General features: G+C 43.9%; 2 protein-coding genes across 2 annotated transcripts; both read right to left on the bottom strand.

Annotated features, from left to right (window-relative positions):
- Positions 1-14997: 14997 nt before the first annotated feature.
- Positions 14998-16925, bottom strand: nog3 (noggin 3). The gene has a single exon (XM_055922248.1). The coding sequence runs from the start codon at positions 16163-16165 to the stop codon at positions 15494-15496; it is 672 nt and encodes a 223-aa protein (XP_055778223.1). The 5' UTR covers positions 16166-16925; the 3' UTR covers positions 14998-15493.
- A 35924-nt stretch (positions 16926-52849) lies between these two features.
- ankfn1 (ankyrin repeat and fibronectin type III domain containing 1) lies at positions 52850-285529 on the bottom strand. The gene is made up of 25 exons (XM_055931431.1): positions 285247-285529; positions 283399-283523; positions 282965-283141; positions 278699-278883; positions 240383-240654; positions 213528-213565; positions 164437-164559; positions 154018-154222; positions 139976-140186; positions 124469-124663; positions 122372-122485; positions 119890-119987; positions 117694-117784; positions 98131-98238; positions 93271-93370; positions 93019-93151; positions 92688-92804; positions 92355-92570; positions 91390-91556; positions 80322-80496; positions 77725-77893; positions 76089-76255; positions 60429-60651; positions 59869-60061; positions 52850-58367 (listed from the first exon to the last, which is right to left on the bottom strand). Exons 1-25 carry the CDS (start codon positions 285304-285306, stop codon positions 57656-57658), a joined length of 4374 nt encoding a protein of 1457 aa, XP_055787406.1. The 5' UTR covers positions 285307-285529; the 3' UTR covers positions 52850-57655.
- Positions 285530-288358: the final 2829 nt, after the last annotated feature.

Below are 288358 nucleotides of genomic sequence, written 5' to 3'. Positions count from 1 at the left end.
ACTGTTTTAATTTAATTTATATTTGCACATTTGTTACTCTTGATATTAATATGTATCTGTAACTCTGGTGCTTATTATGGCTTCAGAAACTCGTAGCCTGTGTGCCTCCTGCCATTTCTAAGGTATTGGAATAAACCGTGAGTATTATAAAAGTGGGTGCTTAACCATACCTAAATGCTCTTGTTGTTATGGTTAAATCAATCAAAACGTGTTTTATAAAGCCCCTTTTACATCAGCAGTTGTCACAAGTACTTTACAGATACCCAGCGAACCTCCCTAGAAGGCAGGAACCTAGGAAGAAACCTGAAGAAGAACCAGGCTCTGAAGGGTGACCCGTCTTCTGGCTGTACTGGATACGTTGTTGTCAATGGAGGCTGCTGAATGGAGGGAGGATTGGCTCATAATAATGGCTGGAATGGATTTCAAAGAATGGTATCAAACACGTGGTTTCCATTCCACTGACTCTATTTCAGCCATTATATGAGCCGTCCTCCCATCAGCAGCCTCCACTGGTTGTTGTTTTCGTGATTGGTAGGTGCTTTTCTGTCATACACATCTAAGTTGGTGGTCCCCAGATGTCTTTGGAAGCACAGTTCACAAAGCTACCAGTAGATGCCGCTGTCGTATAGAACTCACACCATACCCCTGCTTCTCCCAGTGCACACTATATTGTACCCATGCAGTAGACATACACTACATGACCGGAGGTATGTGGACACCTGCTCGTCGAACATCTCATTCCAAAATCATGGGCATTAATATGGAGTTTGTACCCCCTTTGCTGCTATAACAGCCTCCACTCTTCTGGGAAGGCTTCCCACTAGATGTTGGAACATTGCTGCAGGGACTTCCTTCTGTTCAGCCACGAGCATTAGTGAGGTCGAGCACTGGTGTTGGGCGCTTAGGCCTGGCTCGCAGTCGGTGTTCCAATTCATCCCAAAGGTGTTCTATAGGGTTGAGGTCAGGGCTCTGTGCAGCCCAGTCAAGTACTTCCACACCGATCTAGACAAACCATTTCTGTATGGACCTCGCTTTGTGCATGGGGGCATTGTCATGCTGAAACAGGAAAGGGCCTTCCTCAACTGTTGCCACATAGTTAGAAGCACAGAATCTCAATAAGGTCATTGTATGGTGTAGTGTTATGATTTCTCTTCACTGGAAGTGGCCTAGCCCGAATCATGGAAAACAGCCCCAGACCATTATTCCTCCTACATCAAATTTTACAGTTGGCGCTTTGCATTCGGGCAGATAGCGATCTCCTGACAGCCGCCAAACCCAGATTCATCCTGACTGCCAGATGATGAAGTTTGATTCATCACTCAGAGAACGCGTTTCCACTGCTCCAGAGTCCAATGGCGGCGAGCTTTATACCACTCCAGCTGATGCTTGGCTTTGCGCATGGTGATCTTAGGCTTGTGTACGGTTGCTCGGCCATGGAAATCAATTTCTTGAAGCTCTAGACAAACAGTTCTTGTGCTCATGTTGCTTCCAGGGGCAGTTTGGAACTCGGTAGTGAGTGTTGCAACCGAGAACAGACGGTTTTTACGCGCTTCTGCACGCTGCAGTCCCATGCTGAGCCGTTGTTGCTCCGAGACGTTTCCACTTCACAATAACATCACTTACCGTTGACCAGGGCAGATCTAGCAGGGCAGAAATTTGACGAACTGACTTGGTGGGAAGGTGGCTTCCTATGACGGTGCCACATTGAAAGTCACGGAGCTCAGGGGCCTCCTGAGTGGCGCAGTGCTTGAGGCGTCACTACAGTTCGATCCCAGGCTGTATCATAACCCGGTCGTGACCTTGAGTCCCATAGGGCGGCACACAATTGGCCCAGAGTCGTCCGTGTTAGGGGGGGTTTGGCCGCGGGGGCATTACTTGGCTCATCGCGCTCTAAAGACTCCTTGTGGCGGGCCAGGCGCCTGCAGGCTGACTTCGGTTGTCAATTGAACGATGTTTCCTCCATGTTAAGTGGGCAGGTGTTAAGAAGTGCGGTTAGGTGGGTCATGTGTCAGAGGACGCATGACTCGACCTTGGCCTCTCCCGAGCCCGTTGGGGAGTTGCAGTGATAAGACAAGATCATAAATATATATACAGTGGGGAGAGCAAGTATTTGATACACTGCCGATTTTGCAGGTTTTCCTACTTACAAAGCATGTAGAGGTCTGTAATTGTTATCATAGGTACACTTCAACTGTGAGAGACGGAATCTAAAACAAAAATCCAGAAAATCACATTGTATGATTTTTAAGTAATTAATTTGCATTTTATTGCATGACATAAGTATTTGATACATCAGAAAAGCAGAACTTAATATTTGGTACAGAAACCTTTGTTTGCAATTACAGAGATCATACGTTTCCTGTAGTTCTTGACCAGGTTTGCACACACTGCAGCAGGGATTTTGGCCCACTCCTCCATACAGACCTTCTCCAGGTCCTTCAGGTTTCGTAGCTGTCGCTGGGCAATACGGACTTTCAGCTCCCTCCAAAGATTTTCTATTGGGTTCAGGTCTGGACACTGGCTAGGCCACTCCAGGACCTTGAGATGCTTCTTACGGAGCCACTCCTTAGTTGCCCTGGCTGTGTGTTTCGGGTCGTTGTCATGCTGGAAGACCCAGCCACGACCCATCTTCAATGCTCTTACTGAGGGAAGGAGGTTGTTGGCCAAGATCTCGCGATACATGGCCCCATCCATCCTCCCCTCAATACGGTGCAGTCGTCCTGTCCCCTTTGCAGAAAAGCATCCCCAAAGAATGATGTTTCCACCGCCATGCTTCACGGTTGGGATGGTGTTCTTGGGGTTGTACTCATCCTTCTTCTTCCTCCAAACACGGCGAGTGGAGTTTAGACCAAAAAACTCTATTTTTGTCTCATCAGACCACGTGACCTTCTCCCATTCCTCCTCTGGATCATCCAGATGGTCATTGGCAAACTTCAGACGGGCCTGGACATGCGCTGGCTTGAGCAGGGGGACTTTGCGTGCGCTGCAGGATTTTAATCCATGACGGCGTAGTGTGTTACTAATGGTTTTCTTTGAGACTGTGGACCCAGCTCTCTTCAGGTCATTGACCAGGTCCTGCCGTGTAGTTCTGGGCTGATCCCTCACCTTCCTCATGATCATTGATGTCCCACGAGGTGAGATCTTGCATGGAGCCCCAGACCGAGGGTGATTGACCGTCATCTTGAACTTCTTCCATTTTCTAATAATTGCGCCAACAGTTGTTGCCTTCTCACCAAGCTGCTTGCCTATTGTCCTGTAGCCCATCCCAGCCTTGTGCAGGTCTACAATTTTATCCCTGATGTCCTTACACAGCTCTCTGGTCTTGGCCATTGTGGAGAGGTTGGAGTCTGTTTGATTGAGTGTGTGGACAGGTGTCTTTTATACAGGTAACGAGTTTAAACAGGTGCAGTTAATACAGGTAATGAGTGGAGAACAGGAGGGCTTCTTAAAGGAAAACTAACGGGTCTGTGAGAGCCGGGAATTCTTACTTTTTGGTAGGTGATCAAATACTTATGTCATGCAATAAAATGCAAATGAATTACTTAAAAATCGTACAATGTGATTTTCGGGATTTTTGTTTTAGATTCCGTCTCTCACAGTTGAAGTGTACCTATGATAAAAATTACAGACCTCTACATGCTTTGTAAGTAGGAAAACCTGCAATATCGGCAGTGTGTCAAATACTTGTTCTCCCCACTGTATAGCTTTTTAATTATTAATTATTTTTTTTAAAGGAGCTCTGCAGTATGGGCCATTCTACTGCCAATGTTTGTCTACGGAGATTGCATGGCTGTGTGCTCGATTTTATACACCTGTCAGCAATGGGTGTGTCTGAAAAAGCAGAATCAACTAATGTGAAGGGGTGTCCACATACTTTTGTATATTTAGTGTATATTACCTGTGCGTGCATGCACACACAGAATAATATCTCAACACACACACAAACACACACACTTATTCAATTCACTCACTCATATTCTCACACAGTGTCCTCTGCCACTTACACGCTGTTAAAGTGTGTGTTGAGGAGTGTGTGAGTGACAGAAGCTATCATTCCACAAAGCTGCAGATTCTGTGATTTATGGCCAGGGCCTGTCCAGCTCTGTGGAATTTTCCCAAAATAAGTTTGTGTAAACAGAGTGCGACAGAGAGCCCCTCAGAGCAGACTGGTATGCATAAACAGTTTGAACAGTGTGGGGCAGTGTAATCCCCTCCCACCCTCACCTCCCTCTCTCCAGTCTACACACAAACACACACACTCGAGTGCTCACAACGCTGCACACACACCTAGACGGACATAGAGACACAGACAAACATACCTTAGCAGGCACGCAGTCACAGACATGCAAACCTACACATATAGATGCAAAAAACAGACGTAGTGACAGACACTAGCTAACACACACACAGAAAGACTTATCGATGGAATATAGCATACACACACACACAAAAGCGTAGAGAAATGTAAACCCCCTGTCTTCACCCCGTTAGTCCCTACCGGCAGGTCGCACTGTCTGGGATGGAGGAGTTTCCCCCGGCAGACACACACAGACTACCATCCGTCTTCCGCTGCACTCTGAAACAACATCACACTCTCTCTTCTTCCATCTCTCGCTGCCTTTCTCTTTCCCAACTCTTTCTAGCGTTTTACGCTCTCTTCTAGCCCTCTCTCCATCACTCACTCACACACACACACACACAGAAAGAAAGCACATAATTGCAGATTGGTCATTGTATCACTGTTAAGGAATGCTGGCCATAACTGAGGTATGTCTGATTTGAAGGTAGGCTTTTTCTAACACACTGTTGATATGGAGACACTGAGTCAGCTCTGCCATTGACACACACACACACACTGGCTCCACCACTCCTGTGGCACAACTATGACAGGTTATGACACCCCTTTGACAGGTATGGAGAAACAGGGATGACAGGGAGTGGGAGGGTTAGGAAAAGTCGGATGTCACAGAGAGACGTTCCAAAGTTTTCACTTCAATGTGAGGAGACAGCCTGCATCTCCACCCACCCATGGCCAAGCCAGGCTGCCGCCAAGCATCACACACACTACCTGAACGCAGGCTGGCAAGCGCAGACAAAACCAACCTTGTGGCAACTTCACACACAGCAACTCCAGCAACCTGCCTCCAAGCCCTGTTGTCTGTGCGGTACTCTCTAAATACCTGACATTGTTTCACACCCCGTTTGCCCACACCCTCCACATAATCCACAGCATGGATGATAGATACTGTACCTCTCATTGATAGATTCCCTGTATAGTGCACTACTTTTGACCAGGGCCCATTCCCTATTTAGGAAATAGGTTGCTATTTGGGATGCAACCAAGTTCTTAGAGCAGGTTGACCCCTTTTTATTCCGCTTTTTAAATGTGATATAGCTGACCCCCCTCAGTTTCTCCCTTAGAGCAGATTAGCCTTTAACAAATACCAGCTAAGTTAAGTATGCACTAGATGGGTGGAAGTGTGCAGGCCTAGTTTTACTGAAGCTAAAGACATTTGAGATCTAAATCCTCCGTAAGCATCTAAAACATTGTTGGATGTGTTCATTACGTTTTATAAGGATTGTCTCAACCCCTCACACACACAGACACACACGCACACAGAGACACAGACGCACACAGAGACACAGACACACACAGACGCACACAGAGACACAGACGCACACGGAGACAGACCCACAAAAACACACAACAATGCTCTTGTTGTTATGGTTACATTTTTTGGTCAACAATCTACACAAAATACTAATGTCAAAGTGGAATAAAAACAGTAATATATATTTATTAGGTAAGTATTCAACCCCCTGAGTCAATACATGTTAGAATCACCTTTGACAGTGATTACAGCTGTGAGTCTTACTGGGTAAGTCTCTTAGAGTTTTGCACACCTTGATTGTACAATATTATTCTTCAAGCTCTGTCAAGATGGTTGTTGGTCATTGTTACACAGCCATTTTCAAGTCTTGCCATAGATTTTCAAACCATTTTTTTTTTTAAAGTCAAAACTGTAACTAGGCCACTCAGGAACATTCAGTGTCATCTTGGTAAGAAACTCCAGTGGAAATTTGGCTTTGAGTTTTAGGTTATTGTCCTACTGAAAGGTGAATTTGTCTCCCAGTGTCTGTGGAAAGCAGACAGCCAGGTTTTCCTCCAGGATTTGGCCTGTGCTTAGCTCTGCTCCGTTTCTTTTTATCCTAAAAAAAAACATCCATATCAAAGGGGTTGAATACTTATTGACTGAAGACATTTCAGCTTTTAATTTGTAAACATTTTGAAAATACATAATTACACATTATGGGGTATTGTGTGTAGGCCAGTGACAAAAAAAACTAAATTAAATCAATTTTAAATTGTTGTAACACAACAAAATGTGGAAAAGTCCAGGGGTGTGAATACTTTCTGAAGGTAGTTTAGCTGGAGTTAAGAGGAGATAGCTGGAGTTACACTGAACAAAAATATAAACATAAAGTGTTGGCTGCATGTTTCATGAGCTGAAATAAAAGATCCCAGAAGTTTTCCATATGCACAAAAAGCTTATTTCTCTCCAACTTTGTGCACAAATGAGTTTACTTCCCTGTTAGTGAGCATTTCTCCTTTGCCAAGATAATCCATCTACCTCACTGGTGCAGCAAATCAGGAAGCTGATTTAACAGCATGATCATTACACAGCTGCATCTTGTGCTGGGGACAATAAAAGGCTACTCTAAAATGTGCAGTTTTGTCAAAAAACACAATGCCACAGATGTCTCAAGTTTTGAGGGAGCGTGCAATTGGCATGCTGACTGCAGGAATGTCCACCAGAGCTGTTGCCAGAAGCTGCCTCCAACGTCATCTTAGATAATTTGGCAGTATGTCCAACCGGCCTCACAACCACATACCACGTGTATGGCGTCGTGTGGGCGAGCGGTTTGCTTAAGTCATTTTTGTCAACAGAGTGCCCCATGGTGGCGGTGGGGTTATGGTATGGGCAGCCATAAGCTACGGACAACAAACACATTTGCATTTTATTGATGGCAATTTGAATGCACAGAAATAGCGTGACCAGTACCTGAGGCCCATTTTTTTTTTATGTATCTGTGACCAACAGATGCATTATCTGTATTCCCAGTCATGTGAAATCCATAGATTAGGGCCTAATGAATTTATTTCAATTGACTGATTTCCTCATATGAACTGTAACTCAGTCAAATCTTTGAAATGTTTACATTTTGTGTTTATATTATTGTTCAGCATAATTGGCGCCAGCATGTTAAAGCATAAAGTAGAGGGCATTCTCCTCCCTCTGAGCTCAGTGGGCGTCCAAGGGCCTTGTTATTGTTGTCTAAGGGCTCTCTCTCTCTCTGTGTGTGTGTGTGTTTGTATGTGTAAGGTCGTAGGTTTATTCCAGCACTGCCACCAGTGCATGTGTGTGCAGTTGGGTATACAGGACATCCCAGCATTGTGTTATTGTTGTCTGAGGCTCACAGGGATGGGAAGGTTTACCCCATGATCCTGAGGTGAAGGTGTCTAGCGTGTCGTCTTTTCTGCCACAGGGAGAGACAGACACGATTGTTAAGCCCACACAAAGCCCCTCGCTAAAGCCACAACCTCCCAGGAGACTCAACGTCGCTATTTCTCTCTCTGACCCTCTCTGTGTAACCGTCGCTCTGCGCCCTTTAATCCCCTCTCAGTCCAACACTGTATGAGAGCGTGTGAGCGAGAGAAATGGAGCGAAAAAGAGCGAGTGTTTGTACTAATTGGGCTTAAGTTCATTTCTATATTTTAAAATTCTATTAACAGTAACTTCAAGTGATTGGAGGTGATTGAAAACAACATGCAGTCAGAGCAGTTTGCAGGCTGAAAGCAGCATCATCAGAATATCTGACACTAGGGGGAGTATAATGCTGGAATATGAGAACCTAAGATAAACATTACTTTGTAATTCAAGTCGTATAGTAAAGTCGTCATAAATTTCAGTAAGCTGTCAGTGAATAAATATCAGTATATTTTAGTTATATATATATATATATATATATATATAAATAAAAGTGATCAAAACAGCATCAGAAACTTGACTCGACTGCAAAATTGCCTTTGCAATTTATACAGTATAATTGCTTATTTCATTGCATGATAATTGTATGGCTTGCAGCTACCATTTACTTAAATTATTGATGAGAAGTGATTGCCTTAATTGCTAAATGTATCTTGTGAACGTACGCATGATGTGCACACACACTTGTGGAAGTGCTGGTGACTGCTTAGGTGTCTTTGCCAAACTAATCCTGTCCAAAGCAGGCCTAAAGCCCTGAAGGCTCCAGCCACACACACACACGCACACACACACACATTTTGGCTGCCCCTTAAGTTTTGCTCTATCATATTTTGTTAACAGTACACAATCAATTCATATTTAATGGCGGAATGTAATTGTCTCTTGTAGAATTTCCTTAACTCAGTGGAATTTTTTTTAAACACGTTTTAAACATTTTTTTATTTTTGTAATAATTTTACCCCCTTTTTCTCCCCAATTTCCTGGTATCCAATTGTTAGTAATCACTCTGTAGCGATGAGACAACTCCCGTACGGGCTCGGGAGAGACGAAGGTCGAAAGCCATCTCCGAAACACAACCCAACCAAGCCGCACTGCTTCTTAACACAGCGCGCATCCAACCCGGAAGCCAGTCGCACCAATGTGTCGGAAACACCGTACACCTGGCAACCTTAGTTAGCGCGCACTGCGCCCAGCCCGCCACAGGAGTCGCTGGTGCGCGATGGGACAAGGATATCCCTACCGGCCAAACCCTCCCTAACCCGGACGACGCTAGGCCAATTCTGCGTCGCCCCACGGACCTCCCGGTCGCAGCCCGCTGCGACAGAGCCTGAATCTCTGGTGGCACAGCTAGCGCTGCGATACAGTGCCCTAGACCACTGCGCCACCCGGGAGGCCCCTAACTCAGTGGAATTTGATGTGCACCAGATTCATTCATATAGAAATTAACTGACAAAATTTAATTTGGTCAAAGAGTTTGTCTTTTTGGGGGGCAGAGCGTATTAGAATAATACCCAGCATGCTTTGCAACATTTTGGTAATTTAGCAGACACTTCTATCAAGAGCGACTTCAGTTAGTGCATTCAACTAAGGTAGATAAACAACTACATGTAAAAAGTTTATGTAACCGTTACTGAGAATGTCATTATAGTTAAACTGGTCTGTTGATTAGTTTACTGTTCCTTAAATGTTAGGTAGCATTAACATAACCACATGCAGCATATGGATTTGCGTTAATATATGCATCAAAAGTCCCAAAGCAAAGTTACACCTCACTTACCTATTTTTGGAGTGATTACATAAAACTGATCAGAATTCCAAAGAATGTGGAAGTCCTGTCTCCGGGGTGTGATGTCATATGGAGGACCTGGCAAGCCAGTCTACTCCCTATAATGTAAACTCCAACAGAAATAACTTCAAATGTATAACTTCAAATTAAACCAAATCGTTTGCACTCACTCATTATATTTTCACCAAACTTACAAGAAAATACTTTATGAATGTATTGTTACAAATCCACTTGCAAGGTTGCTAGCATACTAGCCTTTTAACTTGAACCTTTCTAGCCTGATAACTTTAGCCCTACCAGGCTGAATGAGTCAGTCAGTTGCTATCAACACCCAGCTTACAGCTACATTAAAGTAAACCAAAGTTTTGGAAAAACATGTTGCTAATCTAACCACATTTCAAAGAATGTTAACTACATATATCTATCTTACCAAGCTAGCCATCCTGCTAACTTTAGCTATTTAGTCATCTAACAATAGTGATTTGCCTTGCCAGCCTGATCAGCAAGCTAGAGCCCAACTTCCGGAGACCAGTTAGAACACAAATAACCCAACAAAACTAAAACATAACCGCAGATCAAAAGTAAAGAGACTTACAAATTGATGGCTGGGGACATTCCGATGGGAAGAGTCAGGGAAAATCCAATAGCTATTGGGAGAAAAATCTAAAATAGATCGATTCCAGATGTCAGTCAGCTAGTGCGCTAGCACTAAGCAAAAGTGGAAAAAACTGTTTTAAACCATGTAGCCTACTTCAGAGAGAACATGCCGAAAAGTTGACAAAACAAGAAGGAGAACAGACGAGATACTAACGTTACACAATTAGAGCAAGCAGGTATGATTTTCTCTTTTGTTAATAAATATGTAATAACCTCAAAACATAATTAGGTTTGTACTTATAAGCAACCAGATAGTGACTACAAATAATTCACTTAGTCTTTGACCACACTGTGTTACATTGGTGAATAAAAACTCATGCTTCATACCCTTTAAGCCCTGCTGGCTAAGGAGCTGGCAGAGAAGCTCATGAGGGAGCCAGAAGCAGATAGGAGCTGAAAGCTCCCTATTTGTTAATTGGAAAATAAAACTTTTGAATGTAAATAAGTGTTTTTTTCATTTAGTAGTTCTAAAAATGTTTGTGTAAAAATAACCTGTTTCCATTAGGTGTAAGTACTGTCTAAAATTGAATTAACTTGATCCACATTTTTTTTTTTGGAGTGCACACACAAACACACCAGTCTAAAGTTCCAAAGGATTCAGGGCATGATGGATCTCTGCATCTGACAGCCAATCGATTTGGAGCAGACAGTTTTCACGGCCCGCTGCCAGAGACGTGTGTGCGTGTGTGTCAGCACTAATTGGAGCAGACAACCCACTCAGAGAAAGCAGTTCAAGACCTCCACACAGTCCTCTTCTCTGCATGTCTCCCACCACTTCTCTAAGGTTTACTTCAGGTAGAGCCAGACATTTATCTTTCTATTCTCTTCCTGAGAGAGACGAAGAGAAAAAAGGAAAAAAAACCCAAAGGAAAATATGTTGATGACAGACAATAAATGTCCCCTTGTGTGAAGCTGAAGTGTGTATGTCCTAGAGAACACACATTAATTGTGACTGTTGTATTCCAAGATAACACAATGGAATGGGCAGATCATGATGGGCAGGTCTGTGTCGACATGTTTGTGTGTGTCAGTGTGTATTTGTGTTTGCATGTGAGCGTGTGTGTGTCTGCGCACACTTGCGTGTTGTGTGTGTATATTTTGATATTAGGGAAAACAGTAGGGCTAACAAGCTAGTCATAGTGAGAAAATGACAACAGGCTGTAACAGCTTACCGTCACCACAAAGGTCAGAGAAATATGGCCAATGGGGTTTGCTAGGGCCATGCAGGAGTCAAACCCACAACTCTGGTGTTGAAAGCACCATACCTCAACCAACTGAGCCATCCACTTCATAGAAGACTCATAAAGGCTTCATAGGAGGTTCATAGAAACTTCAGAACTCCTTTTTGAGAACTTCTCCATAGCTGTGTCAGTCAGTCTGTCTGAATTTGTTAGAAGGCAGTCTGCCCAGTGAGACTCAAACCGTCTTATTAATATTCTGAAGAGATAATTGCTTAGCGTTTCTCAGCTCTGTGCAAAGAGAAGGAATGCCAGCTTTTCTCCCAACAAAATTATTAATATAACTGGATGTTAGAAAATAGGAGTGTAGTAAGCAAATATTTAGGACCGAAATGTCCTTCCGATGAGAGCAGATGAGGTGACTGATGTAGTGCTAGGAGGATGTATGGTGGATTGTTGCATGTGTGTGCCTGTATGTGTGTACGTGCCTGTGTGTGTCTGTGTGCATGCTTTTGTATGTGTTTGCAGCCAGCCCAATGACATGCACACACAACCAGTCAGTCCCAGAGGCACACTGCTGTCTCTCCTCTGACCAGGTCTTAACAGCCAGCAGTAGGTAGAGCAGTAAGTCTACAGCATTACTCTCTCTCGCTCTCTTCTCTTTCTCTCCTCTTTCTCTGTGTGTGTGTGTGTGTGTGTGTGGGGGGGGGGGGGGGGGGGGCGGGCAGCATTAGTTTCCCTCTGTGTGAATTCCTCCATCGTCCCTAAATGTGACAGCTAGCTATAAAACTGTTCAAGTGAAGCATTACCGGCTATAACTGCATTTTCCAACTGAACTGAAACAGATGAGAGATGATGTGAACACACTGACTGATGTACAGAGAATATCTAGATACAGTTCTTCATCATCTGTGGCCTCGTTTTATAAAAGTTAAGGACTAATAATGATGATATCTAATGACAAGTTAGGGTTTAATTTCATTCATTGAATAATGAGTGAGAGAAATGTTGCACATACTTTAAGAACTATCATATGGAGTATTCAGTTAGTGTTCTCAACAACAGCAGCATTCCCCTTGTTTTGCATGAATGGTTCGAACGCTGTTTCTGACAGGTGTTATTTCTGAAATGCTGAGGTCTTGAAACGTTTGACAACATTCTATGTTACTTTGCCACCTTCACTGGCTAAAGAGCGCTCAGGCTTCAAACATCAGAAGACTTATCTGTTTTGCAGTCTCTGGTCATTGAATGGAGTGCTGAGAATCGTCACACAGAAGCTGCCCTGATTGAAACACTCCCTATCAGACCTGGCAGTGTGCCAACCACCACACATCACAAAACACACACACACATCAAAGCCTGGTCTGACCTCGGCCTGCATACCTGCCTACACTCCACCGATAACAGTCTTATTTGAAACCCAAGAATACCCCCCTCTTCCTCTTCACCTCTTTTCCTCTATCCCTCCTTTCATCTCCACCGCACTCTCTTCCACTAATCCTCCGTTGCTTCCACCTCTCTCCACTTCCCCTCTCCATCCTTGATGGTTGAGAGCAAAACAAGATGGGCACATAAAAGATGTGTTTTAAGTTGCCTCCAGTGACTTTGAGTGTGTGTGGATGTTGGAAATAAGGTAAGAAGAGATCAGAGAGATAGATTTCCGGTGCTTATTGTGGTAACTAATTGAAGTAAAAAAAACAATTTGATGATGGAATTTGTTCCACTTTGAAAGTGTTGGATGTTATTGATTACTGTAGCTCCAAGAACGACTAATTGCAACCGCATACAAAGGTAGAGAAATTCCCCTTGGCTCGTAAACCTCATTAAAAGGGTTGTGGACATAACTTGCAGAGCGTTACAAGCTTGTGGACGTCATCAATGAAATCTTTGCAATTCTAAGGGGAATTTTGGGATAAAACAGGCTTTGAACTTTGAGGAGACAAAGGGGGAAAAAATGTTTTAGATGCTTGAAGTTGAATTTTTCTTATTAGATAGTAGTTTTAGTTTACTTAATGTGTGGGTGCAGCATGGGTGATGGAGGTTGGGGGGTAGAGGTGGGGAACGACATTGAGTCCAGTCCAGTAAGAGATATGATCCAAATAGAGAACCAAAACAACATTGTGATCATCACAACATGGTGCTAAAAGGATGTGGTCTTATAATATAATATAGATAAAGTATAACCACATACTATGTCCTCTACTTTAGTTTCAATACGTCCACACATTAGCATTGCTGCTGCTGCAGAAAACTGCTGAAATTAAGAAAAAAACTAAAATGTCTGGAAGAAACCTGGAAAACTTAAGTTGCACTTGTTAGAAATATTCAAAGGTGTGTCGGCTTTCGGCACCTCTTAAAGCAGGCCTACACTAAGCACACTGACATATAGAAAAATACACAAGTCCCTGGCAGGCCACTAGTCTCTACAAATGAATCTTGCTCACCTTTCCTGAAACCACTTTTACAGTAAAATATACAGTATATTGAATTAGTAAGAGTCCAGCAGTAGCTTTCATCAAGAGGTAGTGTAATGAAATGAAGCAGTGTTGACCAAATCAGACCAGGTCCTGCTCTTGCTTATGTTAAATGAGCAGTGCTCCTGGCTTGGGATTCGGATGGCTTCCATTTCCTTTACTTCACACACAGTATACCTGAATTTGAACAGTGAATTCCAAAAATTCTGATTGAATGAAAGATTGGTGTGCTGGTGTGCTGTGCCAAACTTAATGGTCTTTATGCAAAAAGTCTGTGGGTTGAAAGGGCAGATTATGGAAGAGAAGATCCCACATTCACTGAGAGTATAGTCTCTTGATATTTCATTAAATTTGTATCAGCAGCAGAGGTCACAAGTCATAGTTTGAAAAAGATTGAGTGGGATTTCCCAATTGGGCATTCTCATTACACAAGCAGTTTTCTGATAGAATTCCCACTTACTGAAAGTAGTCTAGATAGTTAATTCATTTTGTAGCAGTAGCAAAGGTCGCAGGTTTGAAAAAAAGACTGCTTTCAGTGAGAGTTAATTTCTCTTCTCTCAAAACTGTCACCGGGTGCGATGAGAATGGTCATTGGGACAAAGCTGTATGTCCTTTGTTTAAATGGAACACCATCCTACCGATGTCTAGGCTATTATAGTGTAGCATGCCTCTGTCTACCAAGGGGTCTGGACCTTTCTGGAAGGTAGCCTAGTGGTTAAAAACATTAACCGAAAGGTCGCTAGTTCGAATCCCCGAGCCAACTAGGTTAAACAAAACATTCTGTTGATGTGCCCTTGAGCAAGACACTTAACCCTAAATGCTCCTGTAAGTTGCCCTGTAAGTTGCTCTGGATAGGAGTGTCTGCTAAAATAAAATAAAAATGACCTTGCCATATAACTGCAAGATTGTTGGTTCAAGGCCTTTGGAGTTTAAGTTAAAACCAATGTCTTGCCATCTGCGGTTTGAGGAGAGCAACCAGGAAAAGGGCTGAGGAGAATAAGTCAAGTGAATCATCAGTGAACACAGAGAGCATCTACTGAGTGGAATAAGGGAATAAGGGAAGAGGACCAAGAGGTGCCAATATCATGTAGCTACAGGGCAGATGTTGAGTGCATAAAGGTGCCATGTAAGACATGTATACGTGTGTGGTCAGCAGCTGAATAATCAAACACAGTACACTTTCCCTAAACTTTTCCTCCACAGGTCTGCATGAGCTGTAAGGCCCATTTCTTCTTGTTTTGAAACAGTCCAAAAAAAAAATCTGGCAAAACTGACTGCAAATTGAGGACAAAGGAGATGTAAATCAAAGATGGAACACATTTTTCTAACAAAACAAAACTCCGTCCAAAGACTCATTTGAGTGGTTTTATTTTAACTGGCAATGACTACATGAACAGAGAATAAATAGCCTGGTAGTTACTGTTATTTTACATGGTTTACCCACAATTGTCCCTTTATTTAGTATCACAAGCTGAATTTACATTTTGGCTAATTTTGACACAGAGGTCCATAAACCACTTATTTTCTTCCCAAAGAACGGAAAATATCTGTAGTCCTTCAATAACAGTATTTTAATGCTTCACAATGTGAAGTGCTCTTCTTCAGTATAAATATAAAGATACATCACATCCAAGATATGTTCAACAAATACAGTAGACGCTGGTTATATAATAATAATAATACTGACCTTTTTACAAAGTTTGTCATCATAAAATAAAATGGGACCACATATACATAAAATATACATTCTTGCACTTGACAGTGCATATAAAAATAATCATGTAACTATGATTTTTTATTAATCTTTTTAGAAATAATAACAATACAAAAAGATCATTTCAGTTTATTTCAGTTCGTGCATGAGCATTTGCACTCAGATATAATTGGGTACTGAATTGGTATCCAAGCGCATTTCAGACCTCCTTTTCTCTGCAGGCACCTCCATCGTAAGATCGTAAAATGGGCTGATTTGGCAGGTTTGCAAACCATCCCTTCAGGGACAGAACAAGAACGCTTATTGTAGCAGCTCCCCACCTTCACGTAGCGCGGCCAGAATCTGTTCCCGAGGTCGTTCCATGTATAAACAACTGGACAGAAGGCGTAAGACCACAGCCACAGTTGCAGCCTTCTTCTAAGTTTTTTACTGGGCTTGTGCTTCTTGCCGTGCTGGATCTCAAACTCCATGGCTTTGATCTCCTTGGGCATCGCGCCGGACGGCTTCTGACGTATCTCCGAGTCGCTCAGGTCCTCGTTGCCCGAGTACTTGTCCTCTGGCGGGTTAATGGACATGAAGTGTGGGTCGAAGTGACTACCCAGGGTGGATCTGAGTTCGGTCTCGTTCAGGTCCCGTTCTTTTGGATCCAGGACAGGGTCTGGGTCCTCTTTGAGCTCCACTATGGGGAGAGTGTCGCTGGGGATGGGACGGAGGAGGTAGTAGTGTTGGCACATGCCCTCCTCAATCCTTAACCCGAGGGACAGAACCAGCATGGACATGGCCAGAAAATAGTACGAGTTATCCATCTCTCTAGTAACAATAATTCCAAGTTATATATAGAATTTAACAAATCTAATCCTTAGAGGTTTGAAATTATCATCCGTTTTCCCCGAGGGAGAGAGATTGCGTGTGGATGAGTCACGATGCGCCCCGTAGTCCAGCGCACGTCGTCACGCACGCGCCCCACCCGGTGATCACGTCGTCACGCACGCGCTCCACCCGGTGATCTTGTTAAACTCCACTAAAAACTTGCTCTCAGAAAGTTTCGGCTGGCTGGAGCCTATTCACCATAGCAACCGGCAACTTCAGTCAGAGAGGAAAGTTGACGCGCTGAGCCAGTGGAGAGTTTCGCTGCGTAACTTGAGTCCATGACACGCGTCTAAATGGTTAGAATGAAGTCCTTCACTTTTTTAACAAGACGGCAAAACGCACTTTCAACGAAAAGGTTGAACCATACCCATTAGTGTCAGAAGCATGAGCCGACTTGGCTGCATTTCCCCTGGGCTTTCCCGTGCATAAAATGCGTCAGGTCCTGGTTTCTCTGTTTTCTCACTAGTCTCAGCGTTGGGTCCTGTTGGTTTCTGGGTGTCCGCATGTTGTCTAGGGCTAGGCGATGCACTGGCCGGTGCCGAACGCCAAACTGAGCCGCATCTGGCTCCGACGATATATCCACGCGCGCCGTGATGTAATCCTTCAGACTACACCTCCCTCTCTGTCAATTCAATTCAAGGGCTTTATGTCTCTCCCTCTATCACTCTCTCCCTCTCTGTGGGTCTCTGTGCTAACCTAGAGGCTGGGGGCCAAAAAGACCCTACACCTCCCACTCTCCATCTCGCTCTCGCTCTCGCTCTCCCTCCCCCTTTTCCCGAGGGAGACGAGGCGTTTGGGGGGAGTCCGGCTCCCCACCACTAGTAAAACGCAGACATGAGTAGCCCATATCTCTCTAACTTTATTTACACAAACTTTATTAATGCATGTTCATAATAAAAATAATTATGACATGCACCCAAACCTGGCGCATTAAATTCTAGTGCAATAACACATAATTTAAAAAATTGGCTGATTCGTCTCATAGATTAGAATAGGCCTACCAGCGGTGTCATAAATCAAGCGACAGTTCAAGTTCAACAGCAGAGGTGCCGAGAGCCTTCTCTTCTAGACAGACAAACTGCGAGTTTTTTTTTACGAGGGCGCCTGTCCTGAAGACGGCTGGTGCCAGAGCGGTGTTTATTTTATAACTCTCTCCAGTTAGATGCTCTCAACGTGTGTTTAGACTTATCCAGGACGGGGAGAGTGAGCAAAGTAGGCTACTCCATTTCATTACCAATATTATTTATCATTTTTATTGGACAAGGAAGCCTCTATAGATTTGTTCTTCTTCTGTTCAGGACAGAAAGTGGACAAAGTGTTTAATTGACAGAAACACGACTCAATTCATTAGGGTCAGGCGGGACTTTTAAGGAGGGAAAAGGTGACAAAGTATACCAGGCTGACATTGTAAAATACTTTATAGGCTCAGTTAATTCCGGGGTCTAATAAATGAACGGTAGAAGCAGAGAAAAGTACTTAAACGGTCACAATTCAATTAGTCAGACGGACTTCCACGGAGCCATGCGCCAGGCCTGGCTCGCGCTGCCTTCTCTCGCCAAAGGCAAACCATTGGAATGTTTGTGCATGTAGTAAAGGTTGAATTATGGCCCAGATAAAAAACAACTCTTGTCTACGACGCTAATGCTGAAAAGTCCAGCGCCCAGATAAAGGGGCGTCTGTGCTCTCTCGGCTCAACCGCACGAGACATGGACAAATAAGTCCTAGAATGTCAGGAACTTGTTTTAGTTCCAACTGCGAGGGCTGCGGCGACCTGACCGCGGGAATTAATAGCGTTATTTCATAGTGACAACTTGCTGACACAATGTAGTACGCTACTAGACAGGACCTGCCACACTCACCTAGTGTGGTGGCAGTGTATACATTTTATAGGCCTATACATTCTAGATTTATAATCAACATTTTCTAATCATTGATGTCTCAAACGAATGAATGCAAATGATGGGAATTAATTTGCAACTTTTTTTTTCACCTTTTTATACTATTTGACTAAGCCACCAGCATACATATCAACTGAGTCACTTTCTACAGGAAGAACTAGAGAACCAATCTCCCAATGTTATTTTTTGTTGTAGCCCAACCCCCTCTCTTCCTCATTCACTTTTTAAATTGACCTTGGCCTAATTTTCTGGCCTAGTAGTGTGACAGTATGTGAAGGGAGGCAGGCGCCAGTGATAGCCTATCTCTCTGTACAAAGGAAGTTAAGGGCAAAACGGTGATTCTCAGATAAGGGTCTTTCCTGTCAGGCTGCATATGGACCCTGTCTATGCCACCATGACAAAGTGGCCAAGCGTCTCACGAAACCTACTGACCCCAAGGGGAAAATTGAAGTTTTATTCAGATTCATGACTGTATATTAGTGAGTGGCCTATGCTCCTAACACGGAACCCAAACCAGCTGCGTGAGTGCGCCATCGTGCATAAATGTATTTTGTCCCCCACACCAAACGCGATCACGACACGCAGATTAAAATATCAAAACAAACTCTGAACCAATTACATTAATTTGGGGACAGGTCGAAAAGCATTAAACATTTATGGCAATTTAGCTAGCTAGCTTGCACTTGCTAGCTAATTTGTCCTATTTAGCTAGCTTGCTGTTGCTAGCTAATTTTTCCTGGGATATAAACATTGAGTTGTTATTTTACCTGAAATGCACAAGGTCCTCTACTCCGACAATTAATCAACACATAAAACGGTCAACCGAATCGTTTCTAGTCATCTCTCCTCCTAGGCTTTTTCTTCTCTTGACTTTATATTGTGATTGGCAACTTTCATAAATTAGGTGCATTACCGCCACTGACCTCGTTCGTCTTTCAGTCACCCACGTGGGTATAACCAATGAGGAGATGGCACGTGGGTACCTGCTTCTATAAACCAATGAGGAGATGGGAGAGGCAGGACTTGCGGCACAATCTGCGTCACAAATAGAACTGACTTCTATTTTAGCCCTTGGCAACGCAGACGCTTGTTTTTTTCACCTTTATTTAACCAGGTAGGCAAGTTGAGAACAAGTTCTCATTTACAATTGCGAACTGGCCAAGATAAAGCAAAGCAGTTCGACACATACAACAACACAGAGTTACACATGGAGTAAAACAAACATACAGTCAATAATACAGTAGAAAAATAAGTCTATATACAATGTGAGCAAATGAGGTGAGATAACTTCTTATGGCTGCAGGGGCAGTATTGAGTAGCTTGGATGAAAGGTGCACAGAGGTGCCCAGAGTAAACGGCCTGCTCCTCAGTCATAGTTGCTAATATATGCATATTATTATTATTATAGTATTGGATAGAAAACACTCTGAAGTTTCTAAAACTGTTTGAATTATGTCTGTGAGTATAACAGAACTCATATGGCAGGCAAAAACCTGAGAAAATATCCAAACAGGAAGTGGAAATTCTGAGGCTGGTGGATTTTCAACCAAGCTCCCATTGAAATCCCAGTGAGATATGGATGAGTTTTCACTTCCTACGGCTTCCACTAGATGTCAACAGTCTGTAGAACTTTGTCTGATGACTCTACTGTGAAGGGGGGCCGGATGAGAGGAGAATTAGTCACCACTGCCATGACCTGACCATGCTTTCACCATGCGCGTTCACATAAGAGGGAGCTCCGTTCCATCGCTCATCTGAAGTCAATGTAATTCTCCAGTTGGAAAGTTATTCAAGATTTATGTTAACAACATTCTAAAGATTGATTCAATACACCGTTTGACATGTTTCTACTGACTGTTACGGAACGTTTGGACATTTCGTCACGTTTTAGTGAACGCGCTTTGTGACTTTGGAATTGTTTACCAAACGCGCTAACCAAAGTAGCTAATTGGACATAAATAACGGACATTATCAAACAAATTTAGCATTTATTGTGGACCTGGGATTCCTGTGAGTGCATTCTGATGAAGATCATCAAAGGTAAGGGAATATTTATCATGTCATTTCTGGTTTCTGATGACTCTAACATGGGGGCTAACTTGACTATAGTTCTGAGCGCCGTCTCAGATTATTGCATGGTTTGCTTTTTCCGTAAAGTTTTTTAAAAATCTGACACGGCGGTTGCATTAAGGAGAGGTATATCTATAATTCCATGTGTATAACTTGTATTATCATCTACATTTATGATGAGTATTTCTGTTGAATAGATGTGGCTATGCACTATCACTGGATGTTTTTGGAACTAGTGAACGTAACACGCCAATGTAAACCCAGATTTTTTTATATAAATATGAACTTTATCAAACAAAACATACATGTATTGTGTAACATGAAGTCCTATGAGTGTCATCTGATGAAGATCATCAAAGGTTAGTGATACATTTTTTCTCTGTGAAGTTTACCACCACTCTAGACTACGGAGAATTTAACCACCTTGGATTATGTGACTGTTGGCAAGCTAACTAACATTAGCCAATTTATTAGCTGCTACTGTAGTTAGCATAACATTTAAGTGAATAATATGGCGAGCTAGCGCACTCAAAGTTTCCTTATATTATTTGTAGCCTGTATGTGCTCATCAGTTAACTCAGTTTATTCTATATGACAGACGAGATAGCTGTCCATTGAACGTTGGACGTCATGTTTAAATTTACTTTTGTTATATTGATAATTCTCTCCCATTGGATTACATAAAACACTGTAAAATGCCGGCAAAGATGTTTAGCTCCATGTCAACGGACTCAAGATGTCTAACGTTACCTCGCTTATTTTGCCAGTGAGCCAGCCTTAACACAGTGGGACCTTATTCATTAATCCTGCACCATGAGAAGCATCAGGACTACTTTATATGAAGACTTAAATTTCGATCATATCCTTGAACTAAAATGATTGACAGTCACGTGCAAGCCTGACATCGACATCATGTGCAAAGGGCCTTTGGGTAACGTAGCACATATTCAATGATATCTCTTTTACTCACGTAGCCTGTTCATTTCTGATCTTTGATACCTTTTTTGGTTTATAAACTTACCATGGTATGCTACGTTAACGCTATGTGTATGGGCAATTTTGGTAGCTACTAGCAGCAGACCCTGTGTTGTGGATCATCTACAACTATTTTGGATTGTCCATACTGTAACATTAACATTAGTCAGGCTTCACTAACTAGCGTTACTGTTTTAGGTGAAGCTATATTTTGCTACTTTTCAAATGAATACTATGTGATTTTTCACATATCATCTTGCTAGAATGCCTTTTGTTGTGATATTTCACATAAAATCTTGCAAGATATGCCTTTTGTTTTGTTTTTGAGGCGTAATGGCCAAGAGAAGACAGGATACACTTAGTTTTGTTTAGCGTCGCTTAGGTTAGACTGCTCCCTTTAATGAATCAGTCGTCCACCAGGCTACACTACGATTAGGGGGAGGTGGGAGAAGAAGCGTTGGGTGTCTCGAGTTAGGGAGACAAGCGAATGTGGTTCAGTGTTTTACTATTAGGATAGATTTATGTTTGTTTGTTCTAACAGATCTTTACATATTTTCCTCACTACAAAATATTCATGGGGTCCTTGTGGTTACTAAACATTTTAGATATGTCTTTATGATATAGCTTATTCCATGTTTACATATTTAGTTAAATTACTTCAAATGTAAAACTGAAATTTACCTTGTGGAATGTCCGTGGAGTTTGTAAACTATCCAAGCTTAAACAGGTTATTACTAGGCTAAAACAACTTCATTAATTCGCCTCCCGAGTGGCGCAGTGGTCTAAGGCACTGCATTGCAGTGCTAGCTGTGCCACTAGAGATCCTGGTTAGAGTCCAGGCTCTGTTGCAGCCGGCCGCGACCGGGAGACCCATGGGGCGGGTCACAATTGGCCCAGCGTTGTCCGGGTTAGGGGAGGGTTTGGCCAGCCGGGATGTCCTTGTCCCATTGCGCTCTAGCGACTCCTGTTGCGGGCTGGGCGCATGCAAGCTGACACGGTTGCCAGGTGTACGGTGTTTCCTCCGACACATTGGTGTGGCTGGCTTCCGGGTTAAGTGGGCATTGTGTCAAGAAGCAGTGCGGCTTGGCTGGGTCGTGTTTTGGAGGACGCACGGCTCTCGACCTATGTCTCTCCCGAGTTCGTACGGGAGTTGCAGCGATGTGACAAGACTGTAACTACCAATTGGATACCACGAAATTGGGGAGAAAATGGGCTAAATAAAAAAAGACAACTTCATTCATTATTGTGTTCCTACAAGAAACTCACTTGTTGAAGGATGAACTACTTAAAGTACGCAGGAGATGGCAAGGACAAGTAGTAGCATCCTGTTTCTCCTCTCATTCTCGTGGTGTTATGGTTTTAATTCACAAATCTGTTCCGTTTCAAGTGGATAATACTATAACTGACACAGCTGGTAGATACATTTTGATACAGGGAACTCTTTTGAATGAGCATATTCATCTGGTTAATGTTTATGGTCCTAATGATGATGATAGCCTCCCTTCCTGGTAATGTCCTAATGGCAGGGGATTTTAATTGCACTCTTGATCCTCATTTAGATCGCTCCTCTGGTTTAGACACTTCCCAATCGTAGAGTATAAAGAAATTACAGCATTTCATTATGGACTTGAATCTATGCGAACCTTGGAGGACTCAGAACCCAAGTATCATGTTACTCGTCGACATTTAAATCAGATTCTTGGATAGACTACTTTTTAGTTTTGTCACGTTCCTGACCTATTTCTGTTAGTTTATGTGTGTTAGTTGGTCAGGACGTGAAGTTGGGTGGGCATTCTATGTTTTCTGTTTCTGTGTTGGTTTTTGGGTTGCCTGGTATGGCTCTTAATTATAGGCAGGTGTTTGGCGTTCCTCTAATTAAGAGTCATATTTAGGTAGGCGTTGTCACAGTGTTCGTTGTGGGTGATTGTCTTCCGTGTCTGTGTCTGTGTTTGTACACCACGCGGGACTGTTTACGGTTTGTTTTGTTTTTGTGTAGCCTATGTTCCTATTCGTGCGTTTTCTTGTTTTATGTAAGTACGACGTCTAGGTCTGTCTACACCGTTTGTTGTTTTTTTGTTAGTTTATCAAGTTCGTGTTTTCGTTAAATAAATATGTCTTTTCACTACGCTGCGCCTTGGTTCCCTCAATACTCCTCCTCTTCCGAAGATGAAGAGGAGGAGGACTGCCGTTACAGAATCACCCACCAAGAATCCAGAACCAAGCAGCGTAATTTGGAGCAACGGGGAAGTATACAGGACTTGTGGAGTTGGGAGCAAATATTTAACGGAGAAGGACCATGGGCTAAAGTGAATCACCTTCCATGGGAACAGCTGGAGGCAGCTCGGAGAGTGGAGGAAAAGAGAGAGAGGAACCGGAGTTATGAGGGAACGCGTCTTGCACTGAAGCCCAAAAAGCCCGTGAGTAACACCCAAAAATTTCTTGGGGGGGGATAAGAGGTAGTGGGCCAAGGGCAGGTAGGAGACCTGCGCCCACTTCCCAGGCTTACCGTGGAGAGTCTCCTGTACGAGTGCATAGCCCAGTGCGGGTTATTCCACCTCCCCGCACTGGTAGGGCTAGATTGGGTATTGAGCCAGGTGTCATGAGGCCGGCTCAACGCGTCTGGTCTCCAGTGCGTCTCCTCGGGCCGGCATACATGGCACCTGCCTTACGCATGGTTTCCCCGGTTCGCCTACATAGGCCGGTGCGGGTTATTCCACCTCCCCGCACTGGTCGGGTGACCGGGAGCATTCAACCAGGTAAGGTTGGGCAGGCTCAATGCTCAAGAGTGCCAGTACGCCTCCACGGTCCGGTATTTCCGGCGCCACCTCCCCGCCCCAGCCTAGTACCTACAGTGCCTACACTACGCACTAGGCTACCAGTGCGTCTCCTGAGCCCTGTTCCTCCTCCACGCACTCTCCCTGTAGTGCGTGTATCCAGTTCGGTGCCTCCAGTTCCGGCACCACGCACTAAGCCTCCTGTGCGTCTCCAGAGCCCTGTACACACTGTTTCTTCTCCCCCTACTAATCCTGATGTGCTTGTCCTCAGCCCGGTGCCACCAGTGCCGGTACCACGCACCAGGTATAGAGTGGGCTTTGAGAGTCCAGTGTGCCCTGTCCCTGCTCCCCGCACTAGTATGAAGGTGCGTGTCCTTAGCCCGGTGCCTCCAGTTCCGGCACTACGCACCAGGTCTACAGTGCGCCTTATCCGGCCAGAGCCATCCGTCTTCCCAGCGCCATCTGAGCCATCCGTCTCCCCAGCGCCATCTGAGCCATCCGTCTCCCCAGCGCCATCTGAGCCATCCGTCTCCCCAGCGCCATCTGAGCCATCCGTCTCCCCAGCGCCGTCTGAGCCATCCGTCTGCAATGAGCCTGCAAAGCCGCCCGTCTGCCATGAGCCTGCAAAGCCGCCCGTCTGCCATGAGCCTACAGAGCCGTCCGCCAGACAGGAGCCGCTAGAGCCGTCCGCCAGACAGGAGCCGCTAGAGCCGCCCGTCAGACAGGATCTGCCAGAGCCGCCAACCAGACAGGATCTGCCAGAGCCGCCAACCAGACAGGATCTGCCAGAGCCGCCAACCAGACAGGATCTGCCAGAGCCGCCAGCGAGCCATGAGCGGCCAGAGCCGTCAGAGAGCCATGAGCGTCCAGAGCCGTCAGCCTGCCATGAGCGTCGAGAGCCGTCAGCCTGCCATGAGCGTCGAGAGCCGTCAGCCTGCCATGAGCGTCGAGAGCCGTCAGCCAGCCATGAGCGTCGAGAGCCGTCAGCCAGCCATGAGCGTCGAGAGCCGTCAGCCAGCCATGAGCGTCGAGAGCCGTCAGCCAGCCATGAGCGTCGAGAGCCGTCAGCCAGCCATGAGCGTCGAGAGCCGTCAGCCAGCCATGAGCGTCGAGAGCCGTCAGCCTGCCATGAGCGTCCAGATTCGTCAGTCAGCCATGAGCTGCCCTTCAGCCAGAAACGGCTATATACCCAGAACTGGCCCTCAGTCCAGAGCTGTCTCTCTGTCCGGAGCTGCCTTTCAGTCTGGAGTTGCCCCTCTATCATGATCTCCCTCTCTATCTTGATCTACCTCTATATTCTGATCTATCCTTCTGTCTGGTACTATCCCTCTGTCTTGATTTATCCCTCTGTCCCGGTGCTGTCCCTGTCATGGATGTTACTAAGAGGATTTTGTGGGGGTAAGACATGGGTGGAAATTTTTAGGGGTAGATGGAGGCTAGGATTGATTATGGTGGGGTGGGGACCTCGCCCGGAGCCTGAGCCACCACCGTGGTCAGATGCCCACCCAGACCCTCCCCTAGACTTTGTGCTGGTGCGCCCGGTGTTCGCACCTTATGGGGGGGGTTATGTCACGTTCCTGACCTATTTCTGTTAGTTTATGTGTGTTAGTTGGTCAGGACGTGAGGTTGGGTGGGCATTCTATGTTTTCTGTTTCTGTGTTGGTTTTTGGGTTGCCTGGTATGGCTCTTAATTAGAGGCAGGTGTTTGGTGTTCCTCTAATTAAGAGTCATATTTAGGTAGGCGTTGTCACAGTGTTCGTTGTGGGTGATTGTCTTCTGTGTCTGTGTTTGTACACCACGCGGGACTGTTTACGGTTTGTTCGGTTTTGTGTAGCCTATGTTCCTATTCATGCGTTTTCTTGTTTTATGTAAGTACGACGTCTAGGTCTGTCTACACCGTTTGTTGTTTTTTTGTTAGTTTATCAAGTTTGTGTTTTCGTTAAATAAATATGTCTTTTCACTACGCTGCGCCTTGGTTCCCTCAATACTCCTCCTCTTCCGAAGATGAAGAGGAGGAGGACTGCCGTTACAGAATCACCCACCAAGAATCCAGAACCAAGCAGCGTAATTTGGAGCAACGGGGAAGTATACAGGACTTGTGGAGTTGGGAGCAAATATTTAACGGAGAAGGACCATGGGCTAAAGTGAATCACCTTCCATGGGAACAGCTGGAGGCAGCTCGGAGAGTGGAGGAAAAGAGAGAGAGGAACCGGAGTTATGAGGGAACGCGTCTTGCACGGAAGCCCAAAAAGCCCGTGAGTAACACCCAAAAATTTCTTGGGGGGGGCTAAGAGGTAGTGGGCCAAGGGCAGGTAGGAGACCTGCGCCCACTTCCCAGGCTTACCGTGGAGAGCGGGAGTACGGGCAGGCGCCGTGTTACGCAGTAGAGCGCACCACGGTGTCTTCTGTACGAGTGCATAGCCCAGTGCGGGTTATTCCACCTCCCCGCACTGGTAGGGCTAGATTGGGTATTGAGCCAGGTGTCATGAGGCCGGCTCAACGCGTCTGGTCTCCAGTGCGTCTCCTCGGGCCGGCATACATGGCACCTGCCTTACGCATGGTTTCCCCGGTTCGCCTACATAGGCCGGTGCGGGTTATTCCACCTCCCCGCACTGGTCGGGTGACCGGGAGCATTCAACCAGGTAAGGTTGGGCAGGCTCAATGCTCAAGAGTGCCAGTACGCCTCCACGGTCCGGTATTTCCGGCGCCACCTCCCCGCCCCAGCCTAGTACCTACAGTGCCTACACTACGCACTAGGCTACCAGTGCGTCTCCTGAGCCCTGTTCCTCCTCCACGCACTCTCCCTGTAGTGCGTGTATCCAGTTCGGTGCCTCCAGTTCCGGCACCACGCACTAAGCCTCCTGTGCGTCTCCAGAGCCCTGTACACACTGTTTCTTCTCCCCCTACTAATCCTGATGTGCTTGTCCTCAGCCCGGTGCCACCAGTGCCGGTACCACGCACCAGGTATAGAGTGGGCTTTGAGAGTCCAGTGTGCCCTGTCCCTGCTCCCCGCACTAGTATGAAGGTGCGTGTCCTTAGCCCGGTGCCTCCAGTTCCGGCACTACGCACCAGGTCTACAGTGCGCCTTATCCGGCCAGAGCCATCCGTCTTCCCAGCGCCATCTGAGCCATCCGTCTCCCCAGCGCCATCTGAGCCATCCGTCTCCCCAGCGCCATCTGAGCCATCCGTCTCCCCAGCGCCATCTGAGCCATCCGTCTCCCCAGCGCCGTCTGAGCCATCCGTCTGCAATGAGCCTGCAAAGCCGCCCGTCTGCCATGAGCCTGCAAAGCCGCCCGTCTGCCATGAGCCTACAGAGCCGTCCGCCAGACAGGAGCCGCTAGAGCCGTCCGCCAGACAGGAGCCGCTAGAGCCGCCCGTCAGACAGGATCTGCCAGAGCCGCCAACCAGACAGGATCTGCCAGAGCCGCCAACCAGACAGGATCTGCCAGAGCCGCCAACCAGACAGGATCTGCCAGAGCCGCCAGCGAGCCATGAGCGGCCAGAGCCGTCAGAGAGCCATGAGTGTCCAGAGCCGTCAGCCTGCCATGAGCGTCGAGAGCCGTCAGCCTGCCATGAGCGTCGAGAGCCGTCAGCCTGCCATGAGCGTCGAGAGCCGTCAGCCAGCCATGAGCGTCGAGAGCCGTCAGCCAGCCATGAGCGTCGAGAGCCGTCAGCCAGCCATGAGCGTCGAGAGCCGTCAGCCAGCCATGAGCGTCGAGAGCCGTCAGCCAGCCATGAGCGTCGAGAGCCGTCAGCCAGCCATGAGCGTCGAGAGCCGTCAGCCTGCCATGAGCGTCCAGATTCGTCAGTCAGCCATGAGCTGCCCTTCAGCCAGAAACGGCTATATACCCAGAACTGCCCCTCAGTCCAGAGCTGTCTCTCTGTCCGGAGCTGCCTTTCAGTCTGGAGTTGCCCCTCTATCATGATCTCCCTCTCTATCTTGATCTACCTCTATATTCTGATCTATCCTTCTGTCTGGTGCTATCCCTCTGTCTTGATTTATCCCTCTGTCCCGGTGCTGTCCCTGTCATGGATGTTACTAAGAGGATTTTGTGGGGGTAAGACATGGGTGGAAATTTTTAGGGGTAGATGGAGGCTAGGATTGATTATGGTGGGGTGGGGACCTCGCCCGGAGCCTGAGCCACCACCGTGGTCAGATGCCCACCCAGACCCTCCCCTAGACTTTGTGCTGGTGCGCCCGGTGTTCGCACCTTATGGGGGGGGTTATGTCACGTTCCTGACCTATTTCTGTTAGTTTATGTGTGTTAGTTGGTCAGGACGTGAGGTTCGGTGGGCATTCTATGTTTTCTGTTTCTGTGTTGGTTTTTGGGTTGCCTGGTATGGCTCTTAATTAGAGGCAGGTGTTTGGCGTTCCTCTAATTAAGAGTCATATTTAGGTAGGCGTTGTCACAGTGTTCATTGTGGGTGATTGTCTTCCGTGTCTGTGTCTGTGTTTGTACACCACGCGGGACTGTTTACAGTTTGTTCGGTTTTGTGTAGCCTATGTTCCTATTCGTGCGTTTTCTTGTTTTATGTAAGTACGACGTCTAGGTCTGTCTACACCGTTTGTTGTTTCTTTGTTAGTTTATCAAGTTCGTGTTTTCGTTAAATAAATATGTCTTTTCACTACGCTGCGCCTTGGTTCCCTCAATACTCCTCCTCTTCCGAAGATGAAGAGGAGGAGGACTGCCGTTACAGAATCACCCACCAAGAATCCAGAACCAAGCAGCGTAATTTGGAGCAACGGGGAAGTATACAGGACTTGTGGAGTTGGGAGCAAATATTTAACGGAGAAGGACCATGGGCTAAAGTGAATCACCTTCCATGGGAACAGCTGGAGGCAGCTCGGAGAGTGGAGGAAAAGAGAGAGAGGAACCGGAGTTATGAGGGAACGCGTCTTGCACGGAAGCCCAAAAAGCCCGTGAGTAACACCCAAAAATTTCTTGGGGGGGGCTAAGAGGTAGTGGGCCAAGGGCAGGTAGGAGACCTGCGCCCACTTCCCAGGCTTACCGTGGAGAGCGGGAGTACGGGCAGGCGCCGTGTTACGCAGTAGAGCGCACCACGGTGTCTCCTGTACGAGTGCATAGCCCAGTGCGGGTTATTCCACCTCCCCGCACTGGTAGGGCTAGATTGGGTATTGAGCCAGGTGTCATGAGGCCGGCTCAACGCGTCTGGTCTCCAGTGCGTCTCCTCGGGCCGGCATACATGGCACCTGCCTTACGCATGGTTTCCCCGGTTCGCCTACATAGGCCGGTGCGGGTTATTCCACCTCCCCGCACTGGTCGGGCGACCGGGAGCATTCAACCAGGTAAGGTTGGGCAGGCTCAATGCTCAAGAGTGCCAGTACGCCTCCACGGTCCGGTATTTCCGGCGCCACCTCCCCGCCCCAGCCTAGTACCTACAGTGCCTACACTACGCACTAGGCTACCAGTGCGTCTCCTGAGCCCTGTTCCTCCTCCACGCACTCTCCCTGTAGTGCGTGTATCCAGTTCGGTGCCTCCAGTTCCGGCACCACGCACTAAGCCTCCTGTGCGTCTCCAGAGCCCTGTACACACTGTTTCTTCTCCCCCTACTAATCCTGATGTGCTTGTCCTCAGCCCGGTGCCACCAGTGCCGGTACCACGCACCAGGTATAGAGTGGGCTTTGAGAGTCCAGTGTGCCCTGTCCCTGCTCCCCGCACTAGTATGAAGGTGCGTGTCCTTAGCCCGGTGCCTCCAGTTCCGGCACTACGCACCAGGTCTACAGTGCGCCTTATCCGGCCAGAGCCATCCGTCTTCCCAGCGCCATCTGAGCCATCCGTCTCCCCAGCGCCATCTGAGCCATCCGTCTCCCCAGCGCCATCTGAGCCATCCGTCTCCCCAGCGCCATCTGAGCCATCCGTCTCCCCAGCGCCGTCTGAGCCATCCGTCTGCAATGAGCCTGCAAAGCCGCCCGTCTGCCATGAGCCTGCAAAGCCGCCCGTCTGCCATGAGCCTACAGAGCCATCCGCCAGACAGGAGCCGCTAGAGCCGCCCGTCAGACAGGATCTGCCAGAGCCGCCAACCAGACAGGATCTGCCAGAGCCGCCAACCAGACAGGATCTGCCAGAGCCGCCAGCGAGCCATGAGCGGCCAGAGCCGTCAGAGAGCCATGAGCGTCCAGAGCCGTCAGCCTGCCATGAGCGTCGAGAGCCGTCAGCCTGCCATGAGCGTCGAGAGCCGTCAGCCTGCCATGAGCGTCGAGAGCCGTCAGCCAGCCATGAGCGTCGAGAGCCGTCAGCCAGCCATGAGCGTCGAGAGCCGTCAGCCAGCCATGAGCGTCGAGAGCCGTCAGCCAGCCATGAGCGTCGAGAGCCGTCAGCCAGCCATGAGCGTCGAGAGCCGTCAGCCAGCCATGAGCGTCGAGAGCCGTCAGCCTGCCATGAGCGTCCAGATTCGTCAGTCAGCCATGAGCTGCCCTTCAGCCAGAAACGGCTATATACCCAGAACTGCCCCTCAGTCCAGAGCTGTCTCTCTGTCCGGAGCTGCCTTTCAGTCTGGAGTTGCCCCTCTATCATGATCTCCCTCTCTATCTTGATCTACCTCTATATTCTGATCTATCCTTCTGTCTGGTGCTATCCCTCTGTCTTGATTTATCCCTCTGTCCCGGTGCTGTCCCTGTCATGGATGTTACTAAGAGGATTTTGTGGGGGTAAGACATGGGTGGAAATTTTTAGGGGTAGATGGAGGCTAGGATTGATTATGGTGGGGTGGGGACCTCGCCCGGAGCCTGAGCCACCACCGTGGTCAGATGCCCACCCAGACCCTCCCCTAGACTTTGTGCTGGTGCGCCCGGTGTTCGCACCTTATGGGGGGGGTTATGTCACGTTCCTGACCTATTTCTGTTAGTTTATGTGTGTTAGTTGGTCAGGACGTGAGGTTGGGTGGGCATTCTATGTTTTCTGTTTCTGTGTTGGTTTTTGGGTTGCCTGGTATGGCTCTTAATTAGAGGCAGGTGTTTGGCGTTCCTCTAATTAAGAGTCATATTTAGGTAGGCGTTGTCACAGTGTTCGTTGTGGGTGATTGTCTTCCGTGTCTGTGTCTGTGTTTGTACACCACGCGGGACTGTTTACGGTTTGTTCGGTTTTGTGTAGCCTATGTTCCTATTCGTGCGTTTTCTTGTTTTATGTAAGTACGACGTCTAGGTCTGTCTACACCGTTTGTTGTTTTTTTGTTAGTTTATCAAGTTCGTGTTTTCGTTAAATAAATATGTCTTTTCACTACGCTGCGCCTTGGTTCCCTCAATACTCCTCCTCTTCCGAAGATGAAGAGGAGGAGGACTGCCGTTACAAGTTTCTTGCTCATTGTAGCAGGAAGTGGATATGATAGTATTGTTCTAAGTGACCATTCCCATGTGTCATTATTCTATAGGGATATAAAATGAGTAAAAGGATCCTCTAGATGGCATTTGCATCCGAGGTGGTTACAGGGCAAATACTTCTTACATTACGTTGGCGTGCATATCAATGTTTATTTTACATTGAACACTAACCAAACGTCAGTGAGTACCAGATGGGAGGCTTTCAAAGCATATATTAGGTGGAAAATGATACGATTTACCAGTTTCAAATCAAATCAATTCAATCTGAAAATGAGAGAGATGGACAGCAAAATCAGAGAATTGGGGAGGGAAGCTTTTTTGGATAACTCAGTAAAAATAAATAAGAAATGATTTGTTCTAAAAGCTCAGTATGAAGAACTTTCCACCTCAAAGGCTGCAAACAGATTAATGAGGCTGAAACAGTCTTTCTATGGTCAAGGTGAAAAACCTGGTAAATTGCTGGCCTGGCGGATTAAGAAGTTACATTTAGACAGAGCCATTAATGCAATTCATAATTTACAAGGACAATAATCAATGGATCATGTAGAAATAAACCAAACATTTGCTTCCTACTACAACACACTTTACAACTCTGAATCTCCTGAGAACTTAACTAATCAGACATCATTTTTGGATGGTCTTGATTTTCCCTCTATTTCAGAAGACACAAAATTAGATCTGGAAAAGGAATGCTGTTGAAATATCTGATAACTTTGGGTTTGGGAACTGCTTCTGTAAATGGATAAGGATATTATATACTGACCCCACTACAGAAGTTGCCACTAACAACCTGATTTCACAACCTTTTAAGCTTTTTCGGGGCGCGAGAGAAGGATGTCCGGCCAGTCCAGGACTCTTTCTTTTAGCAATACAACCCTTTGCCATTGCAGTAAGGGCCCACCCATCAATTAGTGGAATTAAAACATCGGATTTTGTACATCGAGTGGCCCTGTATGCCGATGATACCCTCTTATTCCTAACATATCTAAATAATTCTATCTCTTCCTTCTCCAATTTAATTAATAACTTTGGTCAGTTTTCTGGGTTAAAAGTTAATAAAACCAAATCTTCTATCCTTTTCCTCAACAAGCAAGAGAAACTGACACTAGTTGTACATCATCCATTTGTGAATACAGAACAAGGTCTCACATATCTTGGTATTAAAATCACACCAGAAATTAGTTCCTTGAGTTCAACAAATTATGAACCCATGGTAACGAGTGTAACAGAATCCATCAGCAGATGGACATCATTGCCTATATCTATTATTGGTTGAATAAATATAATTAAGATGAATATTCTGCCCAAATGTCTTTATCTATTTCAATCAATTCCTCTTTCTCCACCACCTTTATTTTCCCCAAAGAGCAGAAAGACATTATCAAATGTTATCTGGAGCAACAGAAAACCAAGGTTTAGACTTTCTCTTCTTTATTTGCACTATGATAGAGAGGGGTTGCAACTTCCAAACCTACAAGACTACTGGGCTGCACAACTTAGGGCCGCAATATTTTAGAAACCATACTTACTGTACCCTGGCTGCAGACTGAAATGCTGCCCACAAAAGGCTTAACTTTGCATGGATATTTGTACTGTGCTCCCTTTAAGAAACTAAAGAAGAAAACTACTAATCCCTTTGTTAAAAACAGCCTAATTACATGGCACAAAGTACAGCAATATCTGGGCGAATCCCCCGTATTATCCAGTTTTACACCAATTTGGGGCAATGACAATTTCACACCTGGTAAAAATGACTTGGGGTTTAAAGAATGGGCAAGAAAATGTATTGTTAAAGTAATGGACATATACAATAAAAAAGGGCTCATGTCATTTGAAGAACTAAAGGGAAGATTTAATGTACCACAAAAGCATTTTTTCAAATACTTAAAATTGAGAAGCTTTATTTTTTCCAGTCTAAAACAATCTGCCCTAGAACCTCTTTTGACCACTTTAGAAATGCTCTCTGTTGAAATGTGTTATGGGAGAGGTCAAATGACATCATTATATGGGAAAATGGTAGCTACTCATAAAGACAACTCTGATAGTAAGAGACTTCAGTGGATACAAGATATGCAGGAAGATATTTCAGCAGAGGACTGGGGTATGATATGCTCTGGAGCTCAGATAGACAATAAACACCCGCCTAAGATTGTTGCAATACAATAATGAGAACATATATCACCCTGTAAAGCTCCACTAATTTGACCCTGATATCCAGACCTGTGTGTTAAATGTAACACGCATTTAGGCCCCTTGTATACCTGTGGGAATGTGCTGAGATACAAACATTTTGGAGCTCAGTACTGCGCTATATCTCTGAGATTAACTCTACCCCAATACCACTAATCCCTAAACTTTGCATCCTACATTTTTACCCAGAGAACATCTCTCTACATAGGAGAGAGAAGAAAATGGTTGACCTCTGTCTATTACAAGCTACTGTAGACGTTCAATTGCTCTCCGCTGGAAGTATGTTAGTTCCCCCTCACTAGGTCATTGGTTAAAATAATTCATGTCAAGCCTGGCTCTTGAAAATATTTACTTATATAGTGAAAAATAAATCTACGACTGCATATTATACTTTTTATCTATTTTTATTATTGGAAATGTTAAGACTTTATTATTATTATTTTTTGTGAATGTTTGGTTGGGTCTATTTGGGTTGGGGGTATGTGTGAAAAAAAATTCAAAGAAAGTTGTATTTTTGTAATTGTTGATTGTCCTATTTGTAACTAATAAGTATATTTGTAAAAAAAAAAAAAAAAGCTCATATTTTGAGGTCTGACGGGGTAGGACAGTTGAACCAAGCTCATGAATCATTTCTAGGTTATATTCTTCAAGAATCAATGGGTATGGTATATCATTCATTTATAAGTCCAAAAATGGATGTAGCAACTAAGGATTGCAGCTTTAAAGGAGCAAAGGGCGTAATCTATTAAATCAATGAATTTAACATGAACGTTTGTATTTGTCCATAGATGGTGGCTTTAACTTTGTTGACCATACTGATCCATTGCAGAACAAAGTAACTATTTCAGTATAGGCCAATTGTACAACTGTCTAACTTTTAAACGAACGTTCCCTATGCTGAATCAAAGTGTTTACCTGGTTTAGGTGGCCAACGTGCAGGCAAAATGGTGGCACGAGGCAACACACTTTTGTATTTTAATTACATTTTGTCATGTATAGAGTATTAGCTTCCATTATAGTCAAACGAAACCCAATAGTCATTACGACTTTCCGTATATTCCAATTTGCTCCTTGAGTGTGTTTTTCCCCCTCTTCTTTCCACTACGGATGGAGATCCACATGTTTTCAATCAGATTTTCCTTAGATTTTCCAGAGAATGACTGTGATACAGCCCAGCGCAGTAGATCACTGGCCGCTGTGGACACATCATCTGAAGCAGTGGCTGGCAATAATGCCACACACGTATATATTACACACACAATGGATGACCGCACGTACGCATGCACACATACACTGACACACACAATACACACACTGGCCACACACACTAAAATACAGTACGTTTGCTCTGATGTTCAAATAAAAAGTCTTGTTAATCTTAATGGTGAATCAACAGGCCTCCCAGGTCGAGAGAGAGTAGTTACTTGCTACTTTTGTGACCCTAGATAAAGATTGAAACGTCATTTGTTTGTTTTTGTGTAATTCTCCTCACAGACCTTTGATGGTCTGACAACAGGGCAATTTGGACGGTCCATTTGGGTGCGAAGGCTTCAGGGTGGCAGCCAAGGGTCAATTCATAAACACACACACACACATAAAGAGAGATACAAATAAAGAGTAGCAATCTTTTGTTTCTGTCTTCCACCCCTTTCTCTCTCTCTCTCAAGCCTGACCAAATATATGATAAAAAAACACTATATTTCAAATTCCTTCCCTCTCTCTCGGGAAACACGCCCGGTTGAAAATCAGAAATTCATGGAATTGTTTTTCAATGCATTGTCTTGCATTGAGATGGATAGAGCGATGAATAGTGAGTGTGAGAGAAAGAAAGGGAGTGAAAAAGAAACAGAAAGAGAAAATGTACAGTGTGCCAGACCTTTTACTGCCAAGTGTTGTCTGCTGCTCTGCCCATGACCTTGCAAAGGTAGAGAGACGGATGGATAGAGAGGCAGATTGATTAAGGGATAGATAGACAGATAGATAGATCGATAGATGCAGTCCTTTTTCTGACAGGCCACTATGAGAGTGCCAACCCCCATCAGCTCGGCAGCTAGCGAGGGCAGCTCTCGGACCGCAATCCTGTGGCTTGGATTGGCGCTCCCCAGTGCTCCGAGCTGCTCCAATGGGAATATTCCCTGCCAAAAGTGGTGTGAGATTCCAGTCGGTTCACACCCCACCATCACACACTCCCACATGGCGTCCCAACCCGGTCCCCCTAACTACAGATCACTGTGCCACCCGCCAGCAGTGAGAGGGGTGTTGAGTAGGGAGACTGGTGTTGAGCAGGGAGAGGGATGTTGAGCAGGGAGACTGGTGTTGAGCAGGGAGAGAGATGTTGAGCAGGGAGACTGGTGTTGAGCAGGGAGACTGGTGTTGAGCAGGGAGACTGGTGTTGAGCAGGGAGAGGGATGTTGAGCAGGGAGACTGGTGTTGAGCAGGGAGACTGGTGTTGAGCAGGGAGACTGGTGTTGAGCAGGGAGACTGGTGTTGAGCAGGGAGACTGGTGTTGAGCAGGGAGACTGGTGTTGAGCAGGGAGACTGGTGTTGAGCAGGGAGACTGGTGTTGAGCAGGGAGAGGGATGTTGAGCAGGGAGACTGGTGTTGAGCAGGGAGAGGGATGTTGAGCAGGGAGACTGGTGTTGAGCAGGGAGAGGGATGTTGAGCAGGGAGACTGGTGTTGAGCAGGGAGAGGGATGTTGAGCAGGCAGACTGGTGTTGAGCAGGGAGAGGGATGTTGAGCAGGGAGAGGGATGTTGAGCAGGGAGAGGGATGTTGAGCAGGGAGAGGGGTGTTGAGCAGGCAGACTGGTGTTGAGCAGGGAGACTGGTGTGGAGCAGCGGTCTAAGGCACTGCATCTCAGTGATAAAGGTGTCACTACTTACCCTGGTTCGATCCTGGGCTGTATCACAACCGGCCAGGTTGGGGAGTCCCATAGGGCAGCGCACAATTGGCCCAGCATCGCCTGGGTTAGGGGAGGGTTTGGCCGTGTTAGGCCGTCATTGTAAAATAAGAATTTCTTCTTAACTGACTTGCCTAGTTAAAAAAGGTTAAATAAATAAAATAAGGGAGGGGGGTGGGGTTGTTGAGCAGGGAAGGGTGCTTAGCAGGGAAAGGGGTGTGGATCAGGCAGACGGTTGTGGAGCAGGGGGGTGGGGTGGCATTCTTGAGATCCTGTAGATTTGTGTCCTCCCTGTCCATAATAATCAGATTAATTATGCAAAACAGATCCTAGATCAGCACTTATCCTTGATATATCTGCCCCCTAAGCTCCTCCCCCCTCAGCTGGGGACAGTAGCATAAATTAAGATCTACCAGGTTGTTATTGTAAAATATGTGTTCTCAGCTACCTATGCTAAAAAATTGATCTATTCAATCTCTATCACTGAAGCGTTGCAGATTGCACAATTTAAATTTTAAGATCATTTCAGATTGAGCCGATATATGCAGAATTTACCGTGAATGCAGTCTCCGCCAACGCGGGAACATTGCCTTTACATTTCAATTGGGCCTTTGCACGATACGGATTGGATAGAGCCCAAAATACATCATATATAGTCCAAACACTGTATACTGTACACCAGGGGTGTCAAACTCATTCCATGGAGGGCCTAGTGTCCTCTGGTTTTTGGTTATCCCTTTCATTTAAGACCTAGACAACCAGGTGAGGAGAATTCCTTACTAATCAGTTACCTAAATTCATCAATCAAGTGCAGGGGAGGAGTGAAAACTCACAGACACTCGACACGCCGTGGAATGAGTTTGACACGCGCTGTGCACTCTTAGAAAAAAGGGTTCCAAAAGGGTTCTTTGTGAAGGCATAGGGTTCTGCCAATAACCGTTTTCATCTGAAGAACCCTTTTGGACGAGGAGGGTTCTTTGTAATCAAAGGGTGGAAGGTAAGAATGGTACTAAACTCAGCAAAAAAAGAAACGTCCCTTTTTCAGGACCCTGTCTTTCAAAGATAATTTGTAAAAAATACAAAAAACCTCACAGATCTTCATTGCAAAGGGTTAAATACTGTTTCCCATGCTTGTTCAATGAACCATAAACAATGAATGAACATGCACCTGTGGAATGGTCGTTAAGACACTAACAGCTTACAGACGGTAGGCAATTAAGGTCACAGTTATGAAAACTTAGGACACTAAAGAGGCTTTTCTACTGACTCTGAAAAACACCAAAAGAAAGATGCCCAGGGTCCCTGCTCATCTGCGTGAACGTGCCTTAGGTATGCTGCAAGGAGGCATGAGGACTACAGATGTGGCCAGAGCAATAAATTGCAATGTCCGTACTGTGAGATACCTAAGACAGCGCTACAGGGAGACAGGACAGACAGCTGATTGTCCTCACAGTGGCAGACCACGTGTAACAGCACCTGCACAGGAACGGTACATCCGAACATCATACCTGCGGGACAGGTAAAGGATGGCAACAACAACTGCCCGAGTTACCCCAGGAGCGCACAATCCCTCCATCAGTGCTCAGACTGTCCGCAATAGGCTGAGAGAGGCTGGACTGAGGGCTTGTAGGCTTGTTGTAAGGCAGGTCCTCACCAGACATCACCGGCAACAACGTCGCCTATGGGCACAAACCCACCGTCGCTGGACCAGACAGGACTGAAAAAAAGTGCTCTTCATTGACGAGTCGCGTTTTTGTCTCACCAGGGGTGGTGGTCGGATTCACGTTTATCGCCGAAGGAATGAGCGTTACACCGAGGCTTGAACTCTGGAGTGAGATCGATTTGGAGGTGGAGGGTCCGTCATGGTCTGGGGCGGTATGTCACAGCATCATCGGACAGAGCTTGTTGTCATTCCAGGCAATGTCTACGCTGTGAGTTACAGGGAAGACATCCTTCTTCCTCATGTGGTACCCTTCCTGCAGGCTCATCCTGACATGACCCTCCAGCATGACAATGCCACCAGCCATACTGCTCGTTTTGTGCGTGATTTCCTGCAAGACAGGAATGTCAGTGTTCTGCCATGGCCAGCGATGAGCCCGGATCTCAATCCCGTTGTGCACGTCTGGGACCTTTTGAATTGGAGGGTGAGGGCTAGGGCCATTCCCCCCCAGAAATGTCCAGGAACTTGCAGGTGCCTTGGTGGAGAAGTGGGTTAACATCTCACAGCAAGACCTGGCAAATCTGGTGCAGTCTGTGAGGAGGAGACTTAATGCAGCTGGTGGCCACACCAGATACTGACTGTTACTTTTGATTTTGACCCCCACTTTGTTCAGGGACACAACATTCCATTTCTGTTAGTCACATGTCTGTGGAACTTGTTCAGTTTATGTCTCAGTTGTCGAATCTTGTTATGTTCATACAAATAAATCAAATCAAATTTTATTTGTCACACACATGGTTAGCAGATGTTAATGCGAGTGTAGCGAAATGCTTGTGCTTCTAGTTCTGACAATGCAGTAATAACCAACGAGTAATCTAACCTAACAATTCCACAACTACTACCTTATACACACAAGTGTAAATGGATAAAGAATATGTACATAAAGATATATGAATGAGTGATGGTACAGAACGGCATAGGCAAGATGCAGTAGATGGTATAGAGTACAGTATATACATATGAGATGAGTAATGTAGGGTATATAAACATAAAGTGGCATAGTTCAAAGTGGCTAGTGATACATGTATTACATAAAGATGGCAAGATGCAGTAGATGATATAGAGTACAGTATGTACATATACATATGAGATGAGTAATGTAGGGTATGTAAACATTATATTATGTGGCATTGTTTAAAGTGGCTAGTGATACATTTTTTACATAAATTTCCATCAATTCCCATTTTAAAGTGGCTGGAGTTGAGTCAGTATGTTGGCAGCGGCCACTAAATGTTAGTGGTGGCTGTTTAATAACAGTCTGATGGCCTTGAGATAGAAGCTGTTTTTCAGTCTCTCGGTCCCTGCTTTGATGCACCTGTACTGACCTCGCCTTCTGGATGATAGCGGGGTGAACAGGCAGTGGCTCGGGTGGTTGTTGTCCTTGATGATCTTTATGGCCTTCCTGTGACATCGGGTGGTGTAGGTGTCCTGGAGGGCAGGTAGTTTGCCCCCGGTGATGCGTTGTGCAGACCTCACTACCCTCTGGAGAGCCTTATGGTTGTGGGTGGAGCAGTTGCCGTACTAGGCGGTGATACAGCCCGACAGGATGCTCTCGATTGTGCATCTGTAGAAGCTTGTGAGTGCTTTTGGTGACAAGCCGAATTTCTTCAGCCTCCTGAGGTTGAAGAGGCGCTGCTGTGCCTTCTTCACAACGCTGTCTGTGTGGGTGGACCAGTTCAGTTTGTCCGTGATGTGTACACCGAGGAACTTACTACCCTCTCCACTACTGTCCCGTCGATGTGGATAGGGGGGTGCTCCCTCTGCTGTCTCCTGAAGTCCACAATCATCTCCTTTGTTTTGTTGACGTTGAGTGTGAGGTTATTTTCCTGACACCACACTCCGAGGGCCCTCACCTCCTCCCTGTAGGCCGTCTCGTCGTTGTTGGTAATCAAGCCTACGACTGTAGTCGTCCGCAAACTTGATGATTGAGTTGGAGGCGTGCATGGCCACGCAGTCGTGGGTGAAAAGGGAGTACAGGAGAGGGCTCAGAACGCACCCTTGTGGGGCCCCAGTGTTGAGGATCAGCGGGGTGGAGATGTTGTTACCTACCCTCACCACCTGGGGGCGGCCCGTCAGGAAGTCCATTTACACATGTTAAGTTTGCTGAAAATAAACGCAATTGACAGTGAGAGGACGTTTCTTTTTTTGCTGAGTTTACATAGAACCCTTCAGAATCAGAATAATCAAATCAAAATAAAATAATTTGCGCCGAATACAACAGATCTTACAGTGAAATGCTTACTTATAAGCCCTTAACCAACAATGCAGTTTTAAGATAAATAAGTGTTAAGAAAGAAGAAAAATAGAAAAATGACAAATACTTAATGAGCAAAAAAATAAAAGTAGCGAGGCTATATACAGGGGGTACTGTTACAGAGTCAATGTGCGGGGGCACAGATTAGTTGAGGTAATTGAGGTAATATGTACATGTAGGTAGAGGTAAAGTGACTATGCATGGATAATAAACAGAGTAGCAGCAGCAATACAATTGGGGGGTGGGGAGGACAAGGCAAATAGTCCGGGTAGCCATTTGATTAGCTGTTCAGGAGTCTTATGGCTTGGGGGTAGAAGCTGTTAAGAAGCAGGTTGAGGTGCAACTTTTGGAACTTTTAATCACCTCAACCTGCATTCAGAATGACTGCCAGGGTAGACTTGGCACTCCGGTACCGCTTGCCGTGCAGTGGCAGAGAGAACAGTCAATGACTAGGGTGGCTGGAGTCTTTGGCAATTTTTAGGGCCTTCGTCTGACTCCGCCTGGTATAGAGGTCCTGGGCGACAGGAAGCTCTCCCCCAGTGATGTACTGGGCCGTACGCACTACCCTCTGTAGTGCCTTGCGGTCGGAAGCCAAGCAGTTGCCACACCAGGTGGTGATGCAACCAGTCAGGATCCCCTCGATGGTGCAGCTGTATAACTTTTTGAGGATCTGAGGACCCATGACAAAAATCCTGAGGGGGAATAGGCTTTGTCGTGCCCTCTTCACGACTGCCTTGGTGTGTTTGGACCATGATAGTTTGTTGTTGATGTGGACACCAAGGACCTTTAAGTTCTCAACCTGCTCCCTTTGTAGTCCGTAATAGTTTGCAAGTCCTGCCACATTCGACGAGCGTCGGAGCTAAAAGGAAACTTGACCTATATTTGAATATTTGTACATCACAGGAGGCTGCTGAGGGGAGGACAGCTCATGATATCCGGAATGGAGGGAATGGAATGGCATTAAACACGTGGAAACCATGTATTTATCATTGCATTTATTCCGCTGCAGCCATTACCACGAGCCGTCCTCCCCAATTAAGTTGCCACCAGCCTCCTGTGTTGTACATGTATCTGGTATTCCCTTAATCATTTTACACAGTACTGAAATAGTTGATATATTTGCCATGATTTCTTTCTTTCAAATTAGTATTTTTCTGTTATTGAGCAGAGAGTAGGAGAATAGAAGGGAGTCTGAGTGAACCAGCAGTGTACTGTATGGTACAGAGAAAATTGACTCGTGTTGATTTGTCCGTGTTACATTTCTAGTGTTTCAAGAGTTGAATGAACTCTGTAAAGAGTTAAATTAACACTCAGTGATGTAAAATAATCCCAGTGTTGGTGTTAATAACCACATTTGAGTGTGATTATTTTTACTCTGTGTAGAGTAAACACATAAAACCACAACCATATTATGTATTGATCAGACGTTATTTCATCATTTGCAATAGGCCACCATAGCTAAAATATTGATAAACATGAACACTCATGAGAAATAAAAGTGAGAAATAATGGTGAGGCATCATTTGACAGAAAAAAAATATTAGAGCCATAAACCTAATATAGGCACCCAGCCACCCTAAAGTGTGCAGAACCCCATTGATTTGTACAATTTGTAACACTCCTCTCCTGTCCGAATGCTTGAAAAAAACAATATAAAGTAACAAAATGTCATATCATACCACATAAAAGTGAATTATTTGAGCTTTAGGAATTGCAACCAACTACAGAGATTGAGGGGACGGGAGCAGGAGAGGAGGGGTTCCCATGTACCCCGCTTCAAATCAAGCAGGTTTCTGTTACCCACTTGGCTTCAGTCATCAATTAATTTATGTAGTGATCTACTCACTCTACAATGTGTTATCTGGTATTTTTGAAGTACTCTGTTTGATATCTGCTATATTTGGTAGTGCACGTTTTGGTGAAACTTTTCATTGTTTGTATTTGGAATGTGTATGCCTGAAATGCTATGACTTACGTTATGTTGTGTCTGCCTTTACATCATATTCCCCCTTCTTTGCCTTGGGAAAGCTGTATCACAGAATTTATGTATTTTTTTTGTATTTTGTATCACAGCATTCCTGCTGAGGTGGTTGCCTGGGAAGCTGCACAGAAAGAGTAGATGTTGAATTGTCTAAAATGTTGATCATTACAGCTTGATGATCGTGAAAAGACAAAAGGAGATAGAAAATAATAGTTAAATAATAATATCCCCCTCTATTCATCATGATTAGCCCCGATGACACAAGCTACATCAACTGTAAGACAACAACCCACACAATGGAATAGTAAAATATAATTTCCAGGGGTAAATTACAAATACTATACACACCGCATCTCCTTTTGTGGACAACATTCCTTCATGTGAGCTGGCAGTTCTCCGACTTAATGTATGATGGAAGAACAAAAAACATATATTGATGGTCCGGTTTGTTACAGAAAGTATACCGTTCACAAGTCAAAGCGGCTACAGTTATAATTGCATTATCTAACGTTAGCACCCCCGATCCAAATACTTGAGATGCTGTAGATATACTTACGTTACCGGCAGCGCTTGCAAGATCCACTGATCCACTGTTAATGTTGGTACAGCATCTGTCTTCAGGATTAGCTTCCTGGCAAGACACATCGAATGTTCTCCCCAATTAATAAAGCAACTTTGCTTGAAATGTGCACTGCACACGCATGACATGATCGTACATTTGACAAAGTTGCAACATCACCTATTGCCGGACATTTTATACACCAATGGTAGCGCCTTATAATCGTAACTAATTTAAATATGTAATGCCTTCAAACCGTCATCACATATGGCATCATACGGCTTTGTTTACAAACCGTAAGATTGCTCAAGTAGAACATGGCAGAACGATAACTAACCCTTTTTCATCTGTGTTGTGACTTTTAGCTAGCTTACTAGCATGCCGAAAAAAGCACACTATTGTGCCTGGATGCCATACTGTTAATTTATTATTACACTATTTTCCAAAGAATGAAGACATTCGACAGCAGTGGCTGCTTTTTTTTATTAGATTTTTTAAAATTCCGGGTGGACAGGCTGCACCGAAAATTATGATCATGTCATGCGTGTGCAGTGCACATTTCAAGCAAAGTTGCTTTATTAATTGGGGAGAACATTCGATGGGTCTTGCCAGGAAAAATGTCCGGCAATAGGTGATGTTGCAACTTTGTCAATGTACCAGCTACAGGAAATGTTCATACTTGGGTCTACCTACTATTAACTGGTTTCATCCATATATCTTCCAATTGAATGAAAAACATTATTTTCACTGGACCACAGATGACGCAATCTCTGTTGCACTCAACACGGCCCTTTCCCACCTGGACAAAATGAACACCTACGTGAGAATGCTGTTCATTGGCTACAGCTCAGCATTCAACACCATAGTGCCCTCCAGGCTCATCACTAACCTAAAGACCTTAGGAATAAACATCTCCCTCTGCAATTGGATACTGGACTTTCATACAGTATGACCCCAGGTGGTGAGGGTAGGCAAACAACACATCTGCCACGCTAAACCTCCACACGGGGCCCCTCAGGGGTGCGTGCTTAGCCCCTCCTGTACTCCCTGTTTACTCACGACTCTATGACCGCACACGACTCTAACACCATCATTACGTTTTCTGATGACATGACAGTTGTAGGCATGATCACCAATGACGAATGAGACAGCCTATAGGGAGGAGGTCAGAGAGCTGGCAGTGTGGTGCAGGACAAAAACCTCTCCCTCAACATCAACAAGACAAAGGAGCTCATGGTGGACTACAGGAAATGTAGAGCTGAATACGCCCCCATTTCACATCAACGGGGTGGTAGTGGTGAAGGTTGAGAGCTTCAAGTTCCTTGGTGTCCACATCACTAAGGACCTATCATGGTCCAAACACACCAACACAGTTGTGAAGACGGTACGACAACGCCTCTTCCCCCTCAGGAGGCTGAAAAGATTTGGCATGGGCCCTCAGTTCTACAGCTGCACCATTAAGTGCGTTTTGAACGGCTGCATCACCGCTTGGTATGACAACTGCTCGGATCGCAAGGCGCTACAGAGTGTAATGCGTATGGCCCAGTACATCACTAGGCCAAGCTCCCTGTCATTCAGGACCTCTGTACCAGGCTGTGTCAGAGGAAGGCCTTAAAAATTGTCAAAGACTCCAGCCACCCAAGTCACAGTCTGTTCTCTCTGTTACCACAAGGCAAGCAGTACCGGAGCACCAAGTCTGGGACCAAAAGGCTCCTGAACATCTTCTACTCCAAAGCCGTAAGACTGCTAAACAGTTAATTAAACGGCTACCCAAACATTCTGCCTTTTACCACCTACCTACATGTACTTAGTACTTCAATCAATCAATCACCTAACCAAACCTACATGTACATATTACCTCAATCAATCACCCCAACTGCTCCTTGTATATAGCCTGTATATAGCCTTGTTACTATTTTCTTTTTATCTATTTGTAAATTGTTTAACTTTTTAACTGCATTGTTGGGAAAGGGCTCGTAAGTAAGCATTTCACGGTAAACTCTACATTTGTTGTATTTGGCCCATGTAACAAATACAATTTGATTTCATTGCACTGGTATGCAAAGATAAATATGATTTTTCTAAACTAATCCAATCTGTTAGTAGTTGGATTTATCGCACCTATTACGGAGATGCTTGTTCCAGTTTAAATGATTTAGGTAGTCCCACTAATCAATCTGCCCTACCCTGGCAGTCATTCTGAATGCAGGTTAAGGTGATTAAAAGTTCCAATTGTTGGATATCCTCACTAGTGTTGTCAATTTAGCGACTTTGTCGCTTTCGAGGACCACAGCTGTGCCGTAGCAAGGAAAATTGGTGCTGTGACAAAGATGTCATAAAATCGCGTACACAGATTTGCAGATGTTATCGCAGGTGCAGCGAAATGTTTGTGTTTCTAGCTCCAACAGTGCAGTACTAATAGCTAGCAAAACAAAAACAATACAAACATCATCCAAAAAGTTAAAATACATTTCTTAAGAAATTAAGAAATGTCAGAATGAGTCCAATAACAACACATATAGCAGTGTAACAGTAATCTAAATGCAATCTTTACATATCTACACCGGATGAATTACTAGGATATACTAGGAATTATAAACTGGGTGATTCGAGCCCTGAATGCTGATTGGCTGACAGCCTTGGTACGTCAGACCATCAGAAACGACCCGGAACATAGATTTCGATGGGTCAGATCAACGTTGAACAGTCCTTACCAAGGGTACTTCCTCCTTAAGTTCTCCTAATAAGCAGGGAGGGGCAGGATGGAGGCACTGTCCCAGAAGGGAGAGTAGCAAAGATCAAGAAAGCTCTCGCCACGAGTAGCAAAGGAGATGTGTTGATAAAATTTTGGGAGCGTTTTCCTCAGAATTCATTTATTAAAGTCCCCAGCTACAATAAATGCGGCCTCAGTATATGCGGTTTGCAGTTTGCACAAAGTCCAGTGTAGTTCCTTGAGCGCCATCGCGGTGTCGGCTTGTGGGGGAATGTACACGGCAGTGACTATAACCAAAGAAAATTCTCACGGGAGGTAATCCAGGCTGTATCACAACCGGCTGTGATTGGGAGTCCCATAGGGTGGCGCACAATTGGCCCAGCGTCGTCCGGGTTTGGCCGGTGTAGGCCGTCATTGTAAATAAGAATTTGTTCTGAACTGACTTACCTAGTTAAATAAAGGTTACATTTAAAAAATGCGGTTGGCAATTGATGGTGAGGTATTCCAGATCAGGAGAACAAAAGAACTTGAAATCCTGTACGTTACCACAATCACCCCATGAGTTATTAATCATGAGACATCCCCCTCCACCTCTGTTTCCCGGAAAGTTCTTTGTTCCAGTCTGCGCGATGAACAGAGAGGTAATCTAGCGACTTCTAGCAACAAATCAAGATCCAATAGTGATTCTCTCAGAAAAAAAGTTGACAACACTCATCCTCACTCTGGCTGGATTCCAAAAGGAATTAAACATCACTTTGCAAGCCAGCATAATAGGACTTGCAGGCCTGGTGTGGCATGTAAACCAAAAGTTTGCGACCACCGTGCTAGGGTATAACTAGGCCCTGAAAGAAAGGCCTTATGATATATGTAATGCATTGTCGTAAAAATATGCAAATAAAGCTGGTAGAACATAGAGGGTTCTACCTAGCACCATGGGGAAAGACCGAATCACCCTATACGGTTCTACTTAGCACCTTTTTTCTGAGTGTATACACACAAAAAATGTGTTCTAAATAGTACCAGATAGGGGTTCCTTGGCTTGTAACCTTAGCAGAACCCTTTTTGGTGCTATATAGAACCCTTTTTTGAAGGTTCAATAAAAAACCATGCTCGTGTTCTTAATGGCACCACAAATGGTTTGGTTATGGTTACAACCCTGTTTGAGGTTAAATAGAACCCTTTTCATGTTTTTTATAGAACCTTTATGGAGAAAGGTTCTTTATAGAACTATTCTCAATCTGAAAGGTTTTTGTAGATCCTCTTGAAGATCCATACAGGTTTTTTTGTATTCTGGTCAGCCATATTTCATTGTTAACATTCCATAGGCGTTATTACTGTGTTCATTGACAATTTGAATTGAGAACCACTGACTGATTTAATCAATCGTTCTCAATTGACACAGGGCCACATGTGAGTCTTTACAAAACACCATCACTGGTCATAGTCATATACTGTATAACAGGGTTTCCCAAACTGGGTGCACATTCAGGTTTTTTGCCCTAGCACTACACAGCTGATTCAAATAATCAAAGCTTGATGATGAGCTGGTTATTTCAATCAGAAAAAAACAAAAAACCAATAGGCCCCAGGACCAAGTTTGGAACCCTGATATATAACCCGTAATGGCATACCACAACATATGAGATAAACTGGAATAGCACTCTCACTCAAGGTTGCAAAAAAAGAACTGTGAGCAAACCACACCCCAAAATATTCCAATGAGCTGCCTCCCACATTTTAGTTATAACCAAAAGAGCAAAGAACCCCTTTTGCGAACTGTAAAGAACCACTGAAGAGCTCAAATGGTTATTTGAGTTATTGTGGTTCCACATAGAATCACCACCCTTCACAAAGCGGAACACCATTTTTTTTGTGTATATATAATTTAATTAATAAAAAATCATTATCTACTAGGCAAGTCAGTAAAGAACAAATTCTTATTTACAATGACGGCCTACCCGGGATGATGCTGGCCAATCGTGCGAGGCCCTATGGGACTCCCAATCACGGCCCGGGTGTGATACAGCCTGGAATCGAACCAGGGTCTGTAGTGACACCTCTAGCACTGAGATGCAGTGCCTTAAACCGCTGAGCCACTCGGAAAGCAGTTTCACTTTCAGTAAATGCGGTGGGCTCAGGGTTTGTTTGAAGGCTACCAAGATCAAGGCCAATCACTACTGAATAGAAAGCACACAGCACAGGCTTAGGGCTGTGAGACTGAGAAAAGGATACATAATGAATGTTCTCATGTCTTCAGATTAACTAATGTATCTGTTGCTATTTAAATTATGTTTTAATTCAATATCCTGGGGATTAATGCCAAGATGAACAAATAATCGCAAATAAAAAAATAAGCTATAGGTACACATTTAAAAAATGTCTCCAAGAAAATAACATTTACACCAATTGACAAAAAAACTAAATGATTTCATCCACACCAAAACAACATTTACAACTCAAAATACCTACATGACCAAAAGTATATGGTCACTGCTCGTCTAACATCCAATTACAAAATAATTAATATGGAGTTGGTCCCCACTTTGCTGCTGTAACAGCCTCTACTCTTCTGGGAAGACTTTCCACTAGATGTTGGAACATTGCTGCGGGGACTTGCTTCCATTCAACTACAAGACCAAGACCTGATGTTGGGCGATTATGCCTGGCTCGTAGTCGGCGTTCCAATTCATCCCAAAGGTGTTCGATGAAGTTGAGGTCAGGGCTCTTTGCAGCCCAGTCAAGTTCTTCCCCCCTGATCTCGACAAACCATTTCTGTATGGACCTCACTTTGTGCACGGGGGCATTGTCATGATGAAACAGAAATGGAAGCACAGAATCATCTAGAATTTCCCTTCACTGGAACTAAGGAGCCTAGCCCCAACCATCAAAAACAGCCCCAGACCATTTTTCCTCCTCTGTAAAGTTTGGTAGTTGGCACTATGCATTGGGGCAGGTAGCGTTCTCCTGGAATCCACCAAAGCGTGATTCATCACTCAAGAGAACATGTTTCCACTGCACCAGAGTCCAATGGTGACGAGCCTTACACCACTCCAGCCGACGCTTGGCATTGCGCATGGTGATATTATATTGTGTGCAGCTTCTCGGCCATGGAAACCCATTTCATGAAGCTCCCGATGAACAGTTCTTGTGCTGACTTTGCTTCCAGAGGTAGTTTGGATCTCGGTAGTGAGTGTTGCAACAGAGGACAGACAATTTTTACACGCTAATCGCTTCAGCACTCGGTGGTGCCGTTCTGTGAGCTTGTGTGGCCTACCACTTTGTGGCTGAGCCATTGTTGCTCTTAGAAAAATGATAAAATAACAAAAAATGTAAAAACCTGTTTTCGCTTTGTCATTATGGGGTATTTTGTGTAGATGAATGGGGATTTTTGTTATTTAATCAATTTTATACCAAGACTAATGTAACAAAATGTGGAAAAAGTCAAGGGGTCTGAATACTTTCCAAATGCACTGTATAGTGTACAAATCAAATCAAATTTTATTTGTCACATACACATGGTTAGCAGATGTTAATGCGAGTGTAGCGATATGCTTGTGCTTCTAGTTCCGACCATGCAGTAATATCTAACAAGTAATCTAATGTAACAATTTCACAACAACTACCTTATACACACACAAGTGTATAATGGCCTTGAGATAGAAGCTGTTTTTCACTCTCTCGGTCCCAGCTTTAATGCACCTGTACTGACCTCGGATGATAGTGGGGTGAACAGGCAGTGGCTCGGGTGGTTGTTGTCCTTGATGATCTTTTTGGTCTTCCTGTGACATCGGGGGGTGTAGGTGTCCTGGAGGGCAGGCAGTTTGCCCCCGGTGATGCGTTGTGCAGACCTCACTACCCTCTGGAGAGCCTTATGGTTGTGGGCGGAGCAGTTGCCGTACCAGGAGGTGATACAGCCCGACAGGTTGCTCTCGATTGTGCATCTGTAAAAGTTTGTGAGTGTTTTTGGTGACAAGCCGAATTTCTTCAGCCTCCTGAGGTTGAAGAGGCGCTGCTGTGCCTTCTTCACAACGCTGTCTGTGTGGCTGGACCAATTCAGTTTGTCCGTGATGTGTACGCCGAGGAACTTAAAACTTTCCACCTTCTCCACTACTGTCCCGTCGATGTGGATAGGGGGCTGCTCCCTCTGCTGTTTCCTGAAGTCCACGATCATCTCCTTTGTTTTGTTGAGTGTGAGGTTATTTTCCTGACACCACACTCCGAAGGCCCTCAACTCCTCCCTGTAGGCCGTCTCTAAATAATAATAGCAATTAAATAATAATATATATTTTTTTAAGTACATTAACAGCTAATAGGCCTACAACTAATAATAACTACTGCTACAACTACTAATACAAATAATACAACTAAGTACAGTACCTATAATATATAGTGCATTCGGGAAAATATTCAGGCCCCTTGACTTTACACATTTTGTTACATTACAGCCTTATTCTAAAATTGATTAAATCGTTTTCGCCGCCTCGTTGTTGTTGGTAATCAAGCCTACCACTGTAGTGTCATCTGCAAACTTGATGATTGAGTTGGAGGCGTGCATTGCCATGCAGTCATGGGTGAACAGGGAGTACAGGAGGGCTGAGAACACACCCTTGTGGGGCCCCAGTGTTGAGGATCAGCGGGGTGGAGATGTTGTTACCTACCCTCACCACCTGGGGGCGGCCTGTCAGGAAGTTCAGGACCCAGTTGTACAGGGCGGGGTCGAGACCCAGGGTCTTGAGCTTAATGACGGGGTTGGAGGGTATTATGGTGTTAAATGCTGAGCTGTAGTCGATGAACAGCATTCTTACATAGGTATTCCTCTTGTCCAGATGGATTAGGGCAGTGTGCCGTGTGATTGCGTCGTCTGTGGACCTATTGGGGCGGTAAGAAAATTGGAGTGGGTCTAGAGTATCAGGTAGGGTGGAGGTGATATGGTCCTTGACTAGTCTCTCAAAGCACTTCATGATGATGGAAGTGAGTGCTACGGGGCGATAGTCATTTAGCTCAGTTACCTTCGCTTTCTTGGGAACAGGAACAATGGTGGCCCTAGAAGCACAAGCATTTCGCTACACTCGCATTAACATCTGCTAACCATGTGTATGTAACAAATAAAATAAAATGTAATTTGATTTGATTTCATATCCCAGTCCACGTGATCGAAGCAATCTTAAAGCAAGGGAATCCGATTTGTCGGACCAGCGTTGAACAGACCTGAGCGCGGGCGCTTCCTGTTTTAGTTTCTGTCTATGGGCTGGGAGCAACAAAATGGAGTCATGGTCAGATTTACCGAAAGGAGGGCGGGGGAGGGCTTTATATGCGTCGCAGAAGTTAGAATAACAATGATCCAGGGTTTTGCCAGCCTGGGTTTTGCATCACACTCAATTAACATAAATGAACACTGAATAAAAATATAAACGAAAAGTGTTGGTCCCGTGTTTCATGAGCTGAAATTAAAAAATCCCAGACATTTTCCATACGCTCCAGAAGCTTATTTCTCTCAGATGTTGTTTACATCCCTGTTAGTGAGAATTTCTCCTTTGCCAAGATAATCCAACCACTTGACAAGTGTACCATATCACAAAGCATGATCGTATATTAAACAGCATGATCATTACACAGGTGCACCTTGTGCGGGGAACAATAAAAGGCCACTCTAAATCGTGAGGTTTTGTCACACAACCCAATGCCACAGATGTCTCAAGTTTTGAGGAGGCATGCCAAATGCCGGAATGCATACCCGAGCTGTTGCCAGAGAATTTAATGTTTATTTCTCTACCTTAAGCCGGTGAGGTTATGGTATGGGCAGGCATGAGCTATGTACCACAAACACATTTGCATTTAATCAATAGTAATTTGAATGCAGAGAGATACTGTGACGAGATCGTGATACCAATTATCGTGCCATACATTCGCCGCCATTACCTCATGTTTCAGCATGATAACGCATGGCCCTATGTTGCGAGGATCTGTACACAATTCCTGGAAGCTGAAAATGTCCCAGTTCTTTCATGTCCTGCATACTCACCAGAAATGTCACTCATTGAGCAGGTTTGGAATGCCCTGAATCGACGTGTACAACAAGCGTGTTCCAGTTCCCGCAAATATCCAACAACTTCGCACAGCCATTGAATAGGAGTGGGATAACATTCCACAGGCCACAATCAACAGCCTGATCAACTCTATGCGACGGAGATGTGTCACACTGCATGAGGCAAACGGTGGTCACACAAGATACCGACTGGTTTTCTGATCCACGCCCCTACATTTTTTAAAGGTATCTGTGACCAACTGATGCATATTCGTATTCCCAGTCATGTGAAATCCATAGATTAGGGCCTAATGAATTTATTTACATTGACTGATTTCCTTATGTCAAATGTAATTTAGTAAAATCTTTGAAATTGTTACATGTTGCGTTTATATTTTTGTCCAATATACTCTAGTTCTACTTGTGGCTTTTTGAATATAAGATGGATAAAAACAGAACAGCAAACCATACATCTCTTACCTCCAAATTTACTATCTGTGCTGCTGTTTTAATTATGTTTTAAGTCAATCTCCTGGGGATTAATGCAAAAATGTTTGAATAATCCCAATGCTGTATGAAGTCATTTCTCCCTCTCTTCCCACATGGCCATTGGCAGCAGACAATACCTGTCAATAATACATCTGCATCCATTATCTTGCTCTTCATCTCTCCACCCCACCCCGTTCCTTTCTCTCAACCCCCCCATCTCTCTATCCAGCCCCCTCTCTCCATCTCCATCTTTCTCATCACAAAATGTTGCAGATCAGGACCGCACACAGCGCCTTTGTGTGGTTGCCATAGATACCCGTTGCCATGCCTTCAGCCCAATGTTGATATCTGGAGGCCTTTGAGATGTTGCGTTACTCCATTGTACTCTATCGCCATGGGCACAGGACATTGACAGCCATTAAAAACTATCAGCTGGAACAGATCCAAGATGTAGTCAACTGAGAAATAAGTGAGTTGGAGGATAGGAGATTAGGGGGTGAGAGGAGGGGTAGAAGAAGGTGAGAGAACTCCACTAACACACAGTACTCTCTCTTGAGCTGCTACGGGATAGATAGATCCATTCTGGCTTTCTACAGACTGATAAAGTACTATTACCCACTAGAGTAAAGTAGAATCACCAATAAAGGATGGTATACTGTACAGTATGTTGTCTGCACTACTTGAAGTGGCTTCACTAATCAATGCAGTGAGAGAAGAGTGAGATACAGAGGCAGTGTTGTACACAACATCCACAAGGGAAAGGTTTATTATTTAAACTGGTCAAACACATCCATCTGCCGCCATAAGGTAGGCCTGCCCTAGACAGAGATAGCATTGCAACAAGCCAGGAAGAAAATAATCAAACCATTACAGGAACTTTGTTGATTTTAGGACTTCTTCACCCCAACTGCAAACATATTAGCCTTATTTTCATTTAAGAAGCTATGATAGTTCATACATTTTAATCAGGAAATGCAAAAATATACAGATATGATGACCCCTCTTGATTTTGGCCCACTCACTATGTGCACATTTTATAAAAGCATTGACAATGATCTGATGAGGCCTAGTCACTTGATAGACCACAAACTAATAGCCTAATGACTGATAGAAATAGGTGGAAGTGGAGAGACATAGATAGCAAAATAAATAGGACAATAAAATAGTAATATTCAATATTTCATAGAGACAAATTATGCTTTTACTCCTGAGGAAATATACATTAACTGGTAGATTTGGTAGTAGGCCTACACCCAAACCCAAAGCCCAACACTTAAAACAATAGCATTAATGCATTTGTTCATTTGGAGGTGGTTTAAAGACGACATGACTGTAAATAAAAGTGAGTGTAACACTGTCTGCGTTCCAAATAGCACCCTATTCCCTATATTGCACTACTTTTGACCAGAGCCCTATAGTCCCTAAAGGGAATAGGGTGCCATTTGGGACACATACATTATCTATGAACCACCTGTGTGGCCTAATAATGCATTATAGTGCCTTCTATAACACTCGTAGAGCATTATGAGACTAGTTATAAGCATTCCTTACAGCTCGTATCTACTTATAACAACTACTGTAATTATTAGTCCATTAACTATGAATGGATACATACTGTGAAACACATGTTTTAATCCCCTATTACACTTGCTATTCGTAGGCGATCAGTACTCATTTACAACAGCCTGTAAATGCAAAGGTGGCTTATACACTGTCAAGTGAGAATACAATAATTACTAGCCTAGCTACATATGATAAAAACATTGTTGCAAATATATACTGTGTAGTGGAAAACCAACCGGCCTGTTGATGCAACAATACACTTCAACAAGTCATATTAAGATTCCAATAATGCAACAATTTGTTTTACAATAGTTACCGATAAAGCTGCCCTCGATCAGTACATCAAATTTGAATGAGGTTTTATAATCACCTGCAATGTTAAAATAGTGAAAAGCTAGCTCAAGGTATCCCTGTTACCCGTGCAACGTGGCTTTGATAAAACCATTAAGGTATTGTTTGGGAATTAGCTTGATGTATCATAGAAATCAAATGAAAAAACAAGACATGTTGAAAGTGCAATTCAGTCCGATATAGTCCATGATGTGTTAAACCTCATATGACCACAATCATTAGCTGGTCCTGGAAATGTTACTTTAATAACATGATTCTAATACTCTGTATGCATCTCTACCAGAGAATATAATACTCTAGAGAGTAATATAGAGTAATACTACTATAGAGGGTATAATACTCTGTACCAGAGAACATAGGATAAGAACACAAAGCTACAGTGTTCATGATTCAACTTAGTTTAAAACAACCCTTAAAGTGTCATAGAAACATAACTTCAAACCACAAATCACTTTCTGGCTAAACAGAAGAACAAGGCTACTTAAGTCCAGGATGCAAAGTGCAGACTGTTTTTGTGTAACTCAAGTCCCTAACCTCTGACCCCACCAACCATGACCGCTAACCTCTAACCCTTGACCTTCTCAAGCCAAACCAAGGGGGGCACATATTCAAACTGGACATAAGCTAGAGTCCACACAAAACAAGTCCATGCCAACAAATAATACATCATTTGACTCAAGTACAATACGAATGGTAGGCATTCAATGCTGAATAGCAAGTTATGATAAAAAATTAAAAAAGAGTACAAAAATACTTACAGGGATATAGAGGCTATGATATTGGAATTCACTGCAGCTTGCTGTGGAATGTTTAGTATTGTCGTTATCATCAGTATTCTTAACGATGGGCTCGTCAGAACTAGGCGCGGGGGCAACTAGTGTAAATCGACAGTAAACTTTCGGATTCAAAACTGTTTACTTCTTACTGTATACTATGCAGATATTGAAGGCTGGTCGTCAGATTATGTTCATAGTTTGAGAAAAGTGGGAAAAGTTACTGTTTTAGTGTATGAAGAACATTCCTGTCATTCTGAATGATACTCTGGTTGACTTCTTGTTATAACAGATCCACAAAATAACCAAATAGAATCAAGCAGCTTAGCATGATGATAATGAAACAGAATTAATTACTGCAGAAAACCAACTTTAAACCATGACAATACATTCACTGTTATTGGGGAAATGCCTATAAACCCATGCTGAGAAACCTAGAGAAACATAAGGCTTGTATCATGTGTCCACACTTCTAATAAACTCAGCAAAAAAAGAAACCTCCCCTTTTCAGGACCCTGTCTTTCAAAGATAATTCGTAAAAATCCAAATAACTTCACAGATCTTCATTGTAAAGGGTTTAAACACTGTTTCCCATGCTTGTTCAATTAACTATATACAATGAATGAACATGCACCTGTGGAATGGTCGTTAACACACTAACAGCTTACAGACGGTAGGCAATTAAGGTCACAGTTATGAAAACTTAGGACACTAAAGAGGCCTTTCTACTGATTCTGAAAAACACCAAAAGAAAGATGCCCAGGGTCCCTGCTCATCTGCGTGAACGTGCCTTAGGCATGCTGCAAGGAGGCATGAGGACTGCAGATGTGGCCAGGGCAATAAATTGCAATGTCCGTACTGTGAGACGCCTAAGACAGTGCTACAGGGAGACAGGATGGACAGCTGACAGTCCTCGCAGTGGCAGACCACGTGTAACAACACCTGCACAGGATCGGTACATCCGAAGATCACACCTGCGGGACAGGTACTGGATGGCAACAACAACTGCCCGAGTTACACCAGGAACACTCCATTAGTGCTCAGACTGTCCGCAATAGGCTGAGAGAGGCTGGACTGAGGGCTTGTAGGCCTGTTGTAAGGCAGGTCCTCACCAGACATCATCAGCAACAACGTCCCGTATGGGCACAAACCCACCGTCGCTGGACCAGGCAGGACTGGAAACAAGTCATCCTCACTGACGAGTTGCGGTTTTGTCTCACCAGGGGTGATGGTCGGATTCGCGTTTATCGTCAAAGGAATGAGCGTTACACCGAGGCCTGTACTCTGGAGAAGGGATCGATTTGGAGGTGGAGGGTCCGTCATGGTCTGGGGTAGTGTGTCACAGCATCATCGGACTGAGCTTGCTGTCATTGCAGGCAATCTCAACGCTGTGTGTTACAGGGAAGACATCCTCCTCCCTCATGTGGTACCCTTCCTGCAGGCTCATCCTGACATGACCCTCCAGCATGACAATGCCACCAGCTATACTGCTCAATCTGTGCGTGATTTACTGCAAGACAGTAATGTCAGTGTTCTGCCATGGCCAGCGAAGAGCCCGGATCTCAATCCCATTGAGCACGTCTGGGACATGTTGGATCGGGGGGTGAGGGCTAGGGCCATTACCCCAAGAAATATCCGGGAACTTGCAGGTGCCTTGGTTGAAGAGTGGGGTAACATCTCACAGCAAGAACTGGCAAATCTGGTGCAGTCCATGAGGAGGCATATTTAATGCAGCTGGTGGCCACACCAGATACTGACTGTTACTTTTGATTTATTTTGATCCCCCCTTTGTTCAGGGACACATTATTCCATTTCTGTTAGTCACATGTCTGTGGAACATGTTCAGTTTATGTCTCAGTTGTCATATCTTATGTTCATACAAATATTTACACATGTTAAGTTTGCTGAAAATAAACGCAGTTGACAGTGAGAGGACGTTTCTTTTTTTGCTGAGTTCATGTAAGGTGTCAATGTATAATGAATACTCATCAATTGAAATAGTAACTTCAAGCCATTGTCGGTCATCAACACACTTTCAAGTGCAGAGGTATAGGTAAAGCAGTGCTTAAATTCATCGTCGCTGTCGGATGAAAAGCTTGTAACACAATTTTTGCCAATTTTCATGTTTTATATGTGCTGAAAGCAGTAACTGCCTTTCATGACTCTAGGACAAAGAAAATGTATTCAAAATACTTCTGAAGTTTCATAATTGTATGTTCGTTATTTGGAAAATACATTTAATTTCTTTTTTTGAGTTGACGTTTAGATCCGACAGCGACGTCATGGTGCATTAATTATAGGTCATAACAGTTGGAGCCTTGGCTTGGTTCTGAGTTAACAGTTCAGACAGTTGGCCAGCAACCTGAGTCTCTAGTACATTCTACAGAGAGAGCAAGGGTTGTCTAGTCTGTGAGCTACACACGTGCATGAGCTCAGAGAGAAACATGCACTAGCTCAGAGTCTGTTCAGCATGCCTGTCCACAGTCATTTGAAGGATCGATAGAAAGAGAAAGGGATAAAAGAAAGATATAGACCCACACAACAACACACACAGAGACAAACAGACAGGAAAAGGGGCATCATTATCAGTTTGGACACAGGGATGAGGGATATGTAGTGGATGCAACGCACCAAAACAACATCGCTCCGACCAACTGTCATCAATTAGCCGATGTCCAATCGTTCAAAAGCTTGTTACTCAGTCCCGTCCACTCCTAGATCATGTTGCTGAGCTATTGTCCAATCCTGGAGGTTATTACTGAACCACTGTCAAATGCTGAACATGGCCAATCCTAGAGCATATTACTGAGCATTGTCCAATCCTGGAGTGCCTTGCCGAACCATTGTCTAATCCTAGAGCTTGCTGCTGAGGATCTCTGACACCTGTGCATTTGTTTGGTCGTCTGAGTCCAGATCCTGGGCTCTCGCTCCTTCATACCCCTCCTCTCCTGACCCCTCCTCTGCCAAAACCATTGTCACCCCTGCCCCTCTTTCCATCCCTCCCTTTCCCTCCATCCCTCTCTCCTCCTCTCCACAGCCCCTGTTCTCAGGCGACGTTTCCTTACACGGTTCCACAAAGATAGTCCTGATATGGGGCCTGGGCTCCCTCTGTCCCCCCCTCCGGCCCTCCAGGACACAGGAAGCATGACTAGCATATATCTCCTCCTGAGGTGATGGGAGATTCAGGGGCAGGGTGGGCAGGTCTGGGTCCCTCTGCCTGGTATAGACCCCCTCGGACAGGGACCCTGTGTGGCTGTCGCTGTGGCCCCTGAGCCACCGCTGGGGCCCGCTGAAGTAACCCACCTGGGCCCCAGTGGCCCCGTGGCTCCGGGACAGCAGCTTCCGCTTGGTTGGGGGGTTGGCAAGCGGCCGCAACGGGGTGAAGGAGTGCTTGTCCTGGGTTGTCTTGGAGAGGGAGAGACCCTCCAGGGTTTTGGAGCAGGATAGAGTGGTCTCAGGGAAGATGGGGGCAGGTGAGAGGGGTGGGGCGGGGGAGAGGATTGGGCCTGGGGAGAGGGGGAAGGCGGGGGAGAGAGCGAGGTCTTTGGGCTGGCAGATGCTGTACCTGGAAAATAAAAAATACGATTTGTTAGGTTCTATTCAAGGCTATTAAAAAGAGAGGGGGATAGGAGGAAATGAGATAGTAGAGGAAAGCAGAGAGAGGGAAAAGGACAAATCTTTGGAGAATGAGGTGGTGGGGAAATGTGGGGCTGGGGGAGAGTGAAAGGAAGAGGTTTTCGTGGACACAAGTGGACTGGACAGGACAAGAGTGACAGCTCTATATCTACCTGAGCTTGTGTATCTGCAGTACGTTAGGGTCAAGGTTAGGGTCAGGGTTAGAGGTCATTCTCGTACCTGAGCTTGTATCTGCAGTACGTCAGGGTCAAGGTTAGGGTCAGGGTTAGAGGTCGTTTTCGTACCTGAGCTTGTGTATTTGCAGTATGTCAAGGTTAGGGTTAGAGGCAATGTTACCAGAATAAATATTAGCATGCACAGAGAAGCTTCACTCATCTTTCTAGAGTTTCCCCTTTAGTTAACATTATCAATGTTTCGATCTATTGTGGGAATTGTGCTTGAATCAACGCAATATTAGCCACTTTCAATGTAACATACAGAAACAAAATGTGCTACGCAAAAATAACTGTGGAAGAGATTTTCTTGTAGGCAGAGCACATTGGAGTTGGATTGTTTTGAATTGACAGGCACGACTCAGGCAAGTACTCTACACACAGACCGGTGCACCATAGCCAATCAGAGCTGCAGTAGAATCTGTGCCATTCGTATTGAACTGGACTCTGTTTACAGCATGAGCGGTAGTGAGTAGATGGCTTGTTTTGAGATCATTGTGAGAGCTGCATGTAGCCACGTGTGCACATTTGTTCATATTCTTTGTTAGTTAGTGAGCTATTAGCCCAGTTATAGCAAATTTCTAGTCAACAATGGGGAAGTGGTTGCTTCCTACAAGAGCACAAAATGTGAAAAGTGAGTCAGGTAAAGAGCTTTTTTTTATGTCTTAAAGGAGCAGTGTTGTATTTTAAGCTAAGTAGCCAATAGGCTGAGGGTAGCATAATTTGTCTGATTCTCTGTAATAATGGTATGGGAATAATAATACATTTTATTTTGTAAAGTGGCTTCTTGCATCAAACTGTCAACACCTTGTCTGAAGGACAAGTGGATAAACAGGTTAATGTCAAGCCCTGCATGTTATTTTTTAAAGTCTCATGGAATGTAGGCCTATATTGAACACCACACATTTGCTGCTACTGTAGGCTGAATGATAGAACAGCTTTTTCCATGTTAAAATGTTGTGGGACGCATTTTTCGCCATTGTTTTGATGGTAGGCCACTCTGGTAGGCCTACATTATGATCAAATAGCCACAGTAGTCTACTTGGCCACTGTTAAAACTGTAACATAAAGCAGGTATAGCCTCAGTGTTCACAGTAAATGCGCACCGGAAGTTGCACAGAACTTTCACAACATTCATATTTACACTCAGCAGACCTGAAGTTTGCTCAGTGCCAAAAACATTTTACAGGGAACATTGGTTAGAGGTCGTTCTCGTACCTGAGCTCGTGTATCTGTAGTACGTCGGGAGCGCTGCCTCCCAGGGCGTGCACGGCCTGCTGGGATAGGTCCTGTGGGGGGGAGTAGAGCAGGTCCAGCTCGCGTGGGGACAAAGCTTCGCTGGAGTCGTAGTCACTGTCTGTCGGCAGGAACACCTCTGAACAACCGTCCTCATCTGACCCCAGCTGGGAGTCTGAGGGAGGAGACAGAAAGACAGACGGGTAAGAAACACACATACAGTCCATGTACAAAATAGCGTTGCACACAGACACAGTACAAACTATGATTATAGAGTGGGGGTATGTGTTTAGCTTATGATAAAGACCATTCCTGACTTACTTGCAGTGTATTGAGAGTGAGGAGGTGGGCAAATGTCTGTCAATGTGTATGTTTATGTCTGTGTATTTGTATGCACTGGATCTATAAGTGTGAAGTGGCACCAGCGCCAGAAGGGCGAACACACCCATACAACCCCATCCTCAAGAGGAGCATCGTCATCATCGTCTTCGATGGCCAGCCAAGACAGTGTGTGTGTCTTTCTCTGTGTGCATTCTCCTCACCACTAACATCCTTCCTGCGCCGTAGCTCAGGTGATGGTGATGGTGTGGGTAGATAGTCCATGGTAGAGGATGCTGAGTCACTCTTCTGTGCCCCCTGGTCTGACTCAGGCTCGCTGGCATTGACCAGGCTGGTGATGGGCACACCGCCACGGGGCTGCTTGTAGCGGGCACACTGCAGGGCATCAGTGATCCAACGCAGCTCCCGCCACATCTCATCCAGTTGCTGCAATAGAGAACAAAATGCACTCATTATAACACAGTTATAAAGCATCATAGTTATAGTTGATTATAACTGTTATAAAGCATCAGTTATAGTTAGTTAAAGTTGATTTTAATAGTTATAAAGCTTCATAATTATAATTAGTTGTAATTGATTATAACAGTTATAAATCATAGTTATAGTTGATTATATAAAGCATCAAAGTTAGATGATTTTAAGTTATAAATCATAGTTATAATTAGTTGTAATTGATTATAATAGTTATAAATCATAGTTATAGTTAGTTGATTATAACAGTTAAAGCATCATATTTAGTTAGTTATAGATGATTTTAATAGTTATAAATCAGTTATAATTAGTTGTAATTGATTATAACAGTTATAAATCATAGTTATAGTTAGTTACAGTTGATTTTAATATTTATAAAGCATCATAGTTATAATTAGTTGTAATTGATTATAACAGTTATAAATCATAGTTAGTTAGTTGATTATAAAAGTTATAAAGCATCATAGTTACAGTTATAAATCATAGTTATAGTTAGTTATAGTTGATTTTAATAGTTATAAATCATAGTTGTAATTGATTATAACAGTTATAAAGCATCACATTTAGTTAGTTATAGTTGATTTTAATAGTTATAAAGCATCATAGTTATAATTAGTTGTAATTGATTATAACAGTTATAAATCATAGTTATAGTTGATTATAACAGTTATAAACATCAGTTATAGTTGATTAACAGTTATAAAGCATCATAGTTATAGTTGAATATAACAGTTATAAAGCATCATAGTTATAATTAGTTGTAATTGATTATAACAGTTATAAAGCATCATAGTTATAGTTGATTATAACAGTTAAAAAGCATCATAGTTATAATTAGTTGTAATTGATTATAACAGTTATAAAACATCATAGTTATAATTAGTTGTAATTGATTATAACAGTTATAAAGCATCATAGTTATAGTTGATTATAACACTTATAAAGCATCATAGTTATAATTAGTTGTAATTTGATTTTAACAGTTATAAAACATCATAGTTATAATTAGTTGTAATTGATTATAACAGTTATAAATCATAGTTATAGTTAGTTGATTATAAAAGTTATAAAGCATCATAGTTACAGTTTATTATAACAGTTATAAAACATCATAGTTATAATTAGTTGTAATTAATTATAACAGTTATAAAGCATCATAGTTATAGTTAGTTACAGTTGATTATTACAATTATAAAGCATCCTAGTTATAGATAGTTATAGTTGATTAAAACAGTTAAAAAACATCTCATCCAGTTGCTGAAATGGAGAACAAAAGTCAGGTCCAGGTCAAGATAGCCAGGAAAAAGTGACACTAGTAGACCCCCTGTACAGCAGCTTAAGGTTAGTTGCAGGTTTCTATTTCACTCCGAGAGGGATAAAACCATTCACACATTAAGCCTACAGCTTCAGTGAATACATTATTACCACGCAGATTAACATTTCTGTGTAGGTGCGTGTATCGGTGTATAGGTGTATAGGTGAATGTGTGTTTGTGCAAGTGTGTGTACTGTTGTATATTCCCACACAGTCTAAAGGGTTTGTAGCGAATAGAACTATGCATAATGCATACGATTCCTCTACACAGAATCCTGCATTAAATTGGCACCTGATCATATCACAGCAGTCTTGAGAAGAAGCAGTAGAGAATGTATAGACTGTCCCAAATGGCACCCTATTCCCTACACAGTGCTATGGGCTCTGGTCAAAAGTAGTGCACTATATAGGGAATAGGGTGCCATTTGGGATGAATGTATAGAATAGAAAGCACATTGTGACCATAACAATGACTGGCTGCACACCAAAGCCCTTCTCCTGCCAGTCTCCCTATGCATGCAGTCTCCAATGTGGTTCCAATCTTATCAGGGGCCCTAGGCCACCGTAACCAAACGTCATTCCTGCTTTCACTCCTCCTATTCCCCCTCTCATTCTTTCCATCACTCCAAACCTCCCCTGGGAGTCAGGGGGTGTGTGAGAGAGAGAAAGAGAGAGAGAGGGAGAGAGAGGGAGAGCATTGTTCTATGTTTCCGTGTGTGTAGAGAATGAAGCATGACAAATGTTAAGCAGCAATTAGGCGTCTGTCTGAGAGACAGTATGAGAGCACTTAGTGACACCACGAGATGACACACACACACACACACACACACACACACACACACACACACACACACACACACACACACACACACACACACACACACACACACACACACACACACACACATATATATATATAAAAGAGACTTACACAACGAGATGACACACACACATATATATATAAAAGAGACTGACACCAGGGGATGACACACACACACATATATATATATATAACATAGACTGACACCAGGGGATGACACACACACATATATAAAAGAGACTGACACCAGGGGATGACACACACACATACACTGCTCAAAAAAATAAAGGGAACACTTAAACAACACAATGTAAATCCAAGTCAATCACACTTCTGTGAAATCAAACTGTCCACTTAGGAAGCAACACTGATTGACAATAAATTTCACATGCTGTTGTGCAAATGGAATAGACAAAAGGTGGAAATTATAGGCAATTAGCAACACACCCCCAATAAAGGAGTGGTTCTGCAGGTGGTGACCACAGACCACTTCTCAGTTCCTATGCTTCCTGGCTGATGTTTTGGTCACTGCCAGAGCCCTGCAAAATGACCTCCAGCAGGCCACAAATGTGCATGTGTCAGCATATGGTCTCACAAGGAGTCTGAGGATCTCATCTCGGTACCTAATGCCAGTCAGGCTACCTCTGGCGAGCACATGGAGGGCTGTGCGGCCCCACAAAGAAATGCCACCCCACACCATGACTGACCCACCGCCAAACCGGTCATGCTGGAGGATGTTGCAGGCAGCAGAACGTTTTCCACGGCGTCTCCAGACTCTGTCACGTCTGTCACATGTGCTTAGTGTGAACCTGCTTTCATCTGTGAAGAGCACATGGCGCCAGTGGCGAATTTGCCAATCTTGGTGTTCTCTGGCAAATGCCAAACGTCCTGCACGGTGTTGGGCTGTAAGCACAACCCCCACCTGTGGACGTCGGGCCCTCATACCACCCTCAAGGAGTCTGTTTCTGACCATTTGAGCAGACACACGCACATTTGTGGCCTGCTGGAGGTCATTTTGCAGGGCTCTGGCAGTGCTCCTCCTTGCACAAAGGCGGAGGTAGCGGTCCTGCTGCTGGGTTGTTTCCCTCCTACGGCCTCCTCCACGTCTCCTGATGTACTGGCCTGTCTCCTGGTAGCGCCTCCATGCTCTGGACACTACGCTGACAGAGACAGCAAACCTTCTTGCCACAGCTCGCATTGATGTGCCATCCTGGATGAGCTGCACTACCTGAGTAGACTCCGTCTCATGCTACCACTAGAGTGAAAGCACCGCCAGCATTCAAAAGTGACCAAAACATCAGCCAGGAAGCATAGGAACTGAGAAGTGGTCTGTGGTCACCACCTGCAGAACCACTCCTTTATTGGGGGTGTCTTGCTAATTGCCTATAATTTCCACCTTTTGTCTATTCCATTTGCACAACAGCATGTGAAATTTATTGTCAATCAGTGTTGCTTCCTAAGTGGACAGTTTGATTTCACAGAAGTGTGATGGACTTGGAGTTACATTCTGTTGTTTAAGTGTTCCCTTTATTTTTTTGAGAAGTGTATATATAAAAGAGACTGACACCAGGGGATGATTCGGCTGGAAAGAATGCCGTGGATCAGATGGCAGAGAGAGAGAGGGGGGGACAGAGAGAGAGACAAAACTGGGAATAATAGAGGATATTCCTCTCTTTCTCACTATAACCGAATTCCATCACTCTTTGTTTTACAGCCAAAGGCAAGAATATTACTGTATATCTCAAATACAGGATATGAAATATGAGGGTCTTATACTGTATGAGAGGTGGGCTATATTTCAGATAAGAGGGTCTTACAGGTACATGTTTTACATCATATTTGAGAGGTATATTTATATATAAGAGTATACTGTATATCCGAGAGGTAAACAGTTCTGCATGAAGAGGGATCAGTGAAAGGGATGAATGGTCTGTAAATGGGCATGATAACAATGCATGCTAATCTAGCCATACACTTCTCTGAAAGCCAAGCAGAAGGATCTGGATGCATGTCAACTGCCATTTAACTTTTCTAAGCACCCTGACGAAAGCTTTCATTCTAAAATGATTGGGCTTTTAATCAATAAAAATCTTTTTACTGAACTTCCATTGTCCTCCTTTCAAGGTATTTCCCTTCATTCCACTTACTTAAATAGTTGATTGCCAATGATTTCTGTAGATTGAATTTCCTCAATCTCAACAGATTGCATCTAGCCCTAATCAGGAGAGGAAACCCACTGTAGCTTCCAGAAAGGTAGCATCCCCCAGACTCCCAGCATTCATCAGCACAGCAGTATCATCTCTCTTGAGCACTCGACAGCTGACCCAAGTGTCATCCAAGACCTGTGTGTGTGTGTGTGTGTGTGTGAGAGAGGGAGAGAGTGTAAGACTATTCTGTGTGTGTGTGCTCTTGATGCAGCATAATTTCCTGACAGCAAGCGCTCGCAACACGCCTGCAGGGAGCCAGAAGTCATCTCAGAAACGAGAGTCTTACTGAAGGTGACTGGGAAACACACACACACACACACACACACACACACACACACACACACACACACACACACACACACACACACACACACACACACACACACACACACACACACACCTCTCTCCAGGTAGGGTCCAGCCAGCCAGCAGAGAGAGCAGCGGTCCCATTGAGTCCAAATGAAGGTGACAGGTAAGGAGCGCCAGACAAAAGGACTTCCTCCTGAAACAGGAAATTGCCCATTCTGTCCAGACATCTTTAGATTACATTAGCCCGCACTGGAGCTAAGGACTGGAGTCAGAGTGGGACGGTATTCAGCGTGAGACGCAGATGAGAACCAGAGGGGGGATCGTATTGGGATTGACGCGGGACGGTTGGCTGGGTTACGGGCATATTTGTTCCTCTGCTATTCCTACTGAAGGGGAGAGGAGATATATAGTATGCAATATTGGCTTTAAGGTTATGGATATTTCCTATATAGTACACTAGTTTTGACCAGGGCCCATATGGAATGGCTTCCCTTCGCTTCAATCAATGAAGCTTACTTAGTCTGAATTCCAAATTGCACCCTATTCCCACAGATGGGAATCCCAAATTCCCATCTGAATCCTAAATTGCACCCTATTCCAATCTATTCCCCCTATTCACACATATACCCCCCTCCACTCTCCTTTGATCCAGGGCAGGGGCCCCACTGCTGGGGTCTCTCCCCCACCACCAGGCCCTGTTGTGGTTCCTGAGAGAGCTAGATGCAGCTGGGTCTGTGGTTCCTTTGGAGGATGACGCAAGCGCACACAGGAGGACAACGTCGGTTTATAGTATATCAATGTGTTGAACTACACAATAGGAACTGCACATATTGAGGTTAGAATTTGGTCCCCTAATTCTCCCCACAGGAGTTCAGATTACCAGAGGCTTCCTCAATGTTCAAAAGACGCAGGCCTTACTTAGTCCACTCACTCATTTAGTCAGTTGATGTGAGGGTGATGCCAAATCCAGTGATGAATTGAATAAGATGCACTTCCACACAATACTAACAGGATGTCTACTGGACTAAACCAGTCTTCGACAACAATACCACAGTAAGGGAATTCCCCCCCCCCCCCCCGATCATGTAATGACAAGTCTAAACAAATTGTACAATGAGATGGCTTAAAGTCATCAGAGATACACACACACACACACACACAGGCACATAAACACAAACGCTTTTACGCACCTATACACTCGCAAGTAACAGTACGCACACACATAGAAATGCACGCATGTGCACACACGCACGCACACATGCACCCTGACAGGACCTCCCAGTATCTAGACAGACTGTGGTATGACAGGCCAGCACTAAGAGCTTTCAGACAGACGGGCCTCTTTTCACACGCTTTGCCCCCTCACATTAACACTTCACTCTCTCTAATGCAGCCCACATTGCTGAGCTCACATACACACACAAATGCACAAACACGCACAACTATGAGATTTACATGCACACACAGAGGCAGACTCACGCACATACACAGACTGAGAGACAGACATTGGCACTTCTATACAGAGACACATATTCAGACATCCCCACCCACACACACACTCTCCCTCTCAGTCATTCATGATTGGTATTATTTTTTCCCCTGTCGCTCTCTCTCGCTCTCCCGAGTACTGTGTAATCTGTGGTTTGGGGGCCACATTTTTCCGTGCCTCTCTGAGCTCAGAACACACACACTCTCTCTCAGATCACACACACTCTCAGATCACACACACTCTCAGATCACAGAAACACACTTGTGGTTTTGTGGTTGGTCTCCATTACCAGTAGAGACCATGGTGGTAAAAGCTGGATTAGTTCTTCACAGAGAAAAACACCAGATGGGTTTACTTTCATGCTTTTAACTTTCTGACATGAGAGAGTAGGCTGGGCAGTTATGGAGTTCTTTAACATTAGAAAAACAAGCTATTTAACAGCTAGTACTCCTAGCAGTTAGGCTTTATTACATCAATAAACTGACTCCAATGGGATTATTAGCATAAATATATTTACTGAAAAATGGACATGACATAAACGATATGTAAAATAAGCTTTTAAACAATTTTCGTTTGATGAATGTGAAAAAAAGGACTCATGCATTTGTATTAGAAATAGATTTTTTTAAATTATACAGTGAACTCCAAAAGTTTTGGGACATTGACACGTTTTGTTGTTTTGCCTCTGTACTCCAGCACTATAGGAAATGACTATATTTGAGGCTAATTTGGTTAATTTGAGGGTATTTTCATCCATATCGGGTGAACCGTTTAGGAATTACACCACTTTTTGTACATAGTCCCACCATTTCAGGGGACCAAATGTATTGGGACAAATTCACTTGTGTGTATTAAAGAAGTAGAAAGTAAAGTATTTGGTCCCATATCCATAGTTTGCAATGACTACATCAAGCTTGTGACTCTACACATTTGTTGGATGCATTTGCTGTTTGTTTTGGTTGTTTCAGATTATTTTGTACCCAATAGAAATTAATGGTAAATAACGTATTGTGTCATTTTGGAGTCGCTTATATTTTAAATAAGAATATAATATGTTTTCGAAACACTTATACATTAATGTGAATGCTACCATGATTACGGATAATCCTGAATGAATTGTGAATAATGAGTGACAAAGTTAGAGGCATAAATATCATACCCACCAAAAAAATCCTAACCTCCACTGTCATTGTAATGGTGAGAGGTTTGCATGACTTGGCGGTATGCCGTTTGTGCGTCTGTAAATTCCTCACTCATCATCATTCACAATTCACTATCCCTAACCATGGTAGCATCCACATTAATGTAGACGTGTTCAGAAACATATTCTATTTTTATTTAACATAAAAGTAATCTGAAACACAACCAAAACAAACAGCAAATGTATCCAACAAAATTGTAAAGTCACAAGTTTGATGTACGGTAGTCATTGCGTGCTATGAATATGGGACCAAATACTTAATTTTTTACTACTTGAATTTGTCCCAATACTATGTACAAAAAGTGCTATAATTTCTACCCGGTTCATCCGATATGGATGAAAATACCTTCAAATTAAAGCTGACAGTCTGTACTTTAACCTCATAGTCATTGTGTAATGCTGGAGTACAGAGCCAAAACAACGAAACAATTGTCACTGTCCCAATACTTTTGGAGCTCACTGTATTTCACACCGTACTGATTGAATTGACGCTCTCATAAAGTGACAGACTTGAAAGCAAAAGATGCATACAGTAAAGTGACTTTACTTTTTCAAGTTAGATATAGCCATCTGAAATATATTGTCACATATAACTGTATGTATTCCAGTAAACCGTCACACAGTTTACATTCGGCACACTTAGGTCAACTATACCTGGAATACATATTAATATACACTGTAGGACTTTTCTGTAATTTTAACAGCAAAACACTGTATAATGCACCTTGTGTTTTACAGAATGAATGCTGTAGATTGCACTGCATTATGGGTAAAATGCTGAAAAGTTATTAACTGTAATTGGAAGCCTCTTATAAAAATTACTCTAGTTTATTTACATTTACATTTTACATTTAAGTCATTTAGCAGACGCTCTTATCCAGAGCGACTTACAAGTACATACATTCATAGTTTTTTTTTTTTTTGGACTGGCCCCCCGTGGGAATCGAACCCACAACCCTGGCGTTGCAAGCACCATGCTCTACCTACTGTAGAGTCATATTTTCAGTTTCAGGCGCCAACCTCATGCTGTTGGGTGAGACACATGAAGCTCAGACTATTTTAGTAAAAAAGGAGAAGAAAGAAATCACCCAGATAATAATTGTTTTAATGATTAGGCTTCGCTGTACCGCAGCCTCTGGGTGTCATAGTGAATAAACTGAGCACAGATTCGTGACCATTATGTTTTCCCCATTACTACAGAGAAACCGACTTGTTTCTAGCCACAACAGTTCAAAAAGATATGACCCATATTACCGGCGCCACGTTCTTTCATATTTTCTTACACTGTTAAAAATGGTTGTTTTTACAGTATTATACAATAAAACGAACAGCAATGTACCCTAATAAGTATTTACAGTAAATTGTCATAACTCCCAATGCACTCTGGGTGATTTTAGGCGTAATTGGTAAATTATGTAGTAAATTCCAATGAAACCATGTTTTAACAGTACAGTCATGGTTTTGAGAATGACACAAATATTAATTTTCACAAAGTCTGCTGCCTCAGTTTGTATGATGGCAATTTGCATATACTCCAGAATGTTATGAAGAGTGATCAGATGAATTGCAATTAATTGCAAAGTCCCTCTTTGCCATGCAAATTAACTGAATCCCCAAAAAACATTTCCACTGCATTTCAGCCCTGCCACAAAAGGACCAGCTGACATCATGTCAGTGATTCTCTCGTTAACACAGGTGTGAGTGTTGACGAGGACAAGGCTGGAGATCACTCTGTCATGCTGATTGAGTTCGAATAACAGACTGGAAACTTCAAAAGGAGGGTGGTGCTTGGAATCATTGTTCTTCCTCTGTCAACCATGGTTACCTGCAAGGAAACACGTGCCGTCATCATTGCTTTGGACAAAAAGGGCGTCACAGGCAAGGATATTGCTGCCAGTAAGATTGCACCTAAATCAACCATTTATCGGATCATCAAGAACTTCAAGGAGAGCGGTTCAATTGTCGTGAAGAAGGCTTCAGGGCGCCCAAGAAAGTCCAGCAAGCAGGCAGGTGTGAGTGCATCTGATACTGATATTCTGCAAAAGGTACAGGGATTGGACTGCTGAGGACTGGGGTAAAGACATTTCCTCTGATGAATCCCCTTTCCGATTGTTTGGGACATCCGGAAAAAAGCTTGTCCGGAGAAGACAAGGTGAGCGCTACCATCAGTCCTGTGTCATGCCAACAGTAAAGCATCCTGAGACCATTCATGTGTGGGGTTGCTTCTCAGCCAAGGGAGTGGGCTCACACAATTTTGCCGAAGAACACAGCCATGAATAAAGAATGGTACCAACACATCCTCCGAGAGCAACTTCTCCCAACCATCCAGGAACAGTTTGGTGACGAACAATGCCTTTTCCAGCATGATGGAGCACCTTGCCATAAGGCAAAAGTGATAACTAAGTGGCTCGGGGAACAAAACATCAATATTTTGGGTCCCTGGCAAGGGAACTCCCCAGACCCTAATCCCATTGAGAAATTGTGGTCAATCCTCAAGAGGCGGGTGGACAAACTCCAAGCATTGATTATGCAAAAATGGGCTGCCACCAGTCAGGATGTGGCCCAGAAGTTAATTGACAGCATGCCAGGGCAGATTGCAGAAGTATTGAAAAAGAAGGGTCAACACTGCAAATATTGACTCTTTGCATCAACTTCATGTAATTGTCAATAAAAGCCTTTGACACTTATGAAATGCTTGTAATTATACTTCAGTATTCCATAGTAACATCTGACAAAAATATCTAAAGACACCGAAGAAGCAGACTTTGTGGAAATTAATATTTGTGTCACTCAAAACTTTTGGCCACGACTGTATATTACTTCAAAGAAGTCTTATTTCAAATGGTACTGTAATTCCACCCTAAAGAATACAGTACTGTACCATATTTTTGGAGAACCAAAAACCTTTTGACCACTAGTGGGTGCATGGTATTGTTGTTTCTGGCTCATTAACATAGTTTGATGCGTGCCTTGTAAGATGCTACATATGTTGAAACCGTGATTGAGATTGCTGTACCAATTTAACTGATATGTGGTAGTAGTGCCACAACAATTAAATGTGTATAGGGTACAGATTGGAGTGGTAGCAGGGTTGGGTAAATTACTTTCTAAATGTAATTAGTTACCTGCCCCAAATTGTAATTAGTAACATCCCTTTTGGATTACCCAAACTCAGTAACTTAATCTGATTACTTTCAGTAACTGTTTGATGACTTGGAAAAAGACAAAAATTATCCCTCATACGCATTTGGTTAGTCATTATAGTGCTTGGTGGTTTTGGTCAGACTCACTTAGGTGGAACAACTTTAAAAACTTGCACCTTTTTTCAATGCTGAATTGAATGTTATTGAAAAAACAGAACGGTGTCATTGTATTTTTTCTGCAAACTTCCTTTCTGAATTTAAAAGTAATCCAAAAGTATCTGTAATCTGATTTTTGCTGGTAACATAACTGATTACAGTTACAGTGTTTTTGTAACCACATTACATGTAACTGATTATCCCCAACCCCGAGTGGTACAGTAGCAAGCCGCAAACCTTTAATGGTTGAGTGTTGGCCATGTCTTTGGTCTGTTTTGCCCTGTAGTCACTGCAAGTTTGGAAGCCTTTGTAAAGCCTATATATATACAGTATATACATTTGTGGCCAAATATATTGGCAGCCTTGCACCTTTCTTAAATAATTCCATATTTCTTCTTAAATAAGTTGAAATGGAAAAACAAATTGTTCACCAAATCATGTTATTGCATTTTCAACATTGCCAAACAAATTATATTTTTGTAAATTTAAGTTTACAATTTTAATTTAGAAAATGAGAATTAGTTATTTCCAAAACACTATATCCACACATTTTTCACAGTAGTTTTTTCCCATCAGAAATGATTGCTTATTCATGTGTGTGTAAAATATTACCGTTCTCAGATTTTTTTATTAATTGATTTTAGATGGGGTTTTCTGTTGCAAAAGCTATATATCCATAGTTTAGCTGGAGTGGAATATGTGTATCCTTTATATTTGACTGTGATATGTGGTTGTCTCACCGAGCTATCTTAATGATGAATGCACTGACCTTAAGTCTCTCTGGATAAGAGCATCTGATAAATGACAAAAATGTCAAATGTAAATGTTTTACATAAAGATCTCATATTACTGTATTTATCTATTATAATTATTTTCTTTACAATTATGTTTTCTTCTTGAACCCTGGAATGGTTCAGGAAGAAATGTTGGACTGTTCTGGAGTGGCCAGCGAAGAGTCCAGATCTGAATAACATCCATAACCTATGACAAGAGCAGAAAACAGCAGCTGGTTGAGGGCATCCCTCAAACATTGAAGAATTACAGCAGTTTGCTGCTGAAGAGTGGGACAAATTGCCAGTACAAAGGTGAAGCAAGCTCATTGATGGCTACAAAAAGCATTTGTTGGCAGTTATCTTGGCCAAAGGTTGTGCAACCAAGTACAAGCTCCTGGGTGCAAATAATTTTGTCCATTCCATTTGTCTTTATTTTCCGAATAAAAATTCTAAACTTAAAATTGATTCTGCAATGTTGAAAAATCTAAAAGTTTCAATGTATTTAAAGTGCAAGGGTGCCAATATATTTGGCTGCAACTGTATATATACACTACCGGTCAAAGTTTTAGAACACCTACTCATTCTAGAGTTTTTCTTTATTTTTTACTATTTTCTACATTGTAGAATAATTGCCTTAATGATAGATTTGTATACTCTTGGCATTCTCTCAACCAGCTTAACCTGGAATGCTTTTTCAACAGTCTTGAATGAGTTCCCACATATGCTGAGCACTTGTTGGTTACTTTTCCTTCACTCTGAGGTCCGACTCATCCCAAACCATCTCAATTTGGTTGAGGTCGGGGGATTGTGGAGACCAGGTCATCTGATGCAGCACTCCATCACTCTCCTTCTTGGTCAAATAGCACTTACGCAACCTGGAGGCATGTTGGGTCATTGTCCTGTTGAAAAACAAATGATAGTCCCACTAAGCCCAAACCAGATGGGATGACATATCGCTGCAGAATGCTGTGGTAGCCATGTTGGTTAAGTGTGCCTTGAATTCTAAATAAATTACTGACTGTGTCACCAGCAAAGCACCACCACACCATAACACCTCCATGCTTCACGTTGGGGAATACACATGCGGAGATCATCCGTTCACCTACTCTGCGTCTCACAAAGACACAGCGGTTGGAACCAAAAACCTCAAATTTGGACTCCACTGGTCTAATGTCCATTGCTCATGTTTCTTGGCCCAAGCAAGTATCTTCTTATTGGTGTCCTTTAGCAGTGGTTGCTTTGCAGCAATTTTACCATGAATGCCTGATTCACGCAGTCTCCTCTGAACAGTTGATGTTGAGATGTGTCTGTTACTTAAACTCTGTGAAGCATTTATTTGGTCAGCAATTTCTGAGGCTGGTAACTCCTCTGCAGCAGAGGTAACTCTGAGTCTTCCATTCCTGTGGTGGTCCTCATGAGAACCAGTTTCATCATAGCGCTTGATGTTTTTTGCGACTGCAATTGAAGAAACTTTAAAAGTTCTTGAAATTTTCCGGATTGACTGACCTTCATGTTTTAAAGTAATGATGGACTGTCATTGCACTTTGCTTATTTGAGCTGTTCTTGCCATAATATGGACTTGGTATTTTACCAAATAGGGTTATATTCTGTATACCCCCCTACCTTGTCACAACACAACTGATTGACTCAAACGCATTAAGAAGGAAAGTAATTCCACAAATTCACTTTTAACAAGGCACACCTGTTAATTGAAATGCATTCCAGGTGACTACCTCATGGAGCTGGTTGACAGAAAGGCAAATGTGTGCAAAGCTGTCATCAAGGCAAAGGGTGTCTATTTGAAGAATCTCAAATATAAAACACTTTTTTGATTACTACATGATTCCATGTGATTTATTTCATAGTTTTGATGTCTTCACTATTATTCTACAATGTAGAAAATAGTAAAATAAAAAAAAAACCTTGAATATGTAGTTGTGTCCAAACTATTGACTGGTACATATATACACATACAGTTGAAGTCGGAAGTTTACATTCACCTTAGCCAAATACATTTAAACTCAGTTTTTTACATTTCCTGACATTTAATCAGAGTAAAAATTCCCTGTTTTAGGTCAGTTAGGATCACCACTTTATTTTAAGAATGTGAAATGTCAGAATAATAGTAGAGAATTATTTATTTCAGCTTTTATTTCATTCATCACATTTCCAGGGGGTCAGAAGTTTACATATACTCAATTAGTATTTGGTAGCAATTCCTTTAAATTGTTTAACTTGGGTTAAACGTTTCGGGTAGCCTTCCACAAGCTTCCCACAATAAGTTGGGTGAATTTTGGCCCACTCCTCCTGACAGAGCTGGTGTAACTGAGTCAGGTTTGTAGGCCTCCTTGCTCGCACATGCTTTTTCAGTTCTGCCCACACATTTTCTATAGGATTGAGGTCAGGGCTTCATGATTGCCACTCCAATACCTTGACTTTGTTGTCCTTGCCACAACTTTGGAAGTATGCTTGGGGTTATTGTCCATTTGGAAGACCCATTTACGACCAAGCTTTAACTTCCTGACTGATGTCTTGAGATGTTTCTTCAATATATCCACATAATTTTCCTCCCTCATGATGTCATCTATTTTGTGAAGTGCACCAGTCCCTCCTGCAGCAAAGCACCCCCGCAACACGAGGCTGCCACCCCCGTGCTTCACGGTTGGGATGGTGTTCTTCAGCTTGCAAGCCTCCCCCTTTTTCTTCCAAACATAACGATGGTCATTATGTCAAACAGTTCTATTTTTGTTTCATCAGACCAGAGGATATTTCTCCAAAAAGAACAATCTTTGTCCCCATGTGCAGTTGCAAACCGTAGTCTGGCTTTTTTTGGCGATTTTGGAGCAGTGGCTTCTTCCTTGCTGAGCGGCCTTTCAGGTTATGTCGATATAGGCCTCGTTTTACTGTGGATCTAGATTATTTTGTACCTGTTTCCTCCAGCATCTTCACAAGGTCCTTTGCTGTTGTTCTGGGATTGATTTGCACTTTTCGCACCAAAGTATGTTCATCTCTAGGAGAGAGAACACGTCTCCTTCCTGAGCGGTATGACGCCTGCGAGGTCCCATGGTGTTTATACTTGCATACTATTGTTTGTACAGATGAACGTGGTACCTTCAGGTGTTTGGAAATTGCTCCCAAGGATGAACCAGACTTGTGGAGGTCTCCAACTTTTTTTCTGAGGTCTTGGCTGATTTTTTTTTAATTTTCCCATGATGTCAAGCAAAGAGGCACTGAGTTTGAAGGTAGGCCTTGAAATACATCCACAGGTACACCTCCAATTGACTCAAATGATGTGACATAATGACATAATTTTCTGGAATTTTCCAAGCTTTTTAAAGGCACAGTCAACTTAGTGTATGTAAACTTCTGACCCACTGGATTTGTGATACAGTGAATTACAAGGGAAATAATCTGTCTGTAAACAATTGTTGGAAAAATGACTTGTGTCGTGCACAAAGTAGATGTCCTAACCGATTTGCCAAAATTATAAAAATTATGTTAACAAGACATTTGTTGAAAAACAAGTTTTAATGACTACAACCTAAGTGTATGTTAACTTCCGACTTCAACTGTGTATATATATATATTTGATATGCCGTAATATGAAAAAACATTACCTAGCAGCAAATCCCAAGCAATTACAGTAAAATACTGTACCTTGTCTCCCTTCAATTAATTTAATTAATTCATTACAATTACCGTAAAAATATTACAGTAACATGCTGTACTGTACATTTACAGCATTATACTGGCAGCAGAGTTGCCAGCAAATTACTGTAATTATATAATACAGCTGTGTTGCTGTAATTATTACAGTAGGCCTATTTACAGTATAATGCTATATTGTATAATACAACATTGTTTTTCTTACTGTTAAACATGTGACAGCATCCCCGCTGTAAAGCAAAACTACAGCATTTAGCTGGCAACTCTGCTGCCAGTTTCATGCTATAAATTTACAGGGACAGATATCTCCCTACCTGTATGTAGTCCAGTATATGTTGGTGTCTCTGTTTGGCAGTGGCAACCTCTGTGTCCATTATGGCCTCTCGCAGTGCCTGCTGGGTAATAAGTGCATCCAGGTCCAAGACAGATGACATGCGGCAGTACAGACTGATGCACTTCTCCTTGTACGCACTGAAATGGACTGGAGAGAGACAAGACATATATAGACCAATGAACTTCTTATTCGCACAGAAGTGGACTGGAGAGATAAATATATATATGAATATAAAATATAACATCAAACTTCTCCCTGTATTCACAGAAATGGGCTTGAGAGAGAAATATATTTTTGAATATAAAATATAGACACCAACTTCTCCTTGTATTCACAGAATTGAGCTGGAGCGAGACAAATATATATCAGAACTTACAATATATTGACTAAATCACTTCTTATAGGCACAGACATGGACTGGAGAGAGACATATACAGTGTTAATACTGTATACCGAGACATACATTGAGTGTTCCAAACAATAGGAACATCTTCCTAATATTGAGTTGCACCCCCTTTACCCTCAATTCATCGGGGCGTGGACTACAAGCATTTGTTAGTTGTGTCAAGTTGGCTTTATGTCCTTTGGGTGGTGGACCATTCTTGATACACACAGGAAACTGTTGAGCATGAAAAACCCAGCAGCGTTGTAGTTTTTTAATCCTTTGTCTTGTCCATTCACACTCTGAATGGCACACATACACAATCCCTGTCTCAATTGTCTCAAGGCTTCAAAATCCTTCTTTAACCTGTCTCCTCCCCTTCATCTACACTGATTGATATGGATGTAACAGGTGACAGCTGATCATAGCTTTCACCTGGATTCACCTGGTCAGTCCATGTCATGGAAAGAGCAGGTGTTCTTAATGAACTTCTTCATATTCGCACAGAAGTGGATTAAAGAGACAAATATACATCAGAAAATACAATATATAGACTAATTAACTTCTTATACGCACGGAAGTGGACTGGCGAGATTGTTATAATTGGGTTATTAAATCCTTGTTATGCATTTTATTCTGCATTTGTAAACAGAGCACCCTTGTAAAATACATCGGTCTCAATGGGACTTGCCTGAAAAAATAAAGGTTTGATCAAATAAATAACTATATCAGAATACATGTTAACAGCATATAACAAGTGTATAACAGGTGTATAACAAGACATTTTGTGATTGATGAACGTGTCTTTGTATTCACAGCACTACTAATCTCTGGGGCTAGTCACTCTGAGAAGGGGTCAAAGGTCAGATCAGCATGGCGCTGCTCTGGAGCCCTCAGAGAGACTGATTTAATGTGTGGCCCTAGGGACCAGAGGAAAAGAGAGGGATCTTCAATCACTGAACTAACACAGAGAGAGAGAGAAACAGAGCGAGAGAAAGAACGCAAGAGAGAGAGAGAGAAGAACAGAGGCTAACAGAGAGAAGGAGAGGGAGGGAGAGAGGAACAGAAAGCGAGAAAGAGAGAGAAAGAGAAAAAATTATCTCTCACTCATTCAAGGGAGCGTGAGGGAGAAAGAGAGAGAGATGTACATAGGGATAGAGGGAAAGATGAGAGAAAATAGATGTTCCAACAAGATGAGGGGCTTAACAGAAGGCAGTGGTCAGTGTAGACGTACCCAGCTCAAACATTTGTAGAGGGAGGTTGAGAAAGCCGGAGTGGGGGGTGTAGGGGTTGCTCTGTCCGGGAGCGGTACACACATCGTCAGCTGCCGGCAGCAGCAGCAGAAAGGAAACATTATGACCCAGCTCCAACACCTCGTGAGTGTAGATACGGAAGTGCTTGGCCTGCAACCAGACATGAACACAGTAAGAATATGAACAGGGGCAAAGACGCACACACACACACCCACGCGCACATGTGCACACAGGCAAGCACACAGGCAGGGACACACACATTCACTAAGGCACAAACGACATGGCATGACTCATCGAACCCACATTCCAACTCGTCCCTCTAAGTGTGATAGACATTCTGTCTGTCCAGTTCTTTTTAGAAAATAAACAACATAATGTTGTGTTCTTCAGGAATGTCAGTATCAGAGTGCTGAGGCTAGCTATGTGGTGGTGCCTCCGTCTGAAAAATGACACCCTATTGACACCCACTACTTGTAAACAGGGCCCATAGGGCTCTATATAGGAAATAGGGTGTCATTTTTCTGACGTAGACACCACCACATAGCTAGCCTCAGCACTCTGATACTGACATTCCTGAAGAACACAACATTGTTTATTTTTCGCTACACCCGCAATAACATCTGCTAAACACATGTATGTGACCAATACATTTGATTTGATGACACTCAGGGAGATGGATGGCTTTCAGAGCCCAGCTGATTTGTGTTGTAAAACAACTCTGAGTAAAGAGAGGAGTGTTCAGAGGTAGAGAGAAGATAAAAGATAAAACAGAAACTATAAACTTAATAGAGAGGCTAACGTCAGGACCATCAACCATCCAATATGGCTCCTGTCAGAGAAGGACCTGATGAGAGATGGGTTTTATGTGCCTGGCACAGAGCTACTGTAGAGACAGATTGCTGTGTGTGTGTATACAGTGGGGAGAACAAGTATTTGGTACACTGCCTGATTTTGCAGGTTTTCCTACTTATAAAGCATGTAGAGGTCTGTCATTTTTATCATAGGTACACTTCGACTGTGAGAGACGGAATCTAAAACAAAAATTCAGAAAATCACATTGTGTGATTTTTAAGTAATTAATTTGCATTTTATTGCATGACATAAGTATTTGATCACCTACCAACCAGTAAGAATTCCGGCTCTCACAGACCTGTTCGTTTTTTCTTTAAGAAGCCCTCCGGTTCTCCACTCATTACCTGTATTAACCGTACCTGTTTGAACTCGTTACCTGTATAAAAAGACAGCTGTCCACACACTCAATCAAACAGACTCCAACCTCTCCACAATGGCCAAGACCAGAGAGCTGTGTAAGGACATCAGGGATAGAATTGTAGACCTTCACAAGGTTGGGATGGGCTACAGGACAATAGGCAAGCAGCTTGGTGAGAAGGCAACAACTGTTGGCGCAATTATTAGAAAATGAAAGAAGTTGAAGATGACGGTCAATCATCCTCGGTCTGGGGCTCCATGCAAGATCTCACCTCGTGGGACATCAATGATCATAAGGAAGGTGAGGGATCAGCCCAGAACTACACGGCAGGACCTGGTCAATGACCTGAAGAGAGCTGGGTCCACAGTCTCAAAGAAAACCATTAGTAACACACTACGCCGTCATGGATTAAAATCCTGCAGCGCATGCAAAGTCCCCCTGCTCAAGCCAGCGCATGTCCAGGCCCGTCTGAAGTTTGCCAATGACCATCTGGATGATCCAGAGGAGGAATGGGAGAAGGTCACGTGGTCTGATGAGACAAAAATAGAGTTTTTTGGTCTAAACTCCACTCACCGTGTTTGGAGGAAGAAGAAGGATGAGTACAACCCCAAGAACACCATCCCAACCGTGAAGCATGGCGGTGGAAACATCATTCTTTGGGGATGCTTTTCTGCAAAGGGGACAGGACGACTGCACCGTATTGAGGGGAGGATGGATGGGGCCATGTATCGCGAGATCTTGGCCAACAACCTCCTTCCCTCAGTAAGAGCATTGAAGATGGGTCGTGGCTGGGTCTTCCAGCATGACAACGACCCGAAACACACAGCCAGGGCAACTAAGGAGTGGCTCCGTAAGAAGCATCTCAAGGTCCTGGAGTGGCCTAGCCAGTGTCCAGACCTGAACCCAATAGAAAATCTTTGGAGGGAGCTGAAAGTCCGTATTGCCCAGCGACAGCCCCGAAACCTGAAGGACCTGGAGAAGGTCTGTATGGAGGAGTGGGCCAAAATCCCTGCTGCAGTGTGTGCAAACCTGGTCAAGAACTACAGGAAACGTATGCTCTCTGTAATTGCAAACAAAGGTTTCTGTACCAAATATTAAGTTCTGCTTTTCTGATGTATCAAATACTTATGTCATGCAATAAAATGCAAATTAATTACTTAAAAATCATACAATGTGATTTTCTGGATTTTTAGATTCCGTCTCTCACAGCTGAAGTGTACCTATGGTAAGAATTACAGACCTCGACATGTTTTGTAAGTAGGAAAACCTGCAAAATCGGCAGTGTATCAAATACTTGTTCTCCCCACTGTATATACGTGCATTCCTGTGAGTGTGTGTGTGTGTGTGTGTGTGTGTGTGTGTGTGTACCTGGTGCAGAGGTAGGTTGATGAGTTTGAGCAGGGCCTTGAGGGAAGTCTGTAGCTCGTAGTAGAGGAGCGGTGTGTTACTGTCTGTCGTTTGATTTGCTCCCTCTCTCTCTCCTGCCGTTCTCTCCTCTCCATCCTCTAGGGTTGACAGTCTCTGCAGCCAGTCCCACTCCTCCCTGAGAGAGAAAGAAGAGAAACACCTAATGTAAGCAGGAATACGTTCATAGGTTCCAAGTTGTTGTGATGGCTCTGTGTCGGAGCATAGCACTGAGCAGCGGAATAGTAACAGAGTAATGGGCTGTGACTGAAGGCTGATGCTGCCGAAAACATTACGATGCACCAATAGAGTATCACTATGTCCATCGGTCTGTTTATGTGTGTGTTTGTGGATCGTTGTTTTTCTCCAGGGAATTTCTCTGTATGTGGGCTCTCCCTCGGACCCCCACTGTGCTCTGTGGTGCAGTCTGTGGAAAGACCTAGTAAATCCCATCTTCCACTGCCCCTGGACGTGTGTGTGTGTATACTTCCTTGCCAGCAACAGTGAGTGTATGTCTGCCTGTCTATATTCCTCTTTACCTGAAACTTATAGTGTGTGTGTGTGTATGTGTGAAGTCCTCTTCCAAAGTGCGAGTGTGTGTGTAACTGGCCCAGTGGGTGTATATACTGTATAATACTCCCTGTGTCAAGCTAACCACTGAGGTCACCTCTACCACCTCAGACCAATGTCAACAAACAACTCATTTACACAACTAACACAAACACACGCACCAACGCACAGAGAACACACACACCCACACCTACACACACCCATACACATCTGTTTCACCTGTAGAGAGAAACTCAACACCTCTCACTTCTATTCCCTTAGAACTTTCTCTCCTCCCCTCATCCCTCTCTTTCTCTCCTCCCCTCATCCCTCTCTCTCCTCTCACCCGTCTCTTTCTCTCCCCTCATCCCTCTCTCTCCTCTCACCCGTCTCTTTCTCTCCCCTCGTCCCTCTCCATATCTCCTCTCCCCTCGTCTCTCTCTTTCTCTCATCATCTCTCTTTCTCTCATCATCTCTCTTTTTCTCCTCAACTGACCATGGGCACAACACTCTCCAGTTTCTCTACATCCATCAACAGCCAAAGCTCCCAAGTATTTCCATGATTTGTAGATGAAAATACATGAGGCTTTGGCACAGTGTCTGTAGCATAATATTATACTGTCAGATCCAAATACACACTGCTGCCCGTCTAGTGTCTGCCTCTCTGTCTCACACACTAACACGAGGGAGGGATAGTGAGAGACAGTGAAATAGAGAGAAGAGTAAACAGACAGAAAGAGAGAGAGAAAGAGGGATGAGAGAGAAGAAAGTCTGTCTGACTGCAGTGTTTTCTTGAGATGAAGGGGAAAAACGCAGTTCAATGTTTCCCTTTGTTTCTCACTTCCCACTGTAACTAGGACCGCAGCACAGCTAACTAGGACCTCAGCACAGCTGACTAGGACCTCAGCACAGCTGACTAGGACCGCAGCACAGCTGACTAGGACCTCAGCACAGCTGACTAGGACCTCAGCACAGCTAACTAGGACCGCAGCACAGCTGACTAGGACCGCAGCAGGGCTAACTAGGACCGCAGCACAGCTGACTAGGACCGCAGCACAGCTGACTAGGACCGCAGCACAGCTGACTAGGACCGCAGCACAGCTGACTAGGACCGCAGCACAGCTGACTAGGACCTCAGCACAGCTGACTAGGACCGCAGCAGGGCTAACTAGGACCGCAGCACAGCTGACTAGGACCGCAGCACAGCTGACTAGGACCGCAGCACAGCTGACTAGGACCGCAGCACAGCTGACTAGGACCGTAGCACAGCTGACTAGGACCGCAGCACAGCTGACTAGGACCGCAGCAGGGCTAACTAGGACCGCAGCACAGCTAAGTAGGACCGCAGCACAGCTAAGTAGGACCGCAGCAGGGCTAACTAGGACCGTAGCACGGCTAACTAGGACCGTAGCACAGCTAAGTAGGACCGCAGCACAGCTAAGTAGGACCGCAGCAGGGCTAACTAGGACCGTAGCACGGCTAACTAGGACCGTAGCACAGCTAAGTAGGACCGCAGCACAGCTGACTAGGACCGCAGCAGGGCTAACTAGGACCGCAGCACAGCTGACTAGGACCGCAGCAGGGCTAACTAGGACCGCAGCACAGCTGACTAGGACCGCAGCACAGCTGACTAGGACCGCAGCAGGGCTAACTAGGACCGCAGCACAGCTGACTAGGACCGCAGCACAGCTGACTAGGACCGCAGCACAGCTGACTAGGACCGCAGCACAGCTGACTAGGACCGCAGCACAGCTGACTAGGACCGCAGCACAGCTGACTAGGACCGCAGCACAGCTGACTAGGACCGCAGCACAGCTGACTAGGACCGCAGCACAGCTGACTAGGACCGCAGCACGGCTAACTAGGACCGTAGCACAGCTGACTAGGACCGCAGCACAGCTGACTAGGACCGCAGCACAGCTGACTAGGACCGCAGCACAGCTGACTAGGACCGCAGCACAGCTGACTAGGACCGCAGCACAGCTGACTAGGACCGCAGCACAGCTGACTAGGACCGCAGCACAGCTGACTAGGACCGCAGCCAGCACCGGTAACTAGGTCCACAGCACAGCTAACTAGGACCACAGCCCAGCTAACTAGTACGCAGCACAGGTAACTAGGACCGCAGCACAGCTAACTAGGACCGCAGTACAGCAAACTAGGACCGCAGCACAGGTGACTAGGACCGTAGCACAGGTGACTAGGACCGCTGTTATAACAGCCAGCATCAGTCAGCTGATTCTAGCCATCCTTTATGGCTAGTTCTAGTCGGGCAGCTTAGTCTCATATTCAGAGGACCCCCACTTTTGTTTGTGTCTTATTGGTCAAGGTCACGCCAAATACTTATCACCACATCTCATTCAGCCTATCAGCAGCCTTGATTCCCGGGACTTCTGTTTCCGTTAGTCTGTGACACCAGCACACTGTGTGGTCAGAAATGTGCTTTCCCCATCCCGATGAGCACTTCCTGTAAAGGAGTGCGTAACTAGCTGCAGGGAAGTCAGGCGCAGGAGAGCGGAAATGCGTAGCAAACAGAGCCCTTTATTGAGGCGAACAAAACACGGCACTCAGAAAACTAAACACACACAGGTTACAATAACCCGGAGCAAACCAGCCTGGAGTACACATACATTTACACACAACAATTCCACACACAGACATGGGGGAAACAGAGGGTTATATGCAAGACAAGTAAGGAGGGAATGCAAACCAAGTGTGCGGGAAAACAGGACAAATGGAAAATAAAAGGTGGATCGGCAATGGCTAGAAGACCGGTGACGTCGACCGCCGAACGCCGCCCGAACAAGGAGAGGGACCGACCTCGGCGGAAGTCGTGACACTTCCAAAGTTTTGTGGTCTATTGTGTATAATTATCGTGCGTTGAGCTTTTGAGCTAGCTCGCACTCCCGCTAGTACTACCGTTAGCATTTTGCATTGGAATGCATGAACATTTTAGTATGACTGTAAGTGATTAGCCGTTTATTAGCATTGCTCATTTATGGTGATGTGCTATTTCCTATTCTATACAGTACCAGTCAAAAGTTTGGACACACCTACTCATTCAAAGGTTTTTCTTTATTTGTACTATTTTCTACATTGTAGAATAATAGTGAACACATCAAAACTATGAAATAACACATATGGAATCATGTAGTAACCAAAAAAAAAAAGTGTTAAATCAAAAAATATTTTATATTTGAGACTCTTCAAAGTAGCCACCCTTTGCTTTGATGACAGCTTTGCAAACTCTTGGCATTCTCTCAACCAGCTTCGTGAAGTAGTAACCTGGAATGCATTTCAATGAACAGGTGTGCCTTGTTAAAAGTGAATTTGTGGAATTTATTTATTTTCTAATTGCAATTGAGCCAATCAGTTGTGTTGTGACAAGGTAGGGGTGGTATACAGAATATAGCCCAATTTGTTAAAAGACCAAGTCCATATTATGGCAAGAACAGCTCAAATAAGCAAAGAGAGTCATTACTTTAAGACATGAAGATCAGTCAATCCGGAACATTTCAAGAACTTTGAAAGTGTCTTCAAGTGCAGTCGCAAAAAACATCAAGCGCTATGATGAAACTGGGTCTCATGAGGACCACCACAGGAATGGAAGACCCAGAGTTACCTCTGCTGCAGAGGATAAGTTCATTAGAGTTACCAGCCTCAGAAATTGGCAAATAACTGCACCTCAGATTGCAGCCCAAATAAATGCTTCACAGAGTTCAAGTAACAGAGACAACTCAATATCAACTGTTCAGCGGAGACTTCGTGAATGAGGCCTTCGTGGTCGAATTGCTGCAAAGAAACCACTACTAAAGGACACCAATAAGAAGAAGAGACTTGCTTGGGCCAAGAAACACGAGCAATGGAAATCTGTCCTTTGGTTTGATGAGTCCAAATTTGCGATTTTTGGCTCCAACCGCTGTGTCTTAGTGAGATGCAGAGTAGATGAACGGATGATCTCTGCATGTGTGGTTCCCACTGTGAAGGTGTGATGGTGCTTTGCTGGTGACTCTGTCAGTTATTTATTTAGAATTCAAGGCACACTTAACCTGCATGGCTACCACAGCATTCTGCAGTGATACACCATCCCATCTGGTTTGCGCTTAGTGGGACTATAATTTGTTTTTCAACAGGACAATGACCCAACACACGTCCAGGCTGTGTAAGGGCTATTTGACCAAGAAGGAGTGATGGAGTACTGCATCAGATGATCTAGCCTCCACAATCACCTGACCTCAACTCAACTGAGATGGTTTGGGATGAGTTGGACCGCAGAGTGAAGGAAAAGCAGCCAACAAGTGATTAGTAAATGTGGGAACTCCTTCAAGACTATTGGAAAAACATACCTTATGAAGCTGGTTGAGAAAATGCCAAGCTGTCATCAAGGCAAAGGGTGGCTACTTTGAATAATCTAAAATATATTTTGATTTGTTTAACCCTTCTTGGTTACTACATGATTCCATATGTATTATTTCATAGTTTAGATGTCTTCACGATTATTCTACAATGTGGAAAATAGTTAAAATAAAGAAAAACCCTTGAATGAGTAAGGGATGTCCAAACTTTTGACTGGTACTGTATATGACTCACACTCATTGTAAATATATTCTGTATACATTTCATCATTACTCGTATGTTTATTTGAGCACATTTGCCTGAGTTTCATGTGTACAAGTTCAAAAGGCTGTTTAGCCTCTTGCCATGTGACTAGGCCTTATGCTTTCTGTAGTGTATAGCCCTTGCTGTTATTACTTACCTGTGCTGGCTTATACAGCCATGTCATTCATATTAAAGCAGTGCCATAGCCTAAGTTTTCATTCTCCTCTTTCCTTTCAGAACCACATAGTTAATGTCAGTTCTCACTGGACATAATTATCAGTTATCTGAACCATGAGAGGTCAGATGTGTGCTTGATGTGTGAATGTGGACATCTTCTTCCATTAAACTCCCCTAACCTGGACATCCGCCTCATCCTTGTTCTGACCGGGCATTCTGTAGTGGTTGTTACCGGCCTTAAGCCAGCACCTAAGATTTCTTATTACATTCATGGTCCTTCGATTCTCCACAACCCTACCCCTAGGATTCTCCACAACCCTACCCCTAGGATTCTCCACAACCCTACCCCTAGGGTCTCCACAACCCTACCCCTAGGGTCTCCACAACCCTACCCCTAGGGTCTCCACAACCCTACTCCGCTAGCTGACTAGCGTCCAGGAACTCCGCTAGCTGACTAGCGTCCAGGAACTCCGCTAGCTGACTAGCGTCCAGGAACTCCGCTAGCTGACTAGCGTCCAGGAACTCCGCTAGCTGACTAGCGTCCAGGAACTCCGCTAGCTGTAGCCAAGGAGCATTGCACACATACTTCAACCTATTCCTCCCAGCCCCATAGAAATCAGATCTGATAGTACTCAAACACACACACGCCAGCATGCGTACGCACACACAAACACACACACTCACGGCCTCAGAGTCAATGTAACATAATACTCTAGGTAGATTAGCGGGGAGTGTCCCAGTAGAGAATGTGTGTAATGCGGTGAATGTTAGCTGACAACATCAGAGGTGTAAACAGCGAGTTGGCATTCCTCTCAGTCAGGGATCATCAACTAGGTTCAGCCGCGGGCCGATTTTTTCTTGAGCGGATGGTCAAGGGGCCAGAACATAATTACAAATAATTTGTAGACCGCAAATTGACTGCAAGAAGCCCAAACAGATATAATATGTTTGACTAAAACATTAATAATTTCAAACCTTGCTTACATTTGTATGAAATCCCGTGTCTCTCTATTAGGCGTGGGAATACTTGAGAACAGATGTTAAATTAAAATCACTTAGAGCTGAATTCCTGGTGTTTTTACAGTCTTATTTTTTTGCTCAGAAGACTTGGGGGGACAAATAAAAACACCTGCGGGCCAAATTCGGCCGTGGGCCACCAGTTGGGGAACCCTGCTCTAAGTTAATGATCTAACAAAAACTGTTATGGTGCCAAGTCCTAGACCTAATACCACCTAGAAAACAGACAGACTCTAATACCACCTAGAAAACAGACAGACTCTAATACCACCTAGAAAACCGACAGACCCTAATACTACCTACAGTATACACAGCCAAACAGACTATAATACTACCTACAGTATACACATCCAGACAGACTATAATACTACCTACAGTATACACAGCCAGACAGACTATAATACTTCCTACAGTATACACAGCCAGACAGACTATAATACTACCTACAGTATACACAGCCAGACAGACCCTAATACTATCTACAGTATACACAGCCAGACAGACTCTAATACTACCTACAGTATACACAGCCAGACAGACTCTAATACTTCCTACAGTATACACAGCCAGACAGACTCTAATACTTCCTACAGTATACACAGCCAGACAGACTCTAATACTTCCTACAGTATACACAGCCAGACAGACCCTAATACTCCCTACAGTATACACAGCCAGACAGACTCTAATACTTCCTACAGTATACACAGCCAGACAGACTCTAATACTTCCTACAGTATACACAGCCAGACAGACAATCTAAAAACAGACCTGTAGTTACTCAGCATAGAGTTCTCATTCTCAAATGTTGTTTATTGATTCGGGCCGGGACGGTCTTGAGCTTGTGTCTGTGCACCTTTTAGCTTACTACAGCTCTCTCAGTCGCAGCAGCTGCAGCCACTAGCGGCACCAGGATTCCAATATTGGCTGGGCCAGAGACATCTGTTGGCATGATGAAATGTATATTTCTGATTATTGAAATGCTTCAAATTGTGATAGGAATAGGCTGGAGTGTACTCGGGAGCATGATGTCCCCAAGACGATGACAGGCAGCGCATCTCAGTATCAGAAGAAGCCCATATTTCAATGGCAGATACATCCTAACAAAATAAACCCTATGACTGTTCTGCTAATGCACCTTACTGGACCTTTTAAACTATCGAAAGTAGACCCGTAACTGATTCAAATGTTTCCTTAATCAAACATACATTTAAAACAAAGGGCTTTTTAGAGATTATTCAAATGGATGTTTGGTGTTTGGCAGACAAGCAAGTTATTTATTGTTTAATTATTCAAGGCTACCTTTGTTATTTCATTTAAAAATAAAATGCTTGATTGTATTTAAAGGCATTAACAACTCGTATGCTGTGTACTGACATTAATTTATGATTGATTATATCGAAGTAGGCTAAGTGACATTAAGACCTAAAAACCAGGACGTGCTTTCACAGCTCTCTGGTGGATAGATTATATAAGGCTACTACGTGAGTCAAGTGCAAAATAATACACTTGATTTAGGATACATCTTGGCATGCTAAATGTTTCTGATCAGTGATTGATGAGCAAACAAATAAATGAGCTACCACCTCCACTTGCCCAGCCAGAGATCAATCAACCAAATATACAGGCAGAGATTCAGTGAAAATCACATTGACTGATTATCAAACAAGTTACAGGCTTTTGGTCGGGAGTAGGTTATGTGAGTGAAGCACTCACCTCAACTTAGCAAACATTTTCCCAGCCTAATTGTTACCAAATATCCAAACCGGGATTCAGTTAAAACAAAAATCTAACATTAATTGATTTATCTAGACCTTTCCCCCACGCTTGTCTCAAAGCAGCATGATGGCGCTGTCCCAATCAAAACGGTGCTGAAATTATCATATAGGTGACCACACACTACCATTGCTTTAAATTAGCGACTTAGGGAATTTCAGTATAAGCAAGAATTTGATACATGCCTTTAATTGCATTAGCCTACTTTATTCAAATATTTTTGTCATTCAGTTGATCATAACTAAGGTGAGTTTCCTCGTCTCCTCACTCCGCTGCCGCCTGCATCCACCCCAAGGGCTGTTTCCTCGTCTCCTCACTCCGCTGCTGCCTGCATCCACCCCAAGGACTGTTTCCTCGTCTCCTCACTCCGTTGCTGCCTCCATCCACTCCAAGGACTGTTTCCTCGTCTCCTCACTCCGTTGCTGCCTCCATCCACCCCAAGGGCTGTTTCCTCGTCTCCTCACTCCGTTGCTGCCTCCATCCACCCCAAGGACTGTTTCCTCGTCTCCTCACTCCGTTGCTGCCTCCATCCACCCCAAGGGCTGTTTCCTCGTCTCCTCACTCCGTTGCTGCCTCCATCCACTCCAAGGACTGTTTCCTCGTCTCCTCACTCCGCCTGCATCCACCCCAAGGACTGTTTCCTCGTCTCCTCACTCCGCTGCTGCCTGCATCCACCCCAAGGACTGTTTCCTCGTCTCCTCACTCCGCTGCCGCCTGCATCCACCCCAAGGGCTGTTTCCTCGTCTCCTCACTCCGCTGCCGCCTGCATCCACCCCAAGGGCTGTTTCCTCGTCTTCTCACTCCGCTGCCGCCTGCATCCACCCCAAGGGCTGTTTCCTCGTCTCCTCACTCCGCCTGCATCCACCCCAAGGACTGTTTCCTCGTCTCCTCACTCCGCTGCCGCCTGCATCCACCCCAAGGGCTGTTTCCTCGTCTCCTCACTCCGCCTGCATCCACCCCAAGGGCTGTTTCCTCGTCTCCTCACTCCGCCTGCATCCACCCCAAGGGCTGTTTCCTCGTCTCCTCACTCCGCTGCCGCCTGCATCCACCCCAAGGGCTGTTTCCTCGTCTTCTCACTCCGCTGCCGCCTGCATCCACCCCAAGGGCTGTTTCCTCGTCTCCTCACTCCGCCTGCATCCACCCCAAGGGCTGTTTCCTCGTCTCCTCACTCCGCCTGCATCCACCCCAAGGGCTGTTTCCTCGTCTCCTCACTCCGCCTGCATCCACCCCAAGGGCTGTTTCCTCGTCTCCTCACTCCGCTGCTGCCTCCATCCACTCCAAGGACTGTTTCCTCGTCTCCTCACTCCGCTGCTGCCTCCATCCACTCCAAGGACTGTTTCCTCGTCTCCTCACTCCGCCTGCATCCACCCCAAGGACTGTTTCCTCGTCTCCTCACTCCGCTGCCGCCTGCATCCACCCCAAGGGCTGTTTCCTCGTCTCCTCACTCCGCTGCTGCCTGCATCCACCCCAAGGACTGTTTCCTCGTCTCCTCACTCCGCTGCTGCCTGCATCCACCCCAAGGGCTGTTTCCTCGTCTCCTCACTCCGCTGCTGCCTGCATCCACCCCAAGGGCTGTTTCCTCGTCTCCTCACTCCGCTGCTGCCTGCATCCACCCCATGGACTCTTTCCTCGTCTCCTCACTCCGCTGCCGCCTGCATCCACCCCAAGGACTGTTTCCTCGTCTCCTCACTCCGCTGCCGCCTGCATCCACCCCAAGGACTGTTTCCTCCTCTCCTCACTCCGCTGCTGCCTGCATCCACCCCAAGGGCTGTTTCCTCGTCTTCTCACTCCGCTGCCGCCTGCATCCACCCCAAGGACTGTTTCCTCGTCTTCTCACTCCGCTGCCGCCTGCATCCACCCCAAGGACTGTTTCCTCGTCTCCTCACTTCGCTGCTGCCTGCATCCACCCCAAGGGCTGTTTCCTCGTCTTCTCACTCCGCTGCATACACCCCAAGGACTGTTTCCTCGTCTTCTCACTCCGCTGCCGCCTGCATCCACCCCAAGGGCTGTTTCCTCGTCTCCTCACTCCGCTGCTGCCTCCATCCACCCCAAGGGCTGTTTCCTCGTCTCCTCACTCCGCCTGCATCCACCCCAAGGGCTGTTTCCTCGTCTCCTCACTCCGCTGCTGCCTGCATCCACCCCAAGGACTGTTTCCTTGTCTTCTCACTCCGCTGCCGCCTGCATCCACCCCAAGGGCTGTTTCCTCGTCTTCTCACTCCGCTGCCGCCTGCATCCACCCCAAGGACTGTTTCCTTGTCTTCTCACTCCGCTGCCGCCTGCATCCACCCCAAGGGCTGTTTCCTCGTCTTCTCACTCCGCTGCCGCCTGCATCCACCGCAAGGACTGTTTCCTCGTCTCCTCACTCCGCTGCCGCCTGCATCCACCCCAAGGACTGTTTCCTCGTCTTCTCACTCCGCTGCCGCCTGCATCCACCCCAAGGACTGTTTCCTCGTCTTCTCACTCCGCTGGCGCCTGCATACACCGCATTGCTCTCAATACGAGTTTAAATCAATATACTGTTTTCTAGTAATATGGCTTTTATTTCAGGTTCGGGCTAATTTAATTTCTGTGATGTCGGTCCGAGCCTGGGCTCGGGCTTCAGCTCACCATGCTTAGGTTGGACCGGGCTAGAATTTTGAGGTGTATATGAGGCCTGGAACCATGTTGCAACACTATGATGGAGGAGCGTTCCAAAATCAACCTGTCTTGAAGTGACGCTCAACATGTTTCATGGAGGGAGTTCATTGCAGCCTTAAACTGATGTCACATGAAGTAATCTGGATGCAATTTTGGTTGCTTGCTACAAAGTTGCATCTTGGTTGCTGTGTGTGTCACCCCCTACAAATCCAAAGGTAATGTAAAGGTAAGAGTAAGTAAGACAGTAAGTATACATCCAGCTGTGGTGAGTCCTTACCTGGAGACATTGGCGTTGTCTCGTACCCGCGCGTGGCACAGCATGTTGGGCATCCTCTGTGGCACCAGCACCCTGATCTGGTCTACAGAGCTGCTGAGCTTCAGGTAGCCCAGGTACAGACCTGGGACCAGGCGATGCTGGCTACGCCTCTGGTAGGCCAAGATGTCCTGGGGAGGGAGGGAGGGAAAGAGAGACAGAGAGAGAGAAAGAGAGAGAGAAAAAGGGGAGAGAGAATATACAGGGTCAGTGGGTGAATGTGTGTGCGTATGTGTGTGGTACCTGTATAGTGATGAGCAGTATGTCCAGTGCATAGGGTCATAATCAATTATTTATATATACACTAGATGACTGACAGGGGGCGCTGTAATGAAGCCATCTTGGCACTCCCCCACCATGTATAAAAAATTTTGGAAGCTAAAGAAATGCATTAATTAATGTCTACATTTGCTTTTGCCACGTTTATTTTATTATAGACATCTCAATGCATACTTTAAAATGATATGTGAGATAAACATGTTCCTTAAGGTATACATTTTTGAACGTTCTAATGTTACTGTCCCCACTACAACAAAAAATACTTAAATATATGTAATTTTGTCCATGAAATATTTATTGAAATACTGTAGAATTCCATTCATTCCTATGGAGGACTGCTTCTTCTGGCGAGTGCCAATATGGCCGACCGGTGGCTTCAAACCCTCTCATTCAGGGTTTATATACATCATTGGTTATAATATATGCTACTTAGCAGACACTTTTATCCAAAGAGACTTAAAGTTATGTGTGCATAAGTATGGGTGATACCTGGAATCAAACCTACTATACTGACGTAGCAAGTGCCATGCTGTACCAACTGAGCTACACTATGACCACTATGATATGGTTATGTTATGGTGGGGTTATAGTAGAGTTATGTTAAGGTTATGGTAGGGTTGTGGTAATGTTATGGTAAAGCTATCTTCTACCTGTATGGTTATTAGCAGTATGTCCAGTGCGTAGGGTTCCTCAGGTGTGGACAGACTCTTCCTCTGGCTCTGTAGCTTGGACACCTGCATCCACTTCCCATTGAAGAAGGAGTACTGGCTCTCCATGTCCCTGATCGTCAATAGCAATACATTACCATGACGATCCTTGATGGGCTCGTAGTGGACACGCCCCAGGTTGTGTGTGCCTAACAGATTCTGAGAATGACATCAGTTGATTAACCAATCAATGAATACACCAATAAATCCTTATATCTGTATGTTTGCCTATCTATTCATCTCTCACTCACATACCACACACATACACAAGTGTACCTGTAGTTGCCCGGCGGCAGACAGCATCTTCTGTCTGGCCTGTAGAGTGGAGGAGGAGGACATGGAGACAGACATACTCTGTCTCAGCCACCGCACATCCTCCCACATACATGACAACTACAGAGAGAGGGAGGGGATATAGAGAGAGAGGAGAGAGAGAGAGAGACTGCACCATGAAGATAATCTAGAAAAGGTATCATGGTACATACATTTTTACTCTGCTAAGTATAAAGTGAAATGCAGAATCCTGCTTGATGCAATTTAGTCATACAAAAACTCTATTCAATGTGGCCACTGTTCTTGATATAATGTACTACATTACCCACAATACCTTAGTGAACCAGAGGAAGTCCTGCATGAGAGAGCTGCCGTAGGAGTCATCCACCTCCACTATAGGGATTTGGTCCTCTGTGGTCACCAGAACACTGTCTTTGTGGTAAAACACTGCCGCCAGGTAAACCCCCCTATAAAACCAGCACAATGGAACAGTCCAGCTCAGTTACACAATGGCGAGTCTCCAATTTGAACAGTCCATGATGTACATCCAGGTGGTGTAATTTACACAAAAACACTACTAGCTCACCTTTTGAGTGTCTTCACGAACTTGTTTGAAGAGTTAAACAGGTGCTTGAGACTTCTGGAGACGGACTGCTTACGGCTTGGGTTCTGGAGCTTTGATGTGTCTGAGAGTAGGAGAGGAGACAGGATGAGGAAGAAGAGAAACTGATTACTTGTCTTCATAGTAAAGAAGACATTTAACCTCTTATTTGTTGGTCTCATTACTTCTGCTGTTTTGAACATGAACTAGTGTCTGTATATGTCTGTTTGTGCTCTGATTTGAAATACTCAAATGCTTTCAGAATGTAAATGCTGTCATAGTAGTGTCTATAAAGCCAGGCCTGGCCTGGGTGTTATTGTGTTATAATATCTTGGTGTTTTGTGTGTTTTTCAGTATTGTAATGCTGTTATTCCCTATATGTTGTTCGCTATTCAAATGCTGTTACGACAACCAACCCTGCTAACTGTGTTATTTTAACCTTGTTGGAGTTATCCGTTGTTGGCCACCGGATGATCACAGGTGTTTGTAGTCTCCAGTTAGTTTAAAGAAATCCAGCGCTAACACACAGCTGCATGGTTCTGTCTGACTTTTGAAATTGACCATGGAGTGTCTCTGTATGTGTTTCTCCATACTGTTACAATGTTATTCCCTGCATGTTGATCAGTATTGAATTAACTGTTATTGTACAGAACTTGAACATATATCTTCTAATGTTTATTCAGTATTGTAATTGTTGTTATTGTCTGTGTTCAGTGCTGTACTAGGACCTTGACTTTCTAAGGAGCATAGTGAGTCTTACTCACTTTATCGGAGTGAGCTAGAGAGAGAGAGAGAGATCGAGAGAGACAGAGAAAGAGAGCAGGAGAGAACAACCTTGTTGACTGTGTAATGTCGTGTCCTTTTTTGGCAATTGAATGAAAGGAAACAATCACAAAACAGCAGGGGAAGAGTGAGTGAGTCAGAAATAAGAGGTTCACAGTGCTGGTCAACTGTCAAGCTTCAGTGACACTCCGTTGTTTTATCTCAGTCTGTTCAGCTGTCTATCCTCCATAGCCCCTATCTAACCCTGTATCTCCCCCCTCTCACCCCCATCACCCTGCTATCTGCCCCATGACCCTTGGCCCCAGTGATGCCAATCTCCAGACCACAGGGACTCTACCAGCTAATTAAACACATAATCACAGTGTGGAAACACAAGGCAGTCAGACAGACTGACCACAGTATACTGTTAGCTAACTCTACTCGGTTCAGTCACAATTTCAGTCAAAGTATCATTGCCCTAAGGATAGATGGAGGGAAGGAAGGAAAAAAGATACGTGCCCACGCCACGGTCTGGTAATGTCACCCACTCCCCTGGGACAGGAGAGATGGAGGGAGGGGAAGGAGAGATGGAGGGAGGGGATGGAGGGAGGGGATGGAGGGAGGGGAAGGAGAGATGGATGGAGGGAGGGGAAGGAGAGATGGATGGAGGGAGGGGAAGGAGAGATGGATGGAGGGAGGGGAAGGAGAGATGGAGAGAGAGAGGGGAAGGAGAGATGGAGAGAGGGGAAGGAGAGATGGAGGGGAAAGAGAGATGGGAAGGAGAGATGGAGAGAGAGAGGGGAAGGAGAGATGGAGAGAGAGAGGGGAAGGAGAGATGGAGAGAGAGAGGGGAAGGAGAGATGGAGAGAGAGAGGGGAAGGAGAGATGGAGAGAGGGGAAGGAGGGATGGAGAGAGAGAGGGGAAGGAGAGATGGAGAGAGAGAGGGGAAGGAGAGATGGAGAGAGGGGAAGGAGGGATGGAGCGAGGGGAAGGAGGGATGGAGGGGAAAGAGAGATGGGAAGGAGAGAGGGGAAGGAGGGATGGAGGGAGGGAGGGGAAGGAGAGAGGGGAAGGAGATGGAGGGAGGGGAAGGAGATAGAGGGAGGGGAAGGAGATGGAGGGAGGGGAAGGAGATGGAGGGAGGGGAAGGAGATGGAGGGAGGGAGGGGAAGGAGATGGAGGGAGGGGGGGAGGAGGGATGGAGGGAGGGGAAGGAGATGGAGGGAGGGATACAAGAAGGGAGAATTCTTCCTTGTGAAGCCTCTAACTTCCTGAGGATCAGGAACTGACGTATATAATCCCCATTATCAGACTAAAGATTGAGGCTCTCTCCATGTCTCTCTGTCTATCTCTCTCCATGTCTCTCTATCTCTCTCTGCATCTCTGTCTATCTCTCTCCGCATCTGTCTATCTCTCTCTGTCTATCTCTCTCCATGTCTCTCTGTCTATCTCTCTCCATGTCTCTCTGTCTCTCTCTGCATCTCTGTATATCTCTCTCCGCATCTCTGTCAATCTCTCTCTGTCTATCTCTCTCCATGTCTCTCTGTCTATCTCTCTCCATGTCTCTCTGTCTATCTCTCTCCATGTCTCTCTGTCTATCTCTCTCCATGTCTCTCTGTCTATCTCTCTCTGTCGCTCTCTTTCTCAATTTCAATTTAAGGGGCTTTATTGGCACGGGAAGCCAATGTTTGCATTGCCAAAGCAAGTGAAATACATAGCAAACGAGTGAAATAAACAAAAACTAACAGTAAACATTACACTCACAAAAGTTCCAAAGGAATAGAGACATTTCAAATGTCATTATGTATATATACAGTGTTGTAATGATGTGCAAATAGTTAAAGTACAAAAGGGAAAATAAATCAACATAAATATGGGTTGTATTAACAATGGTGTGTGTTCTTCACTGATTGCCCTTTCTCGCTGTCTCCCTCTCTCTCTTTACTACTCTCTCATCTACTGACTACAGCTTTAACGTTTAGGTATTCAAAACATAGTTAACTAGTTTAATGCTCTCTTTTAATATTCTCCAAAAACTCTTATAGCATCCAGCATTGTTACAATTAAAAAAGTGTGTATTTTCACAAGACAGAATTATTTTCAGAACAGAAGAAGGTGCAGGTGACTTGCAAGTCTTTAAGTCTACATGTATTTCTGTTTCCACAAGGTTAACTGCTTTTGACAAGTGGATAATATGACAAAGGCTGCTTGATCCTCGTCACAGAGAATAAAAAGAGAAAGGAGAGAGAGTGAGAGAAACAGAATTGGTAGTGATTAATGAGATGAGGACCGTTCAATCTGATCCAACTACTACTGCTGGCACAAACAGACAGAGAGGGGGAAGGGGTGGAAGTGAGGAAAGAGAGATGCGGAGAGAGTGTGTGTGTGTGTGTGTGTGTGTGTGTGTGTGTGTGTGTAAGAGTGAAAGAGTGAAAGAGTGAAAGAGTGAAAGAGAGAGAGTCGAGGAGAAAGAAATCTCCCCAAAAGCTCATCATACCGTTTGGAGAGGTTGCTTACATAGCTGTGCAGTGAGTGAGAGTGAGAGAAAGAGTGTGTGTGTGAGCACAATAATGTGTGTGTGATCCATTTGGGGCTGGTTGTGTGTGTTTGTGTGCGAACATAGCAGTGTGTGTGGGGTGTCTGCGGGGGAATACAGGGTGCAGTGTGCCACACACCCCTCTCTCTGTGCTGTGCTGGTAGTGTAGGTCCTCTCAGCTCCACATATACACATCAGAAATGAAGATAACCTTCCTGGTAAATGAGGGGTTTGCTCCCAGCCTTCTATAGTGGTGGCATTGTACCAACCTCTGATTCATTTTGCAAAGGTATTTTTTAACACTGACACACCAAAAATAAACTATGTCAACACACACCCCACAGAGCGAGGGTGCGCAGACACACACACACCCATGGTCAGACACACACTCACACTACTAGAGTGAGTAATTAACTGAACACTCTAACCATGAATTCAAACAACTCCAAATAAATGCCTACAGAAGTTTTTTCACTACTAAGTTTAACACATTTTTTTCTGTCCTTCCATGAGGTTGCTCTCTGTTTTCAAGTGTCTGTCCAAAATCCACTTTGACAAACAATCTCACACACCCCATCTCTTTCTAATATACATATTCTACTACTCCAGACTGTGTGTGTGTGTGTATGTGTGCGCACGCGTGCGTGCGTGGCTGGCTGGCTGCGAACCCACTGACATCATAGCTGTTCACTCCTAAGCGGTTGAGTGACGGTGGGTTTTTCTCCCCCCCCCCCCCCCCCCCCGCCAACAAACACACATGCACGCTCCCTCTCGGGGAGTCCCACATTAGACATGAAGCTGCCGTTTGTGCGTGCTGGGCAACTTTCAGCACCCTGCCTGCACAGCCGCCCTCTATACCTCTCTCCATCTATCCCTCCCTCTCTTCCTCCTATCCCCCACGCCACCACGAAGATTGGGGTCAAGCTTGAAGCCAGACACTGAGGCCGCATCGTACCACCAACACACGCGCACACACTTGCTAATGAAACTCTACCTACCCTGTGCTGGGACTGATCTGAAACCAGCTAGTATCCATCATAATGGTCGAGAAATCGCCCAACCTGATGGTGGACCTGATCTTATGAACAACAACTACCTGCAGCGCTGACCGCCACTCACGGTGGGCTTTAGTAGCTCTTACCATCTCTCCCCCTAGGTGTATTTTCTCTACCAGCATGATGATTTACAAAGCAAGGCTATACGGTTGACATGCTAAAACACATAAATGTGTATAATCCAGAATGGATAAACGTATTAAACATTATTTATGTACACACGGACCCCTGGCGTGTAAGGGGGGGGGGGGGGGGGGGCAGTGACGAGAGGAGTGCCTACTGTTTGTGTGTGTGTGAGAGGTACTGTGAGAACCCATTCATAGCGTACTGGAGTAAAAACACTTTTAGTTTCATGCTTAATTTATTCACTTTCATACAAAGTTAATCTACTGGAAGAAGTGTGGCCTTAGAGTGAGAAGACACACACGCAGACACACAAACACACACTGATGGAGAAGAGAGAGCTGTTTTACGTGTGTGTGTCTACTCACCTCCGCAGCTGTAGTGTGTGTGTGTAGCGCGGACCTGTTGCAGCAAGCGCTCCATAGCCTCTATGTGCCCTCTTCTCCTGGGCTCACGACCATCACTCTCCCTCCAGTCTAAAGGTTAGAGGGTAAAGGTCAGGTTTTGGGGGTTAGGGGGTAGGGAATAGGGGTAAGGGGTGAAATGTAGGGGTTGAAGATAAAGATACTTTTGTAGTGTATGTGTACACCGCTTCAAATGAGTGGATTCAGCTATTTCAGTCACACCCGTTGCTGATAGGTGTATTAAATCAAGCACACCGCCATGCAATCTCCATAGACAAACATTTGCAGTAGAATAGCCTTACTGAAGAGCTAAGTGACTTTCAACGTGGCACCGTCATAGGATACCATCTTTCCAACAAGTCCGTTTTTCAAATATAAGCCCTGCTAGAGCTGCTCCGGTCAACTGTAAGTGCTGTTATTGTGAAGTGGAAACGTCTAGGAGCAACAACGTTTCTCAGCCATGAAGTGGTAGGCCACACAAATCAAATCGTATTGGTCACAAACACATTTTTAGCAGATGTTATTGCGAGTGTAGCGAAATGCTTGTGTTCCTAGCTCCAACAGTGGAGTTACGTATCTAACAATTCACAACAATACACACAAATCTAAAAGTAAAAGAATGGAATTAAGAAATATATAAATATTAGGACAAGCAATGTCAGAGTGGCATTGAAGCTCACAGAACTGGACCGCCGAGTGCTGAAGTGCGTAGTGTGTAAAAATCGTCTGTCCTCGGTGGCAACACTCACTACCAAGTTCCAAACTGCCTCTGGAAGCAACGTCCGCACAAGAACTGTTCGTCGGGAGCTTCATGAAATTTCATGGCCGAGCAGCCGCACACAAGCTTTAGATCACCATCCGCAATGCCAAGCGTCGGCTGGAGTGATGTAAAGCTTGCTGCCATTGGACTCTGGAGCAGTGGAAAAGTGTTTTCTGGAGTTATGAATCATGCTTCAACATCTGGCAGTCCGACAGACGAATATGGATTTGGCAGATGCCAGTAGAACGCTACCTGCCCCAATGCATAGTGCCAACTGTAAAGTTTGGTGGAGGAGGAAAAATAGTCTGGGGCAGTTTTTCATGGTTCGGGCTAGGCCCCGTAGTTCCAGTGAACGGAAATCTTATCGGTTTTGAATATGACATTCCAGACATTTCAATTGGGCTCCCGAATGGCGCAGTGGGCTATCACACTTTATCTCAGTGCAAGTGCAAGAGGCACCACCTGGTTCGAATCCAGACTGCATCACATCTGGCCGTGATTGCGAGTCCCATTGGGCGGCGCACAATTGTTGTGTGTGTTGCACAGTGTTGTCTGGGGTAGGCTGTCATTGTAAATAAGAATTTGTTCTTAACTGACTTGCCCAGTTAAATAAAGGTTAAATAAAATCAAATAAATTCTGTGCTTCCAACTTTGTGGCCACAGTTTGGGGAAGGCCCTTTCCTGTTTCAGCATGACAATGCCCCCGTGCACAAAGCGAGGTCCATACACAAATGGTTTGTCGAGATCTGTGTGGAAGAACTTGACTGGCCTGCACAGAGCCCTGACCACAACTCCATCGAACACCTTTGGGATGAATTGGAACGCCGAATGTGAGCCAGACCTAAATCGCTCGACTTCACTAATATTCATGTGGCTGAATAGAAGCAAGCCCTCACAGTTCCAACATCTAATGGAAAGCCTTCCCAGAAGAGGAGGGGGGGGGGGGGGGGACAACTCCATACTAATGCCCATGATCTTGTAATGAGATGTTCGATGAGCAGATGTTCTCATCGAACATCAGCTTTGCAGAGTGTGCAAAGCTGTCATCAAGGCAAAGAGTGGCTATTTTGAAGTATTTCAAGTATAAAATGTATTTTGACCATAGGATACATTTGAAAATTGTATTGTCGTAACCTAGTGGAGACCAATATCTATATTTTGGTTACTACATGACTCCATATGTGTTATTTCATAGTTTTAATGTTTTCACTATTATTCTAAAATGTATAAAATAGTAAAAATAAAGAAAAACCCTTGAATGAGTAGGTGTGTCCAAACTTTTAACTGGTACTGTATGTATACTGGGCTAACTGAGCAATCGGGGGAGAAGGGTTTTGGTCAGGGAGGTGACCAAGAAGCCGATGGTTACTCTGACAGAGCTCCAGAGTTCCTCGGTGGAGATGGGAGAACCTTCCAGAAGGACAACCATCTCTGTAGCACTCCACCAATCAGGCCTTTATGGTACTGCAGCCATACGGAAGCCACTCCTCAGTAAAAGGCACATGACAGGCCGCTTGGAGTTTGCCAAAAGGTACCTAAAGGACTCTCAGACCATGAGAAACAAGATTCTCTGGTCTGATGAAACCAAGATTGAACTCTTTAGACTGATTGCCAAGCATCACGTCTGGAGGAAACCTGACACCATCCCAACGGTGAAGCATGGTGGTGGCAGCATCATGCTGTGGGGTTGTTTTTAATAACAGGGACTGAGAGAGTAGTTAAGATCGAGAAAAAGATGAACGGAGCAAAGTACAGAGAGTTCCTTCATGAAAACCTGCTCCAGAGCACTCAGCTGAAGGTTCACCTTCCAACCTGACAACGACCCTAAGCACACAGCCAAGACAACGCAGTAGTGGCTTCAGGAATAGTCTGTGAATGTCCTTAAGTGATACACGCTCCCCATCCGACCTGACAGAGCTTGAGAGGCTCTGCAGAGAAGAATGGAAAAGACTCCCCAAATACAGGTGGGCCAAGCTTGTAGCGTCATATCCAAGAAGAATCGAGGCTGTATCTCTGCCAAAGGTGCTTCAACAAAGTTAGTAAAGGGCCTGAATACTTACGTAAATGTGATATTTCAGTTTTAAATGTTCTATAAAACTGGCAAAAATGTCTAAAAAACTGTTTTTGCTTTGTCATTTTGGAGTATTGTGTGTAGATTGAGGAGGAAAAAAACGATTTCATCAATTTTAGAATAAGGCTGTAATGTAACAAAATGTGTAAAGTCAAGGGGTCTGAATATTTTCCTGAATGCACTATATATTATAGGTACTGTACTTAGTTGTATTATTTGTATTAGTAGTTGTAGCAGTAGTTATTATTAGTTGTAGGCCTATTAGCTGTTAATGTACTTTAAAAAAAGTATTATTATTATTTAATTGCTATTATTATTTAGAGACGGCCTACAGGGAGGAGGTGAGGGCCCTCGGAGTGTGGTGTCAGGAAAATAACCTCACACTCAACGTCAACAAAACAAAGGAGATAATCTTGGACTTCAGGAAACAACAGAGGGAGCATCCCCCTATCCACATCGACGGGACAGTAGTGGTGAGGGTAGAAAGTTTTAAGTTCCTCGGCGTACACATCACGGACAAACTGAAATGGTCCACCCACACAGACAGCGTGGTGAAGAAGGCGCGACAGAGCCTCTTCAACCTCAGGAGGCTGAAGAAATTTGGCTTGTCACCAAAAACACTCAAACTTCTACAGATGCACAATCGAGAGCATCCTGTCGGCCTGTATCACCTCCTGGTACGGCAACTGCTCCGCCCACAACCGTAAGGCTCTCCAGAGGCTAGTGAGGTCTGCACAACGCATCACCGGGGGCAAACTACCTGCCCTCCAGGACACCTACACCACCCGATGTCAAAGGAAGGTCATAAAGATCATCAAGGACAACAACCACCCGAGCCACTGCCTGTTCACACCGCTACCATCCAGAAGACGAGGTCAGTACAGGTGCATCAAAGCAGGGACCGAGAGACTGAAAAACAGCTTCTATCTCAAGGCCATCAGACTGTTAAACAGGCACCACTAACAATGAGTGGCAGCTGCCAACATACTGACTCAACTCCAGCCACTTCAATGATGTAAAAAATGTATCACTAGCCACTTTAAACAATGCCACTTAATATAATGTTTACATACCCGTCTCATATGTATATACTGTACTCTATACCATCTACTGCATCTTGCCTATGCCGTTCTGTACCATTATTCATTCATATATTTTTATGTACATATTCTTCATCCCTTTACACTTGTGTGTATAAGGTAGCTGTTGTGAAATTGTTAGGTTAGATTACTCGTTGGTTATTACTGCAATGTTGGAACTAGAAGCACAAGCATTTCGCTACACTCGCATTAACATCTGCTAACCATGTGTATGAGACAATTTTTAATTTTTTTTTTTTTTTAAATGTTATTTTACCTTTATTTAACCAGGTAGGCAAGTTGAGAACAGGTTCTCATTTACAATTGCGACCTGGCCAAGATAAAGCAAAGCAGTTCGACACATACAACAACACAGAGAAGTGGAGTAGAACAAACATACAGTCAATAATACAGTAGAAAAATAAGTCTATATACAATGTGAGCAAATGAGGTGAGATAAGGGAGGTAAAGGCAAAAAAAGGCCATGGTGGCGAAGTAAATACAATATAGCAAGTAAAACACTGGAATGGTAGATTTGCAGTGGAAGAATGTGCAAAGTAGAGATAGAAATAATCGGGTGCAAAGGAGCAAAATAAATAAATACAGTAGGGGGAGAGGTAGTTATTTGAGTTAAATTATAGATGGGCTATGTACAGGTGCAGTAATCTGTGAGCTGCTCTGACAGCTGGTGCTTAAAGCTAGTGAGGGAGATAAGTGTTTCCAGTTTCATAGATTTTTGTAGTTCGTTCACGTCATTGGCAGCAGAGAACTGGAAGGAGAGGCGGCCAAAGGAAGAATTGGTTTTGGGGGCGACCAGAGAGATATACCTGCTGGAGCGCGTACTACAGGTGGGTGCTGCTATGGTGACCAGCGAGCTGAAATAAGGGGGGACTTTACCTAGCAGGGACTTGTAGATGACCTGGAGCCAGAGGGTTTGGCGACGAGTATGAAGCGAGGGCCAGCCAACGAGAGAGTACAGGTCGCAGTGGTGGGTGGTATATGGGGCTTTGGTGACAAAATGGATGGCACTGTGATAGACTGCATCCAATTTATTGAGTAGGGTATTGGAGGCTATTTTGTAAATGACATCGCCGAAGTCGAGGATTGGTAGGATGGTCAGTTTTACGAGGGTATGTTTGGCAGCATGAGTGAAGGATGCTTTGTTGCGAAATAGGAAGCCAATTCTAGATTTAATTTTGGATTGGAGATGTTTGATGTAAGTCTGGAAGGAGAGTTTACAGTCTAACCAGACACCTAGGTATTGTAGTTGTCCACATATTCTAAGTCAGAACCGTCCAGAGTAGTGATGTTAGACGGGCGGGCAGGTGCAGGCAGCGATCGGTTGAAGAGCATGCATTTAGTTTTACTTGCGTTTAAGAGCAATTGGAGGCTGGGGGCAGAGGGTGGTCTATGAGGGTGGTCTATACTCGGAAGCTCATCTCTAAAACGCAGTAGTAGTTAAGTGTTCGGGTTCATTCTCTCAGCACTACACATGTAAAGTTCACACATTCAAACAGACCACTGTCACCGAAGTTTAGACCCATTTGTGATTCATACTGTATAAAGTGTCCTTGGGTTTGAAGAAGACATTTTATTCGATTTCTCATCTAAGCAGTTCCAAAACATCTCCTGACTAAGTATTTACTTATTACCCTTTTTCCCCTCTCTCACTCCGTTTTTCTTTCCACCTCTGTTATTTGTTCACATTTTTCTTTTTATGTCTTATTTTGTTCTGGGACACCCTCTCCAAAGCTGATCTGAGTGAATGGTTATAAGGAGAGTCCTAACTGTGGTGTCAAATATACACTTTAGTTAAAGGTTTCAACTGTAGCTGAGGACTGTAGTGCATTCCAGATGTTGGATCTTAACTTGATCACTCTTTTGTCACAGATAATTTTCCTGCTGCATCAGGAAATTCAAATGAGCCTCGTGAGTGTCTGAAAATGAGCAAATCTCTTTTGGTTCATGCAGGGGCAGCTGAGTCATTGGGAACAGGGATTGCTATCAAAATCATTTTCTCTCTCGCTCACACAAACATTAGGACAAGTCTTTATTACTGCAAGATTCAAATGTACAAGAATGTATCTGAATGTATCAAAAATGTATCTTTTGCCCTCAGAACAGCCTCAAATTTGTCGGGTCATGGTCTCTACAAAGTGTCAAAAGCGTTCAACAGGGATGCTGGCCAGTGTTGCCTCCAATGCTTCCCACAGTTGTGTCAAGTTGTCTGATAGTGGATCTCTACTCCGATTAGCTCATTCCGTCTCATCCCACAGATTCTCCATTGACTTGAGATCTGGTGACTGGGCAGGCCACTTGCAGTAAGCTGAATTCATTGTCATTTTCGTGGAACCATTCCTGGACAATCCTAGCCTTGTGGCATGGGGCATTATCCTGCTGAAAAATATATATTTGCAGATGGTTACACTGCTGCCATGAAGGGATGCACCTGATTGGCAATGATGTTCAGATATCCTGTGGCATTCAAACGTTGCTCCAACTTTATCAAGGGGCCCAATGTGTGCCATGAAAACACACCCCACACCATCACACCACCACCACTACCCTGCAATGATGACAGGCGGCATGATTGATGCATGTACTCGTGGTTTTCTTCATACCCTAGTCTTCCCATCAGCGTGAAACAGCAGGGACCAGGATGCATCAGACCAGACAATGTTTTTCCAATTCTCCAGTGTCCAGTGTTTTCATTCCTTAGCCCACTGCAACTGCAGTTTCTTGTTTTCTTCTGAAAGAAGTACAACTCTGTAAGGTCATCTGTTGCCATACCCAATTCATGTCAAGGTACGTTGAGTTGTGCATTCTTTTATTGGTTGTACTGGACTGTCAGTTGACTAACTGTAGCCGTCTGTTGCTCTGCACATTTCGTGTCAGCCTCCCTTGTAATCGTTGATCAATGACCCATTTTTCAACCACTGACCTGCCCTTGGCTGGATGTGCTTTGGATGGTGGACCATTCTTGATACACACTTTTGTCTTACTCATTCACCCTCTGAATGGCACACATACACAATCCATGTCAGAACTGTCTCAAGGCTTAAAAATATTTATTTAACCTGTCTCCTCCCATGCATCTGGATTTAACAGCTGACATAAAGGGATGATAGCTTTCACCTGGATTCACCTGGTCAGTCTGTCATGGACACTCATTACAGTCAGTGGATAGCATAATAACACAAGATAGATATTGGTCTCCACTAGGCTACGACAAAACAAGTTTCAAATGTATCCTAAGGTAAAAATTAAGTTCAATCGTGGCCTGGGGTGGTCTAGTGGTTAGGGACACTTCCATCAGTGCGCACATACAGTATGGGGCTACCATGTTGGCGTGGGTTTGATTCCAGCCAACGTCCTTCTGGCACAAATAACTCCACCCCCCCTGATTGACTGGATTTATTTTGACATTTCAAATATGTACAGCCCAAGGGTACGTGCTATGCCGTCAGGGGATACGCCAAATAATAATGTGATTCACATTTTTTTTATTTTATTTGTCAAACAGTCCATTTATATTTCCAACGGGGCTATACATTTGGGTGAGATAATTTTCTCGCCTGAGTAGCCTCATTTCACTGCCAAAAATAAAATTAAACCATCTAGTGTTCAATGAAATAACAACACAATGTCAAATACAAGTAGGCTAGTCAAATAATTAACATCCAATCACATTAACCATTACTCTCTCGCAGGAATTCCACTAACGGTGCGTATGTAGCCAAACGTAGCTGCTGCTCATGTTGGTATCTGTACTAGTGGCGCAAAAGCCATGACAGGGAGACATAGTTGAGTGGTAACACCCGTGCAAGCAGTTGCTCCCGACTCTACTTGGGTACACTGCAGCATCCACCGAGAGGCTGTTGCTGCCAAGGGAATGCCTGAAAGCTTGAAAGATGTTTTGGACACTACAGTGAAAATGGTTCACTTTGTTAAAGCAAGGTCCCTGAACTCTCGTGTATTTTCTGCACTATGCAATGACATGGGCAGCAACCATATAACACTTTTACAACATACAGAAGTGCACTGGTTATCAAGGGGCAAAGTATTGACATCATTCTCACTTGTCTGACCGCTTGCATGATGACAAGTTTCTCACATGACTGGTCTATCTGGGTGATGTTTTTTCTTGCCTGAATGATCTGAATCTAGGATTACAGGGACTCTCTGCAACTAAACTCAGCAAAAAAAAGAAACATCCCTTTTTCAGCACCTGTAATTCGTTAAAATCCAAATAACTTCACAGATCTTCATTGTAAAGGGTTTAAACACTGTTTCCCATGCTTGCTCAATGAACCATAAACAATTAATGAACATGCACCTGTGGAATGGTCGTTAAGACACTAACAGCTTACAGACGGTAGGCAATTAAGGTCACAGTTATGAAAACTTAGGACACTAAAGAGGCCTTTCTACGGACTCTGAAAAACACAGAAAGAAAAATGCCCAGGATCGATGCTCATCTGCGTGAACGTGCCTTAGGCATGCTACAAGGAGGCATGAGGACTGCAGATGTGGCCAGGGCAATAAATTGTAATATTCGTACTGTGAGACGCCTAAGACAGCGCTACAGGGAGACAGGACGGACAGCTGATCATCCTCGCAGTGGCAGACCACGTGTAACAACACCTGCACAGGATCGGTACATCCGAACATCACACCTGCGGGACAGGTACAGGATGGCAACAACAACTGCCCGAGTTACACCAGGAACGCACAATCCCTCCATCCGTGCTCAGACTGTCCGCAATAGGCTAAGAGAGGCTGGACTGAGGGCTTGTAGGCTTGTTGTAAGGCAGATCCTCACCAGACATCACCGGCAACAACGTCGCCTATGGGCACAAACCCACCGTCGCTGGACCAGACAGGACTGGCAGAAAGTGCTCTTCACTGATGAGTCGCGGTTTTGTCTCACCAGGGATGATGGTCGGATTCGAGTTTATTGTCGAAGGAATGAGCGTTACACCGAGGCCTGTAATCTGGAGCGGGATCGATTAGGAGGTGGAGAGTCTGTCATGGTCTGGGGAGGTGTGTCACAGCATCATCAGACAGAGCTGGTTGTCATTGCAGGCAATCTCAACACTGTGCGTTACAGGGAAGACATCCTCCTCCCTCATGTGGTACCCTTCCTGCAGGCTCATCCTGACATGACCCTCCAGCATGACAATGCCACCAGCCATACTGCTCGTTCTGTGCGGGATTTCCTGCAAGACAGGAATGTCAGTGTTCTGCCATGGCCAGCGAAGAGCCCGCATCTCAATCCCATTGAGCACGTCTGGGACCTGAGTGAGGGCTAGGGCCATTCCCCCCAGAAATGTCCGGAAACTTGCAGGTGCCTTGGTGGAAGACTGGGGTAACATCTCACAGCAAGAACTGGCAAATCTGGTGCAGTCCATGAGGAGGAGATGCACTGCAGTACTTAATGCTGCTGGGTGGCCACACCAGGTACTGACTGTTACTTTTATTTTGACTGCCCCTTTGTTCAGGGACACATTATTGCATTTCTGTTAGTCACATGTCTGTGGAACTTGTTCAGTTTATGGTCTCAGTTGTTGAATCTTGTTATGTTCATACAAATATTTACACATGTTAAGTTTGCTGAAAATAAACGCAGTTGACAGTGAGAGGACGTTTCTTTTTTTGCTGAGTTTATATTCAATTTGCGGGACAAAATTGAGGCTATGATTAAGAAGTTGACGCTCTTCTCTGTCTGCATTATTTTTTACCTTTATTTAACTAGGCAAGTCAGTTAAGAACAAATTCTTATTTTCAATGACGGCCTCGGAACAGTTGGTTAATTGCCTTGTTCAGGGGCAGAATGACAGATTTTTACCTTGTCAGCTCTAACCACTAGGCTACCTTCCGCCCCAAGGACAACAAAGACAACACAGGTTTTTCCATCATTGTATGATTTTTTGTGTGCAAATTAACTTAAGCTTACGGACAATGTCAAATGTTATATAGCGAAGCACCTGAGCGAGTTGGGTGTGCTTTTAAACAGGTACTTTCCCGAAACCCGAAACGGATGACATAAACTGGATTCATTATTCCTTTCATGCCCTGCCTCCAGATATCTGAACAAGAGAGCCTCATCGAAATTGCAACAAGCGGTTCTGTGAAATTTTTATTTAAATCAGAAGCCACTGCCAGATTTCTGGATTGGGCTGCGCTCAGAGTATCCTGCCGTGGCAAATTGCGTTGTTAAGACACTGATGCACTTTGCACAGCTGGAGGTTGAATGCTTGAAGGGGTACGAGACTATAAAATGTTTGGGAACCACTGATCTAAGTGCCTACATATAAGCTACATTCTGTACGCTGCCGTTAGCCTATTCATTGTCACCGCTGAGACCAATGCTCTAGCAAGCACCAAGAGTACTAGGAATACTGATAGTTTTTATTACGTTGTTTTAAGCCTTACCCAAACCATAACCCTAACCTTAAGCACTAGTAATTAATGCTTAAACTGTTAACCTTTGAGTTGTTTCTGTTTTAACCCTGTAACCACACACAATTAAACCTGCAACCAGGCGGAATTAATGCATCAAAAATAGACGATCATTCATGAGTCAAACGGCAGTGGGCCAGATTGGAATCCATGTCGAGTCTGGTATGTGTGTGCCGGGGTCAGTGACTGTAACCGCTGGACCACACAGGCACAGAGTCAATCAATAATTCATTTTGCCTATTTCTTGCCTTCAACATACACTGAGTATACAAAATATTAAGAAAACCTGCTCTTTCCATCAATCAATCAAATGTATTAATAAAGCCCTTTTTACAGCAGCAGTCGTCACAAAGTGTTTATACAGAAACCAAACCTAAAATCCTAGAGAGCAAGCAATGCAGATGTAGAGGCATGGTGGATAGGAAAAACACCCTTTCCATGACAGACTGACCAGGTGAATCCAGGTGAAAGCTATGATCCCATATTGATGTCACTTGTTAAATCCACTTCGAATCAGTGTTGATGAAGGGGAGGAAACAAGTTATAGAAGGATTTCTAAGCCTTGAGACAATTGAGACATGGATTGTGTGTGTCTCATTCAGAGAGGGTGAATGGGCAAGACACAAGATTGCAGTACCTTTGAACGGGTTATGGTAGTAGGTGCCAGGTGCACGGCTTGTGTCAAGAACTGCAACACTGCATAACCTAAAGGACATCCAGCCAACTTGACAAAACTAAGATGGCGCCGACAGATATGACAGATATGCTTCTAGCTCCTAAGCAACTTTGCAGTATTTAGTTTTTTTGTGTTATTTCTTACATTAGCCCAGAATTTTTTTGCGTTATTACATACAGCCGGAAATAACTTTTGGATATCAGAGCGGCGGTAACTCACCAGCATTACGACCAGGAATACGACTTTTACGATTTTGTTTGTACTGTACCCCACAGGGCAATTGGAGCAACTTTTCCAGACGCTGCTCCAAAACACTGCCGGTGGAGAAGAGGTATCCAGAGTGAACTTCTCGTCTCTCAGGAGGCGTGTACACCATCCACTGCTTCCGAGTATATTACTCGCTAATAAAGTAGACGAGCTCAGGGCGAGGATCTCCTTCCAGAGAGACATCAGGGATTGTAACATACTCTGTTTCACGGAAACATGACTCTCTCGGGATATACTGTCCCCGTCCAAACAGCCAGCTGGGTTCTCAGTACATCACGCAGACAGGAATAAAGAACTCTCCGGGAAGAAGAAAGGCGGGGGTGTATGTTTCATGATTAACTACTAATGGTGTGATTGTGATAACATACAGCAATTCAAGTCCTTTTGTCACCCGACCTAGAATACCTCACAATCAAATGCCAAACATATTACCTCCCAAGATAATTAACTTCGGTTATAGTCACAGTCGTGTATATTCCCCCTCAAGCCGATACAATGACGGCCTTCAAGGAACTACACTGGACTTAATGCAAACTGGAAACCACATATCCTGAGGCCGCATTAATTGTAGCTGGGGATTTTAACAAAGCAAATTTGAGGAAAACACTACCGGTTCTATCAGCTGTGAGAGCAGCTTACCGATCACTGTACCTGTACACAGCCAATCTGTAAATAGCACACCCAACTACCTCATCCCCATATTAATACTTACCCTCTTGCTCTTTTGCACCCCAGTATCTCTACTTGCACATCATTATCTGCACATCTATCACTCCAGTATTAATGCGAAATTGTAATTATTTTCACCTCTAGGGCCTATTTATTGCCTACCTCCCTACTCTTCTACATTTGCACACACTCACTATATATAGATTTTTCTATTTTTCTTTTCTGATATTGATTGTACCTTTGTTTATGTGTAACTCTGTGTTGTTGTTTTTGTCGCACTGCTTTGCTTTATCTTGGCCAGGTCGCAGTTGTAAATGAGAACTTGTTCTCAACAGGCCTACCTGGTTAAATAAAGGTGAAATAAATAAATAAAAACCCATTGACTGTAGTACTAGCTCTGTAAAAACATTGGACCACTGCTAATCAACTTTTCGAAATGCTTACAAGGCCCTCCCCCACCCTCCCTTTGGCAAATCAGATCATCAGATTGCTCCTCCCTTCCTATAGGCAGAAACTCAAACAGGAAGTACCCATGCTAAGGTCTATTCAACACTGGTCTGACCAATCGGAATCCATGCTTCAAGATTGTTTTGATCACGCGAACTGGGATATGTTCCGGGTAGCCTCTGAGAATAACATTGAATAAATGGATATGGTGACTAAGCTCATCAGGAAGTGTATAGGAGATGTTGTACCCATTGTGACTATTAAAACCTACGCAAACCAGAAACCGTGGATAGGTGGCAGCAAACTGAAAGCACGAACCATCGCATTTAACAATGGCAAGGTGACTGGGAATATGGCCGAATACAAACAGTGTATTTATTCCCTCCATAAGGCAATCAAACAGGCAAAACGTTAGTACAGAGACAAAGTGGAGTCGCAATTCAACGGCTCAGACACGAGACGTATGTGGTATGGTTGACAGACAATCACGGACCACAAAGGGAAAACCAGCCACGTCACGGACACCGACGTCTTGCTTCCGGACAAGTTAAACACCTTCTCCACCAGCTTCGATCATAACACAATGCCACCGAAGTGGCCCGCTACCAAGGACTGGGGGCTCTCCTTCTCCATGGCCGACTTGAGTAAGACATTTAAGTGTATTAACCCTCGCAAGTCTCCCGGTCCAGACGGCATCCCTAGCTGCTTTCTCAGAGCATGCCAGATCAGCTGGCTGGAGTGTTTATGGACATGTTCAATCTCTCCCTATCCCAGTCTGCTGTCCCCACTTACTTCAAATGTCCACCATTGTTCCTGTACCCAAGAAAGCAAAGGTAACTGAACTAAATTACTATTGCCCCGTAGCACTCACTTCTGTCATCATGAAGTGCTTTGAGAGACTAGTCAAGGATCATATCACCTGTCACCCTAGACCCATTTTAATTTGCTTACCACCCCAATAGATCCACAGACGATGCAATCGCCATCGCACTGCACGCTGCCCTATCCCATCTGGACAAGAGGAATACCTATGTAAGAATTCCGTAAATTGACTATAGCTCAGCATTCCACACCATAGTACCGTCCAAGCTCATCATTAAGGTTAGGGCCCTGGGTCTGAACCCCGCCCTGTGCCACTGGGTCCTAGACATCCCAATGGGCCGCCCCCAGGTGATGAAGGTAGGAAACGACACCTCCACTTCGCTGATCCTCAACACAGGGGCGCCACAAGGGTGCGTGCTCAGACCCCCCCCCCCCTGTACTCCCTTTTCACCTATGACTCCGTGGCCACGCACGCCTTCAACTCAATCATCAAGTTTGCAGACGACGACAATGACGAGACAGCATACAGGGAGGAGGAGAGCGCCCTGGGAGAGTGGTGCCAGGAAAATAACCTCTCACTCAATGTCAACAAAACAAAGGAGCTGATCGTGGACTTCAGGAAACAGCAGAGGGAGCACGCCCCTATCCACATCGACAGGACCGCAGTGGAGAACGTGGAAGTGCTTCAAGTCCCTCGGCGTACACATCACTGACAATTTGAAATAGTCCACCCACACAGACAGTGTGGTGAAGAAGGCGTAATAGCGCCTCTTCAACCTCAGGAGGCTTAAGAAATTTAGCTGTCCCCCCTAAAACCCTTTTTTACAGATGCACAATTGAGAGCATCCTGTCAGGCTGTATCACAACCTGGTACAGCAACTGCACCGCCCGCAACTGCAGGGTTCTCCAGAGGGTGGTGGACGCATCACCGGGGGCAAACTAACTGCCCTCCAGGACACCTACAGCACTCGATGTCACAGGAAGGCCAAAAATATCACCAAGGACATCAACCACCCGAGCCAGGGCCTGTTCATCCAGCTATCATCCAGAAGGCGTGGTCAGTACAAGTGCATCAAAGCTGTGACCGAGAGACTGAAAAACAACTTCTATCTCAAGGCCATCAGACTGTTAAATAGCCATCACTAGCCGGCTTTGACCCATTATGCAACCCTGCACCTTAGAGGCTGCTGCCCTATATACATTTGTATTTGTATTTATTTAACCTTTATTTAATCAGGCAAGTCAGTTAACAATACATTCGTATTTACAATGATGGCCTACAAAAAGGAAAAAGGCCTCCTGTGGGGACGGAGGCTGTGATTAAAAATATAGGACAAAACACACAAAACAACAAGAGAGACAACACAACACTACATAAAGAGAGACCTAAGACAACAACATAGCAAGGCAGCAACACATGACAACAACATGGTAGCAGCACAAAACATGATATAAACATTATTAGGCACAGACAACAGCACAAAGGATAAGAAGGTGGAGACAACAATACATCACACAAAGCAGCTACAACTGCCAGTAAGAGTGTCCATGATTGAGTCTTTGAATGAAGAGATTGAGGTAAAACTGTCCAGTTTGAGTGTTTGTTATAGTTTGTTCCAGTCACTAGCAGCAGCGAACTGAAAAGACGAGATACCCAGGGATGTGTGTTCTTTGGAGACGTTTAACAGAATGTGACTGGCACAACGGGTGTTGTATGTGGATGATGAGGGCTACAGTAAATCTCTCAGATAGGGGGGAGTAAGGTGTGAGAGGGTTTTTATAAATGAGCATCAACCAGTGGGTCTTGCGACAGGTAAACAGAGACTTGTATTTGTATTTATTATGGATCCCCATTAGCCAAAGCAGCAACTACTCTTCCAGGGGTCCAGCAGAAGGCAGTTTATACAATTTTAAAAACATTACAATACATTCACAGATTTCACAACAAACTGTGTGCCCTCAGGTCCCTACTCCACCAGTACCACATACAGTTGAAGTCAGAAGTTTACATACACCTTAGCCAAATACATTTAAACTCAGTTTCTCACAATTCCTGACATTTAATCGTAGTAAAAATTCCCTGTCTTAGGTCAGTTTTGATTACCACTGTATTTTAAGAATGTGAAATGTCAGAATAATAGTAGAGAGAATGATTTATCTCAGCTTTTATTTCTTTCATCACATTCCCAGTGGATCAGAAGTTTACATACACTCAATGAGTATTTGGTACCATTGCCTTTAAATTGTTTAACTTGGGTCAAACATTTCGGGTAGCCTTCCACAAGCTTCCCACAATAAGCTGGGTGAATTTTGGCCCATTCCTCCTGACAGAGCTGGTGTAACTCTGTCAGGTTTATAGGCCTCCTTGCTCGCACACACTTTTTCAGTTCTGCCCACAAATTTTCTATAGGATTGAGGTCAGGGCTTTGTGATGGCCACTCCAATACCTTGACTTTGTAGTCCTTAATTCATTTTGCCACAACTTTGGAAGTATGCTTGGGGTTATTGTCCATTTGGAAGACCCATTTGCGACCAAGCATTAACTTCTTGACAGATGTCTTGAGATGTTGCTTAAATATATCCACATAATTTTCCTTCCTCATGATGCCATCTATTTTGTGACGTGCTGCAGTCCCTCCTGCAGTGCTTCACGGTTGGGATGGTGTTCATCGGCTTGCAAGACACCCCTTTCTCCTCCAAACATAACGATGGTCAATGTGGCCAAACGGTTCTATTTTTGTTTCATCAGACTAGAGGCCATTTCTCCAAAAAGCACAATCTTTTCCCCATGTGCAGTTGCAAACAGTAGTCTGGCTTTTTATTGGCGGTTTTGGAGCAGTGGCTTCTTCCTTGCTGAGCGGCCTTTCAAGGTTATGTCGATATAGGACTAGTTTTTCTGTGGATATAGATACTTTTGTACTTTTGTCCTTTGCACTTTTCGCACCAAAGTACATTCATCTCTAGGAGACAGAACGCGTCAGAACGCGGTATGACGGCTGCGAGGTTCCATGGTGTTTATACTTGCGTACTATTGTTTGTACAGATGAACATGGTACCTTCAGGTGTTTGGAAATTTCTCCCAAGGATGAACCAGACTTGTGATGGTCTACAATTTTTTTTCTGAGATCTTGGCTGATTTCTTTAGATTTGCCCATGATGTCAAGCAAAGAGGCACTGAGTTTGAAGGTAGGCCTTGAAATACATCCACAGGTACACCTCCATTTGACTCAAATGATGTCAATTAGCCTATCAGAAGCTTCTAAAGCCATGACATCATTTTCTGGAATTTTCCAAGCTGTTTAAAGGCACATTTAACTTAGTGTTTGTAAACTTCTGACCCACTGGAATTGTAATACAGTGAATTATAAGTGAAATAACCTGTCTGTAAACAATTGTTGGAAAAATTACTTGTGTCGGGGACAAAGTAGATGTCCTAACCGACTTGCCAAAACTATAGTTTGTTAACAAAAAATGTTTATGTTATCGTGTGTGTGTGTTTGTGATGCTTCACAATCCCCGCTGTTCCATAAGGTATTTTTTTATAGAGTTCCATGTCGTCATGGCTCTATGTAGTACTGTGTGCCTCCCATAGTCTGTTCTGGACTTGGGGACTGTGTGGCATGTCTTGTGGGGTATGCATGGGTGTCCAAGCTGTGTGCCAGTAGTTTAGACAGACAGCTCGGTGCATTCAACATGTCAATACCGCTCATAAATAAAAGTAGCGATGAAGTCAATCTCTCCTCCACTTTCAGCCAGGAGAGATTGACATGCATATTATTCATATTAGCTCTCTGTGTACATCCAAGGGCAAGCCGTGCTGCCCTGTTCTGAGCCAATTGCAATTTTCCTAAGTCCTTTTTAGTGGCACCTGACCACACGACTGAACAGTAGTCAAGGTGCGACAACTAGGGCCTGTAGGACCTGCCTTGTTGATAGTGTTGTTAAGAAGGCAGAGAGAGCATCACTTTATTATAGACAGACTTCTCATCTTAGCTGCAACTGCATTAATATGTTATGACCATGACAGTTTACAATCTCGGGTTACTCCAAGTAGTTTAGTCATCTCAACGTCCTCAATTTCATCATTATTTATTACAAGATTTAGTTGAGGTTTAGGGTTTAGTGAGTGTTTTGTTCCAAAAACAATGCTTTCAGTTTTAGAAATATCTACGGTTAACTCTGAAACTAACTGCAGCTCCTTTTGAGTGTTGCAGTTATTTCAGTTGCTGTAGTAGCTGACGTGTATAGTGTTGAGTCATCCGCATACATAGACACTCTGGAATTACTCAAAGTCAGTGGCATGTCGTTAGTAAAAATAGAAAAAAGCAAGGGGCCTAAACAGCTACCCTGGGGAATTCCTGATTCTAACTGGATTATATGAGGCTTCCATTAAAGAACACCCTCTGTGTTCTGTTAGACAAGTAACTCTTTATTCACATTGTAGCAGCGTGTGTAAAGCCATAACACATACGTTTTTCCAGCAGCAGACTATGATCGATAATGTCAAAAGCTGCACTGAAGTCTAACAAGACAGCACCCAATAATTTTATCATCAATTTCTCTCAGCCAATCATCAGTCATTTGTGTAAGTGCTGTGCTTGTTGAGTGTCCTTCCCTATAAGCATGCTGAAAGTCTGTTGTCAATTTGTTTACTGTGAAACAGCACTGTATCTGGTCAAACACAGTTTTTTCCCCAGAAGATTACTAAGGGTTGGTAACAGGCTGATTGGTCGGCTATTTGAGCCAGAGATTACCAGTTTACAGGAGTATAGAGTGCAGTGATGTGTCCTATGAGGAGCATTGGTGGCAAATCTGATGGCAGAATGGTAAAGAACATCTAGCCGCTCGAGAGCACCTTTACCTGCCGATCTATAAATTACTTCTCCGTAATCTAGCATGGGTAGGACGGTCATCTGAATCAGGGTTAGTTTGGCAGCTGGGGTGAAAGAGGAGCGATTACGATAGAGGAAACCAAGTCTAGATTTAACTTTAGCCTGCAGCTTTGATATGTGCTGAGAGAAGGACAGTGCACCCTCTAGCCATACTCCCAAGTACTTGTATGAGGTGACTACCTCAAGCTCTAAACCCTTAGCGGTAGTAATCACACCTGTGAGGAGAGGGGCATTCTTCTTACCAAACCACATAACCTTTGTTTTGGAAGTGTTCAGAACAAGGTTGAGGGCAGAGAAAGCTTCTTGGACTCTAAGTAAATAGACTTGGAATCATTGGCCACTTTAATAATGTTCATATACTGCTTTACTCATCTCAAATATATATATTATAAATATATATATTATAAACTAATTCCATAAAGAATGGAATTAAGAAATATAGAAATATTGGATCAAGCAACGTCAGAGTGGCATTGACAAAAATACAGTAGAATAGAATACAGTGAACATATATATACACACACACACACACACACACACACACACACACACACACACACACACACACACACACACAGTATTCTATTCTACTGTATTTTTGTCAATGCCACTGACGTTGCTTGATCCAATATTTATATATTTCTTAATTCCATTCTTTTACTTTTAGATTTGTGTGTATTGTTGTGAATTGTTAGATACTTAACTCCACTGTTGGAGCTAGGAACACAAGCATTTCGCTACACTCGCAATAACATCTGCTAAAAATGTGTTTGTGACCAATACAATTTGATTTGAACATGGGCCAGCATCCCTGTGGAACAAATTTGACACCTTGTAGTGTCCATACCCCGACGGATTGAGGCTGTTCTGAGGGGAGGAGGCAGCAACTCAATATTGTTTGGTATACTATGTGAATAATAAATTATTTATTATAATCAACATAAGAATTCACACGAGATGCGTCGTAGGTTACATAAGGTACACTGTAGCTATGGTACTGCGTTGTATACACACACCGCTTCCAGCTGCCCCCTGACGGCCATTCTAAATATTTCTTTAGATATTCAAATCCTCCTGCTGCAGGATTATTTTTCTCCTACGACATCTGTGTATCGGGAATAGGGTGCCATTTGGGACAGAGTCTACATTTTCAAAGTAGCAGGAAATAAAGCAAGTTTGGGTTTCAATCCAACTGAATGACGGAGTTAATTATAACTGCCATAGCAGGCTTTGAGAACACAAATTTACTGGACATCTTATAAGTGTCTTATTTCCCGAAAACAAAACTATTTTTGAAGGAAAATATCAACCGATTCTACGATTTTGTATGAAGGTACATTCAATAAAGGTTTGATTTAAACCTAATAAAGTAATGGACTCACTGGAAGGTGCAGCAGAGGGGGGTAGAGATTGTTGAGGTGGACCCCAACCTCTCATGTTGTAGGCTGACACCTGAACATAGTACAGCCTCCCCTGGAAAACACACACACACAACACACACGCACACATTATGTAAAATACATTTTCACATTAAGTAAAACGTACACACAGTATGTACTAGCCAGAGGAAGATGGTTAAAACAGCTGAAAGTTGAGCAGAGCACAGTAATATCACAGTATTGTGGTTGAATGAAGGCAACATAATGGTGACTTCTAGGATGTCACAAATGGCACCCTATAGACTTACATAGTGCACTACTTTTGACCAGAGCCCTATGAGCCCTAATCAAAACTAGTGCACGTTATAGGGAATAGGGTGCCATTTGGGAAGCATCCTAGAGGTCACCATTATAGCTTTCCCTCATTCAGCCCCTCACTCCATTACTGTGTCATTCCCACACTCCTTCACTTCCTCCCTCCAGCATTACCCTCCTCCTATACTGGCCCCCTCAATTACTCATCTGTCGTTGTGCTCCTTCTCTCTCTCATCCCCTTTCTCTCTGTGTGAGCTCCTTCTCTCTCTCTCTCATCCCCTTTCTCTCTCTCTCTCTCATCCCCTTTCTGTGTGAGCTCCTTTCACCTTATCTCTCTCATTGGATAATAAAATAGACAAACTACGAGCACGTATATCCTACCAACAGGACATTAAAAACTGTAATATCTTATGTGTCACCGAGTCATGGCTGAACAACAACATGAATAACATACCGTTGGCGGGATTTACGCTTTTTCGGCAGGATAGAACAGCTGCATCCGGTAAGACAAGGGGTGGCGGTCTATGAATATTTGTAAACAACAACTGGTGCAAGAAATCTAAGGAAGTTTCAGGCAAGGTTTTGCTCGCCTGAGGTAGAGAATGTCATGATAAGCTGTTGACCACACTATTTACCAAGAGAGTTTTCATCTATATTTTTTGTAGCTGTCTATTTGCCACCACAAACCGATACCGGAACAAGGACCGCACTCAATGAGCTGTATACGGCCATAAGCAAACAGGAAAACGATCATCCAGAGGCAGCGCTCCTAGTGGTCGGGGAATTTAATGCGGGGAAACTTAAATCAGTTTGACCTAATTTCTACCAGCATTTTAAATGTGCAACAAGAGGGAAAACAACTCTAGACCACCTTTACTCCACACACAGAGAAGTGTAAAAAGTTCTCCCTCACCCTCCATTTGGCAAATATGACCATAATTCTATCCTCCTGATTCCAGCTTACAAGCAAAAACTAAAGCAAGAAGCACCAGTGACTTGGTCAATAAAAAAAGAGGTCAGATGAAGCAGATGCTAAACTACAGGACTGTTTCGCTAGCACAGACTGGAATATGTTCCTGGATTCTTCTGATGGCATTGAAGAGTACACCACATCAGTCACTGGCTTCATTAATAAGTGCATCGATGACGTCGTCCCCACAGTGACTGTACGTATATACCCCAACCAGAAGCCATGGATTACGGGCAACATCCGTATTGAGCTAAAGGGTAGAGCTGCCGCTTTCAAGGAGCGGGACTCTAACCCGGAAGCTTATAAGAAATCGCCCTATGCCCTCCGACGAACAATTAAACAGGCAAAGCGTCAATACAGGACTAAGATTGAATCATACTACACTGGCATGAGAGCATCAGCTGTTCCGAACGACTGTGTGATCACGCTCTCCGTAGCTGATGTGAGTCCTTTAACAGCTTCTACCCCCAAGCCATAAGACTCCCGAACAGCTAATCAAATGGCTACCTAGACTATTTGCATTGTCCTCCCCAACCCTCTTTTACGCTGCTGCTACTCTGTTTATTATCTATGCATAGTCACTTTAACTCTACCTACATGTACATATTACCTCAATTACCTCGACTAACTGATGCTCCCGCACATTGACTCTGTATCGGTACCCCCTATATATAGTCTCAATATTGTTATTTTACTGCTGCTCTTTAATTATTTGTTACTTTTATTTATCTATTTTTTACTTAACACTTATTTTTCTTAAAACTGCTGGTTAAGGGCTTGTAAGTAAGCATTTCACTGTACACCTGTTGTATTCGGCGCATGTGACAAAAATGTAATTAGATTTTTTCTCTCTCTGTGCTCCCTCTCTCTCCCCCTTCCTCCCCGTCTGCTGCATATACTTCAGTACTATTTACCATGGTAAGGCCGTTGATGGTACACTTGAGCGTTTGTAGGTTTTCCAACATCATGTCTCCGGCCAGCAATGAGAAATCCTTTAGACAGCTCCACTCCACTGTAATGACACATACATACGCACACGCACACAAAGTCAGCATTACAAATACTCACAGACAATAACAACACACACTGGGTATGTGTGTGTCCTCTCTCCATAATAGATATCAATAGGTACCCTGGTGCTGTGTATTACACTATTAACCTTCTCATTGGGCTGCTAATGCCTTGAGGTGTGTGGTTTCCCTCTCTCTGCTCGCTCTGCTCTCTCTGCTCAATTCAATTCAAGGGCTTTATTGGCATGGGAAACGTATATTAACATTTCCAAAGCAAGTGAAGTAGATAATAAAGTGAAATAAACAATACAAATTAACAGTAAACATTACAACATTTCAAATGTCATATTATTTGCAAATAGTTAAAAGTACAAAAGGGAAAATAAATACACATAAATATGGGTTGTATTTACAATGATGTTTGTTCTTCACTGGTTGCCCTTTTCTTTCTCAATAGCAAGGCTATGCTCACTGAGTCTGTACAAGGTCAAAGCTTTCCTTAAGTTTGGGTCATTCACAGTGGTCAGGTATTCTGCCACTGTGTACTCTCTGTTTAGGGCCAAATAGCATTCTAGTTTGCTCTGTTTGTTAATTATTTCCAATTTGTCAAGTAATTATATTTTTGTTTTCTCATGAGTGGTTGGGTCTAATTGTGTTGCTGTCCTGGGGACCAGTTTGCTTGGGGACTTCTCCAGGTTCATCTCTTTGTAGGTGATGGCTTTGTTATGGAAGGTTTGGGAATTTCTTCCTTTTAGGTGGTTGTAGAATTGAATGGCTCTTTTCTGGATTTTAATTAGCGGGTATTGGCCTAATTCTGCTCTGCATGCATTATTTGGTGTTTTACGTTGTACATGGAGGATATTTTTGCAGAATTCTGCATGCAGACTCAATTTAGTGTTTGTCCCATTTTGTGAATTCTTGGTTGGTGAGCTGACACCAGACCTCACAACCATAAAGGGCAATGGGTTCTATAACTGATTCAAGTATTTTTAGCCAGATCCTGATTGGTATGTCGAATGTTATGTTCCTTTTGATGGCCTAGAAGGCCCTTCTTGCCTTGTCTCTCAGATCGTTCACAGCTTTGTGGAAGTTACTTGTGGCGCTCATGTTTAGGCCGAGGTATGTATAGTTTTTTGTGTATTCTAGGATAACAGTGTTTAAATGAAATTTGTATTTGTGGTCCTGGCAACTGGACCTTTTTTGGAACACCATTATTTTTGTCTTACTAATATTTACTGTCAAGGCCCAGGTCTGACAGAATCTGTGCAGAATATCTAGGTGATGTTGTAGGCCATCCTTGGTTGGGGACAGAAGCACCAGATCATCAGCAAACAGTACACATCTGACGTTAGATTCTAGTAGGGTGAGGCCGGGTGCTGCACACTGTTCTAGTGCCCTCCCCAATATGTTGACATATATGTTGAAGAGGGTGGGGCTTAACCTGCATCACTGTCTCACCCCACGACACTGTGGAAATAAATGTGTTTTTTGCCATTTGCTCAGTACATCGTTTTCACTGAGGAAATGTACTCACTCTCTCCCTCTCTTTTTCCCTCTTTCTGCTCAATCTCTCTCATTTCTCTCTCCTTTGCTTCGACTTCCACAGAACCCCTAAAAGGCTTGTAAAGACTTCTACACCTCTAGGGAAAGCCCTGATGAGCAGAGATTAACTATAGATCATTACAAAGCCCGTTGTAAGCTTCATGCTCCATCTGCAACATAAGCCTATTAGTCCCAAATGACCAGCCCTTTAGTCTTTATAGTTCAATACACTGATCTGGCTCTGCTAGGGCTCTCTAGGCCTCTCTGGCCTTGAGCTAGAACGGATGAATGTAGGTAAGGGTGGGAGAGAGAGAGGAGGAAGAAGAGAGGTGAGGGGAATAGCTAGCAGGGACAGAGGGGATTAGAGTGGAGGATGGTATAGGGATATTTAATAGTTTCACTGTCACCCCACGTAATTGTAGCTTGGAGGGAGAGAGGGATGGTGGGAGGGACGGGTAGGGAGGAGGGGAATAAGTCAATATCAGTCATGGCAATAGTTAATAGATTTACTGTCATCCCACAGGGCTAGAGGGAAGCAGGTTAGTGAGACAGACAGAGGGGGCACAGGGGTTTGAAATAAATTGCAGAGGGAAGGAGAATAGGAAAGGGGAGGCAGAGAGAGAGAGGAGGGAGAGAGAAGCGAGACAGAGAGAGGGGGAGAGAGAAGAAAGAGAGCATGAGAGAAAATACAGAGGGAGAAAGTAACAATGAAAAGCAACAATCATTTATTTGTTCCTACCCATTTAGTTTCCTTTCTAAATTGCAGTTCCTTTCATATGTGTACACATGTGTGTACGCGTGCGTCTGTGTGTGTTTCCACAAGTCGGTGTGTGTGTGTGTGTACCTCTGTACTTGGTGACCACAGCAGAATTGAGACAGTGGGGTTCCTGGAAGGTAACTGTGAGAGAGGAGCTACTGGTTACACACAGACCCACTGCAGACGGGGGCTCCGGCACACCTACCAAAAAAATATTCATAATTTTAGAAATGCCCTTTTTACATCCGCAGTTGGCACGAAGTGCTTTACAGATACCCAGCCTAAAACCCCCAAACAGCAAGCAAAGCAGAAGCACAGTGGCTAGGAAAAACTTCCTAGAAGGCAGGAACCTAGGAAGAAACCTGAAAAAGAACCAAGTTCCGAGGGGTGTGGCCAGTCCTCCTCTGGCTGTGCTGGTTTTAGAGTACATTAAGGACAGATAGTTTTTCATTATGTATATGCTGTTACGATACCCTTGAGCTAGCCTACTGATATTTTTACAAGTCTAGGCAGTCCTAGCTTTAGCTAAATGGTCTGTAACCTGATTTAACGCTTGCATTTACGTGAGAAGTCAGTGTACTCCCCTTGGTCGGCCAGCCCAAACAGATTATTGTGTGTTCAGTTTTTGAAAAATAAATATATACAAAAGGGAAACTACTAAAGGCATGCCTAAAACTAAAGACGTAACACAAAAAATGACATTTGCAGGCCGAGAGGTTCCTTTCCACTTTTCTCTCACCGATTGCCAATCCCTGATTGCCCACACCTGTGCACAATCAACACTTAACAAGACTTCCTGGAAAAGCACAGCACCTGCCCCGGCTGGTGCTCCCCCCTGACTCGGCTGGTGCTGCCACCTGCTGATGGAGTGTAGACGTGATAGTGTAGTGTCTAACTGTGCCCCTTAGAACTGAACTACCTAACCTAGTCCATAACAATGCTTGTCAGACTGATGGATAGAGCACACAAAAAGATGGGGCACAAACACAACACGAACATTTACCTCACGGTGCACCGACAGAGGAGAGAATGTGTGTGTATGTCAAATTCAGTGGAGGCTGCTGAGGGGAGGACGGCTCATAATAATGGATGGAACGGAGTAAATGGAATTGCATCAAACACCTGGAAACCATGTGTTTAATGTATTTGATACCATTCCACTGATTCCACTCCAGCCATTACCAGGAGCCCGTCCTCCCCAATTAAGGCGCCACCAACCTCCTGTGGTCAAATCAAATCAACGTGTATTTGTCACGTGCACAGGATACCTCCAGGTGTAAAGAGCACAGTGAAACGTGCAAGCTCTTCCTCAACAACGCAGTCATCAATATCAAAGGTAAAAAATAGTGTGTGTATGTGTGTGTTTGTGTGTGTATGGAATTGTGTGTGTGCGTGTACAAATATGTGTCCAATACACACTCACTCCTATCCTCCTTTATTGCTTGTCACAGCAGTAATGGAAAGGAGATGTTTGGCAAGATGATAGAACACTCTCCCCTCTATTCTCTCCACTCCACCACCCCAGCAGGCGGTACCCCCAGGCCTGTTTGGAACGGTGTCCCAAATAGCACCCTATTCCTGGTTTAGTGCACTACCTTTGACCAGAGCCCTATGCACCATGTCCTATAAAGGGAAGAGGGTGCCATTTGGGACACACAGGGTGTAACTGTGGAGTCTGGACGACCTGCCAGCCATAATAACCTCACTCAGATTTCCTCCAAGCCTGTCTGGCACCTTTGAAATACACAAAATCCTCCTGTCAATCTCAGACTTGACACCTCCCATGGTGTGTGTGTGTGTCATCAGAGCTCCTAGTGGACAAAGACATGTGCTGGGGTTGTTGGGTTCACGCTTATAATAAAGTTGTTCTGTGTAAAAGGACTAAATATAGAAAAGAGATCATATCAACACACCAAAAATGAAAGATTCTTACCTGCAAACAATTGATGCTAGCCTTGTCCCCACTTATGTCCAAGGTTGAAGCCATACCACTCCACACTAAGGTGTGGCAGCTATGACCATTTCTTTGTCTTCCCTATAATGTGTTGTTGTATTCTTTCTCCCCATCCCTTGCCTTAATACGGCTGTGCATTGGGCTCTGGTCAAGACTCGTGCAGTCCTAACACACGCATGCACCCTCCCTCCCTCCCCCCCCACACACACATACAGTCCCAGCATACTCACGTGCATGCTGGAAGCCAGTCCTCATGCGTTTGTAGAGCTTGCTCCTCCACTCCCAGGCTCGGAGCTGCTTGTCTTTGTCACAGGCCTCCAGGCTGAGACCCTCTCTCTGGGCCTGGGCAGCCAGCTCCCCTGCCTTTCTCTCTGCTTCGATGACCAGGCTGCCGAGGTGGGCCTCGCGACTCTCCACACTGACAACTACAACACAGACACAAAACAGACATAAAGTTATAGACATAACATCACAGTTCCCCTGCCCTCATCTCAGCCTGCACCACCATGGAACCAAGGTGGGACTCATCACTGTCCACAACTACAATAACACAGACAGCCGCTATATTATAAGTCTAGCTAGCTAGCTTGACATGGCAAAATATTGAAAAATTATATTTTGAAAAACTAGCTGTACTTGGGGGATGCGACCCTTATAGTGCCTCACCCAACGCATTTAAGCCACTGAAAACACAGAAAAGCTGCTGAATCAACATGTCCTGATGTTTACATGTACCTTACACACAACCCTTCACCCTACACTGTAGAAAGCCTGAAGGCGTACAAAAACACTGATGGCTTCAGATATTTCAGTACGGGCTGGGTGAATGAGCCACGAATATGACATTGCAGGACAGGAAGATGTTCCTTATCACAGGCAAGGTAAGTAAAAAAAATAAAAATCTAGCCATCTATTAGAGCCCGACTGATAAATCGGTTGACCGGTATTTTCGGACAATATTAGCCTTTCACAGAAATATTCATATTGGGGCGGCAGGTAGACTAGTGGTTAGCATGTTGGACTAGTAAACAAAAGGTTGCAAGATCAAATCCCTGAGCTGACAAGGTAAAACTCTGTTGTTCTGCTCCTGAACAAGGCAGTTAACCCACTGTTCCTAGGCCGTCATTGAAAATAAGAATTTATTCTTAACTTCTTTATGATAGGGGGCAGAATTTTCACTTTTGGATGAATTGCGTGTCCATAGTGAATGGCCTCCTACTCTGTCCCAGATGCTAATATATGCATATTATTATTACTATTGGATATAAAACACTCTGAGTTTCTAAAACTGTTTGAATGATGTCTGTGAGTATAACAGAACTCATATGGCAGGCAAAAACCTGAGAAATATTCTAAACAGGAAGTGAGAATTCTGAGGCTGGTCGATGTTCAACTCATCGCCTTTTCAATTCCCTGTAAGATATGGATCTGTTTGCACTTCCTACTCCTTCCACTAGATGGCAACAGTCTGTAGAACGTGGAATGAAGCCTCTGCTGTGATGTTGAGCCGGATGGGAGGTGTTTCAGTCAGTGGTCTGGCAGAATGCCAGTTCCTGGTCACGCGCATTACACATGATATCACCTTGCGTTCCATTTCTTCTAGAGACACAAAGGAATTCTCCGGTTGGAACGTTATTGGATACTTATGATAACAACATCCTGAAGATTGATTTTCTACTTCGTTTGACCAGTTTATTCGACCTGTTATATAACTTTGAAGTTTTCCTCCGAGTTCGCTTGCATCTGCGCGAGTGTTTGGACATGTGCACTAAACATGCTAGCAAAAGTAGCTACTTAAACATAAGTAATGGACATTATCGAACAAAACAACGATTTATTGTGGAACTAGGATTCCTGGGAGTGCTTTCTGATGAAGATCATAAAAAGGTAAGGGAATATTTATGATGTAATTTCGTATTTCTGTTGACTCCAACATGGCGGAGAAATGTTGTTTTTATCTGAGCGCCGTCTCAGATTATTGCATGATTTGCTTTTTACGTAAAGTTTTTTTGAAATCTGACATTAAGAACAAGTGTATCTTTAATTCTATGTAAAATATGTGTCTTTCATCAATGTTTATGATGAGTATTTATGTTATTTGATGTGGCTCTCTGCAATTTCTCCAGATATTTTGGAGGCATTTCTGAACATGGAGCCAATGTAAACCGAGATTTGTGGATATAAATATGCACAAAACATAAATTATTGTGTAACATGATGTCCTATGAGTGTCATCTGATGAAGATCAAAGGTTAGTGATTAATTTTATCTCTATTTCGGCTTTTTGTGGCTACCATCTTTTGCTGGGAAAATGGCTGTGTATTTCTGTGGCTATGTACTGAGCTAACATAATTGTTTGGTGTGCTTTCCCCGTAAATCCTTTTTGAAATCAGACAAGCACAAATCAAACATGTGTAGCTTTAATTTGGTGTCTTCCATGTTGATTTCATGGAAGTTTGATTTTTATAGTAATATATTTGAATTTGGCGCGCTACATTTCTTCTGGCTTTTGGCCAAGTGGGACGCTCCCGTCCCACATATCCCAGAGAAGTTAACTGACTTGCCTAGTTAAATAAAGGTAAAATAAAAAAAAATGGTCTTTATTACACAGATACAGCTCCAATATTATATACATAGAATAAACAAATATGCCTGCTCATTTGCGGTCATTTTTAGTGTTTTCAATGGTTGCATGAAGAGGGTGCTCGACCAGCTGCTCATTAAAAATCATTCAGCCCTAGGTCACAACGTATGAGAGAGAGTAGGCATGGTGGTTTGAAGGTGAGTAGCTTGCCATAGCCAGCATATTTGAATAAGTAAATAATCAAAAGTACACGTCACCAAGCAAGGAGCCCTGTCCTCATCACGTTCTCACTTCGTTAACGTAGCTAGCTCAGCAATCTAGCCAGCAAGGTAGTTAGCTTAGCTAGCAATCTGTGCTAATACTGGACTGGCACCAAAGTGAACTCTTGTCCTTGATACAAAAAGAAAATGGTTACTGTCTGGGCCTATTATGTTAGCTAGTGTTCTTATTTAGTTAGTTTTCCCAAATATGCAATTTGCAAAAAGCCAGACAGTTGGCGCAGATCTATCGTTCAGGCTATGTGCTTGCATTCATGATGAGATAAGAAGCTTATGTTAGCTAGCTAGCTAAATTAGAAAACGTGTGACTAATACTAGTGCGGCAAGTATTTGCCTGCATAAATGTTTTCAGTCATCAGCCCATGCCATTTGCAGTTAAAATTTATAGCCAATACATTTTGTATTGAATAACAGTGGAACGTACATATGGTTTCTGTAAGAAAACATTGTCATAATGAACACCTAGCTTGTGCTTGTTTACAATGGTTCTTCCTGTAAAAGTTACACCATACTGCCGCACTCCTTGTGGGCTGCCGCAGAATTCTATGGCACATTATCAGCCTTTGTTACCATTAATGTTAGTTAGTGCTAGTTTGACCACCAGAGGGCATCTTTGACAAGCATTTGATAGCCTTCAATATTGGCTGTACTAGATAATTAAAAAATATTTTTGTAAGAAGTATATGGGATTGATTTTAAGAAATGTAGCTTAATTGATATGATTCATTTTATAGTGTTTCTATTCCAAGAAAAACTTCAAACAAAACCCCCAGGGTTTCTGGAAAATATGGTGCTGTACAACGTGACGGTCGGGAGTTAGCTACAGTAGTAAGAGCATAACATTTCCACACCCTAATTGTAGTCAAACCAATACCCAAACAGAGATTCAGTGAAAATAAAAACCTCATTGATTTATCAAGACCAGTCCCCATGCTCCTCTCAGAGCAGCAAGAAACAGTGATAAAATAGTCGACCACAGCAGGTAGGCTATTGCTTCAAATCCTATTGCTTCTAAATTCAATATACTTTTAAAATAAATAAGACCTACACCACTTTTAACAGCACATTACTCAACACTAGTGAGACTCATGTCGCCTACGGTAGGCCTAAAGTACAGTCGTGGCTAAAAGTTTTGAGAATGACACAAATATTAATTTCCACAAAGTTTGCTGCTTCAGTGTCTTTAGATATTTTTGTCAGATGTTACTATGGAATACTGAAGTTGAATTACAAGCATTTCATAAGTATCAAAGGCTTTTATTGACAATTACATGAAGTTGATGCAAAGAGTCAATATTTGCAGTGTTGACCCTTCTTTTCCAAGACCTCTGCAATCCACCCTGGCATGCTGTCAATTAACTGCTGAGCCACATCCTGACTGATGGCAGACCATTCTTGCATAATCAATGCATGGAGTTGTCAGAATTTGTGGGTTTTTGTTTGTCCACCCGCCTCTTGAGGATTGACCACAATTTCTCAATGGGATTAAGGTCTCGGGAGTTTCCTGGCCATGGACCCAAAATACCGATGTTTTGTTCCCCGAGCCACTTAGTTGTCACTTTTGCCTTATGGCAAGGTGCTCCATCATGCTGGAAAAGTCATTGTTCGTCACCAACCTGTTCCTGGATGGTTGAGAGAAGTTGCTCTCGGAGGATGTGTTGGTACTATTCTTTATTCATGGCTGTGTTCTTCGGCAAAATTGTGAGTGAGCCCACTCCCTTGGCTGAGAAGCAACCCCACACATGAATGGTCTCAGGATGCTTTACTGTTGGCATGACACACGACTGATGGTAGCGCTCACCTTGTCTTCTCCGGACAAGCTTTTTTCCGGATTCCCAAAACAATCGGAAAGGGGATTCAGAGAAAATGTCTTTACCCCAGTCCTCAGCAGTCCATTCCCTGTACCTTTTGCAGAATATCAGTCTGTCCCTGATGTTTTTCCTGGAGAGAAGTGGCTTCTTTGCTGCCCTTCTTGACACCAGGCCATCCTCCAAAAGTCTTCGCCTCACTGTGCGTGCAGATGCACTCACACCTGCTTGCTGCCATTCCTGAGCAAACTCTGTACTGGTGGTGCCCCGATCCCGCAGCTGAATCAACTTTAGGAGATGGTCCTGGCGCTTGCTGGACTTTCTTGGGTGCCCTGAAGCCTTCTTTACAACAATTGAATCGCTCTCCTTGAAGTTCTTGATGATCCGATAAATGGTAGATTTAGGTGCAATCTTACTGGCAGCAATATCCTTGCGTGTGAAGCCCTTTTTGTGCAAAGCAATGATGACGGCACATGTTTCCTTGCAGGTAACCATGGTTGACAGAGGAAGAACAATGATTCCAAGCACCTCCCTCCTTTTGAAGCTTCCAGTCTGTTATTCAAACTCAATCAGCATGACAGAGTGATCTCCAGCCTTGTCCTCATCAACACTCACACCTGTGTTAACGAAAAAATCACTGACATGTCAGCTGGTCCTTTTGTGGCGGGGCTGAAATGCAGTGGAAATGGTTTTTGGGGATTCAGTTAATTTGCATGGAAAATAGGGACTTTGCAATTAATTGCAATTCATCTGATCACTCTTCATTACATTCTGGAGTATATGCAAATTGCCATCATACAAACTGAGGCAGCAGACTTTGTGAAAATTTATATTTGTGTCATTCTCCAAACTTTTGGCCACGACTGTATATAGAAAAATATTTTTTTCAATGTCATGACCAATAATTCGATTTAGAGGATTGGAGGACTCTAAATTAATATCTAAGGGGCATTTTCCGTTAGGATCTGTGAGAATATCTAAGGTGCTTTTATTTAATTCTAAATGAAATAATAACAATAATAATCACTTTGTTAAAAAAATTATGATATTCTGATGATTTTGTTTTCAAATAACTTAAAGTGAGTGAGAAAAAGGCCATTCTTGAACATGGGGTGAGACATTCTTACTAATTTGTAAATAAAGCCAGTTTGTTATTTATAATTATTTATTTATGTTTTTAGAGGGAGAGAAACCAAAAGCCCACCGTCGCCTCATGGGTCTCCGGTCGCAGCCGGCACGGGTATCGAACCAGCATCTGTAGCAACGCAGTCTTAGACCGCTGCGCCACTCATGATGGCCCCATCCACAAAGTTTTTAATGCAGATCAATTGCCTTGCACAAAGTATCAAAATACAGAGAGGTGTTGGCAAGAGTCTATTGTCCTGCTAATAGCACATAATGGGCTATTATAATACATGGTGAGTCTATTGTCCTGCTAATAGCCCACTTTACAAAATAGATGGCATCATGAGGAAGGAAAATTATGTGGATATATTTAAGCAACATCTCTCAAGACATCAGTCAGGAAGTTAAAGCTTGGTCGCAAACGGGTCTTCCAAATGGACAATGACCCCAAGAATACTTCCAAAGTTGTGGCAAAATGGCTTAAGGACAACAAAGTCAAGGTATTGGAGTGGCCATCATAAAGCCCTGACCTCCATCCTATAGAAAATGTGTGGGCAGAACTGAAAAAGTGTGTGCAAGGAGGCCTATAAACCTGACACAGTTACACCAGCTCTGTCAGGAGGAATGGGCCAAAATTCACCCAGCTTATTGTGGGAAGCTTGTGGAAGGCTACCCGAAACGTTTGACCCAAGTTAAACAATTTAAAGGCAATACTACCAAATACTAATTGAGTGTATGTAAACTTCTGACCCACTGGGAATGTGATGAAAGAAATAAAAGCTGAAATAAATCATTCTCTCTACTATTATTCTGACATTTCACATTCTTCAAATAAAGTGGTGATCCTTACTGACCTAATACAGGACATTTTTACTAGGATTAAATGTCAGGAATTGTGAAAAACTGAGTTTAAATGTATTTGGCTATGGTGCATGTAAACTTCTGACTTCAACTGTCAGTGTGAAAAGTGCAGTTTCAGACTTACTTGGAGACAAAGTTTAATTAATTCAGCCAGCCAGCCACCCGTTGTGGTGGTTTAGCACAAACACTTCTTATCCACTGCCATTGATAGACACATCTTTAAGTTGTACCTAAGAAGGGAAACTAAACAACTTTGTATTTAATGTCATATTTATAGAGGATATAGTTGCTTTTTGGTAGATATCCTGTAAATCACAAATAAAATGTTCATAAATAACTTAGTTTGCTACCTTGACGGTGATCAGTAAAATATTTCTGTCCTGCAAATGTTTATCCAACCCGCACTGAAATCCAACCCGTACTGGATCCCCACATTAAAGGCACGTACATTACATATATAAAAAGATAAAACAGTACATCATATAACATTATTACACTACTACATATCTACAATACAAAATGTATAAAACCACCGTACAACAATATTACAACGTACGTGTGTGTGCTAGCGCTTGTGTGCGTATGCTTGTGTCTGCACCTTTGTGTGTGTCTCTTCACAGTCCCCGCTGTTCCATAAGGTGTATTTTTACCTGGTTTTAAAAATCTGATTCTACTGCTTGCATCAGTTACATGATGTAGAATTGAGTTTCATGTAGTCATGGCTCTATGTAGTACTGTGTACCTCCCATAGTCTGTTCTGGACTTGGGGATTGTGAAGAGACCTCTGGTGACATGTCTTGTGGGGTGTGTATGGGTGTCTGAGCTGTGTGCTAGTAGTTTAAACAGACCTCTGGTGACATGTCTTGTGGGGTATGTATGGGTGTCTGAGCTGTGTGCTAGTAGTTTAAACAGACCTCTGGTGACATGTCTTGTGGGGTATGTATGGGTGTCTGAGCTGTGTGCTAGTAGTTTAAACAGACCTCTGGTGACATGTCTTGTGGGGTATGTATGGGTGTCTGAGCTGTGTGCTAGTAGTTTAAACAGACAACTCAGTGCATTCAGCGTGTCAACACCTCTTACAAAAACAAGTAGTGATGAAGTCAATCTCTCTTCCACTTTGAACCATGAGAGATTGACATGCATTCCTCCAATGTTAGCTCCCCGTGTACTTTTAAGGGCCAGCCGTGCACACACGTTACTTTTCCTCTTTGTGGTACCTGACCACACGACTGAACAGTGTGCTCAGGTTTTACCAGCAGCAGACTATGATCGATAATGTCAAAAGCAACATTGAGGGCCTCCCGAGTGGCGCAGCGGTATAAGGCACTGCAACGCAGTGCTATAGGCATCACTACAGATCTGGGTTCGATCCCGGGCTGTGTCGCAGCCAGCCGCGACCCATAGACCCATGAGGTGTCACACAATTGGCCAAGTGTCGTCTGGGTTTGGGGAGGGTCTGGCCGGCCGGGATGTGCTTGTCCCATTGCGCTCTAGCTACTAGTGGTGGGCCGGGTGCATGCACTATGACACGGCCGCCAGTTGGACGGTGTTTCCTCCAACACATTGGTGCGGCTGGTTTCCGGGTTAAGCGAGTAGTGTGTCAAGAAGCAGTGTGGCTTGGCAGGGTTGTGTTTCGGGGGACGCATGGCTCTCGACCTTCGCCTCTCCCGAGTCCGTACGAGAGTTGCAGCGATGGGACAAGACTGTAACTACCAATTGATATCATGAAATTAGTGGAACAACCCTTTTATTGTTACACATGACCTTAACACTTCCTTGGCTTGCTGTACAAGAGGATGGAACTGTGCTGAGAGAGGCATGTTCCCATGCTGCTGTCTTGGTGTATGGAGGGTTGGATCTGAAAAGTGTGGAGGCTGTTAGGAAAGTACAGTGTACTGACATCAGCAAGATATCCTATAAAGAAAGCCTGCTCTGCTCTTCCATCTATCTCCACCTTCAAACCAACAGATTAAGAACTCTAGTCCTTTTTGCACCAGCTGCATGAAAGTGAGGCTCATTAAAAAAAAACTAAGAGTGCTGTGCTTTCTGTTATCGGGGCCACTCAGAGAGGTACAGGTCAAAGACCTTGCAGCTCCACTTGCTTGTTACAGCTGACAACTAGAACACAAACAGACTGCTAATAATAGCGGTGGGATCAGAGAGGAGGACCATGGAACAGAGGAAAGAACACAGGTCACCATGGGATACAGAACACAGGTTACTATGGGATACAGAACACAGGTTACAGAACACAGGTTACTATGGGATACAGAACACAGGTTACAGAACACAGGTTACTATGGGATACAGAACACAGGTTACAGAACACACGTTACTATGGGTTACAGAACACAGGTTACTATGAGTTACAGAACACAGGTTACTATGGGATACAGAACACACGTTACTATGAGTTACAGAACACAGGTTACAGAACACAGGTTACTATGGGATACAGAACACACGTTATTATGGGATACAGAACACACGTTATTATGAGTTACAGAACACAGGTTACTATGGGATACAGAACACAGGTTACAGAACACAGGTTACTATGGGATACAGAACACAGGTTACAGAACACACGTTACTATGGGTTACAGAACACAGATCACTATGGGATACAGCACACAGGTTACAGAACACCGGTTACCATGGGATACAGAACACCGGTTACCATGGGATACAGAACACCGGTTACCATGGGATACAGAACACCGGTTACCATGGGATACAGAACACACGTTACTATGGGATACAGAACACACGTTACTATGGGATACAGAACACACGTTACTATGGGATACAGAACACAGGTTACTATGGGATACAGAACACAGGTCAGCATTAGAGACCGAAAAGAGTCCATGTTTCAGTGAGAGAACACAACGTTTCACACTGTCTTGAATGGTTGAATGTGCGGAGTACCAAAAAGAGAGGAGAGACTAGCAGCACTCCCCTTGGAAGAACACACAGACAGGCGTGTGTTCGACCCCCCCCCCCCCACACACACACACCGATCTGTCATGGTAAAACACTAGCCCTCCTTGCAGGTTGCCAGCCCTCCTCTCCTCCTCCTCCTTTCCCTGCTGTAGTACAGTGCTGTATGTTCTCTCTCTCTCTGGGACCCAGCCTTAGTCACCGACCATGACAGCAACATAAACACATAAACACATCTGCAGAAGAAGACCCTCTTTCACGGCCCTCTCACCCTGCACCTACCCCCTGGGGAGGGAGGGATGGAGAGAAGGGGTGGAGGAGGGAGAGCGAGGGGAAGGGATAGAGAGGCGGAGGGATGGAGAGAGAGCAAGAGAGAGAGAGAGGGAATGACAGAATAAGTATTCTATCTCCAGCCCAGTGATCACTCCATCTCTCCATCTCCATACCTGGGGGTCTGAGGTAAGTCTAAAGCTGCGTCGCAAATGGCACCCTATACCCTATGTAGTACACTACTTTTGATCAGGGTCTATACTCCGTATATAGTTCTCTACTGTTGACCAGAGCCTATAGGGATTAGGTAAGGAATAGGGTGCCATTTGTGGGCCATCCTGAGTCTGGGCTGCAGTGGAAAAGAATCAGGTCATACGAGCCTTGTCTAGGTGCAATTTCCTGCCTCTTCAGGAGTGACAAGCAGATGCAGGCGTAGGTTAATTGATTGGGCTATAAATGAACATGCAGATCTGTCCATCTAGCCATACACACACACGGGAACGCATGCACACATACACAAACATATACTCACACACTGGTCCATTGTCTGGCCTGCCTGCTGGCCGGTGAGCACTACGGTGGGATGGGGAGGGGTGGGCCTAAATATAGTCGACTGGGACCCTGAAGGACTCGTAAATTAACCCCCCTCCACCCCACCACCCCAACCCAGCCCAGCCAACACGGCCTGTCAGACCCTGTCTGATGGATTTACTTGGCACTTGAGGAATGACAGCAGCATAAAGCATAAATTCCCAGGAGGAAAAACCGATCCATGTTTACTCCTCTGTTTACAACGATCAAATTGTACCACAGTGAGGAGAGAGGGAGAGAGCGGTGTGTCTGCCTGCTTGAAAGTGTGTGTGTGGGTGCGCATCCGCGCGCGTGTTTAGAAAAAAGCTCAGCTCGCTCTGCTCTTAGCTCCGGAGGACAATAAATCACTTAGTTATAATTGGCGGGCGGTTACATGCATCATTGGAAAAGTTAAACCATTAAATGCCAAACCTTGTTAGGGCTTTTCAGTGGGGACGTGGGGAGGCCCAGCAGCCCCTCCTTGAACCTGGGAGAGGGAGACTCTAAAGTGGCCACTGTTTCACCCCAGACAGACCTGTCACTACCATGGAGTGGAGCAGACACAGTCACACACACACACACACACACTGAAGGCTTGGAGAGCAGACACACATTTTCTTTTTATCCTGTCCAGGGATGTTGGACAAGGTAAGAACCACCTGTCGAGGATCGGTGGAGGAGGGAGGGATGGAGGGAAAGGGGTGAGGGAGCTTATTCAAGCCCAGTAAGGTGAGAGCGTGGCTGGGATGCAGACACAAACACAGCCCCTGTCTGGGTCAAGCCCACACCACAGGACCACCACTCATGCTTTCCTCCATTCTGGATTGTGTCCTACACAGGAGGGACAACTCCAGGGGGTGAAGGGTTGGGAGTGACTGGTCCATTAGCCAGTCACTAGGGTTATCTCAAGTACTACAGGTACATACAAATATTAAATAGAAAACCATGGATCAAAGGCAAGCATAAAGTAGTCTTTCTGATACCAAACTCAAAGTCCTCCTGACTTCAGAGTCTGGAGAAGCTGTTTGATGTTGTCGACACCATGCATCAATAATGAAGGACATTGTGCTTCTGACTGGCTGGTTTTATACAACAGGTGGGTCTAATCCTGAATGCTGATTGATTAAAGCCGCATTCCAACCGGTGTCTATTCCACAAGTTACCACCAGCTAAATCTATGACGTTAAAATGCCTATTTACTCTGTTCCATCTGACTGAGCAGTCCACTGTCTCATCAGCCCAGCCAGGCATTTTATAAACATGATCTCCACTATAAAAAGTATCTAGACCTGCATCGATAATGAAGCTGGTTTTGTACAGTACCCGAGCTCCACCCCCTTCCATTACAACTGTTGGAGTTTCAAATCCAGGTCTCAACCCCCCAGGAAAACAACATGTCTGAAAGAACCTATCAAAAATCTCTACATTTCTGGGTGAATATTGTACCAATAGACTCCGGTCCAGAACATGTGGGTCGTGTCAGCCAGGCAGGAACAGCTTCAGATAATGGAACACTTGAATAAGGTTCTTACACTGCCAAGCCAAGTTCAATCAGTTCAAGATAATTGGCTAATCAAGCAGTTCATTATTTGGATAACATGTACTCCTCAAACGAGACATACTGTTAGTGGACCAACTACAGTACACTTTCTTTTCTGTTACTGATGTGTTCACTAAAACCTGAGACCGGACAGTGTCAACACTTAATTGACAGAGTAAAACCCAGTCTGTGCAATGTATCGCTAATGTACACACTTTACATTCAGTGGGACACAAAGGGATTTTCTGACCGATATCATCCCACTGGGCACAGACATCAATTCAATATCTATTCGACGTTGGCTCAACATAATTTCATGAACAAAAATATAAACGCAACATGTAAGTGTTTGTCCCATGATTTCATGAGCTGAAATAAAAGATCCCAGAAATGTTCCATACGCAAGCTTATTTCTCTCAATTGTTGAACTTTTCTTCTTTGCCAAGATAATTAATCTACCTGGCAGGTGTGCCATATCAAGAAGCTGATTAGACAGTATGATCATTATACAGGTGCACTTTTTGCTGCGGACAATAAAAGGCCACTATAAAAGGTGCAGTTTTGTCACATATGTCTCAAGTTTTGAGGGAACGTGCAGGCTGACTGGAGGAATGTCCGCCAGAGCTTTTGTCAGATCATTTTATGTTAACTTCTCTACCATAAGAGAATTTGGCAGTAGGTCCAACTGGCCTCACAACCGCAGACCACCTGTAACCACACCAACCCAGGACCTCGACATCGGGCTTCTTCACCTGCGAGATCGTCTGAGACCAGCCACCCGGACAGCTGATGAAACTGAGGAGTATTTCGGTCTGTAATAAAAACCCTTTGTGGGGAAAAACGAAATCTGATTGGCTTGGCCTTGCTCCCCAGTGGGTGGGCCTTGCTCCCCAGTGGGTGGGCCTATGCCCATCCAAGGCTGCGCCCCTGCCCAGTCATGTGAAATCCAGCGATTAGGGCGTAATTCATTTATTTCAATTGATTGATTTCCTTATATGAACTGTAACTCAGTAAAATTGTTGAAATTGTTGCATGTTGCATTTATATTTTTTGTTCAGTATATACAGTACCTTCGGAAATGATTCAGACCCCTTGACTTTTTCCACATTTTGTTACGTCACAGCCTTATTCTAAAATTGATTAGATATAAAAATGTCCTCAGCAAATTATTTTCACAGAAAATAAATACCCTATTTACATATGTATTCAGACCCTTTGCTATGAGACTCGAAATTGAGCTCAGGTGCATCCTGTTTCCATTGATAATCCTTGAGATGTTTGATTGGAGTCCACCTGTGGTAAATTCAATAGATTGGACATGATTTGGAAAGGCACACACCTGTCTATATAAGGTCCCACAGTTGACAGTGCACACCAGAGCAAAAACCAAGCCATGAGATTGAAGAAATTGTCTGTACAGCTCCGAGACAGGAATGTGTCAAGTCACAAATCTGGGAAGGGTACCAAAATATTTCTGCAGCATTGAAGGTCCCCAAGAACACAGTGGCTTCCATCATTCTTTTGAGGAAGAAGTTTGGAACCACCAAGACTCTACCTAGAGCTGGCCACTTGGCCAAACTGATCAATCGGGGGAGAAGGGCCGGTCACTCTGACAGAGCTCTCTGTGGAGATGAGAGAACCTTCCAGAAGGACCAACTATCTCTGCAGCACTCCACCAATCAGGCCTTTATGGTAGAGTGGCCAGTTGGAAGCCACTCCTCAGTAAAAGGCACATGACAGCTCACTTGGCACCTAAAGACTCTCAGACCTTGAGAAACAAGATTCTCTGGTCTGATGAAACCAAGATTGAACTCTTTGGCCTGAATGCCAAGTGTCACATCTGGAGGAAACGTGACACCATCCCTTCGGTGAAGCATGGGGGTGACAGCATCATTCTGTGGGGATGTTTTTCAGCGGCAGTGATTGGGAGAATAGTCAGGATCGAGGCAAAGATGAACTGAGCAAAGTACAGAGAGATCCTTGATGAAAACCTGCTCCAGAGTGCTCAGGACCTCAGACTGGAATGAAAGTTCACCTTCCAACAGGACAATGACCCTAAGCACACAGCCAAGACAACGCAGAAGTGGCTTTGGGACAAGTCTCTGAACGTCCTTGAGTGGCCTAGCCAGAGCCCGGACTTGAACCCAATCGAACATCTCTGAAGAGACCTGAAAATAGCTGTGTGTGCAGCAACGCTCCCCATCCAATGTGATAGAGCTTGAGAGGAACTGCAGAGGAGAATGGGAGAAACTCCCCAAATACAGGTGTGCCAAGCTTGTAGCGTCATACCCAAGAAGACTTGAGGCTGTATTCGCTGCCAAATGTGCTTCAACAAAATACTGAGTAAAGGGTCTGAATACTTATTTTTTTTATTTAAAAAAAAGAATTTGGGGTCTGAATACTTATGTAAATGTAATATTTAAGTTACTTTTTTATCAATTAGCAACATTTTCAAAAAAAATGTTTTTGCTTTGTCATTATGGGGTATTGTGTGTAGATTGATGAGGGGAAAAAACAATTTAATGATCAATGTTGGAATAAGGCTGTAACCTGACGAAATTTGTAAAAAGTCAAGGGGTCTGAATACTTTCCGAAGGCACTATCTTTGAGTAACGGATTGGGTGGTATACCGTATACCGGGGTATTTGTAAAAAGCCACGGGATGGTTTTTCAATACCGTTGAAACCATTTCTTTGAAGTTTGAATATGTGCAGCTACTTTTTAAGTAAATACCTGCAGTCAACTTGTGCGATACGTTAGGAGATAAAGCATTGCATTCTTCATTTCACCTGTCACATTATTACAAAGCTTACAGTAGTCCCCGTCACGTGGTGTTTGTTTACGAGCACACAACAACGAGAGACCGGAGCCTTGTGAGTAACTCACTGTTCTTCAGCATGTGCCAGGAGATTTAATTACACTATGGAATTCACAACTAAATGTTTGCCAGCTAGATATCTTATAACTATTAAGTTATCTGTCTAAAATGTGCTTAATGCTCTGCAGTTGTGCATTTGTTTAGCCAATTTAGAAGATAGTTAGCTATCTAGCTAAGTGGTTAGCTTCTTCCAAAATCAAGCATTCGCTTGGTAACAGCAGAGAAATCCCTCCTGGATCAAGAGCCTTGCTGGCTAATATTTGTGTTGTGCGTGCAGCAAACTGTGAGTAGCATATTTGCTCCCGAGTGGCGCAACGGTCTAAAGTACTGCATCTCAGTGCTTGAGGCGTCACTACAGACACCCTCGTTCGAATCCAGGCTGTATCACAACCGGCCGTAATTGGGAGTCCCATAGGGCGGCGCACAATTGGCCCAGCGTCGTCCGTGTTTGGCCGGTGTAGGCCGTCATTCTAAATAAGAATTTGTTCTTAACTGACTCGCCTAGTTAAATAATGGTTAAATGTAAAATTTAAATATTTGAGTTACTTGTATAGTTTAGGTCAGAAACTGTACAAAATGTTTGCAATGCGCTCATTTAGTTAGCATTATTTATGGGATTTTACATGTACTTGTTAGCATTGCTAACCTTCGGATTACAGCGCATCAGTGGGATTTGAAAACAGCACCCCTTGTGTTCAGTGCCGGTATTACCGAATACCCCAGTATGGCAATCTGGATACTCCACCAAGTTTCAATGCTGGACTTTGAGTCGGAAGGTTGCACTAATTAGTGTGTATACTCCCATTGCACCCTCCATAGTGTGTACTTAGTATACCCTACTAAGTGTGTACTCAGTGTGCCCTATGTAGTGTACACTCACAGTGAGGGCTCTCCTTGGCGCCGGCCTTCAGCAGTAGTTTGGCTATGGGGGTGTTGTTGGTCATGATGGCGATGTCTAGCGGTGTTAACCCTTGGCTGTTGGGTGTGCTGAGGTCCAGCTCCTCAGCTGTGTACTGGTAGAGAAGGATCTGGACAGCATCTAGATCCTGCTGCTCCACCGCCTCAAACAGACACTCACTACCTTGCATGCTCTGGAGGAGAGAAGAGGGACACACACACACACGTCAGAATACAAACATCATAATCGTTGACGTCATCCTCATCAGCAGCATTATCATCATCATCATCACCATCATCAACAGTACTGAACACACTTTTAAAAACACACCCAAAGCTGAAAACAAGGCAGACAAAGCAACAACATTAAGTGGAGTGATTGCCAAGTTCCTGCATGATAATTGATGTGTGACAATTGGACCATAGAGAGGAGAGGTGACATAGCGACGGTACATGAGAGAGAGAGTGAGAAAGCGAGAGAGAGGGAAAGGAAAGTGAGAAGGTGAGAGAAGAGAGGTGAAGAGAAGGAGGTAAAACTGCAGTGAAAGTGCTGAAGCTGTAACATTAAGGAGTATTCAACCGGGGTTCCGCAGAGGTGCTGCAGTAGGTCAGAGAAAAAATGTTTATCAATATCGCTAGCAACAACAGAATATACAATTTATTTATGACATACCTACAGTTAACTATGTACACTATTTCTGAACTCCTATTATTGAGCAAATTACACTCACTGGAGTATCTGAAATAGGCTTTGAACAAGCACCCGCGAATAGGGTATCAGTGCGGCAAGTACTGCTGGTAAGCTTTCTTTACTTGGACATACATTTTTGACAACACATCGCTAACCTCTAACCTGCTCATAGCGAAAATGTATTTGGAGATACTATACCTTTTATACCTAATAGGCTATGTTGGAGTTTATACTTCATCTTCTAATTATAATGTGGGAAAGTCAAAATAATGAAAAACTGATTACTTCTTCCTGCCATGATCATTCATCTGATGATAAGACCAGATGTGAAAACAATATTTTTTTTGGATTGTATGATGGGGTCCCTGGGTCGTTGGTTTGCCTGCGAGACGGTCCCTGGGTAAGAAAAGTTTGAAGACCCCTGCTGTAACACATTACCCCAACACTGAATGTGATACAGATAATGGTAGGTCATCGTTCAGCGTGATCGAAATACATACGCCTGGAGGACTAATGAGAAGCGCGCGCGCGCGTGTGTGTGTGTTTGTGTGCGCCTGTGTAATGAAAAACCTGTTAGAACATTTGGTCTAAAAGTAGTTGCATTTAGAAACCAACTACAACAGAACCAGTCAAGAGAGAGAGAGGCTAAGGAAAGGTGACGGAAAGTGAGAAAGTGAGAGAAAAGGGATGAAGAGAAGGAGGTAGCATTGCAGTGAAAGTGTTGAAGCGGTAATAGGAGACTAGTGTGGTTCTAGGTACCGATTCCGACTGACATTTTCGCTTATAAATCAATCTGTGGACACTGTAGATCGAAGTGGCTTGCATTACTTTGGGTCTATTTATATTTAAAAGGTTTTGAATATTGAATCCGTACTTTTGGAGAAACAGTGCCACTGTTGGCCCCAGCACCTTTGTTATTGTCTTATTGATGAAACGGAGTAGATGAGCATCCGGCAGCATGGTAAAAGAAGTTGCAGTATTCTGCTGTTCCATCGTGCATGCAATGATGTCAGAGGAAAAAAACACTGTTCATTGTTTTCAGTAACTTTTGTTTTTGTAATATCCCAAACCGACGTGGCAGTTTCGCCAATTGAGGAATCTAGCTTTAAAGAGGAGTTAACAACAACCTGTATGTGAGATAATGTGTAGCCAGGTGGAATTTATCAGATTGAGACACATCAGCTCTAGAGTTTTAAGAGCGACTGCCCCTAAAAAGCAACTTATCCCTTTGAAAGCCTGTGTGGCATCGAGTCAGAAACATTTATTCTAGTGCCAAAATGTACTACAAAGTGTAAAGAGGATCATTTTGGTCAAAGCCAGTCTCCTCTAAAACAGAGTTTGGAACCTCAGTGTGTCACGACGAATAAATTATAATTCAAACCCAACATTAATTATGTCAACAAATCATGCCCCCTTTTACCAAGCTCCATGTGCAAATCGCCCCTCCACCCACTTCACTGCCCTTAACTGAACGGGGCGCCATTGTTTCATCGCCCCCAAGGTGTTCAAAGGACGGCAGACTGAAGTTCAATGGTTTGCATGCCCTGCTGAAGGACCCTAGTATGTGGAATAGGCCGTTGGAGTTCGTCGGTCCCCAAATCTGCACCAGTAACTCTAGCTTGGTGTGTAACAACCGATGGTGGTGAGTATAACCAGAGGTATTGGAATATAATGACCTCTCTGGTATAACTTAGCTAATAACGTTATATATGTTATTGTTGATTATGCAGGTAGCTATCTAGCTACTTCATTACAACTTAGTTAGGTCATAGCTCATATACATTTCTGTATTGTCTAGATACTGCTGGGTTATGTAACGTTATCATTTGATAACGCTAGCGAGGGAGGCTAGCTAGCTAGCTAACGTAAACTCACTCACTTTTGTACATCGCCTTGGTCCGTACAATTGACCTTGTTTTAGCGCCCCAAAAACGTAATACTTCCAGATCAACTGTAATGTCAATACCATTGTAAAGCACAATTTCTCCCCTTTCCAACAGAATCAATTGCATGACCCCCACGTTGCCCGTTTCTGCATGATTCAAGAAGGCAATGAGCCCCGTCGGGTCTTTTTAAAAATGGCGGGTGGGGAAGCGAAACTAATGCGTGATAGTGAGAAGGAGAGATGTTGTGGGCATTTTTTTCTCTCACTCGATCTGTCCAACTTATCACCTTATCGCCTCTAAAATGTAAATAAAACACTATAAAGAGTTTATATAATGTGTAATTATATATTGCTTTATGCGTGCTGTACGTTACGGCATGACACGATGTAACGGAGAGTCCGTGTTTTCAACTTTTCTCCAATACTATAAAGCCATTACCATGTCGATCAACGCTTGAATAGAAACGTAGTTCACACCCCAGATTTTGACGTCAACACAGTCGCTACAGTCCCATTAGTTTTCTTTGTAGCCTCGTTTGAATGTTGCGGTTGCGCACATTTGTACGGAATGGGGTGAGTTTACGTTACTGACCTCTCTGGTATAACTTAGCTAACATTATTAGTGGTTATGTAAGTAGCTATCTATTGAATAAGCGATGCAGGCTGGCTAACATTAGCTAGTTAGTTACCTCATTACAACTTAGTTAGGTCGTAGCTCATACAAGTTTATTGTGTGTTGTCTACATACTGCTGGTTATATAACGCTATCATTTGATAATGCTAGTGAGGCAACTCTTCCTTACTGCTAGCCTACAAGTCAAATTTGCAGGTCAGTTCGTAGCTCATACAAGTGTATTCTGTATTGTCTAGGGCAAAACTAAATAATGAATTCAGTTATGGTGGTAGCTAACTCATGTCTGAGTCTCACTAATACAGTGAACTAAGAGCAAACCATGATAGCTTTACCAGCCTGAATCTAATCTGGAGATATACTCAGTCTATATCTGTAAAGTATATAATTAGGGTTTCCACTAGTTACCAGAGCCACAAAGTCAACATTGGCTACATCGTAAAAAATTATTAAAACAATAGTGCTTTTTGGTCTTAATTTAAGGTTAGGGTTCGGAATAAGGTTAGCAGTGTGGTTAAGGTTAGGGTTAGTTTTAAAATCACATTTTAAGAAGATAAATTGTAGAAATAGGCGGGATTTATGACTTGTGGCTGTGGTAACTAATGACGATCTAGAATTAGCTTGACCCGAATTACTGTCCTGATGACACAGACGGCTTCATCAACAACAATGTGTGTTATGTGAAATGTTGAATAAAAAAATACCCTGTTTGATAAACTAATAGGTTAATTACCCATCCAAGCTGATACAGTACAAGTAGTAGAGTCGTTTTGGTTGTGAAGTACAATATAAAAAAGCTTTGTCCTTTATAAGAAAATGCAATTTACCACTTGGCTGTCTATTGTATCACCCTGTCACAGGCCCTCCCTGTCAACACTCCCTTATAACATGAGGAAGTACATTGTTTATGAGGATTGCCTGCTGCAGTTGTTCGAGAGATGTCTAGTTTGCAGCCGAACATGCAACATGGAGAAGACCAGCAAGGGGACCCTCAGCATCACATAGACATGACTTCGCTGTGAGTATTCCTAGAAATGGAACGGGGAGGACACTTGAATCAGGTTGGTGTCGTTTGACCTAGTCAAAGGTCAAAACTGTTTAGAATTTTCTCCCAATTCACCATAACCTAGCCTGGTGGAACCAGACTGATCACTGCATTTACTATTCTATTTCACATATGGCATCTGAAGTGAAATAGAAAGGTGAATGTGGCAATCAAGTTGGTTCCACCATGCTAATCATAATCACCATTGATAACGTAATCAGTGCTCTGTGTGCGACTGTGAAGTATCTTTGATGAGGGGCCAGGAGCTGATCTACGCTGCCATGCCCATCAACAGGGCGCTGGCAAAGACCTTACCTCCAGCCTCACCTCTTGCCTGTCTCCGTCGATAGGGAGACCAGAATTAGGTAGGTTTAGTCTGACCTGATCAAACTTCAACATAGTATACAGTATGTTTGTTTGTCAGATATCACCTATCATAACTGCCATTGGTAATAGAAGAGTGACTGTGTATGTGTTCACAGATGCATCTATAGAGTCAGCATTGGGAGATGATGTGATGGAGTCCTGACCGACAGGATTGATACTGACGTCTCTGAATGGAGAGAGACCTGGCACTCAACACATCCACAATGTGGGACTGAAGGTATTTACTAATAATACAGTACAGCAGAAATGTCCAGTATTTGCACCACCCTTATCATTCCATCCATCACTGATGAACTCTGCCTATTTCTACAGATTGGCAGGACTGTAGATGCCTTTGGCAGATGCCATCCTCGGTCGTTTGACGGGGAGACAATAATTGGGTAGGTTTTATCTGACCTCTTCAAACTTCAACAGTACCTGCTTGTGTGTCAGATATGACCTATTCTAACTGCCATTGATTATAGAACAGTGACTATGTGTGTACAGTATGTGTTCACAGAAACACGTATGGAGTCAGCACATTAATTGAATGGTATCAGTCAATATGGGAGGGAGAAACCCTATGTATTCTGCAACAGGATCAGGGATCTCCTGTTGTATACGGGACACCACACAGGAAGGTATAACCACTCTGACATGTTTGCCAAAGTAGCCTCATTACCAACAGACAAAATGCTGAAAGGCACAGTATCTGTATCAGCAGGGAATGACAATGAAAAGTGAAAGGTGCACATTGTTATATTAGCAGAACACTGATTCTATGGTATTATGTAAAGAGTTGTTTATTCTACATGGACCTGATACTACATTTGAAAGTTTAGAATATCTACATAAATTCAGGAATTGCATTCTTCTCATATTACTCTGTAGGCTACTGGCCTATTCAAAGCATCTAACCACACATCTGCCTGTAGATATGGAATTCAACCTGCAAGAGGTTTCTTTGTTGTGATAAATAGCTGTGGGCAAGGTTCTGACAGATGGGCGTGTCTTAGTGCTGGCAAGGACACACACAAGAAACACCCACATCAAACCACACCTCCAAGACAACTCACATTTGGCTTCTGTCTGGCGGCCAGCATTTCTTTTGGAGCTAGCCCAAAATTTAGGCCAAATCAGCAGGTGCAGATCCCCTTAAAGATGCAATGTGAGAACAGCCTCTTTTTCACACACACACACAGATTGAGAGAGAGAGACAGATATACAGAGAGAGAAATACAAAGAGAGAGAATGAGGAACAGAGAAAGAGGGAAAATAAAGGAGTCAATAAGGAGAAATGATGGTACAAGAGAGATAAATGAGATAAACAGAGGGGGGGAGAGAGAGAAGTCATGCAGAAGAACGACTCCTGACTTATTATAACTTTTTGGTTGTTAAGAGCGAGATTGACATGTTTAAATTAGCAAAAAATGTATAGGTAATCAAATTGTACAACTGAAGATCGACACAGGCGGAAAAGATTTGTCTTTAACTCACTCTGTCAATCTTCATCGTGGTAGCTAGCCAAATTCAAATATGTCAGCTAGCTTACCGTCTAGCGCCATCTGTTTACTTGTGGTAACCATAGCAATATGGCCACTGAGGCAGCGCTAGCAGCGTTAGTAGCAGCAGAGACTGAGAGACTTTCCCCCCCTATTTTTTGAATGCCCAGCAGAAATCAAATGGGAAGAATCAATTTTAAGCACAGAATTCTGAGAGAGAACCCAGAAACGTTGTTTGCCGACTGCTCACAAAACAAGACTGTTACAAACCTGTTATTTTACACAGACCACACTACTGCCTGGCATACAGCTGTAACCAGGCATTTCAGCTATACAACAAAAAAAGGCATCTGCAAGGGAAGACAAATCCACATTTTTGAGGACAGCGATAAGGACCAGGAAAACAGGTTTCTGACGGTAAACATGTATCAGAATGGCACTGTCATGGTCCAGGGCAGTGAGGCTGCACTCAGCTCTGTTGTGCAGGACTTCACCACCCTAACGAAGATAGCGGAAAGCAAAAAAGAAAAGGACAGCACCCCGACCTCTCCCCTCACCTCAGGCACCCCAACAGCAGGACTATCCTCCCCCCTGCCTGCCTACAACCACCAGAGCGCCTGCCTACAACAACCAGAGCCAAACCACACTACCATCTGTTAGAGGTATGGGTTACTGAGCTGAAGGAGCAGCCCCCCAGCTACACCACCACCAGACACAGAGCTTCTACAGGACCAGCTCAACCAGTGCAGGACCCAGCTGAAGAACTCTGTCCAGGAGCTGAGAGAGAGCCTTACCACAGAGCTTGAGGAGGTAAAGGCCACCATGAGGAGAGAGCTGGTGCAGGTAGAGGAGAAGATGGAAAAGGATGTCATCAAGAGAGTGCTACAGCACAGAGAGCAGACTGTAGAGACTCCTAGAGAGAAGCTGCAGCCCCTCACCACCCCTAACAACCCCACCTTTACCCACAACCTCCCTCCATACCGATAACACTTTACCCACACCCCCAGTCAACAAGGAGACTCACATGGGGACACCTACTACAAAGAGAAGCTCTCTGGCCCCCCTGACACACCCCTCCATGTACACAGGCCCTGTGTACTCCAGCCCCAGACCGTAAACACACTAATCAGGTAAAACCCACTGAGGTGGCCATCCTCATTGACTCAAATGGGAAATTCATCCAAGAAGATACACTTTTCCCCCAACACAAGGTGTATAAAATATGGTGCCCAAAAACACAGGATGCGCTCCACATCCCAGCCTGACTTTGGCACACCAGGCCACATTATTATTCACACCGGCACCAACAACCTGCGAGAGGAGCAGGAGAGAGTAGGCAGCCTGGTCAACAGAGTAGCAGAGAGGGCCTCTGAGCGGTTCCCCACATCACCATCTCCACTCCGCTGCCCCGCAAAGACTTTCATCCCCGTACCATTCAGAAAGTCAACGTTGACATCACCAGAGGGTGTGGCCTACTCCCGAACGTACACGTTGCTCACCACCCAACAATCACCTCAGAGCATCTGCACGACCACTCCCACCTGAGGAAGCAGACAGTAGGGATGTTTGCCAAGTCTCTAAAGGACGTGGCACTTGGTAGACAAACACCCCATGCAGCACTGGACAGAGGACCACCGAGACCCCTACCAGACCACTGCACCACCAAGGAGCCCCAGACCCCCTCAACGCCCCACCAGACCCAGCGCACCCCACAGGCCCCACCCACCACCAGAGCATCCCACTTCCATCGGCTTAGCCAGACCGGGCCCAGACCACCACCCCTGCCAGACCAGAGAGGAAGCCCCACGGCCCAGACCTGGCCCCCCTCCACTCCACAGGGCCCAACAGCAGGACCAGTGCAGCTACGCAGAGGTCGTCAGAGGACAAGAGAACCCTGTAGGATTATGTGAGATTAAACAGCTCCTCCAATACATCTGCACTAAACACACACACCTATTGTACTATAATTTACTTGTTCAATGAATAGGAATATTTTTTTATATATATATTTTTTTTATTATATATATATATATATATATATATATTACAGAAATAATGTTAGCTGTTATCCTGTTTATCTCACGCTTAACAACTTATTAGTTAGTAGTTACTTTATTTCTGACTGCTATTCTTTCTTTTGGAACATGAAATCGCTATCAGTTAGCATGTGGAACATTCAGGGCCTAAACTCATCAACCTTTGGACTGAAGAGTTTAGCACTGGAGTTCAACAAAAATCTTAAAGATGTTGACGTCATCATTCTGCAGGAGACATGGTGTAAGGCTGAAATTGTCACTCACTGCCCCACAGGCTACAGAGAGGTAATTGTGCCATCACAGAAACACAGCTCTGTCAATAGAGGCAGAGACTCTGGAGGACTGATCATTTGGTACAAATCTGAACTACAAAATCCAATTGATCCCCTCAAAATTTGGTTAAAACTGAAAAAATAACTTGTACTACAGAAAAATATGTGTTCTTTTGCGCAATATATATCCCCCCCTCAGAATCCCCATATTACTCAGAAGAGATCTTCCCCACCCTTGAGGAAGAGACGTGCCATTTCCAGGCCCAGGGAAATGTGCTCATCTGTGGGGACACAAATGCGCGCACAGGAACACTACATGATCTAACGAGCACACGAGGGGACAGCTTTATTACAGGCCATACTGTTTCTAACTGTCTTTATCTCCCCCATAGAAACAACAGTGACAGCACCGTCAACAAAAACGGAAGGGATCTGTTGCAGCTCTGTAGAAGCCTGGGTCTGTACTTTGTCAATGGTAGGTTACGGGGGGACTCTTTGGGGAGATTCACCTATTGCTCACCTCTTGGCCACAGTACAGTAGACTATATGATTACAGACATTGACCCTTTCTCTCTCAGCTCATTCACTGTCAATCCACTAACACCTCTGTCTGATCACAGCCAAATTACGTTGTTCCTCAAAAGAACAGACATGGAAACAACCACACATTCACAGCCCAGTAAGCTGTACAACATCAGAAATTCATACAGATGGGCCCAAAACCGCACAGAAGAATACCAGAAAGTAACCTCTAACCATAATATCCAAACACTCAGATAACTTTCTGGATACCACATTCACTCACAGTAAAGAGGCATCAATCTAGCAGTAAAAAATATCAACTATATATTCAGGCAAACGGCAAAAGAAGCAAATTTGAAATTTATTTTAAAAAAAGAAAAAAAGATCACAGATGACAACTGGTTGGATGCAGATTGTAAAATTATAAGGAAAAAAACTTAGAACACTATCCAACCAAAAGCACAGAGACCCAAATAATGGTGAATTACGCCTTCATTACTGTGAGACTTTAAAACTCTATAAACGTACACTCAGAACCAAAAAAGCACAGTACAACAGCAAGCAGCTGACACTAATTGAGGAGTCCATAAACACAAATAACTTCTGGCAAAATTGGAAAAAACTTAAAATCTAAACAAGAGGAATTAGCGTTACAAAATGGTGACATATGGACAACCCATTTTAAAACACTCTACAACACCGTTCAAATTGACACAAACGCAGAACAACGCCGAATTCATGAGAAGTTGAATGGATTAGAAAAAGCTACAAAGGACAATCAAAATCCATTGGACTCCCTAATTACTGACCAGGAGCTCTATAAGAAACTTCAGGCTCTCAAATTTAAAAAAAAAAGGATGCGGACCTGATGGCATCCTAAATGAGATGCTCAAACTCACTAGTGCAAAATTTCAATTGGCTATATTAAAACTGTTTAATTTGATCCTGAGTGTAGGTTATTTCCCTGACATCTGGAGTCAAGGACTCATAACCCCAATCTTTAAAAACAGGGACAAATTTGACCCTAAAAATTACAGAGGCATTTGTGTGAACAGTAACCTTTGGAAGGTTTTCTGTAGTATTATAAGTTTAGAGTTCTAAACTTCCTTAATAGGCACAATGTCTTGAGTAAAAGCCAAATTGGATTTATACCAAAACATCACACAACTGATCATATTTACACCTTACACACCATGATAGATAAACATGTCCACCAAAATAATACCAAAATATACGCTTGCTTTATCGACTTACAAAAAGCATTTGATTCTATTTGGCATACAGGACTGTTCTACAAAGTTATTGAAAGTGGTGTAGGGGGTAAAACATATGACATAATTAAATCAATGTATACTGGCAATACGTGCAGCATTAAAATTGGCAAGAAAATAACAGAATTCTTTAACCAGGGCCTTCGTCAGGGTTGCAATCTGAGCCCTGCACTCTTCAATATTTACATCAACGATTTGGCCACTATTCGAGAAAAATCCTCAGCCCCTGGTGTTAGTCTCCTCAATTCAGAAGTTAAATGCCTACTCTTCGCAGATGACCTATGCCTGCTGTCACCCACAGCACATGGCCTACAGCAGAGCCTGGACCTGCTAGAGCAGTACTGCCAGACCTGGGCCCTGGCAGTAAACCCCAAAAATACAAAAATATTGATTTTCCAGAGAAGATCCAGATCTCAGGGAATTAGACCAAAGTTCTCAATTGGTACAAAATATATAGAGTACTGCACACACTACAATTACTTAGGTTTAAAAATAAGCTCAACTGGACACCTTAATGAGGCAGTGAATGAACTGAGAGAGAAAGCACGCAGGGCATTCTACGCCATTAAAAAGCTAATTCAAATTGAAAAACCTATTAAAATTTGGCTAAAACGAATTGAATATGTCATTGAACCAATTGCACTTTATGGCAGCGATGTGTGTGGTCCACTTGCAGAACAAGATTTCATCAAATGGGACAAACACCCGATTGAAACCCTGCATGCAGAGTTCTGTAAGATTATCCTACATGTCCAGAGGAAAACTACAAACAATGCATGCAGGGCAGAATTAGGCCAATATTCACTAATAATAAAATCTCAAAAGAGCAATTAAGTTTTGGAAACATCTAAAATACAGTGACCCCCTCTCATATCATTACTAATTCCTGCAATGCCAAGAGCTGAGCAAAGAAAAGAAAAGAGTACCCTCATCCAGCTGGTCCTGGGGCTGAGTTCACAAACCTGTTCTACTAAGACACTGAAGCCTCAGGACCAGAACATCCAATCAATCAGGATAAACCAAATTACAACAGTCAAAACAAAACTATATTGCTTATTGGGAAACACAAGCACAAACACAAAGCAAAATGCAGTGCTATCTGGCCCTAAATCGACAGTACACTGTGGCTAAATATTTGACCATGGTTACTGATCAAAACCTTAGAAAAACCTTGACAAAGTACAGGCTCAGTGAGCACAGCCTTGCCATTGAGAAGGGTAGACACAGGAAAACCTGTAGAGGAAAGGCTGTGCAACCACTTCCCAACAGCAGAACCTGAGACATAGCTGCATTTCCTGACAAAATGTAAAAAATATAAAACAATTAGAGATTGTCATTTCCCCAAATTTGAAACCCTTATTCAAGGTTTCAAAGACCTCTCTGATGAGAGTAGGCTACCCGTCCTGTTGGGGGAGGACGCAGAGAGCTGTGGGCTGGCAGCACACTACATTGCCGTCTGCCATAAGTCGAGGGACAGTGTCTGACAGAACAATCAACCTGCACATGTCCTCTACTGTATGCTTATTGTTATTGTTGAATGTATGGTTATTTTGACACTTGGTTATTGTTGTTACTGTTGTCCCGCTGACAATTTTGATTCTCATTTTTATATTTTTATATTGTAAATATCGAAAATAAGCTTTGGCAATATGTACATTGTTACGTCATGCCAATAAAGCAAATTTAATTTAATGGCACATTCTGAAGGACACTGAAGGAAATCATCTCCGGGGGCCATTATGGAAGCAGCCCTGTTCTATTCTGTGCCTCTATTCTGTGTCTCCTCTACTCTTGGGCTTACAATCAGAGGGGCTGCCTCATAGAGATCCTATTTAAATTACTCGTATTCTAATTCTATGGGCCGCCCACTGTTCTAAAGAAATTATAAACCAATTACAGGAAATGGGACAATACACACCAACCCGATCTGTATTGATCCTAGTGTTCCCGAGACAGAGAGAGACCTCCAGCCTAGCCAGTCACTGTCTGAACCCAGAGTCTCAGATACACAGAGAGACCTCCACTCTAGCCAGTCACTGTCTGAACCCAGAGTCTCAGATACACAGAGAGACCTCCACTCTAGCCAGTCACTGTCTGAACCCAGAGTCTCAGATACAGAGAGACCTCCACTCTAGCCAGTCACTGTCTGAACCCAGAGTCTCAGATAAACAGAGACCTCCAGCCTAGCCAGTCACTGTCTGAACCCGGTGTCCAGTGTCCCAGACACACAGAGAGACCTCCACTCTAGCCAGTCACTGTCTGAACCCAGAGTCTCAGATAAACAGAGAGACCTCCACTCTAGCCAGTCACTGTCTGAACCCAGAGTCTCAGATAAACAGAGAGACCTCCACTCTAGCCAGTCACTGTCTGAACCCAGTGTCCCAGACACAAAGAGAGACCTCCAGCCTATCCAGTCACTATCTACACTCTTAGAATTAGTGGAGACTCGACTATTGTTATTCATTGTTAATATTTGCACCTTTGGTTAGTTGAGCGACTCGTGGAGGAACCTTGGAGGAATGTTTCAATGTAGCAAAGGGTTCATGGCAGAACAATGGACTGGAGTTCATTGGTGTGGCTTAGTAGGGGCATGGCTTTCAGAAAGATCTTTTTAGGCCACCTGTGGGAGTAAATGTCATTTCTGTTCATCTGTTCTGTTGTACTGTCAACACATGTTAAGGTTGAAAACTGACAGTTTTGTAGAATCAATGAGGCTTAAAGTGATGTAAGAGTTAATCAAGAGCCTATGCAAATCCCAAAGTTGTAATAGTTAGCATTTTATTACTATATGTAATCAGTCATGTTAATATTGTACTACAATTTGCATAAATATTAAAGGAAAATAAATGAATCACATTTACTCTAATGGGTGGCCAAAACCTGAAAGTCACGCCTCCAATCTTCTGATAGGCTGCCACCAAAATACCTCTACAATATATTACTAATAATGTAACAAATGTAACCCTTCCCCATCCATGTGAAAAGGTTTGAACCTGTCACGCCCTGGCCTTAGTATTATTTGTTTTATTTATTATTTTAGTTAGGTCAGGGTGTGACATGGGGTATGTGTGTATTTTGGGGTATTATATGGTAGAGGGGGTGTTTGTTGTAGTTTATGGTTTTGTGTTGAGTGTATGTGTCTAGCTGTGTCTATGTTGGGTGTAGTTCTAGGAAAGTCTATGGTGGCCCGGAATGGGTTCTCAATTAGAGACAGCTGATTTCGGTTGTCTCTAATTGGGAGCCATATTTAAGGCTGCCATAGGCTTTAGCTGTTTGTGGGTCATTGTTTATGTACATGTATATGTCGACGTAAGTAGTTTGTGTGTGCACTTACGTTTTGAAGTTTCACGATCGTTTGTTGTTTTGTTAGTGTTGTATAAGTGTTTGGTGATCATCTTCATCTTGGGGAAAAAAGAAGATGTATTCAAATCATGTTGCGCCTTGGTCCTCTCGTTCACGTAAACGCGATCGTGACAGAACCTTAACACATGTATTCCCCAAAAACCCTTTTCAAGGGAACCCTTTTCCTCAAAGAACATTTTAGAACTGGAAAGGTTTCCCCTATGGGCAATTATTTGAACTCCATAAAGGTTCTTCCGGGTTCCTTTACTTATAAGAGTGTAGTAAGTCACAGTATAGTCCTCCTGGACACTCTTACCTGGGCTGGCTGGTATCATTTGATCTGATGAAGATGAGACGCATAACAGTCCCGTATAGATGCTCACCCATACACACAAAATTCCACACACACACAAACAGGGCACGCATGCACGCACACACACACACACACAATTCCCAACTCACCGAGCCCTTGCGATGACCGTGGCGGTCTCCACGGCCGAAGAAGTAGGCATCCTCAAAGGAGGAGTGGCCACCTTTGAGCTTCTCTGATAGGTTCCTGTACAGGCGCTTGGCAGCGCTGGGAGAGGCAGGGCCTCCCGAGCACTTCCTGGTTTGGGACAGCTGCAGGTTCTGCATCTGTTGAGTCATGCTGATAGAATAGAAGTTCCTAAGGAAGAGAAAAGTAATTTGAATGTGTAAGACCAATTTCTTTTGAGGACAGTAATAGTCTACATTTCTACCCAATTATATATTGTCTGACAATGAAGACAGTACAAATTGATGAGTTTGAAAAATGGATGAGTTTCAGGTTCTGTCATTGTGACAGAACATAAGTTCCTAAAGGAAGGGAGGAAAATATATTAGAAAAAATAGCAAGGCACTCTTCATATCTGGTGTAAGTTAAAATCTTCATCATCTTCACATGTCATCAAGGACTATTAAAGGCCCAGTTCAATAAAAAATGTAATCTCCCTGTGTTTTATATATATTTCCACACGATGAGGTTGGAATAATACTGTGAAATTGTGAAAACTATTATAATGCCCTTTTAGTGTAAGAGTTGTTTAAAAAGACCACCTGAAATTTCAGCGTGTTTTGGTGGGATGGAGTTTGGCCTTCCATGGTGACATCACTATACAATAAATTAGTTAATAGACCAATAATAAACTGAGTTTCAAACCTCTACATTCAGCTGTGGGAAGGCTCAGTTAAGTGGAGGGCTCTTCAGAAACCATTCATGAAAAAGGAACATTCTAGTGTTCCTCTATTCATTATCTCTTCACTGTCACAGAAGACGGGCCAGCGAGTCACAACAACCATCATTATCTTTCCTCTGCCAAAACATAATTAGCGTTCACATAGCTACAGAGGGATAAAACATGCTTTAGTATTCCAATAGAAGGGCTGCGTTTACACAGTCAGCCCAATTATTATATTTTGTCACAAATTGGGTACAGCCTAAGGAATAGAAAGAATAACAAAACAAATGCTTCTAAAGATGGTTTATTTTTGTCCTTTATGCTTCAAGAGTACAGTATATGTTAAGTAAAGATGAATGCTCTCTATCATTTCCAGGACCAATTAGTTTATCTTATAAATACATTTCTTGAATAAAGCAAAATTGAATAATTGACTGAATGATTGATTAATTGGCTGACAATTAGTTTAACTGTGCAAGTGAGTGTCCTTCTTGTTGAAGAAATAACCAAATGTCATTAAAATATCATCAAATATTACACCTGGGATTGTGGGCACAGATATGGAACATGACATTTATCAAATTTTTTAACCTTTATTTAACTAGGCAAGTCAGTTAAGAACAAATTCTTATTTACAATGACGGCCTACCGGGGAACAGTGGGTTAACTGACTTGTTCAGGGGCAGAAAGACAGATTTCCACCTTGTCAGTTCGGGGATTCAATCCAGCAACTTTTCGGTTACTGGCCCAATGCTCTAACCATCAGGCTACTTGCCACCCCAAGACATGACCAATTAGAGGCACTGCAGGATAAAGTGTGTGTGTGCATGCATGCATATGTGTGCGTGAGCATGTGTGTACCTATGTGTGTGTCCCCACTAATTGAGGCGAGTGAACTAAAATATCCACAATGAGCACTCTTTTATGCTCACACACACACACACACACACACACACACACACACACACACACACACACACACACACACACACACACACACACACACACACACACACACACACACACACTCATGACCAACCACAGAATAGTCACGTCTGTCCTTTCAGGAGTGTTTGAATTTAACGGTTGCGTCATCTCTCCATGTATCTATTGAGAGGTGGCTGGAACAGTGATGTACAACACAATGAATAGTCCTTCACATCTGACTCCAGCTCTATCAACTGGGCCTCAAATAGCAGCAGGCTGGTACAATGGCCTCTCACTCTTCACCCTAATAACTACGGATATGAGCTGACAAAATTGGTTGAAGGGACAAATCATTAGCTGGGAGTGAGGGAGGAAGAGGAAGGGAGAAGTAGAGAGGTAAATAGGGCGGAGAGAAAGAGAGAGTGGATAAGAAAAGTGCTCGAGAGAGAAATAAAGAGAGAGGGAGAGATTTCATGAGCTGTAATAAAAGATCCCAGAAATGTCCCACACACACAAAAAGCTTATTTCTCTGCACAAATTTGTTTGCATCCCTGTTAGTGGTGTATTTCTCTTTTGCTAAGATAATCCATCCAGCTGACAGATATGGCATATCAAGAAGCTGATTAAAACAGCATGTTAATCACATAAATGCACCTTGTGCAGAGGACAATAAAAGGCCACACATCACAATGTCACAGATGCCTCAAGTTCTGAGGGAGCGTGCAATTGACATGCTGACTGCAGGAAAGTCCATCAGAGCTGTTGCCAGAGAATTGAATGTTAATTTCTCTACCATAAGAGAAAAGTCGTTTTAGAGAATTTGGAAGTACGTCTAACCAGCCTCACAACAGCAGACTCTGTGTAACCACGCCAGCTCAGGCCCTCCACATCTGGCATCTTCATTCTGAGAACAGCCACCTGGACAGCTGATGAAACTGAGGAGTATTTCTGTCTGAAATAAAACCTTTTTGTGGTGAAAAACTCATTCTGATTGGCTGGGCCTTGCTCCCCAGCGGATGGGCCAGTCTCTTAAGTGGGTGGGCCTATGCCCTCCCAGACGCACTCATGGTGGCGCCCCTGCCCAGTCATGCGAAATCCATAGATTAGGGCCAAATTTATTTATTTCAATTGACTGATTTCCTTACATGAACTGTAACTCAGTAAAATCGTCGAAATTGTTGCACGTTACGTTTATATTTTTGTTCTGTGCATTCAGAAAATATTCAGACCAAGATTTTTTCCACATTTTGTTACGTTACAGCCTTATTCTAAAATTGATTAAATAGCTCTAGGAAGAGTCTTGGTGGTTCAAAACATCTACCATTTAAGAATGACTGAGGCCACAGTGTTCTTGGAGACCTTCGATGCTGTAAAAAATGTGTACCCTTACCCAGATCTGTGCTTCGACACAATTCTGTCTCAGAGCGCTAGGACATTTCCTTCGACCTCATGGCTTGGTTTTTGCTCTGACATGCACTGTCACTGTGGTACAGTATATAGACAGGTGTGTGCTTTTCCAAATCATGTCCAATCAATTGAATTTACCACAGCTGGACTCCAATCAAGTTGTAGAAACATCTCAAGGATGCTAAATGGAAACAGGATGCACCTGAGCTCAATTTAGAGTCTCATAGCAAAGGGTCTGAATACTTTCGCTTTGTCATTAGAGGGTATTGTGTGTAGATTGATGAGAATTGTGTAGATGGATGAGAACTTTTTCCAAATGCATTGTATATACTGTATATATACACTACATATATACACTGTATGTGGACATCTGCTCGTCGAACATCTCATTCTAAATTCACGGGCATTAATATAGAGTTGGTCCCCCTTTGCTGCTCTAACAGCCTCCACTCTTCTGGTAAAGGCTTTCCACTAGATGTTGGAACATTGCTGCGAGGACTTGCTTAGAGGACTTGCTTCCATTCGGCCACAAGAACATTAGTGAGGTTGGGCACTGATGTTGGGCGATTAGGCCTGGCTCGCAGTCGGCGTTCCAATTCATCCCAAATCTGTTCGCAAGATCTTCCGCACCAATCTCGACAAACCATTTCTGTATGGACCGTGCTTTGTGCACGGGGGCAATGTGATCCAAGATGGCGTAACAGTCAGACGCCTTTGTCCTCGTCGTGTCCCATGTATATATCTTTTATATCTTACATCGTTTTCTTCGAATATCTTTTTAATATTTTTTCTAAACCTCAACTTCAAAATACTCTCCTACATAAGGGACGCAAATGGCATTTGCTGTATGATTGACGAGGATCTCCGTCGCGACGTCCCCTAAATGCCCATCTGCTAGCTGGCCCGCTAGCTGTCTAGAGCATATCGACTATTAGCTGAATAGGTCCATCGGACAATTACTTTGGCCACTATACCTATTTTGCCAATTGGACTGGTCCCCTTTACCACACGGAACCCTACTAATCCATCACGACTGGTCTACCGATGTAAACGCACGAGGAGGCTATAAACAGACTTCCCCCATCGCGACGTCCCTCTGAGGCCCTTCTGCTAGCTGCTAACCCCGGCCCGCTAGCTGTCTGAAATGCCGTGTCTCCAACCAGCCTCACCACTCACTGGACCCGATCACTCGGCTACGCATGCCTATCCTTAATGTCAATATGCCTTGTCCATTGCTGTTCTGGTGAGTGATTATTGCCTTATTTCACTGTAGAGCCTCTAGCCCTGCTCAATATACCGTAGCCAACCATTTAGTTCCTCATCCCACACATGCAATGACATTACCTGGTTTAAATGATGTTTCTAGAGACAATATCTCTCTCATCATCACTCAATGCCTAGGCCTACCTCCACTGTATTCACATCCTACCATACCTTTGTCTGTACATTATGCCTTGAATCTAATCTATCGCGCCCAGAAACCTGCTCCTTTTACTCTGTTCCGGACATACTAGACGACCAGTTCTGATAGCCTTTAGCCGTACCCTTATCCTCCTCTGTTCCTCTGGTGATGTAGAGGTTAATCCAGGCCCTGCAGTGCCTAGCTCCACTCCTATTCCCCAGGTTCTCTCATTTATTGACTTCTGTAACTGTGAAAATCTTGGTTTCATGCATGTTAACATTAGAAGCCTCCTCCCTAAGTTTATTTTATTCACTGGTTTAGCACACTCTGCCAACCCGGATGTCCTAGCCGTGTCTGAATCCTGGCTTAGGAAGACCACCAAAAACCTTGAAATGTCCATCCCTAACTATAACATTGTCCGACAAGATAGAACTGTCAAAGGGGGCGGTGTTGCAATCTACTGCAGAGATAGCCTGCATAGTTCTGTCTTACTATCCAGATCTGTATCCAAACAATTTTAACTTCTACTTTTAAAATCCACCTTTCCAGAAACAAGTCTCTCACTGTTGCCGCTTGCTATAGACCACCCTCTGCCCCCAGCTGTGCTCTGGACACCATATGTGAACTTATTGCCCCCCATCTGTCTTCAGAGCTCGTGCTGCTAGGTGACCTAAACTAGGACATGCTTAACACCCCGGCCATCCTACAATCTAAGCTTGATGCCCTCAATCTCACACAAATTATCAATGAACCTACCAGGTACAACCCCAAAGCCGTAGACACGGGCACCCTCATAGAGATCATCCTAACCAACTTGCCCTCCAAATACACCTCTGCTGTTTTCAACCAAGATCTCAGCGATCACTGCCTCATTGCTTGCTCCCTGAAACACTTCAGCGAGCAGGCCTTTCTAATCGACCTGGCCTGGGAATCCTGGAAGGATATTGACCTCATCCCATCAGTAGAGGATATTATTCTTGTTATTCTTCAAAAGTGCCTTCCTCACCATCTTAAATAAGCATGCTCCATTCAAAAAAAATTAAACCAGGAACAGATGTAGCCCTTGGTTCTCTCCAGACCTGACTGCCCTTGACAAGCACAAAAACATCCTGTGGCGTTTTGCATTAGTATCGAATAGCCCCCGTGATATGCAACTTTTCAGGGAAGTTATGAACCAATATACACAGGCAGTTAGGAAAGCTAAGGCTAGCTTTTTCAAACAGAAATTTGCATCCTGTAGCACAAACTCAAAAAGGTTCTGGGACACTGTAAAGTCCATAGAGAATAAGAACACAGCACTGAGGCTCGGACACACTGTCACCACCGATAAATCCACTATAATTGAGAATTTCAATAAGCATTTTTCTACGGCTGGCCATGCTTTCCACCTGGCTACCCCTACCCCGGTCAACAGCCCTGCACCCCCCACAGCAACTCGCCCAAGCCTCCCCCATTTCTCCTTCACCCAAATCCAGATAGCTGATGTTCTGAAAGAGCTGCAAAATCTGGACCCCTACAAATCAGCCGGGCTAGAAAATCTGGACCCTCGCTTTCTAAAATGATCTGCTGAAATTGTTGCAACCCCTATTACTAGCCTTTTCAATCTCTTTCGTATCGTCTGAGATTCCCAAAGATTGGAAAGCAGCCGCGGTCATCCCCCTCTTCAAAGGGGGAGACAGTCTAGACCCTAACTGCAACAGACCTATATCTATCCTACCCTGCCTTTCTAAGGTCTTCGAAAGCCAAGTTAACAGATTACTGACTATCTCGAATCCCACCGTACCTTCTACGCTATGCAATCTGGTTTCAGAACTCATGGGTCATGGGTGCACCTCAACCACGCTCAAGGTCCTAACGATATCATAACCGCCACCGATAAGAGACATAAATGTGCAGCAGTATTCTTCAACCTGGCCAAGGTTTTCGACTCTGTCAATCACCACATTCTTATCGGCAGACTCTCTTTGTTTCTCAAATGATTGCCTTGCCTGGTTCACCAACTACTTCTCAGACAGAGTTCACTGTGTCAAATCGGAGGGCCTGTTGTCCGGACCTCTGGCAGTCTATATGGGGGTGCCACAGGGTTCAATTCTAGGGATGACTCTTTTCTCTGTATACATCAATGATGTCGCTCTTGCTGCTGGTGATTCTCTGATCCACCTCTACGCAGACGACACCATACTGTATACTTCTGGCCCTTCTTTGGACATAGTTAACTAACCTCCAGACGAGCTTCAATGCCATACAACTCTCCTTCCGTGACCTCCAATTGCTCTTAAACGCAAGTAAAACTAAATGCATGCTCTTCAACCGATCACTGTCCGCCCGTCCAGCATCACTACTCTGAACGGTTCTGACTTAGAATATGTGGACAACTACAAATACCTAGGTGTCTGGTTAAACTGTAAACTCTCCTTCCAGACTCACATTAACCATCTCCAATCCAAAATTAAATCTAGAATCGGCTTCCTATTTCGCCACAAAACATCCTTCACTCATGCTGTCAAACATACCCTTGTAAAACTGACCATCCTACCGATCCTCGACTTCGGCGATGTCATCTACAAAATAGCCTCCACTCTCCTCAACAAATTGCATGCAGTCTATCACAGTGCCATCCGTTTTGTCACCAAAGCCCCATATACTACCCACCACTGCGACCTGTACTTTCTCGTTGGCTGGCCCTCGCTTCATACTCGTCGCCAAACCCACTGGCTCCAGGTCATCTACAAGTATTTGCTAGGTAAAGCCCCCCCTTATCTCAGCTCACTGGTCACCATAGCAGCATCCACCCGTAGCACGCGCTCCAGCAGGTATATCTCACTGGTCACTCCCAAAGCCAATTCCTCCTTTGGCTGCCTTTCCTTCCAGTTCTCTGCTGCCAATGACTGGAACGAACTACAAAAATCACTGAAGCTGGAGACACACATCTCCCTCACTAGCTTTAAGCACCAGCTGTCAGAGCAGCTCACAGATCACTGCACCTGTACATAGCCCATCTGTAAATAGCCCATCCAACTACCACATCCCCATACTGTATTTATTTATTCATCTTGCTCCTTTGCACCCCAGTATCTCTATTTACACATTCTTCTTCTGCACATCTACCATTCCAGTGTTTAATTGCTATATCATAATTACTTGGCCTATTTATTGCCTTACCTCCCTTATCTTACCTAATTTGCACACACTGTATAGACTTTTTCTACTGTATTATTGACTGTATGTTTGTTTATTCCATGTGTAACTCTGTGTTGTTGTATGTGTCGAACTGCTTTGCTTTATTTTGACCAGGTTGCAGTTGTAAATGAGAACGTTTTCTCAACTAGCCTACCTGGTTAAATAAAGGTGAAATAAAAAAAAGTAAAGATAAAATGTCATGCTGAAACAAGAAAAGGACATCCCCAAACTGTTGCCACAAAATTGGAGGCAAAGCATAATCTAGAATGTAATTGTATGCTGTAGCATTAAGACTTCCCTTCAATATAACTAAGGGGCCATGAAAAACAGCCCCAGACCACTTCTCCTCCCCCATCAAACTTTACACTTGGCACTATGCATTGTGGCAGGTAGTGTTTTCCTGGAATCCACCAAACCCAGAGTCGTCCTTTGGACTACCGGATGGTGAAGCGTGATTCATCACTACAGAGAACACGGTTCCACTGTTCCAGAGTCGAATGGCGGCGAACTTTACACCACTCTAGCTGGCGCTTGGCATTGCGCATGGTGATCTTAGGCTTGTGTGCAGCTGCTCTGCCATGGAAACTCATTTCATGAAGCTCCTGACAAACAGTTCTGACGTTACTTCCAGAGGCAGTTTGGAACACGGTAGTGAGTGTTGTAACCGAGAACAGAATATGTTTTACACGCTACGCGCTTCAGCATTCGGTGGTCCCATTCTGTGAGCTTGTGTGGTCTACCACCTCACGACTGAGCCTAGACATTTCCACTTCACAATAACAGCACTTACAGTTAACCGGGGTAGCTCTAGCAGAACAGAAATTTGACAAACTGACTTGTTGGAAAGTTGTCATCCTATGACAGTGCCACGTTAAAAAGTCAGTACAGGCCATTCTACTGGCAATCTTTGTCTATGGAGATTGCATGGCTGTGTGCCAAATTGTTTACACCTGTCAGCAACGGGTGTGGTTGAAATAGCCGATTCCACTAATTTGAAGGGGTATCCATATACTTTTGGCTATGTTGTTTATTCACTGAGTGTACAAAACATTAGGACCATTTTCCTAATATTGAGTAACACCCCCTTTTGCCCTCAGAACAGCCTCGGGGCGTAGACGCTACAGGAACTATATACTCTATGTTGACTCCAATGCTTCCCACAGTTGTGTCAAGTTGGCTGGATGGCCTTTGGGTGGTGGACCATTCTTGATACATGCGGGAAAATATTGAGCGTGAAAAACCCGGCAGTGTTGCAGTTCTTGACACTCAAACCGGTACGCCTGGAACCTACTACCCTACTCTGTTCAAAGGCACTGAAATATTTTGTCTTGCCCATTCACCCTCTGAATGGCACACAAACACAATCCATGTCTCAAGGCATAAAAATCTTTAACAGTGTGTAGCAAATTCTACTAGATAAAAAGCAGAAACTAGTATGACCATTTAAAGCATACTCAATTTTGGAAATGTAACATACTATAAAACATTATTTCTTTGCATTACCAAACAGGCTACTACTTAGAACACAAGTACGAGTATTCTATTCAGCTCCAACATCGTTATTCAATCACTCCCACAAAGAAAAACATGCTGATTCTGTCTTAAATGGAACATCTAAACAGAACATTGCTAACTAAAGAGCCTACGGGACTTGTAGCAACCAACAGACACGTACAGGTGCATTTTCAACAGCAGCCTACTGCAACAATTACACTGAAACACGTACATTACACACAGAGGAATAAGGGACAGAGCGATAAAGAGAGCGAGAATGGGGGAAAAAGAGCAAGATAATAGATGGAGAAAGACAGAAACAGCAACAGAAGTCAAGTTAGTCTTATCTGTTTCTGCGCACAGAAGACGGAAGGAAAGAGAGTAGAGAGAGAACAAGAGAGAGTAGAGAGGGAGAGAGACATCGGGGGGAAAGAGAGCAATAACAGATTGAGAAAGACAGGAACATAAAGATGGAGAGAAATTACAGTAACAGCAGCAGGAGTCAAGTCAGTAATCTGTTTCTGCGCAAAGCAGAGAGAAATAGAGAAAGAGAGAACGAGAGAGAGAGAGAGAGAGAGAGAGAGAGAGAGAGAGAACGAGAGAACGAGAGAACGAGAGAACGAGAGAACGAGAGAACGAGAGAGAGAGAGAGAGAGAGAGAGAGAGAGAGAGAACGGGGAGAGAAGAGAGGGATAACAGGTTGAGAAAGACAGGAACATAAAGATGGAGAGAAATTACAGTAACAGCAACAGAAGTCAAGTTAGTCTAATTTGTTTCTGCGCAAAGAAGAGAAGGAACGAGGAGAGAGAAAGGGAGGGATATGAGGATATCTTCAGCTTCAATCGATATTGTATAAGCGAAACCAAAAAAGTATATTCTTCTAACAGCCAGGAATGCTGAAGCAGCAGTCATAGTGTACATTAATTACCTACCCCTTTATCTAGCCTACATCTCTCACCCACCAAGTTCAACAGATCAATTATCAGCTGACAGCACAGCAGACGTATACTGACCTCACACACACTGATGTCGTGTATCATCTGATGTGTGTGTGTGTGTGTGTGTGTGTGTGTGTGTGTGTGTGTGTGTGTGTGTGTGTGTGTGTGTGTGTGTGTGTGTGTGTGTGTGTGTGTGTACATCTGCATGTGTCGGTGCATGCGCCTATGCATCTGTGCATGTGTGAGAATCTGCACGTGTGTGTACTTACGTCTGTGCTTTGTGCATGTGTGTGTTCACCTGTATGTGTGTGTGCGGTGGCTTCAGCAGTTGTACCTGTCCAGGCTGTGAGACGTGCGTGGTGAGCCCGTGTAGAGCAACTGTCTGAAGTCCTTTATCAGAGCATCCCCTGGTCTCTGGTTCAACCTCTGAGCCAGGTGAGATATCTTACTCTCCGAGCTGCAGAGCAGAGGGGGAGAGGGGGAGACGAGAGTAGGAGAGGAGGGAGATGGAGGTTAGTCCTGAATGGTACCCTTGAGAGGAGAGGTTAAGTCCAGATGAGAAGCAAAAGTCACATTCAGGCTAACCTCTCAATGTCTCTCTATCTCACAGAGAAAGAAAGGAGAGCAGAGTAGGTCTTTCTCTCTCACTGAGTTCTAAGGAATGCCGGTACCACTAAGGTAAGTGTAGCCCAGATCTGAAGCTCTCTCCTGGCTGTCTCAGTCACACTGAGTCCCTCTCTGGAGCACATCCAAAGTTCTAAATAAATCTTAGTCCATCCCGTTCTGAAACTTCCAGGAAACCCTGCCGAGCAGGGCAGAGTATCACAACCCTGGCCAGTGTAGACTCTCTCTGGATCTCCACGTTCTGTCAGGCAACTAAACCCAGTTCAAGAGATTTATTCTCCAATGGGCTCGTTCAGACAAGTGCATCCCCAAAGAGGTGCTCTATCCTGGATCAGTTTCAGAGCAGCGTAGCTCCTTTCTGGTTCCTACTCTGTAGCTTGTCTCTGTATTCCTCTCAGGCTAGCTATGCTGATAGCACTGAGCACCTGTTAAATGCAGCTCTGTGTAAGCAAGAGCATCTCGCTTTAGCTGCACACACAAACACGCACCCACACAGAAGAGCGCATTGAAGGGAGAAGGGAAAGCCTGCAAGAGAAAGGGAGAGAGAGAGAGAGAGAGAGAGAGAGAGAGAGAGAGACACACACGTTGATAGAGTGAGAGAGTGAGGGAGAGAGAAAGAGAGAGAGGATGATGTGAGAGGGGGGTTGGGGAGGTGAACACTGAGCACACACGGAGAGTGGGTGCCTAGAGATGAGCAGAGGGATGCTGGGTGCACACACATACTGTTGGCAGCCGTTACACACACTGTACAGAGTAAAAAAAAAAACTGGGGTTGCTTTACAGAATGGGGATGGAGAGAGAGGGAGAGGAGAAGGACAGATTATTGTAAAAAAGAAAAGGAGAGATGGGGATGACATTGTCAGAGGGGGAGACAGAGAGAGATGAGAGGGGAGGACTGGGGCTGACCTATTATTAAGAGGGGAGAAGCAGAGAAGGGGGAGAGATGGGTGGAGGGGGAGGACACCTGTTATGAGATGGGTGGAGGGGGAGGGAAGAAGTGGAGCATATAAGTGAGCAGGTGATGGAGAGGGAAAGGGGTAGGAGAGATAGAGGAGATGGAGAGAGAGAGAGAGAGAGAGAGAGAGAGGGAGAGAAGAGAGAGTGGAGAGGCAGAGGAGAGAGGAAGATAGATGAGAGGGAGAGGATAAAGAGGACATGAGAGGGATAGGACAGAGAGAGGGAAAGGAGATGAGAGGATAGGAGAAGAGAGGGAGAGGAGACAATATGATAGGAGAGTGAGAGGCAATAAGAGAAGAGAGAGGGAGAGAAAACAAGAGGATAGGAGAGGGAGAGGTGAGAGAGATGAGATGAGAGGGAGAGGAGATTAGAGAAGAGAGATAGATGAGTGAGAGGAGAACGAGGAGATGAGAGGGAGAGGAAATACGATGATAGGAGAGGGAGAGGAGATGAGGGTGAGGAGACAAGATAATAGGAGAGGGAGAGGAGATGAGAGGGAGAGAAGAGAGAGAGAGGTAGACAGATAAGAGTGAGAGGAGAAAGAGGATGGGAGGGAGAGGAGATGATAGGAGAGGAGATGAGAGGGAGAGGAAGAGGAGATGAGAGGGAGAGGAAGAGGAGATGAGAGGGAGAGGAAGATGAGATGAAGAGGGAGAGGAAGATGAGATGAAGAGGGAGAGGAGATGAGAGGGAGAGGGAGAGGAGATGAGAGGGAGAGGAAGATGAGATGAGAGGGAGAGCAGATGAGAGGGAGAGTAGATAAGAGATGAGAGGGAGAGGAGATGAGAGGGAGGGGGAGAGGAGAGGGAGAGGAGATGAGAGGGAGAGGAGATGAGAGGGAGAGGAGATGAGAGGGAGAGGAGATGAGAGGGAGAGGAGATGAGAGGGAGAGGGAGAGGAGATGAGGGGGAGAGGAAGAGGAGATGAGGGGGAGAGGAAGAGGAGATGAGGGGGAGAGGAAGAGGAGATGAGAGGGAGAGGAAGAGGAGATGAGGGAGAGAGCAGATGAGAGGGATAGGAGAGGAGCTGTTGTTCGCATGCTCATCTCCATTATCTCAATTATCTGTAGAAGCTGGGTTACCTGCAGAGAGAGAGTGTATTTTTATTTTTTATTTTTTTATTTCACCTTTATTTAACCAGGTAGGCTAGTTGAGAACAAGTTCTCATTTGCAACTGCGACCTGGCCAAGATAAAGCATAGCAGTGTGAACAGACAACAACACAGAGTTACACATGGAGTAAACAATAGACAAGTCAATAACATGGTAGAAAAAAGAGAATCTATATACAATGTGTGCAAAAGGCATGAGGTAGGCAATAAATCGAATAATTACAATTTAGCAGATTAACACTGGAGTGATAAATCATCAGATGATCATGTGCAAGAAGAGATACTGGTGTGCAAAAGAGCAGAAAAGTAAATAAATAAAAGCAGTATGGGCGTGAGGTAGGTAAATTGGGTGGGTAGTTTACAGATGGACTATGTACAGCTGCAGCGATCGGTTAGCTGCTCGGATAGCAGATTTTTAAAGTTGTTGAGGGAGATAAAAGTCTCCAACTTCAGAGATTTTTGCAATTCGTTCCAGTCGCAGGCAGCAGAGAACTGGAAGGAAAGGCGTCCAAATGAGGTTTTGGCTTTAGGGATGATCAGTGAGATACACCTGCTGGAGCGCGTGCTACGGGTGGGTGTAGCCATCGTGACCAGTGAACTGAGATAATGCGGCACTTTGCCTAGCATAGCCTTGTAGATGACCTGGAGCCAGTGGGTCTGACGACGAACATGTAGAGAGGGCCAGCCGACTAGGGCATACAGGTCGCAGTGGTGGGTCGTATAAGGTGCTTTAGTAACAAAACGGATGGCACTGTGATAAACTGCATCCAGTTTGCTGAGTAGAGTATTGGAAGCTATTTTGTAGATGACATCGCCGAAGTCGAGGATCGGTAGGATAGTCAGTTTTACTAGGGTAAGTTTGGCGGCGTGAGTGAAGGAGGCTTTGTTCCGGAATAGAAAGCCGACTCTAGATTTGATTTTGGATTGGAGATGTTTGATATGAGTCTGGAAGGAGAGTTTGCAGTCTAGCCAGACACCTAGGTACTTATAGATGTCCACATATTCTAGGTCGGAACCGTCCAGGGTGGTGATGCTAGTCGGGCGTGCGGGTGCAGGCAGCGAACGGTTGAAAAGCATGCATTTGGTTTTACTAGCGTTTAAGAGCAGTTGGAGGCCACGGAAGGAGTGTTGTATGGCATTGAAGCTCGTTTGGAGGTTAGATAGCACAGTGTCCAGGGAAGGGCCGGAAGTATACAGAATGGTGTCGTCTGCGTAGAGGTGGATCAGGGAATCGCCCGCAGCAAGAGCAACATCATTGATGTATACAGAGAAAAGAGTCGGCCCGAGAATTGAACCCTGTGGTACCCCCATAGAGACTGCCAGAGGACCGGACAACATGCCCTCCGATTTGACACACTGAACTCTGTCTGCAAAGTAGTTGGTGAACCAGGCAAGGCAGTCATTAGAAAAACCGAGGCTATTGAGTCTGCCGATAAGAATATGGTGATTGACAGAGTCGAAAGCCTTGGCCAGGTCGATGAAGACGGCTGCACAGTAATGTCTTTTATCGATGGCGGTTATGATATCGTTTAGTACCTTGAGCGTGGCTGAGGTGCACCCGTGACCGGCTCGGAAACCGGATTGCACAGCGGAGAAGGTACGGTGGGATTCGAGATGGTCAGTGATCTGTTTGTTGACTTGGCTTTCGAAGACCTTAGCTAGGCAGGGCAGGATGGATATAGGTCTGTAACAGTTTGGGTCCAGGGTGTCTCCCCCTTTGAAGAGGGGGATGACAGCGGCAGCTTTCCAATCCTTGGGGATCTCAGATGATACGAAGGAGAGGTTGAACAGGCTGGTAATAGGGGGTGCGACAATGGCAGCGGACAGTTTCAGAAATAGGGGGCCCAGATTGTCAAGCCCAGCTGATTTGTATGGGTCCAGGTTTTCCAGCTCTTTCAGAACATCTGCTATCTGGATATGGGTAAAGGAGAAGCTGGGGAGGCTTGGGCGAGTAGCAGCGGGGGGGGCGGGGCTGTTGGCCAAGGTTGGAGTCGCCAGGTGGAAGGCATGGCCAGCCATTGAGAAATGTTTGTTGAAGTTTTCGATTATCACGGACTTATCAGTGGTGACCGTGTTATCTAGCCTCAGTGCAGTGGGCAGCTGGGAGGAGGTGTTCTTGTTTTCCATGGACTTTACAGTATCCCAGAACTTTTTGGAGTTAGAGCTACAGGATGCAAATTTCTGCTTGAAAAAGCTGGCCTTTGCTTTCCTGACTGACTGCGTGTATTGGTTCCTGACTTCCCTGAACAGTTGCATATCACGGGGGCTCTTCGATGCTATTGCAGTTCGCCACAGGATGTTTTTGTGCTGGTCGAGGGCAGTCAGGTCTGGAGTGAACCAAGGGCTATATCTGTTCTTGGTTCTGCATTTTTTGAACGGAGCATGCTTGTCTAATATGGTGAGGAAGTAACTTTTAAAGAATGACCAGGCATCCTCAACTGACGGGATGAGGTCAATATCCTTCCAGGGTACCCGGGCCAGGTCGATTAGAAAGGCCTGCTCGCAGAAGTGTTTCAGGGAGCGTTTGACAGTGATGAGGGGTGGTCGTTTGACCGTGGACCCGTGGCGGATACAGGCAATGAGGCAGTGATCGCTGAGATCTTGATTGAAGACAGCAGAGGTGTATTTGGAGGGCAAGTTGGTCAGGATAATGTCTATTAGGGTGCCCATGTTTACGGATTTAGGGTTGTACCTGGTGGGTTCCTTGATGATTTGTGTGAGATTGAGGGCATCAAGCTTAGATTGTAGGACTGCCGGGGTGTTAAGCATATCCCAGTTTAGGTCACCTAACAGAACAAACTCTGAAGCTAGATGGGGAGCGATCAATTCACAGATGGTGTCCATGGCACAGCTGGGAGCTGAGGGGGGTCGGTAGCAGGCGGCAACAGTGAGAGACTTATTTCTGGAGAGATTAATTTTAAAAATTAGAAGTTCGAACTGTTTGGGCATAGACTTGGAAAGTATGACAGAACTTTGCAGGCTATCTCTGCAGTAGATTTCAACTCCTCCCCCTTTGGCAGTTCTATCTTGACGGAAAGTGTTATAGTTGGGTATGGAAATCTCAGAGTTTTTGGTGGCCTTCCTAAGCCAGGATTCAGACACGGCAAGGACATCAGGGTTGGCAGAGTGTGCTAAAGCGGTGAGTAAGGCAAACTTGGGGAGGAGGCTTCTGATGTTGACATGCATGAGGCCAAGGCTTTTTCGATCACAGAAGTCAACAAATGAGGGTGACTGGGGACATGCAGGGCCTGGGTTTACCTCCACATCACCCGAGGAACAGAGGAGTAGTAGGATGAGGGTGCGGCTAAAGGCTATCAAAACTGGTCGCCTAGAGCGTTGGGGACAAGGAATAAAAGGAGCAGATTTATGGGCGTGGTAGAATAGATTCTGGGCATAATGTGCAGACCAGGGTATGGTGGGGCACGGGTACAGCGGAGGCAAGCCCAGGCACTGGGTGATGATAAGAGAGGTTGTATCTCTGGACATGCTGGTCTCAATGGGTGAGGTCACCGCATGTGTGGGGGGTGGGACAAAGGAGGTATCAGAGGTACGGAGAGTGGAACTACGGGGTCCATTGCAAACCAAAACAATGATAACTAGCCTGAACAACAGTATGTAAGGCATATTGATATTAGAGAGAGACATACAATAAGGCATAAAGTGATTGCAGGTCATGATTGGGAGAGCTAGCTAAAACAGCAGGTGAAATAACAGCAGCTAGTCAGCTAACACAGCAACAGAAGGTAAAAATGGCGACGACTGGGCAGAGAGGGTCGGATTAACTACACACAGATCCTGAGTTAAGGCACAGAGCTGACAGATAAAACACAAATAAACAGAATGGAGTACCGTGAATTAATGGACAGTCAAGCAGGCATCAGCTATGTAGCCAAGTGATCATAGTGTCCAGGGGGCAGCCGTAGATGGAGTAGTGAGGCCTCCACTAAGCTAGCACGCGTTTAAAGTTAGTAGCCCGGGGGGGTGGTCTGCTCAGACGGAGGGGGTCTGCTCAGACGGAGGCCGGTTGAGGGCACCGGTTGAGGGCACGTCTGCAAACCAGACGTGGTCGTGTCGACAGAGAATCCAAGCCGGATAGCGATGGCGAAAGAGAGGTTGTGAATTGTAGAATTGTGTTTGCTAACTGGTGCTAGCTTCCTGGCAGCGCTAGCTGCAAGATAAGCTAGCAGTTAGCAGACCGGGGCAGGCAAGTTAGCCTTTGGGGGACGTCGCGATGGGGGGGGAAGTCTGTTTTTGCCTCTTCGTGCGGTGACGTCGATAGACCAGTCGTGGAATTAGTAGGGTTCCAGGTAGCTCTAGGTAGCTAACAGGCCTAGTAGGTTAGCAGAATGGGCCTTCAGCGGGCGTCACGCCTGAGGGGCCTGTTGGAGTCCCCGGGCAGATTATGTCGGTATTCCAGTCGTAGAGGATAGGCGGGGTTCCGTGCTCCGTACCGGCAGTAAATGGGTCCGGGTCTTGTAGCCCAGGAGTGGGCTTCAGTGGTAGCACAGGAGCCCTAGCAAATTAGCTTCAGGCTAATTGGTGCCTGCTCCGGTGCCTGCTCCGGGATGGAAACGCTAGCCAGGAGTGGTCACCCGGGATTGTGGTTAGCTAGTTGCGAAGATCCAGATGAAAATGTTCAGAGTTTGCGGTAGGAATCCGGGGATATGGAGAGAAATAGGTCCGTTATGCTCTGGTTTTAGTCACGTTGTTCGAACTAGCGAGAGCTTTCCGAGCTAAAGGTTAGCTGATGACCGCTAGCAATGGTTTGCTAACTGATAGCTGGTAGGCAGTTAGCTGGCTATCTTCAGTAGATGGATTCCAGATCAGAAGTAAATAGAAATACTTTAGAAAAAAGCAGATCCACGCCACATTGGGTGAGGCGGGTTGCAGGAGAGTATTTAGAAGTTGAGGTTTAAGAAAGTATTTTTAAAAGATATGCGAAGAAAAATATGTAAAAAGATATATACAAGGGACACGGGACACGACAGGACAAAGACGTCTACACTGCTACGCCGTCTTGGAAGAAAAATGTGTGCGTACTATCCTTGTGGGGACCAGAAGTAAAACAAGGAAATTCAGACAAGGAAATAAGGCTATTTTAGGCTTAGGGGTTCAAATTAAAGTTAGGTTTTGGGTTAGGAGTTAGGGTTATGTTTTGTTTTACGGGTTATGGTTAGGGAAAGTAGGATTTTGAATGGGAATACATTCTTTGGTCCCCACAAGCATAATAAAACCAACACATACAAAATCCAAAGGCCCTGACGCCCTGACTAACAAAGTATCATAAATAATAAATCGAAGCAGGAATATGTTTGTTGGCAAAAACCAGACCGTATAGGTTCTAATGAAAGTAAAAGCAAAATGTCTTAAAATGTTTTTAAATGTGAATAAATTGAATGTCAAATAATAGACAACATTTAAATGTCACCCGTCTAATTGTTTTTCCTGTAATACGTTTAAAAACACTAAAGGGATTTAAAACCTCTACAGGATTTGTGTCCCCCTGCGGGACGGTTGCGCTAATGTAGGCTAATCTGATTAGCATGAGGTTGTAAGTAACAAGAACATTTCACAGGACATAGACATATCTGATATGGGCAGAAAGCTTAAATTCTTGTTAATCTAACTCCACTGTCCAATTTACAATAGCTATTACAGTAAAGGAATATCATGCTATTGTTTGAGGAGAGTGCACAGTTATGAACTTGAACATTTATAAATAAACCAATTAGGCACATTTGGGCAGTCTAGTCTTGATACAACATTTTGAACAGAAATGTTCCAATGGTTCATTGGATCAGTCTAAAACTTTGCACATACACTGCTGCCATCTACTGGCCAAAATGGAAATTGGACCTAACCTGGAATAGCACACTGACTTTTCTGTTGCATTTCAAAGATGATAAACAAAGAAAGAAAAACGCATGTTTGTTTCTTTGTGTTATCTTTTACCAGATCTAATGTGTTATATTCTCCTACATTAATTTCACATTTCCATAAATTTCAAAGTGTGTCCTTTCAAATGGTATCAAGAATATCTTTGCTTCAGGTCCTGAGCTACAGGCAGTTAGATTTGGGTATGTCATTTTAGGCGAATTTTTTTTTAAAAGCGTTCGATCCATAAGGCTTTTATATTCCTTTCCAAATCAGCAGGTCTACTCCTAGGCAGAAAAGGCCTGTTTAACTATCTATGTGTCAGTCCCCAGGAGGCTGGTTATAGTCAGGTCCTGCTCTTGTCCCTGTCTCACAATCTCACACACGCACACACACTATACCATTAGCTAATCTTTGTCCTGAGCTGACCATGGAAAATCACCGACCCTGCTGACCCACACACATATACACACACACACAAGTAGTGCGCAGATCAGCGCAGATCAGCTGTTTGTTCACCCACACCCACCTGCAATTGCTAATAACCCATCCATAACCGCCTTACTATATGTGATAGAGTGAAAATCGGAGGCCCGCACCCGACCCGCTAATACAGAAAATGCCATCGGACACGGTAGAACAATTTTTGGACAAGGGTACTGAATTTTTTAGATACACTACTGTTCAAAAGTTTGGGGTCACTTAGAAATGTCCTTGTTTTTGAAAGAAGAGCTAATTTTTTGTCCATTAAAATAACATCAAATTGATCAGAAATACAGTGTAGATATTGTTAATGTTGTAAATTGCTATTGTAGCTGGAAATGGCAGATTTTTCATGGAATATCTACATAGGCGTACGGAGGCCCATTATGAGCAACCATCACTCTGTGTTCCAATGGCACATTGTGTTAGGTAATCCAAGTTTATCATTGTAAAAGGCTAATTGATCATTAGAAAACCCTTTTGCAATTATGTTAGCACAGCTGAAAACTCTTGTCTGATTAAAGAAGCAACAAAACTGGCCTTCAGACTAGTTGAATATTTGGAGCATCAGCGTTTGTGGGTTCGATTACAGGCTCAAAATGTCCAGAAAAAAAACGTTATTCTGAAACTCGTCAGTCTATTGTTCTGAGAAATGAAGGCTAATCCATGCGAGAAGTTGCCAATAAACTGAAGATCTCATACAACGCTGTGTACTACTCCTACTGTGTACTACTCTTCACAGAACAGCGCAAACTGGCTCTAACCAGAACAGAAAGAGGAGTGGGAGGCCCCGGTGCACAAGACGACAAGCACATTCGAGTCCTCAACTGGCAGCTTCATTAAATAGTACCCGCAAAACACCCAAGACTGGCCAATAAAAATAGAAGTTTATGATGGGCAAAAGGACACAGAACAGAGGAACTCTGCCTAGAAGGCCAGCTGAGTCCCGATGGATCTCTGTAATTTGCTCCATTCATCGTTCCCTCAATCCTGACTAGTCTCCCAGTCCCTACCACTGAAAAACATCACCACAGCACGCTGCCACCATCATGCTTCACCGTAGGGATGGTATTGGCCAGGTGATGAGCGGTGCCAGATTTCCTCCAGACATGACACTTGGCATTCAGGCCAAAGAGGTCAATCTCATCAGACCAGAGAATCTTGTTTCTCATGGTCTGAGAGTCTATTAGTTTCCGTTTGACAAACTCTAAGCGGGCTGTCATGTGCCTTTTACTGGATTGGCTTCCGTCTAGCCACTCTACCATAAAGGCCTGATTGGTGGAGTGCTGCAGAGATGGTTGTCCTTCTGGAAGGTTCTCCCATCTCCACAGAGGAACTCTAGAGCTCTGTCAGAGTGACCATGTAGTTCTTGGTCACCTCCCTGACCAAGGCCCTTCTCTCGATTGCTCAGTTTGGCCAGCTCTAGGAAGAGTCTTGGTGGTTTCAAACTTCTTCCATTTAAGAATGGTGGAGGCCACTGTATTCTTGGGAACCTTCAATGCTGCAGACATTGGTACCCTTCCGACACAAATCGGAAAATTCCTTCGACATCATGGCTTGGTTTTTGCTCTGACATGCACTGTCAACTGTGGGACCTTATATAGACAGGTGTGTGACTTTCCAAATCATGTTCAATCAATTTAATTTACCACAGGTGGACTCCAATCAAGTTGTAGAAACATCTCAAGGATTATCAGTGAAAACAGGATGCAACCGAGTCCCAATTTCGAGTCTCATATCAAAGGGTCTGAATGCTTATGCAAATGTTATTTCATTATTTATTTATTTTTTATATTTGCAAAAAAAAAAACGTTTTCTTTGTCATTATGTGGTATTGTGTGTAGATTGATGAGGTAAAAATTGATTTAATCAATTTTAGAATAAGGCTGTAACATAACAAAATGAAAGAGTGAAAGTGTCTGAATACTTTCCGAATGCACTGTAATTTCAAACATTTTGGTAGGCTATTTGTTTGTCAACTTCTCTATACTTAGATACATGTAGCTTCTCTTCTGTCATTATATATTGCTCTAGAAGACTAAATAAACCCTTGCTCACGAGAATATCATAAATTGATAGAATGAAAGCATCAATCTAGTTGACATCGGTAAAGTTCTCTCTATCATCTGTGCTTCTTTTGCGGAACAAAGACGTTTTTTAGGGACTGGGGAGAAAATGCAATAAGAAACAACAAAAAACAGGAAAGACTGTACAAAAGTCCATTTGACTGGTTGCAAGGAAATAGAAAGCTGTGAAAACGACCCCACATGTTTCTGATAAGATTTTAGTTTGACTTGATGCATATTTCATCCACATAAAATATGCATCTATCAGCTTTTATGATGTTGATAAAGATAACACCTCCACAGACTGTATATAACTGGCCATATTTATCCACTCCTGTTCCTGAGTCAAAAATGTTCCTACATTTGGTGTATAATTTTACTGCAAGAAATGCTAAATTCTGCAGTTCATATTACGCCTATGTGAGAGGTTATAGACCTAGAGTCAGTGTCCAGATTTCATTTTCCATTTAACCCATCTGAACAGCAGGCTACAGTTCCCTTGATGTCACATAGGCCTACTTGAAGTCCTCGTGTTGTGACTGTGGAATGTGTATAGCGCCTCACAATGACCACACACAACACTGCTATCATCCTCTTTACCATTTCACCAAATCTTTCCTAAACATCACTTTTCTGGCCCTCCCTAGTCTTTATTTTCAACTTTCCATTTCGCAGCTTTTCTCTTATTGAATTAAACTCAGACATTGTCATTTTTTCCGTCCGTTGATACGTTTTCTGCCCGTTCCCAAAAGCATTTCGTGATTGGCGTGTAGGCTATTTGGCGAGCGCACGGTTAGGCCTTAGGCATATGCACTAATACCAGATCGCCTAAAAATAATGAAAGAAAAACCTCAACGTAGCCTGTAGATATAAATTGCACAAGAATGGCACATTTATGTATTTTTTAAGGTATGGTTTTATCTTCATTCAACCCACCCCCCATCCGGGGACTGCGGGTTATGAGTCAACCTGCGCAACACACACAGATAGTGAGGCATACACACAAACAGCATACACATGCAGGCAAGCATGGCAAAACAGCAAAGGAGTGAGAACAGAACGAACTCATAAAAGCTGAACAGTAATATTCACAATACCATAAAACGTACAACAACATCAGCATACCAGCCATAACAAGTTTACTGATGTCATAGAGTATGTCACTAGAGAGGCGCCCGGTTCCAACAGGTTGTTCTGTATGACTAATATAGAATGTGACATTCATTGGAATTGACCTGCAGTACAATATCACTGGTAAAGTGCTATTATTGAGACAGACAGATAGGAAAGGGTTTGTACACGTATGCACGAACGCACGCACGCACACCACCACCTGCCCTTGTAGCCAGCAAAGTCATGATTGGTTGGTAATTATCCATTGTATCGTCAAAGTGGTGTTTTTTGACAGATCTGGGCGTCCTACTGGGTGCCTTTTGTATCGTCAGTGGCCACAGAACGCAGTTTTCCTCAGTGTGACACACGCAACGGGGTATGATCTGATATGGTTTGTACTGGTGAACAGTGGCGTGTATTCAGGGAAGCCAAGGGAAGCCAGGCTTCTCCCAGAAAATAATATAAAGAAAAACACATCAAATAATGTATCTTTCGTCTTTTTTCTTTGTGTTTTAGAATTTCCTTCAATTCGGTAGAGGCTGAATGTACTGTATCTCACTGGAGAAAGCATCCGTGCAAGTGAAACAGCGCCCCTCTGTCTCTGTATTTGTAGCCCATCTATCTGATGCTGTCTGGTCAAAAAAAAAAGAGTATGATATTGTTGCCGCCCGTAGCATTGAATGCAACAAAAGCCAGCAAGAATTTGGCCTCCCTTGATAGTTTTTTAATATAAAATAGCCAATCAGCATTGAGCTAAACTGAACAAGCTCAACTGTGAATGGTCCTGGCACACCAAAAAGTGTCAAGGGAAGCCAGTTTGGATTTGGCTTGACACCAATCACAACACATAAAAAGCCAAGCGTCACTGATAGAAAAAACTTGGCTAGCTAGCTAGCTAAAACTAACCATGGATGGAGATAGGGATTTAGACTTGGGTTTTACTTAATTCTCTGTACTGGCCAATGATTATAACGACGATTCTGATCCAACCATAAATTCATACACTGTGCCCCTTGCCTGAGAGGATGGAAGTTCAATATGTAGCTAGATGTAGTAGGCTAATGTTGACTAGCTGGCTCATCATTGCACATGAAAAGAAGTTAGACTAGTGCGCAAGAATTTTAGCCAGGTAGCCTAGAACAACAAAAACTTAAAGCGTGTACTGTATGACAGATTCATAAACCGTTTCGGCAATATGAAGGAGAGGAGGATTGCATTTATCTACAAGTAGGGTAGGTCAACATGTTTTTTCTACTTGCAAGCACACACACACATAGAAATCAGTAGCATTGAAAGCCACATCATATTTAGCATACGTTGACTGGACTAAATGGTTTTTGTTATATTTTATTTGTCACTATTAGACTAAGCATAGCTGATATGACGTTGAAATGTTAAAGTTAAAGTTGAAATGGTGCTGGAATAGTGGATGCAGCTTCTATTTTCTTTGCGATCCATGATTCTATATCCATAACGTTAGTTGTTTAGTGGTCTGAAGATGTAGGAAACAAACTTGCTTGACGTTGCTGTAGGTCATGTAACGGTTTGTTACATGCTATATGCTTTGTGGACTTCCTCCGGACAGATGTTGCTCTCCGCTTTTGTGATGAAACAAAGGTGTGGTTGAATTTATTCTGTCACTGTGTCTTCTCATTGTCTCGGCATTAGGCCTATTTATCATAGTTGCATGGCATATGAACTAAAAGGTTATTATAGACCAAACAACGCAATTATCACAACACATAGGTTGTAATATGGCTATTATTTCTTGGCTTCCAGTGATTTTACCCATGCACCGCTACTGCCTTTGAAAGCCATATGTAGTGTGTGTGGCACATCAAGTTACAGCATATTCATTATATAAGTTAACTAGCTAACATAAATTTGGTGAAAACAAGTCATAGTCACTGGCTGGCTGGCTAGAGTTATCAATGGTGATGAATGAGAGCTATAGTTAACCAGCTAACAAACAATGCAACAAAAGTGTAATTTAGGATTTAAAAAAAACTCCAACAGGCTCTGAATTTCAGGAATCACAGTTGTCCCTGGTGCACTGTTTAATTATTTAACCAAAAACTTTTTGGAAGAAAACTATGTTTTTAATATTGCCCTCATTGTCTTTCATGGGTTTGAAACTTGAGTCTGCGGCATCGGACTCCAGCTTGGTCAGCGAAAGTTGCTATCCACCAGAGCGCTGTGATTGTTTGGCCCAAATTTGGGGGCGGGGTTTATTGAAGGGTCAATAAAGAAAGAGTAAGGGACAAGGACTTGGGATGTCTTTTTACTGACTCTGATCTTTTCGATCAGTCAAAAACAACGAATCTTTCAATTCATTTCGTTCATTTGATTCAGTTATGCCCAGAGCCCGCAGGACCCCCTACCAGCAAACGATGAACTAAAAACATGAAAGAATCATGATTGTACAAGATTCTCATTCACCATATTGGGCTTATTGGAGCTGTCAACTGTGACAGACTTATACAAGGTTGCTTCAAACAATGTATATTTGTGAATGCTAGGTATACTAATAAGTTTAGTTATTGATACCTTTGAAACTAGGGTCTAGTTGCGGCCACAACCGGACTAGATTTTTAACGACTTTCGGCGGAATAGAATTACTTGACTGCTGCGAGGGATAAAAGCCCGATATCGTTCGCAAACTGCAGCATCTCCCAAACAACTCGTTCTCGAGTCCGAGTGCTGAGCAGAGGTAGGATGTGTATGTTTTGGCTCTACAACGTTGTGTCCATGGACAACATTCAATAATCAATGAATTGCAGTCATTATTGCACCATGTGCTCAATGATATTTTTCTTCTCTATACTGTCTGCATAGACAGTTGGTGGTAAGAGCACGTCTCCGAAGCCGCTGAGCCGGATTAATTATTATAATTTTGTATTTATTTCACCTTTATTTAATCCTGCTGTAGAATTAATTGTGGCCAGCGGGTGGAACAAACGACTAAAATGAACGAGTCACTCGGAAAAACTAATCATGACTTTCGAGTCGTTCAAAAGTAACTAATCATTTGCGAACCGCACATCACTAACAAGGACCCAGTATGGATTATCCATCTCCGCCAAATGTTGTAATACAGTTACTATATCTAGACAAGACAAACAAATATTCACGATTTCCCTAATATCATAAAAAATCAATAAATCATGTTTCTGGGCTTATTCAGTAGTTCTGACCTAATTAAGTAGATTCATGTTGAAAAATAATGTAAAAATAAGTTAAATTATACTGTTGCTGCTTCCTGTTTTTTTATTTATATAACTCAGTGTCAAAATAGTGGTTTTAAATGTCCAAATTCTTAAATCAATATCCTGAAATAGGCCGTGATATTTTGAAGAACAAAATATTAAAATGACTCTATACACACACACACGTGTCAAACTTGTGTTCTGATTGTATTTTGTTAAATTAGTATTTTATAAACTGCACACGCACCACAATTTGCCCAGCATCCACTCGAAGCTGGAATTTATTAGCCTGTTCCACTGTAATAAATAGCACGCGCAAATTAATCACTCACATCATATTGTATGGAAATCAATGGAACTGGGACAATTCGCTGCCACTGCTGTAGGATCTTTTTTTATTTTTTATTTTATTTTTTAAATTTTATCCCATTTTCTCCCCAATTTTCGTGGTATCCAATCGCTAGTAATTACTACCTTGTCTCATCGCTACAACTCCCGTACGGGCTCGGGAGAGACGAAGGTCGAAAGCCATGCGTCCTCCGAAGCACAACCCAACCAGCCGTACTGCTTCTTAACACAGCGCGCCTCCAACCCGGAAGCCAGCCGCACCAATGTGTCGGAGGAAACACCGTGTACCTGGCCCCCTTGGCTGGCGCGCACTGCGCCCGGCCCGCCACAGGAGTCACTGGAGCGCGATGAGACAAGGATATCCCTACCGGCCAAACCCTCCCTACCCCGGACGACGCTATGCCAATTGTGCGTCGCCCCACGGACCTCCCGGTCGCGGCCGGCTGCGACAGAGCCTGGGCGCGAACCCAGAGACTCTGGTGGCGCAGTTAGCACTGCGATGCAGTGCCCTAGACCACTGCTCCACCCGGGAGGCCCTGCTGTAGGATCTTAATTTGATCCACCTGTTGAAGAACTTTCCTGCAATGCAGGAAATGTAAAACTTGTAGTGCATTTGAGGTTTAAAAAGGCTTCTGAAGTTGTAATTTCCACTTTAACATATTAGACTTGAATTTCATTAATAAAAATCTATCAACCCATACAAAAATTGTAATTAATCATAATCCACAAAATAATCCATATTTCCTGTTGCTGCAGCATTATTTTCTTTCTGTAGCAAACTGGCACAAATTAAGATCCTGCATCTGTACATGCCCAATTTGCGCTCTTCTTAAAGACAAACCTCAAATAACTTGAGTATACTAAACTCAGCAAAAAAAGAAACGTCCCTTTTTCAGGACCCTGTCTTTCAAAGATAATTCGTAAAAATCCAAATAACTTCACAGGTCTTCATTGTAAAGGGTTTAAACACTGTTTCCCATGCTTGTTCAATGAACCATAAACAATTAATGAACATGCACCTGTGGAACGGTCGTTAACCTGTTGAGGATAGAGGGCGTTATTTTCACTTTGGGGAAAAATCGTGCCCAATTTAAACGGCCTCGTACTCTATTCTTGCTCGTACAATATGCATATTATTATTACTATTGGATAGAAAACACTCTCAAGTTTCTTAAACTGTTTGAATTATATCTGTGAGTAAAACAGAACTCATTTTGCAGCAAACTTCCTGTCAGAAAGTGAAAAATCTGAAATCGAGGCTCTGTTACAGAGCCTCCCTATCAATTTGCTTGAAATTTTGACTATACATGCACTTCATACGCCTTCCACTAGATGTCAATAGGCTGTGAGAGGTGAAATGGAGTGTATAGCTATATCTATGGTCAAAAGAGAGGTCTTGGAATGACAGGACCCCAATTTCCTTTGTTCAGGAAGACGCGGGAAGGACATCAGCTTTGGCTTCTGAAAAGCTTTCCTTATAGACGGCTAATATCTCCAGCTTTGATTTTATTTGATAAATGTGATAATATCATCGTAAAGTATGTTTTTTCAATATAGTATTACCAGATTATTGAAAATTTTTCAGGAGTTTTGGCGTGTTCCGTTCTCTGCGTTTGGTGACGATGCACAGCTTCGCGCCACTTGGCAAGTTTTGATTGCTAATTCGAGAGGGAAAAAGGACATTCTAAAACCAAACAACGATTGTTCTGGACAAAGGACCCCTTGTGCAAGATTCTGATGGAAGCTCAACAAAAGTAGGACCCATTTATGATGTTATTTCATATATCTGTCGAACATGTTTACTATTAGTTTCCGCCCAGATTTTGGGCACTCTCTCGCTATAACGTAAGCTGTATGTCGTACTAAAGTTATTTTTAGAATTCTAACAAGGCGATTGCATTAAGAACTAGTGTATCTATCATTTGCTGTACAACAAGTATTTTTTAGTAACGTTTATGATTAGTTATTTGGTCAGAATAGGTGAGTGTCAGAAATATATCCGGAGATTCTGGAAAATAGTTGCTAGTTTTTTACAATGTATAACCACGAATTTCAGCTCTAAATATGCACATTTTCGAACAAACCATATATGTATTGTGTAATATGATGTTATAGGACTGTCATCTGATGAAGTTTATGAAGGTTAGTGAAATAATTCATATCTTTTGCTGGTTTTGTCGCTATCGCTACTGTTGCCTTGAATCAATGCTGTTGTGTGGTTGGCTATTGTAGTAAGCTAATATAATGCTATATTGTGTTTTCGCTGTAAAACACTTAAAACATCTGAAATATTGGCTGGATTCACAAGATGTTTGTCTTTCATTTGCTGTACACCATGTATTTTTCATAAATGTTTTATGATGAGTATTTAGGTATTTCACGTTGGTCTCTATAATTACTCTGGCTGCTTCGGTGCTATTTGGGATGGTAGCTGTGATGGTAGCTGCAATGTAAAACTATGATTTATACCTCAAATATGCACATTTTTCGAGAAAAAAAACGGATTTATTGTATAACCTGTTATAAGACTGTCATCTGATGAAGTTGTTTCTTCGTTAGTTTGGTTGGTTCTTGGTTAGTTTGGTTGGTTTTGTGCAAGCCACCTGTGCTGTGAAAGAAATGTCTGTGCTTTTTTGTATTTGGTGGTGAGCTAACATAAATATACGTGGTGTTTTCGCTGTAAAACATTTTAAAAATCGGACATGTTGACTGGATTCACAAGATGTTTATCTTTCATTTGCTGTATTGGACTTGTTAATGTGTGAAAGTTAAATATTTCTCAAAAAGATTTTTTGAATTTCGCGCTCTGCCTTTTCAGTGGAATGTGGGAGGAGTTCCGCTAGCGGAACCCCGGGACTAGACAGGTTTTAAGACACTAACAGCTTACAGACGGTAGGCAATTAAGGTCACAGTTATGAAAACTTAGGACACTAAAGAGGCCTTTCTACTGACTCTGAAAAACACCAAAAGAAAGATGCCCAGAATCCCTGATCATCTGCGTGAATGTGCCTTAGGCATGCTGCATGGAGGCATGTGGACTGCAGATGTGGCCAGGGCAATAAATTGCAATGTCTGTACTGTACTAAGACAGCACTACAGGGAGAAAGGATGGACAGCTGATCGTCCTCGCAGTGGCATCACATCTGCGGGACAGGTACAGGATGGCAACAACTGCCCGGGTTATACCAGGAATGCACAATCCATTTGCCAGCAGCATACCACCCTGCATACCACTACTGGCTTGCTTCTGAAGCTAAGCAGGGTTGGTCCTGGTCAGTCCCTGGATGGGAGACCAGATGCTGCTGGAAGTGGTGTTGGAGGGCCAGTAGGAGGCACTCTTTCCACTGGTCTAAAAAATATCCCAATGCCCCAGGGCAGTGATTGGGGACACTGCCCTGTGTAGGGTGCCGTCTTTCGGATGGGACGTTAAACGGGTGTCCTGACTCTCTGAGGTCATTAAAGATCCCATGGCACTTATCGTATGAGTAGGGGTGTTAACCCCGGTGTCCTGGCTAAATTCCCAATCTGGCCCTCAAACCATCATGGTCACCTAATAATCCCCAGTTTACAATTGGCTCATTCATCCCCCTCCTCTCCCCTGTAACTATTCCCCAGGTCGTTGCTGCAAATGAGAACGTGTTCTCAGTCAACTTACCTGGTAAAATAACGGTAAATAAATCCCTCCATCAGTGCTCAGACTGTCCGCAATAGGCTGAGAGAGGCTGGACTGAGGGCTTGTAGGCCTGTTGTAAGGCAGGTCCTGACCAGACATTACCTTCAACAACATCGCCTACGGGCACAAACCCAACATCGCTGGACCAGACAGGACTGGCAAAAAGTGATCTTCACTGACGAGTCACGGTTTTGTCTCACCAGGGGTGATGGTCGGATTTGCGTTTATCGTCGAAGGAATGAGCGTTACACCGAGGCCCGTACTCTGGAGCAGGATCGATTTGAAGGTGGAGGGTCTGTCATGGTCTGGGGCAGTGTGTCAAAGCATCACCGGACTGAGCTTGATGTCATTGCTGACAATCTCAACGCTGTACGTTACAGGGAAGTCATCCTCCTCCTTTATGTGGTACCCTTCCTGCAGGCTCATCCTGACATGACCCTCCAGCATGACAATGCCGCCAGCCATACTGTGCGTAATTTCCTGCAAGACAGGAATGTCAGTGTTCTGCCATGGCCAGCGAAGGGCCCGAATCTCAATCCCATTTAGCACGTCTGGGACCTGTTGGATCGGAGGGTGAGGGCTAGGGCTATTTCCCCCCGAAATATCCGGGAACTTGCAGGTGCCTTGGTGGAAGACTGGGGTAACTTCTCACAGCAAGAACGGGCAAATCTTGTGCAGTCCATGAGGAGGAGATGCACTGCAGTACTTAATGCAGCTTTGTTCAGGGACACATTATTCAATTTCTGTTAGTCACATGTTTATGGAACTTGTTCAGTTTATGTCTCAGTTATTGAATCTTGTTATGTTCATACAAATACTTACACATGTTAAGTTTGCTGAAAAAACAAACGCCGTTGACAGTGAGAGGACGTCTCTTTTTTTGCTTACAGTTTACATATAGTTCACATATATCAGATGATAGATGAGAACCTGTAGTAGCCATTTATCAATTTATAGCTCTGTGAGACAATAATTTAGGTACAATTGAAGTCGGAAGTTTACATACACCTTAGCCAAGTACATTTAAACTCAGTTTCAAAATTCCTGACATTTAATCCATGTAAAAATTGTCTGAGGTCAGTTAGGATCACCACTTAATTTTAATGTGGAATGTCAGAATAATAGTAGAGAGAATGATTTATATCAGCATATCAGCATATCACATTCCCAGTGGGTCATAAGTTTACACACACTCAATTAGTATTTGGTAGCATTGGCTTTAAATTGTTTAACTTGGGTCAAACGTTTTGGGTAGCCTTCCACAAGCTTGACACAATAAGTAGGGTGAATTTTGGCCCATTCCTTCTGACAGAGCTGGTGTAACTGAGTCAGGTTTGTAGGGCTCCTCGCACGCACACACTTTTTCAGTTCTGCCCACAAATGTTCTATAGGATTGAGGTCAGGGCTTTGTGATGGCCACTCCAATACCTTGACTTTGTAGTCCTTAATTCATTTTGCCACTACTTCTGAAGTATGCTTGGAGTCATTGTTCATTTGGAAGACCCATTTACGACCACGCTTTACCATCCTGACTGATGTCTTGAGATGTTGCTTCAATATATCCACAGAATTTTCCTCCCTCATGATACCATCTATTTTGTCAAGTGCACCAGACCCTCCTGCATCAAAGCACCCCCACAACATGATGATGCCACCCCCGTGCTTCACGGTTGGGATGGTGTTCGTCGGCTTTCAAGCCTACCCCTTTCTCCTCCAAACATAACAATGGTCATTATGGCCAAACAGTTCTATTTTTGTTTCATCAGACCAGAGGACATTTCTCCAAAAAGAACAATCTTTGTCCCCATGTGCAGTTGCAAACTGTAGTCTGGCTTTTATACTGCTGTTTTGGAGCAGTGGCTTCTTCCTTGCTGAGCGGCCTTTCAGTCTATGTCGATATAGGACTCGTTTTACTGTGGATATAGATACTTTTGTAACTGTTTCCTCCAGCATCTTCACAAGGTCCTTTGCTGTTGTTATAAGATTGATTTGCACTTTTCACACCAAAGTACGTTAACCCCTTGACGCTAGGGGTTAGATTTTTTTTTTTAAGTAAAAAAATATATATAACGTTCAAAGTAAACTGACTATTTCTCAGGTCCAGATCGTAGAACATGCATATAATTTACAAATTAGGATAGAAAACACTCCAAAGTTTCCAAACCTGTCAAAAATATTGTCTGTGAGTATAACAAAACTGAATCTGCAGGTTAAAACCTGAGAAAATCTAACCCGGAAGTGATTTAAAAAATATATAAAATTGTTTCCTGGCCCGTCTTTCTTCCATTTAAAAGGTTATCAACCAGATTCCTTTTCCAATGGCTTCCCCAGGCTGTGACTAGGCTTTAGACATAGTTTCAGGCTTTTATTTTGAAAAATGAGCGAGTTTAGGTGTCCTCAGATTAGTTATTGCGCGCGAGAGGGTAGCTCTCCATTTTCTTTTTCTCTCTTATTGAGTAGGTTACGGTCCGGTTGAAATATTATCGATTATGTTTGTTAAAAACAACCTGAGGATTGATTATAAAAAACAGTTGACATGTTTCTACGACCATTACGGATACTTTTTGGAATTTTCGTCGAACGGAATGAGGCTTTGGTTTTCTGAACATAACGCGCAACGCGCATATTTATTGAACAAAAAGAACATTTGTTGTGTAACTGGGAGTCTGAGTGCAAATATCCGAAGATTATCAAAGGTAAGCGATTAATTTTATTGCTTTTCTGACTTTCGTGACCAAGCTAATATAAGGCTAACTGTTCTAGCATTGATTGATACACTCACAAAAGCTTAGATTGCTTTCGTTGCAAAGCATATTTTCAAAATCTGACACGATAGGTGGATTAACAACAAGCTAAGCTGTGTTTTGGTATATTTCACTTGTGATTGCATGATTATAAATATTTTTTGTAATATTTTGCGCCCTGCAATTCAGCGGTTGTTTAGGAAACTGATCCCGTAAAAGGGATCAGTAGCGCAGAGAAGTTAATCTCTAGGAGACAGAACGTGTCTCCTTCCTGAGCGGTATGACGGCTGCGTGGTCCCATGGCGTTTATACTTGCGTACTATTGTTTGTACAGATGAGCGTGGTACCTTCAGGCATTTGGAAATTACTCCCAAGGATGAACCAGACTTGTGGAGGGCTACAATTTTTTTTTGAGGTATTAGCTGATTTATTTTGATTTTCCCATGATGTCAAGCAAAGAGGAACTGAGTTTGAAGGTAGGCCTTGAAATACATTCACAGGTACACCTCCAATTGACTCAAATGATGTCAATTAGCCTATCAGAAGCTTCTAAAGCCATGACATAATTTTCTGGAATTTTCCAAGCTGTTAAAAGGCACAGTCAACTTAGTGTATGTAAACTTCTGACCCACTGGAATTGTGATACAGTGAATTATAAGTGAAATAATCTGTCCGTAAACAATTGTTGGAAAAATTACTTGTGTCATGCACCAAGTAGATGTCCTAACTGACTTGCCAAAACTATAGTTTGTTAACAAGAAAATTGTGGAGTGGTTTAAAAACGAGTTTCAATAACTCCAATCTAAGTATATGTAAACTTCCGACTTCAACAGTACACAAAGTAATCCATTAATATTTTGTTTACAAAGGTCATAAGAAACATGATACAAGGCAAATTATTTCAAAAGAACAGAATAGCATGTTTTGACTTGTACACAGGACCAGTCAAAAGTTTGGACACACCTACTCATTCCAGGATTTGTATTTATTTTTACTATTTTATACATTGTAGAATAATAGTGAAAACATCAGAACTATGAAAGTGTTAAACAAATCAAAACATATTTTATATTTGAGATTCTTCAAAGTAGCCACCCTTTGCCTTGATGACAGCTTTGCACACTCTTGGAATTCTCTCAACCAGCTTCATGATGTAGTCCCCTGGAATGCATTTAATTTAACAGGTGTGCCTTCTTAAAAGTTAATTTGTGGAATGTCTTTCCATCTTAATGTGTTTGAGCCAATCAGTTGTGTTGTGACAACATAGGGGTGGTATACAGAATATAGCCCTATTTGGAATAAAAATAAGTCAATTTATGGCAGGAACTGCTCAAATAGGCAAAGAGAAACGACAGTCCATAATTTATTTTAAGACATGAAGGTCAATCAATCCGGAAAATTTCAAGAACAGTCCCAAAAACAATCAAGCGCTATTGTCACGTGTGCTCCGTCTCTGGTCTCTAGGTCACCAGGCCGCTTGTTATTGCGCACACCTGTCACCATCGTTACGCGTACCTGCGCATCATCGGACTCACCTGGACTCCATCACCTCCTTGATTACCTGCCCTATTTATGGCACTCCCTTTGGTTGCTTCCCCCAGGCATTATTGTTTCTGTTCATGTGTCATGTCTGCGCGTTGTTCGTGTTTCTTATTTTGTATTATGTTGTGTTTAATTATTAAAAACACTCACTCCCTGAACTTGCTTCCCGACTCTTAGCACACACATCGTTACAGCTACGGTAAAACTGGATCTCACGAGGACTGCCACAGGAAAGGAACACCCAGAGTTACCTCTGCTGCAGAGGATAAGTTCATTCGAGTTACCAGCCTCAGAAATTGCAGCCCAAATAAATGCTTCACAGATTTCAAGTAACAGACATCTCAACATCAACTGTTCAGAGGAGACTGCGTGAATCAAGCCTTCATGGTCTAATTGCTGCAAAGAAACCACTACTAAAGGACACCAATAATAAGAAGAGACTTGCTTGGGCCAAGAAACAAGCAATGGACATTAGACCGGTGGAAATCTGTCCGTTGGTCTGATGAGTCCAAATTTGCAATTTTTGGTTCCAACCGCTGTGTCTTTGTGAGACGCCGAGTACGTGAATGGTGATCTCCACATGTGTGGTTCCCACCGTGAAGCATAGAGGAGGAGGTGTTATGGTGTGGGGGTGCTTTGCTGGTGACACTGTCAGTGATTTATTTAGAATTCAAGGCACACTTAACCAGCATGGCTACCACAGCATTCTGCAGTGATACACCATCCCATCTGGTTTGCGCTTAGTGGGACTATCATTTGTTTAACAACAGGACAATGACCCAACACACCTCCAGGCTGTGTAAGGGCTATTTGACCAAGAAGGAAAGTGATGGAGTGCTGCATCAGATGACCTAGCCTCCACAAATCATCCGACCTCAACCCAACTGAGATGATTTGGGATGAGTTGAACCGCAGAGTGAAGGAAAGCAGCCAACAAGTGCTCAATATATGTGGGAACTCCTTCAAGACTGTTGGAAAAGCATTCCAGGTGAAGCTGGTTGAGAGAATGCCAAGCATGTGCAAAGCTGTCAAGGCAAAGGGTGGCTACTTTGAAAAACAAATCTAAATATATTTGAGATTTAACACTTTTTTGGTTACTACATGATTCCAGATGTTATTTCATAGTTTTGATGTCTTCACTATTATTCCACAATGTAGAAAATAGTACAAAATAAAAAAACTCTTGAATGAGTAGGTGTGTCCAAACTTTTGACTGGTACTGTATATCTGTGCAAGGCTATGGCTGCCCCATGTCAATGAAATCAACTTGACATCACAGACCCTGCAATGCCACAGTCAACATACAGTAAGTATATAAGCGAATAACAGAAGAAAATGGAGCCTACTCCATCATGTGTGCCTACTCACATGAGTAATGCATGGAACCACGTTTATTCTAGGACAAAGTTATATTTTGAAACAGAGTCCACCCGCGCAATTTGTAGAGTTCTTTGGGCAAAAATAGGTTATTAGAAATGTTGGAATCTGCTCTTTTTGATAAGGTACTCTGTAGGATGATATGGAAGAAGTGCTATTTGTTAAGCTCCTGCCCTTCCTTGTCAATGCATGCAGTCAATGCACACTGTGCAGGTCATCAGTCTCTTCATTCTCTATTTGACAATTGATAAGTCACCCATCAGACTATTTAATCTTGTCTTTAGGCCACTTCTATTATTTTGTGTGAAATTAGTTTCAATATAGTTTATTTGTCGTTTTGACGGGCCAGCTGGGAAGGAAACTTCTCTTACACAGTTAGAAAATAGACTATCATCTTATTTTAGTATTTACAGTTTATGCGCTTCTGGATAAATCAATACATTTTCTGACCGATTACAATTTAGTGTCCTGATGTTCCTATGGCCTATTTTAACATAATAATTGCATTCATTTAGCCATTTCTAATTTATTATGGAGTATTTATAAAATGTAAATATCAACCGTCATGGCCAGTCTAGTAGGATTGGAATTCTGGCGCTCCGAGTGGTAAGTTACTGGAAAAAGCACAGTAACATCTTAACAGTGCAGATCTTGATTGTCACAAGCTCTTACAAAGATTGTAGAACTCAGAGTGGACAAATGAGGTGCTCGACCTTCATCAGCATAATGATAAAACCACTTGAACTGGTACAACACTTCCACTAACGGCGGGCACAAATGCAACATATTTTAGACCATGCTCCCAAATACGCTGGAGCACCTGCCAACACATTGCCCCACCTAAATTTGAAAGTGAAGTGTAAGTGTGGTAAACAAGTCATTTTAAAACAATACCTTAATCAAAATGTAAAAATACTGTATTGTTACGGCAACTCAGTAAACGGTAACTACATTTTTAACAGTGTCTGCCATAAGCACATCAGAAGTATCCTATAAGTATAAATGTTTAACCTTTTATTGGTTCTACTTGGAATCAGAGGGTTCTTCGTGAAAGGGTTCTAAATGGAACTCAAAAGGGTTCCGCTACAGGGAGATATCAAATTGTTTTACAGTATGTGGCACCCAAAAGGGTTCACCTACAGGGACAAATGTTAGAATGTCTATTGGTTCTAATCTTTTGACAATCTTTATCATACTGTCACATCAGTATAAATGAGTCGGGAGACAGACGCAGGAATGCGTAATAGTTCAAATAAAATCTTACCCAAATTACAGCGTGCCGTGTAAAGGCACAGGGCAAAAGACAAAACAAACACTATACAAAAACACAGGGTAGAAACCCAATACAAAAGAGCGAAGAGTACCTCGAATAAATAACACAATGTTTAACCCACGGGATGAGACCCGTAATCATCTGTGCAATCAACAATGGCACGAGAGCCAAAAAACACGCACCAACGGACATTGTAGCAATAATCGACCGCCCAATGGAAACCAAAGGGCTCATATATACAAATACAATCAGTGGGAATAGGGGCCAGGTGTGCGTAATGAAAGTTCCGGAGGGATCCGTGACAGTACCCCCCCCCCCCCCCCCTCCCGACGTGCTGCACTAGCAGCGCAACAACGGCCTCAAGGACAATCACAGGAACGCAGTGCAGGCCGATCACGACCCAACGCTGCTGCCGACGTTGCGTTGTCGTTGGTCGGGCCAGTTGCCGCTGCCAAAGTTGCGGCGCCGTTGGACAGACCAATAGCAGTGGCGTTGGACGGACCGGTTGTGGCGGTGTCAGACAGAAAGGTTGTAGCTGCAGAAGTTGCGTCGTCGGACGACCCAGTTGCAGCTGCCGAAGTTGCGGCGGCTCCGGACGGACCAGTTGCAGCGTGCCGTGTAAAGGCACGGGCAAATTACAGCGTGCCGTGTAAAGGCACGGGGACGAAGACCAAACAAATACTATACAAAACACAGGGTTGAAACCCAAACAAAAGAGCGAGGAGTACCTCAAATAAATAACACATGCACACAATGATTAACACACGGGACGAGACCCGTAATCATCTGCACAATCCACAATGGCACGAAAGCCCAAAACACACAGCACAGGTACTCACATGAACCAACGGACATTGTAACAATAATGGACAGCCCAATGGAAACCAAAGGGCACACTTATACAAGTACTAATCAGTGGGAATAGGGGACAGGTGTGTGTAATGAAAGTTCCGGAGGGATCCGTGACACATACCCACAGATTCAGTGGCGTAGAAGGAACTTCAGGTTTCTGGCAACCGAGAGGTTGCGAGTTCAAATCTCAAGTGTGGTTGACTCCCAAGTAATTGTAATTTGCTATTCTACAAAACCACGCCCATCATGAGCATATTTCCTAGCATGCTCTATTGCGGTTAGATTTTCAAAATTATTTGTTTCATTACATGTGTTTTTGAATTTACATTGATTGATTAATCAATTAATTTATCTTTACTTACACAAAGATAAATAACATACATTTTTCTAAACCAATCCAATCTGCTAATTGGACTTATTGCACACGTTACTGAAATGTTTGTTCAAGTTTAGATGTGATCACGCTCTCCGTAGCCGACGTGAGTAAGACCTTTAAACAGGTCAACATTCACAAGGCTGCGGGGCCAGACGGATTACCAGGGCATGTGCTCCGGGCATGTGCTGACCAACTGGCAGGTGTCTTCACTGACATTTTCAACATGTCCCTGATTGAGTCTGTAATACCAACATGTTTCAAGCAGACCACCATAGTCCCTGTGCACAAGAACACTAAGGCAACCTGCCTAAATGACTACAGACCCATAGCACTCACGTCCGTAGCCATGAAGTGTTTTGAAAGGTTGGTCATGGCTCACATCAACACCATTATCCCAGAAACCCTAGACCCACTGCAATTTGCATACCACCCAAACAGATTCACAGATGATGCACTCTCTATTGTACTCCACACTGGACAAAAGGAACATCTATGTGAGAATACTATTCATTGACTACAGCTCAGCGTTCAACACCATAGTACCCTCAAAGCTCATCACTAAGCTAAGGATCCTGGGACTAAACACCTTTGCAACTGGATCCTGGACTTCCTGATGGGCCGCCCCCAGGTGGTGAGGGTAGGTAGCAACACATCTGCCACGCTGATCCTCAACACTGGAGCCCCTGAGGAATGCATGCTCAGTCCCCTCCTGTACTCCCTGTTCACCCACGACTGCATGGCCAGGCACGACTCCAACACCATCATTAAGTTTGCAGATGACACAACAGTGGTAGACCTGATCACCGACAATGACGAGACAGCCTACAGGGAGGAGGTCAGAGACCTGGCCGGGTGGTGCAAGAATAACAACCTATCCCTCAACGTAACCAAGACTAAGGAGCTGATTGTGGACTACAGGAAAAAGAGGACCGAGAACACCTGCATTCTCATCGACAAGGCTGTAGTGGAGCAGGTTGAGAGCTTCAAGTTCCTTTGTGTCCACATCACCAACAAACTAGAATGGTCCAAACACACCAAGACAGTCGTGAAGAGGGCATAACAAAGCCTATTCCCCCTCAGGAAACTAAAAAGATTTGGCATGGGTCCTCAGATCCTCAAAAGATTCTACAGCTGCAACATTGAGAGCATCCTGACTGGTTGCATCACTGCCTGGTACGGCAACTGCTCGGCCTCTGACCGCAAGGCAGTACAGAGGGTAGTGCGTACGGCCCAGTACATCACTGGGGCTAAACTGCCTGCCATCCAGGACCTCTACACCAGGCGGTGTCAGAGGAAGGCCCTAAAAATTTTCAAAGTCCCCAGCTACCCCAGTCATAGACTGTTCTCTCTACTACCGCATGGCAAGCGGTACCGGAGTGCCAAGTCTAGGACAAAAAGGCTTCTCAACAGTTTACCCCCAAGCCATAAGACTCCTGAACAGGTAATCAAATGGCTAACTGGGCTATCTGCATTGTGTCCCGCCACCCACCACCACCTCTTTTACGCTACTGCTACTCTTTGTTTATCATATATGCATAGTCACTTTAACCATATCTACATGTACATATTACCTCAATCAGCCATACTAACCGGTGCCTGTATGTAGCCTCGCTACTGTTATATCCTCGCTACTGTTATTTTTCACTGTCTTCTTTACTGTTGTTTTATTTATTTACCTCCCTATTGTTCACCTAATACCTTTTTTGCACTGTTGGTTAGAGCCTGTAAGTAAGAATTTCACTGTAAGGTCTACACCTGTTGTATTTGGCGCACGTCACAAATACACTATGATTTGGAGATGGTTTAGGTACAGTAGTGTCATGTATTAATATTTCTAACCCTAGCAGTCATTCTGATTGCAGATTGGGGGAATCCACTCTGGCTGGATTCCAATGGATATTAAATGTAACTTTGCAAGCCAGCTTAATGTAACTCTAAACTGGTTTTGCTTTAGCTTATGCTGGTTACCAATGTACAAAAGACAGGGAAGGCTGGTCACCAGCGAAAACACAATGAAGGCTGGTCACCAGCGAAAACACAATGAAGGCTGGTCACCAGTGTACAAAAGACAGGGAAGGCTGGTCACCAGCGAAAACACAATGAAGGCTGGTCACCAGTGTACAAAAGACAGGGAAGGCTGGTCACCGGCGAAAACACAATGAAGGCTGGTCACCAGCAAAAACACAATGAAGGCTGGTCACCAGCGAAAACACAATGAAGGCTGGTCACCAGCGAAAACACAATGAAGGCTGGTCACCAGCGAAAACACAATGAAGGCTGGTCACCAGCGAAAACACAATGAAGGCTGGTCACCAGTGAAAACACAATGAAGGCTGGTTTGCCAGCATAACCAACTAGACCATGCTGGTCAGACCAGCTTGACCATAATGGTCTGCCAGAATAACAAGCTAGACCATGCTGGTCAGCCAGCAGAACCAGCTAGACCATGCTGGTCTTACCACCTTGACCAGCATGACATTTATGCTGGTCTATGCAATTCTTTTCAGCAGGGAAGGTCAACATGTGTCCCTAATGTATGAATAAACATTCTGTGTAAAGTGTCCGTTGCTTCCACAGTTCCATGTAACTGATGATATGACATTTCATAACTACAAACACTTGTAGTGTGAGTCCATGTAGGTGAATCAGATGCCACACACACGCAACATTGAACATTGACTGTAATGGTTCCACAATGCCTCTAGATTCTACTGTTTCCATGGTTCCCATTGAAAGGCAACAGGTGGCAACAGATGAAGAGAGAGAGGGGTGGGGGGGCAGTGGGGTGGAAAGGTATAATGGGAAGGAAGTGACTGTACAGGATGTATGTGTGTGTGTGTGTGTGTGTGTGTGTGTGTGTGTAAGTGTGTGTGTGTGTGTGCGCGCGCATGTGCATGTCTGAGTGTCACTGAGATAGAGGTTTAAATAGCAAGGCGATTTATCTTCATTTTTAAAGAGAATACCAATTATCTCATAAGAACAGACTGTCCCTCTTAAGAATGAATACTGGAAGTGGCCCTTAATTAAGTAGAATGATCGTTACATAGGTGCACCTTGTGCTGTGGACAATAAAATGCCACTCTAAAATGTGCAGTTTTGTCACAGAACACAATGCCACAGATGTCTCAAGTTGAGGGACTGTGCAATTGGCATGCTGACTGCAGGAATGTCCACCAGAGCTGTTTCCAGAATATTGAAGGTTAATTTCTCTACCATAAGACACCTCCAACAATGTTTTAGAGAATTTGGCAGTATGTCCAACCGGCTTCACAACAGCAGACCACGTGTAACCACACCAGCCCAGGACCTCAACATCCGGCTTCTTCACCTGCGGGATTGTCTGAGACCAGCCACCCGGACAGCTGATGAAACTGAGTATTTATGTTATAAAACCCTTTTGTGGGGAAAATATCATTCTGATTGGCTGGGCCTGGCACCACTGGGGAGACTAGGACCTAATTCATTCATTTCAAATGACTGATTTCCTTATACGAACTGTAACTCAGTAAAATCATTGAACTTGTTGCATGTTGTGTTTATACTTTTATTCAGTATATATCACTGCCAAAGTATTGGCTTGGTGGCCAAAACAATTATCTCCATTGATCAATACGTAAAGATCATTTTAAAGGTAATAAACAGTCAAAATCATGTTTTTCATTAAATTGGATGATATTTGAATGAAACCAGATCAAAGTATGATGACCAAAGTATGAAATATGACTGTTGCTTCTACATTGATAAAGTTTGATCATAAAGTTACTGGTCCCCTCCCCCATGTCAAAAACTTGGATTCAGGAGGCTGGATTATTAAGGGGATAGGATATTTTAATACACCAATCTTAACATTATTATCTTACCTAATTTAAATAAGTACCTCCTTGTAACCAACATCAGAGAAGGCATGTATGTGGAGACGCGCAGTTTATATAGCTAGATAGCTACTCTACTGGTGTCAAAAGGTAACAGTAGGGTGTCAGCAAATAGAATTAAATGTTTACACTATTCATCTATGGCAAAGATACTTGTGTCTGGTGTTAGTTACTGGCTAGCTCTTCAGCCAGCATGGTTACAAAAAGGGGGGGAGGGTCGTTCAAAACTCTGACGCAGTTGTCATGTCAACACATCCATCAGTGCTGCTGAGAACCGCATCACAAGAAACATGCCAAATGGGAGATTTATAAAAACAAATGACATCATTGATGCAATTTGAATGTTGTTTGAGCTGCTTTATGTATCACCAAATTTGTTCGAGATGATTTCACTGCTCACTGCATTCAAGTTTCTTGACATAGGCATTTCAAAGAGCTGTCAGTCAAGGTGAGCTAAAGAATATTAAATCCCCGCCCACTCAGCCTCTATTTTCAAAAACCTGATTCGCAAATTTTAAGCATTTCTATCCCCAACAAATATTATGGGTGATGTTTTAGTCACTCAAACGGCTATTTTACATGAGAATCAGAATTACTTTTCAGGACATTTAAGAAGCCTCTGAAAGGCCAAACTATGTGGATGGAGTTTAAGGCAGGGAATATGTGAGAGTTGTGTTTGGTTTGATGAATCTTGTATGTATTGTATTGATATTATTTATTGTGTGTTCATGTTCACGGGGCTCCCTAGCAAATGAGACCCCGGTCTCAATGGTGACCTACACTGTAGAAATAAAAGTTACAAAAATGCTTAAAATAATAATGGCATTTGGCAAATTAGGAACCGCTTTGGCCAACCTGTAGACTAGATGTCAGAGCCATGCATTTATATGTTATATGCATTTGAGCCAAGATGCAAGATGTATGCATCTCTGAAAAACATTGTAAGAGATAGAAAAATAGAGAAATAGAGAGAAAATGGGTGAGTGAGAGGGGGAGAGAGAGAGAGAAAGAGAGGGAGATGGATGTCAGCAAGTAGGGGAACACTGCTTGAAGAAAATAAGAACATCCTGGCCTCATTTGGAACAAAAGAGCAGAGAACAATGACAGTTGACATAGTCACTATACTCCTCTAAAGAACTTGCCTTCACTCGGTGTCTTTGAGATGTATTTAGGGCTACAGTCACAGTGAGATACTCTGAGATATGAATAGCCTCCATTCATGTTTCGAGTCGGTCTTAAAAAAAGCTGCCAATGGTGATGATCTGCATTCAGTTCCAAGTAAACAACTTTGACTGCCGCTAATAGATCACTGCTGAGAGAAAGAGCCTGAAAGAGAAGCTGACATTTATTAACAATAACATCTCATATTTGTTTTATTCAATACTGGCAAATGGCTTCTGGCAGCTTCCATACACATTATTTAAAAAATAGTATAGAAATACAATAGTATAGCGTAGCTCTACCATTACATTAACCTCAGATCTTAAAAATTTGAAAAGCAGAAACTAGACAGAGTTAGGAGAGGGTTATCGGCCACTTCAAACCGATGTCCCCTGCTCTGACAGAGGTTGTCCCTCTCTAATCTCTAACATCTCACTCCTCTAGGGAAACTCCTGAGCGGTGACACCAAACACATGCATCACACACCCAAACATATACACACATACCACACACACACACACATTCCTGATACCTATGACACTATCATGCCGTTTACACACACACACATATTCACTATGAGGTAACATGACACCTCCCGGGTGGCGCAGTACATTGCAGTGCTAGCTGCGCCACCAGAGTCTCTGGGTTCGCGCCCAGGCTGGGCTGGGTTCGCGCCCAGGCTCTGTCGCAGCCGGCCACAACCGGGAGGTCCGTGGGGCGACGCACAATTGTCATAGCGTCGTCTGGGTTAGGGAGGGTTTGGCCGGTAGGGATATCCTTGTCTCAGTATGTAAAATGTAATGAAATGTAAAAAAAAAAAAAAAAAAAAAAAAAAAAATGTAATAAAATGTATGCACTCTACTGTAAGTCGTTCTGGATAAGAGCGTCTGCTAAACGACTAAAATGTAATAAAAAAGAAGGATGAACAGTGTTTTAGGGAGAGGGGCTGAAGCATGTGAGGTGCTTTGATCCTCTGAGGGGTTTAGAAGAATCTAGAGGTCATGGTGGGTTGATCCCAGGGCCGTCACTCAGACTAGAGATCACCAAGGTCCCCCAGAGAAGAAGGTTAGGGTACTTAATCCTCTAAAACGGACCCCTCAAACACACACACACACACACACACACACACGCAGGCAAGCACACATGGACATGCACACGTGTACATACACATGCAGGCAGGCACTCACACAGACATATGCAGGTAGAGACACGTAGGCACTAGACAGACACACGCACACTCATACACTAGCCTCACACCTCTGACAATTTCACTCTAATGCGCACATTCCTCCATTTACACACCTCAACATCCCATTTTTCACAAAAACACACCCACCCAACACACACACACCGAGAGAGAGAGTTGATCTGACCTGTTAGCACGCAAGACCGGCCTGACCTCACACATTTTGTGACCAGAAGAAAGCCTTTAGCCCATCATGAGTTTAACTCAACTGACGCAACACTTCACGAGGCACTTATACTCACACATAATGATAGCATCCAAAATGGCACCCTATTCCCTTTATAGTGCACTATGGGGCTTGGTCAAAAGTAGTGCCCTATATAGGGAATACAAAGCCATTTGGGACACAGATAATGCATTTCTGCCTGTAAACAATTGTTGGAAAAATGACTTGTGTCATGCACAAAGTAGATGTCCTAACCGACTTGCCAAAACTATAGTTTGTTAACAAGAAATTTGTGGAGTGGTTGAAAAATGTGTTTTAATGACTCCAACCTGAGTGTTTGTAAACTTCCGACTTCAACTGTATAAACAAAAAGATTAGTTTAAATTCAAGTCACAAGGTTTGACAGCAATGCCACATACAATTCAAGTCAATTGGGAACAGATCTGTAATGTTCCAATACCTTGGCATCGGGTGTATGAATTGATATATAAAAATACAACTGACACATCAACCAGTTTGTTTAAATTTTAAATATGATGTAAAATATTTGCTACAAAGCTAATGCTTAATATATGGGACATTGAACGGTCAGCCTTGTGCAGACTCTGCTATGCGGAAACAGAATCAATAGGACATCTCTTCTGGTACTGTCTATTGGTGGGTCGCTTTTGGAGTCAGGTCCAGGAATGGTTATTATGTCCTAATATGAGGGTTCAGAAGGACCTGCAAATGGGATCTGAAAAACCATGATCAGTCAACGGGAAAAAGTATTATTCTCTTGGGTAAAGTATTTATTTTTATGGCAATATCGGTAGAAAAGTTACAAATAGGCAGGTTCAAGACCCTCGTAACACATCACAGTAAAATAGAGGGATGTATTGCTAAAGGTATTGTACTGGGAAAGATGGGTTTATCTGTGGACATGGGGAGGTTGGAGTTAAGATCAGAATGAATAGTGGATTGGCCACTGTAGGTGAAAATCCAGCCATTGAAGAAAGAGTAATTTAGGAATAAATGTATACAATATTTTTTTTTTAAATCACTCTTATTTTTTTATTGATTATTTATATATTTTTTTGTCTCTCACGCTCCCTTTTTTTCCATCCCACTCTTTCTTTTTCCATTCCAGTCCACCTTCCACCTCTATCTTTCTTCCCCTGCTGTTTCTTTCCCTCTCCATCTCTATTTTTCAGTCCACTCTTTTGTCTATATCCTTACATTTCCAGGCAGGGAATATCCTGCAATAATTGGTTGTTGAGACTGTTCTGTTCAGTTTAATTTACAGTTTTTTCTAATTGCTTAGGCACGATCTTTGAAACTCTAGGCTATTTTTGCAAAACTCTACAAACTAACCACAAAACCTTACACCAAACCAGCAAAACATTATACATCTCTTGCAAAAGCAAACAATTCTTGCAAAACTCTTCAAATTCTTAAAAAAATGTTTTTTGCATCAATACAGTACACACAAATCATAATTTGAATAAGCACACGAAGCACCAACTACGCACTGATAGTATAAATTAAAAACAGATGTGGCTTTTGCTTTTTCTGTGTGCAGGGCATAGCAGTTTGCAATAAGGTTTTGTCATACATGTAGTAAACACACATACACACAGGTATCCAAATGTGTAAAGTATGGATGTGTATTCCGAACATAACACACTATCAATACAAATAAGGGGGCAAAGTTTTGTTTTTTTCTTAAAATGTTCTAACACTCCTCAAACAACAAAAGGCGAAATAGTGTAGCAATGTAGAGACCAATGTTAACAGTTTTGCAAGACGTGTGTTATTAAATTGCAACCTGAGTGTAAAGCAGTGAGTTGTGTTTACAGTTTTGCTAAAAGTGTGTTAAAAAATTACAAACTGAGTGTAAAGCAGAGAACATGCATTCAGTTTGGCACACTTGGTAAATGCATTGGCTACATGTGTTAATGGTTTCAGAGATAGTGCTTCAAGAATCACTTTTAGTGTTTAAGCATTCAGAAAAAAAATGTAATTTGATGGGAATTCACTACAAAGCTGCTCCCTCTTGATGTTTGAAAGAAAAATGTATATTTCCTGCAATTCTACACATTTTGCCATGGGGTGTAGAGAAAATGTTGCAGTTTTAAAGGCCTAGTGCAGTCAGGAATGTGATTTTCCTGAGTTTTATATACACTGAGTGTACAAAACATTAGGAACACCTTCCTAATATGGAGTTGCACCCCCTTTTGCCCGCAGAACAGCCTCAATTCACCATGGCATGGAGGTGTCAAATGCGTTCCACTGTGATGCTGGCCCATGTTGATGCTGATGCTTCCCACAGTTGTGTCAAGTTGTTCGGATGTCCTTTGGGTGGTGGACCATTCTTGATATACACGGGAAACTGTTGAGAGTGAAAAACCCAGCAGTGTTGCATTTCGTGACACAAACTGGTGCGCCTGGCACCTACTACCATAACCCGCTCAAAGGCACATAAATCTTTTGTCTTGCCCATTCATCCCCTGAATGGCACATACACAATCCATGTGTCAACTGTATCAAGGGTTAAAAATCCTTCTTTAACCGGTCTCCTCCCCTTCATCTACACAGATTGAAGTGGATTTAACAAGTGACATCAATAAGGGATTCACCTGGTCAGTCTGTGTCATGGAAAGAGCAGGTGCTCCTAATGTTAGGTACTTAATTGTTACACAGAAATGATTTGATATGAGCCTCCTGAGTGGCGCAGCGGTCTAAGGCACTGCATCACAGTGCTTGAGGTGTTACTACAGACCCGGGTTCGATCCCGGGCTGTGTCGCAGTGAGACCCATGAGGCGGTACACAATTGGCCTAGCGTCGTACTGGGTTAGGAGAGGGTTTGGCCTCCCGGGATGTCCTTGCCCCATCGTGCTCCAGCGACTCCTATGGTGGGCCAGGCACAGTGCACGCTGACACGGTTGCCAGGTGCAGGTGTTTCCTCTGACACATTGGTGAGGCTGGCTTCCGGGTTAAGCAAGCAGTGCGGCTTGGCAGGGTCGGGTTTCGGGGGACGTATGGCTCTCGATTACTACTTATCTCAATTTGATATTGAGATAAAAACGGCTACATTGGACCTTTAAAGCAAGGTTTCAGCAATTCTACAAATGTTGTAATGACTTATGCCATGTTAATATGATATCTGAGTGAGAATGACTAACAGCATCAATGAGGACCCCTGGAGGTCAGGGCACCTGGGCACGTGCCCTGTGAGCCCAGTTGGTATTCTACAAGTTAACATAACTGGCTAGACTAACTACCAATCTAAAAAGTCTTAGCTGAAATGGCTAATTGAGTGACATAAGAGAAAATCTGCTGATGCACAAACACATTTCGAAATTGCACCTGGTGTATTCTACTATTTTTTACTCTCAATAGTAAGTTGAGACCCCTCCCTCACTCCGTCTGTGTGTGTGTGTGTTTGATAAGGTGAGGATATGTATGATTGCATATTGGATTCCCACAGTTTGAATGCTTGATCACGACCCTGATATTCCCTGAAGTACGTTTTGTCTGTGTGTGTGGATGGATGGTGGATGGAATGACTACCATTGATTATCAGGAGACGTGCAAATAAAACACTAACACACACACACTTTATCGGCTAGGGGAAAGGTGTTTGTTTAGCTTAAATGCATAGCTACGTTCTAAAAACCATGAGAACGTCAAAATACATTTACGTGTAATTTTCAATGAGGTTACCACTTTAAAAAGCAGCGTTCATCTAGGTCAGGGCTCTCCAACCCGGTTTCTGGAGAGCTACCGTCTTGTAGGTTTTCGCTCTAACCCTAATCTAGCGCACTTGACTCTAGTAATTAGCTGGGGTTGAAACCTAAACCTACAGAAGGGTAGCTTTCCAGGAACAGGGTTGGAATGCCCAGATCTAGGTAGAGTCAGTGACAGTCAAAATTAAATGTGAAAATTAACAAACTAAAACCACCTGGTCGCCATGACTGCAGGTCTGGCAATGAATCATCAGAGGGAGCTATATAAAAGAGAGAGAACAAACATGTTGAATGTTTGTGAGAAAAAGAGAGAGACAGGGTAGGGAATTTTGGCGATCACAAATTTCGGCGATCACTTCAGAATCTCAGAGTGGCTTTAGGTAATTTCAGAAAGAGGTTTTAATGTAACATATATAGATCAGATACTGATCAACACTTTAATTATGCATCCAGATACAACATGTAAAGTGTTGGTCCCATGCTTCATGAGCTTAAATAAAAGCTTTTTTTGCACAAATTTGTTTACTCCCCTGTAAATTTGCATTTCTCCTTTGCCAAGATAATCCATCCACTTGACAGGTGTGGCATATCAAAAAGCAGATTAAACAATATGCTCATCACACAGGTGCAACTTGTGCTGAGGACAATAAAAGGTCTGTCACATGGAATTGACGCTGGAGAAACGAAGCATGTACGGGGAGTAAAACATGTAATATATAACGGACATGGAACGAGACAGGAACAGCGAACAGGTAACACAAACAAAAGAATAATTAATGCAGAAGCGGGGAACAGAGCTGGCGAACTGACAAATATAGGGGAAGTAATAACAGGTGATGAGTGAGTCCAGGTGAGTCCAATATCACTGATGCGCATGACGAGGGAAGGCAGGTTGTAACGACTGTCTTTCGGTGAGTTAGTAGACCAAGGCGCAGCGGGTGATGAATACATAATACTTTATTGCAAGACGAAGACAGACACGAAATACACTTGACTAAATATACAAAATAACAAACGAACTAGACAGACCTAAACTACGAACTTACATGAAACGAAGAACACATGAACAGGAACGACCGAATGAACGAGACGAGACAGTTCCGTGTGGTGCAACAAACACAGACACAGCGACAATCACCCACAAACAAACAGTGAGAACAACCTACCTTAATATGACTCTCAATTAGAGGAAAACGCAAAACACCTGCCTCTAATTAAGAGCCATACCAGGAAACCCAAAACCAACATAGAAACGGAAAACATAGACTGCCCACCCAACTCACGCCCTGACCAATAAACACATACAAAACAAGAGAAAACAGGTCAGGAACGTGACATAACCCCCCCCCTTAAGGTGCGAACGCCGGGCGCACCAGCACAAAGTCCAGGGGAGGGTCTGGGTGGGCATCTGACCACGGTGGTGGCTCAGGCTCCGGACGCTGTCCCCACACCACCATAGTCACTCCCCGCTTCTGTATCCCCCTCCCAATGACCACCCTCCAACTAAAACCACCTAAATGAAGGGGCAGCACCGGGATAAGGGGCAGCACCGGGATAAGGGCCAGCACCGGGATAAGGGGCAGCACCGGGATAAGGGGCAGCACCGGGATAAGGGGCAGCACCGGGATAAGGGGCAGGTCCTGGCTGAGGGACTCTGGCAGGTCCTGGCTGAGGGACTCTGGCAGGTCCTGGCTGAGGGACTCTGGCAGGTCCTGGCTGAGGGACTCTGGCAGGTCCTGGCTGAGGGACTCTGGCAGGTCCTGGCTGAGGGACTCTGGCAGGTCCTGGCTGAGGGACTCTGGCAGGTCCTGGCTGAGGGACTCTGGCAGGTCCTGGCTGAGGGACTCTGGCAGGTCCGGGCAGAGGGACTCTGGCAGGTCCGGGCAGAGGGACTCTGGCAGGTCCGGGCAGATGGACTCTGGCAGGTCCGGGCAGAGGGACTCTGGCAGGTCCGGGCAGAGGGACTCTGGCAGGTCCGGGCAGAGGGACTCTGGCAGGTCCGGGCAGATGGACTCTGGCAGGTCCGGGCAGAGGGACTCTGGCAGGTCCGGGCAGAGGGACTCTGGCAGGTCCGGGCAGAGGGACTCTGGCAGGTCCGGGCAGAGGGACTCTGGCAGGTCCGGGCTGGGTGGCAGCTCCGGACTGAGTGGCAGCTCCGGACTGAGTGGCAGCTCATGACTGAGTGGCAGCTCATGACTGAGTGGCAGCTCATGACTGTAGGGCAGCTCATGACTGTAGGGCAGCTCATGACTGTAGGGCAGCTCATGACTGTAGGGCAGCTCATGACTGTAGGGCAGCTCAAGACTGTAGGGCAGCTCATGACTGTAGGGCAGCTCCTGACTGGCTGGCGGCTCTGGCAGCTCCTGACTGGCTGGCGGCTCTGGCAGCTCCTGACTGGCTGGCGGCTCTGGCAGCTCCTGACTGGCTGGCGGCTCTGGCAGCTCCTGACTGGCTGGCGGCTCTGGCAGCTCCTGACTGGCTGGCGGCTCTGGCAGCTCCTGACTGGCTGGCGGCTCTGGCAGCTCCTGACTGGCTGGCGGCTCTGGCAGCTCCTGACTGGCTGGCGGCTCTGGCAGCTCCTGACTGGCTGGCGGCTCTGGCAGCTCCTGACTGGCTGGCGGCTCTGGCAGCTCCTGACTGGCTGGCGGCTCTGGCAGCTCCTGACTGGCTGGCGGCTCTGGCAGCTCCTGACTGGCTGGCGGCTCTGGCAGCTCCTGACTGACGGACGGCTCTAGCGGCTCCTGACTGACGGACGGCTCTAGCGGCTCCTGACTGACGGACGGCTCTAATGGCTCGGGACAGACGGGCGGCTCTAATGGCTCGTGGCAGACGGATGGCTCAGAAGGCGCTGGGCAGACAGATGGCTCAGACGGCGCTGGGCAGACAGATGGCTCAGACGGCGCTGGGCAGACAGATGGCTCAGACGGCGCTGGGCAGACAGATGGCTCAGACGGCGCTGGGCAGACAGATGGCTCAGACGGCGCTGGGCAGACAGATGGCTCAGACGGCGCTGGGCAGACAGATGACTCAGACGGCGCTGGGCAGACAGATGGCTCAGACGGCGCTGGACAGACAGATGGCTCAGACGGCGCTGGGCAGACAGATGGCTCAGACGGCGCTGGGCAGACAGATGGCTCAGACGGCGCTGGGCAGACAGATGGCTCAGACGGCGCTGGGCAGACAGATGGCTCAGACGGCGCTGGGCAGACAGATGGCTCAGACGGCGCTGGGCAGACAGATGGCTCAGACGGCGCTGGGCAGACAGATGGCTCAGACGGCGCTGGGCAGACAGATGGCTCAGACGGCGCTGGGCAGACAGGCAGTGCAGAAGGCGTTGGGCAGACACCTCAGGGCGAGTGCGGGGAGAAGGAACAGTGCGTACAGGGCACTGGAGACGCACATATGGCTTAGTGCCGGAACTGGAGGCACTGGGCTGGAGACACGCACCATCGGGAGAGTGCGTGGAGGAGGAACAGGGCTCTGGAGACGCACAGGTGGCTTAGTGCGTGGTGCCGGAACTGGTGGTACTGGGCTGGGGCGGGGAGGTAGCGCCGGAAATACCGGACCGTGCAGGCGTACTGGCTCCCTTGAGCACCGAGCCTGCCCAACCTTACCTGGTTGAATGCTCCCCGTCGCCCGACCAGTGCGGGGAGGTGGAATAACCCGCACCGGGCTATGTAGGCGAACCGGGGACACCATGCGTAAGGCTGGTGCCATGTAAGGAGACGTACTGGTGGCCAGATATGTAGGGCCGGCTTCATGACATTTGGCTCAATGCCCAATCTAGCCCTACCAGTACGGGGAGGTGGAATAACCCGCACTGGGCTATGCACATGTACAGGAGACACCGTGCGCTCTACTGCGTAACACGGTGTCTGCCCGTACTCCCGCTCTCCACGGTTAGCCTGGGAAGTGGGCGCAGGTCTCCTACCTGCCCTCGGCCCACTACCTCTTAGCCCCCACTACCTCTTAGAACCCCCCCCCCCAAGAAATTTTTGGGTAGTACTCACGGCCTTTTCGGGCTTCCGTGCTAGACGTGTCCCCTCATAATGCCGGTTCCTCTCTCCGGTCTCCTCCGCTCTCCGAGCTGCCTCCAGCTGTTCCCATGGGCGGTGATTCACCTCCACTTTAGCCCATGGTCCCTTTCCTTCCATGATCTCCTCCCAAGACCATAAATCCTGCTTCGTGCGCTGTCGTTGCTGTCCATTAACCCGCTGCTTGATCTGGGTTTGATGGGTGATTCTGTAACGACTGTCTTTCGGTGAGTTAGTAGACCAAGGCGCAGCGGGTGATGAATACATAATACTTTATTGCAAGACGAAGACAGACACGAAATACACTTGACTAAATATACAAAATAACAAACGAACTAGACAGACCTAAACTACGAACTTACATGAAACGAAGAACACATGAACAGGAACGACCGAATGAACGAGACGAGACAGTACCGTGTGGTGCAACAAACACAGACACAGCGACACTCACCCACAAACAAACAGTGAGAACAACCTACCTTAATATGACTCTCAATTAGAGGAAAACGCAAAACACCTGCCTCTAACTAAGAGCCATACCAGGCAACCCAAAACCAACATAGAAACGGAAAACATAGACTGCCCACCCAACTCACGCCCTGACCAATAAACACATACAAAACAAGAGAAAACAGGTCAGGAACGTGACACAGGTGTGCATAATGGATGATAGGAGTGCGTGATGCAGGGCAGCCTGGCGCCCTCAAGCACCAGGGGGTGGGAAGAGCGTGAGCAGATGTGACAGTACCCCCCATCTGGGGGTGCCATCCGGCGTCCCACCAGAGGCGAACCGGCCGAGACATGGGCGCTGGGCAAGTCTGTTGGGGCGTGGAAGCCCAACGAACCGGCAGGAGCGAGAGAGCCTCACGAGCCGGCTGAGGCATGGATGCCTGTCGATCCCGCTGCAGAGAGGGAGCCCGAAGATCCGGTGGAGTGTGACGTGGGATGGGAAGCTGCCGAGCCAACCGAGGTAAGGAAACCTCTCGAGCCAGCCAGGGCATGAAAGCCCGACGGGCTGGCTTAGGCACCCCCGGTTCCATTGGTGGCGGAATCCACCCCGACATCACCAACAAAACAAAAAACAAACAAAAAAACTCCTGGACCGGCTGGGCGAACAAGAACTGACGATCCGGCTGAGGCCCGACGTGGGATGGACGCCATCCGAGCCAACCGGAGCAAGGAAACCTCTCGAGCCAGCTAGGGTGTGGAAGCCCGATGGGCTGGCTAGGCAGTCCCAGTTCCATCGGAGGCGACCCAGAGCCGATGCCACCATACCAACCGGAACACAGGTACACCCCGATGCGTCATGTATGGGCTTCTGCATTCTGTCACAAGGAATTGACGCTGGAGAGACGAAGCAGGTACGGGGAGTAAAATATTTCATATATAACAGATATTGAAAGAGACAGGAACAGCTTCAACAAACAGGTAATACAAACCAAAAAACAATTAATGCAGAAGCGGGGAACAGAGCTGGGGAACTGACAAATATAGGGGAGGTAATAACAGGTGATGAGTGAGTCCAGGTGAGTCCAATATCGCTGATGCGCATGACGAGGGAAGGTAGGTGTGCATAATGGATGATAGGAGTGCGTGATGCAGGGCAGCCTGGCGCCCCCAAGGTGGGGGGGGGGGGGGGGGGCAGTGTCATGACTGACCACGAGAATCCAAATAGGTCAGATCAGGTTTGCAATGAATCACTTCAAATCAGACCCCAACTCATCCGTAGAGGGAAAAGAACTAGTGGGCATCAACAACTCATGTCCTGTTGTAAATCAAGAGAGAAGATCCAGGCCTGTGCTCTCCAAATTCATCAAAGGAATGTGCTTTGGTCAGAGAATAGTCAGAGGTGATCTATAGGACACTAATGTCATTTTGTTTGGTATTTTGTGATGTCATTAAAAATGTTATAAAGGAAATACTGTAACATTGAAAGTATGCCCACTAAATGGATAAAGTTTCCATACTATTGGTTTTCAGGTCTCTCCAGAGATGTTCGATCGGGTTAAAGTCCGGGCTCTGGCTGGGCCACTCAAGGACATTCAGAGACTTGTCCCGAAGCCACTCCTGTGTTGTCTTGGCTGTATGCTAAGGGTTGTTGTCCTGTTGGAAGGAACCTTTGCCACAGTCTGAGGTCCTGAGCGCTCCAGGTTTTCATCAAGGATCTCTGTACTTTGCTCTGTTCATCTTTCCCTGCCGCTGAAAAACATCCCCACAGCATGATACTGCTACCACCATGCTTCACCATAGGGATGGTGCCAGGTTTCCTCCTGACGTGACGCTTGGCATTCAGGCCAAAGGGTTCAATCTTGGTTTCATCAGACCAGAAAATCTTGTTTCTCGTGGTCTGATAGTCCTTTATGTGTCCAAGGTTCTCTCAACTCCACAGAATAACTCTAGAGCTCAGTCAGAGTGACCATCAGGTTCTTGGTCACCTCCATGACGAAGGCCCTTCTCCCCCGATTTCTCAGTTTGGCCGGGCGACCAGCTCTAAGAAGATTATTGGTGGTTCCAAACTTCTTCCATTTCAAAATGATGGAGGCCACTGTGTTCTTGGGGACCTTCAATGTTGCAGAAATGTTTTGGTACCCTCCTCCAGATCTGTGACTCGAAATAATCCTGTCTCAGAGCTCAACTAATTCGACCTCATGGCTTGGTTTTTTCTCTAACATGCACTGTCAACTGTGGGACCTTATATAATCAGGTGTGTGCATTTCCAAATTATGTCCAATCAATTTAAATTGACCACAGGGGGACTTCAATCAAGTTGTGGAAAGATCTAAATGATGATCAATGGAAACAGGAGCACCTGAGCTCAATTTAGAGTCTCATAGCAAAGGGTCTGAATACATGGGCAAAAATGTCAAAAAATCTGTTTTCGCTTTGTCATTCTAGGGTATTTTATGTAGATTGATGAGGATTTTTAAAATTTAATCCATTTTAGAATAAGGCTGTAACACAAAATGTAGAAAAAGTGAAGGGGTCTGAATACTTCCCGAATGCAATGTATATGTATTCCCAGTCATGTGAAATCCATAGATTAGAGCCAAATTTATTTATTTAAATTGACTGATTTGCTTATTTGAACTGTAACTCAGTAAAATCTTTGAAATTGTTGCATGTTGCGTTTATATGTTTGTTCAGTATAGTTTGAAGCCGACATAATGGATATCACACAACGAGAGGTGCACAAATAAACAAAGCGTCAATTAAATGGGAGTAAATAGCATTCTACATAGTAGTACAGTGTGTGACATTTTGAAAATATAGTCATCAAAGCTTGGATTAGGGCTGTCCCAAAAAATAAATAAATTGTTGACTGAGAGTCACCTGTTCTTTCGACCAATTGATTGGTTGAAATTATAAAATGGGTATTTTTCTATATACTGTACAGACACACCTTATTTTTGAATAAAATCACCTATATGTTGGCTACGGGGTCGTCTGATGCTTTAAGCACTGCGATTAAAAATGAAGACACACAAATTACTAAAGAGGGAGCCAGAGATCAATAACCTTACCAGAAGAAATAAACCTGGACCTGACTTTCGTCAGATTCTTCCTGACATGCCGATAATAGGCTACACCAGCGGTTACCTTTTCCATTAGGAGCACCAAGTTATCGTGCCATTTCTACTGATCTGCATTGCAGTTATGATTTTCATATGCTCATTTTCGTGGAACAGTTTCATATAATTTATAAAAAAGTCTTCATATCTCAAAATCAATGTACTTTGGTTAATCAAAATTAAATCTAAATGAAAATGATACAAATCTAAAAGTAACTTCTATTGCCATTGCCAATATGTAAAAATAGCCTACATAAAGCCAACAAATAAAAACATTGCAGCCAGCAGGTATAAAATATCCTGATAAAAATAAATATTCTATAAATCACATTGGCTAAGCATGGTCTGCCTGCAAGGAACTTGAAACATTGTATCAACTATTAACTTGGTCAAGCCCAAAGCTCCTGCTAGCAAACTTGCAACATTGTATAAAATATTCTGGGCCCCCAGAGTTTCTAGCTGGATAGAGAGACACAGCTGTAAGAGAAGAAGTAATCAAGTAGGCCTATTTTATGACATTTCCACCGGATCAGAGCATGACGTTTTTCCCCTTTCATGCTGAGTGGTTATTGAAAGGAAGAGATCTGGAAAGATGTTTCTAATAGGCTACATTGAGGAACTATTGTCTCAATGGATGTATAAAAAATAAAAATAAAAAACTTGCTGTTTGAGGTGAAGAAAACATTACTTGAGAAGCTCCATGGTGATGGAGAGTTAAGACAATCAGAAATAGTATCAGATCCCCAAATGGGCACATTATAGGCCAACATTTACACGCAGGCCAGGTAGCCTAGGCCTACTTCTATATGTAATCAGGTGCATGTCCATACACATGATTGACAAGAGCGCTCCAAACAAAACTCTTAAATGGAATGAAATAAACCAAAACTTTTTTCTCACAAGTGTAGCCTAGGTTGTGTGCACTGCAAACAACGCGTCCACTCCGACAATGACAATGGTAAAAATGTAATAATAATATATTGAATGCATTAACCATAACCAAACTACCAAATTACCATAACCAAACAAGCATTGTAGATGAGAAATGATGGTAATTAACAGTAAATGTACTACTGATGCTACTGGTGTTCCATCCCCACGGCCTACGCAATGGATTAGTCCACTCAGACAGGTGTAAATCAGACAGGTGTCCTAAAGCACAGACAGGGAATTGTGGGAAGATGAAGGGAGGAAGAGGGATGGAGAGGTGAAAGCAGATGAGGGGACCACTGGCACTCCAACCCCACCATGATGACAAGCACTGAAACTTCTGTTCTCCAGAGAATAGGCAGAGGCTGGTGTGTGTGTGTGTGTGTGTGGGGGGGGGTTCTTCAAACCTTTGTGGGGACCTAAGATCCCCAATAGTAAAATAAGGAAAATTCTCCCTCATTGGGACATTTCCCACGTCCCCATGAAGACAAAGGCTATTTTAAGCTAAGGGGTTAAGGTTAGAATTATGGTTAGGGTAAGGGGTTAGGTTTAGGGTTTGGGTTACGAGTTAAGTTTAGGCTTAGGGTTAGGGAAAATTGGATTTTGAATGGAAATCAATTTTAGGTCCCCATGAGGATAGAAGAACAAAACTGTGTATGTAGCCAAGCTGTCTGTTTGTGGGTGGTAGGATTGATCCAGTGTCCTAGCTTAGTAAAGCCCAGTAAATCCAGTGATCTGATGCACTAAAGCCTTCCGGCTGGCTGCAACACACAGCTTCAGACACGTCAACAAGCACACGGATCAACACTCAATCACACACACTTTCACATAAACACACACATATTCCTCCTCTCTTCAGCTCCTTTTCTCAACTCCCATCATGATCCAGCATTCCTCTAGTCTAGACTCTACAAGCTTCGCAAACACTCTGGCCTTCACACAATGGACTGGCAGGTAAAAGACAGAGCGACAGAGAAAAGGTACTGTAGCATCATCTCAACTCAGATAATCAAAAGACAGAGAGAACAGCTACTGCAACATTGGCAGTCAACGGGAGAGCAAAGTAGGCAAGTGTGTGTGTATGTGTATGACTGCATATTGTGTGTGTGTGATCGACTGATGTTCTACACACACAATGACTACATCATCTGCAGTGAGAGCCAGTGGGGCCTGCGGAACTATTAAGAAGTGCCGTTTCTGGCTGTGGGTTGCCATGGTGACAAACCCAATGGTATAAGAGTGGCAGCGTTCGGAAGAGATAGGCAAGGGGATATAGCTAATAAATAGGCAATCAGGTTGATTAGTTCCATCCTAGAGGGGTTTGCTCCATTTCACACTGTCTCTGGAATTAGGGGCTTTCACAATTCTGCTTTTAGTTGAGCAAGTGAGGGTCTTGTACATGATTGCTCATGTGCCACAAGTACAAGGGCGCACTCATGGACACACACACACACACACACACACACACACACACACACACACACACACACACACACACACACACACACACACACACACACACACACACACACACACACACACACACACACAAACACTATACTCCTCTGATAATGCCTTACAGAGGTCCATTGAGGAGTTTGAATAGAGACTTTGTAGAGGTAAGAAAGGGGACACAGCAGACCCAACACACACCCTGGGTCTAAGTAGAGGCTTTAGAGAACACACAGAAGAAATGCATTTCACAAGACTATAGCCCCTTCACACACACACTACAGACAGACCCAAACCCCTCCATTCATTCATCAATCACTAGATCCCATTGATATGTGTGGCAGACAGGAGAAAGCTCAATGGACTTCTATAGTGATTCCATTCAAAAGGCACTTATTTAACCTATTGCCTGGTGTAAGAAGAATAGGGTATGGGATTGTGTGTGTTGAGTTGAGATGTTTTTTTATTTTTATTGTCACAATAAAAAGGTGCAATGAAATGTGTTGTTTTACAGGGGTCAGCCATGGTAGTATGGCACCCCTCGCCCCTGGAGCAAATTAGGGTTAAGTGCCTTGCTCAAGGGCACATTGCCAGATGTTTCACCTTGTTGGGTATTTGAACCAGCAACCTTTTTGGTTACTGGCTCAATGCTCTAACCGCTAGGCTAGAGTACATGACGTCCTAGATTACTTGAGCTTTTTCTTGTCCAACTATGGATCCCAGATCCAAGGACACTCTGATAATACGCACATTAATCTCCATGGCTACGGAAGCCCTTGGGCATCACAACACAGTATAATAATATTCCATCAACATGCCCCAGATAAAGGCCACTAAGCCGCCAAGGCCAGACACTGCTATCCACCTAACACTATACAGTAAGTGCTGTTGGATTGGCTAATTAACTAGCAAATGCCAAACCTGTAAATGTGCAGTATAATACTAAGCAATTATAGTTACTGGGAATTAAGTAAAATATGCAAAAGACTAAAAATAATATTATACTGAGCAATTCACTATCCACAACAGGTTGGTCGCATCATGTTATCCAATCAAGAGATCTCTTACACACTCTCCATCAGAGAGCCCCTATTGGCTCTGAGCAGTGAGCCCGGAAGGTCTTCGAAGAGGATCATTATTGCTAGAACGTGGCTTAAGCTATTTATTCATTCTTATAAAATATTGTACACTCTGCAGTGGGGACATAGAGAAAAGGTGAGCTGAGGATAAACTAGAAACAAATTAGCTGAAAGCTAATGCTTTGAATGAAGAGATTTGTAAATAAACTTGTTGAGCTGCAGACTATTTACAAAAATAACTGATTGGATTTATATACTGCTTTTCCAGATGCACAGTGCTTAGAACGGGGGTAAAATAGACAACTATAATCAACTCTTGATTTTTCTTTACAAATCTCTCTACTGTAATTACCAGAGACTGCTCTGTTAATGACATGCAAAGTCTGCGTCCCAAATAGCACCCCATTACCTTTATAGTGGACTACCTTTGACCACGACTATAGGGCTCTGGTCAGAAGTAGTGCACTATGTACGGAAAAGGGTGCCATTTGGGACACACACTCTATCTGCAATCCCAATTGTGCAGCTGCCAGACAGCGAGACACAAGAAACGAGAGGACACTTACTTCTTCCTGGTCTCGTATCTGCCTGTGGATCCAAGACTCTGTAGAGGATGAAAAGAGAAGATCATCATTTTGTATGTTTGAGCACGGAGCTACGAATACAACATCAATTCATGGGAAATTCCATTCTACATAAATTGTCTCAGTAAAGTGGATCAATATTTAGCCAATAGTCCCCCCACCCTTCAGTTCCCTTAGTTTTCCTGGAAAGACCAGACGTAAAGACTAAATGGTAAAGGTTAAATAGTAAAACAGTATGTATCTCACTGAACTAAAACTATGTTGGGAAAGCAGGACATATGTGGACTACTTCCGCAGAGAATAGTCAAATAAAAAAAAAGAGGAGTTGATTGATTGGAAAAGGATTCACTGAGTACAAACCAGGGGATAACACATTCAAGCAAATCCCCTTGTTTCCAACGTGGTCCCATGAACTGAAACGTAGGGTGTAGCTAGTATTCTCTTCAGATGACCTTCATAGAATATTAACTGGTTTTACACTACGTGGCCAAAAGTATGTGCTCACCGAACATCTCATTCCAATATCATGGGCATTAATATGGAGTTGGCCCCTGAATCGTCTACAATGTCATTGTATGCTGTAGCGTTAAGATTTCTCTTCACTGGAACAAAGGGGCCTAGACCGAATCATGAAAAACATCCCCAGACCATTATTCCACTGAACTTTACAGTTGGCCTATGCATTCAGGCATGTAGCGTTCTCCTGTCATCTGCCAAACCCAGATTAGTTTGTCAGACTGCTAGATGGTCAAGTGTTTCCACTGCTCCAGAGTCCAATGGTGGCGAGCTTTACACAACTCCAGCTGATGCTTGGCATTGCGCATGGTGATATTAGGGTTGTGTGGCTGCTCAGCCATGGAAACCCATCTCAAGAAGCTCCCCACGAACAGTTATTGTGCTGACATTGCTCCAGAGGCAGTTTGGAACTCAGTAGTGAGTGTTGCAACTGAGGACAGACTATTTTTACGAGCTACGCGCATGTGTGGCCTACCACTTCGAGGCTTAGCTGTTGTTGCTCCTAAACGCTTCTACTTCACAATAAGAGCACCGATAATTGACCGGGGCAGCTCTAGCAGGGCAGACATTTGTCAAACTGACTTGTTGGAAAGGTGGGATCCTATGACAATGCCATGTTGAAAGTCACCGAGGTCTTCAGTAAGGCCATTCTACTGCCAATGTTTGTCTATAGACAATGCATGGCGGTGTGCTCGATTTTATATACCTGTCAGAAACAGGTGTGGATGAAATAGCCAAATCCACTAATTTGAAGGGGTGTCCACATGCTTTTATATATACAGTGCATTCAGAAAGTATTCAGACCCCTTTCAATTTTCCATATTTTGTTATGTTACAGCCTTATTCTCATCAATCTACACACAATACCTCATAATGACAAATTGAAAACAGGTCTTAGAAATAAATAAATACATTCTAAACAGAAATACCTTATTTACATAAGTATTCAAACCCTTCGCTATGAGACACGAAATTGAGCTCAGGTGCATCCTGTTTCCATTGATCATCTTTGAGATCTTTCCAGAACTTGATTGGAGTCCAGCTGTGGTTAAATTTAATTGAACTGACATGATTTGGAAAGGTCCCACAGTTGACAGTGCATGTCAGAGCAAAAGCCAAGTCAGGAGGTCAAATGAATTGTCCGTAGAGCTCTGAGACAGGATTGTGTCGAGGCACCGATCTGGTACCAAAACATTTCTTCAGTATTGAAGGTCCCCAAGAACACAGTGGCCTCCATCATTCTTAAATAAAAGAAGTTTGGAACCACCAGGACTCTTCCTATAGCTGGACGCTCGGCCAAACTGAGCAATCGCGGGAGAAGGGCCTTGGTCATGGAGGTGACCAAGAACCCAATGGTCACTTTGACAGAGCTCCAGAGTTCTTCTGTGGAGATGCGAGAACCTTCCAGAAGGACAACCATCTCTGCAGCACTCCACCAATAAGGCCTTAATGGTAGAGTGGCCAGACGGAAGCCACTCCTCAGTAAAAGGAGCATGACAGCCCACTTGGGAGTTTGCCAAAAGGCACCTAAAGGACTCTCAGACCATGAGAAACAAGATTCTCTGGTCTGATGAAACCAAGATTGAACTCTTTGTCCTCAATGTCAAGTGTCACGTCTGGAGGAATCACCATCCCTATGGATGGCACCATCCCTACGGGGAAGGATGCTGATGGCAGCATCAGGCTGTGGGGATGTTTTTTCAGCGGGAGGGAGACTAGTCAGGATCGAGGGAAAGATGAATGGAGCAAAGTACAGAGAGATCCTTGATGAAAACCTGCTACGGAGCGCTCAGAACCTCAGACTGGGGTAAGGTTCACCTTCCTACAGGTCAACGACCCTTAGCACACTGCCAAGACAACGTGGGAGTGGCTTCGGGACAAGTCTCTGAATGTCCTTGAGTGGCCCAGGCAGAGCCTGGTCTTGAAACCGATTGAACATCTCTAGAGAGACCTGAAAACAGCTGTGCAGCGACCCTCCCCATCCAACCTGACAGAGATTGAGGATCTGCAGAGAAGAATGGGAGAAACTCCCCAAATACAGGTGTGCCAAGCTTGTAGCATCATAACCAAGAAGACTCGAGGCTGTAATCGCTGCAAAAGGTTCTTAGACAAAGTACTGAGTAAAGAGTCTGAATACTTAAGTAAACATATGTGTTATGTTTTTTTATTTGTATAAATTTGCAAACATTTCTAAAAACCTGTTTTTTCTTTGTCATTATGGTGTATTGTATGTAGATTGATGAAAGGGGAAACAATTTAATCAATTTTAGAATACGGCTGTAACATAACAAAATGTGGAAAAAGTCAAGGGGTCTGAATACTTTCCGAATGTAGGATTACTGAGAAAGCTCAAGGGTTTCTATGGTTTTATATGGCTATAGAACAAACTAGTTTCCTTCTATTCAGTTATTGCTGACGTCACTGTACACTATACACTGTATACTGTACACTGTACACTATACAGTATTTCAATTAAAGAACATGTTCCAAGAAACAATTCATTACACAAACACACACACACATCCTCCAATTGAGAGACATTTTCCAAGAAACAATCATGAACTAATGCACTGGTGGCAGGGGGTAAATGCTCTGTTGTCGTAACAACGTGGCAGAATGCTGAGGGAAAATGACTATCATTATAGCTGTGTGTACGTTACGCTGACTTTAATAAACAGAAAAGACACAACCTTACTTATCGAAACAGGGATTTATATTACAAGATGGACAACGACGTTCAATTTAATTTCATTATATCACATTCTATTCACCTCTCTTCTATTTAAGCAATAAGGCCAGAGGATGTGTAGTATATGGTCAATATACCACGGCTTAGGGCTGCTCTTAACAACGACACAACGCGGAGTGCCTGGATACAGTCTTTAGCCGTGCTATATTGGCCATTTCTCACAAACCCAGAGGCGCCTTATTGCTATTATAAACTGTTTACCAACATAATTAGAGCAGTAAAAATAATTGTTTTGTCATACGTGGTATGTGGTCTGATATACCATGGTTGTCAGCCAATCAGATTTCAGGGCTCGAACAACCCAGATTACAGTCTGTTTTATTCCAGTGCCTTCTTTGATGTGTTTCAGTGTGTTGTACCAGTGTGTTGGAGCAGCAGTATAATGGATGTGCAGTGTTCTCTTTGTAAGGACAGATTCTGTGTCTCCTGCCAGCTCTAAAATGAGACTATCGCTCATCAAACCACTACATGAGAAGACTGGGAGCCGTAAGCATCACATACACTCCCAGAAACAAAACACTAAGACACACACACACACACGCAGGAGACAGTCGTGACTCTGAAATCATCCAAACACTCACTGCCCTCTCACATCGCTGTCGGCTACATGTTCATCCCTGCGCAGTCTGATGGGAAACTGGAAGTAATAAATAACATCACACAGATAATACATTATTGAAAGAGATCAAAATGTTCTATTTATAAAACTCTAGGCGGTTGTACTCCGGGAATGCCTGCAGGGCACATGCATAGGTCAACATATCTGTCGCTCTCTTTCTTTCCCTCGCTCTTTCTCCCATGTTCTTTCTCCTTGCATAGCCTTGAAGCTCTCTGGAGTGGAATATGGTGTATTCTTCTCCCGGCATAAGATTATTCAGAGTATGGCTAGTTGAGATGGCGTCAGCAGCAACTAGCAGCCAGGGCCGGCTCTTGTGTACCTCATAATGGAGTGGTTCTAACCAGAATAAGAACAATGTCCTCCTGTTCATAGTACTGCATCAAAAACCAGGGCTCCTGTGAGGTCTGCACATGTTCTTACCTCGTGCTGTTTTGGAAAGACGCTACCTATCCACCCTTTTGTCCTAGGAGAAAACATTTCTTCATGGTCATAGTTCCCTCACAATGAACGATTTATTTTATCAGGCCATGTGCTTTAGAAAATGTTAAGTGTATTGGACAGCTTGTATTACAGCTTGCATTACAGCCTCCATCTGTCCGTCTGTCGAAACAGGTTATAGTGCAGAGCTACAGCAGGAGCATACCTAAACAGGTGTTGTCAGTCTGTCATTCTGTTACAGCTAAAGGTAGAGCTAGGTGTGCATACTAAAACAGCCCATAGGTAATGTTGTCCATCTGTCTGTCCCAGTGGAGGTATAGCGCTACCTCTGCATTCTGAAGTGAGAGGGAGGGACATTTAATACCCCAAGTGTCCCTATGCTGTTCAATAATAAATCACTTTGAGCACTTAAAATTCCCCTTTCAATTAAATCCATTATAATTTATATTATAAAGCAATTACATGCAATCGCGCACTGTATACCAGGGTCAGAAATAAGCCTGCCCATAAGACACACTCCACTGAATCAATAAAGAGGATGTCATTCTCATATGTCGTTTTTCAGTGCATTCTATTCCCTATGGGCCCTGGTCAAAAGTATTGCACCATTATGGGTCATTATACCAGCAGCATACCACCCTGCATACCACTGCTGGCTTGCTTCTTTAGCTATGCAGGGTTGGTCCTGGTCAGTCCCTGGATGGGAGACCAGATGCTGCTGGAAGTGGTGTTGGAGGGCCAGTAGGAGGCACTCTTTCCTCTGGTCTAAAAAATATCCCAATGCCCCAGGGCAGTGATTGGGGACACTGCCCTGTGTAGGGTGCCGTCTTTCGGATGGGACGTTAAACGGGTGTCCTGACTCTCTGAGGTCATTAAAGATCCCATGGCACTTATCGTAAGAGTAGGGGTGTTAACCCCGGTGTCCTGGCTAAATTCCCAATCTGGCCCTCAAACCATCATGGTCACCTAATAATCCCCAGTTTACAATTGGCTCATTCATCCCCCTCCTCTCCCCTGTAACTATTCCCCAGGTCGTTGCTGCAAATGAGAACGTGTTCTCAGTCAACTTACCTGGTAAAATAAATAAAAAATAAAAAAAATACAGAAGTGGTGCAAATTGGGTGTTCCATTTTTATTTAAAGAAATTCACCAAACTAACTTTCAGCACACGTCTTCCAATGTACTGTATGTCACGTACACATTATACTACTCACACACTTTATTTGTATTGCATATTTGAAATACTTACCTGAATTCCTTAACACCCCACACGTGTCACTACCGAAACGAGGCACAGATCTGGGGAAAATGTCTGCAGCATTGAAGGTTCCCAAGAACACAGTGGCCTCCATCATTCTTAAATGAAAGAAGATTGGAACCACCAAGACTCTTCTTAGAGCTGGCCGCCCAGCCAAATTGAGCAATTGGGGGAGAAGGACCTTGGTCAGGGAGGTGACCAATAACTAGATGGTCACTCTGACAGAGCTCCAGAGTTCCTCTATGGCAATGGGAGAACCTTTCAGAAGGACAACCATCTCTGCAGCACTCCACCAATCAGGCCTTTATGGTAGAGTGGCCAGACAGAAGCAACTCCTCAGTAAAAGGCACATGACAGCCCGCTTGGAGTTGGCTAAAAAGTACCTGAACGACTCTCAGACCATGAGAAACAAGATTCTCTGGTCTGATGAAACCAAGATTGAACGATTTGGCCTGAATGCCAAGTGTCACATCTGGAGGAAACCTGGCACCATCCCTACAGTGAAGCATGGTGGTGGCAGCATCATGCTGTGGGGATGCTTTTCAGCGGCAGGGACTGGGAGACTAGTCAGGATCGAGGGAAAGATGAACGGAGCAAAGTACATAGAGATCCATGATGAAAATCTGCTCCAGAGCGCTCAGGACCTTAGACTGGGTTCTCCTTCCAACAGTGCCTTGACACAATCCTGTCTCTGAGCTCTACGGACAAATCCTTTGACCTCATGGCTTTGTTTTTGCTCGAATATGCACTGTCAACTGTGGGACCTTATATAGACAGGTGTGTGCTTTTCCAAATCATGTCCAATTAATTGAATTTACAACAGGTGGACTCCAATCAAGTTATAGAAACATCTCAAGGATGATCAATGGAAACAGGATGCACCTGAGCTCAATTTAGAGTCTCATAGCAAAGGGTCTGAATACTTATGCAAATAAGGCATTTCTGTTTTTTGTTTTTAATAAATGTTTTCGCTTCATTGTTATGGGGTATTGTGTGTTGATTGATGAGGGTTTTTATTTATTTTATCCATTTTAGAATAAAAATGTGGACATAAGAAAATGTGGAAATAGTCAAAGGGTCTGAATACTTACCGAATGCACTGTCAATTATATTTCAGTGTAAAACACTTTTTTATACTTTTACAGAAATGTCTACAAACCTGTTTTTGCTTTGTCATTATAGGGTATTGTATGTAGATTGATGAAGGAAAAAACAATGTAATCAATTTTAGAATAAGGCTGTAACATAACAAATTGTGGAAAAAGTCAAGGGGTCTGAATACTTTCCAAATGCACTGTATATCTCTGTGATGTCAATTATTTTGGTTTCGATTTGGAAAATGTTGACTTATTTTAGACTTTAAAGAATCCCCATAGCTAACATATGGCTGGCTATGTCATTTGCACAGATGTACATCCCAGCAAACATGTGTTTTTGTCCCAAAACCGTACCATACACATTTGACATATTAGATGTCGGTATTGACACTTTTTAAAGGCCCCATCACCTGGTGATATTTGTAGGGGTGTGGTTTAAGGCACATTCATTCCACAGTCATGTTTGTGTTTCGGTAGTCACATCAAAAGGACAGCATTATTTTTTAAACATCTTTCTGAAAACTAACAACATAACTAATTAAATCAGTATCTTCAATGTAATAATAGAACAACAAGCTGTTCCATTAAAATAATAGTGTTAAATCATGAATTGCTTTACGTTTAGGAGTCCGTGTTGGGGACAGCTACCTCTCAATAGAAATGTGTATAAACAATGACTTTGTACTATATTCATTTAACAATATATTTCTTATTGCCTTGGATTGAAAATAAATGTCCTAAGTTCGGAGACTTAACAGAGGACTTACATAGTTTTTTTGAGGTGGGACTGCAATTTACACCACTTCTGTAGAATCACCCATATAGGGAATAGGGTTCCATTTGGAACAGCCCCCTGACTAGCGTGTTGGTATTTGGTGAATGTCATTCTCTCTCTAGGCTGCTCTGTACTGCTGTCCTGTCTCTTTAATGTCTGAGGTTCTCTCAGTCTGCTAATTCAGTCACTGTGAGTGTGTGTACGCGTTCGTGCGTGTGCGTAAGGCAACAGATAGCAATGCAACGGACTGCTTCAGGTTCACCTCCTACAGCTCTGTAATTACTGAGGACAGAGAAAGAACCATGACCTTTACTGGAAGGGGAGAATTGAAAGAGAGAGAGAGAGTGTTAATTTAACTTTTGTTTATTAACTATTTAACTTGGGGGGAGAAAGAGAGAGATGGGAGAGAAAGAGTGAGAGAGAGAGGTGGGAGAGAGAGTGAGAGACGTAGGAGAGAGAGTGAAAGAGGTCGGAGAGAGAGAGATGGGAAAGAGAGGTGGAAGAGAAATAGGCGTGAGAGAGGTGGGGGAGAGGGAGAGAGGGGTGGGAGAGAAAGAGAGAGGTGGGGGAGAGAGAGTGAAAGAGGTCAGAGAGAGATGGGAAAGAGAGGTGGAAGAGAAAGAGGCGTGAGAGAGAGGTGGGGGAGAGGGAGAGAGGGGTGGGAGAGAGAGGGGGGTGTGTGTGAGAGAGAGGGGTGTGAGAGAGAGGGGTGTGAGAGAGAGGGGTGTGAGAGAGAGGGGTGTGAGAGAGAGGGGTGTGAGAGAGAGGGGTGTGAGAGAGAGGGGTGGGAGAGAGAGAGGGGGGGTGGGAGTGTGTGTGAGAGAGAGGGGTGGGAGAGAGAGAGAATGAGATAAAGGCATCATTACATTTAATTGACTTGAATTCACAGACACAGAAAATCTATATTTATTATGGATATCATGAACTGCTTAGTTTCAATAATCTGTTTAAGTGGGAAATTGCCTGGCGCCCAGCAGGAGAGGTGTTAGCAGGCTGTGAAACACTAGCTGACCCATACATTACTCTTTTACTACTGTAGTATCATTAATTCATCTTTCATCTTTGGTTTCCATCAATCAAAAAATCAGATAAAAAATGTCACGACAGGCCTGATGGAAACAGCTAATTTGTTGGTAAACTTTGCAAATGTCGACAAAGCAAAATAAGGTAGACAAGGTGGGATAACGTTTTTGTTGGTGAAATAGATTATGCAACAATTGCGGTGAAATTGCTTTTAATGTGCCAATATTGACATAATAACCATCTTGTCGAGGCAAACTTGGAGTCACACGATGCTATGTTGTGTGCTCCTCCCACTGTGACTTGGAAAAGCCCAGTTTACTACGCTACAGATGAAATAAGTTAACAACTTCCCAAGGTGGTGAAAGTGCACAGTGATGAGCTTGACGCTCCTTTCCAATAAATATTGAGGGTCTTGATTTGTATGGTGATGACATGATGATAGGTGCTTGGCTGCGAGATCACAAATAACAATTCTCCTGCGCTTATCCATGACCTCATCATGTACCCTCCACACTGTATCTGCCAGTTGTTGGCCAGAGCACACATGCCAAGACCAGAGTGGGCACATTCGCTGTTTATTGAAGACTTTTCTGCCAAAACCCTTGACAGAGATACAAACAGGATGGACACACTTAAAAATGTCTCTTTAAAAGTTTTACAACTAGGTGATTTTTATGTGAACTACTTCATGACGCGCAGCTTTGTATCTGCAACAAGTTCATTTGATAGAAAATAAAATAAAAGCAGATTTATTAAGGATCCCCCAGTTCCTGGTAGGGCAGCAGCTACTCTTCCTGGGGTCCAGCAACATTAAGGCAGTTATATACACAACAAATATTACATGACATTACATTTCATAACACTTTTCACAACTAATTAAGTGTGCTCCCTCAGGCCACTATTCTACTACCACATATCTACAATACAAAATCTATGTATATGTGTGTGTAGAGTGCGTGTGTAAGGCTACTGCTTCTCATCAAGCCAGCTGTCAAGCCTGTCTCTCCCTACTCATGAGCTGATGGGTGGGTGAGCTGAATGTTTTAACATACTGTACCTTAGAGGTCTCATGCTGTTGTAAAGACAAGTAATAATACTACTAAGCCTAAGTGTACAAACTGTAGGTATGCACAATGTGATATACTTTTTTTTTTTAATGGCAGTATACGTATTCTATTATAGAATTACACTGAGCAAAAATATAAATGCAACATGCAACAATTTCAAAGATTTTACTGAGTTACAATTCATATAAGGAAATCAGTCAATTTAAATAAATTCATTAGGCCCTAATCTATGGATTTCACATGACTGGGAATAGAGATAAGCATTTGTTGGTCACAGATACCTTTAAAAGAAAAGTAGGGGCGTGGATCCGAAAACCACTGAGTATCTGGTTTGAACACCATTTGCTTGACGCAGCGCGACACATCTCCTTCGCATAGTGTTGATCAGGCTGTTGATTGTGGCCTGTGGAATGTTGTCCCACTCTGCAATGGCTGTGCGAAGTTGCTCAATATTGTCAGGAACTGGAACACGCTGTCGTACACATCCAGATTATCCCAAACATGCTCAATGGGTGTCATGTCTGGTGAGTATGCAGGCAATGGAAGAACTGGGACATTTTCAGCTTCCCGGAATTGTGTGCAGATCCTTGCGACATTGGGCCGAGCATTATCATGCTGAAACTTGAGGTGATCGCGAAGGATGAATGGCACGACAATGGACCTCAGGATGCCGTCACGGTATCTCTGTGAATTCAAATTGCCATTGATAAAATACAATTGTGTTCTTTGTACGTAGCTTATGCCTGCCCATGCCATAACCCCACCGGGCACATCATTGACATAAGCAAAACGCTCGCCCACTTGACGCCATACACGCCTTCTGCCATCTGCCTGGTACAGTTCAAACCGGGCTTCATCTGTGAAGAGCACACTTCTCCAGCGTGCCAGTGGTCATCGAAGGTGAGCATTTACCCACTGAAGTCGGTGACGACGCCGAACTGCAGTCAGGTCAAGACGCTAGTGCGTATATGAGCTTCCCTGAGACGGTTCTGACAGTTTATGCAGAAATTCTTCAGTTTTGCAAACCCATAGCGGGATGTGGAGGTACTGTGCAGGTGTGGTTACACGTGGCCTGCGGTTGTGAATCCGGTTGGAGGTACTGCCAAATTCTCCAAAACAATGTTGGAGGTAGCTTATGGTAGAGAAATTAACATTAAATTCTCTAGCAACAGCTCTGGTGGACATTCCTGCAGTCAGCATGAAAATTACACACTCCGTCAAAACTTGAGACATCGGTTGAATTGTGTTGTGTGACAAAACTGCACATTTTAGAGTGGCTTTTATTGTCCCCAGCACAAAATTCACCTGTATAATGATCATGCTGGTTAATCAGCTTCTTGATATGCCACACTAGTCAGGTGGATGGATTATCTTGGCAAAGGAGAAATGCTCACTAACAAGGATGCAAACAAATTTGTGCATAACATTTGAGAGAAATAAGCTTTTTGTGCGTATGAAAATGTCTGGGATTTTTTTTATTCATGAAACATGGGACCAACACTTTACATGTTTTTATATTTTTGTTCAGTATAGTATTGAATGAAAGTAAAACTAAGTACAGTGCATTTGGAAAGTATGTTGTTACATTACAGGCTTATTCTAAAATGTATTTAAAAAAATATTTTCCTCATCCAGCTACACACAATACCCTGTAATGACAAAGCGAAAACAGGTTTTTAGAAATGTTTGCAAATGTATTAAAATTATAAAACAGACATACCTTATTTAAATAATTATTCAGACCTTTTGCTATGAGACTCGAAATTGAGCTCAGGTGCATCTTGTTTACATTGGTTATCCTTGAGATGTTTCTACAACTTGATTGGAGTCCACCTGTGGTAAAGTCAATTGATGGGACATGATTTGGAAAGGCACACAACCGTCTAAAAAAGTGCATGTCCGAGCAAAAACCAAGCCATGAGGTCGAAGGAATTCCTTGTAGAGCTCCGAGACAGGATTGTGTCGAGGCACAGATCTGGAGAAGGGTACTAAAAAATGCAGCATTGAAGGTCCCCAAGAAGACAGTGGCCTCCAACATTCTTAAATTGAAGAAGTTTGGAAACAGCAAGACTACCTAGAGCTGGCTGCCTCGCCAAACTGAGCAATCGGCGGAAAAGGGCCTTGGTCAGGTAGGTGAGCAAGAACCCGATGGTCATTCTGACAGAGCTCCACAGTTCCTCTGTGGAGATGGGAGAACCTTCCAGAAGGAAAACCATCTCTGCAGTACTCCACCAACCAGGCCTTTATGGCAGAGTGGCCAGACGGAAGACATTTCTCAGTAAAAGGCACATGACAGCCCGCTTGGAGTTTGCCAAAAGGCACCTGGAGGAAACCTGGCACCTTCCCACCGCGAAGCATGGTGGTGGCAGCATCATGGTGTGGGGATGTTCTTCAGCGAAAGGGACTGGGAGACTAGTCAGGATCGAAGGAAAGTTGAACGGAGCAAAGTACAGAGAGATCCTTGATGAAAACCTGCTCCAGAGCGCTCAGGACCTCAGACTGAGGTAAGGTTCACCTTCACACAGGTCAACAACCCTTAGCACACAGCCAAGACAGCGTGGGAGTGGCTTCGGGAGAAGTCTCTGAATGTGCTTGAATGGCCCAGCCAGAGCCCGGACTTGAACCCGATCGGGTTCATCTCTGGAGAGACCTGAAAATAGCTGTGCAGCGAACCTCCATGTGACAGAGCTTGAGAGGATCTGCAGAGAAGAATGGGAGAAACTCCCCAAGTACAGGTGTGCCAAGCGTGTAGCGTCATACCCAAGAAGACATGAGGCTGTAATCGATGCCAAAGGTGCTAAAACAAAGTACTGAGTAAAGGATCTGAATAGTTACAGTTGAAGTCGGAAGTTTACATACTTAGGTTGGAGTCATTAAAACTAATTTTTCAACCACTCCACAAATTCTTGTTAACAAACTAGTTTTAGCAAGTCGGTTAGGACATCTACTTTGTGCATGACACAAGTAATTTTTCCAACAATTGTTTACAGACAGATTGTTTCATTTATAATTCACTGTATCACAATTCCAGTGGGTCAGAAGCGTACATACACTAAGTTGACTGTGCCTTTATATGGCTTGGAAAATTCCAGAAAATTATGTCATGGCTTTAGAAGCTTCATCATTTGAGTCAATTGGAGGTGTACCTGTGGATGTATTTCAATGCCTACCTTCAAAGTCAGTGCCTCTTTGCTTGACATCATGGGAAAATCAAAAGAAATCAGCCAAGACCTCAGAAGAAAATTGAGGACCTCCACAAGTCTGGTTCATCCTTGGGAGCAATTTCTAAATGCCTGAAGGTACCATGTTCATCTGTACAAACAATAGTACGAATGTATAAACACCATGGGACCACGCAGGTGTCATACCGCTCATGAAGGAGACTCCTAGAGATGAACGTATTTTGGTGAAAAAAGTGCAAATCAATCCCAGAACAACAGCAAAGGACCTTGTGAAAATGCTGGAGGAAACAGGTACAAAAGTATCTATATCCACAGTAAAACGAATCCTATATCGACCTAACCTGAAAGGCAGCTCAGCAAGGAAGAAACCACTGCTCCAAAACCGCCATGAAAAAGACAGACTACGGTTTGCACCTGCACATGAGGACAAAGATGGTACTTTTTGGAGAAATGTCCTCTGGTCTGATGAAACAAAAATAGAAATCTTTGGCCATAAAGACCATCGTCATGTTTGGAGAAAAAAGGGGGAGGCTTGCAAGCCGAAGAACACCATCCCAACCTTGAAGCACGGAGGTGGCAGCATCATGTTGTGGGGGTGCTTTGCTGCAGGAGGGACTGGTGCACTTCACAAAATAGAGGGCATCTTGAGGAAGGAAAATTATGTGGATATATTGAAGCAACATCTCAAGACATCAGTTAGGAAGTTAAAGTTGACTCTCTGAGGTCATTAAAGATCCCATGGCACTTATTGTAAGAGTAGGGGTGTTAACCCCGGTGTCCTGGCTAAATTCCCAATCTGGCCCTCAAACCATCATGGTCACCTAATAATCCCGAGTTTACAATTGGCTCATTCATCCCCTTCCTCTCCCCTGTAATTATTCCCCAGGTCGTTGCTGCAAATGAGAACGTGTTCTCAGTCAACTTACCTGGTAAAATAACGGTAAAATAAATCAAAATAAAAAAGCGTGGGTCTTCCAAATGGACAAGGACCCCAAGCATACTTCCAAAGTGGTGGCAAAATGTCTTAAGAACAACAAAGTCAAGGTATTGGAGTGGCCATCACAAAGCCCTGACCTCAATCCGAGAGAACATTTGTGGGCAGAACTGAAAAAGTGTGTGTGAGCAAGGAGGCCTACAAACCTGACTCAGTTACACCAGCTCTGTCAGGAGGAATGGGCCAAAATGCACCCATCTAATTGTGGGAAGCTTGTGGAAGGCTACCCAAAATGTTTGACACAAGTGAAACAATTGAAAGGCAATGCTACCAAATACTCATTGAGTGTATGTAAACTTCTGACCCACTGGGAATGTGATGAAAGAAATAAAAGCTGAAATAAATCATTCTCTGTACTATTATTCTGACATTTCACATTCTTAAAATACAGTGGTGATCCTAACTGACCTCAGACAATTTTTACAAGGATTAAATGTCAGGAATTGTGAAAAACTGAGTTTAAATGTACTTGGCTAAGGTGTATGTAAACTTCCAACTTCAACTGTATGTAAATGTTTTATTTCAGTTTTTATACATTTCTAAAAACCTATTTTCTCTTTGTCATTATGGGATATTATGTGTAGATTGACGAGGATTTTTATTTATTTAATCCATTTTAGAAAAAGGCTGTAACGTAACAAAATGTGGACGAAGTCGAGGGGTCTGAATACTTTCCAATGCACTGTATATGTTCTTCCCTAGAGCGCATGAAAATAACTCTGATTTATGCATATGTACTTTGGATGGTGCCCATATTGACTGTGTCCGTGCTTACAAATATCTGGGCATCTAGATAGACGAAAAGCTGTATTTTAAAAAGCATATTGATGAATTAGTTAAGAAGTTGAGAATAAAAATAGGCTTCTTCTATAGAAATCGGTCATGCCTCTCTCTTAATAGTAGAAAACAGATTATTCGGTCGACGTTCCTACCAGTCATAGACTATGGCCACAACTTCTATTGTATATTAAGTTTATCATAGCGCACTGCCAGTACTTGACTTGGTCTGGAGCTCACTGGATCTGCTGCTGATGATATGTACAGTACATTTGGATTATTCCAGTTTACTGCTAAATGTCTCTCTGTGAACATAAACTGATAACTGAATGTCTTTCTTTAGCACCATAACATCCCTAACAAGCATGACCCTGTTCATACAGTAGTATCTTAATGTGGAGTAAATTATCATCACACACACACGAGTCTTAACGCGCCACGTTTCTCACGGGAGGAGAAAGGAGTGGTCACAAACCAACGCTCAGCGTATCTGAACTAAAATAGCCCCACTCTCTCTTTCTCTCACACACACACGCTCTCTCTCCGCCCCAGACAGTCCAGCCCTCCTTCCAGTCCTTCTCACTTCACCTTGCTAATTTGAACAAGGCTTTATTTTGCTGTTTGTCAGCAGCTGAACTGTAGCGCGGTTGTTAGACCTCTCCCATGGCTAATTAGGGGACCAATGCTAGCATTCATGGCCCAGCGCGGAGCCCCGTTCTGGGGGAGGTCGCGGCCGCGCTGTCCCTCCTGGCAGCCAGCTCCTGGCACCTCCAAGGCCCTGCGGCCGCCATATTAAGTGACTGCTGAAATTCATGGCCCTGCCTGCCCGCGCTATGCTGGGCTGCCCAGGGTAGGGGTGTGGGTTACTGTGTGTGTTGGGGAGAATGGGTGGGTTACCAATGACAACGCATGCTTTCTCAAACACCCTAGAGCAGGAACGACACATTAGTAAATAATGTGGCTACACTATTTCTTTATTTACTACTGGGAGGTGAGACGTGAGCAATTATACACAAAGTATGGAAGTGTGTGGTGTGTGTACGCAATATACTGAATGTTATGTATGTATTTTTATGTGTGTCAGTTGGTGTGTGTCAACTCATATCTTATTCACATACACACTGCGCAGGGAGGAGGTGTGTATATGAGGGCAGAACAGCCATCCTCCTTTCTGAGCGGTTTTGTTTGAAGAGATTAGTCTTAATAAAATGCCAATTTGAATTCATCCAACTAATATTTCATGCTGGGGGTAATGCATGGAGCAGAACAACACTTTAAATGGTGTTCAGAACAGCCTGCTTGACTTGTCCTGTGATATGATTAGTCCATGGGGAATAGGTTGGTTAATACACCCTCTGTCCTGTCCTGCATGGGTCTCTGTTTGTGTGTGTGTGTGTGCATAGAGAAACAGAGACTAATGACATAAATAAGCTAAACATGAATGAGTAATACACATCTCCGTGTATGTGATGTGTTGTTACACTATCCACCGTTTTCTAATGTATTAGGACTGATGAAGATTACATAAATTACAAAGGGTAATTTTCCTGAGAAAATATAGTGTGCTTGCTTCAGCTGTCCAAAATCATGTTGTATTTACAAGGGACATGCAGCAGCAGCGTTGGAAAAAGTACCCAATTGTCAAAAGTAAAGATACCTTAATAGTAAAGTCACCCAGTAAAATACAACATGAGTACAAGTCAAAAAGTATTTGATTTAAAATATATTTAAGCATCAAAAGTAAATGTAATTGCTAAAATATTCTTAAGTATCAAATGTAAAAGTATAAATCATTTAAAATTCCTTATTTTAAATGGATATTTTACGGATAGCCAGGGGCACACACCAACACTCAGACATAATTTACAAACAAAGCATTTGTGTTTAGTGAGTCTGCCAGATCAGAGACGGTAGGGATGACCAGGGATGTTCTCTTGATAAGTGTGTGAATTGGACCATTTTCCTGTCCTGCTAAGCATTCAAAATGTAACATGTACTTTGGGTGTCAGGGAAAATATATGTAATGAGTAAAAAGTACATTATTTTCTTTAGGAATGTAGTGGAGTAAAGGTTATCCCAAAAAATGTATTGTAAAGTACAGATACCCAAACAATCTACTTAAGTAGTACTTTAAAGTAATTTTACTTAACTACTTTACACCACTGCTATACAGTAAGTTGGGCACCAGGTTTTTTTACATAAACCTGCAAGTGACCATCTGTTTTCATATCATAAGTAGGACCCTGAGTTTTCCTGACCAAGTGAGAAGACTGTAGCTAGGACCTCAAGTTAATCCTGGCTGGGTCAGGAATAACTCCTGTCCCTAGCCAACAGCCACGCACAACTCCTGCACCAGTAAGTTACTGTATACAGTGTTTTGATTTTTTTTTCTTCTTACATTTTGTTACATTACAGCCTTATTCTAAAATGTATCCCCCCAAAAATTCCCTCATCAATCTACACAAAACACCCCATAATAACAAAGCGAAAACAGGTTATTTTAAATGTTTTTTTAATTCAGACACCCTTCACTATGAGACTCGAAATTGAGCTCAGGTGCATCCTGTTTCCATTGATCACCCTTGAGATGTTTCTACAACTTGATTGGAGTCCACATGTGGTAAATTCAATTGATTGGACATGATTTGGAAAGGCACACACCTGTCTATATAAGGTCCCACAGTAGACAGGGCATGTCAGAGCAAAAACCAAGCCATGAGGTCGACGGAATTGTCTGTAGAGCTCCGAGACAGGATTGTGTTGAGGCACAGATCTAGGGAAGGGTACCAAAACATTTATGCAGCATTGATGGTCCCCAAGAACACAGTGGACTCCATCATTCTTAAATGGATGAAGATTGTAACCAACAAGACTCTTCCTAGAGCTGGCTGCCCAGGCAAACTGAGCAATCGGGGGAGAAGGGCCTTGGTCAGGGAGGTGACCAAGAACCCGATGGTCACTCTGACAGAGCTCCAGAGTTCCTCTGGGGAGATGGGAGAACCTTCCAGAAGAACAACCATATCTTCCGCACTCCATCAATCATGCCTTTATGGTAGAGTGGCCAGACAGAAGCAACTCCTCAGTAAAAGGCACAAGACAGCCCGCTTGGAGTTTGCCAAATGGCACCTAAAGACTCTCAGACCTTGAGAAACAAAATTCTCCAGTCTAATGAAACCAAGATTGAACTCTTTGGCCTGAATGCCAAGCATCACGTATGGAGGAAACCTGGCACCATCCCTACAGTGAAGCATGGTGGTGGCAGCATCATGTTGTGGGGATGTTTTTCAGGAAAGATGAACAGAGTCAAGTACAGAGATCATTGATGAAAATCTGCTCCAGTATGCTCAGGACCTCAGACTGGAGTGAAGATTCATCTTCCATCATGACAACGGCCCTTAGCACACAGCCAAGACAACACAGGAGTGGCTTCGGGACAAGTCTCTGAATGTCCTTGAGTGGCCCAGCTTGAGCCCGGATTTGAACCGGAACTAATATCTCTGGAGAGACCTGAAAATAGCTATGCAGCAACACTCCCCATCCAACCAGACAGAGCTTAACTTTTTAGGGCTGCAGGGGCAGTATTGAGTAGCTTGGATGAAAGGTGCCCATTTCAAACGGCCTCGTACTCAATTCTTGCTCGTACAATATGCATATTATTATTACTATTGGATAGAAAACACTCTCTAGTTTCTAAAACCGTTTGAATTATATCTGTGAGTAAAACAGAACTCATTTTGCAGCAAACTTCCTGACAGGAAGTGGAAAATCTGAAATCGATGCTCTGTTCCAGGGCATCCCTATTAATTTGCTTGATATGTATTAGTATACATGCACTTCATACGCCTTCCACTAGATGTCAATAGGCAGTGAGAGAAGAAATGGAGTGTATAGCTTGATCTGAGGTCGAATAAGAGCTCTTGGCATGACGTGACAACAATTTCCTGTTTTCAGGAAGGCGCGAGTGGGAACCGGGGATTGCCTTCTGAAAAGCTGTCGTTATAGACGGCTACTATCTCCGGCTTTGATTTTATTTGATAAATGTGACAATATCATCGTAAAGTATGTTTTTTCAAAATAGTTTTATCATATTATTGAACATTTTTCAGGAGGTTAGGCGTGTTGCGTTCGTTCACGAAGGAGAGCTTCGCGCCACTTGGCTAGTCTGCTTGCTAATTCAAGAGGGAAAAAGGACATTCTAAAACCAAACAACGATTGTTCCCGACAAAGGACCCCTTGTACAACATTCTGGTGGAAGATCATCAAAAATAGGACCCATTTATGATGTTATTTCATATATCTGTCGAACATGTTTACTATTAGTTTGCGCCCAGATTTTGTGCGCTCTCTCGCTATAACGTAAGCTGTATGTCGTACTGAAGTTATTTTTAGAATTCTAACAAGGCGATTGCATTAAGAACTAGTGTATCTATCATTTCCTATACAACATGTATTTTTTAGTAAAGTTTATGAATAGTTATTTGGTCAGAATAGGTGAGTGTCAGAAATATACCCGGACATTCTGGGAAAAAGATGCTACGTTAGCACAATGTATAACCACGGATTTCAGCTCTAAATATGCACATTTTCGAACAAACCATATATGTATTGTGTAATATGATGTTATAGGACTGTCATCTGATGAAGTTTATGAAGGTTAGTGAAATAATTAATATCTTTTGCTGGTTTTGTCGCTATCGCTACCGTTTGCCTTGAATCAATGCTGTTGTGTGGTTGGCTATTGTAGTAAGCTAATATAACGCTATATTGTGTTTTCGCTGTAAAACACTTAAAAAATCGGAAATATTGGCTGGATTCACAAGATGTTTGTCTTTCATTTGCTGTACACCATGTATTTTTCAGAAATGTTTTATAATGAGTATTTAGGTATTTCACGTTGGTGTCTGTAATTACTCTGGCTGCTTCGGTGCTATTTGTGACGGTAGCTGTGATGGTAGGTGCAATGTAAAACTGATTTATACCTCAAATATGCACATTTTTTTAACAAAACATAGATTTATTGTATAACATGTTATAAGACTGTCATCTGATGAAGTTGTTTCTTGGTTAGTTTGGTTGGTTCTTGGTTAGTTTGGTTGGTTTTGTGCAAGCTACCTGTGCTGTGAAAAATGTCTGTGCTTTTTTGTATTTGGTGGTGAGCTAACATAAATATACGTGGTGTTTTCGCTGTAAAACATTTAAAAAAATCGGACATGTTGGCTGGATTCACAAGATGTTTATCTTTCATTTTCTGTATTGGACTTGTTAATGTGTGAAAGTTAAATATTTCTAAAAAATATCTTTTGAATTTCGCGCCCTGCACTTGAGCTGGCTGTTGTCATAAGTGTACCGACATTGGGCTTGCAGCCATAAGAGGATCTGGGAGAATGGGAGAAACTGATTGGACAGGTTCGCGCTTCAGTTTTCGGGCAAAACACTGTATTTAACCATGGCAAGGTGAATATGGCAGAATACAAACAGTGGTCATTCCATCCGCGAGGAAATCAAACAGGCAAAACGTCAGTATAGAGACAGAGTGGAGTCGTAATTCAACGGCTCAGACACAAGACGTACATGGCAGCATCTACAGACAATCACGGACTACAAAAGAAAAACCAGCCATGTCGCGGATACCGACGTCTTACTTCTGGACAAGCTAAACACGTTCGTTGCCTGCTTTGAGGATAACACAGTGCCACCGACGCAGCCAGCTACCAAGGACTGTGGGCTCTCCTTCTCTGTGGCCGATGTGAGTAAAACATTGAAATATGTTAACCCTCGCAAAGCTGCTGGCCCAGACGGATCCCTAGCCGCGTTCTCAGAGCATGCGCAGACCAGCTGGCTGGTGTGTTTACGGACATATTCAATCTCTCCCTATCTCAGTCTGCTGTCCCCACATGCTTCAAGGTGGTCACCATTGCTCCTGTTCCCAGGAAAGCAAAGGTAACTGAACTAAATGACTATCGCCCCGTAAGACTCACTTCTGTCATCATAAAGTGCTTTGAGAGACTAGTCAAGAAACATATCACCTCCACCTTACCTGTCACCCTAGACACACTTCAATTTGCTTACCGCCCCAATAGGTTAATTGATGATGCAATCGCCATCACACTGCTCTATTCCATTTGGACAAGAGGAATACCTATGTAAGAATTCTGTTAATTGACTATAGCTCAGCATTCAACAACATAGTCCCCTCAAAGCTCATCATTAAGTTAGGCCCTGGGTCTGAACCCCACCCTGTGCAATTGGGTTATGGACTTCCTGACAGGTCGCCCCCAAACAACACCTCCACTTCACTGATCCTCAACACTGGGGTACCACAAGGGTGCATGCTCAGCCCCCCTGTACTCCCTGTTCACCCATGATTGTGTGGCCATGCACGCCTCCAAGTCAAGAGGCTGAAGAAATTTGGCTTGTCACCTAAAACCCTCACAAACTTTTACAGACGCACAATTGAGAGCATCTAGCCGGGATGTATCAACGCCTGGTATGGCAACTGCACCGCCAACAACCGCAGGACTTTAATAATGTCACTTTAATAATGTTTATATATCTTGCATTACTCATCTCATACTGTATGTATATACTATATTATCTACTGTATTTTAGTCTATGCCACTCTGACATTGCTCATCCATATATTTATATATTCTTAATTCAATTCCTTACTTAGATTTGTGTGTATTAGGTATTTGTTGTGAAATTGTTAGATAATACTTGTTAGATATTGCTACACTGTCGGAACTAGAAAGCACAAACATTTCGCTACACCCACAATAACATCTGCTAAACACGTGTATGTGATCAATAAAATTAGATTTGATACTCCCCAAATACAGGTGTGCCAAGCTTGTAGCGTCATATCCAAGAAGACTTGGGTAATCGCTGCCAAAGGTGCTTCAACAAAGTACGGAGTAAAGGGTTTTTATGTTTAATAAATGTGCAAACATTTCTAAAAACCTGTTTTTGCTTTGTCATTATGGGGTATTGTGTGTAGATTGAAGAGACATTTTTTTTTAATACATTTTAGAATAAAGCTGTAAAGTATAAGGGATTTGAATACTTTCCGAATGCACTGTATATAGTTCATACAGTAGCATAATTAACAGGTGAAGATTACAGCTGTAAGCAGTTGGCAAGGAGACACAGGAGAGACGTGTGTTTGCGGATTATTGTAGGCTTAACTCATTATACCAGTAGCGTGTGTACGTGCATGACATTATGCTGTAAGTACACCTGCTGTTATATCAACAGGACAATTGGGGTCGAACGTAACATCAGCATTCTACAACTCCCTCTTGACTTCCGGAAATTAGTTTTCATCAGCACGCACGCACGCACACGCACACGCACACACACACACACACACACACAATGATGTAGTTAGAGACATGTGCACCGGTACCTGATAGTGTTTACCACTACCTACTGTAACATTTGTCTCTCTTGCAATAATACATGGATTGTACAGAAAAGCACCAAACAAGCAATTTTTTCAGTCAATTTTGGGATGCTCCTGGATAAAAGCAGAGAGGCACTGAGAGTCTGGAAACATACCCTGTTATATAGGAATTCAATGGCAGTCAGTCAAAGTGAGACTGTCAGAGACGGACAGAAACGGTTGATGTTTATTGTTGTGCTAAACAGGGATCATCTAGAAAAGAAACCCCAGCATTGACTCTCTGTCAAAATAAAGGGGGGAAAAACAAGGTGATAGGAAATATGGAGCTGGAGACTAAGGTGAATAGATAACCCCGTCACCTTTAAAGTAGCAGAAGAAGAGGTCCAGAGTAGACTTAAGAGTCAGAGAGGACAGGCTTAACCCTTTTAGTCTTTAGGGGAAACATCCCCACTATACTGAAAAAAATATAACAGCTCAAACAAGGACCATTCCACACATGGCAGCCTAATGAAAATATGTGTGTAGAATTAGTGAGATGTGTGTCTAGAGAAAATGCGTGTGAAAGTGTGTGTAGACTGTGTGTACAGTGTGTGGGGATTATTTGCCACTGAGCTGTGGGGACTGCGTTTCTGCGGTGTATAATGTGTGTGTGTGGCTGAGTGTCTGTGTGTGTGTGGGTTTTATGCTGTGGTGTTTGACTAATAGACAGGCTGAAGGTGGGTCTGGACTCCTGATGGCTGTGGCAGACACCGGAGAATACACCGAGCACGAAAAGAGGAGACGGAGAGGAGATGAGAAAAGAAGGGGAATGGGGGGGGTGCAGTTAATAACATTACAGAACAACAGTGTTACAAAAGAAACTACCCACGCAGCTCCACGCTCAAAGTATTATATTTACAAAGTAGAAAGACAGATCTTTTCCTCCTCAGACAGCATCAAGGCCATTTCAGCAGCCCGTCTGCCACCTGTCGTGCTGTGCTGTGCTGCACTGCGCTCCCCTCACAGAACAGAGACAAACTTTCCACAAAAACAAAAGGCCGTCCCGCTCGTCTTTTATGACACCCAAGGCAAATAGAGCTGTGGATTTTCCATCGGGAGCCTAAGTGACGGGCCTGGGAGAAAAACACTGGAATAGTTGTGTCACTAAGCGGTCTGTCTCTCTCCATCTCTCTCTCCTACTTTAGAGACATTGGTTACATTTTTACCTGACTAACTCATCCGGAATGACATTTCTGCTATGGCTAGAGGTAAAATACATTGGCTGTACCTCAAATAACACCATTTGCCCAAATAGTCCATTAGTTTGGGATAGAGCCATTATTTCTTTGTATCTGGCTCTGGCTAAAAGTAGTGCACTACATAGGTAATAACTAGATGTTATCTAAGAATGAGTAAGGAGAAAGAGAAAAGGCCCAAAAAGGAAGTAGATGTGTTTTTATGACATCCTCTGTGAGTCAGCAGTCCCATAGCTCTACCCAGGATTCATAGGGAGATTTGGACCTGATATTGACAGTTACAGGTAACAATGGCTGACTTACTGGAAGATGGTCCAGAAACAGAGGGGCTTATCAGCCAGTACATATACAGATAATATCCAACTGACATGACTGAAATTCAACTGTAATGAGACAAAGAGAAAATGCAGTAGAATGTTTGGCTAAAACATAGAAGGAACATGCTTAGAGGGCTTGGAAGTGATCAGGCCGACTTATTACCTAACCATCAAATGGTGGCAAAACAAATCCCCCTTAAATTCGATCTCTCAAGGACATCATTCTGTCAACTAGAGTTTCAATGTTACATCAGAGACGCTGGGACTTTCCTCCCACACACATTAGACCTGTTTCCTAATCAGCCACACAGTCAGTCAGGGAAAACTTTGGGCCATGGTAATGTCAGAGGAGGATATTAGATCTGGCTATGATACAGTTGCTTAGCGACTGTTTCACACCGTTTCAGACTGACGTATGACTCTATATGTATTGCGATTCAATACTGTGATTTTATTAAGATTCCATGGTCCAAACATATTGCTGACCATATGTCTGCTGTAGAGAGACAAGAGAGAGCCATGAGAAAATGAGTTTGCTGAAAACAAATTGGCTCCTTATTTAAAAAGAAGACAGAGAACAAGTGTTGGTGCAGGTAGAGCAAACTAAAGCAGAAATATTATTGCGATACTGTCAAAACGATACGACAGAGTATTTATTGTCAAAAATAATATTCAGATATGTAACTGCATCGATTTTTTCCCCATCACTAGGATTATTGTGGTATGTCAATACTGTATCTGTTGATCAGTTTGAAAACCCAGCACCGAGCTTCTGCTTCACGGCAACACAAAACACTTCATTGCACCAAAGCGATACATTGCTCTGTATAGCTCTTGCTCCATTAATCTTTCCTCGATTCCTCCCATCCTCGCCTCCTTCTCAAAACTGAAGAAAGTCAGAGTGGAAGGACTTTGGACCTTCTAATCAAATATGATTGAGAAGGAAGCAAAGAGAGAGGATGCAATGAGGTCCCTTCCATAACCTCTCACCTTGAAGCGGAGAGACAATTCAGCAACTCTTGGAGGAGAATGGAAGTGAATTAAAAAAGCGTATTTATTGCTCAAAGTTTCAGCTTTTCGCCACCTTCAGAGTTTTTTCTACAACTGCCATTGTCCTCCAAGAGTTTCTGAATCTCCTTTTTGCTTCATGTTGCTCCTCAATTCATTCACTTTGGTTGGAGAGGGTTACGCCAGTGTTCCCTTCCCATAACCACTCATCTTCACAGGGTCAGAAGTGGTCAACTAAAGAATACCTCCTCTAACCCCTCATCTTTAGGTCCTGTTGCCATCCAGGAGAAAATCAAGGCCGTTCTCACTACAATAAAGGTCAAGCTGTTTGAAAACCCACAACAGAGCAACTGCACAGCAACCAAAAACACGTAATTGTGCCAAAGCACATTACTCTGTATGGCTCCTTCACAAGTTATCTTTACTCGATTCCTCCCATCCACTCTCCTTGCCTCCCTTTCAAAACTCATTGTAGAAGAAGGTAAGAGTCCTTGAGTGAAGGGCTCTTGGACTTTCTACTCCAAACTATGATTGAGAAGGAAGCGAGGAGGGAGGATGCAATGAAACACAGAAAGACAACTTGAGAAAGAATCCTTTTAAATCTATGAATAACCATAATCTCCATGCAGAACACAGGAAACCAGAAGCAGTCTCAGTCATTAATGTAGCATAACGGCAACCTACATCCCAGTTCACCGACTGACCTTTTAACCCCCTTGGGTTGCTTTTCAAAATATTTTCAATACTTCTGTGTACCTCATGTCCCTCCAATACGTAGGTATTTTGAGGAGGGCCCTCAAGATATTCCTAATTCTGACTACACAACATACTCAGTGGCCTACCAAAACCTACAGATAAAACTGTAGCAGCAGAGACCTGAAATGTGCAGTGTTCAAGTGAATTCTCCAGCTGGCCGCCACCTACAAGGGATCAGCGACCGGGAGTAAGGACAAAGCAGGGCAGGCAACTACGGTGATAAGATGTAACACTGGATTCCAATACCATCATTAGTTAGGTTTTTAGACACTAAATATAGTTTTTGTTAATGTGTTTCTCTCTTAATCATGTTCATGTCATTGTATCTTATGTGAGCAGGACATTTTCTTCATGGCAAAATCCCAAAGTGCTCCATTGTGGAACATGTATTTGTGTAAATAAAAGCCATCTACTCTAATTTGGGTAAATGTTTTCAGATAGTCGTCCTGTCTTCCAGTGCCTCATCAGAGGAAGGTTAGGAGGCAGGTCTGTTCTGTGCTGTGCCAAGCCCAGACTGACTGAATGACTCATAGCAGTGTGGGAAGGCTACAGAATGTACTACTCAGGAAACAGTCATACCTAACATTTGAGGAGGTTTAGGTGAGGTTTTCAAGAGAAGTGTTCTGTACCGTGTTATATAAAAACACTTACCCTAGAGGTATCGAAGTAATGCAGAAGAGGCATGGCATATTGTTTGATTGGCAGACGACAAAAAGGAATGGAGAAACTCTACAGACATTATACAATAGACTTGCATACACCCTTACACTCTCTTTCTCTCTGACAGACACACACTCACCCTGCTGCACAAAGTCTAAAACATGCACATACCATGCCCTTGGGGTATAAGATTCTATCTGCGCAAAGCATAGTTCTGAGATATTGAGCATCAAAGTTTTCACATCCCAGATCGCAGAACTGTTTTGTAGTGAATTCTTATTTCATAACCCATAAAGGTCCTCATCTTAAAGGTACCTAACGTGCAGAGTATCAAACTCCTGTGGATTTGTAAATGCGTTTTATTAGGGTGCAATCTTATGGCTCTGAAATATAAATCTGGATCTGGGACTTCTGAATCAGACATGTTCAGTTTTTATGAAAACTGTAGCTATTTGAATACACAAATGATAGAATAACACTATTTTACCAAGATAGTATTTGATGATGTGTTCTGACTCTAAGATCAAGAGACGAATTACTGTCATGACTGAACAACAACATGTCATCATTTACTTTCAGATTTCTGACAGTGTTGGCATTTTGTTTCTTCTTGCGTGACATTATTGCTGGCTAGATTAACCTAGACCATACTTCGAGGGAGATGGCAGAGACATGTGTTCCGAATGATCCATTTGTATTTGCTCAGGCTTGTGACTGGCTTGCAGATAGAACCTTATAGCGGCAAATTCAAATGGGTGTATGCAGAGAGAACTTTCTAAAAATCTAACTTCATAGACATACAAAGAACCATCTAAAAATCATGCATATTTGACTAACTCGTTTATGACAAAAATGTCAGATGGAACCTTATACTCCCAAGGTCTCAAAACTCTCTCTTAGTCACACAACCACGACACACACACACACATATTTACATTACATTTCTGCACAGTCCTGTACTCACATGTATGTTCCTGAGTTTCTTCTTGCCTCTCTCCAGCCTGCTGAGGAGTCTGTGCTGCTGCTGCTCTCTGGGCGCCGACTGCATCAGACGGTCGTCAACGGATACAGTCTTCCTCAGAGCCGCCCGCTCACCCGCTGTCTCTCCCTCACCCGCTGCTGTTGCTGTCTCATCCAGGGGGAGGCTTCTCACACCCGGGGCCGGTGCTGGGGTTGGGGCCTGGGCTGATGATATGGGAGATGGCTCTGTTCTGTCGAAGTCCCGCTGCACTGAGCCTGGACAACAGAAACCAGAGATGCACCACTGATAACCTACACCAGCATAGACAAAGTGAGATAGTATACAACGCCACACACACACATACGAGCAGACATACATGCATACGCACACACACACACATACATTCAGAAAGCAATGGCACACAAAAACAAAATATATAGAGATCAATAGACAATTAGCGAGAAAGAGAAAAGGAGAGAACTGAAGGAATACAAGTGGACATATTGTGTGGGAGTGAATTGCTCCTTTGGCACCGTCTTAGATAGAACACCAGGATTAATAGTCTCGCTTTGTCTGCAAACAAACAAAACTTAACTGGTCTCTGGTCACCTCAAAGATATGTGCAATCTCAAGCAAACACCTCAAACACACACACAAACACGTACAAACATATACACAAACACACACGCACATTTAATCGGCTGTCTTCCTCTCTTCCCAGCTGTCAGGTGAGGCGGTTTCATCTTTCTCTCTGCTCAGTGTGTCTGTCTGTCTGCTGCGTGCGTGCGTGCGTGCGTGTGTGTGTGTGTGTGTGTGTGTGTGTGTGTGTGTGTGTGTGTGTGTGTGTGTGTGTGTGTGTGTGTGTGTGTGTGTGTGTGTGTGTGTGTGACACAAACATGCACGCACACACAAACGGGAACAATATCAATTGCATACTCCTTGCGTCCTCTCTCCTTGTCTCCTCCTCAAAACCCATTGGATGAGAATGTCAGAGGTCCCTCCCCTCTGACCTTCTCCTCAAATATGGTTTGAGGAGGCGGCGAGATGAGAGGATGCGAGGAGTATGCAATTGAGATCATCCCATACACACATATATGCTCAAACACTCAGCAGACACTAGCACACTTTTAAGCTGGTGTACTCAGACAGAAAACATGATCAAAGTCAAGAAACTTCATACCAGACTAATAGAAAAATAATTATACTTGATAGACATATGAAGAGATCTTCAACTCTGCTGTCCTTCTCACTTCCCTCCAACATTCTTAGGTGAGGCGGTTTCATGTTTCACTCTGCTCACTGTGTTAGTCTGTCGGCTGTTGAGTGTGAGTATGTTTGTGATAAACATACAGATACGGTTGTGTGTGTATGTATGTGTGCATGCAAGCGTGTGTCTTTGTGTGTGTCTGGGTGCACGCGAGTGTGGGTGTGTCTGCGTGCACGTGAGCGTGTGTGTCTGCAGTAGAATGTATCAGGCTCGTCTCATGGGCTAGCTCAACACCTGAGAGCAGCTCTGTACTGGCAAAATGACAGAAGCCCTAACCAGCCCATTAAATCTGCATGAAGGCCTCATTCAGCCTATACACAACCCTTTTATTATTAGAACTACCATTCAAAGCCAATATTAGCTCAGACTTAAGGATATCCCACATAGGTCAGGCCAATATGTACAAAATATCAAAACACAGTATGTTTCTCATTTTTGAAGGTAGGACGGTATTTGGCGTTTCTGAATAATAAAAGTTCTAAATATGCTTTATTGGTAGTTCATGGCAACATATGAAAATCGAAGTGGTTTTAGTGGGCTTTCTCCATTCTGATTGCTTTATACTGTTCAACCAAACTTCAACCCAAAATATTAGGAGCACAAAACTGACAGTGAACTAGTCCTATTTGTAGAACATTAAGTAGGAATCAAAATCCTATTTTGTAGCCTCAAACTCCGGTACTCAAGCAATGGTTTCCATTTGCATAGTTATTTGTTCACTTCAAGCATTCAATTGCAGCATTTTCAAACATTTCTTAATTTCCTGCACTAATTTGTTATTGTTTACCCACTGTCACATTTATTTTGTCTTTGTATGCCTCTATTTTGTAAAAATAATTGTACAAAATATATTTTATTAGAATAATTATCCTCTGACTGTTTATTTTTCACCTTCAATTGCAGATCTTACATTCGCCACAAGGAGTAGTCGGCCAATTTCCAGGGGTCTATTTGGCAAGCTTGCCCTCCCGAAGTTGTTGACTTGTCATCCTAGAAAATGTCCAGCTGCAGATTAGGCACGCTGAGGCTGTCTGTTATGCAAACCTCAAAGCGCATGCGTATCAGATAGTACAGTATGTGTGCACATTTGTTGGTCGCCTGAGTCAGTAGCTTTGTTCCAGGGCATCAGCGTACTACGCACATACCAGTCGGCGCACTAACTCTGGCCCGGGCCGTTATGTTAACCACTGTTGCTTGTGCAGCTAGCAAAGATTTTTATAAGTAAACCAAGATAGACCACAGCCTGTCGTTTCCAATGGGAACAAATTAGTCATAATGGGCAGAACAAGCAAGGAAGTGGGCAGAGCCAAGCACAAGCTAGCGAGATCCTATTTGCCTGTTATGGCATGCATCTGCATATTTACGTTCCCTATATTTCCGTTGGGGAATGCCTACTCTGTGAAGTGTGCGTGTGTAATAACTCAATTCGCAATCCTTCTGAACAGTGCAATTTCTTACAACTTTGGCAAATGGGCAAAGTCCACAAAACTTAGTCCACTCTGCTCAAAACATAATCTACTTTTGGAAACAGATAACTGTTGAGATCAAAAGTTTAATCAATGAGAAAATTTGCTACCATATTTGGTAGTGAGTTGAAACTCTAAGCAGATGCTTCACATTTATACATCCGGTGAAATATCGGTCTCATTGTTCCATCTGTGTAGCTATTACACACTAGCTAGCTAGCACGCTAGTACCCAAGCTAGTGCACATTAGCTATCTAGCAGTCTGGTACACACTAGCTAGCTAGTACACACTAGCTGTAGTACACACTAGCTGTAGTACACACTAGCTGTAGTACACACTAGCTGTAGTACACACTAGCTGTAGTACACACTAGCTGTAGTACCTAGCTTCTAATTCTAAATGTAATGTAAACACCAGTGCTGTTGTTGGTGGTAAGGCACCATTTGACCTGTCTGAGCTTTTGTGTCTCACAGTGTCTGTATCCTGAGAATGTATCTGCTGGATCAGTACTCAGCTGTTAGCAACTTCTTATTGGCGATAAAAATGGATTGATTGCTATAATTGTTTTAGTCAGTGAATTATTTAATGTAAAAAATTTATTAAACATGAAAATACTGTTATAGAAGGTCAAGTAAAAACCCAAACCAGAGCTTGAATGAATACCGATATCTTTTTTAACGGTTTACCGCCAAGCCCTAATCCCACAGACACTGTTCATTACAATATAGTGGGTATTACACATAATAATTAATAATTTATTAGTAAGTAAGATACAGTAAGATACTTAGTAAGATACAAAATAAAAATAAAACCCTATATAATTCCTATACTTAAATATACTTCGCTTAACTTTAAAATGGACACTTAACACCCAGTTTATTCACACTTTATTTGGATAGTCTGGATTTTTCATCTGTAGATGCTCTACAGATGGTCATAAAATCAACAAACTATTTGTTGATAAGCAACTGCTTGCTAATGTTACGGTTAGGTTTAGAATTAGGGTTAGGGTCATGGTTAGGGCTAGGGTAAGGGTTCAGTTTAGGGTTAGGATAAGGGTTAAGGTTAGGGTTGGAGGTAGGGTTAGTAGGATTAGTGGAAATGTTACTGATAGTCGACAGATGGACTATCCAAATAAAGTAGCATCTGGCACTTGCAACACAAGGGTTGTGGGATCAATTCCCGGGGGACCAGTACGAAAATGTATGCATATCGCTCTGGATAATAGTGTCTGCTAAATTAGTCAAATGTAATGTAAACTCATTGTATATACTCAAGTGACTATCATGTGCTTTACACTAAAGTAGAATAGAGGCTGTGAGAACTATAGTAAAAAGCAGTGGGTGGCGATGACACCCCGCGGGTGATCGCTGACAGATTGCGGCCAACATCTGCTTTTAGTCGTTAGTCTTTGTGGTGTGTTTTTTCCTATATATATATCTCTGGTTAGTATGTATACTGCTCTAGAGAGCTCTCCAGACATGTGTGTGTGTGTGTGTGTGTGTGTGTGTGTGTGTGTGTGTGTGTGTGTGTGTGTGTGTGTGTGTGTGTGTGTGTGTGTGTGTGTGTGTGTGTGTGTGTGTGTGTGTGTGTGTGTGTGTTGTTGATGTAGAGAGCTCTCCAGACATATATGTGTGTGTGTGTGTGTGTGTGTGTGTGTATGTGTGTGTGTGTAGAGAGCTCTCCAGACATATATGTGTGTGTGTGTGTGTGTGTGTGTGTGTGTGGGTGGATGTAGAGAGCTCTCCAGACATATATGTGTGTGTGTATGTGTGTGTGTGTGTGTGTGTGTGTGTGTTGATGTAGAGAGCTCTCCAGACACATGTGTGTGTGTGTGTGTGTGTGTGTGTGTTGTTGATGTAGAGAGCTCTCCAGACAAGTGTGTGTGTGTGTGTGTGTGTGTGTGTGTGTGTGTGTGTGTGTGTGTGTGTGTGTGTGTGTGTGTGTGTGTGTGGTTGTGTGTGTGTTGTTGTTGTACACTGGTAGGCAACACTACTCATCAGAAGGCCCCTGTAATTCAAGACCATCCATCATCATCATCACCATCCATCACCTCTTGGCGCACGGATCCCTTTAACGGGATCATTTTCGTAAACAACCGCTGAATTGCAGAGCGCCAAATTCAAAAAAAAAATTACTAAAAATATTTATATTCATGAAATCACAAGTGAATTATAACAAAACACAGCTTAGCTTGTTGTTAATCCACTTATCGTGTCAGATTTTGAAAATATGCTTTACAGCGAAAGCAATCCAAGCGTGTGAGTTTATCGATCACTAGACAAAACATTTCCTCAGGTTTTCGCCTGCAAAATCAGTTCTGTTATACTCACAGACAATATCTTGACAGTTTTGGAAACTTTAGCGTGTTTTCTATCGTAATCTGTCAATTATATGCATATTCTAGCATCTGGGCCTGAGAAATAGGCAGCTTACATTGGGGAACGTTATTTTTTCCTAACATAAAAATTATGCCCCCTAGCTTCAAGAGGTTTTAACAGGTGCTCTAGTCTTACATAAGGCTAGGTAGTTTCTAAAGTACTGTCTGGAGGGGCTGGGGGAACCAATAGGGCTTCACAAACAGTGAGTCACCTCATGACCAGTATCTTCTTCAGGGGTGCAGACTTTTGTTCCAGCACAGCATTAACACAACTGATTTAACTAAATGAAGTGCTTGTCAAGCCATTGGTTAGTTAGTTGAATACCAGTCTGTAGCTTTTCAGAGGGGTATGGGAGAGTGGGGTATGTTGAGCAAAAGGGTAAATTGAGCTACCCTTTCTAGGAAACCATACACAAAATGTATAATTTGACCAAATATTTAGGAAGAGGTCATCATTTAATGGAGTCTGCAAAGGAAGAAACCACATGGAAAAAGTGGTAGGCAAGTTAGATCCAAAAAAACAGATTTTCAAATGAATTTATTGTGTTAGAGGTATCATTAAGCTTGTATCTAAACCAAAGTAGATCATTTTAAGATTCTTCTATACACCAGTTGGGGTCTCTATAATCTTCAATATGAGGTCCAAACCTAGCATGGAAATGCATCCTTGTAGCTGTATGTGCTAAAATATTCAAAATGTTTGCCTTGGGGTAAGCTGAGCCAATGGCTATGGGGTACGTTGAGCCAATGGCTATGGGGTACGTTGAGCCAATGGCTATGGGGTACGTTGAGCCAATGGCTGAGCCAAAGGCAAGTTGAGCAAATTAAAGTGTTTTCTTCCCATACGTAATGCAAGGCATTATTGCTCAGATCGAAGGTAACAACAGGGCCTGGCCTATGTTAAAAGTGCAAAGTGTTTGTTAGGCGTTAAGCCTGTATTAAAATGTGCTTAAAATTATTAAATTACAAAAAAGTAAGTGTGATTGTGTTGAATTGTGTTTGAGAAATAAAGATAGAAATAGTTTTAAAAAGATAGCAGTATTATCTCATTCAGTACAGAAATGTGCAGGCGGCTTAATTTACCCCGTCACGTGGCTCAACTTACCACAGAGACCACTTTTTTTTGGACAAGCTGTGTTTTCAAAACTGTAATGTTTACATTAATTCGGATTACTTCCAGGGATACACAACATCCTGAAATGTATGTAGACAATCTATCTTTGTTAGAAATAATACTATATTTCCCTTGGCTGAGTGATGCTGAATGTAGAAAAATGGCTCAACTTACCCCACTCTCCCCTATACTACAAAGCATAATCAATGAGTTAACCAGTTAACGATGATGAACAACCAGAAATAACTATTGATTGTCTTGTTAATTAAGAAAGCTAAACTTAGATAAGTGTTTTGATTGTTGAGTCAATAAGGCCATGCCCATTTCAAGCTTGTCTTAAAAAAAAAGAGGCTATTTTAGAACATTTAGGCAAGTTAGCTGGCTAACTCATTGATCCTGCTTTGTTGTATTGATCCTGCTTTGTTGTATACCCCTCAGGCTCAGGGTTGGTGGCTAGTCATAAAGTGTATGAAATATAGGATTCCGTCACCGCCATGGTGACCCATACTGCTCACCACATGCTGTGTACTGGGGATAATTAAAGGGAGTGGTCCTACTGTGAGTAGCCATTTAGATGTCCAGGTGACATGAGTTAGGATTTAAAAAAATATTTACTAGGCAAGTCAGTTAGGGACAAATTCTTATTTACAATGACAGCCTAGGAACAGTGGGTTAACTGCCTTGTTCAGGGGCAGAACGACAGACTTTTACCTTGTCAGCTCGGGGATTCAATCTAGCAACATTTTGGTTACTGGCCCAACGCTCTAACCACTAGGCTACCTGCCACCCCAACAAATAAAGAGCAGACATCTTTCTTTTCCAGAAAATGTTACATTTTTGTAAGCCCTCCCCATCACCATAAGTTTTAAATGACTACTGACTTTGCTGATAGCTGTGTTAATGAGGAAAAGTTTGACTTACTATGACTGTGATATTTATTTACTTATTAGAAATTTTGCAGGATGAAATCTCTTGAGATGCACCATCTTGTTTTCAAGTGTCCAAAAAAAAAAGAATACTTAGTAACAAGAATAATATTTCAACTACTGTCTAATAATAATAACAACAATGAAAAAAGTATTTAAAAAACGTAAATTAACATCATTAAAAAAAGTTATTGGACAACTACTAATAGGCCGAAAATGAATAAAGACTACAGCTACAACTACTAATACAACTTATAAAAATAAGTATCTATACTGTCACGTTCTGACCATAGTTCTTGTGTGTTTTGCTTGTTTTAGTGTTGGTCAGGACGTGAGCTGGTTGTGTGTCTAGTTGTGTGTCTAGTTTGTCTGTTTCTATGTTTGGCCTAATATGGTTCTCAATCAGAGGCAGATGTTTTGTGTTGTCTCTGATTGGGAATCATATATAGGTGGCTTGTTTTGTGCTGGGGATTTGTGGGTGGTTGTTTCCTGTCTCTGTGTTTTCGCTGCACCAGCTAGGACTGTATCGGTTTGCCACATTTTGTTATTTTGTTATAAGTGTACACTGTTTATTCGTTTTATTAAACATGTTGAGCACTGGCTACGCTGCGTGTTGGTCCTTCCCTCTCGTGAAGAGAGGGAAGGCTGACGTTACATATACAGTGCCTTCAGAAAGTATTCATATCCCTTGACTTAATCCACATGTTATTTTATAGCCTGAATTAAAATGTATTAAATATTAATTCTCACCCACCAACACACAATTCCCCATAATGACAAAGTGAAAACAAGTTTTTAGACATTTTTGCAAATTTATTGAAAATGAAATATCTCATTTATATTTAGTACCGGTCAAAAGTTTGGACACACATACTCATTCCAGGGCTCATGAGGTAGTCACCTGGAATGCATTTCAATTAACAGGTGTGCCTTAAGTTAATTTGTGGAATTTCTTTCCAACTTAATGTGTTTGAGCCAATCAGTTGTGTTCTGACAAGGTAGGGGTGGTATCCAGAAGATAGTTATATTTGGTAAAAGACCAAGTCCATATGAAGAACAGCTCAAATAAGCAAAAAGAAACGACAGTCCATTACTTTAAGACATGAAGGTCAGTCAATTCCCAAAATTTGAAGAACTTGCAGTTGCAAAAACCATCAAGCGCTATGATGAATGGCTCTCATGAGGACCGCCACAGGAAAGGAAGACCCAGAGTTACCTTTGCTGCCTTACAAATTGCAGCACAAATAAATGCTTCACAGAGTTCCAAGTAACGGACACATCTCAACATCAACTGTTTAGAGGAGACTGTGTGAATCAGGCCTTCACGGTTGAACTGCTGCAAAGAAACCACTACTAAAGGACACCAATAATAATAAAGAGACTTGCTTGGGGCAAGAAACATGAGCAATGGACAGACCGGTGGAAATCTGTCCGTTGGTCTGATGAGTTCAAATTGAACATTTTTGGTTCCAACCGAAAATCTTTATGAGATGCAAAGTAGGTGAACGGATGATCTCTGCATGTGTGGTTCCCACCGTGAAGCATGGAGGAGGAGGTGTGATGGTGTGGGGGTGCTTTGCTGGTGACACTGTCAGTGATTTATTTAGAATTCAAAGCACACTTAATCAGCATGGCTACCACAGCATTCTGCAGCGATACCCCATCCCATCTGGTTTGTGCTTAGTGGGACTATCATTTGTTATTCAACAGGACAATGATCCAAAACACCTCCAGGCTGTGTAGAGTGATGGAGAACTGTATCAGATGACGTGGCCTCCACAATCGTCTGACCTCAACCCAATTGAGATGGTTTGGGATGAGTTGGACCACAGAGTGAAGGAAAAGCAGCCAACAAGGGCTCAGCATATGTGGGAACTCCTTCAAGACTGTTGGAAAAGCATTCTTCATGAAGCTAGTTGAGAGAATGCCAAGAGTGTGCAAAGCTGTCATCAAGGCAAATGGTGGCTACTTTGAAGAATCTCAAATATAAAACATATTTTGATTTGTTTAACACTTTTTTGGTTACTACATGATTCCATATGTGTTATTTCATAGTTTTGATGTCTTCACTATTATTCTAAAATTTAGAAAATAGTAAAAATAAAGAAAAAACTATGAATTTTTGGGTGTGTCCAAACTTTTGACTGGTACTGTATTACTCTTACCCCTTTACTATGACACTCCAAACTGAGCTCAGGTGCATCCAATAGCACCTGTGGCTAGGGCTGTGGCGGTCACAAAATTTAGTCAACCAGTGATTGTCAAGCAAATAACTGTCGATTTCACAGTAATTTACGTTAATTAACAAACACATTCAGTATCTCTTGGCTTTCACACATAGACTACAAGCCACTGATGCAGACCTTTGGAACGTCTACATTTGAAAAAGTCAAAAATTAATGTATTATAGCCTACACCTTCACAATAAATCCATTATTTATTTTAGATAGGTCTAAAGAAGCATGATATGAAGAAAATGTAGACTATTTCAGAAGAACAGAATAGCATACTCTGAGTTTTCCTTATGTTAGGTCCTAATGCGGCTATGCCAAATGGCTGTGGGCAACACTAGCTCATTTAGCAGACAAGATTTGCTTAAAATTCTGTGGCATTATTTTATAGTATGAAGAATACAAGTGAACCAAGCTGAATAAAATATTAATATTTTCTCCAAATGATCTGAGGGAGTGCGCACATGCGGCTATTCTGTGTTGAGCGGTTAACAAAGAAATAGGTACTCCTATATGCTTAATTTAGAGTTATTAATGAAAGTTTAGTTGTTCTACAAACATTGGGCTATATGTTTACATTTTTTATAGATTTTAAGGCTGCGTGATGCAACTAATGACGATTTGAAAAAAGTCACTTGAAAGGCATGAGCTCTGCTTTATTGTTTGCACAGGCTGTACACACTTCATTAGTCTCTCATTCACAATTTGACAAGCACTTGATAATGCTATGAATTTCACGTCGGTGTCCCCTTTTTGGCTGTAATGCACCCTAAAAAAATCCATGCGTTTGTTGTGCCCTTCTCCCTGAGTGCTGCGCGCTCTCCATCATGTGATCTTTTTTTTTCTCACAGGCTAAAGTGAAGACAGACACACCGGGGACCAAACTGCAACTGAATTCAACATTGATACGCTAATACATGTCATTATGCATTTAAATAGCGAATGGAGAGTGCTCTCTCATGATTCATTTTCATGGCAGGCTATACTCCTGTTGGAAAGATAAGCAATGTGCTTAATATTAGGAAAGTTGAGAAATAAATATAGTAGGCCTAGCCTATAGAAAGCTGATGGGATCCTCTTTTTAATAGAGGCCATCACTCTGTTTTCTGACGCAATTGCATAGCCTATAGAAATGTTGCACAATATGATCTCATGGGCTCTCATGAAGTGTTGGATTTTATTTTTGATTACATTTGCATTGATGTCAGAGTGATTAGAAGGACAATAGAGTGCTGAGTACCAGCAATTAGCAAGTTTGGTAGGCTACTAATGACCAAGAGCAGCAACAGAGCATGGAGAAGCCTAATTACCGTAACTAAACGGTCACGTGGAATTTGACTGCCTTCATGACACGTGACCACAGGTGTGGCGGTAATACGGTCACCGCAACAGCCCTACCTGTGGCCAATTAAATTGTTTGGAAATTATTTAGAAAGAAGCACACCTGTCTATTTAAGTTCCCACAGTTGACAGTGCATGTCAGAGAGAAAACAACTAATCCAATTGAACATGCTTCGAACTAATGATGAGTGTTTGAAGTGGAGGGAGTACATTAGTTCGAAGCATGTTCAATTGGATTAGTTGTTTTCTCTCTGACATGCACTGTCAACTGTGGGAACTTATATATATTAGCATGTCTCTCGAGGAGGCTAAAAATAGATTGTGGCATAATATTTTTCAGAAGGAATCGGGTAATTGGTTAAGGGAGGAGGATTGGAAGGAAAGAGAGAGGAGGTTGAAAAGAATGAGGGAGGCAGAAGATGGGTTTGAATCTGTTGAAGCTAGCAATAACAAGGGAGAGGGTATGTCGAGGAAGATTGGTGTCAAGTTCAAACAGAGTGAGCCAGACGCCAGCTCGAATTCTGGAGGTGAAATGAAAGGGGTAGAAGGTGTTGTGAGAAGTTCGGAGCCTTGCATTGATGGACATGATTATGATAAAGATATGTTTGACCCAGTAGGAATGAGAATTTTGAAGAGGATGGAAGCAGGCCTTTTGGCTGATTCATGGGTAGTTTCAGGTTGGGTGGAAACGATGGTGGGTGCTGTTGAGTCGGTGAAGGTAACCCGAAGTGGACTTGTGATGTTTGTTTGTTTCTTCAGATGAGAGAGAGCAGATGCTCTGTGCAACGCAACTTTGGTCAAGATCTGTTTCTTAGGAACTAGGCACCACTGAAAGGAGTGATTTCTGAGGTATCATTAGGTGTGGAAGTGGAGCAATTGAAGTTGAAGATTCCTGGTGTTTGTGACACCAGCCGTTTGGTGCAACGCAGACCCGGTGGTGAGCGTGGTGAAACAGTCACTGTCAGTCCTTCTGCGCTTTGAGTCAGAGTCTCTACCCGACAAATTCATGGTAGGATATATCAGTTAACGTGTTAGAGCTTTTGTGCCGAACCCACTGCTGTATTTCAGGTGTCACGTTTATGGTCATGTTGCAGCAGTGTGTAGGAGGGAAATTCCAAGATGTGGAAAGTGTGCAGGAGGGCATGGGATAGAGGATTGTGTCGTTTCGGTGGATAAGGTTGCTTGTGTCGACTGTAGGGGTACACATGTTGGTGGGGATCGGAAGTGTCCGTTGCGAGAGAGACAGGTTGAGGTGGCTAGAGTCAGAGTTGTGCGGAAGGTGTCGTATGCTAAGGCTGGTGAAGAAAGTAGAGGAGGATGGGTCAAGGGTCAGGGAATCTGAGAGGATCCCTGTGAATAGTAGATCTAGCACAGAGGAATAGGCCAATGAGTGATACATGCTTCAGTAAGGTTGGATTCTTAGCATTCATAGCAATGGTTATCAACTGTACAGCAGAAATGGAATGTAAATCACAGAAAATAGTGGTGGCAGCTGCAGAGAAGTACTTGGGTGTGCGATAGTTGACTTCAGAAGAGTTACAGGGTGTGTGGAGCGGTAGTGTCCCGTCCTCTCAGCCCGTTGGCCTGGGGTAGGATCAGATAGGGCTAAAGTAGTGGAATTAGGGTTTTAATGAGTATAGGTTTAATTGGTAGGGTAATTAAAATATGTTTATTTTTTTCAGTTCCCCTTTCCCATTTTGTATCACAAAGTGTAATGGATCTATACCATAGTTCAGTTGGGGGCGGTAATGCAACATATTGGATGCAAACCACCACTAAACCTCACTGAAGAAGAAGAAGCATGCATGTCAGAGCAGAAACTATACCATGACGTCCCCACTATCTTTTGATCTCCGAGATTGAATTGTGATGAGGCATATATCTGGGGAAGTGTATAAAACAATTTCTAGAGTGTTGAAGGCAACATCATAGTGGTCTCCATCATTGGGAGGTGGAAAAATATGGAACTACCCAGAGCTGGCCGTCCAACCAAACTGAGCAACCGGGCAAAAAAGACCTTGGTCCCAGCCAAAGCCCAGACTTGAATCCCATTGGAAATCTGTGGAAAGACTTGAAGATTGCTGTTCACTAGCAGGCCATATGTAATTTAACAGAGCGAAAAAAGTCTGCAAGGAAAAATGGGAGAAAATCCCAAATCCAGATGTCCAAAGCCGATACAGACATACCCAACATGACACAAAGCTTTAATTGTCACGACTTCAGCCGAAGTTGGTCCCTCTCCTTGTTCGGGCGGCGTTCGACGTCACCGGCTTTCTAGTTGCCACCAATCCATGTTTCATTTTCGTACGGTTTTGTCTTCATCATGCACACCTGATTTCTATTCCATTAATTATGTTCCTTATTTAACCCTCTGGCTTCCTTCTCTGTTTTGTGCGTTATTGTTTGTCATGTGGGTTAGTGTTCTTGTGCTTTGGATTATTTTGTGTTTTCCTTGTTGGAACATTAACTTTATTTTTGAGTAAACTTTCGGACTATACTCATATCTGTGTCCTGCGCCTGACATTTTTTCCATTCACGAACACCCTCACAGAATAACACACCATCAAATGGAGTCAGCAGGTACAGCCAGCCCTCCTCTCCCAATGGAGGAGTGTGTTCAGCAGCACGCGACCATGTTACAGAGGTAACATAGGTACAGCCATGGATCGCATGCTGCAAACCATGGAACGATGGGAGAGAGGGGGTTTTACCGGTCAACCCATCAGCACCTCTCCAGCTTCCACAACAACCGACCCAGATGTCCACACCTCCTTCATCAGTATCCAGTGGGATTCGGCTCTCGCTCCCGGGAGCGTATGATGGAACGGCTGCCAGGTGCCAGGGGTTCCTACTCTAGCTGGAACTCAACCTGGCAGCTGTTCAGCCGGCCCCCTCGGGACGCGAGAGAGTGAGCGCCCTCATCTCTTGTCTGACTGGAAAAGCACTGGTCTGGGCTAACGCCATCTGGGGAAGAGAAGGCCCGACGTTGGACAACTACGAAGATTTCACCCGCCGCTTTCCGGGCGGTTTTCAATCATCCACCTGAAGGGAGAGCGGCGGGGGAACGCTTGTTCCATTTAAGACAGGGGATGAGGAGCGCTCAAGAGTTCGCTCTGGACTTTAGAACTCTGGCCGCCCGCGCGGGATGGAATGAACGTGCCCTGATCGACCACTACAGGTGTAGTTTACGCGAGGATGTTCGTAGGGAGCTAGCCTGCAGGGACACCACCCTTAACCTGGACCAGCTGGTGGACCTATCCATCCGGCTGGATAACCTGTTGGCCTCCCACGGACGTCCGGATCGGGGTCCGTCAGTTCCATCCCCCAGCACCTCTGATCCTACCCTGATGGAGCTGGGAAGTGCTGCTATGAGCGGGACCGGAGGGGGGACCATTCCCTGCACCACCTGTGGCCGCAGAAGACACACTGCTGGTCAGTGCTGGGGAGGTTCCCCAGGGAGTAGAGGTGGCAGGCGGAGCACTGGTGGATCATCTCAGGTGAGTAGGCACACACCTCACCCAGAGCTCCCTGTTGCACACATGTGGTTGTATATAGCATTTCCTGAGTTTTCCCAGCATAAGGCGCTAGTAGATTCAGGCGCAGCTGGGAACTTTATTGACCGTACCTTTGGACTTAGTTTAGGGATCCCTATTGTTCCTGTTGATGTTCCTTTCCCTGTACATGCCTTAGATAGTCATCCTTTGGGGTCAGGGCTAATCAGGGAGGTCACAGCTCCACTCCGTATGATAACGCAGGAGAGTCATGAGGAGAGAATTAGCCTCTTTCTGATCGACTCTCCTGCGTTTCCTGTTGTGCTGGGCCTTCCCTGGTTGGCATCTCATGATCCCACTATTTCGTGGCAACAGAGGGCTCTCAAGGGATTGTCCCATCAGTGCTCAGGGAGGTGTGTAGGTGTTTCCTTAGGTGCCACTACGGTGGAGAGTCCAAACCAAGTATCCACCATGCACATTCCTCCCGAATTTGCCGATTTGGCACTCGCCTTCTGTAAAAAGAAGGCAACTCAATTACCACCCCATCGACAGGGGGATTGTGCGATAAATCTCCTGGTAGACGCTGCACTTCCCAGGAGTCACGTGTACCCTCTGTCACAGGAGGAGACGGCGGCTTTGGAAACATATGTCACCGAATCTCTGGGACAGGGATACATTCGGCCTTCCATTTCACCTGTCTCCTCGAGTTTCTTTTTTGTGAAGAAGAAGGATGGAGGTTTGCGCCCATGTATAGACTATCGAGGTTTGAATCAGATCACGGTAAAATACAGTTACCCACTACCTCTCATAGCCAGTATGACAGAGTCATTGCACGGGGCACGCTTCTTCACAGAATTGTACATCAGGACCACGTACAAAATCGTAAGTATTAAGGTAGGGGGGATGAGTGGAAGACGGCATTTAGCACCACATCTGGGCACTATGAATATCTCGTCATGCCGTACGGGTTAATGAATGCTCCATCAGTCTTCCAATCCTTTGTAGATGAGATTTTCAGGGACCTGCACGGCCAGGGTGTAGTGGTGTATATAGATTACATTTTAATATACTCCGCTACACGCGCCGAACATGTGTCTCTGGTGCGCAGGGTGCTTGGTCGACTGTTGGAGCATGACCTGTACGTCAAGGCTGAGAAATGTCTGTTCGTCCAACAGTCCATCTATTGCCTAGGGTACCGCTTTTCCGCGTCAGGGGTGGAGATGGAGAATGACCGCATTTCAGCCGTGCGTTATTGTCCGACTCCAACCACGGTAAAGGAGGTGCAGCAGTTCTTAGGGTTTGCCAACTACTACCGGAGGTTTATCCGGGGTTTCAGTCAGGTAGCGGCTCCCATTACCTCCTTGCTGAAGGGGGGACCGGTGCGACTGCAGTAGTCAGCTGAGGCGGACAGGGCATTTAGTCAACTGAAGGCTCTGTTTACCTCGGCTCCCGTGCTGGCTCATCCTGATCCCTCCTTAGCGTTCATAGTTGAGGTGGATGCGTCCAAGGCTGGGATAGGGGCTGTGCTGTCTCAGCGCTCGGGTACGCCACTAAAACTCCGCCCCTGCGCTTTCTTTTCGAAGAGGCTCAGCCCGGCGGAGCGAAACTATGATGTGGGGGACCGGGAGCTGTTGGCTGTTGTCAGGGCTCTGAAGGGGTGGAGACATTGGCTTGAGGAGGCTAAACACCCTTTCCTCATTTGGACTGACCACCGCAATCTGGAGTACATTCGGGCAGCTAGGAAACTGAATCCTCGCCAGGCGAGGTGGGCCATGTTTTTCACCTGCTTTGTTTTCACTCTATCCTACAGACCAGGTTCCCAGAACGTTAAGGCAGACGCACTGTCCCGGATGTATGACACAGAGGAGAGGTCCGCGGATCCCCCTCCCATAATTCCAGCTTCTTGCCTGGTGGCACCGGTGGTATGGGAGGTGGACGCGGACATCGAGCGGGAGTCACGTACAGATCCCCCTCCCCCACAGTGTCCAGTTGGGCGTCTGTACATTCCGTTTGATGTCTGCGATCATTTGATCTGTTGGGCACATACGTCACCCTCCTCTGGTCATCCAGTCATCGGTCGGACAGTGCGCTGTCTTGCTGGGAAGTACTGGTGGCCCACTTTAGCTAAGGACGTGAGGGTTTATGTTTCCTCCTGCTCGGTGTGCGCACAGTGCAAGGCACCTAGACACCTGCCCAGAGGGAAATTACAGCCTCTTCCCGTTCCACAACGACCATGGTCACACCTATCGGTGGATTTCGTGACGGATCTTCCCCCGTCACGGGGTAATACCACGATCCTGGTCGTTGTGGATCGGTTTTCTAAGTCCTGCCGTCTTCTTCCTTTGCCTGGTCTCCCTACAGCTCTACAGACTGCGGAGGCCCTGTTCACCCACGTATTCCGGCACTACGGGGTGCCTGAGGATATAGTTTCTGATCGGGGTCCCCAATTCACGTCTAAAGTCTGGAGGGCGTTTATGGAACGGGGTCTCGGTCAGCCTCACATCAGGTTTTCACCCCGAGAGTAACGGGCAGGTGGAGAGAGTCAACCAGGATGTGGGTAGGTTTCTGCGGTCCTATTGCCAGGACCGGCCGGGGAAGTGGTCGGTTTTCATCCCCTGGGCGGAGATGGCCCAAAACTCCCTTCGCCACCCTTCCACTAACCTATCCTCTTTCCAGTGTGTGTTAGGTTATCAGCCAGTCCTGGCACTGTGGCATCAGATCCAGATCGAGGCTCCTGCGGTGGATGAATGGTTTCGGCACTCGGAGGCGACATGGGACGCTGCTCATGTGTGTCTACAACGGGCCATCAGGCGGCAGAAGCCTTCTGCCGACCGCCACCGCAGTGAGGCCCCGGTATGCACCGGGGGACCGGGTCTGGGTCTTGGCCCGAAACCTGCCCCTTCACCTGCCCTGCCGGAAGCTGGGTCCACGGTTTGTGGAGCCATTTAAAGTCCTGAGGAGATTGAATGAGGTTTGTTATAGGTTCCAACTCCCCCCTGATTACCGTATTAACCCCTCGTTCCATGTGTCTCTCCTCAGGCCGGTGGTGGCTGGTCCGCTCCAGCAGTCTGAGGTGCGGGAGGTTCCTACGCCCCCTCTGGACATCGAGGGGGCCCCGGCATATACTGTGCGAGCCATCATGGACTCAAGACGTCGGACGAGAGGCCTTCAGTACCTTGTGGAGTGGGAGGGGTGAGGTACGGAGGAGAGATGCTGGGTGCCGGTGGAGGACATCCTAGATCCATCATTACTGCAGGAATGTCACCGCCTCCATCCGGATCGCCCTGCGCCTCGTCCTCCGGGTCGTCCCCGAGGCCGGTGTCGGCGCGCTGCTGGAGCCGCGCATCAAGGGGGGTACTGTCACAACTTCTGCTGAAGTTGGTCCCTCTCCGCAGTCGACGTCACCGGCTTTCTAGTTGCCATCAATCCATGTTTCATTTTCGTTTGGTTTTGTCTTCATCATACACACCTGATTTCTATTCCATTAATTATGTTCCTTATTTAACCTTCTGGCTTCCCTCTCTGTTTTGTGCGTTATTGTTTGTCATGTGGGTTAGTGTTCTTGTGCTTTGGATTATTTTGTGTTTTCCTTGTTGGAACATTAACTTTATTTTTGAGTAAACTTTCGGACTATACTCATATCTGTGTCCTGCGCCTGACTCCGCATTTTTCCATTCACCAACACCCTCACATTAATTTCAATAACGTTGCAAAAAAAAAGTTTTTTTGTCATTATGGGGTATTGTGTGTAGATGGGTGAGAGAAAAAAAAAATTCATCAATTTTGAATTCATGCTCTAACACAACAAAATGTGGAATTAGTCAAGGGGTATGAATACCTTCTGAAGGCACTGTAACTTCATATTTACAAATGTCTTCACATTGTGATGTTTCTATTAGTTCAAAACACAAACAGTTTGTTCATAACATTTGAAAAGGGCTTTCTTAAATTCATTGTGTGATTTTAATGCACTGATATCTGTAGGTAAATTATTCCAGTCATTTCGGCCTTTGTATCTGAAATGCTAATTAATTACTTAAAAATCATACAATGTGATTTTCTGGATTTTTGTTTTAGAACCCGTCTCTCACATTTGAAGTGTACCTATGATAAAAATTACAGACCTCTACATGCTTTGTAAGTAGGAAAACCTGCAAAATCGGCAGTGTATCAAATACTTGTTCTCCCCACTGTAGATACTTTTGTACTAGTTCCCTCCAGCATCTTCACAAGGTCCTTTGCTGCTCTTCTGGGATTGATTTGCACTTTTAGCACCAAAGTACATTCATCACCAGGAGACAGAACACGTCTCCTTCCTGAGCGGTATGACGGCTGCGCGGTCCCATGGTGTTTATACTTGCGTACTATTGTTTGTACAGATGAACGTGGTACCTTCAGGCATTTGGAAATTGCTCCCAAGGATGAACCAGACTTGTGGAGGTCTACAATTTTTTTTCTGAGGTCTTGGCTGATTTCTTTTGATTTTCCCATGATGTCAAGCAAAGAGGCACTGAGTTTGAAGGTAGGCCTTGAAATACATCCACAGGTACACCTCCATATCAGAAGCTTCTAAAGCCATGACATCATTTTCTGGAATTTTCCAAGCTGTTTAAAGGCACAGTCAACTTAGTGTATATAAACTTCTGACCCACTGGAATTGTGACACAGTGAATTATAAGTGAAATAATCTGTCTGTAAACAATTGTTGGTAAAAATTTGAAAAAAAATTAACTTGCCAAAACTATAGTTTGTTAACTTCTCTAGGATATGTGGGACGCTAACGTCCCACTTGGCCAAAAGCCAGTAAAATTGCAGAGCGCCAAATTCAAATATATTACTATAAAAATCAAACTTCCATGAAATCACACAGGAAAGACACCAAATTAAAGCTACACTTGATGTGAATCCAAGCCAACATGTCGAATTTCAAAAAGGATTTAAGGCGAAAGCACACCAAACGATTATGTTAGGTCAGTACATAGCCACAGAAAAACACAGAAATAGAGCTAAAATTAATCACTAACCTTTGATGATCTTCATCAGATGACACTCATAGGACTTCATGTTACACAATACATGTATGTTTTCTGAGTTTAGTTGGGACGCTACTGTCTCACTTGGCCAAAAGCCAGAGAAAATGCAGAGCGCCATATTCAAATAAATTACTATAAAAATTTATATAAAAATTCAAATAGGCTTTTCGGCAAAAGCAAACGATGCTATTATCTGAGTTAGAACCATTGTAAACAAAGAGAGATATGCATATTTCAACCCTGCAGGCGCGACACAAAACGCAGAAATAAAACTATAATTCATGCCTTACCTTTGACGAGCTTTTGTTGTTGGCACTCCAATATGTCCCATAAACATCACAAATGGTCCTTTTGTTCGATTAATTCTGTCGATATATATACAAAATGTCCATTTATTTGGCGCGTTTGATCCAGAAAAACACCGCTTCCAAATTGCTCAAACGTGACTACAAAATATCTCAAAGGTTACCTGTAAACTTTGCCAAAAAATTTCAAGCTACTTTTGTAATACAACTTTAGGTATTTTTTAACGTTAATAATCGATAAAATTGAAGACGGGATGATCTGTGTTCAATACAGGATTAAAACCAACTATAGCCAGCTTTCTGCTCACGCGCTTCTATAAAACAGGACACTTAATGTGACTCTCGTTCAAGATGGTCGTACTGTTGACTGTTGACATCCAGTGGAAGCGTTAGGAACTGCAAGCAGGTCCCTTAGAAATCTGGTTTCCCAATGAAAACTAATTGAAAAGAGTGACCTCAAAACAAAACAAAATCTGAATGGTTTGTCCTCGGGGTTTCGCCTGCTACATAAGTTCTGTTATACTCACAGACATGATTCAAACGGTTTTAGAAACTTCAGAGTGTTTTATATCCAAATCTACTAATATGCATATCTTATCTTCTGGGGATGAGTAGCTGGCAGTTGAATTTGGGTATGCTTTTCATTCAAACGTGAAAATGCTGCCCCCTATCCTAGAGAAGTTAACAAGACATTTGTGGAGTGGTTGAAAAACGAGTTTTAATGACTCCATCACAAGTGTATGTTAACTTCCGACTTCAACTGTATGTGTGATGTGATTTGTGGTTGTCTTACCTAGCTACCTTAAAGGACAATTCCACAAATGTTCAACCTCATGTTCATTATCTCCAGCAGAATACCAGTTTATACATATGTGACAACAGCACATTTTTAAATCACAGGTTTCTTACTTTTAATTCTACCCTGTGATGTCACAGAAGACTTTTTTTAGGACCTTCTTATCTTTTTAACCACATATCATGGAAACGAGCCATTTTCACATATGTAGACACCGGTATGGTGCCGTATACTGAATGTGAGGTTGAAAAGTGACGGAATTGCCCTTTAAGATAAATTCACTAAGTAAGTCCCTCTGGATAAGATCATCTGCTTAATGACTAAAATGTAAATGTATCCTTTAAATTATTCTGAAAGTTCTGAAATGTAATTCATCATTGAAATTATTCATAAATCATTCAGAATCTTCTGAAATGATTTCAATGCTTTCCAATCATGTATTAGCAAACAAAAACATGATATACCTAATGTGTTCCTGCCAGTGGAACACTGAGGACAGCTCCAGAACACTAGAACACTTCATATGCTGCCGTATAATTAGGGGAAAACAGGAAGTAAAAACAATCAAACAAAACCTGACGCATGGTAATGAGCTAAGAGGATGGTTTCCATGGCAACCGTTGCTACTCCAGAGCCATCACAGCTGGAGGTCTAGCAATGGAGAGAGGGATGTGACCGACAAAGAAGAAATGGAGCGAGGGGAGAAATTATCGAGGTAAGGGAGAAAAAAAGTAGAGGCAGCAAGGGGGGAGAAAAGGAGAGGAAAGAGATGCTGACAAAGAGACAAAGAGAATGAAAGATGTGGGTATAGAGTGAAGAGAGAGAGGGGAAAGGAAGATATTAACAAAAAAGAGCAAGAGAGAAGAGAACAAATTAAGTGAAGAGAAATCGACAGGAAAGAGGAGATTCTGACAAAGAAAAACCAACAGGAAAGAGGAGATTCTGACAAAAGAGAAAGAAAATGAGAAAGTGTAACATGAGAGAATAGGAGAACTAATTGAAAAGAGAGATGGGAAAAGCGAGATTGGAGAGTCACTTTTTTTACGCAGACAATCTCCATCCATTTAGTTCTCCCCTCTCCCTGCATCTCTCTTCTTCCTCGCCTCTCCCTCTATCTTTCTTCCTCTCCCTCCATGTCTGCCTCCTCTCTTCTCCCTCCATCTCTTAGCCTCCTTCTCTACTCCCGCAATCGCTGCTATTCTCCCCCATCCTTCCTCTACTCCTGCCATGCAGAGAGACAGACTGAGTGCCAAAGCAGTCACATCTAATGGGACTCAGGCTGTGCTTCAGCCATCAGCAGGGGAAGGATGGGAAGGAAGCTAACAGTCTGATCACTTGTTAATAGTGCACAGCTTTCAGCTGGAACACTCACAGACATACATCATGACAAATAAAAAAGTGACAACATTAGCAAACTCACTCACTCTCATACGTATAGTACACGCAAAGTTGATACTGAAAAATAAGTAGAAAGTGACAATAAAATGTCCACAGTATCTGAGCTACAGAACTCAACATCCACTTATATATTTACTGCATGGAATATAACAATTATCCACACAGAGTCTAAGTTCTGTTAAATTGATATAAACATTCGGAAATTGGTGCTAGTGTGTGAGAATGCGTTGGGTCATTTGAAAATTCAAAGCATTGTTAGACTGACCATTGGTAAATTCAGAGCGTTTCTCTCTCGGAGCGTTCAGAGCGCGCACTGGATGCTCTGGCCGATGAGTAGGGTTGATCCGAATGTTCTGTCCTCACAAAGGCAGTCAAGCACCCAAGCTAACTGGCTAACATTGGCTAGCTTGCTAGCTACTTCCAGACCCATAACGAGAGAACACCCCACTCTGACCATTTTACTCACCCTAGCAGAGCTGGTTAGGCTGTTTTCATGTTATCCAGAGCATTAGTGACTGTAACTGTGCTGCTGGCAACAATGTAATTACACTTTTTTACCGACTTTTACTGACACCGGCCATATTCAACGGGTGTTGAGCGTTCGTAAATTCATCAGTTATTCTGCAAACTGGCACACTCAGACGAGAGTCTTTTGTTTAGACATGTAGCTAGCTAACTAGGTACACATGAACCATAATCCCAACTCATGACGTTACTAGAGAGGACCGAGCATGCCTCAATTCTCATCAACGGGGCTGTAGTGGAGCAGGTTGAGAGCTTCAAGTTCCTTGGTGTCCACATCACCAACAAACTAGAATGGTCAAATACACCAAGACAGTCATGAAGAGGGCACGACAAAACCTATTCCCCCTCAGGAAACTAAAACGATTTGGCATGGGTCCTCAGATTCTCAAAAGGTTCTACAGCTGCAACATCGAGAGCATCCTGACTGGTTAAAACACTGCCTGGTACGGCAACTGCTTGGCCTCCGACCACAAGGCATTACAGAGGGTAGTGCGTACGGCCCAGTACGTCACTGGGGCTAAGCTGTCTGCCGTCCAGGACCTCTACACCAGGTGGTGTCAGAGAAAGGGCCTAAAAATTGTCAAAGACCCCAGCCACCCCAGTCATAGACCGTTCTCTCTGCTACCGCATGGCAAGCGGTACCGGAGCACCAAGTCTAGGACCAAAAGGCTTCAACAGCTTTACCCCGAAGCCAAAAGACTACTGAACAGGTAATCAAATGGCTACCCGGACCATTTGCTATTTTCCTGTTGTAAAAACTGATTGTAGAACAATTTTTGTTTGTTTAAAAGATCCTCCACCTGTGATAGAGAAACACTGTCCTCTCCATGACTCCCAACTTAGGCTAACGCTGGTACTCCATACAGTTCCAGAGAGGGCAGGTCGCAGGGCAGATTTAAACCGCGACAAACAGCAAGGAGTTAGACAGCCACAAGCCCGGGACATTCCGCAGTCCCAGCTACAAGGGCTAACCGCGTTGTGAGCTGTGTTCAAACTGTTGATAGCAGGTAGGCTAGCTGTTACACCAAGCAGCTCTTCAAATTGAGTTGGCAGGATCCCTTGACTGATATAGTGGTCCCAGCAACTGAAGCTAACCGAGTCACAGGATCCAAATTGAAAATGGTAGTTAATAATCAAACTTTTTCAATAGAACACTTTTTCAGCCAATTCTCAAAACAACAAACTGAGCTTTACCTCGTTCAACACAGGATGTGTAAGTGTTAAATAAAGTTGAGTTCTAGTGAATGAGAGCCATTGCATAAGGTTTACATAGTTTTCATGCTCATTGATAGCTTTAACGTCATTTGAATGGCTGTGTTAAACACACACACTAAAACATGCACACACAATCTACCTACCTCATCCCCATATTGTTTTTATTTACTTTTCTGCTCGTTTGCACACCAGTATTTGTACTTGCACATCATCATCTGCTCATCTATCACTCGTGTTAATTTGCTAAACTGTAATTACTTCGCTACTATGGCCTATTTATTGCCTTAACACCTCACGCCATTTGCACACACTGTATAGAGACTTTCTTTTTTTATATTGTGTTATTGACTGTACGCTTGTTTATTCTATGTGTAGTTGTTTGTGTCGCACTGCTTTGCTTTATCTTGGCCAGGTCGCAGTTTTAAATGAGAACTTATTCTCAACTAGCCTACCTGGTTAAATAAAGGTGAAATAAAATAAAACACCCACGCATGTGAGTGGAGTTGAGGTCGGAAATCCCGCTTATTGCTCATGGTGCGCTAGATGCTTTCCTACAGCTCCGCTAAAAACCGCTCTGCACTCTAAGGAAAAAAAATTACGCTCCGAATTCGCTCCATTCATTAAAATCACAATTTAACAAACACCCGTCTATGTTTGTGACTACCTGGACCTACCACTTGGTTTTGAAGTATTGAAACCAAACCATATGACGTGAATGAAAAGTATTTGAATAAACATGAAAAGGTTAATGTAAGACCCAAACCTAATTTCAAATAGGCTACATGCATCACACCCTGGTCTGTTTCATCTGTCTTTGTGATTGTCTCCACCCCCCTCCAGGTGTTGTCACTCTTCTGTCCAGCTGGGCGTATGTACGTTCGTCTGCGACCGGCTGATCTATTGGGCCCACACATCATCCTACTTTGGTCATCTTGTGATCGGTCGGACAGTGCACTGTCTTAGTGGGAAGTACTGGTGGCCCACTTTGGCTCAGGATGTGAGGGTTTATGTTTTCTCCTGCTCGGTGTGCGCCCAGTGTAAGGCTCCTAGGCACCTGCCCAAAGGTAAGTTACAACCCTTACCCGTTCCACAACGGCCGTGGTCGCACTAGTCGGAGGATTTCATAATCGATCTTCCACCTTCACAGGGAAAAACCACGGTTATTGTGGATTGTTTTTCTAAGTCCTGTAGTCTCCTCCCTTTGCCCGGTCTCCCTACGGCCCTATAGACTGCAGAGGCCCTGTTTACTCACGTCTTCCGGCACTATGGGGGTGCCTGAGGATATAGTGTCTGATCGGGGTCCCCAGTTCACTCCGAGGGTCTGGAGGGCGTTCATGGAACGTCTGGGGGTCTCGGTTAGCCTTACCTCGGGTTTTCACCCCAAGAGTAACAGGCAAGTAGAGAGAGTTGACCAGGATGTGGGTAGGTTTCTGAGATCTTATTGCCAGGACCGGCCAGGGGAGTGGGCAGCGTTCGTGCCCTGGGCAGAGATGGCCCAGAACTCGCTCCGCCTCTCCTCCACTAACCTCTCTCCCTTTCAGTGTGTGTTGGGGTATCATCCGGTTCTGGCTCTTTGACATTAAAGTCAGACCGAAGCTCCTGCGGTGGATGACTGGTTCCGGCGCGCGGAGGAGACATGGGACGCCATCCATCTTCAGCGCACCGTGCTGCGCCAGAAAGTTGCTGCAGACGGTCACCGCAGTGAGGCCCCGGTGTTCGCGCCGGGGGACCGGGTCTGGCTCTTGACCCGGAACCTGCCCCTCCGCCTGCCCTGTCGGAAGCTGGGTCCGCGGTTTGTGGGGCCATTTAAAGTCCTGAGGAGAGTGAACGAGGTGTTATAGGTTACAGCTTCCCCCTGATTACCGCATTAACCCCTCGTTCCATGTGTCTCTCCTCAGGCCCGTGGTGGCTTCTCCGCTCCAGGAAGCTGAGGTGCGGGAGGTTCCTCCACCTCCTCTGGACATCGAGGGGGCCCCGGCGTACTCCGTTCGATCCATCCTGGATTCAAGACGTTGGGCGAGGGGCCTTCAGTACCTCGTGGACTGGGAGGGGTACGGTCCGGAGGAGAGATGCTGGGTTCTAGAGGAGGACGTGTTGGACCCTTCTATACTGCGGGATTTCCACCGTCTCCGTCCGGATCGCCCTGCACCTCGCCCTCTGGGGCGTCCCCGAGGCCAGTTGTCTGCGCACTGTTGGAGCCGCGCGTCGGGGGGGGGGGGGGGGGGTACTGTCACGACTTCTGCCTAAGTCGGTTCCACTCCTTGTTCGGGCGGTGTTCCGGTCTTCTAGCCATCGCCGATCCATTTTTCATGTTCCATTTGTTTTGTCTTGTTTTCACACTCACCTGGTTTCAATTCCCTAAATTACATGTTGTATATTTTCCCTCTGTTTTCCCCCATGTCCTTGTCGGGAATTGTTCGTTGTATGTATTGGTGCCAAGTATGTTATGGTGTGCTACGGGTTTTTACCCACTTTCTTTATTTTGTATGTTGGTTTTCGGAGTTTGTAAGCATTTATTAAATAACTCAGTTTATACCAATTTCGTTCTCCTGCGCCTGACTTCCCTGCCAACAGCACGCACCCCATTACAGCCGCTCCAGAATCTCCCATAAGGGTTCAATTGGGTTGAGATCTGGTGACTGCGACAGCCATGGCATATGGTTTACATCATTTCCATGCTCATCAAACCATTCAGTGACCACTCGTGCCCTCTGGATGGGGGCATTGTCATCATATGGGGGCATAGCTATGGAAGTCAAAATAATGGCCCAATATATGCCTGCTCAGCATTTTTATACTTGACCTGATTCATGATGGGATGTTAATTGCTTTATTAACTCAGGACCCACACCTGTGTGGAAGCACCTGCTTTATATATTTCATCCCTCAATTACTGAAGAGTTTCCTTTATTCTGGCAGTTAATGTAGCTGCTGATATTAAGCATCCATTTTAGCTTCTGGATAGTTCAAATGCTACTCAATAGCTAAGACAATGTATGCCAACAGAGCATAATAAGAAGCTGGCTGGTTATACACTTAGTGTACAAAACATTAAGGACACCTCTTTCCATGACAGACTGATCAGGTGAATCCAGGTGAAAGCTACGATCCCTTATTGATGTATATTGTTAAATCCACTTCAAATAAGTGTAGATGAAGGGGAGGAGACAGGTTAAAGAAGGATTTTCAAGCCTTGAGACATGGATTGTGTGTGTGCAATTCAGAGGGTGAATGGACAAGACAAAATATTTAAGTGCCTTTGAACGGGGTATGGTAGTAGGTGCCAGGTGCAGCAGTTTGTGTCAGGATGTCACGCCCTGACCATAGTTTGCTTTGTATGTTTATATGTTTTGTTTGGTCAGGGTGTGATCTGAGTGGGCATTCTATGTTGTATGTCTAGTTTGTCTGTTTCTGTGTTTGGCCTGATATGGTTCTCAATCAGAGGCAGGTGTTAGTCGTTGTCTCTGATTGGGAACCCTATTTAGGTAGCCTGTTTTGTCATTGTGGGTTGTGGGTGATTGTCTATGTTAGTTGCTTGTGTCTGCACTGCTATATATAGGGTTACGTTCGTTTTGTTGTTTTGTATTAGTTTGGTTAGTGTTTCTTCTTAAATAAACAGAAGAATGTATTCACTTCACCCTGCGCCTTGGTCCTCCTCTCTTCCACATTACGACGAACGTGACACAGGAACTGCAACGCTGCTGGGTTTTTCACACTCAACAGTTTCCCGTGCGTATCAAGAATGGGTGGTGGACCAAAGGCCATCCAGCCAACTTGACACAACTGTGGGAAGCATGAGTCAACATGGGCCAGCAACCCTGTGGAACGCTTTCGACACCTTGTAGAATCCATGCCCTGATGAATTGAGGCTGTTCTGAGGGCAAAAGTAGGGGGTGCAACTCAATATTAGGAAGGGTTCAAATCAAATCTGATGTCACATACGCTGAATACAACAGGTGTAGACCTTACAGTGAAATGCTTACTTACAAGCACTTAACCAACAGTGCAATTTTAAGAAGATGCCGACAAAAAAGTAAGAGATAAGAATAACAAATAATTAAACAGCAGCAGTAAATAACAATAGCGGGGCTATATACAGGGGGTACCGGTACAGAGTCAATGTCAATGTGCGGAGGCACCAATGTCGAGGTAATATGTACATGTAGGTAGAGTTAAAGTGACTATGCATAGATAATAACAGAGAGTAGCATCAGCGCTCCGGGGGGGCAATGCAAATAGCCCGGGTAGCCATTTGATTAGCTGTTCAGGAGTCTTATGGCTTGGGGGTAGAAGCTTTAAAGGAGCCTCTTGGACCTAGACTTGGCACTCCGGTAATGCTTGCGGAGCGGTAGCAGAGATAACAGTCTATGACTAGGGTGGCTGGAGTCTTTGACAATTTTTAGGGCCTTCCTCTGACACCGCCGGGTATAGAGGTCTTGGATGGCAGGAAGCTTGGCTCCAGTGATGTACTGGGCCGTGTGCACTACCCTCTGTAGGGTCGGGGGCCGAGCAGTTGCCATACGAGGCAGTAATGCAACCCGTTCATGTTTTGTACACTCAGTGCAAATAACTTGCTATGACATTCATGCCAATGCCGTTGTAAGCTATATTGACTAATGAAATTGGGCCTCAAAGTCAATATCATAATTCACATCACATTAGCAAGGCAATCCAATATGTCCAATTCTCTGGATCGCAACAGAATGAGAAGATTCATTCATTTATAATGTCAAAGTACATTTCAGAAGCAAAGATTACGCTGAATGACATTTGACTATGTCATGATTCGAAGTACATGTCATTGAACAGTGACTTCTGTCATCATGACACAGGAGGAGGAAAACCAGAGCATCGCAATTGCAACGCCAGGACAGTGGGTTCAATTCCTGAGACCGCCCATATGTAAAAAATGTATGCATGCATGCATGACTAAGTTGCTTTGGATAAAATCGTCTGCATACTGGCATATATTATTATTAACCAAGGAATATCAATATCTCAATTCCATATCTATTTCTATCATTTGCATTTCTTGAACTTCAAATAAAGGTGTGGGATGAAGTTGCCCCTGATCTAAGGTCAGTTTGGTGTTTTTGCTCATAAAGGAAGTCTGAGAGATTCAAATAGATATTGACGTTCAAGTGTTGTGTTCGGGTCCACCTAAAGCAAGACAGATTCAAGGCCAAGACCAGAGCAAATCGAGTCAGAGTCAAGACCTAGACCGGAGTAGGGTGTGAGACCGAGTCGAGAAAAATGCATGTCCAATTCAAGACGATGACTGTAATTTTGTCAAATTGCCGCCAAATAAGAGTTCCAAATGTTCAGTATTTCTGTGTTCATCTTACAGAAGTATATAGATTCTTCAGACATTCAAAATGGTTAAAAAAAATACATGTTGAGGGCAAATAGAGCGCCACTCTACAAATTATCTCTAAAGCAAGTTTGCTGCAATTGTACACATTTTGCCATGGGTCAGAGCGTAGACTGAGCAATTTAAAACAAATACTCCATGCAATTCTACTCATTTTGCCATGGGAAGGAGAGAAATGTTTGCAGTTTTTAATATGATATATGAGCGAGTGACTAACAAAATCAAATGGGTCCCCCGAACGGTAATTCAACCATGATTACTACAAACTGGCCGCTAACTTACCAATCCAAAAAACATTTTCGCTGACATGGCTAATTGAGTGACTGTCAGTCACTGACATAACAAGAGAAAAGCTGCTGATGCACAAACAAATTTCTAAATTACACCTTGTGTATTCTACTTTTCTAAATCTTAAAGGTGAATTGAGACGCCAACTTAGTTCCTAAAATATATATACTGTATACACACACACACACAGGGTTCCGAAATGACTGACACCATTGATAAAGATAAGCAATAATGACTGTATAAAATACATCATTTAAATACTGCGCTATATTGCATGCTCAAACAAATGGATGCAACCATGATTACGTATAATCCTGAATAATGAGGGAATAATGAGTGAGAAAGTTACAGAGGGTCAAAGAATATGCTAACCTCCCGTTATTTGTAATGTTGAGAAGTTAACATGTCTTGGGGGTATGATCTTAACTTTCTCACTCATAATTACAGCCATGTATGGGCCCGGGAGTTTATCCCCACAAAGGGGCTTTATTACAGACAGAAATAAGCCTCATAATGCTCACTAACAGGGATGAACACACATTTGGGTACAACATTTGAGAAATAAGCTTTTTGTGTGCATGGAAAACTTCTGGAATATTTTATTTCAGCTTACGAAACAATGGGATCAACACCTTACATGTTGGGTTTATATTTTTGTTCAGTATAGTATAAAATAATATAATTTCCTCCTTTTTTTTTTATTAACAGAGCTCAGTATTTTTATACACTCTTTGCCTTGATGACAGCTTTGCACACTCTTGGCATTCTCTCAACCAGCTTCACCTGGAATGCTTTTCCAACAGTCTTGAAGGAGTTCCCACATATGCTGAGCACTTGTTGGCTGCTTTTCTTTCACTCTGCAGTCAAACTCATCCCAAACGGGTTGAGGTCGGGTGATTGTGGAGGCCAGGTCATCTGATGCAGCACTCCATCACTCTGCTTGGTCAAATAGCTCTTACAAAGCCTGAAGGTGTGTTTTGAGTCATTGTCCTGTTGAAAAACAAATGATAATCCCACTAAGCGCAAACCAGATGGGATGGCGTATTGCTGCAGAATGCTGTGATAGTCATGCTTGTTACGTGTGCCTTGAATTCTAAATAAATCACAGACAGTGTCACCAGCAAAGCACCTCCACACCATCACACCTCCTCCTCCATGCTTCACAGTGGTAACCACACATGCGGAGATCATCCGTTCACCTACTCGGCGTCTCACAAAGACATGGAGGTTGGGACCAATAAGCTCACATTTTTACTCAGACCACAAGTACAGATTTCCACCGGTCTAATGTCCATTGCTCGTGTTTCTTGGCCCAAGCAAGTCTCCTCTTCTTATTGGTGTCCTTTAGTAGTGGTTTCTTTGCAGAAATTTGACCATGAAGGCTTAATTCACGCAGTCTCCTCTGAAAGGTGATGTTGAGACGTGTCTGTTGAACTCTGAAGCATTTATTTGGGCTGCAATTTGAGGTGCACTTAACTCTAATGAACTTATCCTCTGCAGCAGAGGTAACTCTGGGTCTTCCTTTCCTGTGGTGGTCCTCATGAGAGCCAGTTTCAACATGGCGCTTTATGGTTTTTGCAACAGCACCAGAAGAAACTTTCAAAGTTCTTCACATTTTCTGGATTAACTGACCTTCATGTCTTAAAGTAATGATGGACTGTTGTTTCTCTTTGCTTATTTGAGCTGTTCTTGCCATTATATGGACTTGGTCTTTTACCAAATAGCGCTATCGTCTGTATATGACCCCTGCCTTGTCACAACACAACTGATTGGCTCAAATGCATTAAGGAAGAAAATGCATAAATTCACTTTTAACAAGGCACACCTGTTAATTAAAATGCATTCAAGGTGACTACCTCACAAAGCTGGTTGAAAGAATGCCAAGAGTGTGCCAAGAGTGTACAAAGCTGTCATCAAGGCTACTTTGAAGAATCTCAAAAATAAAAAATGTTTGGGACGGGGGATTGATCCACAGACCTACATCAGCTGCCCTTCCCTGATGGAGGCTAATCTTTGTAGTTGCTGACATATGATAGAGTTGCTGAAAAAGAACACTACTACTTTGAATGCCTGTCTGCCTCCTGCTTAGCCAATGTTAAGCAGGAGGCATAAAATTGCTAATTAGACTGTGTCTGTGTCTTGCTTGTGTTCGATATGCTGCCTAGATGGCTTCATGTAACTCCCCACTTGAGTATTGCATTGGGGAAAAAATCTATCTGCAAGTTTGTCTTTTGTGTACAATATACTGTAAATAGCTGCATGTAGCCTAACTCCCCTCCTGAAAAAAGAACATGAAATCATGCTTGTGCTAAATAGGCATGGAATGCAATAGTTTAAACATGTCCTTTGTGTACAACATGGAGTTTGTAGGCTACACATCAACAAATGCTTTCATCGCTGATCAAGGAGGGGAAAGCGGCAGCGGAACACTGTGCAGCAGCTACAGAAAGGAAAAATCCTTCACATGCGCAGAATTCTCAATCTTTAGCCACGATCTTTGCAAATCGGGTTTCCAGAAAATCCGGAACCGCAGCCAATCCATAGATAAAAATACAAAATATGATACAACTTTCCCCGGTCTCCCCTTACTAATGGTGCAACTTTCAAACAATTTCCCCCACTCTTCCATACCAGCGTATCAAGGAAATTCTGCTGAGCGCGACAAATTTTGAGGATATTTTTCAACGAGAGTAAAGGACAGTAGGTAACTAATGTTATGAGAAAAGTAAGAAGCCCATGTTTCAATAGGCAATAAGATAGTATTGTTTCATGAAAGGAGTGTGGAAATTGTGTCCTGGCGAAGCAGTTTTATATTTCTTATTTACCCATTATTTTTATTTCACCTTTATTTAACCAGGTAGGCCAGTTGAGAACAAGTTCTCATTGAGAACTGCGACCTGTCCAAGATAAAGCAAAGCAGTGCGACACAAACAAAGAGTTACACATGGGATAAACAAACATACAGTCAATAACACAATAGACAAATCTGTATACAGTGTGTGCAACTTAAGTAAGGAGGTAAGGCAACAGAAGCTAGCCAGCTCAATAGCTACTAGCTAGCAGTCAGCTAACCACTGCTAGCGGTCATCAGCTAACCTTTAGCTCGGAAAGCTCTCGCCAGTTTGTACAACACAACTCAAACCAGAGCATACCGGACCTATTTTCTCTCCATATCCCCGGATTCCTACCGCAAGCTCTGAACCTTTTCACCTGGATCATCGCAGCTAGCTAGCTGCAATCCGAGTGACTACTCCTGGCTAACGTCTGTCCCAAAGCAAGCACCAATTAGCCTGGAGCTAGGCCCATTCTCCCAGCTAGCTGAAGAGGCCCATCAGCCACTCCTGGGTTACAATACCCGGACCCCTTCTACTGCCGGTACGGGGCACGGAACCACGCCGATTCCTTCACGACTGGACTAACAACGTAATCTGCTCGAGGGGGTACTCAACTGGCCCCTACGTTGCGACGTCCCCTGAATGTCCATCTGCTAGCCGCGGCCCGATAGCTGTGGCCCGCTAGCTGTCCAGAGCATATTGGACTGTTAGCTGAATAGATCCATGAGCCAATTTCTTGGGCCACTATACCTACTTTGCCAATTGGACCCCTCTGCTACTCGGAACCCTACTAATGCATCACGACTGGTCTATCGACGTCACCGCACGCGGAGGCTAAAACCGACTTTCCTCCATCGCGACGTCCCTCGGCCCTTCTGCTAGCTTGCTAGCCCCGGCCTGCTAGTTGTATGAATCGTCGTTGGCTCCAGCCAGCGCAACCACTCACTGGACCCCTATGATCCCTCAAATATGCATGCCTCTCTAATATCAATATGCCTTGTCCATTACTGCCCTGGTTAGTGATTGTTTTATTTCACTGTAGAGCTTCTAGCCCTGCTCAATATGCCTTAACCTACCATTTAGTTCCACCTCCCACATACGCGGTTACATCACCTGGTTTAAACGTCTCTAGAGGCAATATCTCTCTCATAATTACTCAATGCCTAGGTTTACCTCCAATGTACTCACATCCTACCATACCTTTGTCTGTACATTATGCCTTGAATCTATTCTATCGCGCCCAGAACTCTGCAGTGATCTGCAGAAATTATTGCAACCCCTATTACTAGCCTGTTCAACCTTTCTTTCGCATCGTCTGAGATTCCCAAAGATTGGAAAGCTTCCGCGGTCATCCCCCTCTTCAAAGGGGGAGACACTCTAGACCCAAACTGCTACAGACCTATATCTATCCTACCCTGCCTTTCTAAGGTCTTCGAGAGCCAAGTTAACAGATTACCGACCATTTCGAATCTCACTGTACCTTCTCCGCTATGCAATCTGGTTTCAGAGCTGGTCACGGCTAGGACATCCGGGATAGCAGAGTGTGCTAAAGCAGTGAATAAAACCAACTTAGGGAGGAGGCTTCTAATGTTAACATGCATGAAACCAAGGCTTTTACGGTTACAGAAGTCAACAAATGAGATCACCTGGGGAGTATGAGTGGAGCTAGACACTGCAGGGCCTGGATTAACCTCTACATCACCAGAGGAACAGAGGATGAGTAGGATGAGGGTACGGCTAAAGGCTCTAAGAACTGGTTGTCTAGCGCTTTGGGAACAGAGAATAAAAGGAGCAGATTTCTTAGCGTGGTAGGATAGATTCAGGGCATGGTGTACAGACAAGGGTATGGTAGGGTGCGAGTACAGTGTGGGGGTAAACCTAGGCATTGAGTGACGATGAGAGGTTGCATCTCTGGAGGCGCCAGTTAAGCTAGGTGCGGTCTCCGCATGTGTGTGGGGTGGGACAAGGGTGATATCTCAGGCATGTTGAGCAGGAATAGGGGCTCCGCAGTAAAATAAAACAATGAGAGCTGCACTAAACAGTATACAAGGCATATTGACATTAGAAAGAGGCAACTAGGCAAGTCAGTTAACAACAAATTCTTATTTACAATGACGGCCTACCAAAAGGCAAAAGGCCTCCTGCGGGGACGGGAGCTAGGATTAAAAGTAAATAAAACATAAATATAGAACAAAACACACATCATGACAAGAGACACAACACTACATAAAGAGAGACCTAAGACAACAACATAGCAAGGCAGCAACACATGACAACACAGTGTGGTAGCAACACAACATGACAACAATATGGTAGCAACACAACATGGTAGCAGCACAAAACATGGTACAAATATTATTGGGCACAGACAATAGCACAAATGGCAAGAAGGTAGAGACAACAATACATCATACAAAGCAGCCACAACTGTCAGTAAGAGTGTCCATGATTGAGTCTTTGAATGAAGAGATTGAGGTAAAACTGTCCCGTTTGAGTGTTTGTTGCAGCTCGTTCCAGTCGCTAGCTGCAGCAAACTGAAAAGAGGAGCGACCCAGGGATGTGTGTGCTTTGGGGACCTTTAACAGAATGTGACTGGCAGAACGGGTGTTGTATGTAGAGGAGGAGGGCTGCAGTAGATATCTCAGATAGGGGGGAGTGAAGCCTAAGAGGGTTATATAAATAAGCATCAACAAGTGGGTCTTGCAATGGGTATACAGAGATGACCAGTTTACAGAGGAGTATAGAGTGTAGTGATGTTACCTATAAGGAGCATTGGTGGCAAATCTGATGGACAAATGGTAAAGAACATCAAGCCGCTCGAGAGCACCATTACCTGCCAATCTATAAATTATGTCTCTGTAATCTAGCATGGGTAGGATGGTCATCTGAATCAGGGTTAGTTTGGCAGCTGGGGTGAAAGAGGAGTGATTACGATAGAGGAAACCAAGTCAAGATTTAACTTTAGCCTGCAGCTTTGATATGTGCTGAGAGAAGGACAGTGTACCGTCTATTCATACTCCTAAGTACTTGTATGAGGTGACTACCTCAAGCTCTAAACCCTCAGAGATAGTAATCACACCGATGGGGAGAGGGGTATTCTTCTTACCAAACCACATGACCTTTGTTTTGGAAGTGTTCAGAACAAGGTTGAGGGCAGAGAAAGCTTGTTGGACACTAAGAAAGCTTTGTTGTAGAGCATTTAACACAAAATGAAGAGGCCAGCTGATTATAAGACCGTATCATCTGCATATAAATAAATGGATGAGAGAGCTTCCTACTGCCTGATCTATGTTGTTGATGTAAATTGAGAAGAGCGTGGGGCCTAGGATTGAGCCTTGTGGTACTCCCTTGGTGGCAGGCAGTGGCTGAGACAGTAGATTTTCTGACTTTATACACTGCACTCTTTGAGAGAGGTAGTTAGCAAACCAGGCCAAAGACCCCTCAGAGACACCAATACTCCTCAGCCAGCCCACAAGAATGGAATGGTCTACCGTATCAAAAGCTTTGGCCAAGTCAATAAAAATAGCAGCACAACATTGCTTAGAATCAAGGGCAATGGTGACATCATTGAGAACCTTTAAGGTTGCAGGGACACATCCATAACTTGAGTGGAAACCAGAGAGAACACTATAGACATTAAGAAAGCCAGTGGATTGATTATTGACATGTTTTCCAACACTTTTGATACAGGGCAAAATAGAAACAGGCCTATAACAGTTAGAATCAGCTTGATCTCCCCCTTTAAATAAAGGACGAACTGTGGCAGCCTTCCAAGTAATGGGAACCTCCCAAGAAAGGAGAGACAGGTCAAAAAGGTCAGAGATAGGCTTTGCAATGATAAGGGCAGCAACCTTAAAGAAGAAAGGGTCTAAACCATCTGACCCAGATCATTTTTGGGGGTCAAGTTTCAGGAGCTCCTTTAGCACCTCGGACTCAGTGACTGCCTGCAGAGAGAAACCTTGTAGCAGGGTAGGGGGAAAAGAGGGAGAAGCATCGGGGATAGTCACATTAGAAGGGGTGGGAGATGAGGAAATGTTGGATGGGCAAGGAGGCATGGCTGAGTCAAATAGGATTCCTGCCTTAATGAAGTGGTGATTGAAGAGCTCAGCCATGTGCTTCTTGTCAGTAACAACCACATCATCTACATTAAGGGACATGGGCAGCTGTGAGGAGGAGGGTTTATTCTCCAGGTCTTTAACCGTTTTACAGAACTTCTTGGGGTTAGACCCACAGAGAGAGAACTGCTTCTTATAGTAACTAACTTCGGCCTTCCCGATAGCCTGAGTGCACTTATTTCTCATTTGCCTGAACGAGAGCAGGTCAGCCTGAGTATGCGTGTTCCGAGCCTTTCGCCAAATGCAATTCTTGAGGTGGGGTAACTCTGCAAGATCACGGTCGAATCAGGGGCTGAACCTGTTTTTAAATCTCATTTTCTTTATGGGGGCTTGTTTGTTCACAATACCACTGAAAATATTTTTAAAAAGAATGTCCAAGCAGCTTCGACAGAGAGGATCAAGCTGATTCTATACCATTGTACAGAGGCCAGTTCATGAAGGAAGGCTTGCTCATTAAAGTGTTTTAGCAAGCGTCTATGACAAATCAGGACGGGTCATTTCACTGAGCAGCCATTATGAACACAGGCTGTAAAACAGTGATTACTAAGGTCATTACAGAAGACACCAGACTGATACCTATCAAGATTAGTTGTAAGTACAACATCAAGGAGAGTAGCCTTTTCTGGGTGTTTAGATCATACGCTGTGGGATTAGTAATAATCTGAGAAAGATGTAGGGAGTCCCATTGCTTTAGGACTTGTTCAGGTGGTTTAAGCATGTCCCAGTTTAGTTCACCTAGCCAGACAAATTCAGACTTAGTGTAAGGGGCCAGGAGAGAGCTTAGGGCAGGTAGGGTACAGGCCAGTGCTGATGGAGGACGATAGCACCCAGCAACAGTCAACAAAGAGCTATTTGAAAGTTTAATGCTTAAAACCAGCAAATCAAATTATTTGGGGACAGACTTGGTGGAGACAACCGAGCACTGAAGGTGATCCTTGGTAAAGATTGCCCCACCTTCGGAAGATCTGTCTTGCCGAAAATGGTTATAACCAAAAAGGTTAACATCAGTATTCAAAACACTCTTCCTTAACCACGTCTCAGTAATGAACAACACATCTGGATTGGAGCTGTGAACCCACACTTTCAATTGATCCATTTTAGGTAATAAGCTTCTAGTGTTAACATGCAGAAAACCCAGGCTTTTACAAGAGCAGAAATCAGTGAAGCAGATATCAGAGCACAAGTCAGAATTGGGGCTAGCAAATGTAGATGGGCCAGGGTGTACATGCACATTTCCAGATAATAGTTTAATGCGCTGACGGAATAGAAGCTGATACTGTAATCACAAACATTTATTCTACACCGAAACAAGACCAAGACACTCAATGTGTGGTCTCGAGACCTGACTCAACACTGACATTAACTAATTTTCTACCGAGAGTTGAGATATTGGAGTGGTTTGATACTGTTGAGTTAGGGCCTACTCTGGCAGCACAGTGCTTGTATTAGACTAGAGCTCCCTCTAGTGGCATAAAGGGAAAACTCAGAGTTCGAATACTTCTGTTAGACTTCTGACACCTAACAGCAGAGCAGGAGAGGAGATAGAGAGATTAAACACACATCTCCTAACAGGAAGAAGTCTTTATCATTCCCCATAAGGGTGGAGCCGAGACACACACACACACTAATACAGGAAACATGCCACTCCACAGCATAAACATGACCATCAGTGAGCAATAAACACAGATCTGAGGGAAGAGAATGTTCACTACTGAGAAGTGAAGGAGTTGTCAAATAAAACAAGAGGTTAATGAGGTCCTTGACTCACCCCACCCAACTTGACAAAAATAGAGAGGAGGAGGCTGACAGAAAAAGATAGATAGAGAGGAGGAGGCTGACAGAGAAAGATAGAGAGGAGGAGGCTGACAGAGAAAGATAGATAGAGAGGAGGAGGCTGACAGAGAAAGATAGATAGAGAGGAGGAGGCTGACAGAGAAAGATATATAGAGAGGAGGAGGCTGACAGAGAAAGAAAGATAGAGAAGGAGCCTGACAGAGAAAGATGGAGGCTGACAGAGAAAGAAAGATAGAGAAGGAGGCTGACAGAAAGATAGAGGCTGACAGAAAGATGGAGGAGGCTGACAGAAAGATGGAGGAGGCTGACAGAGAAAGCAAACAGAGATAATAGCTATACAGTCTAGAGAAAGAGAAAAACCGAGCGCGAGACATAGGGAGGGAGACACAGACAGAGAAAGAGAGATAGATAATTAGGTCAGTGTGTACCTGTAGAGGTCCAGTGTAGTCCCCCGGGGCTGGCTGCCAATCGCCTGCGCTTCCTGACACTGACCCCGCCCTGGGGGGTTATGTTGCACGGTGTAGAGGACAGGATGGGGGCTAAGGGTGTGGCCAGGAATGGGATTTCCCGCCCCAGTGCAGGGGTCAGGAACATGGCCTCCCTATCTAGAGGTCTACGACAGGCACAGGAAGTAGAAGACACAAGACAGGAAGTTAAAAACCTGTAGACCTCTGGATTGACCAAGTACAACTCGTCTTTTTCTGGACTGACCAATTAAAAAAACGGGTATATTTCTGTATTTAAAAATGTATTTTACATATTTTTTCATAAATTTTGTTTTACATTTACATTACATTTAAGTCATTTAGCAGACGCTCTTATCCAGAGCGACTTACGAATTGGTGCATTCACCTTATGATATCCAGTGGAACAGCCACTTTACAATAGTGCATCTAAATATTTTAAGGGGGGAGGGGGGTTAGAAGGATTACTTTATCCTATCCTAGGTATTCCTTAAAGAGGTGGGGTTTCAGGTGTCTCCGGAAGGTGGTGATTGACTCCGCTGACCTGGCGTCGTGAGGGAGTTTGTTCCACCATTGGGGTGCCAGAGCAGCGAACAGTTTTGACTGGGCTGAGCGGGAACTGTACTTCCTCAGAGGTAGGGAGGCGAGCAGGCCAGAGGTGGATGAACGCAGTGCCCTTGTTTGGGTGTAGGGCCTGATCAGAGCCTGAAGGTACGGAGGTGCCGTTCCCCTCACAGCTCCGTAGGCAAGCACCATGGTCTTGTAGCGGATGCGAGCTTCAACTGGAAGCCAGTGGAGAGAGCGGAGGAGTGGGGTGACGTGAGAGAACTTGGGAAGGTTGAACACCAGACGGGCTGCGGCGTTCTGGATGAGTTGTAGGGGTTTAATGGCACAGACAGGGAGCCCAGCCAACAGCGAGTTGCAGTAATCCAGACGGGAGATGACAAGTGCCTGGATTAGGACCTGCGCCGCTTCCTGTGTGAGGCAGGGTCGTACTCTGCGAATGTTGTAGAGCATGAACCTACAGGAACGGGCCACAGCCTTGATGTTAGTTGAGAACGGCAGGGTGTTGTCCAGGATCACGCCAAGGTTCTTAGCGCTCTGGGAGGAGGACACAATTGAGTTGTCAACCGTGATGGCGAGATCATGGAACGGGCAGTCCTTCCCCGGGAGGAAGAGCAGCTCCGTCTTGCCTAGGTTCAGCTTGACGTGGTGATCCGTCATCCACACTGATATGTCTGCCAGACATGCAGAGATGCGATTCGAAACACTCCAGTGTTTTGGAGTGGAAAGGTTCCAAAAGCATGCTAGGGGTGGTCTAGCTTGTCTGGTCTGGCTGTACAATAAGCAGTTTGGACAAACCAGTAGGAATGTCAACACTATTAACCATAAAGGTATTTCAGTATATTGGTATGAATAAACAGTGTGTGCACTCCAAATGGCCCCCGTTTCCCTATAGAGTGATCTTCTTTTGACCAGGGCCCAGAAAGCTCTATTAAAAGTAGTGCACTGTGTAGGAATTTAGGGTGCCATTTTAGTGATTTAGAAAACACTGCTTTTGAATTACACGAGCAGTTGACAAGCAATTACTATAGACTTAAATCCTGGTACATGATCATATAAAATAAATTGCAGACATTTCAGAACAAATTAGTCAGGATTATTCTTAAAAACTTCCAGCTCTTACACATCTTGACTATTCCCACTTTGAAAGCCTTAGATGGCTCAAAGTGGAGGAGAGAGTCGCTCAGATTAAATTGTGTCTGGTACCTATGTAAGTACTTTAACTTGGTCCGGGATAACCATAACTATTCCACTAGAAGGAGTGAAACTGACGTTGTTCCTTTTCGATTTAAAAGTGGTATGGGGAAGGAAACATTTTTATACTCAGCTACCATTCTTTGGAATAATTTTCAGAAGAATTTGAAACGTATAACCTCCATAGGTAGTTTCAAATTTTAATTGAAAAAATGGCAAAACAGTAGCATGTCTCAAAAGTAAGTATTAGTATGTGGATGAGAAGGAAATGCCTGGGATAGCATATGGTCTGCCTTATGGTGCCTGTTGTATATCATACTGTGGTTGTCTTGTATATATTAGGGATTGATTGTTCTATATGTGAGAAAGGGGAGATGTACCTGTCCATAGTTGTTTATTAGGAAAGGGAATTGTACTAAATTATCTCATGTTATGAAACAAACAACTGTGTCTGTCATTGTCTGTTGCCACTACAATTGCTGCCTAACCTTGTTGCATTCCCCCTTCCCCCTCCAAAAGGACCACAACAGAAATAAGCTTTATTGCGTTATCCTTGATGATGTTCTTAAATTGTACGTGGCGGCGTCACCGGCTGGAGCACCCTTATGTATGTATTTTTTAAAATTGCCTTTAAAATTAAATAAAATCACATTGAACCAGTCAAGCATGACTACATTTTAATCATCCCTTTCAATAACTTCTCCTCTGAGGTGTCAATGACCTTGGTTGCGTCCCAAATCTCACTCTATTCCCTACACGGTGCACTACTTAGGGCTCTAGTCAAAAGTAGTGCACTATTGGGAATAGGGTGCTATTGGGGACTCAAACCTAATAGAATAAGAAAAATCACAATGAAGAACGATTATAACATTAGTTAGGGGAAGATATGATACATTTAATTTTCTGGTTTTCTTTTCAGAGCTCTTGAGTGACACCAATAGCGCCTAATTTGCATCATGGCAGTTTGACACACACATGCATCCACTCACTTTCTCTCTCTCTCACACACACACACACAACTCAACTATCAGAAGCTAAAATATTCATGATACATCTCCTGAATGGAAAACCCACAAGGAGATACATGTACGTCTATGAAACGTACAAAGCTAAATAATAAGTCAATGTGTTCTCTTCTCCTAACTATTCAGCCATCTATGACGATGCCAAAGGCAATTTTTTAAGTTCCGAAAATACAATAAACATTGCACAAGACCTCAAATACCCATTATCCAGGTAAGTTGAATAGCCTTTTCCAAATCATTAGGAAGCTTACATAACATCTTTGAGCATTAATCATTAGTCCTAGCCCGAAGCGTTCTGATTATTCACAACGGAGATCGTATAGCTTTGCTCTTTACATTGGAATTCGGAACTCTATGACTGTACTGCCAATACTTATAGCTGGCACACAACAATGCACAATTCTGCAATCTGCAGTCATAACCTTCTGGCCCTGATTATAAGCAGCGGACATTACATATCTATGACCTAGTTTTGAATATATTCCTCTATAGTACCTGACTTCAGTGACGTTGTAACTGCGGCTTCTCCATGATCCTCTATGGGTTCCTCTCTTTCTCCTCCGCATGAAAAAGTCCACCAACTTCTCCCAACTCGACATAGCTCTTTACCGCAGTAACTCAACATCGACCAATTCTCAAAACATGTTCACTTCTCTATAAATTTGTATCATTCTTTAATCCCTCAACTTTGGACGATTGCAATCGACTTCCATGGACATCAATGTCTGCCACTCACAGCAAGATACACATACTGTGAGAGTTTATGTTGGGGTGACCAGGGGGAGGGGGAGCTGGGTAAGGCTTGGCGACCACTCATTCAAAACTACACTGGCAACATAATCACACATCATGGCACTGAGCTGGTCCCCAGTCAAAAGCAGTGGTGTTCAAAGACCAATAAGTGTATCAAATGACCAGTGTGTGTGTGTGTGTGTGTGTGTGTGTGTGTGTGTGTGTGTGTGTGTGTGTGTGTGGTAACAGCCACTCAGCAGCTAAATCTGGGGAATCAAGAGTCAAGTGCTTCAAGTGTCTCAGTAGTAACTCATGGAGAAAGGCTGGTGGATTGAGCCTTTGTAATGACTGAAAGACTAAACCACACAAGACCACACCGTGGCCTGTGGCTGCATGGGCTTTGAAACCTACACAGACATTTGATAACACTAGAGAAAACTCAGCTCTTAAAGTGATGTGCTTTAAATGGGACATTGTTGAAGCTTCTGCCTCTTTTACAATCTCCTCAAATGGTACCACTTGACACCAAAACATGTCCTGCAGACCTGGACTCAAATACTATTTTAAATAACTGCAAACACTTTAGCTGTGTTAAACTGAGCTTGCCTGTTGCAATGGAAACAATAGAAAAGTCCCAAAAGTGCAAACCTCACCTAGCTGGCAGGCCAAAGCAAACACTCAAAGTATTTGACATTTGTACCTAGGTCTGATGTACCTGTGTGGTGTGTCTGTCTCGCCAGTCTCGCTGCAGGTGGAGAGGTGTGCTGTAGAGGTGGAGCCTGAGGAGGAGGTAGAGTGGGTGGACTCTAGGGCCCTGGGGAGCAGCGTGGAGGGCATGCACAGCCATGTCTCCAGGTCAGAGAACTTAGAATAGCTCAGCATCTCCAAAACACTGAAAAGGGAGATTGGGTGAAATGTATTTGTTCCTCTCTCCTAAACTGAAAAGATATGACGAGAATTTGGTGCGAACGCTAATGTAGGCCTATATGGAGTGACCTGAGAGATAAAAGAGAAGGAGGATGGAAAAAGAAAAAGAGAGAGAGAGAGAGGGGAGAGGAGAGAAAAGGGAAAGAAGAGAAAGAGAGAAAAAGTGAGAAAGAGACAAAGACAGAGAGACAAAGAGAGGAGGTACAGGGTTTTGGAGCATACCTGTCCTCCCCCACCCCTGGTATGTCATCCTTCTCGTCTGCAGCCTGGAAGACACAGGAGGTCCTGGAGTCCCGGGACAGCAGCCCACACACCTTATCAGAGTCCAGAGACATCTTCAGCCATAGCTGGGGGGGACGAAAGAAGTGAGCCAAGAGACATTCAGTTCTATTGTCTAATTCAGCATTAAATGGATATCTGTCACTGTCTGGCTTCCCATTGAATGAACGAACACACACACGGCTTTTCAGAGGGAACAGACAAAGAGAAAAGGGATCAATAAAGGACTGAGAAAGACGTTGCCCTCAAGTCCTAATATGCAACTACTCAGCTTAGTCCTAATGAAGGTATAATGACTGAACAGTTTGGAAAGCAAACCATGAGCTTTAAACTTCCTTCATGAATAGTTACTCTGTAACACGCACCAATCACCTAACACACACCTAAGACTTAATCAAAAAGTCTCCGACTTCTGTGTTTACACCTCCACGACCTGGCTCCAGTGTCTCTCTGGGCTATGGCCTCAGTGGACCTGCTCTGACTTGAGGCCAAGGCCAGGCCACTGGCACTTTTCAGCTGGCATTTAAATAAAAATGACTAACTGAGAACATTAGTTAACATCTTCCATGGCTAACGCCTTCTCACAAAGCAACTGTCTTGATGATACAGAGGTTGTTGATTCTGCTCTTCACAAGTGTCACACTATTGATGGAAACACAGTTTCCAAAAAAGAACACGAGCTTATAATACTAATAATAATAATAGTTATTATTATTTGGTGAGTGCTTATATTTGTCGATATCACATATATACAAGTATGTATCGCAACTCTCCCTGAGACACCTTCGGAGTCGGGTCACAGCCAGGGTCTGCCATTATCATCAATTAGGCTTAAGTGCCTTGCTCAAGGGCACATAGGCATATTTTTCACATTGTCGGCTCTGGGATTCGACCTTTCCTTTCGGGCCCAGCGCTCTAACCGCTAGGCTACCTGCCGCCTAAGCTTACAATAGCATAATCACTGGCGACACACTGCTGCTGTGTTGGCAAAAGGCCAACCGTAGAATGATGTGTGACAGTAATAGTCCAAATCATTACCCACTTTCCTCCACGTGGCCAATGTTTAGGCCTGTGAGTCTGTATAGTATGGGCAACTCCCTGGTCAGCATGGAAAAAATGTCAAACTACATCACATAATTCGAAAAGGTATTGCTATAGCTTTATCTTGTATTCAAAAGAAAACGTGCTAGGCTACTGCTACAATAACACACACGGATCTGACTGTGTCCCTGTTAAGATGATATTCCTGCATGCCATAAGAAAATCTTTTCTCTCCTTCATTTCGACCATCTTTAATTAGCCTACTGTACTTTCCTCCATGGAACACGACATGAGCTGCTATTCAACGGGAAATTCACTTCAGCTTTACATTCTTGCAGGAAAGCTTGCTAGTTGGCCCATTAATTATACTTTAACAATGTTACAGCGAAACTACAATGTTACAGCAAAACGTAGTAATTTCAAAAGCCCCCGGGCGATTTCAAAGCAAGCTGCGGATACATTAAAACTTTCTAAGTCTTATGTAGCCTAACGTTACCATCTTTGTTTCTTTCCCCTTGAAATCTCAGTTCAGAACAAAACATATGCTCTCCCAAAGTATTCATTCGTCGTTTAGTCCCTGTTACGTGTCTTTCTCTTTTTCTGCCTTTGTCTTGAGTTTGCTGCTGCCTAGCAATACAATAGCCTACATCCCTAAAATGCAGTAGCCTAGCCTAAAAAACAAGCAGAGGGTAGGCCGGATGTAGGCTAGTTCATACTTTCAAAAATACTTAGATTTTTAGGAGAACTTACCACGCAAATCCCCAGTTCGACATCATGGGGAGGTCGGACATCAGAGCGCTCGGTAGTCATCAGTTAATTAGCCTATCGTCCCGGAGTGAGGATGAGCAGCAGCATCGGATAGCCGGACACCAATCTATAGCCGAGGGAAATGGTCCACATACAATCAGCTAGTTACCACAAGTCCACGTCCTGCGGTAAACAGACTATTTTTGGCCACCCCTTGGCTCGTACTTTATGTCAAAAAAAGATTGAGTCAGTTACTATGTGGAGACCTTCATCATCAGTTCAAAGCATCAGTTCAAAGCAGCCGTCTGAAGGAAAAGATAACTTGGACAGGAAATATTTATGTCGTTAGGCTGTCCGCCCAAAATTGCGAGGACTGCAATTAGGCTCCATCGATGGAGCAATCTGGATAAACAACAGCCCATCTCATCACATATCAACGTGACCACCACATACATGAACGAGCTACATGAAAATACACTTTGAAAAGGAGCTTGAGGACTGTTGGTCCTAGGCTACTTGGAACATGGAATAGTTGTATGGAAATGATGATAAAAAAGTGTTTGATGGTATTGTTAACTACACCAATAATCAGCCTCTTCATCATTCAAAACTACCACTATCATTATCAGCATCAGTAACCTCACTCACATAAATCAGTGGAAGGCTTATTCTATCACATGCTATCTAGCTGGATGACTTGGCAGATGTTGTAATTTCAACATGGGCCTTATGAGATTTATTTTACACATTAAAAACAGTGTTTGTAATATACTCTACAAAAACAATCAATCTGCCTACATCGAATACATAGGTTGCCTGATATTTCTCTGATGTACGTGAGACACATAACAGTGGTGTGTGTGTTGTGAATGTTGGGATTATAAAAATACATTAATCATACAATAAGATTCATTTCAGGGATTTGATTTCACGGAGTCCCAAATTGGGACTAAATAAAGGCCTTTATAGTGCACTACTTTTGTCGAGGGCCCAAATGGCTCTGGTCAAAATGTAGTTCACTATATAGGTAATAGGGTGCCACTTGGGACAGACCCAGGGTTTGGCCAAAGCTTTTAGACTCACTTAAGGATGAACACATTAGGGAAATAATATTATAATCTGGGAACCGCACGGATGTTTTATATAATATCATAGTTTATTTTTTGGGCTCCATATGTTACAAAATCTATCAGCTTTTCTTCTTTGTAATTATATTCTAAATGATGTTTTATAGTCACTGTCCTTGTTCTCGTTATCACACCACAGGAGGTTGGTGGCTCCTTAATTGGGGAGGATGGGCTCGTGGTAATGTCTGGAGTGGAATCAGTGGAATGGTATCAAATACATCAAACACATGGTTTCCAGGTGGTTGATGCCATTCCATATGCTCCGTTCCAGCCATTATTATGAGCCTTCCTCCCCTCAGCAGCCTCCACTGTATCACACGTTAGTCATTGGCCTCCCTAGTCGCGCAGCGGTCTAAGGCACTGCATTGCAGTGCTAGAGGCGTCACTACAGACCCTGGTTCATTCCCAGGATGTGTCACAACCGGCCGTGATCGGGAGTCCAATAAGGTCAGCGCACAATTGGCCCAGCGTCGTCCGGGTTAAGGGAGGGTTTGGCCAGGGGGGTAGGCCATCATTGTAAATAAGAATTTGTTCTTAACTGACTTGCCTAGTTAAATAAAATTTAAAAAATTAACTGCACATTTTAAAAACGTATAGTTGGTAAACTATCTTGTATACTCTTCATCCATATTGTTATGTAGTAGATAGCTAAGTGTGGTTGTGTCACAGTCAGCACATTACCATGATACACATCCCAACCCTAGGGGGCAGTGGCTGTCGGTGCCATGTTTGGAAGCTCTGGTATGCATAAATCTGTGGTATTCACAGATGGGAGAGATTACCACGCTAATCATCTGAACGAGTGTGATTTACCGGCCTGCAGGGCTTTGATTTTGAAGGCCTTGGAGTTTTTCGTATTATTTGTTGTTTGTCACCAACTGAACGACAATATTATAATTATCACAACTTTTTACTGTAGACCTCAGAGCTCATTTATAAAGCATTTCACTGTAGCTCATCCAAAGCTACAGTAGAGAGAGCTGTGTGTGTATACTGTACCCCAACATACTGTTAGTTGTATTCTCAGATATAAGCAATGCTGTACTGTAGGCACTGTACTCAAATTATCCCCCCCCCCTCCTTAATACAGGAATACAACTCACTTCTTGAATTTACATTTTATTGACCCTAATCCTGAATGTATGATCTGTATGTGTCCAGGAAACATCTGTTGGATGCTCCCATTCTTACACAGGTCCCACCGTGTTTAATGTCAGCCAAGTGACCTGATGAGAGGGAAGGGGGAGAGGAAGAGGTTAAGAGAGACATAGAGAGGTGGGTATGGAGAGAGAGAGAGGGGGTGGAAAAGGATAAGAGAAAAAGAGATACGTTCCTGTAGGTGTAAATTAACGATTGAAATAAAGACCGAGAGAGTCAAGGTCCGAGGCAGAGGATGAAAAAGAGGGAGCAATAAAACAAGGGAGAGACTAAATGAGGAAAAAGAGGGAAAGTTACAAGAGCAGCTCTGGTTTCACTGGTTAGCAGTGCCTTCAGAACTCTGAAGTGAAGACAGCAGAGGAAATGTCCCTATAATTCCCAGTTTCCATGGGGATTCCACCACAGCAACCAGGGATTACCTCATTTCCTGCCTCTGTAATGTAAATATACCATAGCCTGCAGCCTCGGAGAACAGACAGGAAGGAGTTTAGGGTCAAAGGTTACTGTGCCAAAGAGAAGCCAGTGAACAGAGGTAGACTCCTCGCCAGACCAGACCACACATTGGGTGTATCCCTAAATGGCACCCTATTCCCTATAGTTCACTACTTTTGACCAGTGCCCTTTAGACCCAGGTCAAACGTTGTGCACTATATAGGGAAAATGTCACGCGGGGCTGAACAGTTGCACCCAAGAGCAGACTCAGACAAGGAGACTGTGATGAGGTAACCAAGGTATTTATTGAAACACGGGGGGAAGATTGAGTGTAGGCCAGGGGAAGCTCGGGCGGGTTGGTGGAAACCAGGTGCGGAGGCTGAGGCTAAGGCTGGAGC

The sequence above is a fragment of the Salvelinus fontinalis genome, chromosome 1, assembly GCF_029448725.1.
Source record: "Salvelinus fontinalis isolate EN_2023a chromosome 1, ASM2944872v1, whole genome shotgun sequence".
Taxonomy (NCBI): Eukaryota; Metazoa; Chordata; class Actinopteri; order Salmoniformes; family Salmonidae; genus Salvelinus; species Salvelinus fontinalis.
Note: the sequence above shows the minus strand (reverse complement) of the source record. Positions and strands in the feature narration are given on the sequence as shown.

What these genes read in the sequence shown, in the direction of transcription:
- nog3 (XM_055922248.1), bottom strand. Translation starts at nt 16,165, where the DNA reads ATGGATAACTCGTACTATTTTCTGGCCATGTCCATGCTGGTTCTGTCC.
- ankfn1 (XM_055931431.1), bottom strand. Translation starts at nt 285,306, where the DNA reads ATGACTACCGAGCGCTCTGATGTCCGACCTCCCCATGATGTCGAACTG. An exon ending in CCATCAACGGCCTTACCATG is followed by an intron (nt 117,785 to 119,889) that starts GTAAATAGTACT and finishes TGTGTTTTCCAG; the next exon opens with GGGAGGCTGTACTATGTTCA. An exon ending in GACAACGCCAATGTCTCCAG is followed by an intron (nt 80,497 to 91,389) that starts GTAAGGACTCAC and finishes TTTCTCTCTCAG; the next exon opens with GGAGGAGTGGGACTGGCTGC.